Genomic DNA, 232447 nt, shown 5'->3' with positions numbered 1-232447 from the left:
TCCCAGCTACTTGGGAGGCTGAGGCAGGAGAATCACTCGAACCCAGGAGGCAGAGGTTGCTTGAACCCAGGAGGCAGAGGTTGCGGTAAGCCCAAGTTGCGCCACTGCACTGCAGCCTGGGCGACAGAGCGAGACTCCATCTCAAAAAAAAAAAAAATTTTAGACGTGTGAAGAATTTTCCACAGACTAGCCTCTGATGCCATATGTTTCAAACCTTGTCACCCCTCAATGATTTACATTCTTCCAGTGCCAGATGCTGTAGGGCAGGTTTAAAACAAAATGTGACCTCTGGCCCTACAACATTGGGTCATAATGCTAGATGAGTCACTACAGTGGGCAACAGGGGTATTCTTGAAAACTATTTCTAGCCCCATGAAAGTGACTGTAAATCACATAAATATAACCCAAAATAATTGCATCCCAACCCCCTTTTAGCCAGATCCCAAAATGCCCAATAAGGGGAAGGTACTAGAAAGGACAGCTGAGTGAAAAGAAACAGGGCTTTTAACCATTGTCATTAAAATCTTACTTTTGCAAGTTTTAGAATGACTGCATTGCTAAGGCCCTGTCCAGAGCCTTGAAGGGAGCTTGTGAAAGAAAGGGTACCTGAAGGTTAAGCTTCATTATTTGCATAGCAGATCGGTAGTAGGATGTGTTGACTCTCATATAATCTGGATTCAAATGCTGACCCAGCCTTCACCCTGAGGCTCTAGTCCACCCTGCGGGCTTTACAAACTGAGGGTAGCCCTGTGTCTGTACTACCCGACATGAGAGATTGGAGTGGGAGAGAAACCACCATGTGAGTAGCTAGTCCCTTCCCCCACAGTGTTCATCACCACTGTCCATCATCTTGCCTTTTTGTTGTTGTTATTGTTGTTGTTTTTGAGACAGAGTTTCACTCTTCTGCCCAGGCTGGAGTGCGATGGCGCGCTCTCAGCTCACTGCGAACTTTGCCTCGCAGGTACAAGCGATTCTCCTGCCTCAGCCTCCCGAGTAGTTGAGATTATAGGCGCCTGCCACCATGCCCAACTAATTTTTTTTGTATTTTCAGTAGAGACGGGGTTTCACCATGTTGGCCAGGCTGGTCTTGAACTCCTGACCTCAGGTGATCCGCCCACCTTGGCCTCCCAAAGTGCTGGGATTACAGGTGTGAGCCACCGCGCCCAGTCTCATCTTGCCTCTTTTTATCCCTGCCTTTGGGTCTCAGCTGTCTGACATGTGTGAGAAGATAGTGACTAACAGAGCATTCTACCGAGAAGCCTTAGACAGGAGTCACAAATAACTTACTAACTGCGGATGACACAATTTAAACTTCTTTCTCTGACTGTGGGATCTGAACTGGTATCATCAAAAATCAACACTTCTAGGCCTGCCTTCCCCTTCCAATGCTTCCAATGCATCCTTTTGCTGTTTTATTTCCTCATAAGGATTTTTTACTTGGTCCTCAAATAACATTGTTTCATTCAATGTCATTTCATTAAAATGATGATGAGGAAAAAATAAATCAATTCCAGGCCGAGTACACTGTCTGGGTGGATTTTACACATTTCACTCGTGTCTGTGTGAGTTTTCTCCAGGTACTCCAGTTTCCTCCCACATCCCAAAGATGTGCAAATTAGGTGAACTGGTATGTCTAAATGATCCCAGTCTTAGTGAGCCTGGATGTGAGTGTACCCTGTGATGGAATAGCAGCAGCCTGTCCAGGTTTGGTTTCTGCTCTTCTCCCTGAGCTGCTGGGATAAGATCCAGCTACCAAGGCCCTGAAATGGAATAACTGGGTAAATACTTAGCTTGTTCTTACTAATTTTTTTTTTTTTTTTTTTTTTTTAGACAGAGTCTTGCTCTGTTACCCAGGCTGGAGTGTGGTGGCACAATCTCAGCTCACTCAACCTCCACCTCCTGGGTTCAAGTGTTTCTCCTGCCTCAGCCTCCTGAGTAGCTGGGATTACAGGTGCCTGCCACCATGCCCAGCTAATTTTTATATTTTTAGTAGAGACGGGTGTGATGGTTAATACTGAGTGTCAACTTGATTGGATTGAACAATACAAACTATTGATCCTGGGTGTGTCTGTGAAGGTGTTGCCAAAGGACATTAACATTTGAATCAGTGAGGCTGGGCGCGGTGTCTCATGCCTGTAATCCCAGCACTTTGGGAGGCCGAGGCTGGTGGATCACAAGGTCAGGAGATCCAGACCATCCTGGCTAACACAGTGAAACCCCGTCTCTACTAAAAATACAAAGATTAGCCGGGCGTGGCAGCGTGTGCCTGTAGTCCCAGCTGCTGGGGAGGCTGAGGCAGGAGAATGGCGTGAACCCGGGAGGTGTAGCTTGCAGTGAGCCGAGATTGTGCCACTGCACTCCAGCCTGGGCGACAGAGTGAGACTCCATCTCAAAAAAAAAAAAAAAAAAAAAAAAAAAAAACCATTTGAATCAGTGTGCTGGCCTGGGAAAGGGCAGACCCACCCTTAATCTGGGTGGGCACAATCTAATCAGCTGCCAGCATGGCTACAATATAAGCAGGCAGAAAAATGTGAAAAGAGAGACTGACCTAGCCTCCCAGCCTACACCTTTCTCCCTTGCTGGATGCTTTCTGCCCTCAAACATCGGACTCCAGGTTCTTCGGTTTTGGGACTCAGACTGGTTCTCCTTGCTCCTCAGCCTGCAGACAGCCTATTGTGGGACCTTGTGATGGTGTGAGTTAATACTTATTAAACTCCCCTTTATATGTGTGTCTATTCCATTAGTTCTGTCCCTCTAGAGAACCCTGACTAATACAAGGGCGTTTCACCATGTTGGCCAAGGCTGGTCTCGAACTCCTGACCTCAAGTGATCCACTGGCCTGAGCCTCCCAAAGTGCTGGGATTACAGGCATGAGCCACTGCTCCCAGCCTACTGACCTCTCTTAAATGTATCTATAACTCGCATTTATTTCAGTGTTTAATATTGAATGTTTAATGTTCAATGTTTTGGTCTTTATTTAGAAGTTTGAGCCTGGGCAACACAGCAAGACCCTGTCTTTAAAAAAACAAAAAAAATACAAAATTTAGTGGGGCATGGTGATGCACACCCATTGCCTCAGCTATTTGGGAGAGTGAGGCAGGATGATCACTTGAACCCAGGAATTTGAGGGTGCAGTGAGCTATGATCATGATACTACACTCCAGCCTTGGTGACAGAGTGAGACTCCATCTCTAAAAAAATTAAAATTAAAAGAAATATGTTTGAGGATATTTATATGACCAGAAATATGCTGTAGGAACTCAACTTTTGTTTATATCAGTTAGCCTATAGTAAAATTGGTTTTGCTATCACTGTTTCACTTAAAGTTGAAGTTTCCAAGAACATATTGATAATATTAAATGAGAACCTTACTGTATGTAGGTTTTTTTTGATACGGAGTCTTGCTGTCACCCAGGCTGGAATGCAATGGCGTGATCTTGGCTTACTGCAACCTCCTCCTCCCAGGTTCAAGTGATTCTCCTGCCTCACCCTCTCGAGTAGCTGGGATTACAGGCACCTGCTACCATGCCTGGCTAATTTTTGTATATTTAGTAGAGATGAGGTTTCGCCGTGTCGGCCAGGCTGGTTTTGAACTCCTGACCTCAAGTGATCTGCCTGCCTCGGTCTCCCAAAGTGCTGGGATTACAGTTTTTTTTTTTGAGATGGAGTTTCACTCTTGTTGCCTGCGCTGGAGTGCAATGGCAGGATCTCAGCTCACCACAACCTCCGCCTCCCAGGTTCAAGCGATTCTCCTGCCTCAGCCTCCCAAGTAGCTGGGATTACAGGCATAAGCCACCATGCCCAGCTAATTTTGTATTTTTAGTAGAGACGGGGGGTTCTCCATGTTGGTCGGGCTGGTCTCGAACACCTGACCTCAGGTGATCCACCTCCCTTGGCCTCCCAAAGTGCTGGGATTACAGGCGTGAGCCACCGCTGAGGCAGCTGGCGTGATCCCAGGCTATGGCAGCTGGACCATTTGAGGTCAGGAGGTCAGGAATTTGAAACCAGCCTGGCCAACATGGTGAAACCTCGTCTGTACTAAAAAAAAAAAAAAAAAAAAAAAAAAACTAATTGGGCATAGTGGTGTGCACTTGTAGTCCCAGCTACTCAGGAGGCTGAGACAGGGGAATTGCTTGAACCCGGGAGGCAGAGGTTGCAGTAAGCTGAGATGGAGCACTGCACTCTAGCCTGGGCAACAGAGTGAAACTCCGTCTCAAAAAAAAAAAAAGAGAGGTAATCAGTCCCTGTGTTGCTGCATCTTCTGATTTTTCAAGAAAAGCTAAGAATTCAGATTTTTAGTGAAAGTTTCTGATTTGTAAATTTAGCACTTAATTCAAACAGAACAACAAAATAATCATTTTATGGGCATGGGCACCCTTTACTTCAGTTCTAGCGGAGTTAGAAAGGAGGAGATGGTCATTGGAAAATGGTGTTTCAGGAAGTACTTTCTGAAGCAGGTGAGACTTGAGCTTAACCTTAACCTGGGCAGAGGTGAGAGGTAAGTGAAGAGGAGTGTATTAGTGTTTTCACACTGCTGATAAAGACATACCTGAGACTGGGCACTTTAAAAGAAAGAAAGAGGTTTATTGGACTTACTCCAATATAAGGGAATTGTGGCTTGGGAGGCCTCACAATCATGGTAGAAGGTGAAAGGCACATCTCACATGGCGGGAGACAAGAGAAGAGAGCTTGTGCAGGGAAACTCCCCTTCTTAAAACTATCAGATCCCTTTAAAACTTTGCTATCATGAGAACATCATGGGAAAGACCTGCCCCCATGATTCAATTATGGGTCCCTCCCACAACACGTGCAAATACAAGATGAGATTTGGGTGGGACATAGCCAAACCACTTCAAGGAAGAAAGAAATTATATTACAGAGATCCCTGAAGGGATGATGGAGAAGAGCTCACAGGTTACAGGAGGAGAGGACATTGTAAAGGTAGGTTTGAGTTAGATTGTAGACGGTTTTGAATGTTGAGAAGGCATCGGGATCATACTCCATTGGCGACAAGAATTCCTGGAAGGCTTTGAAATGGAGACAAAATGGTAGAAGATGTGACATTAGCAAAGTTGTGTTTCAGAAATACTGAACTAGTGGTGATGTTGGGCAGAAGTGACTGCAATAGTCAGTGAAAGCATCAATGAGTGGTCCCTCTTGGTCCTATCTGTTATCCCCTCTTTATCTCGCAGCTTAATTTATCCCACTCTAGTTGTTCCCCAAAGCCTAGTAACATACATGCATCCTATTCTATTATGCTCAATCTTGCCTTTCCCTCTGGCACTCCTAATTTCTCATCTTATCTTCCTTCCAATTTCCTTGACTGCTTTGTTGGCTCTCATACACTCTTTAATCTGTTTCATTTGGGTGTATGTTCTCATGGATTCCCTGAAATTACTGTGGTAAAGTCATTAGTTTTAAATTGAATAGATCCTTTTCAGTTTTTATTTTTCTTCATGTTATTAGCCAGCATTTATTGATAGTTTATTATGTGCCAGCACTGTGTTAATAGCTTTATTTACATTATCTAATTTAATCCACACAATAACTTTATAAAATAAGTATGATTATTAACCTCTTCTTACAAATGTTTATAAACTTCTAGTGACTTGTTAAAAGTGTCATTGCTGGGAAGTGGCAAAGGAAAGTTGTAAACCAGGTCTGTCCAACTACAAATCAATATGCAAAAATTTGACCTCATCCACCATTTTCTTTAAACTCCCCTCCCTTCATCTAAAAGACAAAATTCTTTCATGTTTTTTTTTTTTTTTTTTTTTTTTGAGACAGAGTATCACTCTGTCACCCAGGCTGGAGTTCAGTGGCATGATCTCAGCTCACTTCAGTCTCCATCTCCCAGATTCAAATGAGTCTCATGCCTCAGCTCCTGAGTAGTTGGGACCACAGGCGCCCGCCATCACACCTGGTTAATTTTTGTATGTTTTGTAGAGATAGGGTTTTGCTCTGTTGGCCAGGCTGGTCTCAAACTCCTGGTCTCAAGTAATCTGCCTGCCTCAGCCTCCCAAAGTGCTGGGATTACAGGTGTGAGCCATTGTGCCTGGCCAAGACAAAATTCTATCCTGTTTTTTTTCCCCAAACTCTCTGGCTGCTCATTCTCTAGTTCCTTGGCAGTTTCCTCTTTCTCCCCTCATTTAACTGTGTGTTGTTGTTGTTGTTGAGACAGGATCTTGCTCTGTTGCCTAGGGTGGGGTGCGGTGGTGTGATCTCAGCTCACTGCAGCCTCAACCTTTTGCACTCAAGTGATCCTCCCACCTCAGCCTCCTGAGTAGCTGGGACTACATACAGGTGTACACCACCATGTCTGGCTAATTTTTGTATTTTTTCATAGAGATGGGGTTACACCATGTTGCTCAGGCTTTTCTCAAACCCCTGGCCTCAAGTGATCCACCTGCTTTGGCCTCCCAAAGTGCTGGGATTACAGGGGTAAGCTACCATGCCTGGCCCTTTGAAACATTTTCTAAGTCAAAGCAAGCAAGCAAGCAAGCAAGCAAGCAGGAGAGGCTATATTAATATCAGATAAATAGACTTCAGAACAAGGAATATTACCAGCAATAAAGAGGGGCATTAAATAATGACAAAGGAGTCAATTCACCAAGAAGCCATTAGCAATCCTAAATATGCATGCAACTAACAATAGAGCTTCAAAACCCATGAAGGCTTTACGGAGGTAGAACTGAAAGGAAAAACAGAGAAATCCACAATTATATTTGAATCCATCAGCACTCTTCTCTGAGCAATTGATAGAACAAGTAGATGGAACATCAGTAAAGATATAGATGACCTGAACAACAAACACTGTCAACCAGCTTGAGTTCACTGATGTTTTCAAAGCATTTTGCTCAACAGCAGTTGAATACACATTCTTTTCATGTGAAATCCCACAAGAAACTTGGAGAATTATGTCTTGACCTGAGATTGTCAAGAATGGGCTTCCCCCTCTTACAGAGTCAGTTTTCCAGGACACCTGCGGCAAACTCAAACTTTGTCAGAGATTCTCTGCTTCTGAGTACAGCTTACTTATGGACCTAGCATTTATTTAGCCACGTAGAGACCTCCCCTGATGTGTCTGCCTGGTGTCTCTCTGAGCAATGATGGCTTTACGTGGCTGGCTTCTGCTTTGATGTTTGCTATGAGCTCCAGGGAAGAAACATCTTCCTTAAATGAATGCCGTATCTGATACATAATATAAATCAGTTCATCTGCGGTGGCTCATGCCTGTCATCCCAGCACTTTGGAAGGCTGACTTGGGCAAATCACTTGAGGCCAGGAGTTTGAGACCAGCCTGGCCAACATGATGAAACCCCATCTCTACTACAAATACAAAATTAGCTGGGTATGGTGGCAGGCGCCTGTAATCCCAGCTACCTGGGAGGCTGAGATGGGAGAATCGCTTGAACCTGGCAGGCAGAGGTTGCAGTGAGCTGAGATTGTGCCATTGCACTCCAGACTGGGCAACAAGAGCGAGACCTTGTCTCAAAAAAAAAAAAAAGAAAAAAAGAAATTAATTTATCAAGAAACCAGCAAATGTTTCAGGCCCAACAGCCTTTTTTTCCACTTCCTCGTTTCTTCTTTTTCTTGTTTGTTTTTTTTTGAGACGGAGTCTGGCTCTGTCGCCCAGGCTGGAATGCAGTGGTGCAATCTAGGCTCACTGCAACCTCTGCCTCCTGGGTTCAAGCGATTCTCCTGCCTCAGCCTCCCAAGTAGCTGGGACTACAGGTGCGTGCCATCATGCCCAACTAATTTTTTATATTTTTAGTAGAGATGGGGTTTCACTGTGTTTGCCAGGATGGTCTCGATCTCCTGACCTCGTGATCCATCCGCCTCGACCTCCCAAAGTTCTGGGATTACAGGCGTGAGCCACTGTCCCCGGCCCTCGTTTCTCCTTTAGAAACCTAGATTTGTGTGCATGCCTACGTATGCTCATCTTTTTACTTCTCTGAATCTGACCACAGGGCTTCAGATATTATCATGTTCTTCTATCATCAGACATATTAAATTATGTCATTGTAGTAGATAAAATAATGCCCCCCAACAAAGATGTTCACATCCTAATCCCTGAAACCTGTGACTGTGTTACCTTGCATGGTAAAAAGGATTTTGTAAGACCAGGCGCAGTGGCTCATGCCTGTAATCCCAGCACTCTGGAAGGCCTAGGCGGGCGGCTCACCTGAGGTCAGGAGCTCGATACCAGCTTGGCCAACATGGTAAAACTCTGTCTCCACTAAAAATACAAAAATTAGCCGGGCATGGTGGCATGCATCTGTAATCCCAGCTACTTAGGAGGCTGAGGCAGGAGAATTGCTTGAACCTGGGAGGCCTCTTCTAATTACATTGGGCCCACTCTGATATCCAGGATAGTCTCCTCATCTCAAGACCTTTACTCATACCTGCAAAGTCCTCTTTTTTTTTTTGAGGTGGAGTCTCACTCTTGTCGCCCAGGCTGGAGTGCAGTGGTGTGATCTCGGCTTGGGGCACAGCGTGCTGGGGAGAGTGAAGGAAAGAGAGCAGGAGCTCTTTTTGTGAGAAAGGATGTGTTTTCCTCAGTTGGAGTAGAGAGGTGGGACGTCCACATTCCTGAGAAGAGACTCAAATAAGCACATAAGCATGAGGGCAGGGAGGGCAGGCCCGTGGGCCCAGGGCTGGCTACATAATGTGTAGGGCCCAGTGCAAAATGAAAATGTGGAAACACTTGTTCACAAAATAGAAAAAAAATACTGTTGGCTGGGCATGGTGGCTCACGCCTGTAATCCCAGCACTGTGGGAGGCTAAGGCTGGCAGATCACCTGAGGTCAGGCGTTTGAGACCAGCCTGACCAACATGGTGAAACCCCTCCTCTACTAAAAATACAAACATTAGCTGGGCATGGTGGCACATGCCTGTAATCCCAGCTACTCAAGAGGCTGAGGCAGGAGAATAGCTTGAACCCGGGAGGCAGAGGTTGCAGTGAGCCGAGATCGTGCCATTGTACTCCAGTCTCGGTGACAGAGCAAAACTCCTCTCAAAAAAAAAAAAACAAAAAAAAAAACAGGCCGGGCGTGGTGGCTCACGCCTATAATCCCAGCACTTTGGGAGGCAGAGACGGGCGGATTACGAGGTCAGGAGATTGAGACCATCCTAGCTAACACGGTGAAACCCCATCTCTACTAAAAACACAAAAAAATTAGCCGGGCATGGTGGCGGGCACCTGTAGTCCCAGCTACTCGGGAGGCTGAGGCGGAAGAATGGCGTGAACCCGGGAGGCGGAGCTTGCAGTGAGCTGAGATCACGCCACTGCACTCCAGCCTGGGCAACACAGCGAGACTCCGTCTCAAAAAAAAAAAAAAACATACTGTTAAAGGTGCTAAAATATAAAGCTTTCCCCTTTCTTCTAGTCCAAGCTTGTTCAACCCACAGCCTGCAGGCTCCATGCAGCCCAGGATGGCTTTGAAAATAGCCCAACACATATTCAAATTCATAAACTTTCTTAAAACATGAGATTTTTTGGAGATTTTGTTTTTTGTTTTTTGTTTTTTAGCTTATCAGCTATCATTGGTGTTAGCATATTTTATGTGTAGTCCAAGACAATTCTTCTTCTTTCTTTTTTTTTTTTGGTGAGATGGAGATTTACTCTTGTTGCCCAGGCTGGAGTTCAAGGGCGTGATCTTGGCTCACCGCATCCTCCGCCTCCCAGGTTCAAGCGATTCTCCTACCTCAGCCTCCCGAGTAGCTGGGATTACAGGCATGTGTCACCACGCCCGGCTAATTCTGTATTTGTAGTACAGATGAAGTTTCACCGTGTTGCCCAGGCTGATCTCGAACTCCTGACCTCAGGTAATCCTCTCGCCTCGGCCTCCCAAACAGCTGGGATTACAGGCGTGAGCCACTGCGCCCAGTCAATTCTTCTTTCAATGTGGCCCAGGGAAGCTAAAAGATTGGACATCCCTATATGTAGTCTTTCTTTTTTCTTTTCTTTTCTTTTTTTTGTTTGAAACGGAGTCTCGCTCTGTAGCCCAGGCTGGAGTGCAGTGGCGCGATCTCGGGCTCACTGCAAGCTCCGCCTCCCGGGCTCATGCCATTCTCCTGCCTCAGCCTCCCGAGTAGCTGGGACTACAGGTGCCCGCCACCACGCCCGGCTAATTTTTTTTTTTTGTATTTTTAGTAGAGACAGGGTTTCACCGTGTTAGCCGGGATGGTCTCAATCTCCTGACCTCGTGATCCGCCCGTCTTGGCCTCCCAAAGTGCTGGGATTACAGGCGTGAGCCATCGCGCCCAGCCTATCTAGTCTTTCTTGACATGGTGTTTTAAATTTACTATTTAATGCCATTCTAAGTAAAGAAAATTAACTTTTTTTTTTTTTTTTGAGGCGGAGTTTCCTTCTTGTTGCCCAGGCTGGAGTGCAATGGCGGGATCTCGACTCACTGCAACCTCTGCCTCCCGGGTTCAAGCAATTCTCCTGCCTCAGCCTCCTCAGTAGGTGAGATTACAGGCACACGCCACCATGCCCAGCTAATTTTTGTATTTTTAGTAGAGATGGGGTTTCACCATGTTGGCCAGGCTGGTCTCGAACTTCTGACCTCAGGTGATCCACCCACCTCAGCCTCCCAAAGTGCTGAGATTACAGGCATGAGCCACCATGCCCAGCCAAGAAAATTAGCATTTAACATAGTTAGCATGACTTCATCTTTATATTGTGCAATGCCAGCTTTATGGTTTTATTTTTTTATTTTTTATTTTTTTGAAACAGAGTTTCACTCTTGTTACCTAGGCTAGAGTGCAATGGAGCAATCTCGGCTCACTACAACCTCCGCCTCCTGGGTTCAAGCAATTCTCCTGCCTCAGCCTCCCAAGTAGCTGGGATTACAGGTGCCCGTGACAAAGCCTGGCTAATTTTTGTATTTTTAGTAGAGATGGGGTTTCACCATGTTGGCCAGGCTAGTCTCGAACTCCTGACCTCAGGTGATCTGCCTGCCTCTGCCTCTCAAAGTGCTGGGATTACAGGCATGAGCCACAGTGCCCAGCCTAATGCCAGCTTTATTTTTTACTTATTTATTTTTTCTTGAGATAGAGTCTTGCTCTGTCACCCAGGCTAGAGTGCAGTGATCTTGGCTCACTGCAACCTCTGCCTCCCAGGTTTAAGTGATTCTCCTGCCTCAGCCTCCCAAGTAGTTGGGATTACAGGTGTGTGCCACCACACCTGGCTAATTTTTCTATTTTTGGTAGAGACGGGGTTTCACCATGCTGGCCAGGCTGGTCTCAAACTCCTGACCTCAAGTGATCTGCCTGCCTCGGCCTCCCAAAGTGCTGGGATTACAGGCATGAGACACCACGCCTGGCCTTTCATGTTTATCTCTTGATCATATGCTAAACAAGGGGCAGATTATTCATTAGTTTACTGGGAAAGGGGTGGAGATTTCCCAAAACTAAAGGTTCATCTTCCTTTCAGACCATAGAGGGTAACTTCTAGACATTGCTATGGCATTTGTAAACTGTCATGGTGCCGGTAGGAGTGTCTTTTAGCATGCTAATGCATTCTAATGAGCATATAATGAGCAGTGAGGATGACTAGGGGTCACTCTCGTCGCCATCTTGGTTTCGATGGGTTTTGGCTGGCTTCTTTATCGCAGCCTGTTTTATCAGTAAGGTCTTTGTGACCTGTATCTTGTGCCGACCACCTATCTCATTCTGTGACTAAGAATGCCTAACCTTCTGGGAATGCAGCCCAGCAGGTCTCAGCCTCATTTTACCCAGCTGCCATTTAAGATGGAGTCGCTCTGGTTCCAGTGCCTCTGACTTACCCACTCTGAATCATGCTGAACTTCCATGAAATGTGGGTCTGCCAGAATTCTTTACTCATAAGGCACTGCAAAAACTATATATAAATGGGAGGCAATGGATGATGGACATGCATATTATGAGTATCTTCTCTTCCCATGTGCATTCTCCATTGTCCCAACAGACTTCATTTACAAAACACGAGTTCAAAGATAAGAATTTCTTTCAAAGGTAAGAATTTCAAGATGGCAACATCACAATATTAAACCAAGTGCAGGGCCCTTCTGAGTGCCAGGCCCCATGCAACTGCTTAGGCAGCACGTCCAGGAAGCTGGCCCTGCATGGGAAATTGCGCTCTTGTGAAGGGCTTCAGGTTCCTTTCATTTCCCCTGGAGAGTCAAAGAAGCATCGGAGATAAAAGAAAAAGTTAGAGTTTTCTGGCTATGTTGTCATATTCTTCTGAAATGATCCTAACTCTTCAGGGTAGAAACAGACATCTACCTTCCCAGTCTGGAGCTGGGAATGCTGAAGGAAACGATTGGTAAGAGGAAAGGGAGGCCTGTTTACTTCCATTTCTCTCTAACTTCAGGGGAGCAGGACACCGGCTTATTGACTGAGAGTTTCTGGAAATATTTGCAAGTCAGTATAGGCCCTCAGCCCACAGGAAACCCAGAATTGACGATAAAGCCTGTCATAGTAAGGGGGTGCTGAAGGAGAACAGATGCCAGAGGGACAGCAAGACCTCATCTTCCATTCACCATTAGAGGGTGGGTGCTTCTAGAGGGAAGGAGGGAACTTAGCAAACCTCTGTATTTTGTACTAAACAGTATCCTGAATGAAGACACAATCAATATAATGTAGGTTTGGGTAATTAATTCATTTTATTTAACTAATTAAGGAATCAAAATGGGTTAGTTATCTTTGTTTGTTTGAGGCAGAGTCTTGCTATCACCCAGGCTGGAATGCAGAGGCAAGAATATGGCTCACTGCAGCCTCAACCTCTTGGGCTCAAGTGATCCTCCCACCTCAGCCTCCCGAGTAGCTGGAACTACAGGCAGGCACCACCATGTCTAGCTAATTTTTGTATTTTTTGTAGAGATGGGTTTTACCATGTTGCCCAGGCTGGTCTTGAACCCCTGGGCTGAAGTCATCTGCCTGCCGTGGCCTCCCACAGAGCTGGGATTATAGGCGTGAGCCACTGTACCTGGCCTTGGTTATCTTTATATCTACTTTTTCATCCTATCCTAATCTTGAAAAAATTTCCTCATATTTAGCATCATCGAGTGTATGAGATAAGACAATTAGTCAACATTTCCTGGCAACTAATGTGAGAAAACAAAACCATAAATGGAAAGAAAAAAATTAACATTCAATAAAAAATTTTTCATTGATTCATTTGCAAAAATTTCTTAAAACAAGAAATAAACAGAAAAGTTACGTATCTAAATATGAGACAATCTACAGTGCATTAATCATTCTTGATTTGGGAGAGTATGTAAGTGTGACTGGCTGATTGAGGTATCCAGCTTGTTGGTGTGTAAACAAGCAAGAGCTGCCTTAAGGCCCAGTGTGGTGGCTCACGCCTGTAATTCCAGCACTTTGGGAGGCCACAGCAGGTGGATCACCTGAGGTCAGAAGTTCGAGACCAGCCTAACCAACATGGTGAAACCCCATCTCTACTAAAAATACAAAATTACCATGGTAGCAGGCGCCTGTAATCTCAGCTACTTGGGAGGCGAAGGCAGGAGAATTGCTTGAACTTGGGAGGTGGAGGTTGCAGTGAGCCAAGATCATGCCATTGCACTCCAGCCTGGGTGACAAGACCAAAGCTCCATCTCAAAAAATAAAAAAGAGCTGGCTTAGTTTATTCCAGGACCTGCCCCCAACTGATACGTTGTCCCTCCCACCCTTACTGGGTGACAGATGTCTTCATAACTTCTAATTTAGATCTCATAACTTTTCATCCCCTCTTAGTTATGAGAATTCTGTCATGCCAATGTTTAAGATTTTGTTCAGTCCATTTAAGCTTCATTCTCACATATGATACAAACTTCTCCTTACTTGACTATGGGATTGTCCTTTCGATGCGCTTGCTGCTGCCCTGGCTAACCCTGCATGGTCATCAGTACCAGACTGTCATGGTTCCCTCTGTGTGGCATGAATTTAAATGCTGGCCACTTGGTGGAGTGATGGTCTGTTTTCACTCACGACACTTCTGACACCAGATGTGTGGATTTTCTCCCCCCAACAGCTGACCAATTTTCCAGCTTTCTGGACACCAGTTGGGTGCCCTGCAATTCAATTCTTACACTAACCTGTCTCTCCTTATCTACAATAGATTGACTTATTTAACCCAAATATACATATAAAGTCGTTTTAGAATTGCTAAGCCATGCCTCTGTGAGATACAAATTTACCAACCAGAGTGCAGTTTTTGTATACAGTTCTTTGTGTCCTTATCTACAGTTATAAGTCAAAACATTGTTTTCCAACTTTGTCAGTTCTTTTTTCCCCATCCCTTTCAGTGAGTTGATATCATACATTTATAATACAATTAGATTCATTTGCCACAATTTGCATACCATCCTGGGTTCCCTTGACAGTCTGTTCATTTTTAAAAAATTTGCATACAATAAAAGCCCCTTTGTCTAGTGTACAGTTTTTTTTTTTTTTTTTTTTTTTTGAGACAGAGTCTTTCTCTGTTGCCCAGGCTGGAATGCAGTCCGCCTTCCTGGTTCAAGTGATTCTCCTGCCTCAGCCTCCTAGTAGCTGGGACTACAGGCGCACACCACCATGCCAAGCTAATTTTTGTAGTTTTACAAATATGAGAGACAGGGTTTACAAATTACAAATTAGAGACAGGTTTACAAATGTTAGAGACAGTAGAGACAGGGTTTCACCATGTTGTCCAGGACAGTCTTGATCTCCTGACCTTGTGTTCCCCTGCCTCGGCCCCGCAAAGTGCTGGGATTACGGGTGTGAGCCACCGCGCCTGGCCATGTGTATAGTTCTTGTGTTTGCAAATGGATATTGTCATGTATCCACCACACAGTACCATACAGAACAGCTCCATCAGCCTATTCCCTTTGCAGCCCCTTTGTAGCAAACTTCCCTCCTTTTCTCAAACCTGACAACAACTGATCTGTTCTTCATCCCTATAGTTTTGCCTTTTCCAGAATGTCATATAAATAGAATCGCCCAACATGTAGACTTTTAGGCCTAGCTTCTTTCACTTAGCAAAATGGATTTAAGATATGTCTATATTATTGTGTGAACCAAGAGTTCATTTTTTACTGTTGAGTATGGATAAACTCAAGGAATGGATATCAACAGCTTATCCAATCACCTGTTGAAGGATATCTGGGTTATTTCTAGTTTTTGGTAATTATGAATGAAGCTGCTATAAACAGTCATGTGCGAGTTTTTGTGTGAACATAAGTTTTCAGTTCACTTGCGTCAATTTCTAGTAGTGAAATGGCTGGGCCATATGATAAGTTATGCTTATAAGAAACTGCTGAAAAGTTTTTCAAAGCTGCCCTGACGCTTTGCAATCCCATCAGCCACCAGTGAGAGTTCCTGTTCTTCTTCATCCTTACCTACATTTGGTTGCCCACACTTCTTTTTTGTTTGTTTTTTTTTTTGAGAGGGAGTCTCGCTCTGTCACCAGGCTGGAGTACAGTGGCACAATCTCGGCTTGCTGCAACCTCCACCTCCCGGGTTCAAGCGATTCTCCTGCTTCAGCCTCCTGAGTAGCTGGGATTACAGGGGCACACCACCACGCCTGGCTAATTTTTGTATTTTTAGTAAAGATGGGTCATGTTGGCCAGGCTGGTCTAGAACTCCTGGCACCAAGTGATCTGCCCTCCTCGGCCTACCAAAATGCTGGGATTACAGGCATGAGCCACTGCACCTGGCCTGCCTACACTCTTTAAAATGGAAATTGCCCACCCCACTCCACTCCAACTTCTTCCTTCCTTTTGACCTCTGACTGGATTATACAATAATCTATACTCTTGCTTTGCAGCCTGTTGGTATTAATGAAGGTAATAATCTTAGACTACTGTGCACTACTTTCCTGCTTTCTTCACAGTTCTAGGAAGCAGTTTCAGCAAACATTCTTAGGCTGGTACAGGAGATAACCACACTCTGCTTGAGAAGAATTCCCTTCTGGAATTCCCAAACCTCTGCTTTTGTGTGGCCTCTTAGTTCACTGCTCATCTCAGCCTCTTTTTAATCTAACCAGTGAATCCACTGAAGCACTAAGGTGATCACGGGTCTGCACTAGACTCTGCAGTAGTCAATCCTATGGGATAGACTACTCAATGTGGCTTTATGGCTGGGTACCTGGGTCTTCATTCATCAGGAAGGAGCTGAGTGCCAGGCCCCTGCTCAGAGTCCCTGCCTCCTAACTTGGCAGTTAGCACATTTTCATAGTCACTGGAGTCCTCATTTGACATCTCTTCTCTATGTTTCATCTGACTGTCCTCACTCTGTGTGAATGGCTGAAAGTCTGCATAATCCCCTGAAGCAAGGAATGTCCTTTTGACACATTGGACATGGGTCCCGGGATCATCTGTCTTGTCCTCGACATGACCTATGTTTGAGGATGGCACATCTTTCTCAGCCTGCTGCTGGCTTCCACTGGGATCTGCTGCTGGAACATTTTCATAGTCTCTGCAGCACTGAAAAGCCACCCAGAGCTGCCTTTCCTGGATGGCACTGAGATCCAACCCTGTCATGTTGACATAGTCATTTGAGATCTGAGAAGAACCTTCTCCATTGCTGAGTGAATCACTGTCCTCAGCTCCTGGAGAATACAAACTGGTGCAGTCACCAGCATCTCCACAGCCCTCATCTCTTTCCTCAGTAAACTCCAGCTTCTGGGTACTGGGAAGAACAAAGAGATTTCTGGAAGGGCTTTTGGTAGAAGCTAGAGTCTCAGCAATCTCTTCTGCTGTGGGGACATTGACATAATCATGCGAATCCTCTGAAGAAATGCTTGCGCAGTCTCTGGAAGCTCTGACATTGATGCAGTGTGCCGAGGGAGTGAGGTTCCCACACATCTGGGGGACCATGGCGTTGTCATAGATACCCACCGCGTACTCTGTGGCATGGATGTGGGCTGTATGCTCCTGGAAGGCATTGCCTGCTTGGGAGGGCTATGAAGAAGAAAAGGAAGCCAGTGGTCAGATGCAAGCAGAAATATGGACAAAGCCTTTCTTCTTGGAAAATACCACTGGCATATTCTGAAAAAAAAAAAAAAAAAAAAAAAAAAAAGAAGAGCAACAGTGCAAATGTGATGATAAATCACAACTAGTTTTTGGCCACAGTATGGGAATCAATTGGTGGGGGGGTGCGGGTGGGACGAAAATATTATCAACTGAAGAGCCCACTGAGAGGCAGTACAACATAGTGGCTAAAGGTGAGGCTTAGACTAAAGGTACAAATCCTAGCCTCACCACTTTGTGCCAAGTGAGTATGAGCACCTGACCTAATCTCTCGGTGTCTTCATTTCCTAATTTATAAAATGAAGATTATCATAATATTTACATCATAAGTTTGTTTTTATTTTTGTTTTTGAGAAGGAGTTTCGCTCTCGTCGCCCAAGCTGGAGTGCAGTAGAGCAATCTCAGCTCACTGCAATCTCTGCCTCCCGTGTTCAATCGATTCTCCCGCCTCAACCTCCTGAGTAGCTGGGATTACAGGTGCCTCCTACCACTGCCCGACTAATATTTTGTATTTTTAGTAGTGACAGTGTATGTTCTGTTACCGGGCAGCAGACACACAAACCTGTTGGTCCTATAACAACCTCATTTGATCAAACACTTTCTATATCAGCTACAGTGCTGAATGACTTAACAGATATTTCTGCTCCTGAGGGTAATTGAAATAATTGACATAAGCCCTGCAAGTAATATCCAAAGCAGGTTTTTAAGTGTGTTTTGAGCACCAATGGCATTGTTGGAATATTTGCATACCCTCCTGAGGTGATCACTTTGAAAGGAGCAACATTCATTTGAATAAACATGTTGTCATGTCTTTGTTAAAACAATCAATTGGCAGGGTATGGTGGCTCACACCTGTAATCTCAGCACTTTGGGAGGCCAAGGCGGGCAGATTGCTTGAGCTCAGGTGTTTGAGACCAGCCTGGGCAATATGGTGAAACCCCATCTCTACACAAAATATGAAAGTTAGCCAGGCGTGGTGGTGTGTGCCTGTGGTCCCAGCTACTTGGGGGGATGAGGTGGGAGGATTGCTTGAGCCCAGGAAGCAGAGGTTGGAGTGAGCAAAAAAAGAAAAAAAAAAAATGCTGGGCACGGTGGCTCATGCCTGTAATCTCAGCACTTTGGGAGGCCAAGGCGGGTGGATGAAAAGGTCAAGAGATTGAGACCATCCTGGCCAACATGGTGAAACCCCGTCTCTACTAAAAATACAAAAATTAGCTGGGCGTGGTGGCGCATGCCTGTAATCCCAGCTACTTGGGAGGCTGAGGCAGGTGAACTGCTTGAACCTGGGAAGCAGAAGTTGCAGTGAGCCGAGATCGCACCACTGCACTCCAGCCTGGGTGACAGAACAAGACTCCATCTCAAAAAAGAAAAAAGAAAAAAAAATATACCAATCAATTTTAGTTCTGACATTATGCACTTGAATATCTGTACCCTGGTGCCCTTTTTATAACTCCAAGCACTTGCCTCTGTCCTTAATTTTTCTTTTTGGGTATAGGAGATCCTGAGGCTAGTCTTCCCAATTTATTAATAGGACTGCAGGGCGAGTGCCAAAGGGCATGCTGTTTGTTTGCAGTGAAACCAGATCTAAGCCCTATAACTCTTTCCCCGCAGTTCTTCTGCCAGAGACATGTCATTCTCCCAAGAAGCTTGACTCTTACCACATGCTCCGGGCTCTCAGAATTTCTGGAGAGGAGGCTCTCAGTACTGAAAATGCGCATACTCCTCGACTCATGTCTCCCTGAAAGGACAGAGAACAAATCCTGAAGATAGCCAGTCCTCTGAGTGCTTCAGTCCAAATAATCCCTGCATCATGGATGAAGCGGGTTTGCGTGGTGTCTGGAATTTCCAGCCTTGGGTCTGGTGTTCTCTCATGTTCTGAGGTCAGAGTTATGGGGATGACACTCTGAGAACCGGAAGCCCCTCAGCTTCTGTGGCACTGGAGGATGCTATCACAGGGGTTGGGAGGCTGAGAAACAAGCTCCTGTGTGAGAACCTCCTCCCTGCCCCATCCTCTGCCTGTGATGCTGGCACCGAGTTCTCTTCCTTGGTGTCTTCCCTATGCCTGGACACACTTGGCTTTCTTCTGTTGCCTTAACATTAAGAAAAAACAAAACTCCCAGCCCAGATGACCCTCTGCTCCCTTTTTGGAGCCCTCCAGACCCCCCTGGAGTTGCAGCTGACAGTCTATCTATCCCATTCTCCCTGATACTCTCTGAAGGGCAAACAGGTTTGAGAACTTAAAGAAAATTGCTTCTGGAGGGTGAGAGGCACATTCTGGGAGTAGAAGTTCGAATATCTGGACTCCATAGATTAGAAGGAAAAACCTACCCAGGTCTTCCTGTCGCCAAGGCAAGATGTCATAAATATTTTTGGCTCTTTGTCTGGTTTGTGGCAAAGTCAGCAAGGGCATGACGGTAACTCGGAGGTAAGGAACTTGTCCTGCAAGGCAATGAGAGAGATGGGAGTCATGGCGGGGGTCAGCTGCACAGAGTGAAGAGACTCATGGGAATGAGATGGCCCCTGAAAATGCTCCCCATCCTTGCCAGTTCTCACAAAAATACCCTTTCAGACTCAAGCTACAGGAATTTTCATTTGAGTGAGAGGAACAGGGGACTTGATGGACAGAACGTAAAGAGGAAACTGGACACAGGGGCACCAGGGCAATGTCTTTCCCAGGGGAACTCCATCAGCACTGGGCTTTTGGAGCCACAGTTCAGGATCTTGAGTGAGGCAATGGCCAATGTATCGGGTAAGAACTGAGGACTCCCCAGGCCAATAGTTTATCCCTGGTAAATAAGCTGGGCTTTAAATTCCAGCCTAGATTAATAATCCTACTGTGTCTCAACTCAGGACAAACAAGGGACTCACGCTTCTTCCGTTTATTCCAATTCCACAAGATGCAGAAAACCGCAACGACCAGGAGGATGGCGAGGAGTCCCGCAAACCCGGAAAAGATGTTGGTGATCTGGTCTTTATTTCTAGAAAAACAATCGAATGACATGTGCTAGCTGTAGGAGGGTGGAGAGGCTGGAGGAGACATTTCCTTTTGGAGTTAGAGCCTGAAGATTTGGAATGGGAGCCGAGTGAAGGAAAGCCCAGGTGGGGTGTGGTGGAAGAGAGGGTTATCTCTGAATATTGACTTTATGGAGAGAGGGGACTTGGACAGGGGAGAAGGGAACTATTCCTTTCAAATGCCTACCGGGTGCCAGGGATTCACATGTGAAACTTATTAATCTCTTTCTTTCTTTCTTTCTTTCTTTCTTTCTTTCTTTCTTTCTTTCTTTCTTTCTTTCTTCCTTCCTTCCTTCCTTCCTTCCTTCCTTCCTTCCTTCCTTCCTTCCTTCCTTCCTTTCTCTCTCTCTCTCTCTCTCTTTCTTTCTTTCTTTCTTTTTGATGGAGTCTTTCTCTGTCGCCCAGGCTGGAGTGCAGTGGCACAATCTCAGCTCGCTGCAACCTCCGCCTCCTGGGTTCAAGCCATTCTCCTGCCTCAGCCTCCAGAGTAGCTGGGATTACAGGAGCGTGCCATGAGGCCCAGCTAATTTTTGTATTTTTAATAGAGGCGGGGTTTCACCACATTGGCCAGGATGGTCTCAATCTCTTGACCTTGTCATCTGCCCGCCTTGGCCTCCCAAAGTGCTGGAATTACAGGTGTGAGCCACCGTGCCCGGCCTGTGAAACTTATTTAATCTTTAACAATCCTATCACACTTTGTGGCCAAGTAACCTGAGCTTTAGACTCAGAAAGGTAAAGTAACATGTCAGAGATCACCTAGGTAGGAAGGAGCAGAGAAGGAATATGAATCTAGGTCTGTTTGCGTCCAAAGACCATGCTCTTTCCACTCTGCCACACTGTCCTCCAAACCTGCAAAGTCAAAGTCATTTGGCCTTGCCCCTTCTTGTTCCCTACTCGTGGGCTTCCTGGCTTGCTTGGAGGAGAGGATTAGCCAACGTACAGTTAAGGAGTGGCTCTGTGACAGAGTCCAGCTTGCATGAACTTGAATAACACCCCCCACCCCCCGCCGCCCCCCCCCCCGCACCAATTTGTGGAGCTGGTCTCCAAGCAACACACTGCTGTTGTGTGAAGTTTAACCAATTCATGTTCTGTGCTACCTTGCAATTCCCTGGCAGGGCTGGCGTCACTGCTCGGTTTTGCTTGGGTGTTGAAATGCATCCAGATGATTACAACCCCAGATGGCTATGCCTAATGCAACAGGAAGCTGCCAACTGAAGTTACAGCGGGAATCAGGAACTGACGTGCTACCCCCAATTATTAGAAACCAGGGCATTTAACAGGGAAGGTTTTTGTCCCCTTGAGTTTTAGGCTTATTTATACAACTTTCTTTCTTTTCTTTTCTTTCTTTCCTTCTTTCTTTCTTTCTTTCTTTCTTTCTTTCTTTCTTTCTTTCTTTTTTTTTGAGACAGAGTCTCGCTGTGTCGCTCAGGCTGGAGTGCAGTGGCATGATCTTGGCTCACTGCAACCTCTGCCTCCCAGGTTCAAGCGATTCTCCTGCCTCAGTCTCCTGAGTAGCCGGGACTATAGACACACGCCACCACGCCCGGCTAATTTTTTTTGTATTTTTATTAGAGATGGGATTTCACCATGTTGGCCAGGCTGGTCTTGAACTCCTGGCATCAAATGATCCGCCTGCCTCAGTCTCCCAAAGTGCTGGGATTACAGGTGTGAGCCACCGCGCCCAGCCCATCCAAGTTTCTAGTGAGCATTTCTAACTAGTTGCCTAACAGACAGCTCAAACCAAAACAGAGCTCCTGTTCTCCCCACATAAACCTGCTACTCCCCAGGTGTTTCCCATAATCTAATGGCTTAGTCAAAAATCTTGGAGCCATTCTTGGAGCTCTTTTTCTTTCATGCCCCACTTCCAGTCAACCAGCAGATTCTGGCTGCATTACCCTGGGCATTTATCCCAAACCCAACCACCTCTTGCTCCTCTGTTGCCACCACTCGGGTCTAAGCTGCTGTGCATTTCACAGGAACCTTTGCAATAACTTTCCTGGATGGTCTCCTTGCTTTAACTCTTGGCCTCAACATTCGTTGTCTTCACACAAAAACCAGTGTGATAATTCTAAATGGTAAATCAGATCACATCCCTCCTCTACTCATCACTCTCCCCGGCTTCGAGTGACTTAGAATAAAGTCTATAGTCCTTCCTCAGAGAGGACTTGACGGCACGATATGATCTGGCCTCTGCTTACCTCTGACCTTATTTCCTACCACTTTCCCTCTGACTTTGACTGCCAGGATCCCTTGCCCATGCAGAGCACAGTTCTGTGTCAGACCTGCCACTCCCTCTCCCAGGAATCCTCCTCTCCCAGCTGTCTGCATGGCTGAGTCCCTCTCATTCAGGTCTCTTCTGAAACGTCAAATGTCATCTCCTCAGACACGTCTTCCATGGCCACACCCTATTACTTGCAGTCCCCTTGCTGTGCTCCACTTTTTCTTCATAGCACTGATGACTGATTGATATATCTTTTTTTTTGAGATGGAGTTTCGCTTTTGTTTCCCAGGCTGGAGCGCAATGGCATGATCTTGGCTCACCACAACCTCCCCCTCCTGGGTCCAAGTGATTCTTCTGCCTCAGCCTCCCGAGTAGCTGGGACTACAGGTACGCACCACCACGCCTGGCTAATTTTTGTATTTTTAGTAGAGATGGGGTTTCATCATATTCGTCAGGCTGGTCTCGAACTCCTGACTTTGGGTGATCTGCCCACCTTGGCCTCCCAAAGTGCTGGGATTACAGGCGTGAGCCACCTCACCCAGCCCGATTGATTGATATTATACATTCATATGCTTATCTGTTTATCATTTTTTTATTTAAAAAAAAAAAATTTTGAGACAGGGTCTCCATGTGTTGCTCAGGCTGGTTTTGAACTCCTGGGCTCAATTGATCCTCCTGCCTTGGTCTACCAAAGGCTTGGATTATAGGCATGAGCCACCACGCTCAGCTCTGTTCATTATTTGACTCTCCCACTTGTCTATAATCTTCAGGAGGTTATGGACTTGTTTATCCTGTTCACCTAGTGCCTTAAACAGTGCTTGGTACTTAGTAGGGCCCTGATAAATATTTGTTAAATGAATGAATTAATAAACAAATGAATTAATATAGAAATAGTTTTAAGTGTAGTACAGCCATTATGGAAAACACTATGGAGGTTCTTCAAAAATTAAAAATAGAACTACCAAGGCGGGGCATGGTGGCTCATGTCTGTAATCCCAGCACTTTGGGAGGCGGAGGTGGGCGGATCACCTGAGGTAAGGAGTTCGAGACCAGCCTGACCAACATGGAGAAACCCCCAACTCTACTAAAAATACAAAATTAGCCAGGCATGGTGGCTCATGCCTGTAATCCCATTTACTGGGGAGGCTGAGGCAGGAGAATCGCTTGAACCTGGGAGGTGGAGGTTGCAGTGACCCTAGATTGCAACCTTGCACTCCAGCCTGGGCAACAAGAGTGAAACTTTGTCTCAAAAAAAAAAAAAAAAAAAAAGAAGTGGAGAGTAGAATGGTGGTTACCAGGGAGGGGTTGCAGAGATGTTGGTCAAAGGGTACAAAATATCAGTTAGAGAGAAAGAAAAATTCAAGGGATCTGTTGTATAACATGATGCCTATAGTTAATAAAAATGTGTTGATGGTCCAGACCCGGTGGCTCATGCCTGTAATCCCAGCACTTTGGGAGACAGAGGTGGGCGGATCACCTAAGGTAGGGAGTTCGAGACCAGCCTGACCAACATGAAGAAACCCCATCTCTACTAAAAATACAAAAAAAAGTTAGCCGCGGGTGGTGGCACATGCCTGCAATCCCAGCTACTCAGGAGGCTGAAGCAGGAGAATAGCTTGAACCTGGGAGGTGGAGGCTGCAGTGAGCCGAGATCACGCCACTGCACTCCAGCCTGGGCGACAGAGCGAGACTCTGTCTAAAAAAATAAAAATAAAAAAAACAAACAAAACAAAACAAAAAAAGTGTTGATGACTATAGTTAATAAAAATGTGTCATATTCTTGAAAATTGCTGAGAAATTTTAAGTATTCTCACCACAAAAGAAAATTGTGAAGTAATGTGTATCTTAATTAGTTTAATGTAGCTATTGTACAATGTATACATATTTCAAAACAACAGGCTATCATGATAAATATATATAATTTTGATTTGCCAATTAGAAATAAATAAAAATAAATGAAGAAATAGTTTTGGAGAGATGCTTCAGGCTTCTGATTCATTGCTCATTGATGCTCATATCTACCAGCAAGTGACATGTGTTTGCCATGATAATAACATTTATTTCCCCAAACGACTGCAATTTTATTTTATTTTTTGAGACAGAGTTTCGCTTTTGTTGCCCAGGCTGGAGTACAATGACATGACACTGCAACCTCTGTTTCCCGGGTTCAAGTGATTCTCCTGCCTCAGCCTCCTGAGTAGCTGGGACTACAGGAGCATGCTACCACTCCCGGCTAATTTTTGTATTTTTAGTAGAAACGGGGTTTCACCATGTTGGCCAGGCTGGTCTTGGCCAGGCTGGTTCAAGAGTGGGGGTGATCCGCCCCACTCGGCCTCCCAAAGTGCTGGGGTTACAGGTGTGAGCCACCGCGCCCAGTCAGCTGCCAATGTTTTTAAAGTTTCAACTGTGGATGGATTTTTAATTTTGTTTGTATGAGATTGAAAGTAGTAGCAGTAATTCATACCCATGATTAGTTCTGTAAGATTTTACGTCCTAAGGACGTATCTTTATTACATCTATCACTACATTTTTTATTCATGACAAGTTTTTGGATCTCAAAACACATCCTTGGAAAACTCAGCCTTTTGTTTCTGTCATGGTGACACCTAGGAAAGACTGATGATAGGGTTCAGGGCCTCCGAGAGGTGAGAAATCCAACCAGTCTAAGCAACTAGCTTTAAGGGCCAGTGTTATCACAGTTTTTCCTCTACCACAATATTTTCTTTCTTTCCTCAATACCTTCCTTTCCCCCTAGCACCCCTGAGCAAATGCCTCCAAGCCTAGAGTTTGGTGGTTTAGTAGACCGAGCCTGGGTGTTGAGAGGTGGCAGCACTGCTGTGTAAGAAGCTCCTAAGGGTGGACTAGGACCTTCTGCCTAAATCAGGGCAGGGTGGAGCTCACCACCCTGAGTCACTCACCTGTCCAGGCTGCGGGGAGTCACATGCAGAGTGCTGGACTCCAAGGTCCTCCCTCTGATTGTCGAAAGGGTTGGAGTGACACCATCCATTGTATCAGGAACCTTTGAGATGCTCTCTGGCTTCAGCTTCTAAGTTTCTCTTAATCATAATCAGTTAGCCAGCATGTCTACCACTTCTCCCCACCCCCGCAACAAACTCCCTATCTCGTGTCTACCTCTGAAACGTCAGGCCAAGTTGACCCAACATACAAAAGCAACAGGTTTGGTTCTACCTGGACGTGGCTAATGCCCACTGCAGGAAGTGCGATCTCATCCGGACATGGTGCTTCCAAGTGAGGTGGCTCAGGGAGAATCTGTGGCCTCTGCCTTCACGTTTCTGGTGGAAACGTGAGGGGCACAGAGGGGGAAACTGCCAAGAGGCTCAAGAGAGGCTCCGTGAGAAGCTCGTCTTCCTTCAACACCCAAAGCAGAGTGAAAAGAGCAAACCACTTTGCCAGAATGGAAACAGAGAGTCAGTCACCGGAAACGACACCACCAATGTGCTAATGAAGCACAGGGCACAGGAAACTCTGCTCAGCTCTTAATCTGCTAGAAGAAAACATATCTTCAACCCACCGTTCCTGGGTTTGCCAGGTGCTCTGTGGTCTGTGATGAGTGTGATTAAAAATGGGGCAGGGTAGTAGAGAACTTGTGATTCTTCACCCTGAGTTTCTGAGACACTTAGAGTTGTATAAGTCTTCAGATTTACAGTATTTTCTAAGCAAGTCTAAGGAGCACTGGAGGTTGCCTTTTAGAGTGAAATGCAGATCTCCGGGACCCTCTTCTGATTCAGTGGGTGGAGGCTGCAGAGGGGGCAGGCTTTGGCTATCGATGCTTTCCAGGTGAATTTGATGGAGCTTTCAGGTGATTTTGATGGAGCTCATCTGTGTTTCATGTTTTGGGAACCTCTGCTCTGGGTACTACCTTAAGAATAGAAGTTATGCTGGGTTAGCAGGACCCCTGCTCCCCCAAGGCAACCTTCCACAGCTCCTGGCTGCTGGTGATCTCCTGTTCTCAGGGCTCTTCTGAAGATCAGTCACAGTCTTACTTGTCACACACCTGTCTCAGAAGCTGAACAAGTTCATCCTTAAGAGCTACCCAAAGTGTTTGAAGATTGTTCAAAATTTATTGCTAACTCCCCTCCCTTCTTGAGCCTACTAATCTCCGGAAACACTCTTTGCATCTTGGGAGAGTCCAAAGAGAAGGGGCCACTAAGACTGTTGTAAGGATGTGAAGAACCTCTCTGATTGCACTTTCCACAAGGAAATGGATTCCCAGATGAATGGAAGGGCAGACCAGCAGTACCCTCCTAGAACCATGCCTCCCTCCCATCTCTTCCCAGTGGACATTGAGGTCCTCAGCTTTCCTGAGGTGGCAGCCCCTGGCCTGTCTGCATCCAGACTCTCACAGAGTCCCCAGGGGCTGCAGACTGGCCATGGCTGGCTTTCCAGGGAGCTTTATCATTCCAGGTCCTGGGCCCCTTCCCTCCCAGGAGCTTCACCTGGTAGGAAGCAGAAATGGCTCAGAGGCAGCTGGTGCTGGAGCTGGAACCTGGGTCTCTGCCCACTTCTCCTTTGGATCAGGTCTGAGTAGGAACTAGGACTACTCACAAGATCCATCATGCTGGTGGCAAGGACTGGGGTCCTGGGCCATTGGAACCAATAAGGGACTGTGAGAATCAGGACCTCGGAAGGCAGTACACGGAAAGGGCACATGGAACCAAACCTCAGAACCATGACTGCTAATTAAAAAAAAAAAATTTTTTTTTTTTTTAAAGAACTTTTCCATTGCATGTGATCATTTCAGGGCCTCACTTATCTTATCTACCCAATCTGCTGCAGTTAGACCAATCTTCCCTCTGGTTGTCCAATTCTCTCCTGCCCCCACATCTCAGGGAAATCACCACCTCAGAGGCAGCTGCCCAAGTTACCTGCCTCAGACTGCAGGTGAGTGCCAGGATTCCAGGCCTTGGCTGTGCCCCTCATCCTGCTCTCCTTTCCTTCCCCATGGGGCAAAATCCAATCAAACTGACAAACTAAAACAAAAAGTAGGTAGCTGAAATGATTCATCATAATAGCGGGGAAAAAACAACAGCAACAACAAAAAACACTCGTTCCTGGGAAATGGGGTGTATTTTGTTGTTGTTGTTGTTTTTTTGAGATAGAGTTTTGCTCTTGTTGCCCAGGCTGGAGTGCAATGGCATGATCTTGGCTCACCGAAACCTCCGCCTCCCGGGTTCAAGCAATTCTCCTGTCTCAGCCTCCCGAGTAGCTGGCATTACAGGCATGCACCGCCACACCCAGCTAATTTTGTATTTTTAGTAGAGACGGGGTTTCTCCATGTTGGTCAGGCTGGTCTCCAACTACTGACCTCAGGTGATCCGCCCGCCTTGGCCTCCCAAAGTGCTGGGATTACAGCATGAGCCACCGCACCTGGCCAAGGAGTGTATGTTTTAAATCCGATTGCTCTCGTGTTGTTGATGTTGTTTTTTTCTGAGACAGGGTTTCACTCCTGTTGCCCAGGCTGAAGTGCAGTGGCATGCTCTTGCTCACTACAACCTATGCCTCCCAGGCTCAAGCCATTCTCCTGCCTCAGTCTCCCAAGTAGCTGGGACTACAGGTACACGCCACCACACATGGCTAATTTTTGTATTTTTAGTAGAAATGAGGTTTCAGCATGTTAGCCAGGCTGGTCCAAACTCCTGGGCTCAAGTGATCTGCCCACCCTGGCCTCCCAAAATTCTGCGATTATAGGTGTGAGCCACTGCACCCAGCCTGCTCTAGTGTTTTAACCACTTTTCATGATTTTTTGGGGTCGGATGTTACATATGATTGTTACCAGACCCCAACACTTACCCAGAGTTAGCCTTTGGGTTGGGGGTTTCTGCACTATAGTCCCTTCAGTGGTTGCCAGAAAGGTGTTACAGGGAAGGGGTCCTGATGCAGACCCCAAGAGAGGGTTCTTGGATCTTGCCCAAGGAAGTATTCAGGGCGAGTCCATAGAGTAAAGTGAAAGCAACTTTATTAGGAAAGTAAAGGAATAAAAGAATGGCTGCTTCACGGACAGAGCAGCCTCAAGGGCTACTGGTTGCCCATTTTTATGGTTATTTCTTGATGATATGCTAAACACGGGCTGGATTATTCATGCCTCCCCTTTTTAGACCATATAGACTAACTTCCTGTTGTTCCATGGCATTTGTAAACGGTCATGGTGCTGATGGGAGTGTGGCAGTGAGGATGACCAGAGGACATTCTCATGGCCATGTTGGTTTTGGTGGGTGTTAGCCGGCTTCTTTACTACAGCCTGTTTTATCAGCAAGGTCTTTATGTCCTATATCTTGTGCCAACCTCCTATCTCATTCTGTGACTTAGAATGCCTTAACTGTCTGGGAATGCAGCCCAATAGGTCTCAGCCTCATTTTACCCAGCCCCTATTCGAGATGGAGTTGCTCTGGTTCATACGCCTCTGACAGGATTCTAAAGTATTAAGACTGTTTTTTGGCCAGGTGCAGTGGCTCACGCCTGTAATCCCGGCAAGTTGGAAGGCCGAGGTGGCTGAATCACTTGAGGTCAGAAGTTTGAGACCAGCCTGACTAACATGGAGAAACTCCATCTCTACTAAAAATACAAAAAATTAGCCAGGCGTGGTTGTGCCTGACTGTAATCCCAGCTATTCAGGAGGCTGAAGCAGAATTGCTTGAACCCGGGAGGCAGAGGTTGCAGTGAGCCGAGGTCGCACCATTGCACTCTAGCCTGAGCAACGAGCAAAACTCCCCTCAAAAACAAACAAACAAACAAACAAACATTTATTTATTTATTTATTTTTGAGAAGGTGTCTCGCTCTTTCGCCCAGGCTGGAGTGCAGTGGCATGATCTCAGCTCACTGTAACCTCTGCCTCCTGGGTTCAAGCGATTCTTCTGCCTCAGCCTCCCGAGTAGCTGGGACTACAGGTGTGCGCCACCATGCTCGGCTAATTTTTGTATTTTTTTTTTTTTTTAGAAAAGACGGGGTTTTACCATATTGGCCAGGCTGGTCTCCAACTCCTGACCTTGTGATCCACCTGCTTTGGCCTCCCAAAGTGTTGGGATTACAGGTGTGAGCTACCAGGTCCAGCCTATTTATTTATTTTTTGAGATGGAGTCTTGCTCGTCGCTCAGGCTTGAGTGCAATGGCATGATCTCGGCTCACTGCAACCTCTGCCTCCCGGGTTCAAGTGATTATCCTGCCTCAGCCTCCTGAGTAGCTAGGATTACAAGCGCTCGCCACCACGCCCAGCTAATTTATGTGTTTTTAGTAGAGATGGGGTTTTGCCATGTTGGCCAGGCTGGTCTCGAACCCCTGACCTTGTGATCTGCCTGCCTCAGCCTCCCAACTTGCTGGGATTACAGGCATGAGCCACCACACCTGGCCTAGACTGTTATTTTTGTGTTTTTTTGTTTTTTTTTTTTTTGAGACGGAGTCTTGCTCTGTCACTCAGGCTGGAATGCAATGGCACGATCTTGACTCACTGCAACCTCCGCCTCCCAGATTCAAGTGATTCTCCTGCCTCAGCCTCCCGAGTAGCTGGGATTACAGTCATGCGCCACCACACCCGCTAATTTTGTATGTTTAGTAGAGATGGAGTTTCACCATGTTTGCCAGGCTGGTCTCAAACTCCCAACCTCAGGTGATCCGCCTGCCTCAGCCTCCCAAAGTGCTGGGATTACAGGTGTGAGCCACCGCCCCTGGCCCTAAACTGGTTTTATTTATTTATTTATTTGAGGCAGAGTCTCATTGTGTCGCCCAGGCTGGAATGCAGTGGCATGATCTAGGCTCACTGCAAACTCCACTTTCTGGATTCAAGTGATTCTCCTTCTTCAGTCTCCTAAGTAGCTGGGATTACAGGCACATGCCACCATGCCTGGCTGATTTTTGTATTTTTTGTAGAGACGGGGTTTTGCCTTGTTGGCCAGGCTAGTCTTCAACTCCTGAGCTCAAGTGGTCCAGCTGCCTAGGCTTCCCAAAGTGCTGGGATTACAGGTATGAGCCACAGCACTTGGCTTAAGATTGGTTTTAAATAGAAATAATTTATGTATCTAAGTCCACAAAGTCCCTTGGTGGGGATGGGGGAACTATGTGTTATTTTCATGATGTTGCTAACACCAGAAACTTTCCAGAAGTTCTCTTTGTGAAGGCAGAAAGCACATGTTCAAAACATCAACCTGAGTTCAAGTTCTAAATTACTACCTGGCTGACCTTAGCAGTTCATCTAATCTTTTTGGGTGTTTCCTTGGCTGTAAAATGACAATAATACTACTACTTATGTAATGTTGTGAGAATTAATTGGGCCAACAATGAAAAATGCTTGGTTTAGGACTAGGCGTATTTAAGAGCTCATTAAATGGGGCTGCTATTATGCTATTATGACACTAACTCATTTCTTTATTCTTAATGGCCCCCTTTAGCCTTTCTCTTTTCTTGATGCTTACTTGCCTGCCTCCCAGGTATTACTTTATGCTTTAAATACATATTGATGGGACATCTCCCACGGCATTGCACTAGGCATTGGATTTGTACCTAAAACAGACAGTCCTTACTGCAAAGTGGCCAGTCAGGCGTGCTGCCGTCTTGCAGCTGCACACTGCATTCCAAGCAGACCCAGTTCATTGTCACTTTTGTATTCTGGGCCTTTATGCGAGTTCCTTCTGTTTTATTTCTTCTTTCTTTCTTTCTTTTCTTTCTTTATTTCTCTCTCTCTTTTTTTTTTTCCAGAGTCTCACTGTGTCACCCAGGCTGGAGTGCAGTGGAGCAGTCACCTGAGCCTCCTGAATACCTAGGACTACAGGCGTGCACCATCATGCTTGGCTAATTTTTGTATTTTTTTGCAGAGACAAGGTTTCGTCATGTTGCCCAGGCTAGTCTCGAACTCCTGGGCTCAAGCAATCCACCCACTTTGTTATTGGAAAGGAGCCCTGATTCAGACCCCAAGAGAGGGTTCTTGGATCTCGCACAAGAAAGTATTCAGGACAGGCCTGGCACGGTGGCTCACGCCTATAATCCCAGCCCTTTGGGAGGCCGAGGTGGGCAGATCATTTGAGGTCAGGAGTTCCAGACCACCCTGGCCAACATGGTAAAACCTCATCTCTACCAAAAATACAAAGCTGGGTGTAATGGTGCGTGCCTGTAATTCCTGCTACTCGGGAGGCTGAGGCAGGAGAATCACTTGAACCAGGGAGATGGAGGCTGCAGTGAGCCAATATTGCACCACTGCACTCCAGCCTGGGCAACAAGAGCAAAACTCTGTTTCAAGAAAAAAAAAAAAAAAAAGAAAGAAAAAAAAGTATTCAGGGTGAGTCCATAGAGTAAAGTGAAAGTAAAGGAATAAACAATGGCTGCTCCATAGATGGAGCAGCCCTGAGGGCTACTGGTTGCCCATTTTTATAGTTATTTCTTGATTATATGCTAAACAAGGGGTGGATTATTCATGCCTCCCCTTTTAGACCTTACAGGATGACTTCCTGACATTGCCATGACATTGTTAAACTGTCATGGCACTGGTGGGAGTACAGCAGTGAGGATGACCAGAGGTTACTCTTGTCACCATCTTGGTTTTGGTGGGTTTTGGCCGGCTTCTTTACTGCAGCCTGTTTTATCAGCAAGATCTTTATGACGTGTATCTGGTGCTGACCTCCTATCTCATCCTGTGACTTAGAATGTCTTAACTGACTTGGAATGCAGCTCAATAGGTCTCAGCCTCATTTTACCCAGCCCCTATTCAAGATGAAGTTGCCCTGGTTCACATGCCTCTGATAGCTTCAGCCTCCCAAGTGCTGGGGTTACAGGCATGAGCCACCACACCCCACTGAGTTCCTTAATTTAATTTAGTTAATTTTTCTTTTTTTTGAGATGGAGTTTCTCTCTTGTTGCCCAGGCTGGAGTGCAATGGCGCTATCTCAGCTCACTGCAACTTCCGCCCAGGTTCAAGTGATTCTCCTGCCTCAGCCTCCCGAGTAGCTGGGATTACAGGCGTGTGCCACCATGCCTGGCTAATTTATGTATTTTTAGTAGAGACAGGGTTTCTCCATGTTGGTCAGGCTGATCTTAAACTCCTGACCACAGGTGTTCCACCTGCCTCGGCCTCCCAAAGTGCTGGGATTACAGGCGTGAGCCACCACGCCCGGCCCGTTAATTTATTTTGAGACAGAGTCTCACTCTGTCACACAGGCTGGAGTGCAGTGGCATGATCTCGGCTCACTGCAACCTCTGCCTCCAGGGTTAAAGCAATTCTCATGCCTGAGCCTCCCAAGTAGCTGGGATTGCAGGTGTGTGCCACCACACCTGGCTATTTTTTTGTCTATTTTAGTAGAGATGGGGTTTCACTATCTTGGCCAGGCTGGTCTCAAACTCCTGAATTCAAGTGATCTGCTCGCATTGGCCTTCCAAAGCGTTGAGATTACAGGTGTGAGCCACTGCGCTGGGCCTAAGTTCCTTCATTTTAACAGCAGCTTCTTTTTCTCATGTAAAATTCCAGTAAAGTCACACTTTAAAACTTTATACTGGCTCTTTCTCAGTTATGGGGCTGAGGTGTTTTGTTACTTTCTTCTTTGGACTCTTAACTGCTTGAACTTTTACAAAGATTGAGTGCTTTTTTGTTTTTTGAGACGGAGTTTCCCTCTGGCTGCCCAAGCTGAAGTGCAATGGCGCGATCTCCGCTCACCGCAACCTCTGCCTCCTGGGTTAAAGCGATTCTCCTCCCTCAGTCTCCCGTGTAGCTGGGATTACAGGCATGGGCCACCACGCCCGGCTAATTTTGTATTTTTAGTAGAGACAGGGTTTCTCCATGTTGGTCGGTCTGGTCTCGAACTCCCGACCTCAGGTGATCCGCCCACCTCCACCTCCCAAAGTGCTGGGATTACAGGCATGAGCCACCGCGCCCAGCTGAGTGTCATTTTTATAGAAAAAAACTATCTATTGCACCTGGGCAACATGGTAAGACCTCTGCTCTAAAAAAATTTTTTCTTATTTTTTGAGATGGAGTCTTGCTGTGACCCCCAGGCTGGAGTGCAGTGGCACAATCTCGGCTCACTGCAACTTCTGCCTCCCAGGTTCAAGTGATTCTCCTGCTTCAGCCTCCTGAGTAGCTAGGATTACAGGCGCACACCATCATGCCCAGCTAATTTTTTTTTGTATTTTTAGTAGAGATGGGGTTTCACTATGTTGGCCAGGCTGGTCTCGAACTCCTGACCTTGTGATCCGCCCACCTCGGCCTTCCAAAGTGCTGGGATTACAGGTGTGAGCCACCGTGCCTGGCCTAAAAATTTTTTTGTAAAATTTAGCCAGGCATGGTGGCAAACACCTGTAGTCTCAGCTACTGGGGAGGCTGAGGCAAGAGGTTTGTTCAAACCCAGGAATTTGAGGCTGTAGTGAGCTATGATTAGCTATGATTGCACCACTGCACTCCAGCCTGGGTGACAGAGCAAGACTCTGTCTCTGAAACAACAACAAAAATAAACCAAAATTATTATTTTAAAAAATGTGCCCCAAGTACCACCACCTCTGTGAGCCTTTCCCTTCTGAGACCTGGGTTTCCTCTTCTGTGCCCCCATCACACTGTGCATGCATCTTTGTGAGAGCATCTCTCAAGTCGCTGGAGTTATTTGTTTAAATGTTTGTCTCCCCAAGTAGACTTTGAGAACCTGAGGGCAGGGGCTATGTTTTATTTATTGCATATCTGGCATTTAGCACAGTGCCTGACCACAGGAGTTAATTGGGCCATCTGAAAAGGTCTCTTAGGTGCTCCTTGCTGCTGTGAATTTGGGACATAAATGTGTGACGGTGTCAGAGGTGTTCGAACCACAGTGACTGCATCTTGAATAGGGGAGGGGTAAAATAAGTCTGAGACCTACTGGGCTGCATTTTTAGGAGGTTAAGGCATTATTAGTCACAGGATGAGATAGGAGGTCGGCACAAGATACAGGTCACAAAGGCCTTGCTGATAAAACAGCATGTAGCCGGGCGCAGTGACTCACACATGTAATCCCAGCACTTTGGGAGGCTGAGGTGGGCAGATCATGAGGTCAGGAGATCGAGATCATCCTGGCTAACACAGTGAAAGCCTGTCTCTACTAAAAATACAAAAAAATTAGCTGGGCGTGATGGTGCATGCCTGTAGTCCCAGCTACTCGGGAGGCTGAGGCAGGAGAATCACTTGAACCCAGGAGGCAGAGGTTGCAGTGACCTGAGATCGTGCCACTGCACTCCAGCCTGGTGACAGAGCAAGACTACAAGACTCCGTCAAAAACAAAAACAAAAACAAAAACAAAACAACCAACCAAACAACAACAACAAAAAAAACACAAACCGCATGTGGTAAAAAAGCCCTAAACCAAGGTGGCAACTTCTGGTAATTCTCACTGTTTATTATACACTAATTATAATTCATAAGCATGCTAAAAGACTCTCCCACAAGTGCCGTGAGAGTTTACAAATGCCATGGCAACATCAGACCCTATATGGTTTAAAAAGGAGAGGAACCCTAAGTTCTGGGGATTGGCCACCCCTTTGCCAGAAAACTTATGAATAATCTACACCTTGTTTAGCACATAATCAAGAAATAATCATTAAAAAGTAGCCAACCAGCAGCCCTTGGAGGCTGCTCTGCCTATGGAGTAGCCATTCTTTATTCCTTTACTTTCTTAGTAAACTTGCTTTCACTTTATGGACTCACCCCAAATTATTTCTTGTGCAAGATCCAAGAACCCTCTTCTGGGGTCAGGATTGGGACCCCTTTCCAGTAACAATAGGATGGGCCATGGAGGAAAAAATCAGCAGCTAATGTTTTTTCCTGCTGTGCTCTCCTTAGCCAAAGAAAAAAGACTGTCCTCTCTATTCTCATAGGAAGGGTAACCTGCGCCCTGTGTTGGGTCTCCTTTGCCCTACCAAAGTGTTAACAGTAGCTTTTGCGGCCGGGCATGGTGGTTCACTCCTGTAATCCCAGCACTTTGGGAGGTCGAGGTGGGAGGATCACTTTGAGCCTGAGTTCAAGACCAGCCTGGGCAACAAAGCAAGACCCTGCCTCAAAAAACAAAAAAACCCAGTAGCTTTTGTATTTCTGTGCTTCCTTTTTTTTTTTTTTTGAGACGGAGTTTCGCTCTTGTTGCCCAAGCTGGAGTGCAATGGCACAATCTCAGCTCACTGCAACCTCCTCTTCCCAGGTTCAAGTGATTCTCCTGCCTCAGCCTCCCAAGTAACTGGGATTACAGGCATGCGCCACCATGCCCGGCTAATTTTTGCATTTTTAGTAGAGACGGGGGTTTTACGCTGTTAGACAGGATAGTCTTGATCTCCTGACCTCGTGACCCGCCTGCCTTGGCCTCCTAAAGTGCTGGGATTACAGGCATGAACCACCACACCCAGCATTTCTGTGCTTCCAAATGCCAAAATTGGGCCGGGCATGGTGGCTCATACCTGTAATCCCAGCACTGTGGGAGGCCGAGGCAGGTGGATCACAAGGTCAGGAGCTGGCGACTAGCCTGGCCAACATGGTGAAACTCTGTCTCCACTACAAATATAAAAATTAGCTGGGCATGGTGGTGTGTGCCTGTAGTCCCAGCTACTTGGGAGGCTGAGGCAGGAGAATTGCTTGAACCTGGGAGGCGGAGGTTGCAGTGAGCTGAGATCATGCCATTGCACTCCAGCCTGGGCAACAGAGCAAGACGCAGTCTTGAAAAAAAAAAAAATGCCAAAACTGTCCTGTGTGAAAGACAATCCTAATCAGACTTTGTTTTTGGTTTGAGGGCTGGGACAACTATGATACGAAGAAGACACAGGAAGCCTTAATGGTGGCAACCCCCACCCACCCTTCCTCATGTATTTGCATATATCCTGGAGGCCTCTCCAGTCCAGACAAGTCTGAAACAGAAAACAAAGGCAGCAAATGCCTCCTTTTGAAGTTAAAGTTGTGAGAGACCGGGGTTAGGAAAGAAAGATTTAGAAAAGTACAGAAACATTTCTCTGCTCCCTGTCCCCTCTCTACCCGAGACCCTTGAGAAGAGTGAGGAGTATGTATTTGCAAGCAAAGAGTGTGTGAGCAGACTAGAGGAAGTTTCTGTTCCCCCGCTTAGGCCAAACCCTAATGGAAGAGGTGGGTTGGTACTGCTGATGGGTAAGAGAACCCTTTTCTTTTTTTTTTGAGATGGAGTCTCACTTTGTTGCCCATGCTGGAGTGCAATGATGCGATCTCAGCTCACTGCAACCTCCACCTCCCAGATTCTAGTGATTCTCTTGCCTCAGCCTCCCAAGGAGATGGGATTACAGGCATGTGCCAGGCTGGTCTTGAAGTCCTGACCTCAGGTGATCCACCCGCTTCAGCCTCCTAAAGTGCTAAGATTACAGACATGAGCCACCGCGCCCGGCCTGAGAACCGTTTCTTTCTTTCTTTTCTTCTGTTTCTTTCTTTCTCTTTCTTTCTTTCTTTCTTTCTTTCTTTCTTTCTTTCTTTCTTTCTTTCTTTCTTTCTTTCTTTCTTCCTTCCTTCCTTCCTTCCTTCCTTCCTTCCTTTCTCTCTTTCTTCTTTCCTTTCTCTCTTTCTTTCTCTTTCTTTTCTTTTCTTTCCTTCCTTCCTTCCTTCCGTCCTTCCTTCCTTCCTTCCTTCCTTCCTTCCTTCCTTCCTTCCTTCCTTCCTTCCTTCTTTCTTTTCTTTTTTTCTCTTTTATTTTTTGAGATGGAGTTTCTCTCTTGTTGCAATGGTGCGATCTCGGCTCACCACAACCTCTGCCTCCTGTGTTCAAGTGATTCTCCTGCCTCAGCCTCCCACGTAGCTGGGATTACAAGCGCCTGCCACCACGCCCGGCTAACTTTTGTATTTTCAGTAGAGATGGGGTTTCGCCGTGTTGGCCAGGCTGGTCTCGAACTCCCAGTCTCAGGTGATCCGCCCTCTTCGGCCTCCCAAAGTGCTGGGATTACAGGCGTGAGCCACTGCACCCAGCCTAGAACCCTTTTCTTAAGTCTGGTGCCCCGAGAGCAAAGCAGGCCTCTGCCTCCTTGTTCCTTCTGGGGTTCTCTGTTTGGCAGCCTCCCCAGTGTCCCTTGAGACCTACCAGCTGCACAGCCACAATGCGGAGGTAGCTGTGAGGCGTGTAGGGATGAGCAAATACCTGCGAGCAGCCCCACACTGTCCCTCAGCCCAGAGGGAGTGAGTGCGAACAGCCCACTGTGAGTGAGCCAGCCTCTCTCTTTCAAGCACACACACACACAGATTCGGACCCCAGAGCTGTGCAGAAAGGGGGCACTCCTTAGCAGAGGGGGCAGGGTCATTAGTCACGTCAGGACTTAGATGAGGGCACAGCGTGTCTCCATGGAGGTGAGGAGGGTGGAGGGCCTGCCTGGGGACCAGACAGTGAATGTGACAACAGGAGTGGGGGACCAGAACAGGGAAGGCACAGGTGAAGGCATTCTTTTTGGTGCCTGTCTTGAGTGAGTAGAACATTTCACTTACTAACCGGGGTGTTATTTCTTTTTTTTTTTTTTTTTTGAGATGGAGTCTCTGTTGCCCAGGCTCGAGTGCAGTGGCGTGATCTCGGCTCACTGCAACCTCCACCTCCCAGGTTCAAGTGATTCTCCTGCCTCAGCCTCCCAAGTAGCTGGGATTACAGGCACCTGCCACCACGCCTGGCTAATTTTTGTATTTTTAGTACAGATGGGGTTTTGCCATGTTGATTAGGCTGGTCTCGAACTGCTGACCTCAGGTGATTCACCCACCTTGGCCTCCGAAAGCGATAGGATTATAGGCATGAGCCACCGCGCCTTGCCCCCCACCCCGCTTTTTTTTTTTTTTTTGAGATGGAGTTTTAGTCTTGTTGCCCAGGCTGGAGTGCGATGGTGTATCTCAGCTCACCGCAGCCTCCGCCTCCTGGGTTCAAGTGATTCTCCTGCCTCAGCCTGCCGAGTAGCTGGGATTACAGGCGCACACCACCACGCCCAGCGAATTTTTTGTATTTTTAATAGAGACAAGGTTTCATCATGTTGGCCAGGCAGGTCTCAAACTCCTGACCTCAGGTGATCCACCCACCTTGGCCTCCCAAAGTGCTGGGATTACAGGCATGAGCCACCACGCCCGGCCTCCTCCCTGGTTCTTATTACCACTTGACATGCTGTATATTTACTTGTTTCTTTAAATTTTAAAATTTAATTTATTTTAATTTTTTAGCAATAGGGTCTCATTCTGTCCCTCAGGCTGGAGTGCAGTGATGTGATCATAGCTCACTGCAGCCTCGAACTCCTGGGCTCAAGTGATCTTCCTGCCTCAGCCTCCTGAGTATCTGGGACAACAGGTACACACCATCATGCCTGGCTTACTTGTTTGTTTCTCCTCCACAAGACTACATTCTAAGAGGTAAGGGACTTTATTCTGTTTATCCGCAGTGCCTGGCACCATAAATACTTGTTAAATGAGTGAGTGAGTGGATCAATATCCAAGGGGGAGGAGACAAGAGGACAAAAAATGACTAAAGAGAGACCTCTCACTGATCTTGGTGAGTGCAAGCTAGTTCAGTGCTAGATTTGATTTAGAAAAAAATAAGGAGGCTTGGTGTGGTGGCTCATGCTTGTAATCCCAGCACTTTGGGAGGCTGAGGTGGGCGGATCACCTGAGGTCAGGAGTTCAAGACCAGCCTGATCAACATGGTGAAACCCTGTCTCTACTAAAAATACAAAAAAAAAAAAACCAAAAAAAAAAAAAACCAAAAAAAAAAACAAAAAAAGAAAAAAAGAAAAAAAAAATTAGCCGGGCTTGGTAGCACACACCTGTAATCCCAGCTACTTGGGAGGCTGAGACAGGAGAATTGCTTGAACCCAGGAGGCGGAGGTTGTAGTGAGCCAAGATCCCACCATTGCACTCCAGCCTAGGCAATAAGAGTGAAACACCAGCTCAAAAAAAAAAAAAAAGAGGCTGGGCGCTGTGGCTCATGTTTGTAATTCCAGCACTTTGGGAGGCCAAGGTGGGTGGACCACCTGAGGTCAGAAGTTCAAGACCAGCCTGACCAACATGGAGAAATCCCATCTCTACTAAAAATACAAAAATTAGCTGGGTGTGGTGGCACACGCCTGTAATCTCAGCTACTCGGGAGGCTGAGGCAGGAGAATCCTGTGAACCCAGGAGGCAGAGGTTGTAGTGAGCCGAGATGGAGCCATTGCACTCCAGCCTGAGCAACAACAGCAAATCTCCCTCTGCAGGGGAAAAAAAAAAAAAGGAAACATATTTGCACTTTAGGGGTGTGGATAAATTTGTCTTTGTTGCAGATACAAGTGGCTGAGCCTGATGTGAAGCCTGCCGGCACATGTTCTGGTATGCAGTACACGTTCTATACACACACAATAATGCTACATTCCAGGGAGATAAAGCAATGAAAGAGAAATTTTATGTAGACATTCTTCAGTGGTTATTAATAGCAATTAGATGTGAGAGCAAGAATGGAAAGAGTGTCAGAGTTGGAAAGACCCTTAGGTTCCAGAGCAAGCTAGGTTCAGGGTCAGCATTACAACAGAGGCCTTCTAATTCCCAGACCAAGTTCTTTCCACGACACCTTGGATGAGACACCTCGCTTCTCCTCTCTGATTTTATGCCATTCCACTGGGTTAGATCTCTGCATTCCCAAACAACTGCTCTTTCCATCATAAATTTCAACGCAGAAGGTTATCATTCCACTGCAGAATCAGCTAGATAATAGTCTCAGCAGGCTAGACTACAGTCATTAAGCTTTGCTGAATTTTACCTGTGCATGCATTGATAATGGTAGTGGCAGATAATTGAGACAGGATCCAAGTTAGGCTTGCTTGTTTGCTTGAACACAATTTGTTATATTACCACTCAACTTTGGACTGTTTGTTTTGTTAATTACAATCATAGCATTTCAGAGTTGGCAGGGACTTTAAGGATGAACTAGGTTAGTGTTTTTTGTTTTTGTTTTTCTGAAATGGGATCTTGTTCTGTCACTCCAGCTGGAGTGGCCTCATCACAACTCACTGCTGCCTCAACCTCCTGGGTTCAAGTGATCCTTCCACCTCAGCCTTCTGAGTAGCTGGAACTATAGGTGTGCACCACCATGCTTGGCTAATTTTTAAAAATTAATTTTTTTTTTTGAGATGGAGTCTTGCTTTGTCACCCAGGCTGGAGTTCAGTGGCACAATCTTGGCTCACTACAACCCCTTTCGGGTTCAAGCAATTCTCTTGCTCAGCCTCCTGAGTAGCTGGGATTACAGGCGTCCACCACCATGCCCAGCTAATTTTTGTATTTTTAGTAGAGACGTGGTTTCGCTATGTTGGCCAGGCTGGTCTTGAACTCCTGACCTCAGGTGATCTGCCCACTTCGGCCTCCCAAAGTGCTGGGATTACAGGCGTGAGCCACCATGCCTGGCCAAAATTTTTAATAGAGATGAGGTTTCACTATGTTGCCTAGGCTGGTCTTGAACTTCTGGCCTAAATCCATCTTCCTGCTTTGACCTCTCAAAGTGCTGGGATTACAGGCCTGAGCCATTGCACCCAGCTGGTCAGTGTTTTAAAGTCATTTTTTAAAAGCTATAGCTGACCTGGAAGCCAATAACATTTTTTCTTTTTCTTTTTCTTTTTTTTTTGAGATGGAGTCTCACTCTGTCTCCCAGTCTGGGGTGCAGTGATGCAATCTCAGCTCACTGCAATCTCTGCCTCCTGGGTTCAAGCAATCCTCCAGCCTCAGCCTCCCAAGTACCTGAGACTATAGGCATGTGCCACCACGCCTGGCTAATTTTTTTTTTTAGTAGAAACAGGGTTTCACCATGTTGGCCAGGCTGGTCTCGAACTCCTGACCTCAAGTGATGTACCCGCCTCGGCCTCCCAAAGAACTAGGATTACAGGTGTGAGCCACCGTGCCTGGCCCAAAAACGTTTTAAAAATGTGCTATTTTTGTTGAACGCCTGTCGACCCTAAATTATCTCTCAGGAGTTCCTTTCTGATCTTCAAAATGTAATTTGAAAATGATGTACTTTAATGATCTCCTTGTACACATGGGAAATCAAGCTGGTCAAGAAGCAGAGTTGAGGTCAGGGCATGTGTCTCCTGCCTTCCAATCAGCTGCACATCAGAATCTTACTCTAATTTTGCCATTTTAGCTCCTCGATCAAAGAGTAAGCAGAGAAACATTTAAACGCCTTCCTTTCCTACCCGGTCAGCAGCAGCAGCTCAATTCAAAAGGTTTGATAGGAAAGATGTAGGAATTCTCTCTTTTTTTTTTTTTTTCGGAAAGAGAGTCTTGCTGTGTTGCCCAGGCTGGAGTGCAGTGGCATGATCTCGGCTCACTGCAACCTCCACCTCTCACGTTCAAGTGATTCTGCTGCCTCAGCCTCCTGAGTAGTTGGGATTACAGGTGCCTGTCACCACGACTGGCTAAGTTTTTGTATTTTTAGTAGATACAGGGTATTGCCATGTTGCCCAGGCTGGTTTTGAACTCCTGAGCTCAGGCAATCTGCCTGCCTTGGCCTCCCAAAGTGCTGGGATTACAGGCATGAGCCACTGCGCCCAGCAGGAATTTTTTATTTTTATTTTTATTATTTATTTATTTATTTATTTATTGAGACAGGATCTATCTTTGTAACCCAGGCTGGAGTGCAGTTGTGCAATCTCAGCTCACTGCAACCTCCGCCTCCTGGGTTCAAGTGATCCTCTCACCTCAGCCTTCAGAGAAGCTGGGATTACAGGCATGAGCCACCATGCCCAGCTAATTTTTGTAAGTTTAGTAGAGATGAGGTTTCACCATGTTGGCCAGGCTGGTCAGATGCAGGAATTCTTGACTTAAATAAAGGGTTTTGGATGATCATGGATATATTTGTTCTTCTCTTAAGCATGGTTAAAGGCAATCTGTAGGTACCAGTCCAGCTCTTCCCAGCCTTACTCCCTCTTTCAAATGAGTTATCATATATACTTGCTTTAAATAGGTGAAGACATGAAGATCTGGAGTTATAAAACACAAATCAGTCTTTCAATGCAGTCTTCCTGGGTCTAGCATAGCAAGAAAGCTTAAATCAATTGTGCTGTGTTTGGAAAAAGAATGTGCTAAAAGGAGATGGTCTATATGTCCTCTGTTATAGGAGACACCAGAGAAATCAAGTGATGCTTAAGCTTGAACACAGGGCCCAGTTCTATTCTAAAGTAGAGACAGGCCAGGCATGGTGGCTCATGCCTGTAATCCCAACATTTGGGAGGCTGAGGTGGGAGGATAGTTTGGGGCCAGGTGATTGACTCCAGCTTGAACAACATAGTAAGACTCCATCTCTTAAAAAAAATTACAGGCATGGTGGTGCATGCCTGTAGTCTCAGCTACTTGGAAGGCTAAGATGGAAGGATAACTTGAGCCGAGTCTAAGGCTGCAGTAAGCCTTGGTCATGCCACTGCTCTCCAGCCTGGGTGACAGAGCAAGACCCTGTCTCAAAAACAAAAAAAGGAGTAGGGACAGATATATGCCCTGTGAGTGTAATGGCACTAGCCACTCAGACAGTTCTATTATTTCCCCTTTGCGTAGAGTTCATGAGCAGAAGTTAAATTTCTGATTGTAATCTGGCTATCCAAATATGTAGATTATTTCAATTCTTTTTTTTTTTTTTTTTTGAGATGGAGCCTTGCTCTGTCACCTATGTTGGAAGGCTGGAGTGCAGTGGCGTGATCTTGGCTCACTACAACCTCCGCCTCCTGGGTTCAAGGGATTCTTCTGCTTCAGCCTCCCGGGTAGCTGGTATTACAGGTGCACACCACCACGCTCAGCTAATTTTTGTATTTTTAGTAGAGACAGGGTTTCACCATGTTGGCCAGACTGGTCTTGAACTTCTGACCTCAGGTGATCCGCCCACCTCAGCCTCCCAAAGTGCTGGGATTACAGGCATGAACCACTGCCTTCCGAGCTAGCATTCTTGTTTTGCCACCAGCCTTTTAGAAGGCAGCGGGAGGCCATTCTAAAGAGACTGATCTCTGTTTTGTGCATGTCTTCTGAGGACAGGGAGATGATGCTGGGCCAGGAAAGTATTATTTGAAAAGAGTCAGAGAAGTAAAGACTTGTTTATGATTGGTTGTACATCAGGACATAGGCAAGCCCAGAACCCAGAAGCTGCTACCTTTCAAGCTGAAAGCTTTCTGTCTATGAATCTAATAGGTCAGTACCTCTCATGGCTTAGGTTCATGGTGGAGGTAACTGGATGTTAATGATCCTGCACAGAAATGGTAACATGTTTACATGTATTATTTACAACAAAGCTTCACAATTATTTGTTGGTGAAGGACATGCCATTCTCATTCTCCTTCCTGCTTGTAGTGACAAGAAGGCCACGCTTTAACAAACCCAGGTCAGGGGCTGGTAAATATCTCACTGGAACCCAAGGAGTCATCTTCTTTGGATTCACCACAGAGTAGGTCAGGGAGTTGCCTGGTCATGTGTATACTTTGGGGGAACCAGGTGGGCTTGGTAGAGAGCTTCAAACTGATGACCGCAGGGAGACGATATGGACTAGTGGAGAAAGGGGAGACTCACAAACCATTACTGAAGATGGAGGGCAGGCTGGGCGTGGTGGCTTATGCCTGTAATCCCAGCACTTTGCGGGGGCCAAGGCAGGCGGATCACCTGAGGTCAGGAGTTCGAGACCAGCCTGGCTAACATGGTGAAACCCCGTTTCTTCTAAAAATACAAAAAATTAGCCGGGCATGGTGGCGCACGCCTGTAATCCCAGCTACTCGTGAGGCTGAAGCAGGAGAACTGCTTGAACCCTGGAGGCAGAGGTTGTAGTGAGCCGAGATCACACCATTGCACTCCCACTTGGGCAACAAGAGTGAAACTCCATCTCAAAAAAAAAAAAGAAAAAGAAAAGATGGAAGGCAAAGCTATTATTCTTTTCTAGAACTGGGGTAAGGGAAAAGAATGGAAGAACAGAGTATGCTCTTTTCCATACAGTGACCTAGGTCCAAGTTGCTGAGCTGGCCTTTACATTCTCTTGAGCCAACACCTTAGGATATAGTGGTCTCTGCCAGAATGATACGTAGGAGGTTCATTCTTCACCATTCCTTACCATATCCTGGGGTTAAGAGACGTGGATCCTTAAGATCCTCTGTTTGGCATGGCAGAGAGGCACAGATCTATGGTCCAACAAACACAAAGTGGGGGTGAGAGAAGAAATAGAGGGCCAAGCTTTAGAAAGGACCGTATAGGGGTTCATATGTGTTACATCCTTTTCAGCAAGAGTATTTAGGAGGGAAACTACAATGGAAAAAGCAGACTTTCTTTTCTTTCTTTTTTTTTTGAGACGGAGTCTTGCTCTGTTGCAAGGCTGGAGTGCAATGGCGCGATCTCGGCTCACTGTAATCTCTGCCTCCTGGGTTCAAGCAATTCTCCTTCCTCAGCCTCCCGAGTAGCTGGGACTACAGGCGCATGGCACCATGCCCAGATAATTTTTGTATTTTTAGTAGAGATGGGGTTTCACCATGTTGGCCAGGATGGTCTCGATCTCTTGAGTTTGTGATCCACCCACCTCGGCCTCCCAAAGTGCTGAGATTACAGGCGTGAGCCACTGTGCCCAGCCTATTTTCATTTTTGTTTGTTAAGTTCATTATTTATTCTCCATCCCCTATTTTAAAGAAACTAAGTGGGCAATGTGTTCAATGCCTGTGGAGAGCAACCTAGGACAGAAAAGAAAAGTGGGGATAAGATCTCAGATCATTTAAGTCTTTTTCTTTTCTTTTCTGAGATGGAGTTTCACTCTTGTTGCCTAGGCTGGAGTGCAATGGTGTGACTTCGGTTCACCACAACCTCTACCTCCCAGGTTCAAGTGATTCTCCTGCCTCAGCCTCCTGAATAGTTGGGATAACAGGCATGCACCACCACGCCCGGCTGATTTTTGTATTTTTGTTTGTTTGTTTTGTTTTTTTTGAGACGGAGTCTTGCTCTGTTGTCCAGGCTGGAGTGCAGTGGCATGATCTCGGCTCACAGCAAGCTCCGCCTCCCAGGTTCACGCCATTCTCTTGCCTCAGCCTCCCGAGTAGCTGGGACTACAGGCACCTGCCACCACGCCCGGCTAGTTTTTTGTATTTTTTAGTAGAGATGGGGTTTCACTGTGTTAGTCAGGATGGTCTCAATTTCCTGACCTCATGATCCGCCCACCTTGGCCCCCCAAAGTGCTGGGGTTACAGGCATGAGCCACTGCGCTTGGCTGAATTTATTTTTTGTAGAGACAGGGTTTCTCCATGTTGGTCAGGCTCGTCTCGAACCCCTGACCTCAGGTGATCCGCCTGCCTTGGCCTCCCGAAGTGCTGGGATTATAGGTATGAGCCACTGCGCTCGGACCTTCTTTTTTTTTTTTTGAAATGGAGTTTCACTCTTGTTGCCCAGGCTGAAGTGCAATGGCGTGATCTTGGCTCACCGCAACCTCTGCCTCCCAGGTTCAAGTGATTCTCCTGCCTCAGCCTCCGAGTAGCTGGGATTACAGGCATGTACCACCATGCCTGGCTAATTTTTGTATTTTTAGAAGAGATGGGGTTTCTCCATGTTGGTCAGGCTGGTCTCGAATTCCCGACCCCAGGTGATCCACCCATCTTGGCCTCCCAAACTGTTGGGATTACAGGCGTGAGCCACTGCACCCGGCCATAAGTCTTTTTCAACCAGGGCTAGATCCTCTTTCAGAGCCAGACTATTAAAATAGCCAGGAGAGTTTGGGGCGTTCTTCAATGTCATGCTTTTCCTAAAGGAATTTGGGGAGTGGACAAGGTCCTTTCCTCCTTATGATGTGTGTGTGTGTGTGTGTGTATTTTAGAGATGGGGTCTTGCCATGTTGCCCAGGCTGGACTTGAACTCCTGGGCTCAAGCGATCCTCCCGCCTCAGCCCCTTCCCCTCCCCAGTAGCTGGGACAACAGGTGTGAACCACTGTGCCTGGCTCCTCCCTGTGATATTTTAAAAGAGGGTTGGGGAACTTCGTCGTGCACCTGGATGAGAGCTGCAGGAAGGAGTTGTCTCAGATATGAAAGCTCAGAATGTAAATGACCTGCCAGGAAGCTGTTTTGACCTGAAACTGGGGCCTAATATGAGTCTCTAGCAAGACTCAATTAATGAAAGACATTTTTTAAACCATAGGGAAGTGAGGGGGAGGGTGGAGAACCCAAGGGAAAGGCGGCTAATGTAAGGGAAACTACTTCTCCTAAAAGACATTTCATATAAAACAAACCAAAACCAAAACCAAAAAAAACAAAAAACAAAAAAAGGAAAGAAAAAAAGCAAGGACTGCCAAGACTGCCTCTTTCTTATTCTTCCAAAAGCTCCAGCTCCTGAACTGTGGATTCTAACCAAGGTGGGTGGAGCACAGCTTGCACTGCAAGGGAATGAAGCCAATGCGAAGGCCCAGAGGGAAGGGAAGCGTTGTCAGAGTCTGGTGGTAAGCTGAATTCTGTGCCTGTTTAAATGGGGTTGTCCTTGTGGTTGCGGCATTTCCCTTCTCAACTTCAACAGACAATCAGTGGCATTACCCAAAAGTGGAGACGCATTGAGGACAGCACAGTTACAAGTGGGCATGAGTTTTTATTCTCAGTGCACAGCAGTATTGGTTTCTGTTCATCAGCAAAAAGCTTTATTGGCTCCAACAAATTATCCCTTTTAAAACTCCTCTTCTTCTTCTGGTCTCAGTGGAACAACACATTTGAATTTCAGATTTGCAGTTTATAGCATTTTTTTTCCCTAAGAACCATATAAATACATGCAAAACCTTGTACATAGAGCTTAAATAATATCAAAATGCAAATATAGATTGGGTGCACTGTTAAGCTGAATTGCAAATTATGGCAACACACACTGGACTGGGGTATACGTTGCTTTGATATCACCATTTGTTTGTTTATGTCATGCAGACCACAATAGTCAATCTTTTGTTTTTCTTTTTTGTACAAAAATACCAGTGCTTGTTATACTAGTTACTAAAAGAAGAAGAAACTCAAAATTCCTATCTGCGTGCTAATTTGAAAAGAACAACGTAGATAGATTTGTTGGCACATATATATGGCATATTCACATATGGCATATATACATATGGGGAGAAAACATGAACCAAAGGCCAATTCAGTTATGGGAGCTCATCTCCTTCCATCTCTCCTAATCAAGAGCAAAGGGAACAGCAGGCCTAACAGCAGGGTTGGGAAGGCAAAAGGACTGGCACTGAACTAAGTGAAAGGGCGTCTGGTCTATTCAGAGGAAGAGGCTGGAATGGCTTAACAATAGCAGGCATTTATAAGTGCCCACCCTCACCAATGCATCGGGGGTGGTCCCTAGATATGAAAGGTGAGGAAGTCTCTGCATACTGTGATGGTACCACGGGCTGCTTCAATTGTAAGGCAAAGGAAGCAGGAAAGAAAGGAAGGGATGCATTTAGAGGCTTTTCCACACAAGCGAGTGTGCCACGCCCCTCTGGGTTTTCAGCAGTGAGGTAACCATTCAGATTTAACCATGCCAACTCTCCTCTCTGAAGCTCAAGGGGAAGAAGAAACTCAAACCCTAAAGAACCCACAAGTGTCCAGAGGGATTTCTAGGTGATCTCTCTCTTAACCCCTTTAGGGACAGGAGAGTCATTCCAGAGGACAGATGATACTATGGGAAGGATCTAGCCTTAAGACTGTCACTCAGGGCTAGAACCAGCCATTGTTTTATCCATTTAGAATTCTGTCCCCATTTAATATATTGCACAAAATCTTTCTAGGGGAGGGAAGGCATCACAAATAAGATCCTTGCACAAAAACTCACTAATGGAAAACTCCAGGGGGAACAGGAAATAAAAACCATGAAAAATGCAAACCCCAAATCAGAGTATCCTTATAGACCAGGAGATATTCGTGTCTTTTATACCACTCTGCCAGCTATTCTTCAAGAAACACAAATCCAACAGAGGCCCCTGATCCTAATGACTAGTCAGGAAAGATTCTGTCTATCCATCTGCATGGTGGGGGTTGGGGGGAAGATTCATTTCCTGACAGCTGTGTCCCTTGCTGGGTGTTTTCCTGACTATCCACAGTTTACTACCCGTTTTTCTAGGTTTATTAAGAGAGGAAGCTAGGATGATACGTTCTCCTTCTCCCCATCAGACCCTTTTCAAATCCAAAGCACCATTTTGGGGAAAAGTGTTATTAACTTATGCCATATTTACCCACTGCCAGTTGGATCAGTGAAACTGAATAGAAAAAACTTATATAAAAAACATATGCACATAGACACTTAAACTTACCTAATTCCATATCAACAAAATTTATATTAAAAAAGTCTAGAACCCAACAATTTTTCTTCCCTAAGTATAAAGATGGCTGTTTGCAGAAAGAAAGTATGGTGTATTGGTTTTAAAACCAATTACAAATATACTAAGTCACCTGTCATGCCAAACAGCTGGTTATGTGCTCCCTTCCACAGGGCTACATGACGGCACTTTATTTTAAATCCTTTAAACAAAATACATATGGCTGACCCAAAAATATCAGTTTCTGATCTAAAGAAAACTATAATTTTTGCATATATTTCTATATTTTCTCTCCTATTATGGAAACTAGAACACAAGAAAAAAAACCATTGACTTTTAAAAAGTAGACACAAGCCCTCAAGGGTAACCTGTCAGGCACCATGAGAACCTTTTGTGAACAGGAATGGTAAAATAGCCTTCAAAGCTCGTTATTGGCTTGCTATTTAAAATGATCTGAGGTAATACAAGATTTGATAGAATTAAATCTTCTAAAATAGTTGATGAATATATATGTGAAACCTAACACCTTGGGTGAGCTGTTTTTTTCCCCTATGAGTATTTAAGACACAAAAAAGAATTATTGAAGCATGTACGTTTTACAAAACCAAAATCAAATTTGCTTTCCTATTTCCTACGATGATGGATTATGTAGTCATGGGGATATGTAGGGGACATTGTTTCTTTATGTTTCCTACTGTGGACAGCTCAGGTGAAAGGGGTGAGGGAGGACAGATCCAGAAGAAAAGGCTAGGTGGATCAGGTCATCTTCCTCTCACATGGGAATTTGGCCGTTCATACATCCCCTCTTCTTGACTCTCATCACTCTAGAAAGGGGGGTGGGCTTCATTTATCTAATGGGAGGTGAGAGTCAGGGACATGAACTGGCCCCTACACAGAAGTCAACACCAGCAGGGATACAAATGGAGCTCCTGCAAACGTGGCTCCACGTTGTCCCAGTAAGGAACACTTAAAAAATCTCCTAGCAAAGTCCCCAACTCCTGAGAGGCAGATGGGAAGGGGATGCTTTGGGCAGTATTCAGGGGAAAAAAAGGCACAGGGCTTTACTGGGCAGCAGCTGGAGCATGTGGCTGAAGCGGGGCTGGAGGAAGGGGGAGTGTGCCGGGTGCGGGGGGTCTTTTTCTCGTTTAAGTTGGCAAAATGTCACAGGGGCCTCCCACTTTGGATACATATTTTCAAAATCAGAATATTTGAGAAAGGCTGGGACCTTCTCAGAGACTGGAAAAGTTGTGACACGTGGCAAAAATTAGAATCAGAAACTGGAGAGAATGTCGAAGCTGGTCCCCAGGCACCTAAGCTCAAGGTTTCTGGCCTCTGCAGGAAGGTTTTCTCAGATCATGCTAGAATGGCTCTTTGGCCTCTCCCAAGGCTTCTGAACACTCATTCCCCACCAGTCAGGTCCTGCCCTGGAGAGCCTTGGCAGATGGCTTTGAAAGCAGTGGTCACCCCAAAGAGGAGCCCACAAAAGTCTGCTTTGATGGTCTGTCTTGTCCTAGATTTGGCAGCGTCTGGTCCTCAATATCCAAGCCCAGTAAGGGGGCAGGGTCATACCCAGTTCATTCTTTTGCCACCACTTTAGGAATAAGAGAAAGCTCAGGCTTTCAGGTAAAAACTGTATACCACACATATGCAACCTTCATGGGCAAGGCTGATCTCCCTGGCACTTAAGAACCACATACACTTTACAAGATGGCAATTTAAAAGCAGAAGGTAACCTGGCAACAACAGAGAAATATTCTTACCAGCACTTAATTGCTTCAAAAGGACCCTTTTAACAAAGAAACTGGTTGGATTCTGGAACTAAATCAAGGGTTCTTTTGGGCCAAAAGGGAGAAGGATCTAAGTTTACACAATTCATCCATATCCTTTCCATTTTCTTAATCATCATAAAAAAAAAAAAAAAAAAGGAAAGGAAGGGAAGACAAAAGACAAAGAACTTTGGAGAGGTTTGAATGAAAGGGCAGAAAGAGTTAGAGGCCTACAGGCCTTTAGGTGTAAGTTTTCAAAGTGGGAAAAATTGAAAAACAATCACACTACTGGCGGATTTTATACATTCCATCTCTACCGCAACATATTTCACTTGGGGATATTTGTCTCCCTCTGAACCCTCAACTTAGCTTATAAATGGCACAGACTTGTAGGACAAAATCCAGAATTCAGGAGAGGAACATCGGGGAGAATGTGGGGTGGGGTGATGCCAAGAGGATTGTCATCATTTCTTTAAAAATGACAAGTGACTACCAAGGAGTAGATTCTACCATGACCTGAATGGGGTTTGACTGGGTCCCGCTACAAACCCCAAGTCAAGCTTAAGTTGAAATCCTTGTAAGTCTGTGCTCTTGCCTCTTCATGGTCAGGTAGAGGTTCACTTCACACACACTGCTGTTAACACAGCAGCTGACGTGACAATGAAAAGTCCCATCATCACCTCATAGATGGGATAGACGAAAATGGAAATAGGTAAAATAGGGATGAGAGTCAGAGAAAGAAAATTCAAACTGATGTCTCTAGGCTCTGTAGAGAGCTGTCCGACTGGGGGAGCTGCACTTGGTTGCAATCCACCGCATTGTTGTTTGTATTGGCATATGGAGTGACCTCACCATCCAACAGGAGCACCCTAGTCCCAAACTTAGAAGCCTTGTCAGGATTTTCCTCCTCTTCCTCATCCAGGAGTGGTGTTCGTGGCAACTCCTCCTCTATGGCGAATTCAGGGTGGGTCATGAAGCTGTGGATGGACTTTTGGTTGTAGGGTTTCTGAATGCTTTCGTGGAGGGAACTATGGAACGCTTTGACCACTTTGATCTATACCAGGGGAAGGAAAAGGAGGATGAGAAAATAGAGAGGTGAGAATTGGCCGGCAGAACAAGGAGATGGTGGATTTAGGAGAGAAACAAAACCCAGACTATAAAACATGACTGCTCAGCATCAAAACCAAACACACATCAGAAGAGATCATGGGGCACTAGAAACATCACATGGCTCAACTTTCAAGCAGTGGGGTGGGCTGGGGTGAGTGACGGCAACTAGGACGTTTTGAAAGCTGCATTAAAAAAAGTAGAAAACCCAAAGCAACGTTAGCATTCCCAAACAATCTACTTTTAAAATGAAACAGAAAACAAGAAGTTTCATTAGTTCTTTTAGATGGAGGGCAAGGACATGGGAACTAGATGCAAATTCATAGCCAAACTTAAAAAGATGATTGAGATATGTGGATTTCTGTGCTGAGGCCAAACATTTTGTGAATGTGGAATGGAAAAATTATGCATTGAGGTTTAGTTATCTGTTTAAAGACCTCAAAGAGCCAGCATACACCAATCTGCACATAATACAGGTTGGGTGACGAGTGACCATGAAAACTGTGCAGCCAGGCAGACAAACCAATCTTCATTTGTGTCAGCAGCATGCAGGAACTTAAAACTCTCTAATAATAATTTGCCCTTTCAGCCAGGAAACATGCATATTTTTATATCCCACAACCACCACTGTGTCCCCTCCCCGCAAATAACACAGAACTTCACTCCTTCAGCCCCTTCCCTAGAAGCAGCAGATAAAATACAGGTGTCAAAAGATGCCTTCCTCCTGCCTATTGAGAAAAGACCTGGCTCTCATAATTCAAATGCACGTTCATGTCTCTGATACACAGCAACTGTGCCCAATCATGCTGCTTTCTCTAGCTGTTTCCAAATTGTGAAGAGGAGCATAGTCTTATGTGGAGAAGGGAATGAAAGGGACCAGGGAGAGAAACCTAATCCAGGAGGCAGTGCTACAAACAAGTGGCCTTTCTGATGGGGTGGATGAAGAGGATGAAGGAAAGGAAACCACGTGCGGTTTTACTGGGCAAAAGGAGATGCATTGCCCAGTGTCATAGTCTCTGTCTTACTGCGCAAAAAGGAAGGGATTCGGTCAGTTCAGAGTCATCAAGAAAAAACTGACAATAATTGATGCCTGTGAACAGCTTTTGCTTGTCCACAGGCACCAGCAATTTTGGCAGCTCTGCTTTTCTGAACTGCAGGTCTCTCTGAGGCGTGGCTTAGAATCAGGGATGGTAGAATTGGGGTAGGGGGAGAGGGTTGGAGCTCCGAGAAGTTGGAGAGAGGGGCCAGGGGAAAGGTAAATGGTTGTAGGACGGTTCTAGTTGTTGGAAGGTGGCTGATCCTAGTCTTGTCCAAAAAATCTTCACTCAGAAAAGAAATGGGAGTAATGTGGGGGAAACTGTTGAGGTTGGAGGGGTAGGAGTGATGAAGGTGGGGGTAGGGTACCTCTTTCATTCCTCTGCTGTTTAACCAAAAATATATTCCAGGAGAAGACACAAGAATTTGGAGACAGCAGAGGATACAGAGAGTCAGCCAAATAAACTGGTTGGATCACCTGTTCCAGTGCTTCCTACCACCATACAGAACCTTCATAAATACCACTCAAAGAAGGCTCACTATCAATACTGTTGGTCCGTTTTCTCTGGAGGAGAATGTGTCTCTGCTGGCTAAGGCTTTCTTTATCTCGTCCCACTCTACTACAGCCTGCAGACCCACCCAAGACTGAGGGTGCTCAAAGCTCAGAAGGCAAAGGACTCCTTGCCACTCAACAGTATCAGCTCAACACCTCAGCCAAGAAGAATCAGGGAGCACAGGCACACACTCACCATGCTGAACAGACAGCGAGGACCACATTTTTATTATCTGATTCCTATTTGACCATCTGATGTGCAAATTTTACCTATCATGTTGCCTTTGCTCCAGATCTAGGTGAGATCAGATGGAATGGAGGCTCCATCTGGTCTTCAGGAAGTCTCAAGTTTTCACTGATCTACATAAAATCTCAGAGCAAGGCAATTTGGATTGAGTGAGTCCAAACCCAGTGCCTTCTCCTTTGACCCTGGCACAGATACACTGGCCAAGAGATGGGTCCAAAGTCATCCCACTCCATCAAAGCCATCACTGTCAGGAGTGATAACATAGCCCACATTTTTCATATGTTTTCAAGATCTCAAAATTTCTACTGAATATTACAGGAGGGCAGGTGCCTTTATCCGCCAGTACATCATCTTCAATATCAGTGATTTTCAATTTCCTGCTTCCATTCAATTGAATACTTTGTTGGAAAAAATTACATGTGAAGTCCACTATAGAAAATAAATTTGTAACAACTGGGGTTGGAGTGAGGGTCTGGAGCCCTGTTTGTTGGCTTTTCCTCTCACCTGTTGGGGTGACCAATAATACTGTTACAGGTAAACAATGAGGAAGATAAAAGTGAATTGGGGATGGGTAGATGGAAAAAATATGGGAAATGTCTTTTGGGGAGCAAGAAACAGTCATCCAGCTAGACTGCAGGACTTCTGGAATCTAAAGGGAAACCAGCCACCTGTAAGGAAGCTCACGTGAAGAGGGGTCAGAGAGCTAGGGAGCACCAGCTGGCTTGGTGGGTGGAGAGAAGGGTGAGGGAGGAGAGGGCATGGGGCTGTGCCAGGATGCCCCAACTCCAGCACTGGCCTCAGAGAACACATGCTGATGAACAATCATGCACTATATCACCACCAATCCACCCAGGGCTGGCATCTCCCCTTCCTGGAGCATGATGCCTGGTGCATGAGCAGTGTATGGGGACAAGACAGGGCTAGTGAAGAAGGTGCAGGGAAAGCTTTGAGCACTCTCCACACAGCCAGTCAACCCTTCCCTTCCTGGTCATCATTTCTCAAAACCTTGGGGAAATGTCTCTTTTGGGGCCCTGGCCTACAGGTGGAAGTGGCTGGTTGAAGGGCAACTCTTTTCATGACTCAGGAGACTGGGTATGAGTGCTGAGGGCTACTCTCTGCAGCTCAATGAGTGGGCAGGTGAAGACTCCATTTTCTCATTCTGTAGTTTTCTGCTTTTTTTTTTTTGGGGGGGATGGAGTTTCACTCTTGTTGCCCAAGCTGGAGTGCAATGGCGTGATCTCAGCTCACTGCAACCTCCGCCTCCCGAGTTCAAGCGATTCTCCTGCCTCAGCCTCTAGAGTAGCTGGGATTACAGACGTGCGCCACCGCACTCAGCTATTTTTTTTTGTATTTTTAGTAGAAATGAGGTTTCACCATGTTGGCCAGGCTGGTCTCGAACTCCTGACCTCAAGTAATCCACCTGCCTCGGCCTCCCAAAGTGCTGGGATTACAGGCGTGAGCCACCGCGCCAGGCAGTTTTCTGCTCTTTTCAGAAACCAGAAGAAAAGGATTAGGGCCTCCCTATGCAGGGAAATCTTAGAGATCTATCTAATGAAGGTTGGACAAACAGTTGAATTCATTTGGAGATCTGGAATGGGAAAGAGGGTTTTAAAATGTATGGCTATAACTTCTAGGAGCTCCAACTAAAAAGGCACAGCTGGAGAAAGAGCAGGTGTGGCCTGTCTCTCCTCTGATCTAGTCTTTGAGGATTTGGAGCACACCCTCTACCAGCTGCTCTACAAGATCCCAGTCTTCTGCTTAGTCTTCTACTTAGTCTCCTTCCACCATCAAACCATCAGGATATCTGACACTAACCCTTCCTATCAGAAAGGGATGATTAAAACAGAACAGAAGCTAGTTAGAAGGGGATGGCAGAACTAGAAGGAAAAAAGGAATTAAGAGAGGAATATGAAAGAACTGGTGGGAGAGGTTCCTGGATACTTGCAGGGCAAGACTTAGTGAGTTCTTTCTTGCCTGTTTTTTTGACCTAAAGAAATTGTATGTATCTCTATCAAGTTCCACCCCCATTCCTCACATCAGAACACTTTGGCTAAAGAGACAAAACAAATCTAAGTCTGGTCAACCCACACAGTCCGTGATCATGTGAACCACAGACAAGGCAACTGTTCTTTCTTGAGCCCCTTTGCAGAGGTCGGGGTGGGGGGTGGTGAGGTTGGGAATGGGGGAGGAAGGAACAGACTGAACACTCAGCTATTTGAAACCCACATTATATTTAATACAGATAAACTCCTTCCCACATTATCAGCAAAGAGCTGGCTACCTTCTCTCTCCTCTCTGAGTCCCATTTGGGGAAGGGAAAATGACCAGGAATAGGAAGACATAAGCATTAGCAAGAATCCAAGAATCTACCAATGGGAACACCAGATCTTAGGTTGTGAGTTGATAATACTCCAATTGCAAGTCCGGCTGAGAAAGGGCTTCCTGAAACTTTATGTGCAAAATAAGTGCTGGCTATTGGTGAAACAATCAAACTAGAGAAAAGGAGAAGCAAAATAAAAGGCACTCCTCTTCAGAAACTCCTAAAAGTTTAGTAAATGAAGAAAAAATGTTATTTTGACTCTTTTGTATATTTCTCGTACCTTCATGTGAACTAATTGATTTTTTTTCTTCGTTTTTTTTTTTTTTTTTTTTTTTGAGATGGAGTCTGTCTCTGTCACCCAGGCTGGAGTGCAGTAGAGCATCTTGGCTCACCGCAACCTCCGCCTCCTGGGTTCCAGCGATTCTCCTGCCTCAGCATCCTGAGTAGCTGGGACTATAGGCACGTGCCACCATGCCTGGCTAATTTTTGTATTTTTTAGTAGAGACAGGGTTTCACCATATTGGCCAGGCTGGTCTTGAACTCCTGACCTTATGATCCACCTGCCTTGGCCTCCCAGAGTGCTGGGATTATAGGCGTGAACCACTGTGCCTGGCCTTTTTTTTTTTTTTTTTGAGATGGAGTCTCACTCTGTAGCCCAGGTTGGAGTGCAATGGTGCTATCTCGGCTCACTGCAACCTCTGACTCCCGGGTTCAAGTGATTCTCCCGCCTCAGCCTCCCGAGTAGCTGGGATTACAGGCACGCACCATATTGCCCGGCTAATTTTTGTATTTTTGTAGAGACAGGGTTTCGCCATGTTGGCCAGGCAGGTCTTGAACTCCTGACCTCAGGTGATCCGCCCACCTCGGCCTCCTAAAGTTGGGATTACAGGTGTGAGCCACAGCACCCAGCCAAGATTAACTGATTTTTAAACCGGAGTCCCAGAAAAGTAAAATAACGGGGATGTTCAACCATATACATTTGAACTGAACTACTTTCTTTTCTTCACCTATAGCTACAACTTTTTTTTTTTTTTGAGACAGAGTCTTGCTCTATCGCCCAGGGTGGAGTGCAGTGGCTCTCCACTTGGCTCACTGTAACCTCCGCCTCCTGAGTTCAAGTGATTCTCCTGTCTTAGCCTCCCGAGTAGCTATAGGACTACAGGTGCCCGCCACCACGCCCAGCTAATTTTTTGTATTTTTAGTAGAGACGGGGTTTCACCATGTTAGCCAGGATGGTCTTGATCTCCTGACCTCGTGATCTGCTTTGGCCTCCCAAAGTGTTGGGATTACAGGCGTGAGCCATCGTGCCCAGCCAGCTACAACTTTTATGCTAAAATTGCCAGTCAGCAATACAGTGGTGGCCAAATGGACTATTATTATTGACCAAGTTTAATACTGGCTCAATTATGACAGGTCCACTAGTCAAAACACACCCATGGGCACATTAGCTCCCTTCCTACCTTTCCTCAAAAGATCCCAAACTTTGCCCCCATGTAAAGAAAGCTCTTGGGTTTTCCTCTGGCCTAACCTCACATCTAAGCTTAGGAGGTAGAGTTCAGACTCAAAGGAGCAGGAGGAGAAGAGAGGAACAACAACATATCCCAGCAAAGCAACAAACAGACAAACAAAAAAGGCAAAGCAAAACAAAACAAAACTCAAGAAAAGGAAGAAATGAGCAATGCAGAGGAACAATCAGAAAACAGAATTATTGTCTTTAAAACAGTTAAGGTTTAATAGCTTTTCTACATTACAAAAATAAAATACAAGGGCACACAGTCTGGTTTTAGAGTAGGATTTTTGTCTTTTTCTTCCCTTAAGTCAAAATATCAAAGGGAAAAACCAAAAGGAAAAGATAACCATGGTTGGTTAAAGTGGATGCCACGTGCTCTCTTGTGGTCATTTTAGCAAATCATGCATCATAATAGACTATCACTCACTGCCCATAGGAGGAGATGAAACAGCAGGAACAGAAGTGGTGGGGGAAGATTTGACTGGTGCAACTGCTACATAGGATGAACTAGGAACAAGTTTTACATCAAGGTGTTGACCCATGTTCTGTCGCCTTAGGACTCCCTTAAAAGAGGCTCCCGTCTGGAATGTGTTAATTACGTCGATCTGCAAAGAATCAGAGAGTGAGACAGCTTTGCTCCACAGTCAGTCCGAGAGAGGTGAAGAAAGAGGAAGGGAGGGTCATGGAAGGTTGGGGAAGCAGGAATGGAAGTAGATGGGAAAAGGGGACAGGAGAGAGCAAGAGAGAGCTTCCCTCCCACAAAAAGCAATGGTGAGGAGAAGGAGAAAAACGTTAATTGCATATCATACTTCACTTAGGGAACAATTTGCCATGGAGTCCCAACGCCCAGCCAGAATCTAGTTTTTTCTTCCCTTTGAATCCACAGTGGGCATTTGAGGTTTAGAGGGGGCCAAGAGTATTTAAAATGTAAAGGGACTTTTCCCTACTCCATCACTCCTAACAGCTAGACAGCGATTGTTCGTTGTTTTTACCTGTACTTTTTTTTTTTTTTTGAGATGGAATCTCAATCTGTCGCCCAGGCTGGAGTGCAGTGGCACACTCTCGGTTCACTGCAACCTCCACCTACAGGCCCCTTTTTACCTGTACTCTTAAAAATAAGGCAAACAATTGAAGATTCTGAAGGCAAATTATGTATTACTGAATTTGAAGGCTCAGGAACCTCTAAATCAATTAAACCGACTACGTATTTTTGCGGATTTTCCAGGAAAATAACTCATGTGTTTAAATAAAAAACAGGGGCCATTTAGTAGCCAATATACAAATGGCCATGATGGAAAGACCCCTGGGCCATGAGTTGCTGGGCTCATCCTCCTCTGGGTATCTTGTCTGAGCTATCCCTTCCCTGGGCTGAAGTAGGTAGGCTCCCTGAGAATGGAGCTCAAGAACCCAGTGGCCAAGCCCACTATCGAGAATGCTACTAAGTGCATTAATGCATTAGAGATCTGAAATGTCTGGCAGAAATGCTGACAGTAACTCGGCAATTAGACTGAGGGAGGGGGAGGAAGAGGTTTTGGTTGGTGGTGGTTGAAACAGCTACAGGTCGAGGCTTACACAAGTAGCCTCTGGTTTTCAGTGCCCTGTTCCTCAGAGACAGAGGCAATTAATGCCATTCATTTTCTTCCTTCCTTCCTTTTTTTTTTTTTTTTTTTGACACCCAGGCTGGAGTGCAAGGTGCGATCTCGGCTCACTGCAAGCTCCGCCTCCCGGGTTCACGCCATTCTCCTGCCTCAGCCTCCTGAGTAGCTGGGACTACAGGCACCCGCCACCAGGCTGGCTAATTTTTTATATTTTAAGTAGTGACAGGGTTTCACTGTGTTAGCCAGGATGGTCTCAATCTCCTGACCTCGTGATCCGCCGGTCTTGGCCTCCCAAAGTGCTGGGATTACAGGCGTGAGCCACTGTGCCCAGCTTCCTTCCTTCCTTCCTCCCTCCTTCCTTTTTTTTTTTTTTTTTTTTTGAGACAGAGTCTCGCTCTGTCACCCAGGCTGGAGTGCAATGGCACGATCTTGGCTCACTGCAACCTCCATCTGCTGGGTTCAAGCCATTCTCCTGCCTCAGCCTCCTGAGTAGCAGGGACTACACGTACCTGCCACCATGCCCAGCTAATTTTTTTATTTTTAGTAGAGACAGAGTTTCACCATGCTGGCCAGGCTGGTCTCGAACTCCTGACCTTGTGATTTGCCTTCCTCAGCCTCCCAAAGTGCTGGGATTAAGGTGTGAGCCACCGCGCCCGGCCATGCCATTCATTTTCTGACAATGGTCCTGATCTAGGGCCTCAATCAACTCTACCATCCTTATCCCTGACCCCTAAGTAACAAGGACAAAATCAAAAGGAATTCCCTTTAGCCTTCATGAATCTGGTAGAATAATCTTAGAAATATCTATCTGCTTAATGCCAAGGGTTAATCTACCAGGAATGAAGGAAAGGTGCTGATTCCATTAACTGGACTTCATTTTCCCAGGAGGGAAGATGGGAAAGTAGGCAGAATGTGAGTGAGACAGTCCTTTTATAAAGCTTCCTGAGAAGCCATGAGCTGTTTAGGGCTAGTTTCTGGATCCAGATCACAGTTTGAGCAGAAACATCACTGCTTCCTCACATTATTCAGTTTTAGTTCCCTGGGACTGAGGAGCTTGAACCTGCAGGAGGAGAGGGTTTACACTTGGGGTGGGTGCGGGGGTTCCAGCTCCATGGAAGAAGGGACTGTAGAGACACCTTCTTCAGTGCTTATTGGAGTTACAAGGTCCCAACCTCCACAATTCTAGTCTCTAAGTTTTCTAACACCTCCCATACCAAAGCACTGCGATGAGAATGACAACAAAGATCAACGTGGAGGTGGCAGGGGGTTTTGTTAGAACCCAGCTGAGGCTGAAGGGCTGATGTTGGGAGCGGACCTCAGGGATCCAGGATACACGTTAGCATCATTAGCCTCATCAGCTTCCAGAGTCAGGTGCATCCTGGATGGCGTGAATTTGGTCACTGTGGCATCTTGAACATGCCTCACTTTAGGCTTTAATGCCATTTTGGCCCAACTGCCTCATGCTCCAACAATGCGGAAAGGTAGTATACCTAAAGCTATGTAGGCAGTGAAACCAAAAAGACCTTGTAGAGAGGGGCATAGTCAAGGAAATAGAAATTGGTAGTGGAGGGCAAGGAAGACCCATAAATCTCAGCCTCCCAGGACAGAAGACTGGAAAGGAGCAAGGAGGTACTGGACTGAGGGAATCTTGGCTAGGAGAAAAGAAATCACATAGTAGAAGTGGTTGATCCTGAAGAAAAACAAAGCAAAGACAGGTTATTTTGGAAAGAGCAGACCCAAAGGAAAGCACTGGGGGCTTTAGAGATGGGAGCCAAAGGCGCCAGGTTCTATGGGTACTTGGAGTCAGCAGCCTGGAGTGTGGGGTGGGGTAGGGAGTGAGCGTGGGGATTCTGGATGCCTGGATGCCACGAGGCACTTTGTGTAGGTCCCGCTGGAAATTTTCTTTCTGAGAGGAGGAACTTGAGAGAGGGAAAAGGAACCCTAGCGTTTCCCTACCTAGCCCTTTTCCACTTTTCTTTTTCTTCTTTTTTTTTTTTTTAATTCAGCTCTTCATATAACATCCCTTGTAAAAACAAAAGAATAAAAACAAACCAAAAAAGAGGGGCAGGGTAAATTTTTTTTTAAAAAAAGGAAAGGAAAGAGAGGAAAAGGAAATAAAATAAGACGATTTATTGTTTCTCCTCAGCATCCTCCTTGGTCTCCTCCTTCACTGAGAGACCTTCAAGCTTTTCTGCCACTTTTTCGGCATGATTGTTTTTGCCTGATCCTGGCCAAGCCGTCTCCTGGAGTTTCTCTTCTTGAAACTCAATGACCAAAGGAAGCCAAGTGGATGCATCCAAGCACCACCTAGACCATGGTCAGGCTGCTCAGTGACATCTGGTCACTTGCCACCACAGCTGCAGTCCAGCCTCACAGCAGAGGGGACCAAGCCCTCTGAGAGACAAACCAAGGACCACTGTAAAGCACCTTCTGGTGAGCTCCAGGCAGTGCCCGGACTCCAATGCCTGCCCAATTGGATGTGAGGCCAGCAACACGGAGAAGTGCTCAGGGCTCCCCAGGAAGCACCTGTGTCCCCAGGGAGCTGCATCGCCCTGGATAGGTGAGGCAGCCACAGCACCCTGGAATGTTTCTCTGGCAGACAGAAAAAGCACCTGCCTGGAAGTACAGTCAGGTGCATAGTGAGTCTGCAATCCACTTTTCTTCTTCTTTTTTTTTTTTTTTTTTGAGACAGAGTCTTGCCTTGTTGCCCAGGCTGGTGTGTAATGGCGCGATCTCAGCTCACTGCAACCTCAGCCTTCCGGGTTCAAGCGATTCTCCTGCCTCAGCCTCCAGAGTAGCTGGGATTACAGGCGCCCACCACCACGTCCAGCTAATTTTTGTATTTTTGGCAGAGCCAAGGTTTCACTATGTTGGCCAGGCTGGTCTCGAACTCCTGACTTTATGATCTGCCAGCCTCGGCCTCCCAAAGTGCTGGGATTACAGGCGTGAGCCACCGCACCCGGCCTCTTTTCCACTTTTCTATTTGTTGTCTTGCCTATAGGGGATAAGTTCCTACCAGGTATATAGTTTAGAATATTCACTCCATCTATCTCTCCTATACACTAACGAGGTGGGATTGACTGGGGAACTTCTTTTCTTTCTCTTTTTTTTTTGAGACAACTCTCAATCTGTCACCCAGGCTGGAGTGCAATGGTGTGGTCTCAGCTCACTGCAACCTCCGCCTCCTGGGTTCAAGCGATTTTCCTGCCTCAGCCTCCCAAGTAGCTGGGACTACAGGCATGTGCCACCATGCCTGGCTTGTATTTTTAGTAGAGACGGGGTTTCACCTAAGGCAGGGGATCCACCTGCCTTGGCCTCCCAAAGTGCTGGATTACAGGTGAGAACCACCGCGCCCAGTCTTTTTTTTTTTGTGAGACAGAGTTTAGCTCTCGTTGGCCAGGCTGGAGTGCAATGGCGCAATCTCAGCTCACTACAACCTCTGCCTCCCGGGTTCAAGTAATTCTTCTGCCTCAGCCTCCCGAGTAGCTGGGATTACAGGCATGTGCCACTACGCCCGGCTAATTTTGGATTTTTAGTAGAGACGCGGTTTCTCCATGTTGGTCAGGCTGGTCTTGAACTCCCGACCTCAGGTGATCCACCCACCTTGGCCTCCCAAAGTGCTGGGATTACAGGCGTGAGCCACCATGCCTGGCCGACTGGGGAACTTTCTAAAACATTTGCAAGGCCAGTTTTAGACAGTGAAACTTATTTTGAAGATCTCTAGCCAATCAGCAGAGAGAAATACGCCTGTTTTCTGGAGACCACCCTTGAGATCTTGGAATTTACAGTGTTTTTGAAATGGAAAATCTCAGGATTAAAACAATAAAGCTATGGGGGGTGAGAGCAGGGGAAGACAGAATTATCAATGCTTAGATCAGCGCATTCACCCAGGAGAAAGTAGTTACAATTGATGCATGGAAAGTGGAAAAAATAAAAGTTATTGTGGGGCTATAGACAGGGGACATAAGAGCAGCAGGGGTGGCTTCTATCCCATTTCAGAAATTGCAAGAAGGGAAGAGGCTTGAAGAAATTATTGCTTCCTCCTTGTCAGGAAGCAAGTCTGAATCCTGCAAAAGATGCTCAGACATCAAGAGACTATTGTCATTTTTACACATGAAACCATCAGATTCCCCACCATGGCCTTACACTTTGAATGGGGGAGATATAACAAGGTGAGTTTCTTTTACAAAGACCCTTCCAGATAGCATCTATTCCTATAATGGCAGTGTGAGGAAGCTATATTAAGTGAATGCTGGGTATGTTGGCATATTGATATTGTCTAACTCCTTCCTTCTGAAGGGTAGGGAAAAACTGAGCATTTCCCACCCTGGGGTCAGGTCTAGTGCTTGCAAGAGACCTTATGCTGAAGCTTGCCCATTTGATAGAGGGTGGCAGGCTGGGCTTTAGGGTCAACCCAGAGCTAAAGGACTATGCTAATAGTGTCCCATGGTCTAGGTCATTTGACTCCTCTCCTCTCAGAGGACCCCACACAGATCCTTTTGCGTGTCTGTCCTGAAGCTGAGGATCTAGGGCTGCCCATCAGTAGTGAGCCTTTGGAAGGGAAGAGATGCTGGCCGACAAGAACTGCTACCCTCCCAACACCTTCCAAGATGGGAAGCTGCTTCTCCCAAGGGAAGGACAGACCACTATCAGAGTACCTGAGTCTGGATACGGTTCAGGCCCCGGAACCAGAGGATCTGGCCTCGGCGCAGCTCCATCTCAGCATGGTCAATCTCATCCAGTCCCTCGGCATCCTTGGTGATCTCCTCTTTGGTGGTGCCATGCCCAGCCTCCTTCAGGAACTTCAGGGATCGGGTAGGTATTGCGGAGATGAACTGAAAACAAGCGCAGCGAAGAGGAAGACGTCAGAATCAGCGTGAGAAGAGCTGTCAGTCAACTTACATGAGCCAGGCCCTTGGGCAGGTTACTCTTTGCCCTACCACCCTTCCCACTGGAAGAGCAGTGGGCAGAAGCACCAATCCATCCAGGCAAGCATTCTCCAAGTGCCCACCAGCGGTCAGGCTTTTAGGAAGGTTTTCTGTATTTATGGACACACACAAAAGAGAGCTTCTATTCTAGTAATTGACCAGCCATCTGCCTGGTCATATACTTCATTTTCCTCTTTCTGTCTCATTTCTTCTGTTCCATTTTGCAATCTGTCTTTTAAGGTTAACAGAACTATACAGCATGGTACGCAGTAGGAAGAAACAGAGACCAGGACCTGGGGGAAAAGAGTTTGGGGAGAAGATGGTGATATTGCCTATGTATAGGCAAGGGGTTGAGAAGGGTATTGGAAATGAATGACCCCTTTCTTAGTTGCCACATGCAAAGTAGTTTCTGTGTTACAAACTCTTGTGAAAGGATACCAAAAGTTTTCTTGGGCTTGAGGTGAGGAAGTGGATGGGACAGTCCATAGAAGAGGGGTCACATGAGTATTATCAGAAGACAAGGAGCAGTACATAGGGTTTGAAATTTGAAATAAATTTCCCGGTGAGCTCAGCACCTGTCAGTCAGTTCTTTCCGGACAAGATAAGGAGTAGCCAGGGCTCATGTGGGGAAGAGGGACTGTATGGGCAATCTGATATGGAGTCAAGGGTTTTGAAATGGGAAGAATGCCAGAGCTCTGCCTCTGAATGTGGAAAAAGCTGTTGTGATACAGAAGGAAGGCTGCTGTCTGGCAGCAAGGCCACATGGCCACATGTGAGGCAAGAGCCAGAACAGAGTTTCAAACAACAGGTTTAACAACCAAGCTTTACCAAAGCATAAAACTGCTTTAGGAACCCATTGGTAAAAAAAAAAAAAAAGAAATCTTCACCAAACAGAACAGGGTGGAGGGAATTGGGTCAGACATTAATTAGGGAGGGCTGGGTGCAGCGGTTCATGCCTGTAATCCCAGCACTTCGGGAGGCCGAGGCAGGAGGATTGCTTGAGCCCAGGACTTTGAGATCAGCCTGGCAACATAGTGAGACCCCAATCTCTTTATTTTTTGTTTTTCGACATAGAGTCTCACTCTTGTCATCCAGGCTGGAGTGCAGTGCCGTGATCTCAGCTCATTGCACTCCGCCTCCCGGGTTCAAGCAATTCTGCTTCAGCCTCCCAAGTAGCTGGGATTACAGGCATGTGTCACCATGCCCGGCCAATTTTTTTTTTTTTTTTTTGTATTTTTAGTAGAGACAGGGTTTCACCATGTTGGCCAGGCTGGTCTCGAACTCCTGACCTCAGGTGATCTGCTCGACTCAGCCTCCCAAAGTGTTGGGATTATAGGTGTGAGCCACTGCGCCTGGCCTGAGACCCCCATCTCTTAAAAAAAAAAAAAAAAAAAAAAGAAAAGAAAAGAAAAGAAAAAGAAATTATTCAGGGAGGCATCTAGGTATGAAATAAATAACTAGCAGGTTTAGGGGAGAAGGCCTGCAGCTCCAGAAATGGCTCTTTGAGGCCAGTTAGGGCAAAGTGTCCATTACCTGGGTGGCTGGACACTAAGGGATTATCTGCAGAGACCTGGGGTCTGTAAAGAGAGGTATAGCCCAGGCCAGAGCTGAGGATGAGGGAGGTTTGTAAAGTGGTATTAAGGAAGAAGTGAAACTATTAGACTTAATGATACTATTATAATCGTAATAGTTTAAAATTTGATTATTTATAAGGAATAAGACATTATTCATTACTGTATAGTAACTGATTCACTAATTAACAATGACCTTGTTTTCCTAAGCTGAAGACACTGAGACACAGATTGGTTATGTAACTTGCCCAAGATGATTCAGCTTATAAAAAGGAGAGCTGAGGCTGGGCACGGTGGCTCAGGCCTGTAATCCTAGCACTTTCGGAGGCCATGGCGGGTGGATCACCTGAGATCAGGAGTTTGAGACCAGCCTAGCCAACATGGTGAAACCCTGTCTCTACTAAAAATACAAAAAATTAGCTGGGCGCGGTGGTGGGTGCCTGTAATCCCAGCTACTTGGGAGGCTGAGGCAGGAGAATTGCTTGAACCTGGAGGGTGGAGGTTGCAGTGAGCCAAGATTGCACCATTGCACTCCAGCCTGGGCAACAAGAGCTGGGCCAGGTGCGGTGGCTCACACCTGTAATCCCAGCACTTTGGGAGGCCAAGGCAGGCAGATCACGAGGTCAGGAGTTCCAGACCAGCCTAGCCAACAAGGTGAAACTCCGTCTCTAGTAAAAATACAAAAATTAGCCAGGTGCGGTGGTGGTTGCCTGTAATCCCAGCTACTTGGGAGGCTGAGGCAGGAGAAATTGCTTGAACCCAGGAGGCAGAGTTTGCAGTGAGCCGAGATCACACAACTGCACTCCAGCCTGGGTGACAGAGCAAGACTCTGTCTCAGAAAAAAAAAAAAAAAAAAAAAAAAACAGAGAGCTGGATTCAAACCCAGGCAGTCATTCCCAGAGTCCATGCTCTGAACCACAGGCCATACTGCTACTCTAGAGATCTTGTAAATCTGAATTTATCTCAGGTAAGAGTTAAGAATTCCACCCAGATAAAGCCATGGCAAGAAAGAGAAGAGGCTGGAAACCCTGAATTATGTCAGCTCGACAGCCCATAGCCAGGTTGCTGCCTCATGAGAATAAAGACATGTGTCTTGTAAACTCTTCTACTTCTAAGACCCTTATTATATATTTTTTTTTTGTAGCAAAATTCCATTGAAAAGTTTGGTTTCTGTCTCAGAGAAGCTAAGGGATTTTTCTTTTTTTTTTCTTTTTGACACTGAGTCTTGCTCTGTCGCCCAGGCTGGAGTGCAGTGGCGCAATCTCGGCTCACTGCAAGCTCCACCTCCCAGGTTCACGCCATTCTCCTGCCTCAGCCTCCCGAGTAGCTGGGACTACAGGCACCTGCCACCATGCCCAGCTAATTTTTTGTATTTTTAGTAGAGACGGGGTTTCACCATGTTAGCCAGGACGGTCTTGATTTCCTGACCTCGTGATCTGCCTGCCTCGGCCTCCCAAAGTGCTGGGATTACAGGTGTGAGCCACTGCGCCCAGCCAAGCTAAGGGATTTTTCTACCTCCAGGCTTAGTTAGAGAAGAATTCTGAAACCTCTGAAGTGATCATTCCACCTTGAGATCCTATGAGATGGCAAGAACTTGAAAACTTGAGTGGGGGTGGGGAGGGAAGAGGAGAAGATGAAGATGAGGAGCTGGGGGGTCTCCACCGTTGCTTGTTCCATCTCATGTAGAGGAGGGGAGTTCTGCAGGCTGTGAGAATGCACCAGGAGGGTGTGCCGGTACTCACCTGGCCCCACAGAAGTTCTCCAATCCCAATGAAGAGACACCACAGCCACTGAGACAGGCTGAGGCTTGTACAACTGAAGGGTTTACCCCCAAATTCCACGATGAAAATCTAGAACAGAGAAAGGGGCAGCCCACCATCAAGGAAATGACTAACAGGCAGCTGGCCCTCCAGCCAAGGCCCCCAAAGCCACATCATCCCACTCCTCAGGATCCTTGGGTACAAGTCCCGATTTGCTTGCAGGGGAAGGGAAAAGAAGAAATCTCAAAGGGGAGACAGACAAAAACAGCCTTTAAGAGCACTCTGATGGGGAGACAGACATAGTTACTGTGACTATGATTAACAGACAATCTGGAGGAGTTAGGGGAGCTGGTGGCTTCTTGTGACTAAAGCCAGTTAGTGACAAGGAGAAGGTACAGTGATGGAGTTAGGAACTGAGGATGAGGTGGGAGGATTGCCTGAACCTGGGAGACTGAGGCTGCACTCCCCCTGGGGGAGGGGGGAAAAGAGAGAGAGAGAGAGAGGCAGAGGGAGAGAGAGAGAGAGAGAGAGAGAGAGAGAGAGAGAGAGATATCTGTCTCAAACGAAAAAAAAAAAAACAAAAAGAAAAAATGGCAGGCGTAATAACACTTTGGGAGGCGGGAGGATTGCTTGAGGCCAGGAGTTTGAGACCAGCCTGAGCAACAGAGTGAGACCCCATCTGTATTTTTAAAATTAAAAAAAAAAAAAAAAAGGAATTGAGGATGGGGACAAATAAAGGGAGGTGCCCTGCTGAGGGATGGGACATGATCAGCTCATAGTCTCATATTGGAGGAGTCCAAGCTGGGCTGACTATGTAATATACATGTACAAATCCCATTACTTCTCTTTCTTTGAGTTGCACAACACTTTTTATCATAAGCCCTTCAGAACAAAGGGCAGGGACAGGGAGAGTCTATACTAGATGTGCATGCACATTTCATATAGGCTGACAGGAGCCATAGAAAGGGACTAGAAGAGAATACTTCTTTTGGTCATTCTGTGAAATTTCTGTGTATTTAGAAAGATCATGAAAGGATTTTAGAAGTATTATTTTATTTCCAGTCAACATGCTGCCCTGCACTGGAGCTCTTGACACAATGGGCTCCAATTCTAGAGCAATATGCAAAAGAAAGCAGATTGGGAATCCCAAAGTGTTCAACTTACAGCTCCAGTCCCCGTAATTCCTTCATTCCTTTTCCTAGGTATGTAGGGAACCCTGGCTCCCAGCTTCTGCCCTTTATCATTCCAGATCTCCTGCCCCAACTGCAGATAGAATCTCACCTGGCAGATGAATGTGCCCAAGACTACAGAGCAGAAGATAATGTTGCGGTAGATGCCTGAAAAGACGTTCTTCTCTCCATGGATCTTTCGGGAGTTGATTTCATTGAAGAGCTGCATCAGCACGAAGGTGTTAAAAACAATGGTATAGTGCTGGCTGGGTGGTGAATGTAGAGGTGCCTTCCTCCCACTATCAATATCAAAGAATTTCTCACCTAGTGGGGAGAGGAGAAGCACTGGAGGTTAAGTGTGGTCTGAACTAAGAGTAAGAATGTGTTGGTACAGATATACTGCTTGCTTATGGCTGGTGTCCATTCTAATTAATCAATATCTGAGCTGCACTAGTTATTTATTTTTTTGACACAGGGTCTCACTCTGTCACCCAGGCTGGAGCGCAGTGGCATGATCATGGCTCACTGCAGCCTGGACCTTCCTGCTCAAGTGATCCTTCCATCTCAGCCTCCCAAATAGCTGGGACTACAGGCGTGCACCACCATGCCTGGCTAATTTTTTGTTGTACTAGTTATTAAACATTTTAAATGTTAGTTCTGGTCTTGACTTATTTTACCTTCTCTCTCAGTTTGCTGCATTGATACTTGCTCTCATGTAGTGCAGCATGGTAGTAAGACTATGTGCGCTGGAGTCAGGCAATCATAGGTTTGAATTTTACTGCAACTATGTACTCATTATGGGACCTGAGGTTAATTTTTTGAATCTGTAAAAAAAGAAATAAGCCAGGCGTGGTGGCTCATGCCTGTAATCCCAGCACTCTGGGGGGCTGAGGTGGGCAGATCACAAGGTCAGGAGATCGAGCCCAGCCTGGCCAACATGATGAAACCCCATCTCTACTAAAAATACAAAAAGTAGCCGGGTGTGGTGGCGCATGCCTGTAATCCCAGCTATTTGGGAGGCTGACGCAGGAAAATCACTTGAACCTGGGAGGCAGACGTTGCAGTGACCCGAGTTAGCGCCACTGCACTCCAGCCTGGGTGACAGAGCGAGACTCTGTCTCCAAAAAGAAAAAAAAAAAAAAAAAAAGAAAGAAAGAAATAATAAAGCCTCCCTTGTGAAATTCTTGAGTACACACAGTACACACTGTACTCAAGAGTACTGTATGAGTACATATAGTAGCATAATGCACCGTGTAGCGGGAGCACAGCAAGCACTGGGAGGTGAAGCTGCGCTTATTCCTGACCTGTGCACTTGCTCTCACGCTACCTTCTTTCTCTGCCCCCACCTCCAACCAGGACCCCAGCTGCTACCCACCCCCAAAGTGGCTCACCCGCAAAGACAAGGATAAAGATGACAATGAGCTGATAGAATGCATGGCCCAAGATGTTCTTCATCATAGTGCGTGAGATCAGAGGCTTATTTCGGCCATAGGGGCGCCGCTTCAACAGAGATTCCGTAGGGGGCTCTGTGGCCAGGGCCAATGAAGCAAAAGTGTCCATGATCAGATTAACCCACAACATCTGCACAGCTTTCAATGGGGAATCCTGGCGGGGAGAAGAACCAGTCCTTTTAGCTTTTCTCTGAAACCAGCCCACCTTTGCCCTGTCGATGGCCCAGCTCCCACGACCCACCTAGACTTGGAATCTGGCCACTTCCTAGCTGAGTGACTGTGAGAAAGCTACTTAACTTCCTTGAGCCTCAAGTTCCTCACCCATAAAATGGGGATAATAATACCTACTTCACAAGGTCATTTTTGAAGAATACAGATAGTGCATATAAATGCTTATTACAGTGGCTGACACATAAGTGCTAAGCTAAGGCCTGTAAGTTACCATCTACATAAGCAGATGAAGACAGCAGACTTAGAAGAGCTAACTCCTGTCCCAATGTCATGGGGAAACGCTGTCTTTACTCTTCAGTAAACACACCGTAGTCTTCACTCCATGTTCCTTAGCCCCTGACTCATCCCTCCCGTCTCAGCCCACCCACACCCCCTTCACCTGAGTGATACAGGCTCCAGTGAAGGCTACAATCACGGCCACCACATTGACAGTGAGCTGGAACTGCAGGAACTTGGAGATGCTGTCATAGACATTTCGTCCCCACATCACTGCCTTCACAATGCTGGTGAAGTTGTCATCTGTTAGGATGATGTCTGAAGCCTCCTTTGCTACATCTGTGCCTGCGATGCCCTGAGGTAAGATGGGAGGGAAAACAGTGAGGGAGTGGATAAAGCCCAGGCTCCATTTCCTGACCTCCAGGAAGCTTCCGAAGTCAGTGTAAATACTACAGGGCACACTAGTCACACAAAAGAAAACAAAGAGCAAATGTGTCACTGTCACTCTAGAGAAAGGAGGGCTGCGGCCTGATGCCACCAACCTTACTGTTGAGCTCAGACTGGGAATTACAATCATCTTTGATATCCCTTTCACCCTCCCCTCCTACTCCCTCAACCTTGGAAACTAATTAAAAGGTAGAGAGCAAATCCTGTCTATTCTACCTCCAAATTCTCACATTTCTGTTGCCACTGCCAGTATCTCACTTAAGCCCATGTTATTCCGACACCTTTGAGAAACTCTGCATTTGTTCTAGGAGTAGTAGTATGGCAGCACAGTTCCAAAATTTCATCTTTGTTCAAAATTTTCCTTTTAAGTTAAATTAAAAAAAAATTTGAGACAAGGTCTTGCTTTGTCCAGGCTGGAGTGCAGTGGCAGGATCTCAGCTAAATGCAAGCTCCACATCTGGGGCTCCAATGATCCTCCCACCTTGGCCTCCTGAGTAACGGGACTACAGGCATTTGCTCACCCTGCTTGGTTAATTTTTAAATTTTTTGTAGACATGGGGGTCTCTCTATATCGCCCAGCTTTATAATTACTATTATGAAATAATCTCTAAGTTATGTTGGTAAGTGAAGAAAGAAAGGTAGAAAAATGAGTTGATGGTATGGTATCACTTATCTAAGGGGGCAGGCCATGAATATATTACATTTATTTATTTATTTATTTATTTATTTATTTATAGTTTTTGAGACAGAGTCTCCCTCTGTTGCCCAGGCTGGACAGCAGTGGTGTGATCTCAGCTCACTGCTACCTCTGACTCCTGGGTTCAAGCGAGTCTCCTCTCCTGCCTCAGCCTCCTGAGTGGCTGGGATTACAGGGACGCACCACCATGACGGGCTAATTTTGTATTTTTAGTAGAGATAGGGGTTTCATCATGTTGGCCAGGCTGGTCTTGAACTCCTGACCTCAGGTGATCCACCTGCCTTGGCCTCCCAAAGTGCTGGGATTATAGTCATGTGCCACCGTGCCCAGACTGCATTTGATTATACTTTAAAGGAGCAAACAGAAGAATACACCAAAAACGACAGAAAAAAATTACCTATTGAATTAAGAGGGAAGCAGCAAGGCAAAGGCAATGAGGGTGGAAGCCGGATTTGTATGAATATACCTTGTTTTGTACATTTGACTTTAGAACCATGTATTTTATCTCTCTTGCTTTTTTTTTTTTTTTTTTTTCGAGACAGGGTCTTGCTCTGTCATCTAGGCTGGAGTGCAGAGGTGTGATCTTGGCTCACTGCAGCCTTGAATTCTTGGGCTCAAGCAATCCTCCCACCTCAGCCTCCTGAGTAGCTGGGACGACAGGTGTGTGCCAGCACACTTGGCTAATTTTTTATTTTTTTTAGAGATGGGAGTCTCACTATATTGTCCAGGCTGGTCTCGAAATCCTGGCTTCTAGTGCTCCTTCTCCCTTGGCCTCCCAAAGTGTTGCGATTGATTACGGGTGTGAGCCACCACACTGGCCTAAAAAGCAATCTCCAAAACGGAAAGTAACATGATATAAATGATCTGGTAGCCACTTGGTAGCACAACTGCACACACACAGACAAATGTTACAAATGACTTAAAAACAATAATTTGATGGCACATTCCTGGTAGCATATACCTATGGATAAAAGGAACTATGAGAAAAATATTTAATTGTTTTTGGCAGAGTAACTGTATTATTAATATTATTGATATTTTGTAACTACTTGAAATATTTTAGAATAAAACAAAAAATAATCATGTTAATGCAATTAGGAATCAAAATTTTCAGCTTAAGGGATACAAACATAAAATCAGGGAAGTTAAATACAATTAGAAGCTGGGTGTGGTGGCTCATGCCTGTAATCCCAGCATTTTGGGAGGCCAAGGTGGGCAGATCACTTGAGGGTAGGAGTTTGAGACCACTCTGGCCAAAATGGCGAAACTCCATCTCTACTAAAAAATACAAAAATTAGCAGGGTGTGGTGGCACACGCCTGTAATCCCAGCTACTCAGGACGCTGAAGCAGGAGAACTGCTTGTACCTGGGAGGCAGAGGTTGCAGTGAGCCAAGATCATGCCACTGCACTCCAGCCTGGGCGACAGAGTGAGACTGTGTCTCAAAATAAATAACTAAATAAAATAAAATAAAATAAAATAAAATAAAATAAAATTAGAAAGTTATAAATCAGGAAGTTAGACATCTATAATTCTTTAAAAAATTATTATTTCTTCTAAAAGTGGAATAAAAAATATGTAATTCTAAAAGTAAATGAAAAACAGAAATATGAATTCACGAAGTATTTTCTCTTTGTGAGCAAACACAAAACAAACACAAAAGCAAGTGAGACTTAAGAGCATACTTCTTAGCTTTGTCCACTGAAAAGGCTTAGAAACAAAGATCTACTCAGTAGCAAGGAACACCTTTGAGTTCCAATTGTGTTCTCTAGTGCTCCTTCCCCCTTGGCCTCCCAAAGTGTTGGGAGGCCGTTTCAGGCCGGGCGCGGTGGCTCACCCCTGTAATCACAGCACTTTGGGAGGTTGAGGTAGGTGGATCACTTGCGGTCAGGAGTTTGAGACCAGCCTGGCCAACATGGTGAAACCCCATCTCTACTAAAAATACAAAAAATTAGCCAGGCTTGGTGGCAGCTGCCTGTAATCCCAGCTAACTCAGGAGGCTGAGGCAGGAGAATTGTTTGAACCTGGGAAGTGGAGGTTGCAGTGAGCCGAGACTGCCCCACTGCACTCCAGCCTGGGTGACAGAGCAAGGCCCCGTCTCATAAATAAATAAATAAATAAATAAATAAATAAAATAAATACCATTTCACATTAAAATGAAGCAGGAATCCTTGGAGAAATGGACTATCTCCTATCCAGGATAAAAAAGAACGAAAAAACCAAGAATAAACCAAGAAAGCTATTAAAAACAACTGGGGTTGTATCTAAAGGACTCAGCAATGTTGAAGAGGCCTCTTCTGCCTAATGGTGGATCACTTTGAGCATCAAAACCATACTAAGAGCAGTGGATTGAAACACATCAAATATACTTAAATCTATGAATTCGTAATGATACTTAAAAAAAAATCCACTCATTGGTCACCTTTGGAGGTTCCTAAAAAGTCAACTCATCATTTTAAAAAAAACCAGTAATTAAAAAACAAACCAAAAACCTACCTTTCAGGTAGGATTGGAACCTCAGAGTAATCAAATAGTCAATGAGGGGGAATCTCTTTTGTTTTTTGAGATGGAGTCTAGCTTTGTCACCCAGGCTGGAATGCAGAGGCGTGATCTTGGCTCACTGCAACCTCTGCCTCCCGGGTTCAAGTGATTCTCCTGCCTCAGCCTCCCAAGTAGCTGGGATTACAGGCGCCCGCCATCATGCCCAGCTAATTTTTGTGTTTTTAGTAGAGACGGGTTTCACTGTTTTGGCCAGGCTGGTCTTGAACTCCTGACCTCGTGATCTGCCTGCCTCAGCCTCCCAAAGTGCTGGGATTACAAGCACGAGCCACTACGCCCGGCCGGGAATCTCTTTTTATGTAAGTATTTAAGTTAATAAATAAAGAATTACAATATTGTCATTTTGCAGCCCTCAATGAAAGAAAGGGTCTAGAATCTGATAACTTCTAGAACCAACTACTTGCTTATAGGAAATATAAGGAAGAAAATAATACGTTAAAGGAAATCACAGTGAAATAATCAACAAAATCTATACTGAGGGATAGTCTCTGCAGACAAACAACCCACTTCCTTCAAAACTAAGTTGCTAGGAAAAAAGATGGAGGGGGATTGTGCAAAAGAGAGTTAACACAGCAGGCCTGAGACGACTGTCCTTAGGAAGGAATGCTTGCAGGGTGGGCCCTTGGCTGGCTTCTGGGAAATGGGCTCTCAGAATGCTTGCCCTCAACAACTAACTGATAAAGGTGGCTCATTGTGTCTAGACTGTGTCCGAACAATGTGGTTTACATTGAACATTTGCTTTCCTTTTGGGAGTCTGGAATTTTGGTATGTGCTAGGCAGAAGGTGCCTATGTGACCAGCCTCAAGAAAAACCTTGGGTACTAAGTCCATGATGGGCTTCCCTAGGCAGAACATCACACATATATTTCTGTGTTTTCATTAGTGGGGAAAGAATGGACTCTGTTTGACTCCTCATGGGAGGGAGAGCATAAGAAAGACTGCAAATAGATTTATCCAGATTCTGCCATTGTCTTTTTCTTTTATGATCCAACTGTATTCTTACTACATCACTGTTATGAATCTTAGTCATGAGTACAACTATATGCCAAGTCCCATGAGTCCTCCTAGCAACCCCATGAATATAGGGGTGTTTTTGGGGACTCCCAACATAGAGATCCTATAAGATCAGTGATTCTTAAAGTTTAGGGTACATAGAATCACTGAGAGAGCCTGTCAAAACACATTTAACAGATTTAACATAATTAATTAAGATTTCTGGGCCCCAGTTCCCGGCTTTCCAATTCAGTAAATCTGGGGTGGGGCCTGAGTGGGTGAATCTGCATTCTATGGGTTTGTATAGAAACCTACTATACAGCTAGTACAGCTACTGGTACAGCTGGAAGGAGGCGCACTCCAAGAGATAGGTTAAGAGACTTAACAGATGTATCAAATAACTGCAAGTTATGGATCTTATCTGAATCCTGATTTGGGCAAATAAACTATAAAAACATTTGAGTCAGTTAGGAAAATGTGAACAAACTAGAAATTTCATGATAGTAAGGAAGCATCGATTTTGTTCTGAGATAATGGTATTAAGATTCTTTTAGATATATAGATTATTGATATATAATTATTATTTAGAGGCATATAATGAAATTTTTTTTTTTGCCCCACACCATCCCCCCATATAATGAAAAGAAAATTTTTTTTGAGACGGAATCTTGCTCTGTCACCCAGGCTGGGGTGCAGTGGTGCTAACTCGGCTCATCGTAACCTCTGCCTCCCAGGTTCAAGTGATTCTCCTGCCTCAGCCTCCGGAGTAGCTAGGATTACAGGCGCCTACCATCATGCCCAGCTAATTTTTGTATTTTTAGTAGAGCTGGGGTTTCACCATGCTGGCTAGACTGGTCTCGAACTCCTGACCTCAGGCGATCTGCCCGCCTCAGAGTAATCAAATAGTCAATGAGGGGGAATCTCTTTTGTTTTTTGAGACAGAGTCTAGCTTTGTCACCCAGGCTGGAGTGCAGTGGCGTGATCTTGGCTCGCTGCAACCTCTGCCTCCCGGGTTCAAGTGATTCTCCTACCTCAGCCTCCCGAGTAGCTGGGATTACAGGTGTGAGCCACTGCACCCGGCCATGAAATTTTTAAGGATGAAATTACATGATGCCTTGCATTTGCTTCAAAAACAATTCAGCTGAAGACTGGGGATGTAAATGGGGGGGAATCACTGAAACAAGATTGGCCATGTGTTGATCATAGTTGAAGCTGAGTGACAGGTACCTGTCAATTCTCCCTATTTTTGCATATTCTTGAAATTTCCTAGAATAAAACCCTTAAAAAAAAGAGTTCTCTAAAGATAGATGACTTCTTAAATGTCCTTCCACTGCTAAAAATCACCAACAGTTCAATCTGTATGGGAGGCTTATAATCATAAACTACTTGAGTGTGAGGATAGAATCTGGGGGGCTTCTAAACCTTTCTGAACATCAGAATTAACTGGTGTGCCTGTTAAAAAAAAATTCTGGTATTCATCCCAGACCTACTGAATTAAGACGTCTAACTGTGGAGCCTTGGAACATGTGATTTCACATGAACTTTCCAAGTGATTCTGATGCTCTTGGCCTCAGAAGTGAAAAGCGGAATACCCAATGGTGCCAGCCACACAGAGCGCCTACCATAGGGAACACAAATCTTCTAGAGTTTGCCTAGTTGACAACCTCACATGTTTATAGGCAAGTTTATGTTGGTCTGGCTTTCCTGCATATGATTCTTCATGACTTCCCTCCCTCTTATCTATTCTTCATACTTGATGGGTCCCCAGTTACATATATCATGATTGGCCCGGTAGATAGGAGAGATGGAGTTGGACAAAAAAGCACCCCATGGGCTATGCAGGTGTAGCAAGCAGCAGGCAACCAGAAGCCGGACCTGGCTTCCTGATGGAGAAGGCAGCTTGCAATCAGAGAGACACTGTGCTGAGCTTACCATGGCAAAACCAACATCCGCTTTCTTCAGAGCAGGCCCGTCATTTGTGCCATCACCAGTGACAGCCACGACCTGCCGGTGTTCCCCAACAGTGCTGTCAATTATGCCTGGGAGAAACAGACACACCACAGTGAGCTTTTCTGGTCTCCCCCACCCTTCAGTTCCTACCACCCGCCACTCCTTCTACTTTCTTCTTTCCTTCCCTTTTCCCTTTCCTAGAAGTTCTACAGGAACCACCTAAGGGCAGTAAGTTGTTTCATGAGTAGCACTGAACTAAGTTTGTCCTCATCCGGTACCCTAAGACAGCTATGAAGAACACATAGGATGGATTTCAAGGCAGAGACCTAGGGGTCAAACTGCACCATTTCCACGTACCAGCTGGGTAATTTGGGTAAGTTACTTGTCTTCTCAGCCTCAAACTTCCTCATTTGTAAAATGGGAATACCTGCCCTGCCTAGTTCACAGTACTATTGGTAAATAAGACATGATCATGTTTTTAAGAACCCATGCAATTGCCAGGTGCGGTGGCTCACGGCTCTAATCCCAACACTTTGGGAGGCCGAGGTGGGCGGATCACCTGGGGTCAGGAGTTCGAGACCAGCCTGGTCAACATGGTGAAACCTTGTCTCTACTAAGAATACAAAAATTAATCAGGCATGGTGGCATGCGCCTGTAGTCCCAGCTACTCGGGAGGCTGAGGCAGGAGAATCACTTGAACTCACGAGGCGGAGGTTGCAGTGAGCTGAGATTGCACCACTCCACTCCTGCCTGGGTGACAGAGCAAGACTCGGTCTCCAAAAATAAAAACAAAAAATAAAAAAAATAAAAACCCAACAACTTTATTGTGTGTCATACTCACCAAGGGCTCAGATGTTTGCTAACTGTATGTTCTCCCCACTAGCCTGGGAGCTCTCCTAGGACCTCCCTATTTGGACAGGAGAGTGGCTTTGGCTGGTGGTTCTTATCTGTCCTCGCCCTGGCCTGCCTTCAGCTGTTGCAGGCACCTATTTGGAAGCCAACCTCACCTTTCACCAGGGTGTGCTTGTCAGTGGGAGAAGATCGCGCCAGGACCCGAAGCTTAGGCCAGATCTTGTCCAGCTTTTCTTGCTCTACCTGCCAACACCAGACCACACCTGGATCAGTCAAATGCAGAAAAGCTATCCAGGAAAATCTTAACTTCTCCATACACTTGGAGTCACTGGGAGATTGGGTACACCACAGTCCCACATGAAAGTGTTATTCTGGATTAAGCAGAGATGAAACAGCCAACCAGTCTCCAAGGGTAGATTCATGGATGATGACCATTCAGGCCCTGCTTTTTTTCTTTTTCCTCCCAAGTCCCTACCTGGCAGCCAATCCCCCATTTCCCAGACCTTTAATGGGAGGTGGGCCAGGGTTGGCTGTTGGCTCGGGTGGGTAAAGTGGTGCTTCTGAGGTCTTAGGTTTGATTTCTATGTAGCTCAGGAAAGCTTGGATCTGTGCCACCGCCAGACCACATTCTCCTTTAGCCACTGTTAGCCAAAGGGCAGGGACACAGGAGGGGTGGGCTAGGGGGAAGTCAGTATAAAAAACTGAAAAAGCAGAAAGACAAGAAAAGTTAGTGACACTGTCTCAAAAGATAGCTTGTGAATGAAGCTAGCAAGCTTCATTCACAAGCAACTCCCCCCCTCTTTTTTTTTTCTTTTTTGAGACGGAGTCTTGCTCTGTTGCCCAGGCTGGAGTGCAGTGGCATGATCTTGGCTCACTGCACCCTCCGCCTCCCAGGTTCAAGTGATTCTCCTGCCTCAGCCTCCCCAGTAGCTGGGACTACAGGTGCACGCCACCATGCCCAGCTAATTTTTGTATTTTTGGTAGAGACGGGGTTTCACCATGTTGGCCAGGATGGTCTCTATCTCTTGACCTTGTGATCCACCCGCCGTGGCCTCCCAAAGTGCTGGAATTACAGGAGTAAGCTACCGCGCCCAGCCGGCAACTCCCAATGTTACCATATCAGCAGTTTGGTACAAGGAGATGTTTCACTACGAATAGCTTTCACTTTAGAAACCACCCACCTTCCCGCACATGACCCAGATGCCTTATGCTAGAACCCGCCTTTTCCTTGTCAGGTGAGGTCCTGGTTCCCCCTAGCCAGGACCCACCTCGCCTTTCTCGTTGCGGATGAGCCGGTTGAATTCTTTGCCTTCTAAGCACAGGAAGTCATCCCCAGGTGTCAGAATGCCACATTTGGTGGCAATGGCCCGGGCTGTGTTGATGTTGTCACCTGTCACCATTCTGACAGTAATGCCAGCTTGTTTGCATTTGGCAATAGCATCTGGCACCTATGGAGAGTGAAGAAAGGGGAAAGGCGCAGATGAGGGTGATGACCCTGGTAAGCTGTCCCTGTTTGTCTGTCCCTTTGTGGCAGACAGGAGAAAGGCACCCTAGAAGTGGTGCCATGCAGCATGGGCTAGGTCTGGTCATTTTGATACTGTTGGGTGCCACCTCACTTCTGTCCTACCCACGGCAGTCACATTTGAATTTGCCCTATTGTACCATGAGTTGAAGGGGAAATTTGCTTTGGGAGTGAGGTGTAAAAACTTGCTCTTTCACTTACAATTGAGACTTCTCGGCAGGGCATGAATGGCATTTTGCGATTTGGCCAGTGCTTTCTTTTCTAGCAGAAGCTTTTGCCACTCTCCACCCACCTGGCCCATGTTCCAACCATATCAGCTCTTTGTAATTTCCCACATGCATGACACCCTCTCATGCCTCTGGGCCTTGAGAATTAATAGTCCATCTGTCTAAACTTCTTAGAAGCAGAGACTTTTCAATCCCCTAGTGTCTAGAATAGTTATCAGCACACAGCAGGTACTCAAAAAGAATGTGTTGATTGAAAGGAGGGAGCTAAAGACAAAGTTGGTGTCCTGGCTAAATTGACCTCCTGACAACACTTAAGTACCAAATAATGAGCCCAATAAGCCCTTTGCTTCTCAACACTCAGACAGCATTAGTCCTAGGAATGCCACATTCGATCATACTGGCACTCCACAGCAGTCCTGTGAAGCAGGAAGCACAGAAACTTCTATCCCTCTAAGTGAGAGGCAGTTAGGTTACCTGCCTGGGGTCACAACTAGAAAGGGAACTAGTACCCCACTTCCTGAGACTCCTGGGTGGCTTCCCACCCTCTCACCTCTGGGCGCACAGGGTCCTCAATGCCCACCACCGCGATACAGGTCAGTTCGGTGAGGATCTCATTCTCATTGTCCCAAGAGGGCTCTGTGTCATCGAAGTCCCGGTAAGCTATGCAGATAGTCCGGAGTCCATCACAGGCCATGGGCTCGATGACAGTGCGTACCATATCATCTCTGTCTTTATTCTTGAATGGCACTGCTTCCCCTTTCCGGTCCAGGATTCGATTACACCTGGGGAGGCGCACAGTAAGAACGCGGTGTCTCCCTTCCCACTCAATACGTTTCTACAATCATTGACAGGTATTTTGGCAACTCTGTATTATTCCTAAAGACATTGCTCCAAGTGTGGCCAAACATTTCCTTCATTCATCACCCAGCTGAGTCCCTCTTTCCAAGGTAGGTGGGCTGTGGATGGAGTTAAGGTCTAGATATATAGAGAGTGGGATTCTCCCATGTCATCTGTTCTTACCCATATGTGAATGCAATGCAAGTCATTTGTGAATCACCTGCTCTTTTGAACTTCTTGAAGGCAGAGAGACTTTTTCAATCCGAGTATTTAGAATAGTGCTCACTGTGTGGTGCTGGTGGTTTGGGGGAGGTTTCCTATACAAGAATGTGCTGATTAAAAGAAGGTGGCTAAAGCCATGTTGGAGCACTGGTTAATTCAGCCCTACTTAGGTATAGTGCCAACTTTTGATGAACTATGGGTAATTTATTAATAGTCACTTTTTTTTTTTTGTAATGGAGTCTCACTCTGTCACCCAGGCTGGAGTGCAGTGGTGCGATCTCAGCTCACTGCAACCTCTGCCTTCTGGGTTCAAGCGATTCTCCTGCCTCAGCCTCCTGAGTAGCTGGGATTACAGGCACGCACCACCATGCCTGGCTAATTTTTGTATTTTTTTTTAGTAGAGACAGGGTTTCACCATGTTGGTCGGGCTGGTTTCGAACTCCTGACCTCGTGTTCTGCCTGCCTCGGCCTCCCAAAGTGCTGGGATTACAGGCGTGAGCCACTGCGCCTGGCCGAATAGTCACTTTTAAAGTTATGTAAATTCCCTGTAATCAGAAATGGGAATGGGAAGGAAAGAGAAGGAAAAGAGAACACAGAACAAACGTTTCTAGTACTTGTTATGTATAAGGCATTTTACATACATTGAATCATTTAGTTACAGTGAGGGGGTAGTACTTTTAGGAGCTGAGTATGGCTATCTCTGTTTTCAGATTAGGAAATGGAAACTTAGGATCGTCCAGGTCTGAATCCTGGCTGTGCCACTATTAGCTGTATCACCTTGAGTGAGATACTTAACTTCCTTATATCTCTGTTTTCTCATCTGTAAAACAGGGATAATCATAGTACCCACCTTACTGAGTTGTGAGGATTAAATACAACAAGCCACCTTAAGCACTTAAAAAACATGCGTGGCCTGAGTAGACGCTTGGATATTAGTTATTATGTCACCACCTGGCTGGAGGGCTCCCTCATTCACATGGGTTCAGTGTGGGGTGTGCACCCATGCCTTCCTGAGGAGAGGATCTTGAAGGGAAGCAGAGTGGTCGGGGGTGCTCACTTGCGCAAGATGATCTCAGAGGCGCCCTTGCTGTACATACGGAAGCCACCGTTGGGATTCCTGATGACGGTGCTCATTGACTTGCGCACTGAGTTAAAGGTGTACACCTTGTAGAGCTTCTCCTCGGGCACTTCATTACGCACAGCCTGATAATCCTGCTTCAGATCTGTGACAAAGCCTAGCAGAGCACACTCGGTCTTGTTGCCCACCTGCCGAGGCAGGCCTCCCTCCTTCTCTGGAGGCTGGGAGAAGAAATATACACAGCACTATTGAGTAAGATGCCTTGACAAGGCAGAGAACTTAGGGAGAAAGAACTCATTTACAAAGCCTTCACATTATATACCTGGAGCTCATAGGGGAAATAACATTTTTTTTTTTCTTTTTTGGAGATGGAGTCTCGCTCTGTTGCCCAGCCTGGAGTGCAGTGGCACGACCTTGGCTCACTGCAACCTCCACCTCCCAGGTTCAAGTGATTCTTCTGCCTCAGCCTCCTGAGTAGCAGGGACTACAGGTACCTGCCACCATGCCTAGCTAATTTTTGTATTTTTAGTAGAGACCGGGTTTCACCATGTTGGCCAGGCTGGTCTTGAACTCCTGACCTCAGGTGATCTGCCCACCTCAACCTCCCAAAATGTTGGGATTACAGGCATGAGCCACAGCACCTGGCATCTTTTTTCTTTTTCTTTTTGACATAGCACCTTGCTCTGTTGCCCAGGCTTGACTGCAGTGGTGTGATCTCAGCTCACTGCAGACTTGACCTCTTAGGCTCAAGTGATCCTCCCACCTCAGCTTCTGGAGTAGCTGGGACTACAGGTGCGCAACCATGCCTGGCTAATTTTGTTTATTTTTGTAGAGATGAGGTCTCACAATATTGCTCAGGCTGGTCTCGAACTCCTGGGCTCAAGCGATCTTACCATTTTGGCTTCCCAAAGTGCTGGGATTACAGAAGTGAGCCACTATGCCTAGCCTGTTGTTTTTCAAGGGTAGGCAGAGAGGGGTCAGTGGTAACCGTGATCCTTGTGCCATCCAGGGCTTAGGGATTTTGTAGTTTGCTCTAGTGGTAGTGCTGGTGTCTCGCCTTGTGTGGGTCTTATTCTAATACACTATGCTTGTTTCTAGAAAGTGAGTAATTTACTTCTGATAAGCCCAATTCTACTTTGGGTTACTTTCTACTTTCCCTCCTTAGAGACATTGCTTTTACATGCTAATTGGGAGGGTATTTCCTGGCCATAGATTCTTACAGGCCCTTACCTCCAACCCTCCATTGACTCCCAGGGATTTTTCTGTAGTCTCACCCAAACATGTTCACTCCAGCGTGAGAAATGGGATGTGGGATGGCAATTTAGGCAGTGTAAACAATAAGGGGGTTCATTTCAGAGAAAATGGATGTTCCCTTCCAACCACCCACTCTAAGTGTCTACGCAAAGGAAATGCTTACCAGAATCTTGGAGGTATAAGCACTGTTGATAGAAATGCCATTGACAATGAGGTCCAGGACTTTGGGCAGGAAGACATCAGGGCTTGGGATTTGACGGTAATGGATGCCCCCAATATAAGCTTGTACCACAGTCATGCGGTTCATGGTCAACGTGCCTGTCTTATCAGAGCAGATGGCGGTGGCGTTGCCCATGGTCTCACAAGCATCCAAGTGCCGTACTAGGTTATTGTCTTTCATCATTTTCTACAAAGGAGAAGAGAAAAGACTTGAGAGGGGGACTAACTGGACTCTCCTAAATCTAGGTCAAAGGCCATTTCCTAGCCAACATCTCTCCACATTTCATCTTCCAGTCCCACACAAAAATCCAAGATACTGACTGGGTGCAGTGATTCATGCCTGTAATTTCAGTACTTCGGGAGGCTGAGACGGGCAGATCACCTGAGGTCAGAAGTTCAAGACCAGCCTGGCCAACATGGTGAAACCCTGTCTCTGTAAAAGATACAAAAAGTAACTGGGCATGGTGGTGCACACCTGTAATCCCAGCTACTTGGGAGGCTGAGGCACGAGAATCACTTGAACCCGGGAGGCGGAGGTTGCATCATTGCATTCCAGCCTGGGTGACAGAATGAGACTCTGTCTTAAAAAAAAAAAAAAATCCAAGATACCATTTTTGTCATTCTCTTAAGATTCTGCTGGGTCATTTCAACATTGATGCATCTGACAGAGATGGTCCTTCCATAATACCAGGGACTTCTGCTCTTGTGAGGCACCAGCCAAAGTTTATAGATGATAGAATGGCTTATCTTTTCACTAAAGGTTACATGGTACCCTTCTCTCCCATCTCTATCCTAAAGGAAGAGATAGGATTGTTCTAGTCTCACCTTCACAGAGTAGGCCAGTGAGATGGTGACAGCCAGAGGCAGCCCCTCTGGCACAGCCACCACCAGTACAGTGATGCCGATGATGAAGAACTTGACAAAGTACTGGATGTAGATGGGAGTACACTCAGGGAGCCATGGTCTGCGATTTATCACAAAGTTGTCAATCACAAAGTATAGAATCAGGATGAAAACCGTGAGAGCAGACATGAGCAGACCTGTCCAGAGAAACAAGTCATATGAACCCAGGCTGGAGGGCAGTCCTAGGGCCCTAGCCAGAGATAGATTGGCATCAGTTGTAGCCTTTGTTGCCAATTATTAAAACCACCATCGCCAGGAAGACTTACTAAAATCCCCCCCATTCTCTGTTGCTTGTACATTATAGCATAGGGAACAGACAGTGGTTTCGTATTTCAAAGACACAGGTTCTATTCTCAGCACTGCACTAACTTGACTTGTGGCTTTGGACAAGTCATTGACCCTCTCTGGGCCTGTTTCCTAGATCAAATTCCTCATTCATAAATCAGGGGGTTGATCTGTTTCCTGAAACAGCTTTCTATGATCCTATTCCACGCCCACCCTCTCCCTGCGATTCATAATGTCATGACTGTACTTGTCCATTTCATAGTAGTTTATCAATTTTGACTTCTCCTCTACTAACCTCTGAATGTTGGACAATTCACACCTTGTTTACAACAATGCCTCTATGGTGCTAGTGTATCACCTGCATGACTAACTCTTAGAACAGTGCTTCCCAAGATTTCTCTTGTCACGGCACACATAGAAGATGCCAATAATAGTAAATACTTATGTGGGCACCTGCTGTGGGCCAGGCAAGCACTTCACAACCCTGTGAAATAGGTCATTATTATTACCGCCTTTTTAAAGATGAGGAAATGAAAGTACTGGGAAGTCTTTGGTATGGCCCATTGGTAGAGTAACCAAACCATCCTGAGACTACTGAACAGTTTCCAGGGATGTGGGGCTTTGCTAAAATTGAGAAAATCCCAAGCAAACTGGGATGGTTGGTTACCCTACACATTACAGTACGTGAAAGAATCTGCTCAAGGTCAAAACCGACTGGCTTAGGGGTTCTGATTGCCATGGGTGCTGCCTGGATGCTTTGAGGGCTGATGGAATCAATATCTGGGGACAACTGTCCCTAACTGTGGCACAATATTTGGGAAAAGCTCTGCTTTAAATCATTATCTGGTTTTGGTTTTTGCTTTTCCCAAGGGCCTGATGATTCGGGGGCCTCCAAGCAAGGCTAGAGATGATGATATCAATGAAAGCAAATTCTTCCGTTCTTTGCTTGATTAGGGCCAGGACTCAGGTGGAGAAGCAAGCCACTGAGAGTGCAAAATTTAAGGAACTCACTCTCCAGGTGGTGGAAAGCATCTGACTTGCCTCACCCTATTCCTGGACTGGCCTAATATATAAAATAAAGCAACAGAGGAGACTAGTGGCCAGCCATCAGGTAGCTTGTACTCTGTAAGAAGAACAAGGCAGGGGACAGGTACAGTGGCTCACGCCTATAATCCCAGCACTTTGGGAGGCTGAGGCCGGCAGATCACTTGAGGCCATGGGATTCCTTGAGTCCAGGGGCAGATCACTTGAGGATAGGAGTTTGAGACTAGCCTGCCCAAAATGGCAAAAATCTGTCTTTACTAAAAATTAGCCAGGCATGGTGATGCACATCTGTAATCCCAGCTACTCGGGAGACTCACTTGAACCCCGGAGGTGGAGGTTGCAGTGAGCCAAGATTGCATCACTGCACTCCAGCTTGGGTGACAGAGTGAGACTTTGTCTCAAAAACAAACAAACAACAACAACAACAAGGCAAGGATTAGGAGAATAGTACAAGGGTTAGGTGGGGTAGATTTAATGTTTCAAACCTGTGTGTTTGATTCTGCACCTGCAATTCATCTCATCCATGTATAGTTTATATGCAAGAGATTTCACAGTAGTTAAAATTAGCTGGGTACCAGAATGGACATGAAGAGGTTAGGCCAACTCAGTCCAATAGATCTTTCTGTGACGCTTAAGAAGTTCTCTATTTATGCTGTCCAATATGACAGCCACTACTAGCACATGTGGCTCGTGACCAACTAAAATTTACCCCAGCAACTGGATTTTTAACTTTATTTACTTTTAATTAATTTAAATTGCAGCAGCCACATGTGGTGAGTGGCTGCTATGGTGGGCAGCATAGATCCCTGCCATCCAATGTGTGCAAACTGAATCAGCGGTGCTGGCATCCTGTGGGGGCTTATTAGGAATGCAGAATCTCGGGCTCCACACCAGACCCCCTGAACTGAATCTACACTTTAACAAGAACCCGAGGTAAGTTGTATACAGCTGTATAAAGTGCAGAGATGTGCTGATTATGATTGTGGTAAACAGAAAGGTGGAATCAGAGAATAAACAGTGGTAAAAAACTACTCTCTGGCAGGGTGCGGTGGCTTATGCCTGTATCCTAGCACTTTGAGAGGCCGAGGTGGGCGGATCACTTGAGACCAGGAGTTCGAGACCAGCCTGGCCAACATGGTGAAACCCCATCTCTACTAAAAATACAAGAATTAGATGGGCTTGGTGGTGTGCACCTGTAGTCCCTGCTACTTGGGTGGCTGAGGCAGGAAAGTCGCTTGAACCCAGGAGGTAGAGTCTGCAGTGAGCTGAGATGGTGCCACTGCACTCCATCCTGGGCAACAGAGGAAGACGCCATCTCAAAAAAAAAAAAAAAAAAAAAAAAAAAAAAAGACTGTTCCTTGAGAGATATGTCCACTAAAGTAGCAATCTTCTATTTCTTCTTCCCACTCCCCTTTCTCCCCCTCCATTGAAAGAAGGTGGTGAGACAGGAAAATGTAGAGGCAAGTGATGGAGAAGCCACTTCCTCATATGCAGAGTGCATTATTTAGTTACCTCTCTTCTGGAGAGAGCCTCTGTAACCACAGCCTTCCTTCTTCCTCCAGTCCTTACTTGGTATTTATTGCTCTGTGCTTAGCCAGATCCTACTCCTATGCTAGAGAATTGCCTGTAGCAAGCTGCAGCCTTCTCTATCTTTAAGGAATTTACAACCCAAAGCAAGAGACAGGTAAGCAGTTATTAAAGTCTTCCTTCTTGCTAATGTAAATCTCCCCTGCTGTAATATATGCTCTTTGTTTCTCATTCATTTGGATTAAGAGATCTCAGGGCCATTAACCCTTACACACAGGAAAACATTTCTCTCTGAAAAAGCCTAGGGAGCGACCAAACAGTGGCGGAGATAGGGAAACAGCCGCCTAGCCCCAACTAGCCACCCTGAAGTTTCAGCTTCTTTCTGCCAGTCTCGGTCGGTGCAGAAAGAAGGGGATAAAAGTGATGAGGATCCAAGACAACATTGATAAACCACAACGAGGCTCTACCCTACTCACCGGCTTTCCCAATCTGAACAGCCAGGCGAGTCAGCTTGCCCTGCAGCACTGACTTCTCCTTTTTAGGCACCTTGACTGCCTTCTTGTCCTTTTCCTCATTGTCGATTCCCTCCTGGCTGTTGAGTGGCTGGATTTCCAGGGCCACTCCGTCTTGGGTCTTTGCTGGAGTGTACACACAAATAGGACAGGTGAGCAGGCAAGGTGGTAGCACTGAGTGGCAGGCAGGTGGAAACCAGAAAACCTTCCTGTCTCTTTCCCGGAATATACCTTGGACCCTGACATCAGTTCCGACCACTTCCAACCCATGCTAGACATGGAACTTGCCTTCAACACTCTATTAGGGCCTTTGGAATAATATTCTAATGAGTTTAGATGAAACTGGGGTGCTTTTAGGGTATGGATTTCTTCTTCAGTGGCAGCTTCCTGGTACTACCTCAGAGTCCCAAGCTAGGTTTATTCCAGCAAGGGGATTAATCATGTCACTAAGCACTATTAAAACAACCATCCTTCCTGGAACTCAGTGCTTAAAATAGTGAATCTTTACTGCAGAAAGGGGCTGAAGGAGAGGGTTGGCAGATGTTTCTGGAGCACAAGATTGCTCTGTTAAATGGTTTATCTCTCTCTCTCTCTCTCTCTCTCTCTCTCTCTCGATTGTCAGGGAAGAAACACATACCCCCAGACCCAGGGTATTTTCCAGCCCCTTCTAGCAGTTGAGGATAGGAAAAGAAAATTCCCTTTCTTCCCTGCCTGACAAAGGTAGAGAGATACAGAGTGGGACCTGGGGTTAAGTCTTTTGGGGAAGAGGGAAGAAGCTGGTGTGAGGGACCTCCTGGAATAAGAGAAAGCAGGGATAAAGAGAGACATATAAATCCATTTTGCTTTTAAAAGAAGAGTTAAAGACCTAAAATTAAAGAATTATTTCTGTTTAGCTCTGGTTTTCCAATGTGATGACTTTATTTCTAAAGACTGCTGTGATGTGGGTTACAAAGTAAAAACAAATCTCTAGGAGCGTCACAAGACAGTAGTTCTTGCTGGCTCCCAGCACCACTCCACTTTCACTGCTATAGGGCTCAGCCCCTTGCTTAGGATACCCTTCCTGAGTAGTCCCTGCTGTCAGACTCACAAACAAGAAGACGGAGACAGAATGTGAACACAGTCACCAAAAGAGACACACACATCAGATCAGGAGGAAGAAAACAGACTGTGGCAAGAACAAAGAAGGGAGGTGGGGAGAGAGATACAGAGAAAGGGCTCTCTCCAAGCACCCCTGAGAAGACCAGCAGAGAAGGGATCCAGACCAGAAGAGGACACTTATGAGGAAGCTAGCAAGAGGACGGTGCAGGGACTACCCACCCCACCTCCCTCCACCATGAGGACCCTGAAGTCTTCCAACCCAGAAACTGATGACTGTTGGTGTTTAAATCAGGCTGAGGTCAATGAAGCAGAGTTCAGCTCCCTAGGAAGAGCAGATCAATCCTACACACTCCCCAAGACAAACCTTGACATGACATTCTGTGAGCCAACAGCAGAGGGTGCTGTTGTCCCATCTTAGATTGGGATCAGGACCTTGAGACCACCCCAAAAATCTCTGCACCTTCCTCAGGATGAGGCATCTGAGCCACAGCAGCAGATAACAGATTTATGGAGAGGAAAAGGGAGAAGGAAGATGGCCTGGAAAGGTCTGGTTTGAGTGTGGGCAGGTAGAGATGGTAAATGAGTAGTTGGAGAGGTTACCTTTGTTGCGATTTTCAGGGACTCCTTGTTTTTTACCTGTTTGAACAAGAAAGAAAAAAGTGGGGTCGAAACCCAAAGTAACTATTAAGAGATCCAATTTGTTGGTCCTGCTCAGAGCCCAGAAGGACAACAGCAAAGTGTTTGGGTTGCAGGGAAGGGACATAAATGTAAAGGAAGCTCACATCTCTGTTTTCATTCATTCTTGCTAGAGGCTGTCATGAATCCTCGGGATATCCACCAAAACGCTCATGTAGGTGAGTGCATACTCATACCTGAGGTGCTTTCTCTTGCTCCTGGCCTGAGTCACATTGCTTGGAAAAATGGGGTGGGGATTAGGAAGTGAGAGGTTTGAACCGTTTCTGCCTGATGGCAAAGACTTTGAAAGGTGTCTCCGTGTTACTTCAACAGCACCAGGCAAGCTTCCCCCTTATTCATCTGCAGGCAGCTGCAGAAATGAATTATTTAGTTCCTGAGAGAATGTGTTTTGTTTCCTTTTCATAAACTGTCCTCCACTAAACAGCTCAAGATGATTCTCCAGCCAAGTGGTAGAAACCTTCTCTCCCCTAAGGGAAGAAGGAATGCTTAGGGAAACGTGTAGACTTGGTTTTAGTATCTTCTCCTCTTTCTCCCTCTTATTCTTTCCTTCAGGAATAACTGAGTGGCAAAGACTGAACTAACTGTTCCTACTCTTCTAGCTGTGTGTCTCTTCCATTGAGAGCCTACAGTTTCGGCAGAAATCTATTTTACTCTTCTGGCCAATTTTCTCTTAGTCTTGATGGTTCGTTTAACCCCCCATCTTTGAGGAAGAAAGTTGGGGAAGGAGGGGGAGTACACGGAAGGCATTTGGGGCTACCAGCACCTAGCCAGTTTATTTAGGGCAGGCTTTATAACTCATCCCTTTACAAGCTACCATTAGACATAAAAATCAAGGCTCAAATTCAACCTGATTTGGGAGCCTAGAGCCAGGATCTGGTTTTCATCAGAGCTCCCTGGAGCCAAGGATTTACATCTTTATCTCAGCAAGGAGTTTGGATATCTGCTTTCTTCATGGCAGCAGATTCTTCCAACCATGCTTTCTATCCAGATCTGCTCCCTCGCTTCCTTGTTTGTCCATGGGGATGAGAGGAAAGAGAATCTCATTCCAGATGCCCCTTACCTTTCTTCTTTTTCTCCCCTTCGTCATCCTCATTGACCCCCAAGAGAGTAAGGATGATTCCAGTCTGAGAGTTGACACCAACAGCTGTCACCACCATCCGGCCAGAACCTTCCATGACATGGGTCCCTACACGGGAAAGGAGAAGATGGGAAGGAATGGGTTTTTTAATACCTAGACATGATTTGGTATGAAACACAAACTTAGAAGAAAAAATACTCCTCCCTACCCCATGGATAATGATGTGCTTAGCACAGTAGGAAAAGGTCAAGAGCTGGGCGCATTTAAAACAGACCAGACAAATTGGGAGTAAGGAGGAAAATGTGTCTAACCGCTTTAGGGTAAGCCCTCCCTCCTGCCCCCGCCACCCCTGCAACCAGCAAAGCCCCTTCAAGGCCCTTATAACACTTGTTTCATGGAAAACTTCATTTAGGCTGCCTGATATCCTTGTATTCCACCCACCAAAATGCTGTTGCCCCAGCTGAACCCCAGGGAAGGAGATGGGACAGAGTCAGAGGAGAGAACAGGGTCTGGATCCTGTGGCCTAGGTGTTTGCAGGGAGGTAAATGGGAACTTGGGCAGCCAGGGCCTATACCTGAGAGCAACATGGGGTCTTTGTCCAGGGACTTCTTGACATGGTCAGATTCCCCTGTCAGAGAGCTCTCATCAATCTTCAGATCATTCCCTTGGATCAGGATTCCATCTGCAGGCAGCAGATCACCTAGAGCACAAAGGGGAAGGAGGGACAGTGAAGGAGATAGTAAGAGACTGGCTGAGGGTAGGGTCCTCCAACTCCTTCAACCCTATCTCATGGCTGTTCCCATGGGCCCTATCTAGACAGCAATGGCCGAGAGTACATGGAGACTCTTTACAAGTCTTCAGCTCTGTACAATCTGGGAGAAGGTTGCTTTCCAGGCATTATAAATTCAAACTCTTATTCATCCCCAACACCTTTCCATGGCCTGAATGTTATACACTTTTAACCCTAAGACACACAGGGTACAAGTCTGACAATCTTGCGACAGAGTTTCAGCTACTCCTTTCTGAAATGGCTTCCCACAACCTCTTTAAACTCTAACCTAGAAGTGAATACAATTTTGGATCTTATCTTTTTGGGTTTTCAGCAATTCCCAGCCCCCTCATGCCAAAGGACCTATCCCTTAAATGGGGGTGGTGGTGGGGTAAGCAAAAGAAACACGGAGCTCTCACCGTATTTGACTTGGGCAATATCACCAACCACAATCTCAGCCACAGGGAGCTGGATGAGTTGACCGTTTCGGATGATGGAGAACTTTTGCTCCTGTTCAATGCGGCACTGCAGCCCCCGGAATTGCTTCTCTTTGCTCCAATCATTAAAGGCAGTCACTAACACCACGATGATCACTGAGAAAAGGATGGCTGCCCCCTCAATCCAGCCAGCTTGTGCCTCATTTTCATCTTCTGGGGTAGTTGCGACTTGACCACACACTATCCCAGGAAGGGAGAGAAATAGTCACTGAAGGGCTTTTGTTGACATTAAGAAATAGGAGTAGTGCTTCCACAATCACCCCAAGATAGAAAGTCAGGAAAAGTGAATAATAGCAAATACAACTGTTGGCTGGAAGAGGATATCAGAGGATAGCAGGATTGAGTATTGTCTTATCACTAGTGTAACTATTTATGTTAATCCAAAAGAGGCAAATGACTAAATAGTACAAACTATCAAATTTAGGGAAGTCACATGTAAGGTCACACTTATGGTTCCCAACATGGTCAGGCTTTCACTACTGTTTCCCATCATGCCAGACAATTGGTGGCAGGGGGCACTTTGAGATGTAGGGTTTTGTTGGTTGGATAAGGGTAGAGAATTCCTGGCTGGGGGTGTTGGTTCACACCTGCAATCCCAGCACTCTGGGAGGCCAAGGCAGGCAGATCGCTTGACCCCAGGGGTTTGAGACCAACCTGGGCAACATAGTGAGACCTTGTCTCTATGTTGTAAAAATTATTAAATAGGCCAGGCAAGTGGGTCACGCCTGTAATCCCAGCACTTTAGGAGGCCAAGGCGGGTGGATCACCTGAGGTCAGGAGTTTGATACCAGTCTGGCCAACATGGTAAGGCCCTGTCTCTACTAAAAATACAAAAATTAGCCAGGCGTGATGGCACACGCCTGTAATCCCAGCTACTCAGGAGGCCGAGGCACGAGAATTGCTTGAACCCAGGAGGTTGCAGTGAGCCCAGATTAAGCTGCTGCACCCAGCCTGGGTGACAGAGCAAGATTCCATTAAAATAATAATAATAATAATAATTAATAAATAAATAAAATGTCTTAAAAGGGTAGAGGATTCCTGACATTCCGAAAAAGGATTTAATAGAAGACAGAGGGTGAGGGTGGGGTGGGGAGGAACCCTTGGAATAAGGATGAGTTGGAAGAATAGCTTAGTAGCTACTGCTTGGTTTCCTTTGGAAAGCCCACTCTGGATAATGGGGGAAATGTTTTAAGCTATAACCTGTCAGCCACCAATACTAAGCGCTTGGTGGTGGTGGTGGAAAGAACCCAGATAAGAGTCACGCTGAGCTGTTTAGGACACTCACGTTCATTTTCTTCACCAGCAGGGCGATAAAAGGACAGGACCAGGGAGATGATGGCTGCAATCTCCAGGATGATAAGCGTGACATCTTGAAGAGCTTCCCACACTAATTCTAAGAAAGTCTTGGGCTTTTTGGGGGGGATCACGTTGTGTCCAAACACCTGCCTACGTTTCTCCAGATCTGCAGGGTTCCCAGACAGACCTGAAAAGGAGATAGGAGTGGATGAATGAATGTAGGAAAAAAGGAAAATGATAAAAGGCAGTTTTGAAGTGGCAGTGAGCCATGATCATGTCATTACACTCTAGCCTGGGCAACAGAGAGAGACGCTGTCTCAAAAATAAATAAAATAAAGAGGCCAGGCATGGTATCTCACGTCTGTAATCCTAGCACTTTGGGAGGCCAAGGTGGGTGAATTGCTTATGTTTAGGAGTTCGAGACCAGCCTGGGCAACATGGTGAAACCTTGTCTCCACAAAAAAGACAAAAATTAGCCAGGCATGATGTGGTGCACCTGTAGTCACAGCTACTCAGGAAGCCGAAGTGGGAAGATTGTTTTGACCTCAGGAGTTTGAGGCTGCAGTGAGCAGCAGTGATCACGTCATTGCACTCCAGCCTGGGCAACAAAATGAGACCTTGTCTCTAAAATAAAATAAATAAAAAAGACCCTTTCCTTCCTGATTTGCTCAAGTATGAGATCCAGTTAGAGACAACCATCCTAATCTGCCCAGGACTTAGAGAGGGTGGAACTTTCAGTCTAAAAATGGGCAAAATGAAACTAGTCAGCCATGGGACCACTCACTTATCTTAGTAACAAGTATAAGCTGGATAAATTCTTAACCAGACATAAAATCTTATCTGCTACTGATTGAGTATGCCCCAGGCTCCAGCTCTGAGAACATTAAATATTAAAGTGGTTCTTGGGATTCACATAGAACTTTTATGTCATATTAACAGGTAAATGCTGCAGTGATTTAAAAGCAGAGTGAGCTGCCATCCATTGGCTCACACACAAAGGCCAGGAAGAACAAGCTCCTTGCTCAAGGTCATGCAAGATGGAGGCAGAGCCCACACATGTGTCCTAATTCTAAGATCCAGGAGCTTTAGGGGAGCATCAGGGCAGAGTCTTTAAGACTATAACTTGTGGGCATTCCCTTTAAGCACATGTGCCCCTCTTCTGTCACACACATATACACACCTGTGTGCCTAGGTGTATGCATGTACACACACTCACAGAGGCACAAACACACACCACTGAGAGATACTACCATTCTACTAAGGACTAAGTAGGTACTAAGGGAAGTACTACTACTCAGATTGAATAAAAAGAGAACAAGAAAGGTGGGGCCACAAAGTTTTCAGATGCCACGCAGTACTTGATTAGCAGCATCCTCCCTACCAACATACGTTTGCTTACATACCTGTGTGTACACACACCACATGCCACACACACTATACAGACACATACACACCACAAACCACATACACCACTCACATCACACACCTTATACACAATATACAGACACATACACACCAAACACAAACCACATACACAATACATACCACACAGATATATGACACACACACACACAGAACATGCACCACATACATACCACACCTACTCTCTACGCACTTTCCCAGAGGGACAAGAGATAGGCAGAATTATTCTCAGTGCTTTCCTTATATTTGGGTCCTTTCATGGGTCCCCAGGTGGGGCTACCCTTGAAGGGAAGAGGGGCAATCCTACCATGGTGATTAATGCCAGTTGGTGTTCAAGTTGTTTACACGCTGAGGCAAATTAGTCCTGGTTTTGGCACTGGAAGCTGTTGGTTGCCGGTTTGAAGGGTTTCCCAGAGGCAGGGTAGGGTGACTTTTGTCTTGAAAAAAGGTTAGCAGCTGAGGAGGGTCAGAATCAGAGGAAGGGAACTTCAACTGAGCTTCACAGAGAGAACAAGAAGTGGATGATGGAGGCTGCAGGGACAAAACGGAGGCAAAGGACTTGGATGCCAGAGGCCTTCTTTACACTTTAGTCAATGTGAAGGGCTATTCTGTTGCTGAGGAAGGAATGCAGACGTGGTATACAGGCAAATGTCTACTCTTCACTGAAAATCTTCACTGAATAGAACCCAAGAGTGGGCCGGGCGTGGTGGCTCATGCCTGTAATCCCAGCACTTTGGGAGGCCAAGGTGGGTGTATCACTTGAGGTCAGGAGTTTGAAACCAGCCTGGCCAACACGGTGAAACCTCATCTCTACTAAAAATACAAAAAAATTAGCTGGGTGTGGTGGCGCATGCCTGTAATCCCAGCTACTAGGGAGGCTGAGGCAAGAGAATTGCAATCTGGGAGGCAGAGGTTGCAGTGAGCTGAGATCATGCAACTGCACTCCAGCCTGGGCGAGAGAGAGACTCTGTCTCAAAAAAGAACCCAGGAGTGTTACCTTAAATGTCAAAAGGAGAGATTTGGGTTAGGACCTGAGGAAGACATCTGAACAGATAAAGATTTTGAAAATGGGAAAATAGGTACCCAAGGGAGCATTATTTGCAGAGTTTGGGATGGCCTCCATTTCCCTATCCTATAAAACAAAAAGCATCAGGAGACATACATAAGATACTCATCTGTCTGGGAAGGTAGATGTGGGGGGTGGGAGATGAAAGTGGGGGGGCAGGGGATGAACTAGCATCCACACCTATGCAGTTAGGGGTGTGAGGGCCCTCTTTTGAGACCACATTCACTTGCTAGTGCTTAGGAGAGAGACACAGGGGCTGGTTAGGGAAGTGGTGCCTGATGGCTTATCCAGGGTCTCCTGACTCCCAGTGCCCAAGCACATCACCCTGGCCTCCAGCTTAGGGGCACAGCTGAGCCCCGCAGAGCTGTGAGGTTTGGCCAAACCTCTAGAAGCAAATTGGGTTGCTCCCCAGAGACTCCCTGCCCCACCAGCCTGAGAAGTCAGGTTCCCAGTAGGAGGGAAAGCCAGAGCCTGGGAAAGGAGTGTTCTGGGCAGGGAATCTTTAGCCCCAGACAGGCAGAGGCAGACTTGCCAAAGGGGCAGGGCCTTGCTGGTCCTTTCTCCCCAGGGACCAGAGATGGCAAGGCTGTGCCAAGTTGGGTCTGCTGTGCTGGAGAGCCAGGCTTGCTGGCAGGAGTGCTGGTAATTTGTTAAGCTACCTGGGACGCTTCTCAAAAAAGCAGGATTCACAATGTAAAGGGAGTAGATGCCCTTTCCTTCTTACCAAGGTTTAGTAGATGATTATGAGGGCAAACCAAGACATCAGATATTAAAGATCATAAGGTGCACCCCAATAGCCTAATGAAACCCTCCCTCCCAAAAAGAGGGACATATGAGGGGCAGAGAACAGGGCTACCTGTCCCTCTCTGCTCTCATGCTAATACCCTGTAATCATCTTTGATGCCCAGCCCCCATCTCCTATATCATGTAGTTGAGAAATCCTATCAGCTTCAAAATATATCTAAAGTCCAATCACTTTCCATTTTCACTGTTATCATCCTGGTCTAAACCATCCTCTCTCATCTGGATTATAGCAATCATCTTCTAACTGGTCTCCTTGCCTCCACCCTCCCTCTCCTGTTCTTAGTCTCTTCTCAATGTATTAGCCAGAATGATCTTTTTTAAGATCCAAGGCAGTACATGCGATTCATCTGCTCAAAACCCTCTGGCTTTTACTTAGAGTAAAACTAGGCACCAAGGACTTAATGATGGGCTTCCAGGACCCTTATGACTCCCCCAGCCCCCCAGTCCTTATCTCCTACTAGTTTCTCCATGTTCACTGAGATCTGGCCCAACCAGCCTGCCTGCTGTTCTCTAAACGCACTAGACAGGCATCTACATCAGGGCCTCTGCACAAGCTGTTCCCTCTGCCCAGATTCCTCTTTGTTGGAGAGGGCTCACTTCCTCACCTCCCTCAGGTCTTTGTACAAACATCTTCTTTTTAGTGAGGCCTACCCTGACCACTGTATTTACCTGGCACTCTTGATCCCCCTCATCCTGCTCAATCATTTCCCTCCACAGGTCTTCTCACCTAGCATATAATAGGACACATTCATTTATTGTTTGTCCACCTCCTCCACAAGGGCAGGATTTTTATCTTTGTTCCTCAGGCCTACAGCATTGCCCAGCACATTGTACACACACAAATTTGTAGAATGAACTGAATGAATGAGTGATAACTAAGATTGCTAACATTTAAGTGATTACTATGTGCCAGATGCCTCACCAGGCACATTCATGCCTTCTCATTCAAGCATCACAAACCCCTACCTGGTAGCTACTATTAACCCAATTTGACATAGAAGCAAACTAAGGCCTGGCAGGGGTATGACTACTTGAGCTTATTAAGTGGCAGAGTCTATGCCACCCCACAGAGGGCCACTGGATGCCAACCTAGATACAGAGGACGCTGGGACATGGAGGCAGCTGCACTCAGCTGAGGCTTCAATCTAGTGTGACTAACTTGTCCTGGTTTGCCTAGGACTTGCCAGGTTTTAGCACTGAAGTTTCTGCCTCCTGGGAACCCCGCTCAGTCCCGGGCAAACCGGGATGGTTGGCCACCCTACTTCCTTCACCACGGGGCAGGGTTGCATGCTGCTTTCCTCTGTACCTCTAAGCAAGCCAGCGCTGTTCCCACTGTCTACAATTGGGGTGGATTAGTCCTGTCTTTTTTCTTCCTGGCCTCAGGGATGGTAACATCGCCATCAGGTTCATCAGAGTCCAAACCTATGAATTTTGTACTCAATAAAACCTTTCTTATGGCCTTTTTTGGACCCAAGCAAATGAAGTGACATACACTATGGAAAACATAAAAAGTCAGGGCTTGTTCTTACCTAAATGCTCTCAAAGTCACTTGCTTGCTTCTTTTTTTTGCCATTTTCTACTCATCTATGTGTTCCACCTTAAGTCACCCTGAGCTTGTACAATAGCAACCTTAAGAAGTCAAGTGGCTGTCTCAGTTCCCAGTATGCCCTGCAGCAAGGCGGGGCAGGTCAAGGCTCTTAGCTGTAGTAGCCTTGGGAATCCTCTCTGACATGTGGTGAGGCATGGGAAAGCCATGTGGGACTGGGAGCTCGGCCAATCCCCAGTTTTGGGCTTTCCATTCCAATTCTTTCTGCCCTAGAGAGTCTTTCAGGCCCTGATCTCAGCAGCTGTAATTTCACACAAATACTTGTCCAGCCTGGGAAAAGGCTCTAAAAGGCCCTGATCTCTGCAGTGGTTTCTCAGATGCTCACACAACCTCCTGGAGAGGGGAAGGAAAACTTGGCAGGGAGAGAATGCTGGAAACACAGGAAAAGGGTTTCCCCTAGAAATTCCTCAGGAAACTGAGGGGAAATCTTGTCCTCAAGAACATGAGAGAGAAAGCCCCACCCAGAGTGGGAGTACTTCTGGCCCTATGAACCAGACTGAACACATGAGCTGGGAGAGGCAAAGAGAATGTTTAGCTGTGAAGTCATCACCCCCACCCCATGCTGGGGAGGTGCACGGCCCCTGCCCAGGCTGGGTGGGAACATAGAATAAACAGCAGTGGAATATTTGTGTCTGCCATGAGTGTGCAGGACCTAGGGCCTGGGAGGAGAAATGCAGCCCAACCCTCAGTGGCTTAGCTCCAGCAGGGAAGGGCCAACGACATCGGCAGAGGCACTACTTATCAGAACCAGCTCAGCCCCAGAAAGGGTGGGGCTAGGGTAGACATCAGGAGGGACTTCCCAGCTGTCTGAGTTATGACACCTTGCCAAAGGAGGCAGCAGAATCTTCTCCCACTCATATAGTACCAGGGAGAATTTTCTCTGGGTTGATTTGAAGGCTGTCCTCTTTTGGAACTTGAGAAGGACAGACAGCAGAATACCTTTTAAGTCCTTCCTTAAAAGGATTTGGGTTTTGTTTGGTGGCTCATGCCTGTAATCCCAGAATTTTGGGAGGCCAAGGTGGGAGGATAGCTTGAGCTCAGGAGTTCGAGACCAGCCGGGGCAATACGGAAAGATTCTGTCTCTACAAATAATAAAAAAAATTAGCTGGACATGATGGCGTGTGCCTGTGGTCCCAGCTACTCAGGAGGTTGAGGCAGGAGGATGGCCTCAGCCCAGGAGGTTGAGGCTACAGTAAGCCGTGATTTTGCCACTACATTCCAGCCTGGGCAACAGAGCAAGACCCTGTCTCAAAAAAAGAAAAAAAAGGCCGGGTGTGGTGGCTCACGCCTGCAATCCCAGCACTTTGGGAGGCCGAGGCGGGCGGATCATGAGGTCAGGAGATCGAGACCATCCTGGCTAACACAGTGAAACCCCGTCTCTACTAAAAATACAAAAATTAGCTGGGTGTGGTGGCGGGCGCCTGTAGTCCCAGCTACTCGGGAGGCTGAGGCAGGAGAATGGTGTGAACACGGGAGGCGGAGCTTGCAGTGAGCTGAGATTGCGCCACTGCACTCCAGCCTGGGCAACAGAGCCAGACTCCATCTCAAAAAAAAAAAGTTAAAATTAATTTTAAAAAACCCCAACAACCCTGGATTTGGGGACTGAGGGGGAGGAGTAACTTAAAATCAAAATAGGGCCATGCAAGATCTAGCCATCTCTGGCTAATAACCGAATGCTACTCTTCCGAGTATACAGCAGTTTCCCTGCTTCAGCACCTCCAGTTTAATACACGCATGGCTTGGAGATTTGCTCCCTATCTGCTAGACTTCCAGCTCCTAGAGATAAAGCAGTTGATTCAAGGTCACAGCCAGAGGATGATGAACTTGGAGAACAATGCTTCTTTTCTCATTCTGGTCAGCAAAACCCTTCCCAAGGTGGGCCGCTTCCTCAGGGCATGCTTCCCTTTATCCCGCCCCCTGCTCTTGGCCTTTTTTTGAAAACAGCAACTGTGGCCCAGGGAAAAAAGTCTCCCTAGAGCTCTCTAGTTAGCTTTCTGCTCTGCCACTCTGCCACCTTCTGTACTTCATGAATGTGCTTCCATCTGGTGTCATATTCCCACCTTGGAGCTAAATAATAAGAATGAAAGCCCCACTTTCGGTAGATGCAGTATCTGCTTCACCCAAGGAGGGAATGCTATTTTTCTTCCCAACAGCTAATGGTCCAATGTAAGCCAAGAATGAGAAGGTTAAAAACCAAATCAGACCCCCAAAAAACTTGCAACAGTTGCTGCTGAGTTGTCAAAGGAATGGAGCATAAAGGGCTCCAGGAGAGAAAGCAGGAAGGGGAAGCCTCCTGCTTCCAGGTTGGGGAAGCCTTAGCTACTCTCCTCGTGAAGATCCCTCTGACCCCAGCTGGACAGCATTATGACAGTGAACCCAGAAGCCCAGCTCTAGGCAAGGAGGGCTAAGTAGAAAAGAACTGGCAGAGCCTGGGCTGGGCTAGGAAGAGAGAACCCACAGCCTACAAGAAGCCTAATTCAGCCCTAGGCATGAAACTCAAACCAGACAGGGAATTCCTAGGATGCAAAGTGGAGTTCCCTGTGGTGGGGGATGGGGAGGGGCAGAGGGAGGACACTTTTGGCTTGAGTCCTTCTCACATCGTGAATTAGTTAGTGCTAATCCATCTGCCCAAAATTTGGTAGGCAGAGTGGACCACAGAATGTTAATCTCTGAGGCCATGCCCAGATCACTGTTATTAGGGTCACTTATTTGCCATCCTTAGTAGAGTTGGGGCAAGAGATGATGGCTACAGGGCAGAGGGCACAAAGAAAGAGGAAAATAGAGGTTATGCTTCTAACCTCAAGTGGAGGAGCTCCTAAAAATTGATATTCCAGAACAGACTATAAGCTCTAAAGATAGGGAAGAAAAATCTCAAAGAACCCAGTTGCCCATCTTCCTCTCACATCTGTTCCATCCCATCTTCACTCACCTAGTCCTCCACATCCCCCTAACGCCACCGTGCTTTAGAGCAGCGGTCTCTAAGCGGGGGGCATGCATCCATCTGTTAGAGTGAGGAAAATATATGTTTGCCTATCTTATTATGTAAATAAAAGTGTTAGATGTATTAATAGTAAGGCAATAGTCTTGTAGGTGAACATTTACTTGGGATATGTACTCAATTTTTTCCAGATTGACAATACTACTAGAAATTTCAATCTGCTACACCGAGGAAGAGCCCAATCCCAGTACATCTCAGCTTGTAGCAAAATGGACAATTCCTGGTAAAACATGCCACTGCCCTCAAAAGGCACAGTGACGGGAACACAGTTAAGCCCCAGAGATCTTAAGGTGATAGACGTTCATCTAAATCCTCAAGCTAATAAAACAAAATTGTAATTTGGGTTGGCCGTCTTAAAACACATTTTTTTTCCCGCCTGCCACTTACTCCCCAAGGAATCTCAGCTCCCTAAACCTAGTAACTACCCAGTAATTAAGGAAGGCAAAAATGCTGGCATCTTATGCCAGGAATATTCAGCAGGTGGTAGCAATGATCATAGAGCGTGGCCATGCTAGAGCTTCACTGGGTAATCCCTAAATGATACAGGTGTGCTGTCTCCAGCTCTAAGCCCCCTTCCCCTCCCCTGCAATGCCTTCAGCTTAGGTCCCTACACTGTGTTCCCATAGACGCTGCTCTTCCTCATCGAAGCCCTATGGCAAGATTTCTGAAATTGCCTTCATTCATATGCATCTTCTTTTAGCCTGTAAGCTCTATGGAAGGAGGCACTGCACCTGTCATGTTCACCCTTGTGTCCCTAGCACCTAGCAGTTTTTAAGTATTAGTTGAATGTTGTTGAAAAAGAATTGGAGGCCCTCAATATCTCACTGTCACGCCTTCAACTCTGCAGAGGAGAAAAGAAGTAGAAGGGTACAGAAGGAACATAAAACAGAAAGTTCCACCAACAATCTTTTAGATCCAAATTCAACCAAAATAGCCTTCAGCCTTTTGAAAGAAGGCCTACAGTTAATAATTTGCTGTTTATTCAAGGCTCCCCTTGTTTCCCATTCTGTTCTGGGCCCAGACCTTGCCTCCAAGGGCTGGCCTAACTCTTCCTCAGAAAACACCATTCTTCCTCCTAAAAAGGATAGCGTAGCTAAGGACCAATGTGCAAAATTCTACAGGGAAAAAAGAACACGTATAACCTCTACCTAGGCCGCCAGGACCATCCCTTTTTCCTTCACACAAAAGGGTATTGAGACTAAGGAAAATACCTCTTCCTTCTTCCCCTTAAGCCACAGGTAATTTTCATCCCAGATTCACAAAAAGCTTCTTCCACTCACGAGGCCATGAGACTCCACAGGAAACCACACAGAAGGTAAAAGGCTATCTTCTAGCCTATACCAACCAAACTGCTCTGTTCTTTGGGGATTGGAAAGATTGGTTGAGGTGGGAATGGGACAGGGAAAGAAGAGACAATAAAAGGAGGGGGAAAAAACTGGAATGGGGAACGAAGCAAGCAAACAAGAAGGATTCCATTGTGCAAAATGCTCAGATTGTCCCTCCTGATAAACCCAAGGCAACACAGCTTGCCCAGGAGCTCCAGTCTCACCCCTGCATCTTTGCTTTTGTTTATATACAGACATAAAGACTGAAATCTTTAGTTACTTTGATGTAAACATGTATTCTCTTTTATGTCTCCCCCACCCTTTCTTGTTGCCCTAAATTTTCTTCTCTTTTTGGCTCATGCTCTCAGCCTTATTTCTGGTTGTTGCTGAAGGCCATGTAGCTAAACATCTCCAAGCCTTCTTAAGTCTAACCAACTCTTGGCCACTGGGGCAACTCCTCTTACTCTAACTAGCTAATGTATACTCAAGGAACACAAGCCAGTATCAAAACATTGGGCTGAGGCTGCGCATGAGGGCTCATGCCTGTAATCCTAGCACTTTGGGGGGCCAAGGTGGGCAGATCGCTTGAGGCCAGGAGTTCAGGACCACCCTGGGCAACATGGAGAGACCCTGTCTCTACAAAAAAAAATACAAAAATTAGCTGGGCGTGGTGGTGCACACCTGTAGTCCCAGTTAACCAGGAGGCTAAGGTGGGAGGACTGCTTGAGCCTGGTAAGTGGAGGTTGCAGTGAGCCATGATTTCACCACTGCACTCCAGCCTCGGTGACAGAGCAAGACCCTGTTTCAAAAATAAAATTGAAAACAACAACAAAAAAACATTGGGTCAGTGGCGGCTCATGCCTGTAATCCCAGCACTTCGGGAGGCTGAGGTAGAGGTGGCAAAACCCCATCTCCACCAAAAAATACAAAAATTAACCCGGCATGGTGGCGCGCATCTGTGGTCCCAGCTACTTGGAAGGCTGAGGCAGGAGGATCAGTTGAGCCTGGGAGGCGGAGGTTGCAGTGAGCCGAGATCATGCCACTGCACTCCAGCCTGGGTGACAGAGTGAGAATCCATCCCAAAATAATAATAATAATAATAATAATAATAATAATAATAATAATAATCTCTTTCTCTCTCCCTCTCTCCAGGCTAAAGGGTTTAAATGACCTAAGTTCTTACCACCAGGTAGAATGGGATGGAATATTTCATGCCTTCTGACTTATACTCCATTAATGCTCTAAATGCTTCTTATGCTAGAGCAGTCTCACAGAGTATCTTAGCTAAAGCACAGATAGTGCTGGGACTACATGCATGAGCTACTGCGGCCAGCCAAAAGAGATAATTAAGTCCCACCTGCCTTTAGAATTGTGTAAATCTATGATAATAAAACCATGTTAGTATCAGAAATGTAATAAACTTCAAGTTCCATAAGCCCCCTTAAAAGCTATGGTTTAAAAAAAAATTCTGTCAATCTATACTAAAGATGCTATCAGTCCATAGAAAATAAAGGAAAAGGGTTATATTTTAGGAAACAATATCTCTGATCTTCACTTTCACCTTGGTTTCCAGCTAGCAGAATTCAAGCACCAGGTACATTTCTTTATTCTTATTATTGGTCCACTGGGACCTCCCACAATGACAAAATTCTCCTAGGCTGTCAGGCTGTGTGGCCTTCCATGAACAGGCTGGCTTTTTATAGGATGAGCATATTGGGGATCTTTTGTCTGCCTACCCTAACTAAACAGGTGAGCATTACCCTTGCCTGGGTAGATACTCCTATGTCTTAGCTGTTCTATATCTTCTTTTCTTTTCTTTTTTTTCTTTCTTTCTTCCTTTCTTTTCTTTCTTTTCTTTCTTTTTCTTTCTTATTTTTTTCTCCTTTTCTTATCTCTTTATTCTTCTTACACACTAGGACGTCACTGTTGGTACTGGGGACTAAAAATTACTAATGGAAAGGTTGTTTTCCAACACCGTCTCCCCAGTTCCAGAACAAGCCCTATGGTAACTCTTACATTACTACAAACTGGTGAGGCAGAAGAACTGCTTGAGTCCAGGAGTTTGAGACCAGTCTGGGCAACAGAGCAAGACCCCATCTCTCATAAAGAAAAAAAAAAAAAAAAAAAAGGCCAGATGCCATGGCTCACGCCTGTAATCCCAGCACTTTGGTAGGCCGAGGTGGATGGATCACCTGAGGTCAGGAGTTCGAGACCAGCCTGGCCAACATGATGAAACCCCGTCTCTACTAAAAATACAAAAAACTAGCTGGGAGTGGTGGCGTGCACCTGTAATCCTAGCTACTTGGGAGTCTGAAGCAGGAGAATTGCTTGAACCCAGGAGGCGGAGGTTGTAGTGAGCCAATATCGCGCCATTACACTCCAGCTTGGGCAACAAAAGCAAAACTCCTTCTAAAAAAAAAAAAAAAAAAAAAAAAAAGAAAGAAAAGAAAGAAAAACACCAGGACACATATTTGTGATCTAAGGAAGCAGTACATGGCAGTAGAAAATTGTGCCAGTGTTAGGAGTCCTAGGCTACAGGCATGGCCAGGGGCTGTAACGAGGGAAGCACTTGCCATTGGAAGGGGCTGAAACCAGGACTGGGAAAGGATCCAAGAGCATTAGCTATGTCTATAACATTTGATATCCAATGTTGACAGAAAGTAGAATATATGTTGGCCTTTGGGAAAGGAAGCTCTCTGGGAATCAGAAAGTAAACAGTGGCAGCTCTGGGAAGGGATCTGGAAAATTGGAGGAAAGCCTGAATCCTGCTGTCAGGAGTTCTCTAGGTTCCAGCTTCTTTGGACTCCCGAGTTCCTGTTTGTGAGACAGACAGCTGACCAGAGGGATCAAGAACAGCATAGGAAGGGAAAAAGAAAGATCCTGTTTAAATTCTGATGGGTGTTTGTAAAGTACTGCATAATCTCAGTGAAGATATAATTAAGAACAGACCCTCAGCAGTCAGTACGGCTGTAAAAGTGACTGAATAAAGAAATCTAGCTGGCAAGAAGTAGACAGAGCCCAAAGGGGTATGATTAAGGACTACCATTAGAAGGCAAAGACTGAGCCACATGAAAGCAATTAGATATTGCCACCTTACCCAGGGTTTTTTTTTTTTTTGTGATTAAGAAGTGAGCAAATGAAATGGACAGTAGTTGCAGTTACACACACAGTAACCTCTCCAGATAGGACAAAACATTGCACTCCATAGGCACCCATGTTCTGGCAAGTATCTACAGATGCATGGACTCTGTTTTAATCTGAGAAAACTAATCTATTGAACACCTAATTATAAGTATGAGCACTGTATATGTATTATTTAATCTCAGTAACTCTATGGGCTAGGTGTTATTAACATTATTTTCAAAGAAGAAACAGACTCAGGGAGGCTGAGTAAACTGTAGAGGGCTACTTAGTTAGTAAATGGTGGAGCTATCATTTGAACTCAAAGCCTATGAGATAGGAAACCAAATTCTAGAAGTAAAGAAAACAGGTAGGGAAGCTCCCTTAGGTTGTAAAGAAAATAAGACATAAACTAGGTATAGATATCTATGTAAAACTCTCTTTCTCTTTTTTCATCCTAAAGAGTCTAGGCTCCAAGTCACTAACTTATAATACAGCACTGGCAAAGGGTAACAACTTCTTAGAATTGGTGAGAAATATGCTGTGGCCTCTGAGGAAGATTCAGAAATAGGAGACCACATGAGACTGAAAGCCCCTAATGGACAAGATCTTTGCTCCATCTCATGCTACTCAACCATGAACTGCCAGATGTATAGGGCCAAGTAAGAATCTGCTACAGAGATGCTAAAACCAGACTAAAGTGAAAAAGCAAGTTTCCTTTTGTTCTTTCTACATTTTGATGAGGCAAAATTTCATAATACCATGGCACACTGGGCAACTGGGCTGGGCCAAAGCCTGAAGCTGAATTTTTCATTATCTTTTAAGTTTTTTTAGCTTTTAAGAAGAGATTAAGGCCGGGCGCAGTGGCTCATACCTGTAATCCCAGCACTTTGGGAGGTTGAGGTGAGCGGATCACCTGAGGTCAGGAGTTTGAGACCAGTGTGGTCAAAATGGTGAAACTCCATCTCTACTAAAAATACAAAATTAGCCACATGCCTGTAACCCCAGCTACTCAGGAGGCTGAAGCAGGATAATTGCTTGAATCCAGGAGGTGGAGGTTGCAGTGAGCCAAGATTGCACCATTGCACTCCAGCCTGCCTGGGCAACAAGAGTGAGACTCCTTCTCAAAACAAAAAAACCAAAAAAACAAAAAACAAAACAAACAAAAAAGATTAAGGAGAACTACATTAAAAGTGTATCCAGCAGAGTTGAAAAAAAATCACTTATAATTCCCTGACACAAAACAGTGAGTGATCCAAAGATATGATGGGTACAGTTATATACCTTGTGATTTAGCATCCCATTTCCTTTTTTTTTTCTTTTTATTTAAAATAGAGGCTGGGCGTGGTGGCTTATGCCTGTAAGCCTCCTCATCCCAACACTTTGGGAGGCCAAGGCAGGCAGATCACCTGAGGTCAGGAGTTCGAGACCAGCCTGACCCACAGGGTGAAATCCCATCTCTACTAAAATACAAAAAATTAGCTGGGCGTGGTGGTGCACACACCTGTAGTCCCAACTGCCTAGGAGGCTGAGGCATGAGAATTGCTTGAACCTGGGAGGCGGAGGTTGCAGTTAGCTAAGATCATTCCACTGCACTCCAGCCTGGGTGACACAGCAAGACTCTGTCTCCAAAAAAAAAAAAAAAAAAATAGAGATGGGGTGTTATTATGTCACCCAGGCTGGTCTGGAACTCCTGGGCTCAAGTGATCCTCTCACCTCAGCCTGCCAAAATGCTGGGATTAGAGATGTGAGCCACCCACCTGCTTGGCCTATCATCCCATTTCTAACAGTATACAATAGAGAAGTGCTCAATTGGGCAGCTGGACTTATTCACTTTTTTGTACCCTTCCTTCCTCCATTCATTAAACTGTAAGATCAGTGTAGGGAAGAATTAAATTATTTTATAATCAGACATATAGAAGAACAGACTTGATTATTTACTGACAACAACATTTATAACATAAACATTTTAAAAATAAATATCCTCCTTTCTGGACACTGATACAGAAAAAGGAGAAAAGAGGGGTCAGGAGCAGTGGCTCACTGTGCCTGTAATCCCAACACTTTGGGAGGCCAAGGTGGAAGAATCACTTAAGTCCAGGAGTTTGAGATGAGTCTAGGCAAGATACTGAGACCTCAACTCTACAAAAAAATCTAAAAAGCTAGCTGGGTGTGATGGCACACACCTGTGGTCCTAGCTACCCAGCAGACTGAGGTAGGAAGATGGCTTCAGCCCAGGAGGTTGAGGCTGCAGTGAGCCATGATCACGCCACTGCACTCCAGCCTGGGTAAAAGAGCAGGACCCTGTCTCACCAAAAAAAAAAAAAAAAAAAAAAGAAACAAAAGAAGAAGAAAGAAAGAAAAGAAAAAGGAGAAAAGAATAATCTTTAGAGAATAGCACACTTTCTAAACATCATCTCTGGGAAAGATACAGTTCTTCATGGCCTGCCCTCCTTTCAGTGCTTCAGATGCCATACCTTTCCCACCAGACAAAAATATACCAGCTGGGCCTCCAGAAATGTGCCTTCTCTAGAAGCTGGGAAAACAATATTTTGAAACACTAGCCACCTTCCTCCAACTCCCCACCCCTGATATGGCCTTTACCTTCCACAGGGGAGGTTTTCAGTCTACTGCAGAGATTCTGTACACCTCCATAGTGGACATTAATCTGGGTCAGTGCATCCCTTGAACGCAGCTCCATGAGCTTCCTCAGTTCCATTACTGTGCAGCCAAAGTCCCCTTCACGGCTCTCGGCCATCGAGTTGGCAGGCAAGACACGGTCTGATGGGTTCGTCATTTTGCCTGCTGTTACCAAGCCCCTCAACCAGAGAAGATGTAGCGTTTCCCTTCAACTGACCAGTGTCTCCTGCCTCCCTGTCTCAACTTCTTCCTACTTCTTGCTTCTCTGGGGGCCCAGTGAGGGAATAGATTGAATATATCTTGTGCAATAAGCTCCCGAGTAGCCGTCCGAAGTCTAGATCCTTTCTTCCGTATGAAGTCTGGCAGCGAGAGGAGGAAGAGGATGGGGGAACTGAGTGGAAGGTGGACTCCGTGTCACGATGATTGGTGTCCCCAGGTGGTGATGATAGTAGTTGTCCAGGGTAGGTAGGTTCCTAGCTTAGACCAACTTGCCCAGATGAAGGTGTAAACAGGATGTGCATGTTACCATGGCAGCAACCTTAGCAACAACCAGCAACTGTAGTAGTAGACGTCAGGAGGAGGAAGAGGAGAGCTTCCTGGATACCGATGACAACTGGATCTCTGGAATAAAGGTTCAAAGATAGACAAAAAGAAACCATTAGAGCAGCCATAAGTATCCAGCATCTGCAAGGGCAAGAGGTACCCAGTCTAAGCACAAGGGTTTAAGTGACAGTTGAGATCTGAGCTGAACTGATAGCTAGGCCTGAGCTTAGAGAGCTGACTCAAGAGAGGCCCGTTCCTTCCTGGGAGGCCCCTGCAGCCTGTAAACTCCAATGTAGAGGAGTAATTTCAATACCCGAGTCTTCACGTCTCACCTCTCCCAACCAAGCAACATAAAACCCACAGCTTCAGAAACTTGGAAATAAATGGTTACGACCTCTGATGGCTCTAATGTTTTCCCTGTCTATTTGAGGGACCTGTGACAGGATCCTTTAGTCTGACCTTATCTATAAAAGATGAGAAGAGGTCAGAAAAAGGAGTTCAGATCTAAGTGATCTGAAGGGTGGCCTGTCAGTCTGCCTTCCTCTCCCACAACCCACACTCTTCCCACTCCCAACACACACATTTACACACAAGGAAGACAACTTGATAGAAGATGTCAAAATCTTCCAAAGCCCCTTAGAGTACTCAGCCTCCAGGTGTATGGAAATGACAACTTGATAGAAGATGTCAAAATCCTCCAAAGCCCGTTAGAGTACTCAGCCTCCAGGTGTACGGAAATTCTGCAGCCCGTGCAGGTGTCAACCTGGCCGGCACCAAGTTTTGTTCTGAGGCTAAGCTCCACCCTCCTCCAAGAGGCTTTTGGGGAGAAGAGGAGAGTAAAATGCTTTGGCAGTTGGTGACGCAGGGTGAACTTTTTTTTTTTTCTAGTAAAGGGGACAGAAGGACCTCTGAGGAGGAAAGATAGGGAGTTTGAAGCCTGAGCATTAAAGTTTCTCTGGAGTGGGAGCGGTAAGATACCTCTCAATTCAGATAGAGGATAGGGCCACAGCAAGGTTAGCAAGGGAGACAAGCTAGCCTGTGAGTGAGCACCAGAGTCTCACATCAGCTCAATAAAGGCACCAGAGAGAGGCCAGCATTTCTCCCCTCAGAAAGATGCATTACCTCTCACGCATGCTAACTAGGGGGTGTGGTGTAGGTGACAAAACGGAGGGCTGAAGGTGGGAAGAGAACTTATCCTGAGGCCCCTTCTCAGTTTCAGAGTGGGGCCGCTGTGTGTCATGCCACTGACAGGTGTCACTGCCACACATCAGCCTTTTAAATGTGAAGGGACTCTTAGCACAGCACCAGAACATGGGACCCCAGCCCCGGTTACGTAGTCCCCACTGACGACTTCAGTTACCAGGGGGTGGCAAGGAGCTCTGGCCAACCTCTCTGTAATAAATAGATGCCACACTTACTTCTAGAAGGTGAACAAAGAAGCACAAGAACCATCAGATAAGGGACTTGATTCTTTTATCAATGATCTCCTCCAAAGTCACATGTAGCCAAAGTCTTTGCCGATTCCTGACAATCCTCTTCCCAGAAGCTTCCACAGGGATGCAGGTTGATTTATACTCCTCCCTCTCCCAATTTGCCCTTTGCGTCCTCCTCGCCACATAGATTTTTAGCACTACTCTGACTTACAAAGAGTTAAGAAAGCAGGGCTCTATTTGTTTTTAAAATATCGTACTCCCTTCTTATCTGGGAAACAAGAAGATCCACAAAGAACCTGAGGCAATGTGTCAAACTCCCTTCATTCAGACTGGTATAGGCACAGGCAGGACCACAGAGTTTTCACCCCAGTTCAGCTTCTCCTCCAAGCCTGGAAGAAGTGGGAAGGGCTAAAGTAGCAAGAAACCCAACTTGACCCTTAAGTAGAACTCCTTAACCTTTCAAGAGGATGTTGGGAACAATGCTGATAGAGTGTTGAACTAGGAATCAGAGGATTTTACCTTTTCTGTCTTCACCCACTACAATGTTTGCTTCATGAAGACAGGGATGTTACTTAGCCTTCTCAGGACTCAGTTCCTTCCACCTTTAGTTGGGTAGAGAATGGGCCCTGTCTTTTCGCACCACCCTAAGAAAGTGATAAAGGAATGGAATTATAGAAATAGTGCTTGGAAATCTTAGATGAAAGGTATCCAGTGTCTGGAATAGGACACTTAAGTGATGGGAGAAAGCCTAATTTGATCTTTTTTTTCTTTTTTTTTTGAGACGGAGTCTCACTCTGTCGCCCAGGCTGGAGTGCAGTGGCGCGATCTCAGCTCACGGCAAGCTCCACCTCCCGGGTTCACGCCATTCTCCTGCCTCAGCCTCCCGAGTGGCTGGGACCACAGGCGCCCACCACCACACCCGGCTAATTTTTTGTATTTTTAGTGGAGACGGGGTTTCACCGTGTTAGCCAGGATGGTCTTGGTCTCCTGACCTCGTGATCCGCACGCCTCGGCCTCCCAAAGTGCTGGGATTCAGGCATGAGCCACCGCGCCCAGCCGCCTAATTTGATCTTAATGAACTTTTGTTATTAAGCCCTTTAAGTAGAAGAAGAACAATAAGCTCCATGTGCCCTTCCATCTTTCCTTGCCAGGGAACCCCCACCCCACCAAAAGAATGGAAAATTCTAAGGCAGCTTCATTAACAATAACCATTAGCTAGGTTATAACCATTAGCAATAACCACCAGCATATAGGGTCTTGGGTCTCTTGAGAATTAGAAAAGACAGTCTGAGTCAGAATTCCTTCCTTTTTTTTTTTTTTTTTTTTGAGAAAGAGTCTCACTCTGTCACCCAGGCCGGAATGCAGTCGTGCGATCTTGGCTCACTGCAACCTCCGCCTCCCAGGTTCAAGTGATTCTCCCGCCTCAGCTTCCTGAGTAACTGGGATCATAGGCACCTGCCACCATGCCCAGCTAATATTTTGTGTTTTTTTTGTTTGTTTGTTTTTGAGATGGAGCCTCGCTCTGTTGCCAGGCTGGAGTGCAGTGGCGCAATCTCAGCTCATTGCAACCTCTGCCTCCTGGGTTCAAGTGATTCTCCTGCCTCAGTCTCCCAAGTAGCTGAGACTACAGTCGCATGCCACCATGCCCAGCTAATTTTTGTATTTTAGTAGAGATGGGATTTCACCATGTTGGCCAGGATGGTCTCGATCTCTTGACCTTGTGATCCACCCCCCTCGGCCTCCCAAAGTGCTAGGATTAGAGGCGTGAACTACTGCGCCTGGCAGAATTCCTTCCTTACTTTGAACCTCTTTTCACAGTACCAAAGCGGAGAGATTCTTCCACTTCCATAGGCAACTGATGGAAAAGGTCGCATAAGATTAGAACACATGGGGCTGAAGAACACATGTGGAAAAGAATGAAAAGATTTGTTTGCCTCAGGCTTATCTAGAGAAACACAGAGTAGGTCAAGCGCTAAGCTGCTGGCACAAAGTCAAAAGGGCAGTGCAGAGTTGGGGCCTGAGGTTTAAGGTGGGATCGCTATAATACTAGGAAACATATCATGACGTCCCCACTTCTGTCTGAGTTTTGAACTCTCCGGAGTATGAGTTCTCTGCAACTGCTGAGCTTGCCTGGCCCCTAATCTGATTAGGCAACTGCCAAAGAATAATCTGAAGGTGCTCACACCACCTCAGCATCAAATGAACTGCTCAGACACCTGAAAGGTACTACCTCTTTTCAGGTAAGGGTTAGTCATTCGGCTTGGGGCATTCTCGGTAAGGTATGTGCTCCCTCCTCTTTTCTAATATTTTGCAAGCCTAAGAGATGATAGGATAGAAGAGCTAACTCTCTCATCTCTTCCTCCTAGGGCAAGAAATCATAATGCTTTACATGATCATTAAGACATTTTACTTTTTTCCTCCTAAATTCCTATAACATCTGTTCTATAATTTGTAGATGACGTGTGAAAGCATTGGTCATATCAATTCTAGTTAGGACAGCTGTGACCCCCACCTTACAGATGAAGATACAAAGGTACAGGGAGATAAAAAAGTGGTTTGGTCTTAGCAAGTCAGTGGTCTTGACTGCCTGGTGCTCTTTTTGTTACACTTTGCTCCTTCTCTTGAGCCTAAACCTCCTCATTTTCTGGCAAGCTTCTAAGAGGCCCTTTAAAAGGCAGGCATCTGCCAGGTGCCGTGGCTCCTGCCTGTAATCCCAGCACTTTGGAAGGCTGAGGCGGGAGAATCGCTTGAACTCAGGAGTTCGATACCAGCCTAGGTAACACGGTGAAACCCTGTCTCTACAAAAAATACAAAAATTAGCTGGGCATGATGGCGCACACCTGTGGTCCTAGCAAGTTGGGAGGCTGAGGTGGGAGGGTCATTTGAGCCTGGGAGGTGGAAGCTGCAGTGTGCAGTGAGCTGTGTTCATATCACTTAGTTTCAGCCTGGGCAAACCAAGTGGGACCCTGACTTCAAAAAAAAAAAAAAAAAAAAGCCTCTAGAAATGAGGAGCTGCCAGAGACAAGAACCTAAGTCACCAAAGTGTAAACACTAGTCAGACACACTTTCCTCCAATTTTGTCCAAGGAATCTTTTACTTTTAGCTTTCCCAGGCTGCTAAAGAAGAAATACATCCCCAAACTATGAGGAAAAAGAGTGATACCTTGTATAGGTTATAGAGTAGGGTATATTTGAAAATATGAAAGGAACTCACCCCCTGAGTCTCCCCGCTACTAAATGCTCCTATTGAATGTGATGTGATGCATAAAAATGGGAGAAAGGAAACAGGAGGGGCCCGGGGCTAGGGCTTCAGGCTGCTGCAGCACTGCAGACAGACCTGCCTGGAATAATAAGAGGCTCTGGTCAACTCTGGCTTCTGGGCTACAGGCAGGGGCTGCTCAGTGGAGCAGACACTTCCCTGCCCTGCCCTACTCTGTCCTTCCCCGATGGGCTGAGAGCCTCTGCTCAGGAGCAAGCCGGTAGCACTTGGAGATACTCTGGCAGGGGTGCCAGCATCACTGCCAGGCAGGACTTGATGAGTGAGGAAGGGAAGACCTCTGGAGAGGGGAAGCAGCCTGGTCCCACTTTAGAATGCACCCAGCTACAATATAAAACCTGCTTCAGGGCCGGGTGCGGTGGCTCATGCTTGTAATCCCAGCACTTTGGGAGGCCGAGGTGGGCGGATCACCTGAGGTCAGGAGTTTGAGACTAGCCTGGCCAACAAGGTGAAACCCTGTCTCTACTAAAAACAGAAAAAATTAGCTGGGCATGGTGGTGAATGCCTGTAATCCCAACTACTTGGGAGGCTGAGACAGGAGAATCACTTGAACCTGGGAGGCAGAGGCTACAGTGAGCCAAGATCGTGCCACTGCACTCCCGCCTGGGTGACAGCGAGACTCTGCTTCAGAAACAAACAAACAAAACCTGCTTTAGGAGTCCCTCAGAAAACCCGTAGTCTTTTTTCTGACCTAGAGTCAGTCTCCCTCATTCCAAGCGAGGCTCTACTTCTCCCTATACTCAGGAACAGGGATGTGGGATTGGGAGAGGTGGGAAGGTTGGGAAAAAAATATTTGTTGAGCACCTACCATGTGCTAGGAGTCATACTAGGTACTTCATATGAAAATTAGAAATTATGTACATACCCCTATGTATTATGTAGTGCCTGGCATAGTGGCTGGTCCACACACTGTAGCTATTATCATTCTTACATACACTGTTTCATTGAATTCTCACCAACAACCCTATAAGAAGGACCTCTCCTTCTTATAGCAGGGAAATATAGATTCAGAGAGCCAGATTTGTGCCCTAATCTGAATTCAAAGCCAACTTGCCTCAAGTGCAAGAACAATGATATAAAAAAAATGTAAACAAACTATGAGCTTACTTCCTAAACCTTGATGAGAAGGCTCACATAAACCCATCTGTCCCTTGTTCCTGACTCCTAAAGGCACTGAAATAGGTCAGGGAAATATCTACCTCTTGTAAACTTTCTGGGAAGGCATAGGGATAGACTCAAAGCTTTTTGGGAGCAGACACCCTCCCTTCCCCCTTGTCCTCCCCTCCCCTCACCCCACCCCCACCCCAAGCCAGAAAGCACTGGGCTCTAGATTGCTGTGAGTCCAAGCATATCCAATTCCTGCCTGGAGAGCCCAGTGGTGGGGATGAGGGCTTCCTCCACTCAGTCGTCTCATGCTCTTGGCCTTGCTCCCCCTGGTGATCTGGGAGAAGCACAGAGGGAGAACCTGCTCTGCATTCTCTCTCTTGTTTCCAGCAGGGCTGTTTCCTGTGCACCACCTTGGGGGGTTTAAGCTCTACTCCTTCTCTCTGGCACTCTTACGCTTCCAAAGGACAGTGCCCTATCAAGAAAGCTGGCAAGAACCTGACCATGGTAGGCTGCCTAGCCTAAAACATCCCTGGCTAGCCCTTCTCTCCGGAGGTGTGAATCTCAGGCAGAGGCTGTTCTGCCCGCCTCCTTATCACAGGCTCCTTATTTCCATGACCCAGATTCTAGTTCACCCTGGCCACTTCCAATCCCTCAGGTCTGGCAGCCATCCTCATCACAATCCCGGGTTCTTCCTCCCCTCCCCATGTCTGCCCTGCCCTAATTGCTCCTTAAATGCCAACTGGTTTGCAGAAGCAGACTAGAGCACATGCCCTCCTTCAGCCTACTGAGGCCCTTTGGAGGCATGGGAACAAGGTCAGAGGCAGCAGGTGTTGGCTAAAGTTCAGGTGGCGGGTGGGACCACTTGTCATCATCATCCGACAGCCACACCCAAGCCAGGAAGCCAGGTGAGGGCGGGCACACCAAGCCAGGCCTCTGGCCTCACCATGGGATAGTATACCATGGCCTGGTCAGGGAATCTGATGCTAATTTTCAGCTAGCCCCTAGAACTTAGCCTCCTGGGGGTGGGGTACTCCCTTCCTGAAGTTCTGGGTTCTGGTTCATGTCTCCTTTGCTCTTCCCTCTCCCCCCTATAGTCCTTCCAGGTTGCTAGTCTCTGCTTCCAGTCATCTCAGGACAGCCCCCTTTCCCAGAGACCCAAGGAAAGCCCACATCCTTTTAGTTTTTGAGAAAACAGACTTGAGAGGATGTCACTCGCAGGCTCAGTTCTCTCTTTCTGAAGATAGAACGCCACTTCCTGGTTAGGAGGTGGTATCCACGGGCCTCCCTCACTTACTTCCCCCTCTCCAAGTCTGCTACTCTGACAGCACCTTCTTCAATTCCACCAAAAAAGGTAGTACTAGAGTCAAAGCATCTAATCGGAGAAAACGTGTCACTCGTAGCCCCTGGGTCTCAGGAATCCAGAATTCATCCCTCCTCCCCAGAATCACTTGGTGCTTTTTGGTCAAACTACATCTATGCATGCTGTGGACCCAGTCATCTAGTCCTGGCTACATCTTCCAAAGAAATCCTCATCCAGGGCCTGGAGGGGGCATGTGCAAGGATGTTCACTGGAACATTATCTGTGGTGATCTGAGATCCAAAAAATAAAAATAAAATACCTCTCAGTCTTGGAGTGGCTGTGTTGTCTAGGATATGCTGTGCAGTGATAATGGTGGCAAAACTTACCAGTTCTGGTCAGATGCCTTCAGAAGGCAGGGAGAAGGTAGGACCCATAGATGACAAAAGCTTTCTCCAAACAGCGATACCAAGAATTGACCCAAGGTTGACAGCCTGATCCTGATCACCTGGTCTGCTAAGATCCAACCCATGTCACAGGTTTTAAGAACCACCAAGATGAAGACAGAAAGCTCCAGGGCATGGGTAGGGAAACAGTGTGGTGGGAGGAAGCAGGAATGTGCCTGGGAGGGCACGGCTGTCCCCCTGACCCCTGGCCACTGGCTCCATCTTGAAATGGCATCAGTATTATTAAGATGAGGCCAGGCGCAGTGGCTCATGCCTGTAATCCCAGCACTTTGGGAGGCCAAGGTGGGCAGATCACCTGAGGTCAGGAGTTTGAGACCAGCCTGGCCAACATGGCGAAACCCCGTCTCTACTAAAAATATAAAAATTCCATCCTGGCTAACATGGTGAAACCCCGTCTCTACTAAAAATACAAAAAATTAGCCAGGTGTGGTGGCACGTGCCTGTAGTCCCAGCTACTCAGGAGGCTGAGGCAGAAGAGTTGCTTGAACCCGGGAGATGGAGGTTGCAGTGAGCCAAGACTGTGCCATTGCACTCCAGCCTGGGAGACACAGTGAGACCCCATCTCAGAAAAAAAAAAAAAAAAAAAAAAAAAAAAAAAAAAAGCCAGGTGTGGTGTTGCACGCCTGTGATCCCAGCTGCACAGAAGGCTGAGACAGGAGAATCACTTGAACCTTGGAGGCAGAGGTTGCAGTGAGCTGAGATCGTGCCACTGCATTCCAGCCTGGGTAACAGAGTAAAACTCCATCTCAAAAAAAATTATCAAGATGAGAAAGGGCAGTCCCTTAGGCCCAGAGCCTTGGGAAAGCCAACCTCTTTCAAATTGTGTGAGTCACACTGGCCTGGGTCACCTCTGTGTCCTCCAGTGACTCAGAGGATGTATGGGGTGGAGGTAGGGGTGTTCACAGCAAGCTAGAGCTCAAAAAAATGTAGAGGATGAAACAGCAGCGCTCACCATTTCCTTCAGTTGTTTAAGGAGGACAAGAGCCACCTTCAGGTGGAAGTGACAATGCCATCTGGAAGGTCTGTTTAACAAAAGGGGTACTGGCAGCCTCTCCTGACCCCGTTCACTCAGGATAAGGGTTAGCAACGATAACTGCTACTCACTCCTCAGAGCTGCGGCAGGAAGCTTCTAGGCCACAGACAGGACGCAGCCCTCCGGCAGCAGCATTCAAGTATTTCGTATATGCACTCTCTTGGACTACACAGACTGTCTTTCTTGGGGCTGCTGTGGCTTTCCATATTTTGGTTTCAAGGGAACAAAGGGGCTTTTTAGCAGCTGGATCGGATCCTAGGTTATTTTTAGAAACGAATTTCAGCAGAATCATGTCATGCTTATGGAGAGGGGTCATCTCCCTGGGCTACCGGGTCGGGACCTGGTTGTTCCCAGGCCTCAGGATCTGGTGGAGTCCTCAGGACAAGGGGGAAGAAGTTGCCTGGCCACAGACTGAGGAGGCCACATCTCATCCACCAAAAGGGAGCACCAGGGGCAGCTGCTCTGTCCCCAGACGCTCAGCAGGAGAGGACTTAAAACAACATTCCTGTGTGGCCCAGATACTAGTCAGCATGTCCCATACTGGTCATCAGGCCTGGCTGCTCCCATTCCCTTTCTCCACTCTGACAGTCTCACCTGTACAGAGTACAGAGAACCTCCCATCCCCGCTTTACCTATTCCAGCCTTCTCTGGGCTTATTTCCTGGAAGTCACAGGCAAATCAGCGAGGGCTCCATGCTGAAAAGACAGTGCTTATTAAAAAAGGTGGCCAGGAATGATCGCTAATAACCTGCCACCCCTCTGCGCCTGTTTTATTCTTCCTTGTTCACATATTGCACAGACAGGATCCATTCAGTCAGCCTAGGCCTTTGGAAAGCGAACTGATCATGCTTCCTTGCACTTGAGTAATGTTTTAGAGCTGTGGTTCTCAAACCCAGAGTGAGCACTAGGATCCTCTGGAGAACTGGGGCAAACCTATTGGGCCCCTCCCTGCCAACTCCTGAGTTTCTGGTGCACAAGAACGGAGGTGGGGCCTGGGAAGGTGCACTCCTAACAAGTTCCTTAACAGGGTGAGCTGATGCATCTGGTCTGGGGACCACACTTTGAAAATGTTGCGAGGTTCCAAAGCATTCCCATGAACCCCTTCAGCTCCAGGCTGACATGGGAAGGCACAGGAAGATCTTGCCATGTGTCTCCTTCACTCTTCCCTCTCCCTCTGCTAGTCCTTCCAGGTTGCTGATCTCTGCTTCCATTTATCTCTGGGCAGCCCCCTTTCCCAGACAGAGCCCTGAAAAAGCCCACATTTTTTTAGTCTTTGAGAAAACAGACTTGAGAGGATGTCACTCAACAGGCTACAACAGAAGCCAAGGTCTATTCGAAAAGTTAAAACAAGCCACCTCGTGAGGTTCAGAGGGACACCCAGGCCCCTTTCAGGTTCCAGTGGAGCAAATCCCCTCCCAGCCCTGTCTTCTATCTCCACAGGAGATGAGCGATGCTGGGGCCCATACACAGATGAGGGGAAAACAAAAACAAAAGACATTCGCTGCTCACTTTGGCTCCCAAAACATTACTGCCCCTGGTTGCCTCTGGAACCCAGGCTGCCGTTCCCCTGCCATCCCCCACGGTTCCAGAAGAAGCACCAGGCTCACCGCCTCCATAACACCTCTCAGGGAGCGCCTGCCCACTGCTCCGAGGCCAGGGCGGCCAGCAGCAGCTGCTGGTTTCCAGGCCAGTTGACAAGCTGTTATAAACAGTCGCTTTAGGTTGCTATGGCAAAGCGAGTGTGCAGCCCAGCGACGGTAAAGCTATTTATGTGCCTGTAATGACAGAGTGGTCTGTTTTTTATTATTTTACTTTTAAAGTTTTCTTTTCCCAACCCCCTAAATCAGCTTTAAAAAAAAAAAAAAAAAAAAAAAAAAAAAAAAGAGCCACCGCAACTTACTCAGGAACAAAAACAGGATAGCCAGAAAATAGAGCCTATGACTTGAGCCAGGAAGGGGAAGATGGAAGCAAGGAGTGTGGGTGAGCTCCTTTCCAAAAGGGAAGGTGCGGCCTCTGGCCATGCAGGCCTCTAATCACTTAGGAACCAAAGCCCTGCCTCTGGCTCAGCTCCTCAAGGAGAAACGCCAAACCCCAGGGTCTTCTCACCTCCCTGCACTTATATTACGGATAAGAGACAAAGCCACTTTGTCTTCTTGCTCTAACAGCAGCACTCCTCCCTCCCCCCAGCCCCCACCAGCTGCCACTATCAAGGGAGGAAGACATGGAGGATTCACCAGGTGTCGTGGGAGGAGAGCTTCGAAGCCCCCATCCCCTCTGTGGGTAGCAGTGCCACCCAGGCAAGGAGCCTGCTCACTCTAGCTGGAGGGTTGCAGAGAACAACCTCTAGAGGTACCTCTGAGGAGACACGTGTTTCCTCCACTTCTACAGAGAACTTTCATCCAATCCTTTCTCCTTAGCTTTGGGGTGAAGGGCTACTTCTGCATAGCAAGACCCAAGATTTTAGTCAAGGTGGTGAGGACCCTTAGTCAGCATCACAGAGTCAGCATGCAAGGTTCAGATGCTGATGGATGAGTAACAGTGCAGCTGATTCCTCCCTAGACACATATGTCTCGGGCACCAGAGACGTGGGAAAGGTTTTTGGCCGAGGGGTTAGGGAGTGATCAGAGGTCAGTCTGCATCTATTCGATGGAAGTACTATGGCCCTCTGCCTTGACTCCCTCAACCAAAAATAAAATAGCAAAGAAGAAGAGAAATAAGGGCCATAGGTGGTTCAAGATGGGCAGGAGAGGCAGGTGCGGTGGCTCACGCCTATAATCGTGCTCTTTGGGAGGCTGAGGAGGGAGGATTGCTTGAACTCAGGAGTTTGAGATCAGCCTTGGCAACATAGTGAGACTTATTTTTTTTATCTAAACAAAATAAAGAAAAAAAATGAAGGTCAAGAAAGTGGGAGTCACAAGTCAATGTGGTAATTAATCACAGGCATGCACACACTCACATACACACAACTGAGCTGAAAGCGTGAACTGACTAATAAATATGCTATAGGTCGTCAATCACTAAACAACATGTGAGTAAGAGAAAGAGTCACCTTTCAGAAACAGCTAGTTGGAATATAAAGATGCTGCAGGAATTTATCAACCCCTTCTCCCCACCTTATTCCAGCTTCTTTTGGATTGGTATACACTTATTAGGAGATTAAAAACCTCTTACTGCCAACAGACACATTAACCAGATAAAAATAAAGTTAGGGCAGTGTTAAAAACAGCAAATTGCATAGACTGTTCCATTTCCTCCCATCTCATATGATAACTGAATGTCTCCCAGATGCCACCATGGCTCAGAAAGGATATAGATGAGAACACTCCCCACGGGGAGGAGAGAGGGCAGGAGAAGGGGGAAGACACTGATGCTCCCATCAGGGAAGCACCCTTCTGGTGCCCCAGGAGAGGTTAAAGTCCTAACTGACAGCCCTGGTTAGCTCATAAGCTCTTGTTGGAGAAATCAGAACTTGGGATAAAAATCAGTCTTGGCAGAACCTTGAGGTCAGAAGAGCAGAGCAGGCATCACTTCTAAACCTGTCAAACCAACTATCATCAGCATCCTAGTTCCTATAGGGTGGGAAGGGAGAAGGGAGAGGTGAGGAAAGAGTCCACAGATGAAAAAGGTATAGTCCTGGACTGTTGGGTGTAGGCTGATGGAAAAGTACTAACTATGAATTAAGGTTCCAGATAAGCTGTGCTTCTCTTCCTAGGTTAAGAGTATGAACTCGGCCGGGCGCAGTGGCTCACGCCTGTAATCCCAACACTGTGGGAGGCCAAGGCAGGTGGGTCACCTGAGGTCAGGAGTTAGAGACCAGTCTGGCCAACATGGCGAAACCCCGTCTCTACCAAAAATACAAAAATTAGCCACCTGTGGTGGCACACACCTGTAATCCCAGCTACTTGGGAGGCTGAGTCAGGAGAATCACTTGAACCGGGAAGATGGAGGTTGCAGTGAGCTGAGATCGTGCCACTGCACTCCAAGCCTGGGTGACACAGTGAGACTCAATTAAAAAAAAAAAAGATAAAATAAAAAAGAGTATGAACTCAAGCCGAGTGGCCATTACTTGGGAATACATAAAAAGACAAAGAGAGATGCAGACATATTTCAGTGTCCCAAGGTAGAGTGAGCTTCCAAAACTCATGGACTAGAAAGAACATCTATTCCAAAGGGCTCGCATCCACAGTGATGGACACAGGGCTCATTGTTGAAAGAGACAAAGGGCAGGCAAAGAGGTGACTCAGCCCCAGCTGGTCATTGTTGATGGAAGTCTCTCAGGGGAGAGAAAGTGGAGAGTATTGTGTATTTTTCTTCCAAGTGAGCAGAAAGGTTGTGTCATCACCTCTCTATCCCAACCTCAGCTCCAGAGCCTGGCCTAACCTGTGCAATTAATGAATGAGCCACCTCTCTCTGTTCCATCCAGTGTGCTTCTGTTTCCAAGGGAAGGAAAAGTATGAAAGTCCCAGAAAGGGGCCAGGAACGGTGGCTCACGCCTGTAATCCCAGCGCTTTGGGAGGCTGAGGTGGGCAGATCACCTGAGGTCGGGAGTTCGAGACCAGCCTGACCAATATGGAGAAACTCCGTCTCTACTAAATATACAAAAATTAGCAGGGGGTGGTGGCACGTGCCTGTAATCCCAGGTACACGGGAGGCTGAGGTAGGAGAATCGCTTGAACCTGAGAGGCAGAGGTTGTGGTAAGCCGAGATCACGCCATCGCACTCCAGCCTGGGCAACAAGAGCCAGACTCCATCTCAAAAAACAGACAAACGAACAAACAACAACCAAAAAAAGTCCTGGAAAGGGATCCAGTCTCCAGAGACAATCAGTAAGACCCAGGCACCACTCCTTCAGCACTTGCTCCATCTGCCCACATTCTTTGCACCTTAAAATTGGCAGACTGAATGAATGGTTGATGGCACATCTCCCTTGATCTGCAGGACACAGTCACAGAGGTTTTGGTGCAGATAGAAGGGGAATGAGCCATCACTGAAGGAATCCATCTACTCTCTAGGGAGAGGCAAAGGTGAACACAACCCAGTTGATTCTAAACTCCTATACATACCACTTTAAACACCACTTCAACCTCCAAGGCAAAACCTGGAAGAATGGTGGGATGGTGGTCGGAGGTTTGTAGGAAGTGAAAAAATAAGATATTTTCTAGATTATTTTATTTCTAAAGCCCTAAGCTACCAAGATCATAAGAAGAATACCTAGCACCAAACTATTTCCACCTCCCCATTTTTCTCTATACCTCATTCCCAAACTTCTGACTTTATTATCCCATACTTATGTGTATCCCTTCCCCTACCTCCTTCTCCCCAATCTATCTGTCTATTTCAATCTCTCAATCTCTCTCATTCTCTTTTCCCACATCTCCAGGGACAGCCTAATTGGATTGATCCTTGCCTGGATAATTTCTGAAACCAATCAGTCCTGTCCTAGTCCACAGTGGCTCACACAGTGGAAGGAGCAGGAATGTGCTGAAAAGCAAGTCAGGCACTTGTGGGGCTGCCACAGCCAGCACCAACCCAGGACCCATCTGTGTCACTGGGGTCACGGATGATGGGTCAAAGGCATGTGGGACCAGATTCCATGAGCCAATCTGCATTCTCCCCAGTCCATCTGGAGCTTGCTTGTCTAAGTCAAATATTTATGTGGGAACTAACTACATTGGAGGTAGAGATAAACAGTTAACACTGAGGACTCTAGGTGGGGGAAGGGGAGGGATAGGAGAATATTCCCATGGATTAAATACAAAAGTCAGTTATAGTAACTATAGCCATCTAAAAAATGAAAAAAACAAAACAAAACACCAAAGTCAGGATGTAGTATGCTCAGCCAAGCTCCCAATCTAGCATAAATAGGGGAGTGGCTTGATGGAGGCAGAAGACTAGACAGATTAAAAAGGCACTACAATCTGACCCTGGCTCCTTTCAGGGTTCCCAAAGAAGCTGACCACTCAAGAACTGAACACAATAAGCTAGTCCTACCCAACTACAAGCTGCAAGATGGCTCCACTGTTCCACCTCCGTTCCACTCTGAGCCTACAGAGCATGGTGGGGAATAGACATATGGATGCTAAAATCCAACCCCTGGTGACAGGCTGCTTTCTTCTCTCTTTCCCCACCACTACACAAGGATTCGCAGAGGAGGAGTAGCATCACACATCCTATCCAAGCAGAGTGAAACTTTCATAGGCATCTCATGCTATTTGTTTCTGCAGAAGATTGCCAGAGCAAGCTTTCCCCCAGTTCCTCCAGTCTAACACACCCTGGCCAGCTGTTCCAAATTAGCAAGATCTTCATCACCAGAGAGGGATCTTTTTCAGTGTGGTGGGGAGGGGGTCACTTTCCTCCCTTTAGGGTTCCTGTCACTGGGCCCTCTCTCTGTAAGCAGCCAAGTCCTCAGAGAAGCTGAGGACACGCCAGGCTGCTGTCTTCCCTCCCTCCTCCAATGGCCAGACCAAGAAAGAGAGCTCGCCTTCATGCGGGGGAAGTCCCACGGCAGTGAGGCTATGGAAACTTTGCCGTCTAAGGCTGTGGAATTCTTCCACTGGGCTCCTGCAGTTAATCATCGCAGCTCCCTGGATTCCCAACTTTGGGCTTTAAAAGGTAGCACCCGAGCAAGAAGGACAAACATATCGAGGAGAAGAAAGAAAAAAAAGTTGGTGTAAGCGAAAAGATAGCTACCTCCAACACTAGTCTACTGAGTAACTGAGCAATTGTGAGAAGAGGAAAGAAGAAAAGAGCACAGGAAAAATAAGTATAGGCCACACTCCAGAACCTTACTCCAGACTGCCAGCGAATGCTGCCCATATCCACTCCCTAGAACCTACAGGGAACATTGCTCCTTTGCTAATGTACTTGTAGAAGGATTATCTAGGGTTGCTTTGTTTGAAACTTTCTCCTCTCAGTAGATCACGGGCTTCTGTCCCCCTTTGGAAAAAAGTGCTAGAGGCAGGGCACAATGATTCACACCTGTAATCCCTGCATTGTGGGAGGCTGAGGTGGGCAGATTGCTTGAATCCAGGAGTTCGAGACCAGCTGGAGCAACATGGTGAAACCCCATCTCTACAAAATATACAAAAATTAGCCAGGCATGGTGGTGCGCACCTATAGTCCCAGCTACTCTGGAGGCTGAGGTGGGAGGATCTCCTGAACCTGGGACGCAGAGGTTGCAGTGAGTGGAGATGGCACCACTGTACTCCAGCCTGGATGACAAAGTGAGACCCTATCTTAAAACGAAACAAAACAAAAGCAAAAAGGTGCTAGAGAGCTCACAATTGTGAGTACACAGCACTGAAATATTAACTTCCAAGATGGTCAAAGTGGCTTCTTAGGCCAGGTTGTCATGGTTTCCAAGACCACAAACAGAAGTTTGGTTCAAAAGAAGGGCAGGAAGGGAACTGCCTTTTTCTTCCTAAGGGAATAGTTTCAAGAGCCAAGATAAGAGGGGGATATGGCAAAAGGAAGAGAAGTTTCCATAACAGGGCAAAGAAAATGGACAGTCTTGAGAGTTCAATTTTTCCTGGTGAGCATAGGGAGAGAGGCCTCATTTGTAGGATTATAAGGCCCTATTCAGATGGTGAGATAAACCTAGGAGGTTAATAGGAAGAGGAGTCAGCTTTCTACTATGTTAAATGTCCACCCAACAAAACCTAGGAGGCACGAAGAACGGGGGCCAAAATTAAGCTACTTTGGGAAAGCGAAGGCCCTCCAAAGACTCTGAGTTTTGCCTGAAAGAGGGCAGATGAGATAATTATCCCCAGAAGTGATGTGTGGAGGTGCTGTTTCCAGAATTGAGGCCTGCCTTGCTGTCCACCTCCTGCAGGTCCCCTGGTCAGGACCCTTTCAACTCTCATTTCAAAGGAGCCAGATGGAGAACATTGTAAGAAACCAAAATGCTACCATTCCTCCCAGCAGGAGCTGTCAGCTGAGTGTGGCCACCTGGCCCAGGAATTCCCTTTCATACTCATGGGCAGTTCTCTGTGGCTTATGAGAATCCCCTTGGATGCTTCCTCCTGAGCTGGTGCCAGCTTGGAAAGGAGACAGAGTTGCTCACCGCTCTGCTCTACCCAGAAGCAGCAACTGTGGCACCACTGTAGGTTAATTACCACGTATGCTCCACCACCTTCTCAAAGCAGGTAGGCTGACCACAAGCTAGGAGGCAGGTCAGACCTGTCACAATTTTATCACCAGTAACAATACTAGCCAGTAAGTTCCTGGTCTTTTCAGGGAGCATGTCCTCTGCTTTTCCCACCAACTACATCAAACAAGAATCCCATAATCATAGCCACGTAGATGGAAAAGTCTAAACAAATCCCCTCATTTTACATTTAAGCATGTATTAGCAAAATATTGTGCTGAGCACTGGATAAAAAGGCTACACAATTTTTTTTTTTTTTTTTGAGATGGAGTCTAGCTCTGTCACCAGGCTGGAGTGCAGTGCTGTGAATCTCGGCTCACTGCAACCTCCGCCTCCCGGGTTCAAGTGATTCTCCTGCCTCAGCCTCCTGAGTACCTGGGACTACAGGCACGCACCACTGTGCCTGGCTAATTTTTGTATTTTTAGTAGAGACAGGGTTTCACCATATTGGCCAGGCTGGTCTTGAACTCCTGACCTCGTGATCCGCCCATCTTGGCCTCCCAAAGTGTTGGGATTACAGGCGTGAGCCACCGAGCCCGGCCAAGGCTACACAATCTTGACAGGAAAGCAGGACAGGGGCAGAGACACCTGAGGCAAAGAAATCTGTATTGGGTGTCAAAGGAAGGGCAGAAACATCTCCCACGCCTGCTAGCCTGTGCCTACCCAAAACCTCTAGGGTTTCCCCTGCTGCCAGCTTGTGGCCATCAAGCTGCTGCAGGAGAGAGCTCATCACAGCGTGGGCCTCCCACTAAGGGCTCACCCTGAGCAGAGGGGAACCTTCTCTTTTCAGAGCTGCTACATACAGTCAGGTAGCATGTGCCCTGAACATGGGCACCAGGTAAGGAGGTGGTTTGGGAGATGAAATCCACCCTAAGTTTTGCCAGATGGGCCTTGCTCCTGTGGGCTATATTCACCTTTCTAAAATCTTTAAAAGTACCTTAAGGGCCGGGTGCGGTGGCTCACGCCTGTAATCCCAGCACTTTGGGAGGCTGAGGTGGGCAGATCACGAGGTCAGGAGATTGAGACCACGGTGAAAGTCCATCTCTACTAAAAACACAAAAAATTAGCCAGGCGCGGTGGCAGGCGCCTGTAGTCCCAGCTACTCGGGAGGCTGAGGCAGGAGAATGGCGTGAACCCGGGAGGCGGAGCTTGCAGTGAGCCAAGATCGCGCCACTGCACTCCAGCCTGGGTGACAGAGCGAGACTCTGTCTCAAAAATAAAATAAAATAAAATAAAAGTACCTTAAGGACTAGCAGGTGCAGTTAACTGTCAACCTGGCATTCCCTTGGGTCACCAAATCCTGAAAAATATCTAAGGAAGAAAACCAGTAGTGAATCCAGTTTGACATGGGGATGCACCAGAGCCAGAGCTGAAGATGTCAAAGTGGCCAGCCCCGTGGGGCCCCTGCACCCGGGCCAGGCTCCTGCCCCTCACAGCTCACAGGCTCTCCCATGAAGTCCTTCCCAAGTAGCACCAGTGCCTCTCAGCCAAACCTCCTCCAAATCCATTCTCCCTGAGCCTTCATTTCCTCATCTAAAAAAATGGGGATCAAAAAGTCATCTACCCCATACCAAAGTTGAAAGGATTATTACTTTTTTCATGTGCAAAGGCCCTTGCCCTTGGATGAAGATCAAGTATCTTAAGAAGCCACTGAACAGTGGAGGCAAACTGCTCCTGCCCCTCTGTCAGAGCCTCCCCGTGCCTCTGGCCACCGTGTTCCTATACTTTCCAGTCCTGGATCTGGACCCTTGGCTCTGTGTACCAGGAGGACATTGGTACTCCCCATTCCCAGACTTCTCCAGAATCTCTAATTTTTGCAGCTATATCTGGGGAATCTATCTGTCTGAGGTTCCTTTTTAAGTGGTGTCAGCAAGACTAAGTAAAAAGACAGAAAGAGTTCATGAGAGTAAAGGAACTCTGTTAAGAACTCACATGTGGATAATGCTTCACAGTTTTCAAAGCACTCTGACATTTGATCTTTGCAACAATCTTTTAAGATAGACAGGACTGACAATATCATTCTTTGACAGATTTTAGAGCATATGGTCTTAAAGGTGAAGTGACTCACTCAGTTAAGGCCATGCAACCACAGGAAGAGCCTAGAAGAAGCTAAGGCATACTCCATACTACAAGGTCCTAAAAGAAATTGGAGAGAAGAGGCTGGGCACAGTGGCTCATGCCTGTAATCCCAGAGACTCAGGAGGCCGAGGCAGGAGGATCGCTTGAGGCCAGGAGTTTGAGACCAGCCTGGGCAATACAGTGAGACACCGTCTCTACAAAAAATAAAAAATTAGCTGGGTGTGGTAGCATGTGCCTGTAGTCCCCACTACTTAGGAGGCTGAGGAGGGAAGATTGCTTGAGCCCAGGAGTTTGAAGCTGCGGTAAGCTATGATCACACCACTGCACTCTAGCATGGTGACAGAGCAAGACCTTGCTTAAAAAAAAAAAAAGAGAGAGAGAGAGCAGCCTGTAGAAAATAGTGGGATAATTCTAGGCCCAACCCAGGACATTGGAGCTGGGGATTCCTGTCCTGATGAGCTCAGAGGATTAATATAGGTTCTCCTACTTCCTCTCAGAGGTAACAGTGAGACATGCTGAATGTATGTGTGATGTGTGTGTGTGTCATTCTTCTTGGCCATGGGTACCCTGAGAGTACAGTTTGTGGTCTAGATGGAGGCGGTACACCTCCTGGTGTGTTGTGGAGGTACAAAAGGGAGGAGAACAAAAAAGGGTGGAGGAAGATTAGAAAAAGAAAGGAAGAAGGCTCTTTCCCTTAGGGAATTCCCAGTCCGCAGAATTCTAAATAAAGAAGACAGGATACACCCATATTAAGAAGGCCTATGATTATAGTACAGCACATCCAGAAATATTGAAGTGCATCAGGACCAGGAAGGACAAAGACTGACAAGGGGAAGAAATGCAAAAAACAAAAGCAAACACAAACCCAAAAAATATAAACAGGAAACAAAATGTTGCTCTACAGTCTCTAGACCCTTTAAAGGCCTTCAGCATTGAAAGGAGGGAATCTCCAGGGTTAACAATAGGGTCTTTCCCTAGGAAGGCAAGCAAATGCAAGGTTCTGGCCCCAGATAATCACTTCTCTCTAGCTAGCACTTCTGGGTTCAGGTGATGTCATGCGCATTAAGTATTTGTCGAGAAAAGAGACCTCTGGAAGAGTAAAACCTCAGGACAGAGTTTATAAACAGCACACTCAATTCCACCTGCCTTCCACTATCTGGGAGAGTGACCCTCCTCAGTTTCCTGCTACAAGGAAAGAGTAGGCTATTCTCTTCATATTACTGCAAATTATGATATACCCAAAAAATGTGATTTAAAAAAGGAGGGCCTCCATGGGCAGATGAATGGACAAACAAGTGTGGCACATCCATACAATGGAATTATTATTCAAGGAAGGATGTTCTGACACATGCTGCCACACGGATGAACCTTGAAAACATTATGCTAAGTGAAATAAGCCAGTCACACACACACAAACAAATACAGTATAATTCTATTCATATGAAGTATGTAGAATAGGCAAATTCATAGAGACAGGAAGTAGAGTGGAGGTTACCACAGGCTGGATGGAGTGGGGAATGGGCATTATTGTTTAATGGGTACAGAGTTTCAGTTTGGGATGAAGGAGAAGTTCTAGACATGGATGATGGTGATGGGAAACCTACACTGGGAATGTAGTTAGTACCACTGAACGGTCTACTTAAAAATGGTTAAGATAAGCTGGGAGCGGTGGCTCATGCCTGTAATCCCAACACTTTGGGAGGCTGAGACGGGTGGATCATGAGGTCCGGAGATCGAGACCATCCTGGCTAACACGGTGAAACCCTGTCTCTACTAAAAATACAAAAAGAAATTAGTCGGGCGTGGTGGCAGGCACCTGCAGTCCCAGCTACTCGGGAGGCTGAGGCAGGAGAATGGTGTGAAACCCGGAGGCAGAGCTTGCAGTGAGATCGTGCCACTGCACCCCAGCCTGGGCAACTGAGTGAGACTCCATCTCAAAAAAAAAAAAAGGTGAAGATGGCAAATTTTATGTTCTGTATATTTTATCACAGTAAAATAAATAAATAAAAATAGGAGAAGGAAGAAGAGCAGATGGAAGAGTCATCCTGGTATAGACAGGTGAGAAGGGTGGAGAAGGGAAGAGCAGAGCTAAATTCCAGATGTGGACCAGCAGCTGCTGTCACCGAGAGTTCAGATCCATTGTGGTAATGGAGGTGGAGGCCAGTGGGGCACAGGTCAGTCACCACAGACACGCCCAGGGCTGGGAGCCCACACAGAGCCTGGCACAACATCAAAGAACTCAAGGGACCTGGCAAAGCTGAGTGACAAGGCAAAGGGGTGGAGAAACAGACTGGGCTTTCTGAATACCATGCAGCATGCTTGTGTGTGGTAGGAGACAATGGTGGGAGTGCATTGAGGGTGGTGGGCATAGGGTAGACAAATCACCTTTTCAAAGAGCAGGAGAAAGGCATCTGTGTTCATCCTCTCCTCTCCCAAAGTCACCCCATCATCAGCTCAGAGAACACAGGCACCTGGTTACAGCAGGTACAGCTAAGGCTTTCCTGACCCAAGATGGGGAACTAAGTCTCCAGGCTTTTTGATCACTCTGTATTAGTATCTCATTTGATCCTCTCAACAACCTTGGGAAATGGGTCGTATCACTCCCATTTTACAGAGGAGAAAACTGGCTAAATACTTTGTCTAGGCTCACACAGTAAGAAGCCAAGCCAGAATCCAAACCCGACTTTGGCAGAAGCCACACTTTTTTCATAATATTGCCTTTGAGGTGCTTTCCAGACATGAGAGCTCTCTTTCTCAGTGATCATTCACCTCTTAAAGTATGGTGCAGAGATTAAGAGCATAAGCTCTGTGGACAGACAGCCCAAATCCCAGATCACTACCCATTTGACCTTGGGAAAGTTTTTTTTTTTTTTAGACAAAGTTTCTCTCTTGTTGCTCTGGCTGGAGTGCAGTGGCGCGATCTCAGCTCACTGTAACCTCTGCTTCCTGGGTTCAAGCAATTCTCCTGCCTCGGCCTCCCAAATAGCTGGAACTAGAGGGCCACCCCACCATGCCCGGCTAATTTTTGTATTTTTAGTAGAGACAGGGTTTCACCATGTTGCCAAGCTGGTCTCGAACTCCTAACCTCAAGTGATCCGCCTGCCTCGGCCTCCCAAAGTGCTGGGACTACAGGCATGAGCCACCGTGCCCAGTCCCTGTGCTCTTCTTCTTATTTATTTATTTTTTTGAGACAGAGTCTCACCCTTGCTAGGCTGGAGTGCAGTGGTGCGATCTTGGCTCACTGCAACCTCCGTCTCCCAGGTTCAAGCAATTCTCCTGCCTCAGCCTCCCAAGTAGCTGGGATTACAGGTGCTCACACCATGCCCAGCTAATTTTTGTATTTTCAGCAGAGATGGGGTTTCACCATGTTGGCCAGGCTGGTCTCGATCTCTTGACCTCACGATCTGCCCACCTCGGTCTCCCAAAGTGCTGGAATTACAGGCGTGAGCCACTGTGCCCAGGCCTCCCCCCACCCCCCACCTCCGTTCTCTTCTTACTGCTCCCTAGGAGCCTATTCATCGGCTGTTACATTGAACTGGGACCTCATTTTTTATCTCCACCACCCCAAGTGATACATTCTCACCCCAATGGCGTGCATTCTCACGATCTTCCAACCTACTACCTTTTGTGATAGCTATTTTTATCCTCTTTCAACAACTGAAGGAACTGAGGCCTAAAGCTCTGCAGTTAACTTGTGGTGAAACTGGACCATAAACCCAGGTCCAAAAAACTCATGGTCTTGGCTGTTACATGATGTTTTGGCATTAGAGAGAAAAAATCTACCACATGGTAAAGGGAAAAGTAGCTTGGGTTGAATTTCAAATACTTGGATTGGAATCCAAGCTCTGTGACCTTGGACAAGTTTCTTTCTTTCTTTCTTTCTTTTTTTTTTTTTTTTTTTGAGATGGAGTCTTGCTCTGCCGCCCAGGCTGGAGTGCAGTGGCACAATCTTGGCTCACTGCAACCTCCAGCTCCCAGGTTCAAGCGATTCTCCTGCCTCAGCCTCCCGAGTAGCTGAGATTACAGGCACCTGCCACCACGCCCGGCTAATTTTTGTGTTTTTAGTAGAGACAGGATTTCACCATTTTGGCCAGGCTGATCTTGAACTCCTGATCTTGTGATCCACCTGCCTTGGCCTCCCAAAGTGCTGGAATTACAGGCGTGAGCCACCACACCCAGCTTTTTATATATTTTTTTTAGCAACAGGGTCTCACCCTGCCAACCAGGCTGGATGGAGCAATCTTCCCGCTTCAGCCTCCCCAGTAGCTAGAACTACAGGCTTCCCCCACATGCCTAGCTAATTTTTATTTTTATTTTTTGAGACAGGGTCTTGCTCTGTTACTCAGGCTGGAATGCAGTGGCATGATCAGAACTCACTGAAGCCTCAGCCTCTGGGCTCAAGTGATCCTCCCACCTCAGCCTCCTTTGTGGACTACAGGGGTGTGCCACCATGCCTGGCTAATTTTCAAATGTTTTTGTAGAGACAACGTTTTGCTGTGTGGTCTCGGCTGGTCTCAAACTCCTGGGCTCAAGTGATCCTCCCACCTCTGCCTCCCAAAGTGCTGGGATTATGGGTGTGAGCCACTGCACCTGGCCAGAAACTATAATTTTTAAATACCTGCTTTGGGCTTGTCATTCTGACATATATTACATGAAATTATAAAGATTAATGATTCAAAGTGATTAATACAAGAGCTACTCAAGAAATGGTAATCTTTATTATTTTCTTCGATATCACAACCATAAATTTTTTTTTAACTGACACATTTTCTATCATTTTCATTTGTGTTTCCTTTTCATTTTTCTTCCCCTCTGCTAGTTTGGAAGTTATATTATACCAAGTTTTTTAGTATTAGCCTAGAAATCTTAACATAAAGACTTCTAATAAGCAATATCTTTAATTTTTTCCCTAGAAAATATAAGGACCTTAGAACACTTAAACTCCAATTACTATATTCACCTTCTAATTTTTTTTTTTTCAGACGCAGTCTCACTTTGTCACCCAGGCTGGAGTGCAGTGGCGCGATCTCGGCTCACTGCAACCTCCACCTCCTGGGTTCAAGCAATTCTCCTGCCTCAGCCTCCTCAGTAGCTGGGATTACAGGCACACACCACCACGCCCAGCTAATTTTTGTATTTTTAGTAGAGACGGGGTTTCACCATGTTGGCCAGGCTGGTCTCGATCTCCTGACCTTGTGATCCACCCGCCTCAGCCTCCCAAAGTGTTGGGATTACAGGCATGGGCCACCATGCCTGGCCTTACCTTCCAATTTATATACTATAGTTACTGAGGATTTAAATTATATCTTCATTTTATTCCTATCAATTAGACATTGTTATATTTCTGATATTTCTTGTCTTTGACATCAATATTTAGATTTCACTCCATGTTTACCATTTTATTTGCTCATCATCCCGTCTTCGTTTCTTTTTCTTTTTTTCTTTTTTTTTTGAGACAGGGTCTCCCTCTGTTGGCCAGGGTGGAGTGCAGTGGCGCCATCATAGCTCACTGCGGACTGAATCTCCTGGGCTCAAGTGATCCTCCCACCTCAGTCTCCCAAGTAGCTGGGACTACAGGCCTGCATCATCATGCCAGGCTTTTTTTTTTTTTTTTAATTTTTATTAGAGATGAGGTTTCTCTATTTTGCCCAGGCTGTTCTTGAACTCCTGAGCTCAAAAGATCCTTTCATCTTGGTTTTCCAGAGTGCTAGGACTATAAGGCATGAGCCACAGTGCTCAGTCCATCATCCCTTCTTGAATCTTAGACTTTCCTTTTAGTACAGGCATACCTTGGAGACATTGCAGGTACGATTCCAGACCACTGCAATAAGGCAAGTTCCTGGTTATTTATTATTGTTTTGGTTTCTCAGTGCATATAAAAGTTATGTGTACACAATACTATAGTCTATTAAGTGTTTTTATGGTTAAAAAACACAATGTGACTACCTTAATTAAAATATATTTTGTGTTAAAAATGCTAATGATCGGCCGTGGTTCACGCCTGTAATCCTAGCACTTTGGGAGGTTGAGGGGGGCGGATCACTTGCGGTCAGGAGTTCAAGGCCAGCCTGGCCAACATGGTGAAACCCTGTCTCTACTACAAATATTTTTAAAAAAGGGTGACCCTTTCCTGTCCCGGCCTGCGTGGAGTCTCTGAGACCTTAAAATTGAGAGTGTTTTCGCACCTCAGGGGCTACTCCTGGTGGTTCTGCGCCTGTCACCATGCCACAGAACGAATATATTGAATTACACCATAAACACTATGGATACCGTTTGGATTACCATGAGAAGAAAAGAAAGAAGGAAAGCTGAGAGGCTTATGAACGAGAGGCTCATGAACGTTCAAAGAAGGCAAAGCAAATGATTGGTCTGAAGGCTAAGCTTTACCTTAAACAGTGTCATGCTGAGAAAATACAAATGAAAAAGACTATCAAGATGCATGAAAAGAGAAACACCAAACAAAAGAAGGATGAAAAGACTCCACAGGGAGCAGTACCTGCTTATCTGCTGGACAGAGAGGGACAATCTCGAGCCAAAGTACTTTCCAATATGATTAAACAGAAATGAAAAGAGAAGGTGGGAAAACGGGAAGTCCCTCTGACTAAAGTACATGCCCAGGGAGAAACAGACGTATTAAAAGTTGTTTGAACAGGAAAGAGAAAGAAGAAGGCATGGAAGAGGGTGGTTACTAAACTCTGCTTTGTCGGAGATGGCTTTACAAGAAAACCACCTAAATAAGAAAGACTGATCAGGCCAATATGCATTTCAAGAAAGCCCATGTATTACATCTTGAACTGAAAGCCACCTTTTGCCCACCAATACTTGGTGTAAAGAAGAATCCCTCATCCCCACCGTATACAACTGTGGGTGTTATTACCAAAGATATTGTCATTGAGGTAAATGTGAGCGAATTGGGCCTTGTGACACAAGGAGGCAAAGTTATTTGGAGAAAATATGCTCAGGTTACCAACAGTCCTGAAAATGATGGCTGCATAAATGCAGTCTTACTGGTTTGACAGCAATTTCATATATAATTATTGGGGACTACACACCAACTGAAAAAACTGCCATTACTGTAATGTTTCTACCAAACAGCCATATATGTCTGCAATCAAGAGATTTATTACATTGTAAACATTAAAATGGTCCAGTTTTATAAATGGTCTTTGTTTTGAAATCTGCTTAGACCCCATGTTCATAAAATTGAATGATTGAAAAAAAGCAAATATACAAATATCCTACTTCATCAATATCTGCATTTATGCGTGGGTATTCAGCAATTTCCTGAAAAACCACCAGTTCCGTTGAAAATGCCTTTCAAAAAGGTTAATACACACTTAATTATGTGTCTGAGAATTTAAATGAAGTATCTTCTACCTCGTTATTCATTAATCCTAAAAAGACAGCATTAATACAGATGTTAAGTTTACAGTGTTTACACTAAAAGTATGTGAGAAGACGCAAAGTTCAGAACTCTTAGAGAAATCTTTTCACCTGTGAAATCCTTAACTTCTGAATACCGCAAAGGTCTAGTGAATTCACATTCTAAACATTTTTTTCTTCCATTTACCATGTAGAATAATACCTACTTGGCACTGTTTTCTACTTGAATCATGAAAATGAAAAAAAATACTAAAGTCTTTGTACTTTCTTAGCATTTCTGTGTTCTAAACAGTATATTTCTAGTTTCAGAATGGTATTAAGAATTAGTTTAAGCAGCTCCAGCTAAGTTTTAAAAGGATAAAGAAGACTGCACTGATTCTCTGAGGAGAAACTTATTTGCAGTTAGATGACATAAAAAAGTAAGGTGTTAGGGTTGTAACTTGGTGAAAGCACTTTTGTGATCTGTGATATGTTGTGGCTTTAAGGATGGCTGTATATTATATTAATCTATAATCACCAAAAAAAAAAAAAAATAGCTGGGCGTGGTGGCACATGTAATCCCAGCTACTCGGGAGGCTGAGTTGAGAGAATCGCTTGAACCCAGGAGGCGAAGGTTGCAGTGAGCCGAGATCGCACCGTTGCACTCCAGCCTGGGCAACAGAGCAAGACTCCGTCTCAGAAACAAAACAAAACAAAACACAACGCTAATGATCATCTGAGCCTTCAGGAAGTGGTAATCTTTTTGCTGGTGGAGAGGTCTTTTCTCAATGTGGATGGCTGCTTGCTGATGGGTGGGGTAGCTGTGACAATTTCTTCAAATAAGACAACAATAAAGTTTGCTGCATTGATTGACTTTTTAGTGAGACTTCTCTATAACATATGATGCTATTTGACAGCATTTTTTCCTTTTCTTCCTTTTGTTTCTTATTTTATTTATTATTATTATTATTATTTGAGATGGAGTCTTGCTATGTTGCCCAGGCTGGAGTGCACTGACATGATCTGAGCTCACTGCAACCTCCACCTCCCAGGTTCAAGCAATTCTCCTGCCTCAGCCTTCCAAGTAGCTGGCATTACAGGAACGCACCACCACACCTGGTTAATTTTTGTATTTTTAGCAGAGACAGGGTTTCTCCATGTTGGCCAGGCTGGTCTCCAACTCTTGATCTCAGGTGATCCGCCTGCCTTGGCCTCCCAAAGTGCTGGGATTACAGACGTGAGCCACCGTGCCTGGCCTCTTTTTTTTTACATCCCCATGAAGGACTGATATTTGACAGCATTTTACCCAGAGTAGAACTTCTTTCAAAATTGAAGTCAGTCCTCTCAAACCCTGCAGCTGCTTTATCAACTATGTTTATGTAATATTCTAAATCCTTTGTCACTTCAACAGTATTTACAGCATCTTCAACAGGAGTAGATTTCATCTCAAGAAACCACTTTCTTTGCTCATTCCTAAAAAGCAACTCCTCATTTGTTCAAGTTTTATCATGAGATGGCAGCAATTCAGTCATATCCTCAGGTTCTACTTCTAATTCTAGTTCTCTTGCTATTTCCACCACATCTACAGTTATTTCCTCCACTGAAATCCTGAGCCCCTCAAAGTCAGCCATGAGGGTTGGAATCAACTTCTTCCAAACTCCTGTTAATGTTGATATTTTGACTTCCTCCATGAATCATGAATATCTTTTTCTTTCCTTTTTTTTTTTTTTTTTCCAGACGAGGTCTCACTCTGTCACCCAGGCTGGAGTGCAGTGGCACAATCATGGCTCACTGCACCCTCGACCTCTCAGGCCCAAACGATCCTCTCACTTCAGCCTCCTGAGTAGCTGAGAGCACAAGAGCACACCACCATGCCTGACTAACTTTTTCACTTTTTGTAGACAGGGTCCCCCTGTGTTGCCAGGCTGGTCTCAAACTCCTAGGCTCAAGTGATCCTCATGCCTCAGCCTCCCAAAATGCTATGATTACAAGCATGAGCCACCATTCCCAGCCCTTGAATGTTCTTAATGGCCTCTAGAATGGTGGATTCTTTCCAGAGGTTTTCAATTCACTTTGCCCAGATCCATCAGAGGAATCATTGTCTATGGCAGCTATAGCTTTACAAAATACATTTCTTAAATGATAAGACTTGAAAGTCAAATTTGTTCCTTGTTCCATGAGCTGCAGAATAGATTTTGTGTTAGCAAGCATGAAAACAACATTCATCTCCTTGTATGTCTCCATCAGAGATCCTGGGTGACCAGGTACATTGTCAATGAGCAGTAGTATTTTGAAAGGAGTAGGTTTCAACAGTGGGCTTAAAATATTTGGTAAACTGGCCGGGCACGGTGGCTCACACCTGTAATCCCAACACTTTGGGAGGCCGAGGTGGGCAGATCACCTGAGGTCAGGAGTTCGAGACCAGCCTGACCAATATGATGCAACCCTGTCTTTACTAAAAACACAAAAATTAGCCAGGCATGGGGGCATGCGCCTGTAATCCCAGCTACTCGGGAGGCTGAGACAGGAGAATTGCTTGAACACGGGAGGCAGACATAGCAGTGAGCTGAGATCGCACAATTGCACTCCAGCCTGGGCAACAAGAGCGAAACTCCATCTCAAAAAAAAAAAAAAATATATATATATATATATATATATATTTGGCAAACCATGCTGTAAATAGATGAGCTGTCATCCAAGCTTTGTTGTTTCTTTGATAGATCACAGGCAGAATAGATTTAGCATAATTATTAAAGGCCCTAGAAGCCTGGCGTGGTGGCTCACGCCTGTAATCCCAACACTTTGTGAGGCCAAGGAGGGCGGGTCACTTGAGGTCAGGAGTTTGAGACCAACCTGGCCAATATGGTGAAACCCCGTCTCTACTAAAAATATAAAAGTTAGCAGGGCGTGGTGGCGGGTGCCTGTAATCCCAGCTACTCAGGAGGCTAAGGCAGAAGAATCACTTGAACCTTGAGGGGTGGAAAATTCATAAAGACCCTAGGATTTTCAGAATGGTAAACATTGACTTTAACTTGAAGTCACCAGCTGCCCTGGCCCCTAATGAGAAAGTCAGCCTGTTCTTTGAAACTTTGAAGCCAGGCATTGACTTCTCCTTTCTAGCTATGAAAGTCGTAGATGGCATCTTTTTCCAAGAGAAGACTGTTTTGCCTACATTAAAATCTGTTGTTTAGCATAGCCACTGTCACCAATTATCTTAGCTAGATCTTCCGACTAACTTGCTGTGGTTTCTATGTCAGCACTTGCTGCTTCACCTTTACGTTGTGGAGACAGCTTCTCTCGTTAAACCTCAAGAACCAAGCTCTGCTAGCTTCTAACTTTTCTTCTGCAGCTTCCTCCCCTCTGTCAACCTTCACAACATTGAAGAGATTTAGGATCTTGCCTTGGATTAGGATTCAACTTAAGGGAATGTTGTGGCTGGTTTGATCTTCTAATCAGACCACTTGAACTTCCTTCCTGTCAGCAAATAAAGCTGTTTTGCTTTTTTATCATTTGTGTGTTAACTGGAGTAGCACTTTTAATTTCCTTCAAGAACATTTTCCTTTATTCACAGCTTGGCTAACTGGTACAAGAGGCCTAGCTTTGGGCCTATCTCAGCTTTCAACACGACTTCCTCAGTAGGCCTAATCATTTCTAGCTTTTGATTTCTAGTGAGAGACCTGTGACTCTTTCTTTCACATGAACACTTAGAGGCCATTGTAGGGTTATTAACTGGCCTACTTTCAATATTGTTGTGTCTTAGGGAATAGGGAATCCCCAGGAGAAAGAGAGAGATGAAGAACAGCTCGTCAGTGAGGCAGTCAGAACATACACATTTGTTGATTGTTTGCTGCCTTATATGGGCACCATTTGTAGCACCCCAAAACAATTCTATTAGTAACACCAAAAAATCACTGATCACAAATCATCATAACACATATAATAATAATGAAAAACTTTGAAACATCATGAGAATTACCAAGATGTGACACAGAGACATGAAATGAGCACATGCTGATAGAAAAATGGCGTCAACAGACTTGCTCAACACAGGGTTGCCGCAAACCTTCAATTTATTTAATAATAAAATAAAAAGGCAGTGTCTGAAGTACAATAAAATAAGGTATGCTTATAATTTTTCTTCTTTTGAATTATTTCTTTTAGAAGTTGCTTTAGTAGGCCTCGCATAGTGGCTCACGCCTGTAATCCCAGCACTTTGGGAGGCCGAGGTGGGAGGATCATTTGAGGTCAGGAGTTCAAGACTAGCCTGGCCAACATGGCGAAACCCCGTCTCTACTAAACATACAAAAAAATTAGCCGGGCATGGAGGCGCGTGCCTGAATTTCAACTACTTGGGAGGCTGAGGCAGGAGAATCGCTTGCACCTGGGAAACGGAGGCTGCAGTGAGCTGAGATTGTGCCACTGCACTCCAGCTTAGGGGACAGAGTGAGACTCTGTGTCAGAAAAAAAAAAAAAAAAGAAGAAGTTGCTTTAGTGGAGTAGTCTGTTGGTAGAAACCTCTGTTTTTGTTTGTCTCTAAAGGGTTTTGTTTTGCTTTTTTTTTTTTGAGACAGAGTCTCGCTCTGTCACTCAGGCTGGAGTGCAGTGGCACAATCTTGGCTCACTGCCACCTCCACTTCCCAGATTCAAGAGACTCTCCTCAGCCTCCTGAGTAGCTAGGACTACAGGCGTCCCACCACCATGCCTGGCTAATTTTTTTTTATTTTTAGTAGAGACGGGGTTTCACCATGTTGGCCAAACTGGTCTCGAACTCCTGACCTCAGGTGATCCCCCTGCCTCGGCATTCCAAAGTGCTGGGATTACAGGCATGAGCCACCGTGCCTAGCCGTGTGTTCATATATTTAGATACAGGCTCACTCTGTCACCCAGGCTGGAGTGCAGTGGTGCAATCAAAGCTCACTGCAGCCTCAAACTCCTGGACTCAGTGATTTTCTTGCCTCAGCCTCCTGAGTAGCTGGGACTGCAGGTGCGTACTACTGTGCCCAGCTAGTATATTTTTTAGATAAAGCATATAAAGCAAGTACAAATAATATGTTTCTTTAGGCATACATATGGTTATCAAGAGAATGGTGAATACAACATTACAGCCCAAGACAGTGGTTTGGCTGGGTGATGAGGTGGGGGGATGGGATAGGAAAGGGTCATAGGTGGATGCAAATAAATGATAGTGATCTCATTTTTGGGTGGTGGGTTCAAGTGTGTTCATTAGGTTAATAAAAAACATTAATAGCATATATAAATAAGCAGTAAAAGCGAGGCATGCATAAACCAGTCAAGAAAATGAACTGTAGATTTTGACTCATCCAATTTTGTGCATCTGAGAAATAAACAAAAGAGATAGAACTAGAAATGAAAGACAGAGACAGAGAGAGAGAAGAAAAAAAATGGTTCCTATTTCTACCAGCAACATTTTTTAACTTGTATGATCAAAGACAGCCATGGAACTATCTAAAAATATCAAGACTCTTAAATAAGAACTTTTGTTGAAAATTTCATGGTCTAAAATAGCCATTTAACAACACAGTCAAGGCCAGGCATGGTGGCTCATGCCTGTAATCCCAGCACTTTGGGAGGCCGAGGCAGGAGGATCACTAGAGCCCAGGAATTAAGAGAGCAGCCTGGGCAACACAGTGAGACCCCATCTCTACAAAAACGCAACACGAAACAAAAAAACATACACAATATACTGCATCTGACTTTATTATCCTAATAAAAAAATATCAATCAACTTAAAAATTCTGGCCTTTTGGTGGTGGTAGAGGGAGGAAGGGGATGAGAGTGGGAGTACAGTGAGGGGCAGAAGTGCTGATCTGCATTTACTGCTCTAGGGACAGGAGGCCTGGAAGCTGCCCTGTGCGGGACTTCCGCAGCCGGCATGCTGAGCCTCGCACCAGCGAGTCCCGGGGGTGTGGCAGCCTCGCTCGCCCTAGCCCGCCCCGCTCCCCGCCCGCCCTCGCCCCGGGCCGGCCGAGTTCGGACCTGCAGCTCCCCCGGCCTCTGCGCGGTGCAACTCAGCCGCAGGCGCCGGGCTCAGCTGGCTACCAGCGCGGCCCGGGAAGCAGCTGGGGAAACAAACGCCTTAGCCCTGGAGGCCTGGCTCAGCACAGAAGCCCCAAATAAGGCGGGCCGACTCCACCTGGGCAGCAGCGATTGCTCAGAGGGGGCCGATGACTCACTCGACCCAGCCAGCCAAGCACCTCTCTCCCTCCCCAGGGACCCTCGTCCTGTCCCCCACCACATCACACCACACCACAACCCGGGGAACACACCTGGGGAACCCTCCCAGTTCTCACCCTGCCCCTCACCTGGCCTCCCTGAAACCAAACCCTGTGGCTTCAGTGGCTCAGCCGACTTCTCAGCACAGCTTCCCCGGGAGCGCCCGTCCTTGAGCTGCCAAAACCCAGGGGACCAGGGCCTCGCTCCAAGCTTTACGGGGCAGGCATGCTTGATAAATGTCTATTGATCAATGCATGCATTATGTCAGAGGACAAGGGCAAAAACTGGGCTGGTTCTGGGATGTGTGCGTGAAAGCCACTCCGTTTACATCACCATGGAAGGGAAGGCTGGGGTAAATCTGAGATGCTTCAAAACAGGCTATTACAGCGTCTACAAGTGAGTGTTCTCATTAGTCCTCAGCAGCTCTGGAAGAAGGGGAGGTAACCTGGAGCACACCCTACTTAGCGTATGGGGACCCTGGGCCCCAGAGTGGCGAGTGTGACATGCCTGGCCGGGTACGAGTGGGGGCTGTGGAGTTTCCGTGACCTCAATTTTTCTGGTCTGTAAAGTACAGCACTTGGTTTTTTGCTTGTTTTTTAGACAGGGTCTCTGTTGCCCAGGCTGGAGTACAGTGGCATGATTAAGGCTCACTGCAGCCTCAACCTTCCTGGGCTCAGTGATCCTCCCACCTCAGCCTCTTGAGTAGCTGGGACTACAGGTATGCATCACCAGGCCTGGCTATTTTTTTGTTTTGTTTTGTTTTGTTTGTTTTGGTTTTGGTAGAGATGGGGTTTCCCCATGTTACTCAGACTGGTCTCGAACTCCTGGGCTCAAGCTATTCTCAGCCTCCCAAAGAACTGGGATTATAGGCGTGAACCACTACGCCCACCCTAAAGTGAAGCACTTTTAACTTTTCAAAGCACTTCCATTTAGATTCCATACTCTCTCCTTAGATTATCATAACTATCATTTGTGGATACAAACTAATGACGAATGAGAAAAGTGAGGCTCAGAGGTTAAGTGACTTGCTCAAGGTCACACTGTTACCTACTAGCTTGGTCAAGAATGGAAATAAATTAAGGAATTCTTTTTAATGCCCCAAGATTCCAAGATTTTTCACCCACTTTGAACACATCATTCGCACTTAACTGGAATTCACTCTCCCATTCTACAGCGTGGAGAGAAGCCACCCTACTCAAGAAAGAGGACTCAAATTTTATAGGAGCTGGAGAAATGAATGGTCTCCCCAACCTCAGGGGAGTAAGGAGGGACTTTCCCATGCAAAAATCTCCATAAATACGAATCTGTATATTTGTAGGCACTCCATGATATACAAAGCACTTTCATATCCAGTATTTCAAGTGATTCTTGTCACTTACCTTACCCTGTAAGGTATTCAAGAGGATATTATCTGATATTTTAAGGAGAGTGAAAAGGCTGCAGCAGTTAAGTGGCATGTTCAACAATAATACCCCATTTCCTTCCCATGCATTGCATTACATTGGTTACCCCTGAGGTTCTGAGATAACCAATGTAATGATGAAAAACTCTCTATATTCATAATGGAAACCCAAAGCATCTCTCTCCATTTTTCTCATTTCTGTCCTCAAGATGCCCAGAAAGGAGGAAGGTGGAGGGGTGAAACCTTGGTATGGGCCAGGGGACAAACTACGAGCACAGAGTAGCCCAAGCCTTCCCCAGAGTCATGGCAAAAGGTGGTACCAGCTCATGGGTGAACCCAAGACTCCATGTCCTGGCCCTGGATCCTGCACCGAACAGGTGCCTTGGACAAGCCTGTATCTGTCATGGAGGCCACCAGTACTCTTTATCACTCTTGAATTTGTAGCAGTCAGTTGGTACAACCTCCAAGAGGCTGGCACCTCGGGCTGTCATTCCAAAGCCACCTAACTGCCAAGGGGTGTCAAGTGGCCCACCACAAGCACAGGGACTTTCCCATCTAGTGTCCCATCATAGACACTAGACATTGTCTTTGTCCCCAGCCCCATGGTTGCTAATTATCTTTTGGCTGGTGACAGCCTCCAGATCTTCCTTTCTCTCTGCCCCTTCTTGTGCTATTCTTGGATTTTTTTTTTAAAAAAAACACTTCTTTTCTTTAAAAATATAGCTGCAGATAAAATATACTTAGCTTCTCTTTCACACATATACATTTAAGAGAATGAAGGCAGGAAATCTTTATGGTTCTCTCCAATCACAGGCCAGCATGAGAACCCAAATCACCAGCAGGAGCCAGCCTCTCCACCATGAATGAGTAATCTCACTCACAGATTTACAGGGGGCTTTATTTAGGGTGTTCCACATCTTATTCTAGAAGCCTGGCCTTTAGCTGAGCCTGTGTAAAAGCCACTTTACATTTTGACTCCCACTTCAAACACAAGTTGGCCTGCCCATCTTCTCACACCTTCATGTGAGATCCAGACACATAGAGGAAAGTACCTCCCAAAGGTGACCCAAGAGTTCCAAGCCTTCTCCCCTCTCTGATTTCTCATCCCAGGATCAGACCCTGTGCACCACCTAGGCTGGCTCCAGGTGGTCAGCTTCCAAAGCAAAGGCTATGGCCATCAGCACTTTTTTTTTTCCTAATCATTTCTTCATATATTTAAATTTTTTAAGACAGAGTCTCCCTCTGTTGCCTAGGGTGGAGTACAGTGGCACGATCTTGGTTCTCTGCAGCCTCAACCTCCTGGACTCAAGCAAGCCTCCCACCTCAGCCTCCCGAGTAACTGAGACCACAGACATGCACTACCACGCTCAGCTAATTTTCATACTTTTTGTAGAGATGGGGTCTGACTATGGTGCCCAGGCTGGTCTCGAACTCTTGGGATCAAGCAATTCTCCCGCTTTGCCTCCCAAAGTGTTGGGATTATAGACATGAGCCACTGTGTCCAGCCGTTTGTTTTTTTTGTTGTTGTTGTTATTTTCTGTTTTTTTTAGAGAGAAGTTCTTGCTCTATTGCCGAGGCTGGAGCGCAGTGGTGCAATCAGAGCTCACTACAGCCTCAAAGCCCTGGACTCAAGGGATCCTCCCGCCTCAGTCTCCTGAGTAGCTGGGACTACAGGTGTGCATCACCACACCTGGCTAATTTTTTTATTTTTTATTTTTTTAAGTGACGGAGTCTCACTAAGTTGCCCAGACTGGTCTTAAAACCCTGGCCTCAAGCCTCAGCCTCCCAAAGTGCTGGGATTACAGGTATGGGCCATTGTGCCCAGCCCATCAGCTTCTTTATTTCCCTTCTAAAACCACAGATACTTTGCCTCTGGTTGCCTGCTATCATTGGATTCCACTGGACTATGTTTGGGGCTGACTTGTGACCAATTCTTTATGATGTGGGAAAATGCTCATGATCTAGTATTGGGTAGGAAAAAAAAATTAAATCAAAATCTTATTATGCAACGTGTTCCCAATTTTGTTTAAAAAATGTATATACTCACCCACGTATATAAAAGACTAAAAGAGACTACACCAAAATGTTAGCAGTTATGTCTGGACTTGTGAACGTTTTAGTTTTCTCTTCATGCTTTTCTGAATATTCCACACTTTCTAGGATGATCCTGTGTAGAGGCAGTACATAGCTCAGAATCTTTTTTTATTTTTATTTATTTTTTTTGAGATGGAGTCTCGCTCTGTCACCAGGCTGAAGTGCAGTGGCACAATCTCGGCTCACTGTAACCTCCGCCTCCCAGGTTCAAGTGATTCTCCTGCCTCAGCCTCCCAAGTAGCTGGGATTACAGGTATGTGCCACCACGCCTGGCTAATTTTTGTGTTTTTAGCAGAGATGGAGTTTCATCATGTTAACCAGGCTGGTCTTGAACACTGACCTCAGGTGATCCACCCACCTTGGCCTCCCAAGGTGCTGGGATTACAGGCGTGAGCCACTGTGCCTGGTCGACTGTTTTTTTATTTTTATATTTTTTATTTTTTAGAGATGGGTTCTCATTATATCGCCCAAGATGGATTCAAACTCCTGGACTCAAGCAATTCTTCTGCCTCAACCTCTCAAAGTGCTGGACTACAGACACGTGCCACTGCACCCTTGGACTCTGAAGTTTGAGAGCCATGGTTTGAATTCCACAACCACCACTTGGTAGCTGTGGGAACTTGGATAAAAGTATTTTATCTCTTGAGCCTTACTTTCTTTTTTTGAAAGGGAAGATAGGAATGACTCCTTCCTTATTAGGATTGTCATGAGGAGGGAATGAGGTCATGCAGTTTTAGCATGTGTCTTGGTGCCTGAAATATAGTAAGTGCTCAGTATATGTGAGATCCTTTTTACATATTACTTTTATACTCTGGAAAAAAAGTAAATATTCTTAAAAAATAACCACCTGGCTAAAAATTTGCCATTTGGATTAAAGTACACCGAGAAAACAACAAAAGCCCTCCTCGAAACGTGGTGTCTCTAAAAGTGGCTGAAACAAGAATGATCATACGATAAGGTAGGGTTTAACTATGTCAACGTTCCTATGAAAAGGCAATATACGGCCGGGCACGGTGGCTCACGCCTGTAATCCCAGCAATTTGGGAGGCTGAGGCAGATGGATCACGAGGTCAGGAGTTCAAGACCATCCTGACCAAGATGGTGGAACCCTGTCTCTACTAAAAATACAAAAATTAGCCGGGCACAGTGGCAGGCACTTGTAATTCCAGCTACTTGGGAGGCTGAGGCAGGAGAATCGCTTGAACCCAGGAGGCGGAGTTGCAGTGAGCCGAGATTATGCCACTGCATTCCAGCCTGGGTGACAGAGTAAGATTCCATCTCCAGAAAAAAAAAAAAAAAAGAAAGAAAAGGGAGTATAAGCTGGGAAGGGTGTTGAATGAGGAGTGATGACTGTGATAAATGCAAAGCTGATGAAAGAAAATATAGATGCTTTTTAAATGAAAAACAAAACAAAATAAAAAAACCCCTCACAAAACTAGGTAGATTAGATCACAGAATAATGGACCAAGCTATAAAGCAACTAGCAGAAGAAAAGCATATAACTCAGAAAGTAGGGAGAGTCTGTGAGTTGGGTAAACAGGAATGCTCTGTCTGGCTAGGGCATTAGAGAGGCAGTGTTGCCTAGGGCCCAGGCAGGATGACAGGGGCTGAGTCAGAAACAGCCCTGGGTTAAACTGGGGCGGAAGTTAGACCCCATTTAGACAAGGGACTTTGGGGATTGGAACTATGGATTTGGCCAGCCTGGGGAGCTCTGAAACACAACTGTTTATAGCACTAGGTGCAGGAGATAAGCTGAGCAAGTTAGGAGAATGTACACTTCACTAATCTGAATATAGCTGAGAGCCTGGATCTCCTGACATTGTTGTTAAGCAGTGTGGCCTTCCAATAGCCTGACCTGTTTTGTGCCAGTGACACTAGAGGATGTTGGACACCACAAAGAAGTAAAAAGAGAATCACCACCATTACCAGGATTCCAAATGCAGTCCAGACCTCCTCTCCACCTTGGCATAGTGGCCACATAGAGTCATACAGAGCGGGGCTGCAGGGAGCCGCACAAGCTCCCAGCATGAGTTTGAAGAGGGAGAGTGAAAGGTGGAGCTTCCTTAGATAAGGGCTCAATAATTCTAGGAGACCAATTCCTAAGCCAAGTCTCCTGGGGAACTGGCCATTGTTTCAACTCCGGTCACCAACTTCCTAGGAAGATGTCACCAGTCTCTGTCACTGAAGCCCAGCTGAGCAAGACAGCAGTGAGATCTTACTTTTAAATGTTGGTACCCAACTATAATTAATCTGCAGCATTGTTTGGGTAGGAGGAAGCAGAGAATGTTAGAGTTGAAACATCCTAGAAGTACATTTAGCCCTAACTCTTCATTTTACATCTGAACAAATTGAAGCCCAGAAAGGTTCAGTGATTTCCCAAAAGTGACAGAACAACTTAAGTGGCTCAAGTTCCAGGTTTCCCAACTTCCAGTCTGGAACTCACTTCTCTAGACCACCCTGCCTGTCATTAGGAAGGCTTTGCAATTATTCAGGCATGAGATGATGAGGTTTTGAGCAGGGAGGGTGGCCCTGGGAAGGAAGAAGGTAAAGTTCACTGTGGTCTGTTTGTTTAGAGAAAATTTTCTATTTGTTTATATCCATCCATCCATCCAAGCATTCTTTTTTTTTTTTTTTTTTTTTTAAGATGGAGTCTTGCTCTGCTGCCCAGGCTGGAGTGCCATGGCATGATCTCGGCTTACTGCCACCTCTGCCTCCAGGGTTCAAGCAATTCTCCTGCCTCAGTCTCCTGAGTAGCTGAGACTATAGGCACTTGCCACAACATCTGGCTGATTTTTGTACTTTTAGTAGAGATGGGTTTTCATCATGTTGGCCAAGCTGGCCTCGAACCCCTAATGTTAGGTGATCCACCCTCCTCGGCCTCCCAAAGTGCTGAGATTACAAACATGAGCCACCACACCCGGCCCATCTATCCGTTCTTTACTGATCCTCATTCTATGAGCCAAAGACTGTGCTAAACACCGAGTATATAGGAATGACTAAAGCATCACTCTCCTTTCAAGTAGCTTGCAGGCTGATGAGTGGGCTCAGTGAAAACGCTGCAGCCAAAACCAACAAGTCGCTGCATCTCAGAAACCATGCTGCCATAAGCCTGTTCACATGAACTCTCAGCTAATATTCACACCCTTGTCTGCAAGTCACTGCATCTGAAACCATCTCCCATCATTGGATGCCATCCCTGAGAAACTGGGAGGGGACCAGAGAATTCCCCCTGTTCCAAGAGAGCCTGGAGCACTTAAGTGATCTATAGGAAGCAGGAGCAAGAACTGCACTTAATGCCAAGCCCCTTCCAGCCAGGAAAGGCAAGTTCTGGTTCACGCATTATCTTGGCTAAGCTGCCACTTCTTGCCAGCTAAAGTCTCTGCGTGGGTGTGTGCTGGGAAAAGCAGGGGAGATTCCAGCCTGAGACTCTCTTGCTTGTTTATCCAGGGGCAGCTCAATTCCAGTGCAGCTGACAGTTGATCTGGGTGACCAAATAGTGATAGCACCCTTGGGCTACAGCTTCTACAAAAACAAGTAGTGTTGTCACCCAGTCTGACTCCCTCCATCAACAAGAGATTTCCCAGCATTGACTTCTACAGCCGCTACTCCCAGGGGAGGAATGCAGGGCACGAGTAAACAAGGTGAGGTGGTTGCAGCTCTCTACCCTCCACTCTGCCTTATTTCACCAGGACTCTTCTTGCTCAAATATCAAGCAAAGCCCTAGAGCTGGCACCAAGAGGGTAACCTGTCTCATGGAAATGATGGAGCCCCTGCATGCCCTTTGATGGAGAGTTGCAGGAGGCTGGGGCCTCTGGGCCTTTCGCTACGGGGAGACAGTGGGCTATGACCCTTTTATAAATGTACTGAGCCCAAAGGTTAGCAGGGAGCAGGTGGGCAGGCTGGTGCCAGGCTCCATGGAAAAGGAAGGGAGAAATGGAGGGACAAGATAGGAAAAATTAAAATTCGATGACTACCCTGGCTCATAGTAGTGAGCCAGGCACTCAGAACATGTATCACTCTTCATTTGTGTGTGTTCATATTTTCCAGAGGAAATTGAGTCTGAGAGCCTAAATAATTTGTCCACGGTCACACAGCTGGCCAGCCAGACTTGAATCCAGTTCCATCAGACTCCCTCAAATCTGCACTTTTATATAACACCACCTGCTGGGATTGGAAGGCCAACTAGGTGATTTAGGACACAGGGCATTTTTATACAGAAAGGCACAGGAATGGATTCAGGATTTGGTAAGCTCTGACCCCCGGGGCTGAAAACCCAGTGGAAATTAGCATTCTTTGCTATATCAATATAAGACTTCAGCATCCTGTTTCCTAGTCCCAGTAAATGGATTTTCCAGTGTTAAGGAAATCTCTTTTCATCTGCTCCTCTTACAGGGCTAAATGGCTTAGGTCAGAAATACAAACAGAAAACACAGATAAATCCAGGGTCATACTTTCTTTCAGACTTTTCTATATTGCTCCTAATGTCCCCCATCAAAGCAGACTGTGAGGCCAGGTGCAGTGTTTCACGCCTGTAATCCCAGCACTTTGGGAGGCAGAGGCAGGTGGATTGCTTGAGCCCAGAAGTTTGAGACCAGCCTGAGCAACATAGCAAGACCCATTTCTAAAAAAAATTTTTTTTTAATTTGCTGGGTGTGGTGGTGCACACCTGTAGTCCCAGCTACTCAGGAGGTTGAGTTGGGAGGATCCCTTGAGCCCAGGAGTTGGAGGCTACAGAGAGCCATGATGACACCATTACACTCCAGCCTGGGCGAAAAAGTGAGATCCTGTCTCTAAAAACAAAAAACAAAACAAAAACAAAACACAGTAGGCTGTGGGGGTTAGGGACCAGAAGCACGCCCAGAGGGTTACCCCACTGTTCTCAGTGGCCCACTGTCTGAGTCATTTTTCCCTCTGACATTGGGAAGCCTAGGAATACAAAAGTTACCAAAGCAAAATCCACTAAATAACTTTTTATTGAGTACTTACTATGTGCCAAATACTGTTCTGGGCACTTGGGATATATCAATGAGCAAGGCGAAGACCATTGCTCTCATGGAGCTTATCTTCCAGGAGAGTAAATAACCTTTTTTTGTGTATTAGAAGGGCCGTGAGCTTTGGTGTCAGGCCTGGGTCACATATCAGCCCCAACCCTAATGAGCCAGATGATCTCTGGGCAAGCTATTTAACTCACGGAGTGTTAGCTTTCTTATCTGTAAAATGGGAACCATAGCATGTTGTAAGAGTGTAGTAAGGATTACAGATAATGTATATTAATCGGCTGGCACAAAGCAGGGTTCAAAAATGGTTAGTACTATTTTTCCAGTCCCAGCTGAATCCACAGATTCTGGGACAACTCGCATGCCCTCTTATTTAGGGGCTTCAACCAGAGCATTATCTTTAAGATATCCTAGAGAGAGTCTGGTGTGGTGAAGAATGTAGTTGGGTTGAATCAACCTAAAGCCAATGAATTTTCCCTCTAGAAATGTCTGCTCCCACCCCTAGACCTGATGAAAAAGATAGGCCTGATTAGTCTCCCTCCCCTGCCACAAGCCACAGATCACTGGAGTGCAGAGGACATCAGATCTAAGCTGGAATCAGCATCTGTTGGCGTTTGGACTGAGAGACCGAGTTAATTTACTTCGGAGAGCTAAGTGGGAAGGCCACATGGACTGACAGATGGAACCTACTGCCTGGTTCACCCACAATGGGTCCTGTGCTTGTGGATGAAAGAGCAGGAGCCCATCTGTGAAGAAGAGAGTGCTACAGCTCCAGGATGTAGGTGTGGCTCACAGAGGGGCTACACTTCCCACACCTAAGTTCTGTGCTATTTCCCTGTAATGGCCTAATAAAGCTCCCTTTTACTTTTGCTTCTCTGAGTAGGCTTCTATTCTCACAACCAGATGATCTCCAAGAAAAAGCCTGTACCTGTCTCAGAAGGTGGTTGTTGTGACATAATTTGGAAGCATCTGGCATTTAGTCGACATTCAATAAATGCTGTTGAAACTTCCCATGTTCTTGTCAACCAGTCAGTCACTCAGCCATGGAAAGAGGAAATCTATAAATGGGCTAAACTAAGGGTGCATCTTAGCCTTATGGTTTATGAACATCTTTATCATGTGGAAAATGAAGACAATGCTAATATCGACCTCACTGTTCACTGAGAATATTAAATGAGATGATTCAAGTTTAATACCTATCACATAAATAATAAATGTTAGCTCGATTATTACTTCTACCAATGTCATTGTTATTTAAGATGTGACAAGAGCAGGGTGCAGTGGCTCACACCTCTAATCCCAGCACTCTGGGGGGCCAAGGTGGGCAGATTGCTTGAGACCAGGAGTTTGAGACCAGCCTGGGCAACATGGCGAAACCCCACCTCTACTAAAAATTCAAAAAAAAAAAATTAGCTGGGCATGGTGGCACGCACTTGTAGTCCCAGTTACAAGGGAGGCTGAGGTGGGAGAATCACCTGATCCTAGGAAGTTGAGGTTGCAGTGAGCCATGATTGTGCCACTGTACTCCAGCCTGGGCGATGGGAGTGAAACCCTGTCTCAAAAAAGGATGCAACAAGTGTTTTAGATCTTGATCTAAGCAAGGAGGGAGGATGCAGTGAGAGCAGGAGTGGGAACACACAGAGAACAGGAGGATGTTCTTGGGAGTGGGGTCAAGGGGTTGGGCAGTCAAGAGAAGGAACTGAGATGAAGAGTGGGGAATAGGAAGAGGGGGTCACCGGAATAATAAGCTTTACGTATATCTAGCACTTTAATGTTTATGGGATGCTTTTACCTACAATACCTTATTTGTCTGTCATAACACTCTATGGGGTAAGTAATGAAAGGCGATATTATACAAACTTTAAAGAGGGCAAAACTCAGGCTAGGTGCAGATGTGTACAGCATGTACCAACTGAAGCTAAATCCACTCCTTTATCCTTTATACCACATTGCCTCTGAAAATAGGGATTAAGAGGCTGAAATGAGAGGTAAAGACTGGAGGAGGAACTGGAGGGCTTCTCTGGAGAGGTATTGTTCTATTTCTCAGTACCATTTGGATTCCTCTGGGCATCCCAGCAACAGAACATCTCCACCCCATCAGAGGCAGAGGCTCCGGATATAAGCAGGGGATGGTAAAGTCAGGTAACACTGGGAGGCCAACCGAGCGGCTGAATAAACCAGGCTGGACCCACACCCAGCTTCGGCACCATGCCCTGGTCCAGGAGAAGGCTTTCTTCAGCAAAGGACAAGCGCAAGCCCTTTACCATTCAGGCCATGGTCTCACTGCTAACACCAGGGGCTGCCCTGCAATGATATCTAAGGCCCCTACCAGCTCAGTTGTGCGTCGGGTCTAGATCTTACCTCCCTGAAGTCAAGGGTTAAATGTGCTCTCCAGGGAAACAGATGCAAACTCCCTAGAGCACTACCAACAAGCGGGGCTTGCTGTGAGTCCCCAGGCTTGGGACAATCATCCCTGAGCTTAACATCAGTGATGCTGAGCCCTTCCTTTGCCTCCCGGATACCACTTCTTCCCAAACCCTTAACATAGTGCTTGGCATATGGTCTGTGCTCGCTTCATGTTTGTTGGATAAATAAATGGATAAGTGAACAAGCAAATGAATGACAGATTGGCTCTGGCAATCAAATCAGCCTGTGCTGTCACATTATGGTGGCCCCGCCCTCTTGACTCTTAGATCCCAAATCAGAGCTCAGCAGCCAACCTGACTTAGTCAGCTGCTAAGGAAGGATGGAGTTAATAGTGCTTCCCCTCCTTCCCCTCTGCACTTCCTCTGACCTTTTGGAGGAGGCACACCCTGAGGAAAGCGTAGGGCCAAGAATACCCCGGCAGGAGGAGATCTCTGCACACCTCTTCCCAGGACTTCTGCTTCCCCTCTCAATTACTCTGCCTCTCTCAGCTCAAGGCCCAGTGTGCGAGGAGGAGCCATGGAGGGGACTGTTAGGAGCTGCACGGTGATACGGGCAGTGCCAAATACTTCTTTGCATTTTCTGTGTGCTAATGACCTTAATTGTTAATAATAACAGCAACAGTAACAATCATGCCACCAGCACCTTTATGGTTTCTAGAATCTGTCTTCCAAACTGCTCCTAGCACATGACCTCACATCAACCTTGGAGGGACGGGGATAGTTCTCTCTGCCATGTGGGTAGAGACATTGGGAACCAGGGAAGTTTGGTGTTGATCTGGTCACACAGTGTTGCAGTGATGGGGTCGAGGTCCCAGTCTTGGAGTGGGGAGAACTAGGCTGTACCCCCACCTCTGCCTCAAACTAACCCAGTGTCTTTGGGCAAGTCTCGAGGTGCCAGTTCTCTGTCCATCTCAAATGCTCTGTCTCAGTAAAATGAGCCTGGTGACAAGCCCAAAGCCTGGTGACCGTCCTCCCCTGTACAAGGTCAGAAAGCTCCTGGAATGGATGCTTGCTGCTTGCTGTGCCTGTCCTTGCATCCTAACAGATGTCGTACGAGTGCTCCCCACAAAGAAGGCTGTAATATGGACAGCAGGGAGAAAACATCAAAAAATCATCCTAATGGTCCATAAGTGCCAGGAAAGCAGACAGGTGGCAGGCCGCTGCTGAGGCCAGATGCCATCCTGCCCACAGTACCGGTACTGGCTCAGACAAAGGCTGGAGGCCTTCCAGCGAGTGGGATCAGACAGCCTCCCTCACCTGCCAGAGTATCCGATTCTCCAGGATGCTCTGAGTGTCCTCAGTCGGGTGGTAGCAGCACACCCCTTCCTCCCCATCTCCCCTCCCCTCCTCCATCAAATCTGTCCTTTCTCTTTAAAATCCTGTTTGGCAATCACCTCCTCCATGAATAATTTCCAGTTGAGCCCTGCCAAATTCTAGTCTCCCCATTCCCACTAAGACCCCTTCAGCCCCCAGCCATCCTATTAGCAGTTACCAGCCATCACTAGGTCATGTGTCCCTGCACCAGATGAGATTTCAAGTGTGTGTTCCCGCTCTTGTATCCCACTAGACAGAGGATGAATAGGGCCAGTATTTCCATTTCCTCCTTTCTTAAATTTTCCTCCGTCTTCAGCTCCCAAGATAGGAAGCAGGGCATTTGGGACACAAGAAAAGCAGACTATAGATGGATGATACATTCCTCTCTACCTTGGGCAGCTTCCCTGGCCAGTTGCCAGGAAGGCTAATGCTAGAATCTCAACCAGAGTCCAAACAAGGGCTCTGCCAACATGTCTACCTCTAGGGCTGAAAGTCTGGATTGGCAAGGAGGGTAAGCTGGCCTAGCAGCTGGCAACTTTGCCTGAATTTCTAATCCAACCCACAGCTCAGATGAAAACCTAATCTCTGCAGCTCACAACACTGACTGTAATGCCACTGACATTATTCCAGTGTCGAATAATATTGTTAGGTGAGCTACATGAAATTGCCTTTGTAGGTCAAAAGTGGTTGTATATTGGCTTTTTTTTTTTTTTTTTTTGAGACAGAGTCTTGCTCTGTCACCCAGGCTGGAGTGCAGTGGTGCGATCTCGGCTCACTGCAGGCTCCGCCCCCCCCCGGGGGTTCACGCCATTCTCCTGCCTCAGCCTCCCCAGTAGCTGGGACTACAGGCGCCTGCCACCTCGCCCGGCTAATTTTTTCTATTTTTAGTAGAGACGGGGCTTCACCGTGTTAGCCAGGATGGTTTCAATCTCCTGACCTCGTGATCCGCCTGCCTCGGCCTTCCAAAGTGCTGGGATTACAGGCGTGAGCCACCGCACCCAGCCGTATATTGGCATTTTCATATGGTTCAATATAATAACTTTTGGGGGGATTATGTGCCCTAGGAAACTTTGTGAAAGTTTGAATTTCTCTACCTCTAGCTAATATTCCTTAGTTTCTGGCCTAGGACATAGCAGAATTACGGCCTTGGAAGGTACTTCCTAATTGAAGTTCCCGGCAGGTGGAGGTGGGAAATCTTAGAACCTGTTCTACTCCCAAACATCAATGGTGGCAGTTCAAAGCCATATGCTTTTTGGCCTCTTTTCCCCTGGTCATCCTGGGCAGAAGGATGGGACTTGGCTGCAAATTGTTACATTGTGCTAGACTCTATCTGTGATAAAAGAGTTTGGTTTGGGCATTGAGAGTTTTACTCCTTTGTCTTCTATAGAAGAGGAGGGTCTTGAATCAGGAATGTCTGTATGTCCAAACTTGGTTTCATGTAACAGTGCAGTTGATGAAGGCCCAGAGATATCCCCTGCTTCAATCAAGGTTACACAGCAGACAAGAGTCCAGATTACCAGTTTTCTGACTCCCAGTCCCGTGCTCTTCTGGCAAGCCTGGCAGCCCACTAGAACAAACTCCTCCCTGTCTGCCCCCTTCCAACTTCCTGGCTCCCGCTCTTTCAGGCTCCCTCACCAACACAGAAGGGGAATTGACTAAAGGATTAATAGCCGTCACCTACATGAGCCTACGTAAAAAGAGCCCTGAGTCATGTAGGGCCTAGCCCCAGGGTTTCCAGGAGAAGAGAGGGAGAAAAAGAGAGAGAGAAGCCATCCTGGAAACTCAATCTCTCTCCAGAGCGACGATCAGGATGGGGAGGCGGGGGTGGGTAGCACAATGATTTGGGTCAATGACAGGACAGCCAGGTGTGCTGCCCTTGCCAAGGGAGTGCCTAGAAGGCCTTGCTTAGCTCAGGCATGAAGGCTCCAGGCAGGCACTGCTTGCTGGTTTCTTTCAGAATCACCTAATTAGAGAATTCTAAGGGACACTAAAGGTTTGGTCAGCAACAATCTCTGGGCTGTTTGGTGAATTTCTTCTCTTACAGCCTGGGACCTGTCTCCTCAAAAGTTAGGTGGGTGACTCTGGAAGCCCTCAGTCCCCAGGTTCCCTCAGCTGGCCCCATGGCATGGTGGGAGAATGCCTGTCATCCTACCTCCCTTTGTGGCCCACTCATCAGGGCCCAGGTGCTCCTGTCTGGACAGGAGAGGCTGTGGGTGGGGAGCAGTGAGGGTGGGAAGGTAGGCTTCCTAAAGGACCTTACTTTCTTAGAAGATCCCTCTGTGTGCTCCATGGGGACTCTCAGCACCCAAGAGCTTAGAAAAGACACTCCTATTGGTCAGGAGTTTTGCAGATAAAGTGAGAAGAAACCAGGAATCTAGGAGTGCCTCTGGCATGGACTTCTCTCTCTGGCTAAGTATTTGGAAAAATTTCAAACCTGAAAGGTTGAAAAAAATAGCACAATAAACAACTGCAGACCCTTTACTTAGTTTCACCTTTTTTTTTTGAGACAGGGTCTCACTCTGTCAACAGGCTGGAGTATAGTTTCATGATCACGGCTCACTGCAGCCTCAAGTTATCCTCCTGCCTCAGCCTGCTGAGTAGCTAGGACTACAGACAGGTGCACAGCCTCCATGCCCAGCTAATTTTTTATTTTGTAGAGGTGGAGTCTTCCTATGTCATCCATCTCTACAAAAAAACAAAACAACAATAACAACAAAAAAATTAGCCAGCCATGGTGGCATGCACCTGCTCCAGTTACTTGGGAGGCTGAGGTCGGAGGATTGCTTGAACCTGGGAGTTTGAGGCTGCAGTGAGCTATGACTGCACCACTGCACCCCAGTCTGGGTGACAGAACAAGGCCCTGTTTCAAAAATAAATGGGGGCTGAGTGTGATAGCTCAAACCTGCAATCCCAGCACTTTGGGAGGCTGAGGAGGGTGGATCACCTGAGGTTGGGAGTTTGAGACCAGCCTGACCAACATGGAGAAACCTCGTCTCTACTAAAAATACAAAATTAGCCGGGTGTAGTGGTACATGCCTGTAATCCCAGCTACTCAGGAGGCTGAGGCAGGAGAATCGTTTGAAATCAGGAGGCGGAGGTTGCGGTGAGCTGAGTTTGCAGCATTGCACTCCAGCCTGGGCAACAAGAGCAAAACTCCATCTCAAAAAATAATAAATAAATAAATAAATGGGGCCGGGTGCGGTGGTTCATGCCTGTAATCCCCGCACTTTGGGAAGCTGAAGCAGGTGGATTGCTTGAGCCCAGGATTTCGAGCCCAATCTGGACAACACGGTGAAACCCCGTCTCTACAAAAAATATGAAAATTAGCCAGGCATGATAGCATGCGCCTGTAGTCCTAGGTACTTGGGAGGCTGAGGTGGGAGGATAGCTTGAGCCCAGGAGATCAAGGCTGCTGTGAGTTGTGATTGTGCCACTGCACTCCAGCTGGATGATAAAGCAAGACCCGGTCTCAAAAACAAACAAACAAACAAAGAGATGCATTTCTGTTGCTTAAGCCACCCAGTCTATGATGTTGTTTTAGCAGCCCAAACTAAGATATGCTAAGACCAATCTTTCACCCAGTGGTTTTAGTATCCATTAAACGCTAGACTAAATCAGCTATTATAGTAGAGGCTGCAAACTGGTCAATTTAAAGTTCCAGTCTGGCACTGTGTCTCACCCATTATCCTGGTGCTTTGGGAGGCTGAGGCAAGAGGATCGCTTGAGCCTAGGAGTTCAAGGCTATGGGCCACTGCACTCCAACATGGCTGACAGAGTGAGACCCTATCTCTAAAAATAGGTAGGTAAATAAAGATAATGTTGGCTAAAAGATGCAAAGTTTCAGTAGACAGAAGGAATGTTTCTGAGATTTACTGCACTACATGGTGACTATAGTTAATGTAATGCATGTTTCAGAATTGCTAAGAGAGATTTTAAATGTTTACACTACAAAAACAACGATAAATGTGTGAGGTGATGGATATGTTGATAGTTTGACTTAATCGTTCCGTAATGTATGCATATATCAAAACATCACATTACACCCCATACATATATGAAACTAGTATTTTTCTATTAAAATTAAATTTAAAAAAATTTTTTTTGAGACGGAGTTTCACTCTTCTTGCCCAGGCTGGAGTGCAATAGTGTGATCTTGGCTCACTGCAACCTCCGCCTCCCAGGTTCAAGCGATTCTCCTGCCTCAGCCTCCCGAGTAGCTGGGATTATAGGCATGCACTACCACGCCCGGCTAATTTTGTATTTTTAGTAGAGACGGGGTTTCTCCATATTGGTCAGGCTAGTCTAAAACTCCCGACCTCAGGTGATCTACCCACCTCAGCCTCACATAAAATTAAATTTAAAGAAAAATCTTGTCATTACTACTAGATTTTATTAGTTGGCATTTACTTTATTTATTTATTTATTTATTTATTTATTTATCTGATATGGAGTCTCGCTCTGTCTCCCACTGGAAGTGCAGTGGCACAATCTTGGCTTACTGCAACCTCTGCCTCCTGAGTTCAATCGATTTCCGGCTAATTTTTATATTTTTAGTAGAGACAGGGTTTCACCATGTTGGCCAGGCTGGTCTCAAACTCCTGACCTCAAGTAATCCACCTGCCTGGGCTTCCCAAAGTGCTGGGATTACAGGTATGAGCCACTGCGCCCAACTGGCATTTACTTTTTAATTTTTTGAGACTGAGTCTTGCTTTATCACCCATTCTAGAGTGCAGTGTCATGATCAGAGCTCATGGGAGCCTCAAACGCCTGGGCTCCAGCGATCCTCCTGCCCTGGCCTCCCAGTGTGGTAGGATTACAGAGTGAGGCCTTGTGTCTGGCCTCGTTGGCATTTCTGTTCAGAGTTTTCCCTCCCTGCTCCTCCCTGTCCATGTCAACTGTCAAAATAGACTCAAGGAATTTTTAATATTCAATGTGTTACAATCTATTACCATTATCCTTTGGAATGCTTAATGTGTTTCACCTCTGGTTGGCGGGAGACCCTTTAAGCCAGCTCCTGTGACAACATGTCATGACATGAGCATGCTCTAGTTTCTGGCACAACACAGTTCACTTATACTTTCCCAGTCTCAGACTTGAAATTAGTCATTTTTTCAAGGAGCACTGTTCCTTACAACCTCCCCCGTGGGAAGTTGTACTTAGAAATAAAAATCCAGGTACTAGGTGTGTTCCTTTCCACAGTCCTTTCAGTGGACAGACCCACAAGATATACAAAAAAACCCCGAAAGATTCTTTTTCCCCTTCCCCCATTCCATACTTATATCTCTCTTTTTCCATAGTGAGACCCTGATTTCCAGAAATATCACCATAGTTACTCATTTCATCTATCATACAATAAACGAAACAGTTTCCAATTTATGACACAAATACCACAACCAATAACATGTCTACAAAGTAAAGGTCAAGATTTCTTTGTAGGTGGTTTTTTTTTTTTTTTTTACTTAAAATATGAATATAGAATCAGGGAATGAAGGTTAAAAAGTACTTAAATTAGGCCAGGCGTGGTGGCTCACGCCTGTAATCCCAGCACTTTGGGAGGCTGAGGTGGGCGGATCATGAGGTCGGGAGATCGAAACCATCCTGGCTAACATGGTGAAACCCTGTCTCTACTAAAAATACAAAAAATTAGCCGGGCGTGGTGGCAGGCGCCTGTAGTCCCAGCTACTCAGGAAGATAAGGCAGGAGAATGGCGTGAACCCGGGCGGCAGAGCTTGCAGTGAGCCGAGATCCCACCACCGCACTCCAGCCTGGGCAACAGAGCGAGACTCTGTCTCAAAAAAAAAAAAATTTCTTACTTCTCCTGCTTTCTTATCCCAAAGGTGGCATACTATATACTGTACTATGTCTTGGTTTTTTCACTTAATAATATATCCTAACAATCATGTCATATAAGTTCACAGGGCTCCTAGTCATTCTTTTTTTTTTCTTTTTGGCTACCTAGGATTCTATTGTATGGACTGTACCATTGTTTGTTTAACCATTTTTTAAAGAATGGGCATTTGGATAGTTTCCAATGATTTCCTATTGTAAATATGCCTTTAAAAACCACCTTGTGGCTGGGCTTGGTGGCTCACACCTATAATCCCAGCTCAGGCAGGTAGATTGCCTGAGCTCAGGAGTTTGAGACCAGCCTGGGCAACACGGTGAAACCCCATCTCTATTAAAATACAAAAAATTAGCCGGTGTGGTGGCTAGCACTTGTAATCCCAGCTACTCACGAGGCTGAGACAGGAGAATTGCTTGAACCCGGAAGGCAGAGCTTACAGTGAGCTGAGATCGCGCCGCTGCACTCCAGCCTGGGCGACAGAGCGAGACTCTGTCTCAAAAAACAAACAAACAAACAAACAAAAATCACCTTGTACGTAGCTTTCCATATTTGTGAATGAGCACCTTCTGGATAAATTCCTAGACGTAGGATTGCTGGGTAAATGTGTACGTAGCTTTGTTAGATATTGCTAACTTCCCGGGCTCAATACTAACAGCCCGTCTTACCCCTGGGACTCCCAGCGCCCAGCACGGAGCCTGGGATGTTAGATGGGCTGTTAGTATTGAGGGTATACTACTTGTTTGTATTCCTGGCATTGATTTCGCAACCTAGGTAGACCTTGCCATGAGGTGTTCTAAGCTAAGACTTTCCTTGAACCTAGCTGAGAGTCCCTGACCTTCCTACCAATAAACGCACTGCTCCAAACTCCCTTTGCCACACCCCAAGTGAAGTGGCAGAAAGGCAAGAGGAAGGGGGTCTTAGTAATCCCATCCCAGTTCATCTTCCCTGAGTTGTCCCAGGGATTTGTGCATGAAACTTGGGAAACTAGAGCAGAGGTGAGTAATGAGGCTGAGGATCTTAGGCAGAGAGGAACTGGGGTGAGGAAAGGTAGAAATGGGGGCTCTGCCCCTTGGCACCTATGTTCTCAATCCTTTCCTTTCCTTTGGCCTCTCCACTATCCTTCACACATAGACTGCCTCTCAAGCCTCTTCCCTGACCCAGAGCCCTTGGCTCTGGTCCTCACTAGATCCTGCCTGGTTTCCCTCCTCAACTCAAGTTCATGTAGGCTGAACACAGAGGACTGGCTTAAGGTAGAGGCAGAAATAGAAAGTCCCTGTCATTTCTGTTTTAACATGTACAGAGGAAATAAGTCAGTGGAACAAGAATGGCTCACACAAGGGAAAGAGGAAAGAGGACACAAGGAGAGATACTGGCAGAGGAAGCCAAGGGCAAAACATTCCACACAAGCATTTTGGACTCCAGCCCCAGGGCCTGCTCTAATCCTATGACCTGCAGAAAAGGGGACATGAGTGGAGAAAGGTTGTCATCCCAGTCTGACAAGGCAGAGGCCTTGCTTTTCTCATCCCTCTTTCCTTCTCACCCCTACCCACCAAATACCCACTGGGATGACAGGAATCAATGCTTATCTGAGAAGCAGGGAACTGGGCTGGGTAGGGAGCCTTGTCTGAGGGGCGCCCTTCGGGGGAAGAATTCAGATTGCCTGAAGAATCCTTCCAGAGAAGGATAGTTAAGACTCTGGGTGGGGTGTTCCCCTTCAAGGTCAAACACTTGGAGCTAATCTAACCTAAGCCAAACAGTTTTTTAGGGGTTTGGCTAACGGGGTTTGTCTTGGTCATTCTGGGGACTAAGAATGAACAAGATCCTTTTCTCTCTCCAAGGCTTAGTGGGTCTGCAATGCTCTGTCCTAGTGGATAGGGCTAATCCATGTCTTTGGGTGCTGGGTCCAAGGCCAGGAGCATTGAAAAAAAAAAAAAAAAAAGAGAGAGAGAGAGAGAGAGAGAAAAGGGGTTTCGGAGTTTTTGAGAGAAGCTAAATTCTTGAATAAGGGGCAGTTTCCGGTGGAAGGCTTGACCTGCTGACAGGTGGCAGGGAGCAGCCCAGACCCCGTTCCTCTCGGGACCTCCGGTTAGTGGGAGTGGGGAAGAGTAAAGCCTCCCGATATCCTGGCCCAGGACATCCAGCCCCTACACATCACCTTACCTCTTCCAGCCCCCACACCTTCGGCAAATTCTAACTGCTCTCCTTCTGCCCCTAACTGGGCCCTCTCATTTTGATTTTCTTCTGACAAAGACCACAGCAGTGTGACAAATCTGCCTAGCCACGCCCTGTCACCTCTACCGTGGAGAGCAGGCTTTCCATTGTGCAGAGGGGAAACTGGAGGCCAGACGGCGGGTTAGGAACTCGCTGGCGTCAGGCTGATTCCAAGGCCCCCAAACTGCCCGTGCTTCTCTCAACATGCCTTGACCCAGCGCTCTAACATCCCAGGCTCCGTGCTGGGCGCTGGGAGTCCCAGGGGTAAGACGGGCTGTGCTCCTTTGACTTGACCTTGAATCTAGAGACTTGGTGGTAAATGGAAGGGAGAAGGGTCTGAGGCTCGGCACAACCTGGGAGGCAGGAAGCCTCCGTTCGCCGCTCGGTTCGCATTCTCCACGGAGTTCTCAGACTACAGCAGAGCCCGGGAGGGTGGAGCCCAGCGGCGGAGAGGCTGGCGGGGCGGGGTCGCAGAGGCCGCGGAGAGCACAGGGGCCGCAGGGTTGCGCAGTCAATCCTGCCCCGAGCCCCGGGGGAAGGGCTGAGACTGCGGGAGCCGATTACCCCTTTGGCCGCGACCCCGGGCTCAGGCGACCCGGTGCGCGCTAAATAACGACCTCACGGAGAAGCCGTCCCCGAGCCCACCAACATCGACCCCTAATCAGATTACTGAAAATAGGAAGGCCGGCTGCAGGAATAGCTGCACTCTGAGCCTCCACGATGGGAGGCCGCGGCGAAAGCGGCGTGATTTTCGAGGTTGCACCTCAGCAAGATGGTGGCAGGGAGGATGGGACTCCCGAGGAGGAGTATAGAAATGGATCCCCTCCCTCCAGAACACGGGCATTAATTCTGTCTTGGGGGCCCTGCCCACTGGGGAAGGCCTCATTCCCTTCTCGAGCAGAACACAGGTAGGGAAGAGCTGTCTAGCCGAGGGGTGCAGTCAGATCAATCAACACCTCAAAGTGAAAATCAAATCGTTCCTGTTGCATCCCCAGCCCCGAGATGAGCTCTCCTCTAAGTGTTTTACTTCCTTCTCCCGCAGTGTCTCAGCTGTAGCCTTTACCACTCCTCCAAGCCCTGGGGCTGAAGGCAGGTGTTTCCTCTCCCCCAGCCTGATTCCCACAGATTTGTCTGCTTCAGGGTTTAGGGCCCACCTTCCAGAACACGCCTTACCAAGCTGCCACCATCCTTCCTGCCCCTCCCAGAGTCTGCTCCCCAAGCCACCACCCTCAGCCAAGGAGGGTAACTCAGCACATGGGCTAGGAGGCCTCTTCCACTCCCCTTCTTCCTAAACACTCCTGGCCCAGCCCCTCGTCACTCCCAGGCTGCTTTCCTGGGCCTGGCCCAGCCTGGAATGAGCCTGGTCTCCTTCCTCCAGGTAGAGGGCTCAGAGTGGAGGGGGCGTAGTAGGGCCTCCAATGGGAAGCGCGTGGAGAAGGGGCAGCTTGGGGAGGGGCTTAAGGAGCAGGGCCAGGGTCTCTAGACTCCCTGCCAGACTCCTCACACAGAGGAGGGGGGCGCTGCAGAATGGGATTTTGTTTCCCTTCCCTCCCCCACTCCTTTCCCCTCTCCACAGGGGCCTCAGTTGAGTACCGGCCTATTTCTTCATCTGACATTCCCCCTGCCCGGCCAGCAGGCGCCGGCATCACGTCTGCAAGTTATTGTTAAGTCCGGCAGGAATGCCCAGGAGGGACGTGCCTCTGGCAGCAGAGTGCCCACTCCCCTCCCAAGATGCGGCTGGCCACTCCTGCACCCTCCACACCCAGTTGGAGAAGAGCGGCGGGTACCCTCAGGGAGGTGGAGGAGTGTAAGAGGCCAGACTCGACTCGGGGAAGGATGCCAGCAGCCCCCTCTACCAAGAGCGAGCCAAGTATGTAAAAGAAAGAGAGAAGGGAGAGCAGGAAGGACAATCCCAGTCTTAATTCCTAGCTCTTCAGCAAGCCAAGGCAGTGGCCCGAGACGCTCAGGGATCCTTCCACAGATGCCTGTGGCCCACCCCATCTGCCAAACACTCACCAGCCCCACAGTGTCCAGCCTCGACATCGGAAACTTTTCAATTCACCCTTCTCCTTCCTCCCCTTTGGGACCAGAGATGTGTGGGGCGGTGCCCTCGGAGACACTCATACAGTTGGTTCTGGACGCTCACACACACTCAAACAACAGCGGTACGAGGTAACTCCCAGCTTTTTCCACAGCTAATTATACATGTGAAAGTCTGAGGATGTTTTGCAAGCAGCACAGAGAAACTGCTGAGGTTTCTCTGCAAAGCTAAAGAAATTTAATTCGTGCACTCTCCTTCCCCACTCCTGCCAACTTCTCCCAGCCCACCTCCACCCCATGGCCCCAAAGTGCCCCTCTCCTAGTTCCCGCTGCAGCCCCTCTTTCTGCTGAAGATTTCTTTGGTTCCTTTTTTTTTTTTTTTTCCATCTCTCTTTTGGGCTTTCGAGAAAGGGAACAGACACGGAAAATATTTTTGCAACAGTTTTCCATCCTGCGTCTCATTCCCAAGCCAAGGGGGGAAGGGGAGGGCAGGAACGGAATGGGTTGAGGGAGGGGAGATAAATATTTTTTCCAAGAGCTCAATTTTGGTGTCAAAAAGAGAACCCTCCATTACCCTACCCCATAGCCCAGGAATGACAAGAACTAGGAAAAGAGAGATAAATCACTTGTTCGACTATATGGTTTCTCAGAACTGATAATAGGTAAAACAGTATTTGACAAATCTGTGCACACACACATATTTTAAAAAAAATCCTCCAAACCCAGTCGCATGAAATATTCTAGAAAGAGGAAAATCGGGGAGTTTTAGAAGCCATTGAGAGAAAAGAAAGAAACAAAGTTTGCAAATCACAAGTCAATTCATTCTCTGCAAGCCTACCTCTCTTTCTAGCAAAGATCCAGGTTTCTTCAGGCGGGACTCTCCCTCCGGGTTTCCATGGATGAGGGTAGGGTGGGGTGACCACCCACCAGTCTCCCCAGTGTGGCAACCAAGCTAGAGACGCTGGCTTTGCTCTCTTGCCTTTCTGGCTAAGGCCGGGGAGTGGGCTGGGTCTCCTCCCCCTGCCCCTCCAATGGGAAGGACCTCTCAGGTTCCTGAAAGAAAAAGGGTGCAGGAGAGCTGGGCGGGTGTCTCTGATCTTGCTCTCTTCGGAGGGATGGTGCCCCACGAAGTTCGTGCCCCCCCTCCCAGCCCCCAGCTTTGGACGATCTCAACAGCAGAGCTTTCTTAAGAAAATGCTTGTCATGGCAACAGCTCTAGCTAACTCGGGCCAGACTCTTGCTCACCAGCTCTCCCCAAGCAGTGCGGGAAGAGAGAGGGGAGGAGCAGGAGCTGGAACAGAGGTGGGACTTGGCGCGAGGCCAAACCATTACTCTACTGTTAAGGTGGCCCGATTCTTGCGGTTACTTCCTGGTTCGTCTTAAGGGGGAATGGGAAAAGAAAGGGAAGCAATCCTCTCCCCTGTCGGCTTTCTTCCCCGCCCTTGCTCTCACTTGTTGAATAGAAAGCTGAGTAGGGGTGGAGGAGGGGTGAGGGTGGAGGTGGGGAGTGGATGTGGGTGGCGGTATTCAACGGTTGCTGGGCGGAGGGGAAAAAAAAGGAAGCTTGGGCAGGCGGCTGGCTTCCTGCAGCTCCTACGGGCCTCTCAACCCCTTACTCACTTAGATCCAGGACCCAGAAACCCGAGGTGTCTGTGGACACTTGTATGTCCCCTCCTACCTTCCTGCTCCTGTCTGAATAGGGGGTTCCTTGGAGAAGGAGAATAAATTGTTTTGTAAACACACACACACACACACACACACACACACACACACACACACACACACCCGTCCTCCCCTACACCTTATATACAGGTCACATTTTGTTCCCTCTTGTCCCTGTACCCACCAGAGGTATACTGACAGTGCATGAAAATAGCTGCTTACTTTTGAGTCCTGCTATGCGTGGGCTATGACACCAAAAGCTTTGTCTATATGGTATCGTTTCTAGTCCTCATTTAATCTTGAAAGGTACTTATTATTAACCTCATTTCCTAGTTGAGGGAATTGAAGATTGAGTGTCTGGCCCAAGGTTATACATCCGGCTAATGACAGAGCCAACGATTCAAGACCAAGTCAGACAGACTCCAAAGCCCGAGTACTTTCCTGTACTTTGTATCATACTCCGGCACATATTTCCGTTTTAATTTGCACACACTCAGACATCCATGCACACTTATACACAGCCTGTAAACAGTTAATCACACCCCCATACCCACACACCCACTAGCATTGTGCAACAGTGCCACCCATAGATTTTGCATAGAACTTTATGGCTTTCAAGCACAAACATGCACCATCAGCTGGTTCACACAACATATCTTCATTGACTGACAGATTCCCACACCTACCTCAGCAAACACACTCATGTTTATATGCTTATGGAAGGCACATTGACATATGTCTCACAGGTTATAGCTATGAGCTATGCTGTGAAGAAGGTGACTGGCCACTACTTCCCAACCTTTTAAACAGAGGGTTGGGAAAAGGCCTCTTTGATCCTATCATTCTAACCCAACAGCTCACACCACCCCCTGTCCTTCTTTGCTGTCATCTCTGCCCCCAAGAAGCAGAGCCACATGTGCATGGAGAAACAGGGTTGTGAAACGGGGTCCAGTTTCCCCCGTGTCCAACTAGCACCCTTCCCAATGTTCTCTCATTTGGGTCCTCTTTTTCCTCTTCATTTTCTTACCCTGCTATTTCTTTTTTCTTTATGGTTTTTTTTTTTTTTTTTGAGACGGAGTCTTGCTCTGTTGCCCAGGCTGGAGTGCAGTGGCGTGATCTCGGCTCACTGCAAGCTCCGCCTCCGGGGTTCACGCCATTCTCCTGCCTCAGCCTCCCGAGTAGCTGGGACTACAGGCCCCTGCCACCACGCCCGGCTAATTTTGTTTTTGTATTTTTAGTAGAGACGGGGTTTCACCATGTTAGCCAGAATGGTCTCGATCTCCTGACCTCATGATCTGCCCGCCTCGGCCTCCCAAAGTGCTGGGATTACAGGCGTGAGCCCCCGCACCCGGCCAGTAATGTTTTTAGACTGGTTGGGCTGGGCTCAGAACTCAGAGTTCATCAATGTGAGGCTGGAGATTGCCTGCTGTCATCTGAAAACAAAATCCAAAATAAGCCCTGGCTAGGCACAGTGGCTCATCCGTGTAATTCCAGTACTTTGGGAGGCTGAGGAGGGAGGATCACTTGGGGCCAGATTTCAAGACCAGCCTGGGCAACATAGCAAGACCCACCCCATCTCTACAAAAAAATTAAAAACAAGAGAAAAAAAATAAGCCCCTGCCTGTGCTTGTGCCTCTCCCTGCCAGCAGCCGAAGAAAGTTGCAGGGGTAAGGGGAGATTTTAGGGTCACCCTCTATGGGAACTATGGATTGTTTGGTCTTTTTTGTCTAGTGATTGACTGTCTGACACTCAAGGCACTTACAGGACACTAAAGGTGACCTTTGTTCTCATTTCAGCCTCTTGCAACTCCTCTAGTCACTCCCACCTTCCCAGGGCATTTCAAGAACAGTTAGTACCTTGTTAGATTCCTTCCTTCCTCCCTCCCTCTTCCCTCCCTCTTCCATTCCCTCCCTCTTCCCTTCCCTCCCTCTTCCCTTCCCTCCTTTTTCCCTCCCCTTCCCTCCTTTTCCCTCCCCTTCCCTTCCCTTCCCTTCCTTTCTCCCTTTCTTTCCCCTTCCTTCCTTCCATCTCCCTTCCTTCCTTCCCTCCCTCTACCTTCCTTCCTTCCTCCCTCCCTCTTTCTTTCTTTCTTTCTTTCTTTCTTTCTTTCTTTCTTTCTTTCTTTCTTTCTTTCTTTCTTTCCTTCCTTCCTTCCTTCCTTCCTTCTTTCTTTCTTTCTTTCTCTCTTTCTTTCTCTTTCTTTCTTTTTCTCTTCCTTTTTTCCGTCCTTCCTTCCTCTCTTCCTTCCTCCCTCCCTTCCCTCCTCCCTTTCCTTCCTTCCTTCCTTCTTCCTTCCTTCTTTTTTTTCATTATGGGTCTCCCTGTGTTGCCCAAGTTGCTTTTAAACTCCTGACCTCAAGTGATCCTCTCGCCTCAGCCTTCCTAGAAACTGGGACTACGGGCACACCCTACAATGCACAGCACCCTTGTTAGATTTTGGTAGACCCTAGCAAAATATCAGCTTCAGGAGCCCAAATCAATTGTTGGGGAAGACATGAGAAAGAAAGGAAAAGAAATGAATCAGCTTAACAGAGCTGCAGATTTAATGGCTTGTCAGGCTCCCTGCTGGATGGCAACAACATGACATTTTAGCACCAATGAGTGTCAGTTGCATCTTTATCATAAGAAAGCCAGTCTCTGAAATGACTGTTTAAATGTATTAAAGTATATTTTAAGCTCGTCTGCAGTGGCTGTGTGTGGAGGCATTGCCTAACTGTTCAGTAAACTTGTCTTGGGGGAATGACAATTTAGGCCAGATGTATGGTCCCAATAAAGAAGAAGTCTGCTTTGGCTGCCTGTTTTGTGGGGACTGGGAAATGATACCCTTTCATAGCTGGTTATTATTGGAAAGGTAAGATCTTCCCCTCAAGCTCCCTGGATTCCAGGGAGACAGGCTCTGCCAGGGAGGTGCTGTCAAAAGAGGCTCTGATGGCTGTCCCACATCTGGCTGGCTAGGATTCAGGGGCAGGCCAGGTTTATGACTTCCAGGGTGGCTGTAGATCCTCCCCTTGACCGGCTGTGGGGTTGTGGGATGAGAAAAAAGGAATCCCCCTCCCACTCCATTCCCACCCCAGCTCTGCTGCAGACAGGAGGGAGGGATGTCGGGGGGTGGGTCAATGTGACCCCAGAGGAGCCGAGGGGACCATAGCCTGATCTCTGTCACTGAGCTGACCACTGAGGCCTGTGTTTTCTGGAAAGCTAGAAGCCTCAGTGCTTCGCTTCTTGCAGCGGCAGGTTTGAGGTCTAGAACGGGTAAAAATAAATCTATCCATAAAAATAACCACTAGATGTGGGAAAATGGAGTTGGCCCCCCTGGGGCAAGAAGGAGGACACTGCCTCTGGCATCAGAAGTTCATAGTCTGCCTGTTCTGCTCAGCTCTGAGCAGTCCTGTTTCCCTCTTCTCCCTGCTGTACTCTTGACTTTACAGGTTCCTGTTCTTTAGATCTAGCCTGGCTCTCCTCAGCCTCCTGAACTCCCCATAGCAGGTCAGTCTCTACAGGGCTTACATCACTGTGGACCCTGTCCCTACCCCATCTCTCACTTGAGGAAAATGCAGTCAGCACTGTCTCTCACTTAGGTGTTTAACAGAATGTGTTCCTCTGCCTCTTGATGACTCCACCTTGAGTTTTCCAAATCTTCCTCACCATTTCCTGTACCTCCCCCGAATGCAGACTGCATGACTCCCTGTTGTGAATATCTACCATTTTGCCTTGGCTAGAACAGCAGCCATTTTCCCCATGCCCGAACCCAGTTCTTTGGGACGTCCTTTCTTCTCACTGTTAAGATGGAAACTGGGCCAGGCATGGTGGCTCATGCCTGTAATCCCAGCACTTTGAGAGGCCGAGGTGGTTGGATCACTTGAGGTCAGGAGTTCAAGACCAGCCTGGGCAACATGGTGAAACCCCGTCTCTACCAAAAATACAAAACTTAGCTGGCACGGTGGTGCGCGCCTGTAGTCCCAGCTACTCGGGAGACTGAGGCAGGAGAATCGCTTGAAACCAGGTGATGGAGGTTGCAGTGAGCTGAGATTGCACCACTGTACTCCAGCCTGGGTGACAGAGTGAGACTCTGTATCAGTAAATAAATACATAAATAAAAATACAAAAAAAAATCACTGGGCATGCCTGTAATTCCAGGTACTCAGGAGGCTGAGGCCCGAGAATCACTTGAACCCCAGAGGCTGAGGTTGCAGTGAGCTGAGATCGTGCCACTGTACTCCAGCTTGGGTGACAGAGTGAGACTCCATCTCAAAACAAAACAAAACAAAACAAAAAACAACAATTGAAACTGACATTTTATTAGCAGTCCTAACCCCACCTGACCCAAGCTGAGCCAATTACATCCTTTCCTGAGAGTTTTGCACTTACGATTAAACAGAAAACAAGGCTTGGTCCCTGCTGTGACTACTGTGAAGAGATACTCTGGAAGTATCAGAGGTCAAGTATCTTATACTCTGGAAGTATCAGGGGTCAAGTTCCCTGCCCCATGGAAGAAGCCTGCAATAAAAAAGAATACAGCTCGCATGCAAGAGAGGCAGACGAGAAAGCTAAGGAGTGAGTGCCAGCAGCACTGGAGTTCGTTGTACCTCATATCCCACTGTACCCCTGCCTTTCCTACAAATGAGTTACATGACTCATTGTGCATGCCTACGCTAGATGAAACTAGGTTTTTTGGTCACTTGTACTAAGTAATGTAGAAATGTAGTGTAGAAAGTAATATAGAAAGTCTTTGAGCTACTAGCTACCATTTAGATTCAGTCATTTCTGTGCATTTTATTCATTCAGTTAAGTATCTCTGAACACCTACTATTCAATTTAGCATACATTTATTGAATGTCTACTGTTTCAACATCTACTGGGCCCAGATGAGGTATACAGAGGTAATAAGCTTATAGTTTAGTAGAAGGAAAAGATGCTTTCATAGCATGAGTAGCTACAATCAAAGATGCTATAATCTTTTAAATGTATTTACTGAATGCTTACTATGTGCTAGGTAGTACATATTAAAAGATGAAATATAAAATGCTAGGAAATGCTAGGGAGTGATTGCCTCAGATGGGAATATTAGAAGGCTCTAGGAAGGAGATAATATTTGCAAGTACCTGAAAAATCTTGAAAAGCAAGCTTTAAACTGTTTTGGATGGAGGCGGGGTTAGGGTGGGACATGAGCAAAGGTCTGGAGGTAGAAAGAATAGAGAACGAGGTGGGTGGGTTGCCTGAGGCCAGGAGTTCAAGCCTGGCCTGGGCAACATGGCAAAACCCCATCTCTAGTAAAAAAATTAGCTGGGTGTAGTGGTACACACCTGTAATCCCAGCTACTTGGGAGGCTGAGGCACAAGAATAGTTTGAACCCAGGAGGCAGAGTTTGCGGTGAGCCGAGATTGCACCACTGCACTCCAGTCTGGGTGACAGAGTGATAGTCTGTCTCAAAAAAAAAAAAAAAAGAAAAAAAAAAAGAAAAAGAAAAAAGAAAAAAGAGTAGAGGAGAAAGACTGGGGAGGTAGTTTGAGTTCAGTCAATGGAGGGCCCTGAGTGGCCTCACTGGGTCTGTGTTTAGTAAGCTGGCTGTGGCAGTAGTGTGTAGGGTAGACTGCAAGCCTAAAGATGGTGGGAGGGATAATCCAGGCACAATGCATTACTAGGCAGTGTTATGGAACATAGTGATATGTAACATAGTCCCTGCCTTCCAGAAGCCTCTAATCTGGTTGTGGAGATATATAAAGCAGATAACAACAGAATAAAGTATATGCTGAAGTCTAAAACTTTGTTCCAGGTGAAAAACCCAGTGAAAGTTTAGCGAAGGAAAGCTGAAGATGGGCTGGAAGCTTTGCAGAAGGCTTCTTAGAGTTGGTGAGACTCCAGTTGGACTTTTCGATTATTTCTAATGCTTTTCTTTCTACCTCCTTGCAGAGCAGGCCTGGTGATGGCTGCAGGGTAGACAGATGTATTTATCTGAGTAACTTCTGCCCCCATGTCCTTTGTCTATCCTTATTATACAAAACCCAGGGCAAGGGTTCTAATGGGGAAGAAACTGGATCCAGGAAGACCCACTGAGCTCCAGCTAAGGGACTGGGGGCATGAACGCTAGGCAGAGATACCAAGGCAGAAGTCCTTGGACTTGGCTTAGGTCAAGATGGCAGGAGATCAGAGAAGGCTGCTAGATGGAGACACAGATAGCCAGGGTTTACCCTCCAAGACATTCTCATGTACAATCAAAACAACTAATTCTCTGGCTGGGCGTGGTGGCTCACGCCTGTAATCCCAGCACTTTGGAAGATGAAAGTGGGCAGATCACTTGAGGTCAGGAGTTCGAGATCAGCCTGGCCAGCACAGCAAAACCCCGTCTCTACTAAAAATACAAAAAAATTATCTGGGCATGGTTGCATACGCCTGTAATCACAGCTACTCAGGAGGCTGAGTTCAAGCCTCCCATTCAAGCGGGAATTGCTTGAACCCAGGAGGCGAAAGTTGCAGTGAGTGGAGATCGCGCCACTGCACTCCGGCATGGGCGACAGACTGAGACTCAGTCTCAAAAACAAGACCAAAAACGAAAAACAACAACTAATTCTCAAGTTCAGATTGAGCGTTGCTTCAGGAATCAGGGAGGGTCTGCTCAGGGAAGACAATGGTGACTTCAGCTAAGAGGGTCCAAGAAAGATAAAGATGAATAATTCTTGCTATATTTATATGAGAGAGAAGCAAATATCAGCAGCTGTTTCAGCAGCAATAGCAGCAGCAGGCTGGGCTATTTCTCCACTGCAAGAACCTTGCTGGGTCCTCCATGGGAGGGCTGGCTTCCAGCTCACCCCCTTGCTGAGTGTGGGTGGTCTTCTACACTTGACAAGCAACAATTTCATTTTTCCCACTTCCTGGAATTCCTGTGAGAGGACTGGATGGAACAGCCTTTACAGAGATCATTAGAAAGGGTGTCTGAATCTGCAAGGGTGGGATGCAGAATTAAATCAAAGGACACTTTCTCTGAGGGCTTGAGGAGCTGGTCTCAGAGGACCACCTAGTTAGTGTCACCACAGAGATCTTTGTGGCTCAACTTTTGTTTGTTGGGTTTTTGTTCTTTGTGTATTGCTGGTTTCATGCTCTGATTCTGGCAATAATGAGGATTACTAGGGATGCCAAGCGTTCCATGTTACTCTGCCATCTAGGCGGCCACTGTGTTAGAGGTGGGTTAAGCTGGGCAGAGACAGCCTGTGTTCATGGGAAAAACCTGTGTGTTGGGCTGTGTGCTCCTGGAGGCAGAGGATTGTCTCTTCTCCATCTTTGCATCCCCAGTGACTAGAACATCAAAGGCATCTGTGCATACTGTTAAATGAAGGAGTGCAGAATTTGACATGAGAAAACCCGAAACGGGAGGTGAGGGCCAGAAGCATCTTTCTGATTCAGTACTTTCGATGAGATACAGAATTTGTTTGATTTACTTGGGTGCATATTTTGCTGTTCTAATTTCATTCTGGTTCAATTGCTTTGGAAGCTGCAGTTGTTTGATTTTAATTTCACTTTGAACTCATTAACTAGGCTGTTATTATTTTTTTTTAACGCGTTTGGTTCATGATTTGTTTTTCTAACAAAATATTTGTCTCTCATTTATTTCAGGGTATAACAAATTAATGCCATTTAAAAATAGTTTTTGGTTAATGGTTGGGCTCAATAGAGCTGAGGAAGTGAGTGTGGAGTGAAGGGAACAAGCAATGGTTTTTAAATTGAATTTTGAATCCTAATTAGAGAATCAGCAATGCCCTAAGTGCTCATTAAGTTTCAAATGAAAATCAAAAAGGAAGCCCAACTGGAAGGATCCTTGCTGACCCCATGCTAGATAGAGTTTACAACCTGTCCCACCCCAGAAGCCCCCTGTTCCAGAGCCTTTAATAGTTCTGTGTTTGCACAGTACATTGCAGTTTACAAACCCACTGAGCTCCAGCTAAGGGACTACGTAAAATATTTAATTTGATCCTTGCAATAGTCCTATATGGCAGGAAGAATAGGGCATGAGTTATTATTCCCATCTTACAGTTGGGGAAACTGAGGCTCAGAAAGGCTGACTACATTGTTTGGTATCACACAGTTCATGGTAGAAATATAACAGAAATCCTTTAACTGCTGGCCCAAGCCTCTTTCCCTTGCCTTGGTGTGACAGGCTTTCTTGCCGTCTACATTCCGGGCCAATTCTGCAGGCTTCAGGATCCACAGATTTGGGGAGAACTGGGGAGAGAAGCCCTGGCTGGGAGGGGATGCTGGGAAAGGAGAGGTGGCAGTGGAACCTATCTCCTTGCCAGGAACTGAATCCCAGCTCTTCTGCTTCTCCAGATGACACTGGAGCCTGGATTTCTGAAACTCACCTTCTCATTTTGGGGAGACCACAGGAGGCAGGCCCTCCCAGAAACCTAGTGTACAATTTACTTTATCAGAGGTGCTCAGCTCTCTTCAGTCTCTCCGTGACTTAGCAGCTCCTGACCCCCATCTTCACGACCCCTTCCAGACATATAGCTGGTGAAGCCATGGCTTCCCAGCCTGGCCCCAGCAAATGCTCATGTTGTGCGCTTACCTTTCAGTCATTCATCCAGCTAACACTTCTTGAGCCTACTATGTGCCAAACAAAGAAGCAAGCCACTTTACCTGCATTATTGCCTTTTACTTTTGGAGTCCTAAGAAGTAGGTGTCGTCCAGGCGTGGTGGCTCATGCCTATAATCCCAGCACTTTGGGAGGCCGAGGCAGGTGGATCACCTGAGGTCAGGAGTTCAAGACCAGCCTGGCCAACATGGTGAAACTCTTGTCTCTACTAAAACTACAAAAACTAGCAGGTATGGTGGCAGATACCTGTAATCCCAGCTGCTCGGGAAGCTGAAGCAGGAGAATCACTTGAACCTGGGAGGTGGAGGTTGCAGTGAGCTGAGATGGCACCACTACACTCCAGCCTGGGCAACAGAGTGAGACTCCACCTCAAAAAAAAAAAAAAAAAGAGAGAGAGAGAAAGGAGCATTCAGGCCCAACCCTGAGTGTCTGGGGCAGCAGGGAAGACAGAAATTTTAAATGTCTGTCTAGGCTGTGTGTCCATCTCACTGTAACAAGAGCTGAGAATGGCGAAAATGTTTTGTGCTCACCACAGAGGCTCTTGGTCCATGGGGGAGGAAGGCGGGAAAAGGATAACTACTCTCTGTATTTAACCTGGGAAGTGTGCAGAGTAGAGGTGGAGACCAGGCTACTTGGGGCAGAGAGCTGGACTGGGTGAATTTTTGTTTTGTTTTGAGATGGAGTTTCGCTCTTTTCGCCCAGGTTGGAGTGCAATGGCGCGATCTTGTCTCACTGCAACCTCTGCCTCCCAGGTTTAAGCAATTCTCCTGCCTCAGCCTCCTGAGTAGCTGAGATTACAGGTGTGCGCTATCATGCCCAGCTAATTTTTGTATTTTTAGTAGAGATGGGGTTTCACCATATTGGTCAGGATGGTCTCAAACTCCTGACCTCAGGCGATCCACCCGCCTCGGCCTTCCAAAGTGCTGGGATTACAGGCATAAGGCCTCAGGCCCAGCCAACTGGGTGAATGTTTTTAAATAAACTGCTCACTACCCAACAACTGTCTGCCTGACTCTGTTCCCAGCTCCTTTGGGTCTTCCCAGACCTCTAGAGAAGGAGGCATCCTGTACTCTTGGGAAGTCTCTCCACCCATGCCCCTGCCTCCAAACTGAACTGCAGGTGGCTCAAAAGATAGTGAATGCTCAGAGAAGAAGACTTTGTAGCCTCCCTGGGTTACATACCCCTGCTTTTAGCTACGAGATGCAAGCAAGTTCTTCAGGAGGTCTGTTCTTAGTCCTAAGTGCACACTCTCATGGGGCATCCACCAGAAACAAAAAGAGAGCAACAACTGAGATATGAGGCATTTTAAGACTTTTGCTGAGTCTTCCCCAGCATCCCTCTCTCAACTGATTTAGAGGCCCTTTCGTCTACTGGAACTGAAAGTGAGGATGACATAGAGAGGTGCTTGCCAGAGGCAAGGAGGAGTGGGGGAGGCATTGCTCCAGTCTGGCTTCATCTGCCTTCTTAGCTTCTTCTGGGACTTGGTGTCAGGGGTAAAGAGCAAGTTTATGGGCACGAAAAGCTAAACCTGTAGTGTTACATGGAGGAGTATTGGTTCTCTGTTAGGAACCACAGACAACGTTTTATTTTTGTTTTATTTTTTAAATTAATTAATTTAGAGACAAGATCTCACCCTGTCACCTAGGCTGGAGTGCAGTGGCTCAATATTGGCTCTCTGCAGCCTCAACCTCCTGAGCTCAAGCAATTCTCCCATCTCAGCCTCCCAGGTAGCTGGGACTACAGGTGCATGCCACCATGCCCAGCTATTTATTTTTATTTTTTGTAGAGACAAGGTTTCACGCCATGTTGCCCAGGCTGGTCATGAACTCCTGGGCTCAAGTGATCTGCCCACCCTCCATGAGCCACCGTGCCCGGACTTATTTATGGTTTGCTAAGTGGCCTTTGCAAAGTGTTCAACCTCTCTAGGCCCCTGTGGGTTTCCCACATCTGTGGCACTGGTGTACAGGTGGGGGACACAATGGGCTGTCTTTCCTATGTAGGGTGAAACCTGAAACGTCACTAATTAATTTGAGGGAAAGGCCCAGGGCAGCACCTTGAACCAAGATCCTTGGGATAAGTTAGAAACACAGAGGCAGATTCTGGAACTATGGGCTCCAATGACAAATGGGATCTTCAGAGGTCAACTGGTTCTTCCCCTCCACATTCTAGGCAGGCATGCCCTTGCCACTACCCAAACAGTAGCTGATTCTGAATCGAGGGAGATTTCTGGAGAAGATAGTCTCATAGCCTACCCTTATGTGAACACACTTTTTCCAAGTCAGCTACAACTCCTGATCTTCCTGTGAGGTCCAGGCCTCCATTCCTGCGCTTCCCATTGACCATGGGAGCTGCAGCACCCTGATGGTCCATCCTGACCGGACCACCTGTTTTGGGACCATAGGATACCACTCACCACAAGAGGTCATAGTGCCCAAGCTGTAATTACAGGCATGGAGCTATGATTTCTGCTTGGTAGTTACCCCAGTGCAGTCAATGTGATATCATCTCCCTGTGATAATCAGCCTGACAATAACCAACCTATTATGCTTCTTGCATGATAAAGGCTGAGGAACAGCAGTCACAAAATAACTGTGGCTCAGATCCATCTGCTCAGCAGTTTCTTAAGACTCAGGTCTATGCCACCTCCTTTGAGAAGCCTCCTGGGTCTCCTCTCCCACACCCAGGTTAGGTGTCCTTCAGGGCTTCTGCAGCACTGCTTGGTTTCAGACCTTGTTCTTCACTCTGAAGCCTATATGTTCGCTTCCAAAGACTCTGCTCCTGGGATCCATGGCTCTGGGACCTCTGACTTTCCTCCATCCCTATTCTGTTTTTTTTTTTTTTTTTTTTTTTTTTTTGAGATGGAGTCTTGCTGTGTTGCCCAGGCTGGAGTGCAGCGGCACAATCTCGGCTCACTGCAACCTCTGCCTCCCATTTACAAGTGATTCTCCTACCTCAGCCTCCCGAATACCTGGGATTACAGGCACGTGCCACCACACCCATCTAATTTTTGCATTTTTCGTAGAGGTGGGGCTTCACCATGTTGGCCAGGCTTGTCTCAAACTCCTGTCCTCAGGTGATCCACCTGCCTCGGCCTCCCACATTGCTGGGATTACAGGCATGAGCCACTGCACCCAGCCCACTTGTCCTTTCTTGTATTTAACATTTAGTCAGCTATTTCAAGTTCACAAGGTAGTTTATTACAGAGTCTGGCCTCTTGGTGGATGAGCTTAACCCTGGTGAGCTGAGAGGTGTACAGACTCTGGCATCCGGTCCTGTCAGCACAGGCTCCCTGGTGCACCAGCTTCCAGAGCCACATTTCTTGTTCCCTCTCCCAAGTTTCCATTCCTTCCATCTCACTTCATGGCCAGGGACATTTCTCTCACTTTCTACTGTCACACCAGAAGCAAAACGCTCTCTGTCCAGCACCAAAGTTATCTCGGCTTTCATCACAACAATCTCAATCCCAGGTCATCAGATCTTTTGAATTATAAAACTAGAACCTTCCAAGTAGTTTCTACCTCTTTGAGACACCTGGGAAAGATTTTTTTTTTTTTTGCTAAACATTCTTTATTTTATTTTTTACACAGTTTTTCTAACTACCTTGTGGGTAGTTAAATCAAATGCACAGAATTTATGCCAGGCTCTGTTTTAAGACTGAGACAAAGGTGGATACGACTGAGTCCCAAGGGTTTGTCAGAAGTTCCTCATATTACCCATCGATAAATACTTTGCCGACTCCTGACACATACTTTAGTGGTTGCCTGGATGCCATGATTCAAGATGGGATCCTTAGTGGTCGAGTGTAGTCTTGGAGGCTTCTGGTAACAGCACTCTGATTTTTCGGAAAAATCAATGCACTTTCAAGAACTTACAGTTCGGAAGCACTTCACTCCTAGCTCCAGGAATGGGCATGTAACCAGAATCAGTCAATGAGACTCAGTTCTGGGACTTTGCTTGAAACTGCAATCAGTAGAATTGAAAATAGTTGGGTAGGCCAGGAATGGTGGCTCACACCTGTAATCCCAGCACTTTGGGAAGCTGAGGTGGGCAGATTACTTGAGGTCAGGAGTTTGAGACAGCCTGGCCAACATGGTAAAACCCCATCTCTACTAAAAAAATACAAAAATTAGCTGGGTTTGGTGGTGTGTGCCTGTGCTTCCAGCTACTTGGGAGGCTGAGGCAGGAGAATCACTTGAACCCGGGAGGCAGAGGTTGCATTGAGCTGAGATTGCGCCACTGCACTCCAGCCTGGGTGACAGAGCAAGACTCTGTCTCAAAAAGAAAGAAAGAAAGAAAGAATATAGTTGGGTACACACCTGGAGTTTCTGGGAGCCATCTTGCCAATGCCTGTCTGAGAGTGGGGCCAATGTAAAGGAAAGCCCAGCTATGAGTTGGAGGGAAATTAGTCCTGACCACATCCTGTAAGCTCTGTGTGCAGCTGGGCCTGATAGATACATAAATTTTGCTCCAGCCAATCGCAACTGGATTTCTTTTAATTGCAATGGAAAAAATCCTCACTAGTATTAAACTCAGGGTCCATATTAATTAAAAAAAAAAGTTGCCTTTTCCCACTAGCCCTATTGAACAGGAGTGAATTTCTCTTTCTTCTCATATCTCCTGTTATATATTGGCCTTTTACTTCCCTTCCTCTTCAAGACTGTTGCAGGGGTTTGGTATATCCTGATTTTATCAGGATAAACATGCTAGAGTGTGTCGATGGTGGAGGAAGGGCAGGCCTCCAGACATTGCTGTCCTGGTAGTGCAGGGCAGCTGAGGCCATGGAGGGCTACAGAAGCAAGGAGCCTTAGGAGCCCTCAGTGTGAGGTGGCCTAGCCTGTAGTTCATCCCAGGAACAGCCCTAAGGGTGTCAGGTTATTAAGATTTGGTGAGGGAGTAGCCGTTGGTCAATGGCTTGGTCTCAAGGACAATTATACATCTATTTTTTTTTTTTTTGAGACAGCATTTCACTCTCGTCGCCCAAGTTGGAGTGCAATGGTGTGATCTCGGCTCACTGCAACATCTGCCTCCCCAGTTCAAGAGATTATCCTGCCTCAGCCTCCCGAGTAGCTGGGATTACAGGTGCCTGACACCAAGCCTGGCTAATTTTTGTATTTTTAGTAGAGATGGGGTTTCACCATGTTGGTCAGGCTGGTCTCGAACTCCTGGCCTCAAGTGATCCGCTTACCTCAGCCTCCCAAAGTGCTGGGATTACAGGCATGAGCCACCGCATCTAGCCTGTTATACATCCTTCTGCGAAGTTGTCTGTGATGTTAATACTGAGTGTCAACTTGATTGGATTGAAGGATACAAAGTATTGATCCTGGGTGCGTCTGTGAAGGTGTTGCCAAAGGAGATTAACATTTGGTCAGGGGACTGGGAGAGGCGGACCCACCCTTAATCTGGGTGTGCACCATCTGATCAGCTGTCAGCGTGGCTAGAATATAAAAAGCAGGCAGGGTATATACCCAAAGGATTATAAATCATGCTGCTATAAAGACACATGCACATGTATGTTTATTGTGGCACTATTCACAATAGCAAAGACTTGGAACCAATCCAAATGTCCAACAATGATAGACTGGATTAAGAAAATGTGGCACATATACACCATGGAATACTATGCAGACATAAAAAATGATGAGTTCATGTCCTTTGTAGGGACATGGATGAAGTTGGAAACCATCATTCCTAGCAAACTATCGCAAGGACAAAAAACCAAACACCGCATGTTCTCACTCATAGGTGGGAATTGAACAGTGAGAACACATGGACACAGGAAGGGGAACATCACACACCAGGGACTGTTGTGAGGTGGGGGGAGGGGGGAGGGATAGCATTAGGAGATATACCTAATGCTAAATGATGAGTTAATGGGTGCAACACACCAACATGGCACATGTATACGTATGTAACAAACCTGCATGTTGTGCACATGCATCCTAAAACTTAAAGTATAATAATAATAAAAAAAAGGCAATGAAAAAAAAAGCGGGCAGAAACATGTGAAAAAGAGACTGGCCTAGCCTCCCAGTCTACATGTTTCTCCCGTGCTGGATGCTTCCTGCCCTCAAACATCGGAATCCAAGTTCTTCAGTTTTGGGACTCGGACTGGCTCTCCTTGCTCCTCAGCTTGCAGACGGCCTATTGTGGGACCTTGTGATCATGTGAGTTAATACCTAATAAACTCCCCTTTATATGTATCTATCCTTTTTTTTTGAGACAGAGTCTAGCTCTGTCACCCAGTGGCTCGATCTCGGCTCACTGCAAGCTCCGCCTCCCAGGTTCACACCATTCTCCTGCCTCAGCCTCCCGAGCAGCTGGGACTACAGGCGCCCGCCACCATGCCTGGCTAATTTTTTTGTATTTTTAGTAGAGACGGGGTTTCACTGTGTTAGCCAGGATGGTCTCGATCTCCTGACCTCGTGATCTGCCTGCCTCGGCCTCCCAAAGTGCTGAGATTACAGGTGTGAGCCACTGTGCCCGGCCTTGTATCTATCCTATTAGTTCTGTCCCTCTAGAGAACCCTAATACTTTGTCCAACTCTGTACTTTCTGATTCTTGAGCCTGAAGTATCCTTTTTGTCTCCAAACTCTGAGATACCTGGGGGCCTTGCTCCTATCTTTTTCTATCCAAGGACCCCACCATTAAGAGAAGCAGCAGGGGGTGATTTTACACAAAAGCAAAGGGGTCTGGAATTCAGTCAGTATTGATATTAAATCCAAAGATCACACTTTTGCCAGGCATGGTGGCTCATGCCTGTAGATCCAGCACTTTGGGAGGCCGAGGAGGGAGGACTGCTTGAGGCCAGGAGTTTAAGACCAGCCTGGGCAACATAGCGAGACCTCATCTCTACAAAAAATAAAAATTAGCCGGGCATGGTGGCGCATGCCTGTATTCCCAGCTACTTAGGAGGCTGAAGCAGGAGGATCAGAGATTGAGGCTGCAGTGAGCCGTGACTGCACCACTACACTCCAGCCAGGGTGACAAAGCCAGACTCTGTCTCAAAAATAAATAAATAAATAAATAAGATAAAGATCACACTTTTAAATTCAATTAAATGTAATTAATTTATTTTTATAAGGTTTCACTCAGTCACTAGGGCTGGAGTGCAGTGGCATGATCACAGCTCACTGCAGCCTTGAGCTCCTGGGCTCAAGCAATCCTCTCACCTCAGTCTCTCTAGTAGCTAGAACTACAGGTGCACACTACCATGCCTAGATAGTTTATGTTTATTTATTTTTTATTATAGACATGGGGTCTTGCTATGTTGCCCAGGCTGGTCTTGAACTCCTCACCTTAAGTGGTCTTCTGGCCTTGGCCTCCCAAAGCCCAAACCACTGGGATTACAGGCTATCACGCCCAGCTAAATGTCACACTTCAGAGAGGTCACATCATTAGGGTATTTCTCTACCAACAAGATATCGCTCGAATGCATTAGACTGGCAGAGCCGTCTTCTTATGGTGCACTGCAGACCGATCTGTCAGCCGCTCCTTCTGCTTGTTCCCTTCCTCTGTCTTCCTAGTTCCTGCATCTATCTTGGCTCCTGGCCAGGTCATTTTTGAATTACCATTGACAGAAGCAGTACTCGTATGAATTATCTCCATGGCATTCTTTCCCTCTGGCCTCTGCTTCTTCATCTGGAGATTCTGAACCTTCGTAAGAAGGGCATCCTATCCAGCAAACACCTGAAAGATGGAAAGCATATCCCAGTCCAGGAAGAGTGCAGCAGCCCTGCCTGACAGGCTCCTTTATCTCCTCTGAGAGCCCTTGCCAATCAGACAGGGGACCAGTGCCTTTCAGTTCTTAACATGGCTGTGTGCATCTGGGGAGGCGTTCACAGATGCCTCCCTGAGGCTGGATGCTGGGGCCCTTCTGGATTCAAACTGTTCCTTCAATGACCGCCACCCCCTTGTGGAACCCAGACAATTGGCTGCCCCATGGACTGCCTGCACTATGCCCTATTAGGCTGATGAGATACCCAGCACCACCTGATTTCACATTAGCATGGAGACACTTGTGTTCCCTTGGACGCTGTTCCTAGCTTGCCTGAGGTTTGCCCCAGCCCCAGCCTCTGTAGCTATGTCTGCATTGATGTCTCAGTTTGGGTCTGCCTGGTTATTTTCCTTCCTAAAGGCCCCAGCCACCTTGAACTGAATCAGTATCATGGAAAACAGGAAGGTAGAGGAAGAAAAGCCCTCGGGGTCCCTCTGCAGGGCTTGTGCCTTAATTCTGGCTGTGGTGATGGGAGGCTCACTCACGCTCGCTCATCTCGTGCCTGGTTGGCCAGTGGCACAGAGCAGTATGGGTGGCTTGGACTCTGGGAGCCATCTATATCCTGGACCCTAAGCCCCAATCCCATTAGGCTAATGCACTAACTAAGCTAAGTCCATTTGTTTATTCAGAACACAAATAGCTTTAACTTCAAGTATGTGACTGGCTTTGTACCAGCTGCAGGAAGAGTTACAAAAAGGCTGTGGTATAGTTGGATGTAAACACTTACACACATGAAGAATGAACCAGTGACATACTAAAGCAAGGCATGGGCCGGGTGTGGTGTCTCAGGCCTGTAATCCCAGCACTTTGGGAGGCTGAGGCGGGCGGATCACCTGAGGTCGGGAATTCGAGACTAGCCTGACCAACATGGAGAAACCCCGTCCCTACTAAAAATGCAAAATTAGCCGGGTGTGGTGGTGCATGCTACTTGAGAGGCTGAGGCAGGAGAATCGCTTGAACCCTGGAGGTGGAGGTTGCAGTGAGCTGAGATCGCGCCATTGCACTCTAGCCTGGAGTGTCCTAGAATGGTCTGTGATGTGTTGTTGAGTGGATCAGAAGAGAAATGCTGTATGTTCAGAGTGGTGAGATGAGTGGACACTGGGATTGTCAGAGAAAGTCCATCAGGAGTTGATGTGGATCTTGAAGGTTTCAGGATCTAGACCAGGCAGGCCTGGCCTCCCAGGGAACGGCTGGAACCAAGGCAGGGAGGCCTGAGCTTTAGAGGAATCATCCCTCAAGGAATATCAAAATTGAAGCCAAGGGTTTCTGTTGGGGGTCAGTGGAAGATGACAGTGTGACTCTTAACAACTTTGGGGAAAATCAAGAACTTGGATATCAAAATAGTGAATACCATTTGTTGCTGAAGTGCTTTATACAGATAAAGGACTCACTAAATCCTTAAAACAATCCTGGGCTGGCGTGGTGGCTCATGCCTGTAATCCCAGCACTTTGGGAGGCCGAGGTGGATGGATCACGAGGTCAGGAGATTGAGAGCATCCTGGCTAACACAGTGAAACCCCGTCTCTACTAAAAATACAAAAAAATTAGCTGGGCGTGGTGGCGGGCGCCTGTAGTCCCAGCTACTCAGGAGGCTGAGGCAGGAGAATGGCGTGAACCCGGGAAGTGGAGCTTGCAGTGAGCCGAGATTGTGCCTCTGCACTCCAGCCTGGGTGACAGAGCGAGACTCTGTCTCAAAAAGCAAAAGAAAACAAAACAAAAAAAACAACCCCATGAAATAAGCACTATTATTACTACCTCCCCCATCCCCTGCTGTTTTTTTTTTTGTTGTTGTTTTTAGATGGAGTCTCCCTCTGTCACCCAGGCTGGAATGCAGTGGGGCAATCTTGGCTCACTGCAACCTCTGCCTCCCAAGTTCAAGTGATTCTCCTGCCTCAGCTGCCCTAGTAGCTGGGACTACAGACACATGACACCACGCCCATCTAATTTTTGTAGTTTTAGTAGAGATGGGGTTTCACCACGTAGGCTGGTCTCGAACTCCTGACCTCACGTGATCCACCTGCCTTGGCCTCCCAAAGTGCTGGGATTACAGATGTGAGCCACTGTGCCTGGCTCTTTCCCATTTTTAAAGATAAGGTAGCTGAGGGCTGGGCATGGTGTCTCACACCTGTAATCTCAGCACTTTGGGAGACCCAGATGGGTGGATCACTTGAGGTCAGGAGTTCGAGACTAGCCTGGCCGAAATGGTAAAATCCATCTCTACTGAAAATACAAAAATTAGCCGGTGTGCTGGCATGCACCTGTAATCTCAGCTAATCGGGAGGCTGAGGCAGGAGAATCAATTGAACCCAGGAGATAGAGGTTGCAGTGAGCCAAGATTGCACCATTGCTCTCCCGCCTGGGCAACAGAGAAGACTCCATCTCATTTCTTTTGAAATAAAAATAAATAAAAACTAAAGATAAAGGAAGCTGAGACCCAGAGAGCTGAAGGCCTCAGAGATGTGTCAGGATTTGAATCTGTGTGCTGTCAAAATACTTGCTTTTCTCATCATGCCATGCTGCCCACCCCAACCCACCCCAGCCCCTCTTTCCTGTGGGTCTTGGTGACTCATCCTCTTTCTTGGCAGACATTGTGGTTTTCAGACATTGTGGTTTTTGATAACTCAGTAAATGAAGTCATCCTGTTGTTGTTGCTGTCTCTGCTTCTTGGGCCACGCTCCCGCCCCGGTGTCCTTGTGCTGCCTCAAGGCTCCTGGTTGCTGGAGCAGGAACTCTGTAGCTACTGTTGCTTTTTTTGTTTGTTTGTTTTATAGTGTCTTTGAAAGAACATGATTTCCCCAGGGGGTGAGCCAAGGCCATTTAAGTGATATGCTCAATGCTATCTAACAATGTCTTTCTTGTTTTTTTTTTGAGATGGAGTTTCACTCTTGTTGCCCAGGCTGGAGTGCAATGGTGCGATCTCAGCTCACTGCAACCTTCACCTCCCAGGTTCAAATGATTCTCCTGCCTCAGCCTCCCGAGTAGCTGGGATTACAGGTGCCTGGCACCATGCCTAGCTAAGTTATCTAACAAGGTCTTTCTTTTTTTTGAGATGGAGTTTCACTCTGTCACCAGGCTGGAGTGCAGTGGCGCGATCTCGGCTCACTGCAACCTCCGACTCCCTGGTTCAAGCGATTCTCCTGCCTCAGCCTCCCGAGTAGCTGGGATTATAGGCACATGCCACCACACCAGGCTAATTTTTGTATTTTTAGTAGAGACGGGGTTTCTCCATATTGGTCAGGCTGGTCTTGATCTCCTGACCTTGTGATCCGCCCACCTCGACCTCCCAAAGTGCTGGGATTACAGGCACGAGCCACCGCGCCCGGCCCACAATGTCTTTCTTATAGATCAAGAACCAGTGTTCTTATCTCAGGGTGTGTTTTCTGCCTTCCCAGGCCTCGCCACACTCACAGTACAGGGGGCAGCCTTCATCTTCCCTTTTTGCTTGAAGCCTCAAGCCTGATGTTTCAGCAGCCTGATGCTCAATCCCAAAGGCCTTTACCTTTTTCTCAGTGCCCTCCTGGCCCTTGTAAATGTGATGTATTGGTTGTCAGCATCAGGGTTCCAGAATTCCCAGGGTAGATGTACAATTAGGCTCACACCGTGCCCCTTGCTTGTGGAGACCATGGAGGGAAGTAATACCAAAGAAAAGAGGAGAGGAAAAGGGAAAGAGCTAACGTATACTGAGTAATTTCTACAAGCTAGGCACCGTGCCTTACATAAACAGTCCTGAGTCACTTAACAAACAGAGCTACAGTCTGAGAAATGCATTGTTAGGTGATTTCATTGTTTTGCAAACATCATAGGTATACCCACACAAACCTAGATGGTGTAGCCTACTACACACCTAAGCTGGATGGTATAGCCTATTGCTCCTAGGCTATAAACCTGTACAGCATGTTATTGTACTATAGGCAATTATAACACACTGGTGTCTAAACATATCTAAACATAGACAAGGTACCATGAAAATATGGTATTATAATTTATTTATTTATTTATTTATTTATTTATTTATTTTTTGAGATGAAGTCTCACTGTTGTCACCCAGGCTGGAGTGCAGTGGCGTGATCTAGGCTCATTGCAACCTTCACCTTCCAGGTTGAAGAAATTCTCCTGCCTCAGCCTCCCGAGTAGCTGGGATTACAGGTGTCTGCCACCACGCCCAACTAATTTTTGTATTTTTAGTAGAGATGGGGTTTCGCCATGTTGGCCAGGCTGGTCTCGAACTCCTGACTGATATTATAGTTTTTATGGGACCACAATCGTATATGCAGTGTGTTGGTGACCAAAATGTCATTATGTGGCATATAACTGTATCTTAAGGTTTAATCACAGTAACATGATAGCAGTACTATTGGCCTCATTTTGCAGTTGAGAAACTGGTTGCTCAGAGAGGTTGGAGTAACCTGCCCATCAGTGGCAGGGCCAGGATTGGCACCAGGTCAGCTTGATTTCAAAATGTTGTTTTGTCTTCTAGACAACAAAGCATCATTGAAGGTGTCCAAGAGGAAACTGAGAGGCCAAAGCAGCATTTTGGGAAGATTAATATGACAGCAGTGGGTGGAAGGAATGGGAGAGAAGCAATGCCGAAGCTGTGGGGATCCACTAGTAGGTTACACAACAACGTCAGCTTGAGAATCCTCCAGGAGGACAGCAGAAGCAGAAAGGAGGTGCAGCTGTGAGAGACAATGAGAAGCAGAGATTAGCAGTCCTTGGCAGCTGAGTAGTCTCAGACTTGACAAGGAAATCCTCCTTTTTCTGATTATTTAGGGTCCTGCCATATGTTGGTGGCCTATACCAGGGATAAGGCCTGTCACTTCTACTTGAGTTATGCAGGAGCAGAGAAGGCAGGGAAACACGTGTGGTGAGAGGGTGCCTTGCTCAGCTCCTCGACAGGGCTAGGGTAGGTAGTCTGCCATCCCTGGTCAAGGCCTAGGCCTTTGGAAGTTCTAGTTACCCAGCCCAGGATATAGCATCTTGTGTGTTCAATAAATGGTAATTGGTGGTGGTGAGCTCAGAAGCATCTCTAAAATAGAGAGTGAGCCATCACTGTTTACAAGCAACTCCTCTCCCCAGCTGGTGGAAGCACATGGATCTAATGACTCCTTTCCTGGTGAGGAAACCGAGGCTCAGAGGTTTCATGGCTTTCCCACGGTCTCCTGGAGAGCCAGAGGGCAGAGTTAGGGTTCAAATGCATCATTCTCAGCTCTGACCTAGAGTCCTGTTGCCTTCCCCAGCTTGTCTCTCTTTGGTGTCAGAGAAACAGGGGGAATTAATGATAAACCTTCACATGAGTAAGGCCATTTACAGTTTACAAAACTGCTTCCCATCCATTATCTCATTTGATCCTCACAACAACTGGGTATTATTATACTCATTTTGCAGATGGAGAAACTGGCTATGGTCATTCAACTGTGACTGAAAGAGCTAGAATTCAAAATGAAGTTTTCTGACTCCAGGTCTAAGCTCTTTCCTGGAGGCCATGAGAATAAGGGAGCAAATGAAAAATAGAACAGCAAAGGGGAGAAGAAGTGTTCAGGTGAGAGCAGCAAATGCAGCATAGATGGTGCTGGAGGGCTTCAAGTTAAACACAATAAAAGCTTCTGGGCAGGAAAGATTGTTCATCACAGGTACCAGCAGCTGGGGGAAGCTGGTTTATCTGGGGAATTAGCTTGGTTTTTAGTAGAGGCTGATTGGTTGAAGAGATAATCTCTAGAAAAAATATTTCCTGCTTTCTTACCCTTGGATATTTGCCGCCTTCTTACCCTTGGATCTTGTGAAGAAAAAGAAGCAGGAGAGAGAGGAAAACACTAATGTTAGCATTTGCCTTATAGATGCCCAATAAACTATATTGAGTGGATGGTTGAATGGATGGCTGGGTGGGTGGATGAATGGATGGCTGGGTGGATGGATGAATGGATGGTTGGGTGGATGAATGGATGGATGGGTGGATGAATGGATGGATGGGTGGATGGGTGGATGGATGGATGGATGGGTGGGTGGGTGGATGGATGGATGGATGGATGGATGGGTGGATGGATGGATGGGTGGGTGGGTGGATGGATGGGTGGGTGGGTGGGTGGATGGATGGGTGGGTGGGTGGGTAGATATTCAAGTGGGTGTGTGGATGGGCCATGGATGGATGGGAGAGATTTAGGGAAATTGCACATCTCCTTGGGCAACCTCATGGTCCTATTTACAACTCTTGAAGTTACTCTACCTCTGTTTCTCCCACCCTTTAACCCATCTACATTATCTGATGCTATAAATGATGTTCTTATCCCAGGAGGAAGAATTAGTGTAGCATTCAGAGAGAAGCCAGGAAGTAACTTCCTTTGTCCCAGGAAGGTGAATGGGATGGAGTATCTCTGTCCTCCAGTTCACTTGAAGTCTCTGAAGCCCTGCTCTAACCTAATAGTCAGGATTTCTGGATCCTGGGGGACCCTCCAGCTGCTCCTGTTGGAGGGGAACAGCCATCTTGTCATGGGGTGGTAGATATGGCATTTGTGGTTGGGCTCTAGAAAGACTAAGGACCCAAGGGATCGAGAACTATGCTCGCCCGAGGTCTCTTTACTCTGCAACTTCTTTGCCCGCCTTTCAGGGAAACATTGCAATGTGGCTTTCCCAAGCTAGTATGGGGTGGGGGTTGGGTAAGGCCAAAGGGTTAGAGATGATCCATACAGGGTGCACCTTTGTCCTCTACCTATGGTCAGTCCCTACTTGTCACCAGTAGAACCAGTAACTCTGGCCCTAAGGCTGCATGGCAGTCTTATACTGGAGAATTCATGGGACAGGTGTCCCGGTCCTGGGTTCTGATTCTAGCTCTGTCACTGAGTATGTCCAGTGTATAACACAGCATCTGCATGTAGTAGATGCTCACTATATATCCAATGAGAAGGCAAGGCGCAGTGACTGGCTCACGCCTGTAATCCCAGCACTTTGGGAGGCCGAGGATGACGGATCACCTGAGGTCAGGAGTTTGAGACCAGCCTGGCCAACATGGTGAAACCCCATCTCTACTAAAAATACAAAAATTAGCCAGGCATGGTGGTGGGCGCCTGTAATTCCAGCTACTTGGGAGGCTGAGGCAGGAGAATCACTTGAACCTGGGAGGCAGAGGTTGCAGTAAGCCAAGATCACACCACTGCACTCCAGCCTGGAGTCTCTCTCTCTATATGTAGACTATATATATATATATATCTTCAATGAGAGAGTGAACAAATGAATGAAATAATTAGCTGTGACCTTGGGCAGATTACTTTCCTCTTCTGGACCTTGGTCTCCATACCTGTAAAATGGGGATAATAATGCTGGCTCTGTCTCCCACTTACAGCCATCCTCAGCCTTTGGGAGTAAATGAACAGATAGATGTGAATGGTGTTTATGTATCATCCCACTCAAGGGACTACATGGTGGTTGGCATTTGCTGCCCCATGCCCCTGCACCTGCACATGCTAGCCAGGTCTGCTGCTCATCTCACGCATGCCACAGCCCACACCTCTCCAGATCCCTGCTATCCTGTCCCATGGAACTTGGTTGTCCCACATCCCCCACTTTCAGGGATCTGGCTCTGTTAACATGAAAGTGATACTATTTACCCTTTATTAACACCTATCTGTTGAGCATTTAGGTCATTATGTCCTCATAACGGTCCTCTGAGGGACTCACTGTAGTGAAGTGACCTGCCCAAGGCCACATAACACTTAAGTAGTAGAGCCAGGATTCCAGCCAGGTCTCTGAACCTGCTGCTGAAGCTTCTGGCCTTGTAGCTGTAAATTCTTGGTCTACCCAGGGCGGCAGTTTCATTCAGTGTGGTGAAGAAAGTACAACAGTCGGAGGTGCAAGACCTGCATTCAAGCTTAGGCTTGACTGCTACTAAGCTGGGTGTTGGCCGGGTGGGGTGGCTCATACCTGCAGTCCAAGCACTACAGGCCGAGGCTGGTGGATTGCTTGAGCCCAGGAGTTCATGAGACCAGCCTGGGCAACATGCCAAAACCCCATCTCCACAAAAAGTACAAAAATTAGCCAGGCATGGTGGCACATGCCTGTAGTCCCAGCTACTTGGGAGGTTGAGGTGGGAGGATCGCTTGAGCCCAGAAGGTCTAGGCTGAAGTGAGCAGAGATTGCGTCACTACACTCCAGCTTGGGCAACAGAGCTAGATCCTGTCTCAAAAAATAAAAATAAAAATGAACTGAGTGTCCTCAGCAAGTTTCATCAAAGTGCTAAATTGTGAGGATCAAAAGCAATGGTGTGTTCAAACCACTTAGTAATGTGTCCATCAAATATTGGAAATGATTTTTATAGGAGGTCTTCTAGAGGCATTGGTTTAACAGAAAGAAATGGCTATAACAGTGGGGATTACAGAGACCATAGCAGGCTGGTGAATACTTTGGGGAAAGAAGTCTTTCAAAGTTGCTTAGGTCATATGATGAATCCTGAGGGCAAACATTTGCTCCCGCTCTGGCTAGGAAGGCTCTGCCCTCAGGCTCTGGGAGTTCCTAACCAATAGCAGAGTCCTAACTCGCTGTGCCCCACAAATTGCTAGTTACCTAGGTCCCAGATTCACCTAAGATTTAACCCATAGTTCCTTTTTCTTTGGAAGAGCTTGCCCATGTCAGGGGAGAACTCTCCAATGTACCTGGAGGTCCCCTTTCTGCTTATGCTCAGCCCAGGGCCGGTGAGGCAAGGAAAGAAAATAGCTCAGTCATAAACTCATCCCAGCTGAGCCTCTTATGGAAATGCTGACAGACCCTTCAAGACTAGACGCCAGCTCCAGCAGTGGCGCCTTTCTAAAGCCCCGGCTGGGAGCTAAATATAGTGGCAGGAGGGATGGGGTGTGGACTTGGGGGATGGATGGGGAGGGGAGGGAAGAACTCTGGAGGAGAACAGGAGAGGGGAAGAGAGGAGGGGAAAAGAAAGAGAAATAAAGAAGGAGAGGGCAGGGAAGAAATTGAAGAAATGGGGAGAAAACAAGAAGAGGCTCAGAAAAGTTTTAGGGAAAGGGAGATGAAGAAGAAGGTGAGATGGAGAGCAAGCAGATGTGGCTGGACATGGGAGTGCGGCTCAGTGTTCGGGTTCCGGTTCCGTGTGGTGCAGAGAGCTAGCTGGTGGGGGCAGCCTAGAGGGGGAACAGTAGTAGTCCCAGGCTAGGCCCCTGTCTGGCTGGCCTGCAGAAAGCCCTCGGTAATTGTTTATCTGCCACAGCACTATTGGAACCAAGAGACAGCCCAATTCTCCAGACTCCAGACTCTGTTCTGCCTCCCCACATCTTCATCTGGGTGCAGGCCTGCCTCTAGCTGTCCCCAAGACAGTCCATAATGCGGCCTAGGGTCCTTCCAGTTAGCCTGGGGCCTCTGGTGGGGGTGAGGTGGATCTTTGTGTAATGGAGGCAGGGCTGTGGGGGCGGGGTGGCCTGCCTTTCAGTGAGGGTGGGAGTGTGGTACTGCATAGTGAGAGTGCAGCCTCAGACGTGCTTGAAAGAAACCTGCTTCCTCAGGCTGAGGGGGCAATGGGCAGGTTAGAGCACTGAGGTGGAAACAGGTCAGGAAGTGAGACCCAGCTGAACTGAATCAGACTCCTAGTGTCAGAGGTATTTGAACCAGAGTGACTCCATTTTGACTAGGAGCTGGGTAAAATAAGGCTGAGACCTACTGGGCTACATTCCCAGATAGTTAGGCATTCTACGTCACAGGATGAGATAGGAGATTGGCACAAGATACAGGTCACAAAGACCTTGCTGATAAAACAGTTTGCAGTAAATAAGCTGGCTAAAACCCACCAAAACAAGATGGTGAAGAGAGTGACCTCTGGTCATCCTCACTGCTACACTCTCACCAGTCCCATGACAGTTTACAAATGAAATAGTCATAAAAATGGGCAACTAGCAGCCCTCGGGGCTGCTCAGCCTATAAAGTAGCCATTCTTTATTCCTTTACTTTTTTTTTTTTTAAGTGAAAGCAAGTTTATTAAGAAAGCAAAGGAATGGCTACTCCATAGGCAGAACAGCCCCTTTACTTTCGTAATAAATTTGCTTTCACTTTACTGTATGTATTTGCCTCGGATTCTTTCTTGTGTGAGATCTAAGAACCCTCTCTTGGGATCTGGATCCAGAGCTGGTTGGACTGGGAGCTGGTTGGACTGATGGGACATGGGGGAGCCCTGGAAAGAGGGGAGGAGGTGGTGAAGCCCCAGCGTCAGGGAGGAGAAGCAGGAACTGGGGAACTGTCCTAGAGATATATGGGAAATTCGGTACATTTTGGTTAAAAATCTAAAATTATGCCACCATCATATGAAACTAAGTTTGCTTTCACAGCAACTACTTTTTTTTTGTTTGTTTTTGAGACAGAATCTCGCTCTGTTGCCCAGGCTGGAGTGCAGTGGCATGATCTCAGCTCACTGCAACCTCCGCCTCCTGGGTTCAAGCAAGTCTCCTGCCTCAGCCTCCAAAGTAGCTGGGATTACAGGCGCCCGCCACCACGCCCGGCTGATTTTTGTGTTTTTAGTGGAGATGGGTTTTGCCATGTTGGCCAGGCTGGTCTTGAACTCTTGGCCTCAAGAGATCTGCCTGCCTTGGCCTCCCAAAGTCCTGGGATTACAGGCGTGAGCCACCATGGCTGGCCCACAGCAACTACTTTCGAGGCATAGCTCTGGCCCTTTTGAGATATGAGGCGAAGCTCTGATCAGCCCCACTGACTGTGTGGGGTGGGAGGGTCTAGGGGAAGGAGAAAGGGCTGGGTGTGCTTTGCTGTGTAAGTCAGCAGTACTTAGTAGCTGCTCAGTAAACATTTGTGGGTGGTGATGTGGGCAGGTGTGTTGAGAGCCTGGAGAGCAAGAAACTGAACTCACCTCTTCCTTATCCCATTCCCCCTTTCTCCTAGGCTCTGGGAGGGAGAAGTGGACAAGGAAAGAGAGAAAAAGGAAGACCCAGTGAGAGAACAGGAGATAAATGAGTCTTGTCACCCTTCTGCCAGGCTCCACAAGAGCGGAACAGCTCCTGTGCCCTATGGGAAGATCAGCCATTATTTATGAGCTTGTCTGGAGGGGGCTATGCTGGAATATCTAGCTTTGCTCCCTCTCCCCTCAGCTGGGGAGGGGGTGTTGGGAGGAGCTTGTGTTGTCTGAAGGCTTGTGCCTTCTTAAAGGCACAGAGGCCCTTGTGGGAGCCTGGGGCGTCCAGCCACCCTGAAGCCTGCGCAGCTTCCCAAGTAAAGGAAAGAGAGGAAACTCAGACCTACTGCAGAGCCAACTCCATGATGGGGAAAGATCCTGAGACACTGGCTTGAAGGCAGGAAGGAACTTGGGGTTTCTGTGTACCTGAAGTCCTCAGAGACTGTCTCAGAGCTTCAGAACCCCTCCTGGTGCTGGCCCCACACAGCCAGCAGGGGACATACCAAGAATTAAAGGCTGGGAATATGGGGAATGGGTGGAGGCCTGAGAGAAAGGAGAATGGAAATAAAAAATGTCTATATCCCAGGTTTGGGTTCCTATGGCTGGTCCAGCCTCATTTATGGTTGGAGAGGCAATAGCTGAGGGTCCAAGACCCAAAACAAGGAGCCCAGGCAGAAAAGGGGGAGAAGGAGGGGCTGAGAGAGGTTTAGAAGGGAGCAGCAGTTAGAAGAGTTGGATGGGAAAGGAAGGGAGAAGCTAGAATAAAGCGATGGCTAAACAGTGGACATTGAAGACAGAGGAGGGGGTTCCAGGGATAAAAAGCAAGGCCAAGCAAAGCTAAAGGTGAGGTTGGAGAGCAAGAGGGACAAGATGGTGACAGAGACAGGAAGTGGGGGCCACAGAGCTCCTACAAGGCAGGAAAAGAGAGACGAAGGGAGCAACGGGCCAACAAAATCTCACAGGCTGGTGAGAAGAGGGGAACGGAGAAGGAACTCAGGCCTGGAATCTGGCAGGGGAGGGAAGAGTGGAGGTGAGAGGGCCAGAGAGGGAGGGCATTCATGCCAGCAAAGGAGAGACTGCTGCTTTTTTTCTTCTTTTTCGTTTCAACCGCTATCAATAATACATTCCCAAGGAGCCGCCTTTGACAGCAATTAAAAAAGCATTTATGCTCCCAAAGAGAAATTGAAATGATTTCCTCCCACTTCTCTACGCTCTCTGGGCAACGGTCCCTAGCGATGATCTCCCTGCTGGTGTGCAGTCCAAACCGGGGACACACGAAGGAGGGGGATGGAGAGGGGCCAGGGAAGATTCTCCACCCACCTCCCCAGAGGGAGAATATCTGAATGTTTTATACCAGCTCTGTGTGTGGGGGTGGCTGTGGGGACATGGGTGGATGCAGAAGCTGGGGATTTCAAATATGGCATGAAAACACTTTACTGATGATCCCATCTCAGTGCGGATGAAAGGGAGGCTGGCCGCCTCTTCAGCCTGCTGGCTGGAGGTGACCCTTGTGTCTTTGCTAAAGCACCAAGAATCTAGGAGGCTGAGCTGTGAGGGACACTTTCCAGAGCTGCTTTCAATTCAGCAGACCTTTACCAAGCAACTGCTGTGTGCCAGGACCTGCGATAGGTGGTGAGGGTGTTCCCGAAATGAGTGAGACAGGCTGTCTGTTTTCCAGAAGCTTATTATCTGGTGGGTAAGGGATGCACGCACAAAGAACTAGATTGCCAGGCAGATGGCATAAGGAGCCATTAGGAGTGCAATAAAGCAATAGAGGAGGGGGAAGGAAGGAAAGAGGGACAGGCCAGTGGGAGACCTCCTCCCCAGGATTGGGGAACAAGGAAAATGATCATTTCTCTATCGTTTAGTAACCCTCTAAGCCAGGCTTCATGCTGGGCACTTTATATATATATATTACCCCTTTGACTTGAACCCTGGCAGCTACTTTCCAAGAAGGCAAGCACTTTCACAGACTAGGAACCAAGGCATAGAGAGGCTACCTTGCTTGAGATCGCACAGCTGGGAAGTGACAGACAGGATAAAAGGCACCAGTCTATTCTTCCCCCATTTGATTCTGCCTCACTTTGGGAGTGTTTAATTCCAGAGCCTATTTACTCAGCAGTTTCATGTCTAGAAATTTATCCTACAGATGGCCTTGCACATGTGCAAAATGACACTATACACAAAGTTTCTCACTGTCACATTCTTTTTAATAGCAAAAGATTGGAAACAACCTAAACATCCATCATAGAAGCCTGGTTAAATGGATTTGTCAACAATGGAATACTCTGCAGTCATCAAGAGAAATGAAAGACACTTTATGTCTGGATATGGGATAATCCCCAGAACTCATTGTTTAGTACAAAATTCAAGCACAGAGTGATGTGTATAATATCTTGTCATCTGTGTAGAAAGAGTGAGGGAAGGAATATTTATGCAGAATTACTTGTTTTGCATAATGTATATATGGAAGGACATTCAGGAGATAGTAACATCAGTTGCTTTATTTTTTTATTTTTTTTTGAGACGGAGTTTCGCTCTTGTTGCCCAGGCTGGAGTGCAATGGCACGAACTGGGCTCACCGCAACCTCCGCCTCCCGGGTTCAAGCGATTATCCTGCCTCAGCCTCCCGAGTAGCTGGAATTACAGGCATGTACAACCATGCCCAGCTAATTATTTTTTTGTATTTTTAGTAGAGACGGGGTTTCTCCATGTTGGTCAGGCTGATCTCGAACTCCCGACCTCAGATGATCCACCCACCTTGGCCTCCCAAAGTGCTAGGATTATAGGCGTGAGCCACCGTGCCCGGCAACATCAGTTGCTTCTGGGAAGGGTGAGTATATGCTTGGGAATCAAGACTGGAAGGAAGGCCGGGCGCAGTGGCTCATGTCTATAATCCCAGCACTTTGGGAGGCCAAGGTGGGCAGATCACCTGACGTCAGGAGTTCGAGACCAGCCTGGCCAACATGGTGAAACCCCGTCTCTACTAAAAATAGAAAAATTAGCCGGGCATGGTGGCACACGCCTGTAATCCCAGCTACTCGGGAGGCTGAGGCAGGATAATCGCTTGAACCCAGGAGGCGGAGGTTGCGGTGAGCCCAGATCGTGCCATTGCACTCCAGCCTGGGTGACAGAGCGAGACTCTGTCTCAAAAAAAAAAAAAAAAAAAGGAGACTGGAAGTCCTTCCTTCCTTCCTTCCTCTCTCTCTCTCTCTTTCTTTCTTTCATCTCACTTTGTCGCCCAGGTTGGAGTGCAGGGAAGCGATCTCAGCTCACTGCAACCTCTGCCTCCTGGGTTCAAGCAATTCTCCTGCCTCAGCTTCCTGAGTAGCTGGGACTACAGGCCTGCACCACCACGCCTGGTTAATTTTTGTATTTTTAGTAGAGACAGGGTTTCGCTATGTTGGCCAGGCTAGTCTTGAACTCCTGACCTCAAGTTGGCCTTGCTGCTGCCTTGGCAATCCTGCTGCCTTGGCCTTGCAAAATGCTAGGATTACAGGCATAAGCCAAGACTTTTAATAAGATAATTTTTGGTAACTTATAAATTATTTGAACATATGACTTATTAAAAACAAAGAATAACAATTAAAAATAGGCTGGTGTAGTGGCTCACGTCTGTAATCTCAGCACTTTGGGAGGCCAAGGTGGGAGCATCACTTGAGGCCAGAAGTTTGAGACCAGCTTGGGCAACATAATGAGACCCCATCTCTACAAAAAATTATAAAAAGTAGCCAGATGTGGTGGTGTGTGCCTGTAGTCCCAGCTACTTGGGAGAGTCACTTGAGCCTGGGAGTTTGAGGCTGCAGTGAGCTACTACACTCCACCCTGGGCGACAGAGCAAGACCCTGTTTCTATTGAAAAAGAAAAAAAAAAGTAACAGCCTGGGCAACATGGCAAAACCCTGTCTCTACCAAAAATACAAACAATTAGCCAGGCATGGTGGCTTGCATCTGTGGTCCTAGGAGGCTGAAATGGGAGGATCACTTGAGCATGGGAGGCAGAGGCTGCAGTGAGCTGAGATCGTGCCACTGCACTCCAGCTTCGGTGACAGAGTAAGACCCCATCTAAAACAAAAACAAAGCCAAACAAAATGTAAATTTCCTGGCCTAGTCAAGATGCAGTCTGTTTTGTTTTGTTTTTAATTTAATTCACAAGAAGGAATGCAGTCCTAATGAGTAGGAAGGCTTACAGGGAGCAGCATAGTGGAGAGGTTGTAGAGATTAGCTTTAGAAAGACCTGGGTTTGGGATCTGGCTCAGTGGCTCACGCCTGTAATTCCAGCACTTTGGGAGGCCGAGGTGGGTGGATCACCTGAGGTTGGGAGTTCAAGACCAGCCTGACCAACATGGAAAAACCCTGTCTCTACGAAAAATGCAAAATTAGCCGAGCGTGGTGGTGTGTGCCTGTAATCCCAGCTATTCGGGAGGCTGAGGCAGGAGAATCAATTGAATTCAGGAGGTAGAGGTTGCAGTGAGCCTAGATCACTCCATTGCACTCCAGCCTGGGCAGCAAGAGCGAAACTCTGTCTCAAAACACACACACACACACACACACACACACACACACACACACACAAGAAAGACCTGGGTACACTGCCACTCACTAGCTACAAGTCTTCAGACAAGTTACTTAACCTTGTTGTGTCCCATTGGCTCCTTTTTTTTTTTTTTGAGTCGGAGTCTTGCCTTGTCACCCATAGCACAATCTTGGCTCATTGCAGCGTCTGCCTCTCGGGTTCAAGCATTCTCCTGCCTCAGCCTCCTGAGTAGCTGGGATCACAGGCACGTGCCACCCCACCACACCCAGCTAATTTTTATATTTTTAGTAGAAACAGGGTTTTACCATGTTAGCCAGGCTTGTCTCGAACTCCTGACTTCAGGTGATCCACCCGCCTCGGCCTCCCGAAGTGCTGAGATTACAGGCATGAGCCATCGTGCCTGGCCCCCACTGGCTCATTTGTAAACAAGGATACACTTTCCTCATGAATTCTTTTAGTGAGGAAGTTATATGATGATGTAGGTGTGTGCTTAGCAGAGGGGCTCTGTGCTAAGTCCTCAGAATGTGGCAGCTGTAACCACCTGGTCCCTGGAAAAACCCAAGGGAAGGAAAGCCTGAGTGTTGCTCATGTCTGACTAAGCTTAGGGAGGCCTTGCTGATTCTTGAAGGCCTCAGGGCCTCCCAGAGTGTATCTGTGCTGCTTGACCGTCTATGACGTTGTCCTAGTTACTGGTGGATGGAAGGAAGTGTGGAGATCACCAGGCAAAGATCACTGGCTCACTAGTGGCAACCCTCTTGCCTGACAGAGTTGGCCTCTATTAGGAACTGCTATGCCCCACCTGGTGGCAAGAAACCCCAAGGGCAGCCGCGGCCCTGCACAGACCTAAAGACCTTCTCAGTCTTCTCCTTTCTTGCATCCAGCTTTGAATCATCTTCAAAGACCTTTGTATCCAGCCCAAAGGCGGAGATACCTTTCCTGTGATGGTTTGTGAGAGCTATGTCAGAGGGTGAGAGGGGCTGAGCGGTGTCGGGGCAGTGTGGTAGACTAGAGTCAGAAGACCTGCGTCCACACTGGGAGCTCCAGATCAATTGCTCCATCTGTAAGCCTCAGTTTCCTCACCTGTATAATAGAGATCCACCTGTGAAGATCAAATATCTGGTAAAACTGTGAGTGTGGAAGCAGGAAAGCTGCAGAAATCTTGCCTTTGTCATTCTGGGTGGTTTTTACAAACATTGTGGAGACTGATAAATGAGTACAGAAGCCCTCAAACCAGTCTCCTGAAACCCAAACAAGATCAGCCAGGGGCTTCATAGCGGCGTGATGCCAGCATGGTGGGTGCTTCTGCTGCTTGGGGGGCCTAGGGGTGGGCAGGTGAGCAGTGTGTGGGAAAAGGAGATTGAGTGGTCAGCTGCAGTGATTTTTCTGGGAGTTTTCTCCACTCACTCAACAATCAAGAATGGGTATGCCTTTATTGGCTCCAAGAAAAGATAAGACATGAGCAGCCCCATTCTTGAGAAACCTTCAGAGGTCATTTGGTCCTTTAGCACTTACGGAGCCACTTGTGAAAAGGGCTGCGAGAGACGCCCAAGATGGATCAGCCATGGTCCCTGCTATCCAGAAGCTTGTAGAGGAAGGAAAGCTACTTCACAGCACACAGGCTGAAATTTCATAAGAGGAAATGACCATTGTGCCAGTTGATCATGTGAGAATGGACGGAATGTAGGGGGATAAGTAGTAAGAGCCAGGGAGGCTTAACCAAGAGAGACTTCCTGAGGAAGACGGAACCTGGACCAGAAGCAAGAGGCCACTCTGAGAAGAGGAGGGGTGACCCAGGTAGAATGCTGGAGAGCAGGGTCTCCAGGAACATGATGTATAAACATCTGGAGAGGAGGGGGCTGCTGGTGGGTGGCCTGGAGCCCTGGAATGCAAATAGACTGCTCTCCAAAGTCCCCACCAGCCAGACAGCTGTGGTGCTGCCTTGTACCCTGGGAGTGAATAAGTTGCTTCTTATTCTCCTCCCAGCCCCCAACTTCCCTGCCCCCCACCCCATCCCCCAGCCTTACTTAGGGATTTCACCTGGTCAATCACCAGAGTCAACAGGCAAGAGCTATGAACCTCAGGCAGGAATGGGAGGAGCTGTCAGAATGAGATGTGAGGCCCCAGGCATGAGGGCTGGAGTCTCAGGGTCTGGCCAGCTCCCGGCTCCTGTAAGCCTCAGCCCAGCCAGAGACGCCAGGCACCTGGGCCCGGCACGGCTCCTCACTTGCTTTGTGTCTGAGTTGAAACCCGCCCACGCTGGGGATGGCAACTCTCTGCCTCTGTCTGCTGGGCCTCCCTGTGGAAGCTAGGCCTGGTGGCTTCACATAAATATTGATTGTCTACTCAGCCATCCCGGCAGGGAGAGAGAGGCCAGGCAGGAGGGGGAGCCCGATCAGGCAGCACTGGATGAATGGAGTCCTGATGTGAGGGAGCTGGGGGGATGCCAGAGGCTAACAGAGGAGAGGCAGGAATCCTAGGGTAGAGAATTCCCCAAGAGGGATAAATGCCAAGTTCAGAATAGCGGTCACCTGGGGAGGAAGAGGAGCATAAGCAGGACCTTCGGGGGTGGCAGCAGTGGTTTACTTAAGCAGGGCTTCACACTCATTAATGCTATTCTTTGTATCTCTTTGTATGTCTGAATCGTTTATAATACATTTGTACCTAGTGACCTGTAGAGGTCCTGTCTTCCTTCCCCCAGCCTCTAGGCAAGACTTCAGTAATCTACCGGACAAGGTGCTGCTCTGGTCTAACTCTGAAATTTTAAAGAGAGATTCCCAAGATGCCAACACAACCCAGGCCCCATCCTGCTTCCAGCCCTTCCTCCAGCTTTGTCAGGGAGAAGGCATTCTTTCCCTTGTTCAGCTAACAAGTCCTGACTGTGTCAGGAGGGAGACCACTGGCTTTGGGGTCTGGACAATGGCCCTGATGTCCTGCTCAGTGTTCTATGCTCTGGTTGGATAGTTCCTGCTCCTTCCACCCTCCTCACAGACCCCACTGTCTGAGCCATCAGTCAGGGAAGAGATGTCTGTTGCCTTTTGGGGGAAATCAGGCCTTCGGGAGAGAAGCAGGCTCCAGAGAACCTTTCCACTATCCTCTTTTCCTTGCTCATTCCTCTCTTCCCAAAACAAATGCCCTTATGAAGGACTTAGGACTTAGACCAGACTAAGAATTTCCGTAAGAAAATGTCTCTCTCTCTTTCCCCACACCATCACCCCCATCCCCTCCGCCCCCCAATTCCTCTCTCTGCTTTTGAACTCCTGGCCTCAAGCGATCCTCCTCCTCCCGCTTCGGCCTCCCAAAGCACTAGGATTATGGATGTGAGCCACCACGCCCAGCCTCCTTTATTTTTCTTGTCAGTTTTTATCTTTCTTCCCTTTCCGTTTCTCTTCCTTTGTTATGACTCTTTTTCCCAAGCCCACTTTCTTTCTGTCATCTTCCTCCCCCTTCTTCCCTCTGTTCCTCTGCCTCTGGCTCCTGCCTTCCAGGGCCTCCCCTGCACTCTCACCTGGCTGGCTCTGTCCCACACTCTCCCTGGCATAGGAGACTCTTCTAGGGAATTCAAGGAAATAAGCAGGAGGCATATTCTGCCTTTGAAACCAGATGAGGGGCTGCTCTCTACTCAAGCCATGCTAATCATTAGACAGTCATTTCTGGGAAGGGCTCTCAGCTCTGGAACCCAAATGGCTCCAGCTCTATGTCATTGCTCCTATTTCTTAAGGCCACTGGTCTCCATCAGGATCCTCTGCAAACCAACAGCCTTGAAACCTTAACAATTATGTCATGTGAGGGCACTCCTTTTGTTGAGTCCACCCTGAGGGCAGAATTCTACCAGACCCTGAAGGGAGGGGATGCTGTTTGGAGGATCAACAAGCCTTTATCTAGTAGGGGAGATGGCACGCTCATGAGTCAGACCTGACACAGCTCAGACAACAAGCAATAAACAGAAAGCAATTTTCTTACTGAGTGCCGAGAAGCCAGATCATTTAGAACAAAACAGATTTAATTAGAGAAGACTTCTTGAAGGGAGTGAATATGGGGCAGGGACTGAAAAGAGAGGTGCTGGTTAGCCAGGCATGGTGGCATGCACCTCTAGTCCGAGCTACATGGGAGGCTGAGGTGGGAGGATTTCTTGAGCCCAGGAGGTTGAGGCTGCAGTGAGCTGTGATCTCACCACTGCACTCCAGCCTGGGCAACAGAGCAAGATCCTGTCTCTTTTTTTTTTGAGACGGAGTCTCGCTCTGTCACCCAGGCTGGAGTATAGTGGGGCGATAGTGGCTCACTGCAACCTCTGCCTCCCAGGTTCAAGCAATTCTCCTGCCTCAGCCTCCTGAGTAGCTGGGATTATAGCATGCGCCACCACGCCCAGCTAATATTTTTTGTATATTTTTTTTTAAGTAAAGACGGGGTTTCACCATCTTGGCCAGGCTGGTCTCGAACTCCTGACCTTGTAATCCACCCACTGAGACCTCCCAAAGTGCTGGGATTACAGGTGCAAGCCACCGTGCCCAGCCCTTCCTGTCTCTTAAAAAGAGAAGCGGTGGGGGGCTGGTGTTGGGAGAGTACTGAGACAGAGAAGAGTGATCTGGTTCCTCTTGAAGCGGGGCTAGTGTGAAGGTACCCATGTTGTGCTGTGTTCAGGGACCAAGGACCTAGTTTGACAGGCTAGGGCCAAGAGCCGTCAGAATGAAGTGAGATTGTCTGGGAAGGGACAGGGGGAAGATTTGTCTCCGCAGAGCAGCCCGGCCAAATTCAAGGATGTCAAAATGTCAGTCAGTGGGATGTGTGAGGGCTTGGGCTGCCACATGCCACACCAGCTCTTCCCATTTCCTGGGAAAAATGCAAATGGTGTTAGTTACTCCCCAAGCTCTGGGCCCAGGCTACATTGCTTTCTGGGAGAACTCCACTCTGTGGGAGGGAGAGCAAGGTTGGAAGGTATTGTGTGATTTCATGACTTTATTATATATGTTGGGGATAAGGTAGGGAGGAAACACATATCAGGATCTTAAAGTGCGTCTCTGCTTTTATGAGTGTGTATCTTCGTATCTGAAAAAAGATGGGCTTTTGTGAATCTGCATGAATGAATGTGTTATGTACACAAGCCCCTGAGCCACACCCCTCCTGTTTTTATTAACAGCCTCTTTCTGCCATTTTCAGACTTTCTCTTTCACAGCCTGAGGCCCCATCAGCCCTCCTGCCGAGCAGGGGCTGGGATGTGGGCTGATCCCAAATGCATCTTTCTCCTCAGTAATGCCACAAATTGGCTACAGAGAGCTCCAGGCCCAGAGTGGATCAGGATAAAGTCCTTTCTCCTCTCTGACTAGGCTGGGGACAGCTGGGCCTGCAGGAGAGGATGGAAAAAAGGATGGACAGTTGTTTAGGGATTAATTCACTGATGCTCATGCAGCATGCATTTTTAAAAAGCTTCCTTTGTGCTGGGTGCTGTGGATAGAGTGATGACATAGCAGAGAACTCCTTACATCCAATGATGCCCTTGCTTTCACATGAAATTTTCTTTTTCCAGAGAAACTCAGTAGCTAAAGCTGGAATTGCCAGGTTTGCCCCTTCCCCACTTCCCTGCCATCCTTGTCTTCTCATCCTTCCCTCCCTCCTATTGCAGCAACCTGGGCTGGGGTGGACAGAACAGGATGGACCTTCGGGTCCCTTTAAGCACTTTGGAATGGGAATGAAGGGGTCACATCCTATAGCAAGCTGGCAAACCAACACCTAGCATCCCAGGTCACTGGCTGTGTCTCCTCCTCTGTCTCTCTCAGAAAGGACTTATCTGCTCTGGATGAGAAGATGGCCTGGGCCAAAGTTCTGGCCCATTGCCTTCCTGGTGGTCCTTGGTTCTCTGCAGACAGCAGCCTCGGAAAGCAGCAAATGGGTTGGGTGCAGTGGCTAACACCTATAATCCCAGCACTTTGGGAGGCTGAGGTGGGCGGATCACCTAAGGTCAGGAGTTCAAGACCAGCCTGGCCAAAAAGGTGAAACCCCATCTCTACTAAATATAAAAAAATAGCTGGGCGTGGTGGCAGGCACCTGTAACCCCAGCTACTTAGGACGTTAAGGCAGGAGAATCTTTTGAACCTGGGAGGCAGAGGTTGCAGTGAGCCGAGATGGCACCATTGCACTCCAGCCAGGGGGACAGAGCAAGACTCCACCAAAAAAAAAAAAAAAAAAAAAAAAAAGAAGAAAGAAAGAAGGAAGGAAGGAAGGAAAGAAAGAAGGAAAGAAGGAAAGAAGGAAAGAAGGAAAGAAAGCAAGCAGCATTTGGAGGCCTGAAGCTGTCACCATGAATTTTTCATCTGCTGCTTTGGAGGAGAAGAACTGTGGCCCAGGGGATCAGTATCAGTGGGTTCTTAGCTGTTAAACCCCACAGAGTGGGGAATTGATGGCCCAGGAGCAGTGCTGGCAAGGGGAGCAGGACTGGGTACTTATTTCTGTGACTGTCTCTGCATTTTGTCCTCTGTCACGATTCTGTACATTCTCCATGGAAGAGGAAGTGTTACCATGTTTTTATTTGCCATTTCTGGGTCTTCGTGCTATTATTGTTTCGTTTTGTGAATGTATCCTTCTCTGTACCTGTTCACCCTTTCAGACTGGAACTTTCCTGAGAGAAGGCGTGGTGTCTCCCAAACATGAAGCCTGCTGAGGACCATGTATCCTGTCCTCTCTTCAGGTGTTGTACATGCTTTTGGCTGATTAGGAAACTTGTTTTCTGCCAGAAGTCCCTGGGCCACCAGGAAGGTTAGGAGTGAGCATAGAGCAAAATCATCAGAAGGCTTCTTCCTCCAGAAACTCCAAAGAAACTGGCCAGACATGGTGGCTCATGCCTATAATCTCAGCACTTTAGGAGGCCAAGATGGGCAGATCACTTGAGGCCAGGAGTTCAAGACCAGCCATGGCCAACATGGTAAAACGCTATCTCAACTAAAAATAAAAAAAATTAACCAGGCATTGTGGTGTGCTCCTGTAATCCCAGCTACTCGGGAGGCTGAGGCAGGAGAATTGCTTGAACTCAGGAGATGGAGGTTGCAGTGAGCCGAGATCGCACTGCTGCACTTCAGCCTGGGCAACAAGAGCAAAACTCCATCTCAAAAAAAAAAAAAAAAAGGCCGGGTGCGGTGGCTCACACCTGTAATCCCAACACTTTGGGAGGCCAAGCCGGGCAGATCACCTGAGGGTCTGGTGATCGAGACCAGTCTGACCAACATGGAGAAACCCCATCTCTACTAAAAATACAAAATTAGCCAGGTGTGGTGACGCATGCCTGTAATCCCAGCTACTCAAGAGGCTGAGGCAGGAGAATCGCTTGAACCCTGGAGGCAGAGGTTGTGGTGAACTGAGATCGTGCCATTGCACTCTAGCCTGGCCAAGAAGAACTAAATTCTGTCTCAAGAAAAAAAAAAAAAAAAAAGAAACTCCAAAGAAACCTCTAAAACACTTGATGAGCAAAATCTATATGTCCTCCTAAGGTGTCTGTGTCTGGGAAACCAGAGGACAAAAATCACTATTTTTCTTTATCGGAGTAAGGAGTCTCTGAGAAGTCAATCGTCTTAGCAAGACACACAAATCTGGGAGTAGCAAAGTGAGGATTCAAATGCGCAGCCTTTTTTCTCCAGTCCTCAGCTTGGCCCCCACTCCTATTTGGTGGGCTCTTAGCAAGCCGGAAAAATAGCTCAATGCATCAATAAGAGATACCGAAACAGCTCCGCAAACCCTCACTGGCATCTTTATGAAGTCAGTTTGCTCGCTCCCGCTAATGAATAATTCAGGTTAGCTGTATAGTGAGACAGATCAGACAAGGGGCTCTACATGTGCAGAAGACAGCCGCCGCTCTAACCAAAAGCAGGTTTCCAAATGCTCTCACAGGAGATGTGGAAATTGCATGAAAGGAGAAGTGGGGAGCAATGCTGCGTGGCAGGCGGGGATGCTAGGGAAAGGTCTGCAGGGGTGAGGACAGGCTACAGTGGGGCCTAAGGATGGACAGATCATCTCCTGTTGATACTGAGTCAGATAATGAAGCAAAGCCGCCAGCGAGAGCAGCCACTCATAGGGTCTGATGCATCCCAGGCGGGGAGGCCTGGCGTGGAAAGAGGGATAGGGACCCTCCAAAGCAGAAACGAAAGACCTTGGCTGAGCAGGACCAGAAGGGCGGGTAGGGGAGGGGATGGAAGGGTATTCGATCACACAGCCTTCAGCTCCTAAGAGTGACAGCCCTAAGGTTTCCTAGGAGTCGGGGACCAGAAACGGGAGAAGTAAGTGGGTGCTGAAGAGGATGGAAGAGTGGAAGGGAAGGGACAGAGACAGGCAGGAGACTCCTAAAAGTCTGGAATGTGCAGCAGGGAGGGTGGGGGAGGCTCTGCACCCAGGTCTTCCAGTCATTGAGTCCCCTGAGTGAGCCCGTCCCTGGCAGGGGGTTCCACTCCTCACTTCTTACTGTGTGTTCACCTTCACTCCTGACCCAAATGGGGGCCGGGATGGTGGGTGGCTCCTAAGAATGGAAGAAGATGCATTTCCTGATGACTTCAAAATGTTATCTCCTCTCTCCCACCCTTTCAAGGAAGCAAGCCTCCTTCTGCATCTCCTGGACACCCTCTTTCCCATTCTCCCCCGACTTCAACAACCATTGCCTTTGCTTTGTCTTACTTTCCCTGGGATTGGGGGAAACTGTTGCCTGCACAGAAAATAACTTGGTAAGTGCTCAGACTTCTCCTGGGAGGCTGGCATGTTTTGTGAGCTGGAGCTTATTGTTATATCACATTAGAATTTAAGCTTGCTGTTGTTGGTTATCTTTAACATCAATGGCAATACAAAAAAGCTCCACTCAAATCAATGCCTGTAACTGTAGGTGCTAAGAATCCATGGGGGAGAGATCCATTAGCAGTAAAGTAAGGGCAGATAAGGAGTAGGGAGGAAGACAGCCAGAGCCACGGCCTGAGATCAGATGCCAGGACTCAGGGCAGGCACAGGGAGAGGTCCTCAGCGTCCGGTCTAACACCTGCCAGGTGGGGCCCTCGGAACCACAACCAGAGGAAAGTGAGAATTAGGGAGGCTAGGCGTGGCCACCTTATTCATCCCTAGCTCAGCCACGTTCCTGGCAGAAGAGACACTCCTGTTTCTGAAGGACATCCAATGAAGTGGGATGATCTGAATTAAAAGCCAAATTGGAGCTGGGGATGGTGGCTCACGCCTGTAATCCCAGCACTTTGGGAGGCAGAGGCAGGCAGATCACTTGAGGTCAGGAGTTTTGAGACCAGCCTGGCCAACATGGTGAAACCTGTCTCTACTGAAAATACAAAAATTAGCTGGGTGTGGTGGTGCAACCTGTAGCCCCAGCTACTTGGGAAGCTGAGGCAGGAGAATTGTTTGAACCCAGGAGGTGGAGGTTGCAGTGAGCCGAGATTGTGCCACTGCCCTCCAGCCTGGGAGACAGAGTGAGACTCCGTCTCAAAAAAAAAAGAAAATAAAAAAAGCTAAATTGGGGGTCAGAGAATTTCAAGGGATATTGCCCTCCTTTCCCAACAGAGGATGAGATATGTAGCTGTGTAGCTTTCTGATCTGAAGCCAGAAGGGTAGAGCAAAGCTCCTACAATTTGAATTTTTATGAATCTTATTACTATCAGCGATGTTATAAATGATTGATAAGGCATTTGAATTGGAGGTATTGTCCAGTGGAGACAAGGAAGGAGGGAAGGAGGAAGATTAATATTTATTGAGTACCGACATATATCAGGCTTTCTGCTTGGACTTCTACACACATTATCTAGTGGAGTTGAACCTAAATGAGTTGCAGCCTGGGTTTAACTCCTTGCCTCCCACAGCTTCCTCCTGTTTGCTTTTCCTCCCTCTGGGCCTACGGAACTCAGGTCAGTATTCCCTAGGAATTTTTGTCCTCAGGGGCTGTCTTGGAGCTGCTGGATCAAGGGAACAGGTTTTCAGGATTTTCTGTCCCAAGCCACCAAGTCAGAAAGGAGCAGACAAGAGTCAGCTGGAGACGTGTGGAACAGGCTTGGAGAAGGGAGCAGGGGAACTTGACACTTTACATCATCTTTTTCAATCAGCACAGTGACCCTCTCTCTTGATAGAGCCTCTGAGAAGGTGCTGGGCTGCAGTCACAGCCTGTGCCATTCTCCTCTCCCCTGGACACTGCTTGGCAGGCTGAGGTCCTGAGCCCTGGTCCTGGCTTAGCCGCTGCTCACTCACTTTTATCCAAAAATTCAGGAGCTGTTTCTCAGGCCTCAGCCAATTCCAACCTTCCATGATGAGCTGTAGAGTGTAAGCTCCATCAGAGCAGAGACTTTGCCTGTTTTGGACACAGCTGTGCCTGGAACAGTGCCTGACACATAGTAGGCAGTTGAAAAATATTTATTGAATGAGCCTCCTTATCCTCTCTTCCTTCATGACACATCCTTTCTTAGGAAACCCACATTTCTCTGCTCTTGGACTTGTTCCTGGCAGTAGTCTGGGGAGCCAGATGGAGAAGTGAGGGTTTTGGCTTTTCTCTCCTTCCTTCCTTCTTTCTTTCTTTCTTTCCTTCCTTCCTTCCTTCCTTCCTCCCTCCCTCTCTCCCTCCCTCCCTTTCTCTCTTTCCTTCCTTCCTCTCTCTCTCTCCTTCCTTCCTCCCTCCCTTCCTCCTTCTCTCTCTCCTTCCTTCCTTCCTCCCTCCCTCTCTCCCTCCCTCCCTTTCTCTCTTTCCTTCCTTCCTCTCTCTCTCTCCTTCCTTCCTCCCTCCCTTCCTCCTTCTCTCTCTCCTTCCTTCCTTCCCTCCTTCCCTCCCTCCCTCCCTCCCTCCGTTCCCACCTTCCTCTCTCTCACTCTCTCTTTTTTTTTTTTTTTAAGAGATGAGATCACTTCGATGCCCAGGCTGGAGTGGAGTGCAAATTGTGCGATCCATAGTTTTGAACTCCTGGGCTTCAGCCACTTGAAGTAGCTGGGGATTATAGGCATACACCACCACACCCAGCTGTTTGTTTGTTTGTTTGTTTGTTTTTTGTGGAGATAGGGTCTCACTATGTTGGACAAACTTCTGGGCTCAAATGATCCTCCTGCCTCGGCCTCTCAAATGTTGGGATTACAGGTGTGAACCATGACACCTGGCCCACCTTGGCTTTTCTAGCACATTGTTCTTAGGGTCCTTGCTTCCCAGCAGGCTCAGCAACCTCCTGCAGCAATGCCAGCCTATCCCTTTCCCTGGTGCAGCAGAGGAGGGTTGAGGAGAGGGTTGTTTCCAGCAGACTCCACACATGGTCATCAGAGGCTGGGCGTCTCAGAATGTGAGGTCACAGGAAGTAGGGGGCCTGGGGGGAGAGAGTTATCACACTGCATGAGGTAAAGAGGCAGGGCAGTGAGAGAGAAAGGGACCGAGGAAAGCCTGCCATCTCCAAGAAGGGTTTAAGTTATCACAAACAAATATTTCCACTCAATCCCACAAAATCTTCAGAGGTGGCTAGGCTGGAATATAGTAAACCCCCACTCCTAGAGGCTCAGTCCCCCACTGGGGAGTGACTAGAGTCCCCTCATCCTCCTATCCCAGGTTATGAATTGTGGAGCTCATTGATCCTCTGGGAGTCCGAGATCCTGGGCAGGAAGAGTCCTCCAGGGGCCATGTAGCCGCCTCCACCACAGGCACTCTGGGAGCCTCCTGACCAGCAGGCTGGCCAGGAAGGGTGGTCAGCCTCCCAGGGTCAGCCTTCCTACTTCCCCTGCAAAGGCCCCTGCCACTCCCCTTTCCAGCCAGGGCAGGACTTGAGCAAGCCTAAAAGTTCATTGCACCGTGGAGGAGTGAGCACACTTCTAAACTTCCAGTGGGCATGGGCCCTTCATTATGCAGAGGGAGAACCTGAAGTCTGGGCCATAGGCCTTGGCACAGAACAGCCCTTGGGCCCCAGTGCCAGCACCATGGGCAGAGGACAGACACTGGGCCAGAAGCTCTCCCTTTTGTGACAGCAGGCTGGACTCTCCCCAATAGATCTATAGGATCGGCCCTCCCATAGATGGGAAGAAAACGTGGCTGCCATCCTACATGGACTCCTGGAATTGTTGCCTTAGGAAAAAAAAAAATGCATGTAAATTTTATTGTCTCTTCATGCCACCAATTGTATACCAAAATTCAAGGAACTAATTCTGTGCCCCACAATTTTCCTGTTCCCCCTCTTCCCTAGGGTCTATCACCCAGCTAATCCAGCTCAGAGGAGCTCAGATGGGGAAGCTTTCCCTAGGGGCATGAGAGGGCTGGATGCTCCCTTCACTTTAGCTCTGTCTGGTCTCCAGAGAAGCCCCCCAAGGGGCCGCAAGTTGGGAGCTGCTGTCTGCCTGTTTGGGATATTTGCCTGGGTTCTGGAAGGGCAGTCATATCATTTTCATTAGTGTTGACCCATTGCTGCCTATTACCTTGCTCCTTCTGGGGGTTCCCTCTGTTTCCTCCTTCATGCACCTCCCTTCTCAGTAATTAACAGGGCCTGGAAGAGCATCCCTCCAACAGACGGCCAAAAGGCAGAGCAGGCAGCCGTGACAGTGGCAGTGCCAGCAAAAGGACAGGCGATTAAAACAAAATGATTCATCTTGGGAATGAGTGCAAATCGCTTTCCATTTACAGGAATTGGGGCCGTGTTCCAAACAGCCTTTGTGGGCTCATTGGGGAGACAGGAGTCTGGTCCATTGACCATTAAGTAATGAGCTCCTCTGAGTGCTCCCTGCTGACTCTACAGAGGGGCATCTGGCGGGCAATGTGGGCGGGAGAGCCAGCGAGTGGGCAGGGAGACCTGGGGCTGCTCGGCTTAGTTAGGACACAGGGAAAGTGGAGCAGGGCCCCTGCAGGTGGGGACCCTGGTGATTATGGAGATCCAGAGTGCTCCTGGGCACCTTGTTATTGGAGACCAACAGAAAGGAGTCAGGCTGCCCACCTAACTCTTTGCTCTGCCACCAGGGATTCCAGAGCCCACAAGGTTATTTAAAGAGTATTTGCAGAGTGTGCCAGTCATGGTGCAGGCACTGGGGAGTCAGAGAAGAATAAGACAAGGATCTTGTCCTCAAGGGACTTATAGTCCAGGGTGGGTGATGGGCAGTTCAACAAAGGGGAGCCAAGGATAAGAGCTCTGCGACAGGCTGGGTGCGGTGGCTCACGCCTATATTCCTAGCACATTTGAAGGCTAAGGCAGGAGGATTGCTTGAGCTTGGGAGCTCAAGGCAAGCCTGGGCAAAATAGTGAGAACCTATCTACAAAAAATAATAAGAAAATTAGCTGGATGTGGTGGTAGTGTGTGCCTGTTGTCCAAGCTACTTGGGAGGCTGAGGTGGGAGGAATGCTTGAGTCTGGGAGGTTGAGGCTGCAGTGAGCCAAGATTGCACCACTGCCCTCCAGCCTGGGTGACAGAGCAAGATCCTGTCTCATAACAAAAAAACTAGCTGGGCGTGGTGGTACGTGCCTGTAGTCCCAGCTACTCAGGAGGCTGAGGCACAAGAATTGCTTGAACCTGGGAGGTGGAGGTTGCAGTGAGCCAAGATCACATCACTGCGCTCCAGCCTGAGCAACAGAGCAAGACTCCATCTCAAAAACAGAACAAAACAAAACCCCAAACAAAGCAAAATTCTATGATAGAAACAGATGGAGGCCATAATAGTGGGGATAGGAAGAGTTCAGTCCTACCTGGCAGGGGTGGGGCACCCGAGTGACTCTTGAGCTGGGTCCTAAAGATGACTAAGTATTCTCCAAGTGGGATGGTGGTGGGGCAGCCGAGTGGAATGGGGAATTAATCCAGCTAGAGAGATGAGCCTGAGGAAAGGACAATGAAAGGACCTGTGCCTGGCTGTGTCGGGGAGAGGAAGGCAAGTGGACACAGGCCGAGGCTCATAGGAATGCCTTACTAAAGAGCTTGGACTGAGCCTAGAGGCTATGGGAGCCACTGAAAAGGTTAAAGCAGGGGTGTGATGAGGTCAGGCTGTATTTTTAAGCAACTTCTGGCCATCCTGGGGCTTTTCAATCATATCTCATCCAGGCAAGCCCACTATAGTCCAAAAAAGAATCTAAAACAGGTATCACAGACTGTTAACATTTGTTTTAAAAGAGTAGTTGCAGGCCAGGTGTGGTGGCTCATGCCTGTAATCCCAGCACTTTGGGAGGCCGAGGCAGGTGGATCACGAGGTCAGGAGTTCAAGACCAGCCTGGCCAAGATGGTGAAACCCTGTCTCTACACAAATACAAAATACAAAAACAAAACAAAACAAAACAAAAATAGCTGGGCCAGGCACAGTGGCTCATGCCTGTAATCCCAGCACTTTGGGAGGCCAAGGTGGGCAGATCATCTGAGGTCAGGAGTTCGAGACCAGCCTGACCAACATTGTGAAGCCTCATGTCTACTAAAAACTCAAAATTAGCTGGGCATGGTGGTGCACCCTTGTAATCCCAGCTACTCAGGAGGTTGAGGCAGAAGAATCGCTTGAAGCCGGGAGGCAGAGGTTGCAGTGAGCTGAGATCGAGCCATTGCATTCCAGCCTGGGCAATAAGAGCAAAACTCCATCTCAAAACAAAAACAAAAACAAAAACAAATGCCAGGTGTGGTGGTGGGTGCCTATAATCCCAGCTACTCAGGAGGCTGAGGCAGAGAATTGCTTGAACCCAAGAGGCGGAGGTTGCAGTGAGCCGAGATAGCACCACTGCACTCCATCCTGGTGACAGAGCAAGACTCCATCTCAAAATGAAATAAAATGAAATACAATAAAATAAAAGTAGCTACATGGGTGTCCGTTATTTTATTTTCTGTACTTTTAAAAAGGTTTTAAATTTCAGAATTAATAATGAATGAGTATCCATATGATAGAATACTGTGCAGTGTTGAAGAATGAAGGTGAAAACATGTATTCTGTCATGACAAAATGCCTGTGGTATATTTTAAATAGCAAAATAGAATATATAGTATGATTGTATTTTTGTAAGAACAACAAATAAAGTGAATGTGGCAGGAAATGTACCAAACTATTAACAATGACAAAGTTACTATTGCAGGGTGGGATTCAGATACTGATGAGGGAAAGGGGAATTTTCATTTTCTAGTCTATGCCTTTTAGAATTGTATACATCTTAAAAATGACCTTGCATTATTCATTATTTTAAAACAAAAACCCACTTTTGGGGGGATAACTGTTTTTTCTTTTCTTTTTCCTTTTTTTTTTTTTTTTTTGAAACGGAGCCTCGCTCTGTCACCCAGGCTGGAGTGCAGCGGCGTGATCTTGGCTCACTGCAACCTCCACCACCTCCAGGGTTCAAGTGATTCTCCTGCCTCAGCCTCCCAAGTAGCTGGGACTACAGGTGTGAGCCACCACGCTTGGCTAATTTTTGTATTTTTAGTAGAGATGGGGTTTCACCATGCTGGTCAGGCTGGTCTCCAAACTCCTGACCTCAAGTGATCTGCCCACCTCGGCCTCCCAAAGTGCTGGGGTTACAGGCATGTGCCACCTGGCCCTAGGGGGTAACTATTTATTTTCATGCAATTTCAAACCCAAAGACAAGTTGCAAGAGGCCGGGCATATTTAATTAGCCAGTTGTGGTGGCATGTGCCTGTATGTAGTCTTAGCTACTTGGGAGGCTGAGGTAGAAAGATTGCTTGAGCCTAGGAGTTGGAGGCTGCAGTGAGCTATGATCGCACCACTGCACTCCAGCCTGGACAGCAGAGTGAGACCCTGCATCCAAAAAAAAAAAAAAAAAAAAAAAGGAACTCCCATACACTATTTAGACTTCACCACTTGCTAATATCTTGCCCTACACCACACAACATACATTTTTAAAAAGATCATCCATTACTTCCATTTTTGCAAACCCCAGTGGCCACTTGCAGTTTATCTTTTTGGGCCTCTCCGCTGCTTCTGACCCTGTTGTCCTCTCCTTCCTTCCTGAAACCTCCCATTTCTTGTCTTCTGTGGCCCTGAGTCTTCGCTGGTTTTCCTTCTACTTCTCTGACTCTCTGACTTCCCTCTAGCATTGTCTTTCTTAGAGGCCGCTTTTTCAGCACCCCTTAAACATGGGAGTTTCTCAAAGTTCAAGCCTGAGCCCACTGCTTGGCTTTGTGTGTTTTCTTCCTGGGAGAGCTGGTTCACTTCCATCCACTGAAGCTATGATCCATTTGCTGATGAAGCCCAAATCCGTGTCTTCAGCTGCCACCTCTCCCTTCAGTTTCCTATGCTCATATTCAAATGCCTGTTAGACACATGCTCTTAAGTAGTCCACAAACATTCTATACTCAACTTGTCTCAAACATATCATCATCACCCCTCCCTCCTGCTAACTATTCTCTTTCTGTGTCCTCCATCTCAGATAATGGCACCACATCTTTCACTTTGACAATGGCAATCAACTCCTAATTGGTCTCCCTGACTACAGTCTTCCTCTACGTAAATTCACTCTCACACTATAGTCAACGTGACACCCCTAAAATGCAAATTTCACCACATCAGGCACTGAGAAAACCTGTCAATGAGTCTCCATTACCTGCAGGTTGAAGTCAAGCCCGTTAGTCTGGCACACGTGGCTGTACCTGGTTCCACCTGGCTTCTCCGGCTCTTGTCATGTCCCCATCACCTCTGCATCCCATTCCACATTGGCCTGTGTGTCCATGTGTTTGCTCATGCTGCCTCCTTAGCAGGAGCCCCCTCCCACCTCTCTCCCCTTGACTGACCCATCCATCAACACTGAGCTCAACGGGCGTCTCCTCCAGCTGGAAGTGTCCCTTTATTGTGTTCCCATTGCATTCTTCTTCTTCTCTTACTTCTATCTAACAATTTTTTTAAATAATGCTTTTGTGCCATGAAAGGTGACCAGGGCATGCTTTTATTTTTATTTATTTATTGAGACAAGGTTTTGCTTTGTTGTCAAGGCTGGAGTGCAATGGCGCAATCATGGCTCACTGTAGCCTCGATATTTCCAGGCTCAAGTGGGCCTTCTGGTGTGCACCACTATGCCTGGCTAATACTTTTATTTTTGTTGAGATGGGGGTCTCACTACATTGCCTAGGCTGGTCTTGAACTCCTAGCCTCAAACTATCTTCCAGTCTTAGCTTCCCAAAGTGCTGGGATTACAGGCGCGAGCCACTGCTCTCTGCCGAACAAATTTTCATAGTCTCAGGCTTTGTCTGTGTCTCTCTCACTGCTCTGTAAATCCCGGAATGAACGGGGTTTGCATGTGCTTATGTATACCATCTTGTACCTTTGTATCCTTAGTGCCTTAGTGCAGTGCCTAGCATGTAGTAGACATGTAATAAATGTTTGATTAACTGAGGTAGGCATTCACTATTTATTCACCCCTCTCTGCCTCTTTTCCCTGGCAGCAGCAAGCTCAATCCCATGCCCTCTGTTTCCCCATCAGTAGTTACATTCCAGGCCTCAGCTCCTTGGTTGCAGACCCCTGTCCAACGGGTTTGGCTCCTATGTGGTCTTTCTCCTGGCACTTCTCTCCCTCATCTTCTCTTCTGCTTCTTCCCTTCTATTTTGATCAGCTCTTGCTACCCTCCTGTATCTTTCCAGATGCTTCTCTCCCACTCTTCTCCCCTGTGGGGGCCACTCAGGGCAGATCCAGCCCACTCCTGGCCCAGGTGTCTGCATCAGGACTTTATATAATTACCTTCACAATGGGGCCTAATGACTGGAAAGCGTTTTCATCTCAACCCACACAATTCCAGATTTACAGCCACCAAGGCCTCCGGGTTACAGCTGGATGCATACCCCACCAGGTCCCTCTCTAGAGTATCTTTTGGAAGATGTACCTTACAGCTCTTTAAGAAAGAGGATCACTTGCTAACAGCTTTTCTGTCTAGTACTTTTAAACATAAGCACTTAGCTTCGTTCCTTAGTTCTCTGCGCCCCAACTCTGTAGTGAGGATCGCATTCATCATACTCCACCAGGCACGTAAGATGCTCTAAGCTGATCTTCTTTCATGTGAGGACCCTCAGGGATGAACATATTCATTCTGTCATTCGCTCACACATTTACTGAGCTCCCACTACCACTGCCCATGGGGATGGGGACAGAGGATACCGACAAGGGGTCACAGATGAGTATGTCCCCCTCTAAGACCCAAAGGAACTCACGGTCTGGTGAGGAAGACAAATCTGAAAACCACTTTGCTAAAATAAGAAGGCCTTGGTGGAGGTAAATATCAGGTACTATGAAAACATAGAGGGGTCACTGAAGCGTGCTTAGGTAGGAGGAAGGTTTTTGTTTTTTTTTTTGTTTTTTTGTGTTTGTTTGTTTGTTTGCTTGTTTTTTGGTTTTTTAGAAGGAATTTTTCCTCTTCTCTCTCTCTCTCTCTCTCTTTTTTTTTTTTTTTTTGAGACAGAATTTCGCTCTTGTTGCCCAGGCTGGAGTGCGATGGCGCTATCTCCGCTCACCGCAACCTCTGCCTCCTAGGTTCAAGCAATTCTCCTGCCTCGGCCTCCCAAGTAGCTGGGATTACAGGCATGCGCCACCATGCCTGGCTAATTTTGTATTTTTAGTAGAGACAGGGTTTCTCCATGTTGGTCAGGCTGGTCTCGAACTCCTGACCTCAGGTGATCCCCCCACCTCAGCCTCCCAAAGTGCTGGGATTACACGCATGAGCCACCGCGCCCAGCCCGGAATTTTTCCCTTGTTGTCCAGGCTGGAGTACAATGGCACGATCTCGACTCACTGCAACCTCCACCTCCCGGGTTCAAGTGATTCTCCTGCCTCAGCCTCCCAAGTAGCTGGGATTACAGGTGTGTACCTCCACGCCTGGCTAATTTTGTGTTTTTAGTAGAGACGGGGTTTCACCATGTTGGTCAGGCTGGTCTTGAACTCCTGACCTCAGGTGATCCACCTGCCTTGGCCTCCCAAAGTGCTGGGATTACAGGCGTGAGCCACTGTGCCCAGCCTGGAGGGAGGTTTTACAGGAGTTCATTCGAGGAGTGAATAGGAATTGATGAGGCAGACAGGGACAGTGGAGTTGACACTTGTCATGTTTTTGATTGTCCAGTACTGAGCAACTTTCCTATTTTGGAGGGAATTCCTCATTATAGGAGTCTTAGTTGGGGAAGCATTCTACCTTTGACCACATGCTGATGAGGGCAGGGTTTGTGTCTCCCTGCTCCCCCCGAACCCCCGCCACAAATGTGGCATGGGCAGAGTGAGGGTGGGGTGAGGATGGGCCCTGGAAGCTGAGCTCAGCCAATCTGGTGCTCCCATTGGGATCTTTGGGACCTGGGCAGGAGCAGTCATTCGTAGCAGTGGTGGTCATTTTGGACTCCTTCAGGAACAGTATCTAGTGTTGGGGGTGGTGTGGATGGTGAGGGGCAGAACCAGCAGCAGTGCCCTAACAAGGTGCTCCCTGTCTTGTGATCTTGGAGTGTTCTCTGCCACCAGCATCCCTTGGTTCCCGACTTTGAGGGCAGGTGCTGCCCATCAACTCTTGAGCTAACAGAATTTAACTTTCTAGATTATTCTTTTTTTTTTTTTTGAGACTGGGTCTCACTCTGTCACCCAGGCTGGAGTGCAGTGGTGCAATCTCCGCTCACTGCACCCTCCACCTCCTGGGTTCAAGCAATTCTCCTGCCTCAGCCTTCTGAGTAGCTGAGATCACAGGCACCCGCCACCATGCCCAGCTAATTTTTGTATTTTTAGTAGAGACGGGGTTTCACCATGTTGGCCAGGCTGGTCTTGAACTCCTGACCTCAGGTGATCCACCGCCTTAGCCTCCCAAAGTGTTGGGATTACAGGCGTGAGCCACTGAGCCTGGCCCAGACTATTCTTTGTCTGCTGGTTAGTGAGAGATGGTTTCTGTTGTTCACAACTGAGTTCCTTGTCTGATCTAGGCTGGAAAGAACCTTGAGGAAGCTGGGCAGTGTAGAATACAGAATTTGGGGGAAGGTAGGTAGGGTGATGTGGCTGGAGCACTGGAAAATGTTAAAAAGACTTGGGGGCCGGGTGTGGTGGCCCACCCCTGTAATCCTAACACTTTGGGAGGCCAAGGCAGGCGGATCACCTGAGGTCAGTAGTTCAAGACCAGCCTGGCCAACATGGTGAAACCCCGTCTCTACTAAAAATACAAAAAATTAGCTGGGCATGATGGTGGGCACCTGTAATCCCAGCTACTCGGGAGACTGAGGCGAGAGAATTGCTTGGACCTGGGAGGCAGAGGAGTGCATTGGTGAGCTGAGATCGCACCAATGGACTCCAGCCTGGGCAAAAAGAGTGAAACTCCGTCTCAAAAAAAAAAAAAAAAAGACTGGGAAGATGGAGATGGGCAGGGAGAGGTACAAGATAAAGGGCCCTGTCAACCAGGCTAAGAAATTTGCCTTTTTCCCATTAGGATAAACGGGCAACCACTGAAGAGTTTAAGTAGGGAGGGTCTCAGTAAGGCTAGTACCTTAGGAAGATCATAGGGTACTGATGATGATCTTCCTATGGGAAGATCAGTGCGATGGGTGTGAGCAGGGCCGCTACTGACCCTGGGTGAGATTTAGAAAAAGGAGCCTCCAACTAACGCAGGAGCAGAAAACAAAATACTGCATGTTCTCCCTTATAAGTGGGAGCTAAATGAGAGAACGCATGGACACGTCGAGGGGAACAACACACACTGGGGCCTACCGGAGGGTGGGGTGGTAGGAGGGAGAGGATCAGGAAAAAGAACTGATGGTGACCCTCCTCCAGGCAGCCTCTGTCCTACAGGAGGCACTGGTTGGCTGGATTTCAGCCCCAGTTCACCCCTTCCGTGGGCACCATTGTGCAGAGCACAGGTGGGGCAATAGTTCCCAGGGGTCTGGATTCTAGGACCCAGCACTCTCCCTGATCCTAAGGAGCTTACATTATTGCCTCTACTTTGCCTTCTTCTCCTGATGACAACCCCTTTCTCCCCTGGCCAGCGAGACCACCTCTCTCAGTTCCTCATCTTTGAGAAAATAAGGCCACTTTCTTAGCTGGTTCTCAAAACACGATCCTGTCTTTATTTCAGGCAGAAATCGGCTTTCTGGACAGGGCCTCACCCGAAGCTGGTTGCGCTAGCCTCTCTAATTCTCATGCCCAGAAATCCTCCCTTGGTTTTTTTGTTTGTTTGTTCGAGGCAGGGTCTTGCTCTGTCACCCAGACTGGAGTGCAGTGGCACAATTACGGCTCATTGCAGCCTCAACCTTCCGGGTTGAAGTGATCCTTTCACCTCAGCCTCCCAAGTAGCTAGGACTATAGGCACGCATCACCACACCTAGCTACATTTTACAATTTTTGTAGAGACAGGGCTTCACTATGTTGCCCAGGCTGGTCTCAAACTCCTGGGCTCAAGCAATCCTCCCACCTCAGCCACCCAAAGTGCTGAGATTGCAGGTGTGCACCACCAAGCCTGGCCCTGCTGGGTTTTCCTTAGGCATCTACTCTTGAACCCACGTAAGCCTTCCAGGAAAAGCAATGGCTAGGCTCCTGGCTGATAAGTGGGAAGGTCAGCTGCATAGGTGAATGCTTGTGTATGGAGGAAGGGGTGACCCCCTGCCCTCAGCCCCTAGGCCATCATGTGCTAAGTGGTCCTGTGGCACACAAAGGCTCTAAACCATGGATTCTGGAATCTTCCTGCCAACAGAACCTCAGGGATTATTTGGCCTAAGCTCCCACTTGAAGTAGGAGTCTTCTTTATAGGAGCCTCCTGTAAAGATGGGCATTCAGCACCTGCTTGAATACCTCCAGTGATGGAGGACTCACTACTCGATGTAGCAGCTTGTGTCTCAGTGACATTGAGCAGTGTATTTAGGTGACCTTTGCAAGGTCACACATCACTCTGTGACTGCTGCCTGGAACTACGGGGCTATTCCTCCATATCCCTTTCTCTGCTTGCTGCCTCCTCCTGCTCCCAGGACTCACCTCCTAGGGTAGCCTGACTGGCACGCTGTCTCTGGAGCCACCACGCCGGAGGTGGCAGGGTGCTGTTGGAGTGGGTGAGCTGCCTGGGGTGCCAAACTTCTCCAGCCCTGCAAGACTCAGAGGAGAGGGGGATGGAAGTAGTGTGGGTGTGTGGCTCTGTGGGGTGGGCAGGGTGGATTTTTTTCCCTATTTGTTTTCCATTTTTCTCTCCTCCCGGTGGTTGGGCTGGCTGATTGGAGGTGCGGGTGTGTGGGGGTGGTGTGTGCTTGTGTGTGCACGCGTGTGCGTGTGTGCATGCACAGCTGTGTGGGAGGGCATCCGTGCAGGAGGCTTCACGCTGGAGCGGCCTCTCCTTGCTGACCAACTCTGACAGAGCTCCCACTGATTTGGCCTTAGAAAGTTTCATGGTTTTGACAGGAACAAAACAGAAGATGCAGATAGGCTGTGCGGTTTCCTTGGCAACTCGAAAACATGGGTGGGGGAGGGGATGGTGGGAACCAGAGAGAAGGGAGTGATTGGGCTCCACCACTCAGCTCTGTCCCCCCTCTTTTTTCCCTCAAAATAGCTCAGGATAAAATGTTGAACCATTCTCAGCATTCCTGTCCCTGGCCCACAGGAATGGAGAAGGAACTCAGCAGCAAGGAAGGCGCAGAGGTGCCCCTCGGATAAGGGAAGCAAGAGATCTGCCTTCTAGAGGATTCTGACGCCTCTTATTCTCTTTCTTATCAAGCTGACTTGTCTCCTCTACCTTCCACTCCCTTATTTTGTTATCCCGGCAGCTTTAAGGACTCACCTTCCCCAAACTAACCCAAGGAAAACCAGAATCCCACGCTCCCAGGTTCTCTACCTTAGAGTGACGTGACTGGTAAGGAAGCAAGGAGTGGGTGTCTCTCCTCCCCTCACCAGCCACGAAACCTTGGGACAGCTCCATTCCTAGAAAGCAGGAGACTGAACTAAGTCGGAGGTGGATGACGGAGACTGTTCATTAAGGAATAAAGACGTTGGGCCAGGCATGGTGGCTCACTCCTGTAATCCCAGTACTTTAGGAAGCTGAGGCGGGCAGATCATGAGGTCAGGGGTTCAAGACCAGCCTGGCCAACATAGTGAAATCCCGTCTCTACTAAAAATACACATAGTAGCTGGGCGTGGTGGTGTGCACCTGTAATCCCAGCTGCTAGAGAGGCTGAGGCAGGAGAATCGCGTGAACCGGGGAGGCAGAGGTTGCAGTAAGCCAATATCGCACGATTGCACTCCAGCCTGGGCAACAGTGAGAGACTCTGTCACCAAAAAAAAAAAAAAAAAAGAAAGAAAGAAAGAAAAGAAATAAAGATGTTTATTACTAATTAGTGAGACTGTCTCCCCTACTGCAAGTTCACCTCCCAAGTGAACGTGCTCAGACCACCTGCCCTAGAGGCAGCACCCCAGAGCTCCAGTAAGACCCATGCCCAGCAATTCTTTTTTCCTTTTGAAAAAGGGTCTCACGTTGTCACCCAGGCTGGAGTGCAGTGGCACGATCTCGGCTCATTGCAGCCTCGACCTCCCCAATTCAAGCAATCCTCCTGCCTCAGTCCCCTAAGTGGCTGGGACCACAGGCATGCACCACCACATTAGCCTGGCGAATTTTTTTTTTTTTTTTTTTTTTTTAGAGACAGAGTTTCACCATGTTGCCCAAGCTGATCTTGAACTCCTGAGCTCAAGCAATCCACCCACCTCAATCATCCAAAGTGCTGGGATTACAGGCATGAGCACCACGTGCCTGGCCTTATGCCCATCAATTCCTTTTTTTTTTTTCCTTGGGACAGGGTCACGCTCTGTCACACAGGCTGGAGTGCAGTGGTGAGATCTTGGCTCACTGCAGCTTAGACTTCCAAGGCTCAAGTAATGTCCCCACCTCAGCCTCTCTGGTAGCTGGGACCACAGGCATGCATCATCATGCCCAGCTAATTTTTGCATTTTTTCTTCTTTTTCTGGTAGAGACAGGGTTTCGCCATGTTGGCCAGGCTGGTCTCAAACTCCTGGACTCAAGCGATCTGCGCACCTCGGCCTCCCAAAGTGCTGGGACTACAGGCGTGAGCCACTGTGCCCAGCCCTATGCCCAGCAATTCTCGACAGCCCCCTGGCCCTTTTCTAAAGCATAGGCCTCTGGATCTAATTAGACCCATCCCCTTCCCTGGTCCCTCTTATCTTGGGCACTGGAATTCTTTTACCTGAGAATATGGAGGTTCTGAAGACATTTTTGCATACATTTTTAAAACCAAACAACCCTAATGCTACCCCAGTCCTGCAACGGAACTTTAGTGGTGGCCATGCAGCCTGCCCTTGGCACAACTCAGACACCAGGGAAGGGGACCTTGGGGGGCTCTTGGAGCAGCCATTCCCTGTCTGGGTGTTGAATGTATTTAGGGAGCAGGAGACAGGCAGGAGAAGAGAGCTGAGAGGCTGTGGGGCCCCTGTGTTCACAGTCTCCTGGATGAGTCAGTGGAGGAAGGGGTGCTGGGCTGGGAGTGAAGAGGCCAGAGTTCTAGTCTCGCTCAGGCTCTGACCAGCTGTGGGTGGGAGGAAGACAGCCACGCTTCGGTGGCCACATTCCTGCAGTAAGCTTGGGACATACAGTCTGACAGACACTTGGGGGTGTGGTGAGGGACCATGAAGCAGAAAATTTGCAGTGAAACAGATGGTTGCCAGGACCATGGCCCCCTAGCTTCCTGAGTGTGGCCCTTCCCGTCCCCCTATGCCTGCGTGCTCCATACCTCCCAGGACGAGTTTGTCAAGCTCGACTTGCCTTTCCACCCACAGGAAATCAAAGATTCCAGGGTATGGTCACTCTGCCTCCTCCCCATCAGCTGCCCTGATGCATGGTGACTCGGGAGAGAGAGTCCATTTATCTTGAGTCCATTTATCTGCTCAGTCTCTCAAAGCTCTTCTCCAACATGGTCATTGCCCCACCTCTTCCTCCCCTGGAGTTTTCTCCACCTTCAGCTGCCTCAGCAGCAATACATGGAGAATAGGCCCTCCGTTAGACTCCACATCCCCACACCCAGCCCATGCCCAGGAAGAGAGGACAGTGCCCACCCACTCCTCTGGCTCTGAGCTCCCCTGGCAGACGACAGAGCTGGGAGTCCACCCGTTCTTCTGCAGGAAGGAGAAGAATGAGTCTCAAGGGCTGTTCCCCGCTGCCCTGCAGGCCCCAGCTCTAGGGAGAAGTCAAGCAGCTTTGAGAATGAAATAAGTACAAGATGCCCCAATAAATGGCTAAGAACTGATTATGAGGGGGGCAAACTGTCCAACCAAGGGGAAGAGCGTATGGGGAAGGGAGAATGACTCAGGAGACCCCGGCTTGTTCCTAAGTGGTAGTGCATCACGTAGGTGGCCTTTAGAAAGGCCCTGGCATTTGGCCATTTGTCTACTCTTGAATGTTCTTCCCGAACATCACATAGGCACATCCACCCCCTTTAAAGGAGGGATTATTTCCCAGATGCCTTGACGGTGGGAAATGAGGACAATGGGTAAAACAATGCCTTCTCTACTGGAATGTCTACTCAGCCAAAAGGAAAAGAAAAAGCAAATAGGTAAAAGAGTGTCTTCTCTATATGGGTGCCATGACTGGGGGTTTCCCTGAGGTCCCTGTCTTGAGGGCTGGGATCTTGGTTTCCACTGGTTTGACCTCTCTAAGCCTTGCACCTAGCCATTCTCTGCTTCCCCCAGGCTAGAGAGGCCAATGGGTGTTTTCTGTGACTGGTAGCCATGGTTGAGAAGTGAGGCAGTGGAGGAGTCCATAGAGGATGGTCCCTGTCTGGGCTTCATCTGTTTGACTGAGCCTCTGAGGAGGCAGCCTGGGGAAGGTACCAGGGAAACTGAGACCAGAAGATGTGAGCTGAGCAGATGTGGTGTCACAAAGGGGAGGTGGGCAGTCCCCGGGCTTGGCCTGACTGAAGTCCCCACTGAGTGGCAGTTCAAGTGGGGTTCCTTGTTTTTGTTTCTGTTTTGAGACGGAGTCTCTCTCTGTCGTCCAGGCTGGAGTGCAACAGCGTGACCTCAGCTCACTGCAACCTCCACCTCCCAGGTTCAAGTGATTCTCCTGCCTCAGCCTTCCGAGTAGCTAGGAATACAGGCATCCACCACTACACATGGCTAATTTTTGTGTCTTTAGTAGAGACAGCATGTTGGCCAGGCTGGTCTTGAACTCCTGACTTCGGGTGATCCACCTGCCTCAGCCTCCCAAAGTGCTGGGATTACAGGCGTGAGCCACCAAACCCAGCCTCAAGTGGGGTTTGTGTGTGCCTGAAGTGGGCATGCGGGAGAAGAAACTTGGGGGGGGGGTGACATTGATAGACTCTCTGACTTCTGAAGATGCTCTCCTGGGCAGCGCTGGAGACAGTAACACTCGGGTCACTGAACTAGGTGATATGGTTAGGGTTCTCTGCAACCAAGAAGACTGGGTCTCTCTGCAGCCCCTTTGCCCAACTCCCTTATATTAGTTTCTTAAAGTTGGCGTAATAATTTACCAGAAACATGGGGCTTAAAGTAACAAAATGTGGCCAGGTGCAGTGGCTCACGCCTGTAATCCCAGCACTTTGGGAGGCCAAGGCAGGCGGATCACAAGGTCAGGAGATTGAGACCATCCCGGCTAACAAGGTGAAACCCTGTCTCTACTAAAAATACAAAAAATTAGCCGGGCATGGTGGCACGTGCCTGTAGTCCCAGCTACTCGGGAGGCTGAGGCAGGAGAATCACTTGAACCTGGGAGGCAGAAGTTGCAGTGAGCCGAGAGAGTGCCACTGCACTCCAGCCTGGGAGACAGAGCAAGACTCTGTGTCAAAAAAATAAAAATAAAAAAATAACAGAAATGTATTGTCTCACAGTTCTGGAGAGCAGAAGTCAGGAATCAAAGTGTTGGCAGGGTTGGCTCCTTCTGGAAGCTCTAAGGCAGAGTCAGTTCCATGCTGCTCTCCGAGCTTCTGGCTGCCACCTGCCATCTGTGGCATTCCTCGGATTACAGATGTGTCACTCCAATTCCAGCCTCTGTCTTCACATGGCTTTCTCCTCCATGTGTCTTCTCTTCTTTTTATAAGAACACCAGTGGTTCAGCTGGGTGCGGTGGCTCACGCCTGTAATCCCAGCAGTTTGGGAGGCCGAGGTGGGTGGACCACTTGAGGTCAGGAGTTGGAGACCAGCCTGGCCAATATGGCAAAACCCCCTCTCTACTAAAAATACAAAAATTAGCTGGGCGTGGTGGTGCACACCTGTGATCCCAGCTACTCAGGAGGCTGAGGCAGGAGAGTCGCTTAAACCGGGGAGGCAGAGATTGCAGTGAGCCGAGATTGCTCCACTGCACTCCAGCCTGGGCAACAGAGCAAGACTCTATTAAAAAAAAAAACACAAAAAAAACAAAAACAAAAAAACACCAGTTGTTGGATTTCATGCCCACCCTAAATCCAGGATGATTTATTCTTTTTTTTTTTTCTGAAACGGAGTCTTGCTCTGTCCCCCAGGCTGGAGTGCAGTGGTGTGATCTCCGCTCACTGTAACATCCGCCTCCCGGGTTCCAGTGATTCTCCTGCCTCAGCCTCCTGGGTAGCCGGGATTACAGTCACCCGCCACCACGCCCGGCTAATTTTTGTGGTTTTCATAGAGACAGGGTTTCGCCATGTTGGACAGGCTGGTCTCAAACTCCTGACCTCAGGTGATCTGCCCTCCTTGGCCTCCTAAAGTGCTGGGATTACAGACGTGAGCCACTGTGCCCGGCCAGGATGATTTATTCTTGAGAGACTTACTTATACCTGCAGCAACCTTATTTCCAAATAAAGTCACAGCCTGAGGTGCCAGTTGGATATAAATTTGGGGGAGACACTATTCAACCCACAACAGCCCTTAATCCCACACTCGTGCCAGAGCTGTGGAGGGGTGAGGAGACCCCCAAAGTTTGATCAGCAGTCCCAAGGGCAGGATGCTCAGAGGACACACAGGCCCTGAAGTTCTAACCCAGCTCCCCCGCCTCCATGTTACCCTGAGCTTCCTAGAAAGTTGCAAAGCAAAAACGATCGGACACCATTCCCCAGGGATTGGCAGGGATGGTCTCCTCCACTCAAAAGAGGTGTCTGGAGTGTTTCCTTGAATAATAAGTTGCACCTTGGACTGCTTCTTAGCTGGACGAGTGTCTTTCTTAAGCCAACTTTAATCCATCTTGCAGTGGCTCAGCTGTATTTTCTCTTGGTCTGTCCATGAGGTTGATGTAGAACAGCGTCTTCCTGATCTACCATTCTTCTAATGCTCAGCTAACATTTGTCATGTCTTTCCCCATTTCAGTAGGGGATGTCTTTGCCTGGAGAGGGTATGTCAGAGGCACTGGGAAAGTCAGGGATCAAACAACCCACCTAAATGCAGAGAGTTTGAATTTTCTTTATGAGCCTTCTCAGCTATTAGTTTGCACACCTCCCTCTGCCCCTCCTGCGCCAGTGTTGGTGACAAGCTGAGCTGTGACTTTCTTCTCTCACCTCACATCTCTGAGCCACCATCATCTACCACCAACTCTGCACAATTACTCTTTAGTAAAAGAGAAAACTGGGAAGACAAGCTCCAGCTAGCACGGCCATCAGTCACCATAACGTTCTGGAATCAGCAATCATTACGGTGATAAATTGCTTTAGAATTCCCATCACAAATAGTGCTGCAGAGGGGAGACAGAGATTTAGACAGGAGCCCCCACTGTGCTCATCTCCTTTGGCATTTTAAGGAGAAAAGAGCCCAGCTTTGCAGTGCTAGGTTTTCTTCTTTAGAACATGAGGATGGCAAGCAGTTGAAGGGGAAGGGGACGCTGTAATTTGAGGGTCAAGCAGCTCTCACCCTAGTCTCAATGTATAGGACCTCCAAGGTTATAGAGCTTGGGGATCTGGTGCTAAGGGCAGGTACTGCCCAGGCAGATCCCAAGGGTGAGTGGAAATAGAGGAGACTGAAATGGGCCCTGGGGCACAGGAAGAGAAGGGTGCAGGGCCCAGGCACACCATAGATCAGTGTCTAAGCTGCAGTGAGGATCCAGACTGCTGGGTGTCCCCTCCAGGGCCATGAATTTCACCTCAAGACAAACAACTAAATAAAAACAGCTATTATTTTGTGCCAGGCTCTGCACTATGTTTTTTGTTTTGTTTTGTTTTGAGACAGAGTCTCGCTCTGTCATCTAGGCTGGAGTTGGAAACCGACAGACATTGGAAACATGGGTTTGGCAGGGAAAGATCAGGTGGTAGTTGACTGGGTCAGGGTCTGTCTTCCTCATGGAGGTTCCTGCCTCAACCCTTTCCCCAAAGTGAAGGTCCCTTTACTTCTCTTAAATAACTTTATTTCTGCTCCTTGGATGTGCAGAGCTAATCATATTCATTAAGTCATTGGTCTGCATGAGGCATGTGTTTTATTCTGTTATTTTCCCTCTCATTCTCTGCCCTCACTCCTGTTAACCATTCACCATAGATACTCACTTCAGTGCATTAGTATCTTTGCTTCCAGTTTGCCTTCCATATGCCTACAGAGATATATGCAGATTCCTGGAAAAGATTCATAATATTATTTCATGGATGTGTGTGTGTGTTCTTAATTTACATAATTGATTTTGTGCTATGAATCTTATTCTATTTCGGGCCAGGCACAGTGGCTGTCACCTGTAATCCCAGCATTCTGGGAGGCCGAGGCAGGCGGATCACCTGAGGTCAGGAGTTTGAGACCAGCCTGGCCAACATGGCAAAACCGTCTCTACTAAAAATACAAAAATTAGCCAGGCGTGGTGGTGAGCATCTGTAATCCCAGCTACTCAGGAGGCTGAGGTGGAAGAATCACTTGAACCCAGGAGGGGGAGGATGCAGTGAACCAAGGTTGCTTCATTGCTGTTCAGCCTGGGTGACAGAGCGAGACTCCATTTCAAAAAAAAAAAAAAAAGAAAGGAAAAGAAAAGCTTTTATTCTATTTATTTGCTCACTCAGTGGTAGTTAAGACCTGTGCATGTTGCCATGTGGACTTTTTACAGCATAGTGTTCCATCATATCCACACACCACATGTACTATCCATTCTTAAGTTGCTTCCAACTCCCAGGCACTACAAGCAGTGCTACAGTGAGCATCTCACACATGTCTCCTTATTGGCCTGTGGGAATGTTTCTCTGGGATGGGGATACCAGGACATAGAGAGTTTGGATACATCCTAGTCTTCTCAACCCCTCCTGGCAATTAATCCCTGTAACCCATGTTCAGCATTGTGTTCTGCCCTTTAATTGTTGGCGATAGCCTCAGTTGTACGTATCTTCTCTCGTCTGCTACACCCTAAGTGTAAAATGAGACCCTGTTTCCCTTCATTTTGCATTTTCTGCAGGTTCTCATCTACATCTTATCCAGAGTTGGTGTTACATAAAACAATTTTTTAATAGACTGAACTAACATATCCTTTCCTGCAGGAATGCATATTTCCTTAGAGCAAGATTAGCTGTGTTTCATTCATCTCAACTGAGTTCAGAATCTGGCACTCTAAACTATTCAAAATATCACCAGAGGACTTCCTAAGACATGATTCATGACCTTTTCAAACATGGAAAAATAGTACCGTTAAGAACAAAATGGGGGCCAGGCACAGTGGCTCACGGCTGTAATCCCAGCACTTTGGGAGGCCGAGTCTGGTGGAACACCTGAGGTCAGGAGTTCGAGACCAGCCTGACCAATATGGTGAAACCCCGTCTCTAATAAAAATACAAAAATTAGCTGGATGTGGTGGCAGGCACCTGTAATCCCAGCTACTCAGGAGACTGAGGCAGGAGAATTGCTAGAACCCGGGAGGTGGAGGTTGCAGTGAACCGAGATGGCGCCACTGCACTCCAGCCTAGGGGACAGGGAGAGACTCTGTCTCAAAAAAAAAAAAACAAAACAAAAAAAAGAATGAAATGGATTAGAAGTTAGGAGATCCAAGTGCCATATAACTAGTTTTATGAACTTAGACAAAGTAAACGTCTCCTCTGAGCTTCAGTTCCCCTATATGTACAATGGGGGGTTTAGTGGCTTCTTGCTCCTAGCTGGATTCCGGAAGATGATGAGGGAGTGTTATGGTTCCATCCCCATTTGAGAAGCCTGCTGGGTCGGGCTGGTCTTCCAGGAGGAGAAGGGGGCTGAGGGGAGGATGGGGCCTGGCACACTGCTGGGTGTGGCAGCATCCTTCCCCCTTTGGTTTTCTCCTTTGTTCCTCGAATCATCCCATGCAGTTTGCCTTGATCCATTTCCAGAATATTCATCACTGATGACATGGGGCTCCACCCAGGGATTAGGACTTTCTTGGGAAGATCCAGAATATGAGTCAAGAGAAAAAGAGTGGAGAGCAGCTTGCAGAAGATAAAAGGCCTGCAGTAGTAACTGGGGCAACAACTGGAATCCAAGGGATTCAGGAGCAATCAGACTCAGGGATAGAAGAAATAGGGCAAGCCTGGAGCACACTGTCACCTTAGAAACATGAGCACCAGGACTGATGCAGTGGACCCTGCTGGTGCCCACTGGAGATACCTGTTCAAGGAGGGGTTAAGGTGGTAGGGGAGAAGAATGACAGGGACTCAGATTACCCTAAGAAAATCAAATGGGGTCAGGTGTGGTAGCTCACATCTGTAATCTCAACACTTTGGGAGGCCAGCGCTGGAGGATTGCTTGAGCCCAGGAGTTCAAGACCAGCCTAGGTAACATAGGGAGACTCCATCTCTATAAAAAAATTTAAAAAATTAGCTAGGTATGGTGGTGTGCACCTGTGGTCTCAGCTATTAGGGAGGCTAAGGCTGGAGGATCACTTGAGCTTGGGAGATTGAGGCTGCAGTGAGCTGAGGTCATGCTACTGTACTCCAGCCTGGGCAACACAGCGAGACTCTGTCAAAAAAAGAAAGGAAGGAAGGAAGGAAGGAAGGAAGGAAGGAAGGAAGGAAGGAAGGGAAATTATATGGTTTGACTGTGTCCCTACCCAAATCTCATCTTGAATTGTAATCCCCATAATCTCCACATGTCTAGGGAGAGACCTGATGGGAGGTGTTTGGATCATGGGGACTGTTTCCCCCATGCAGTTCTCATGATATTGAGTGAGTTCTCATGAGATCTGATGGTTTTATAAGGGTTCTTCCCCCTTTTCTCCTTGCACTACTCTCTCCTGTGGTCATGTGAGAAAGTCCAACCTTGCTTCCCCTTTACCTTCCACCATGATTGTAAGTTTCCTGAGGCCTCCCCAGCCATGTGGAACTGTGAGTCCATTAAACCTCTCTCCTTTATAAATTACCAAGTCTCAGGTATTTCTTTGTAGCAGTGTGAGAACGGACCAATACAAGAAAGAAAGAAAAAAAATCAAAAGAGAAAAGAAGCTTAACCTACATTTAAACTTGCCTTGGGATTCCAAGGGCAAGTGCAGGACTAGATAGGATGCAAGAAAATCACCACTGGGAGGAGTTTGGGAAGTAAAGCCTAGCCCAGCAGAAAGGTCAGTTGCTTTGGGAAATGCAGAAGGGTGAGGGAAAGAGTACACCAATGCTGGGGTCTGTGCTAACCTATTTGGGCTCAGCACTAAGCAATGCTGGGAGTCCAATGGTGAAGGGCAATATCATGACTCAAGACTACAGGTGATCAGGGTTGAAGATAGACCTGCTCAATGCTCCAGGAGACCCAGGAGAAAGCTGCCAGCCTCCTCAAAGGCAGCATTTCTTCTTCTTCCTCTTCCTCTTCTTTTTCTTGTTCTTGTTCTTGTTCTTCTTCTTCCTTCTTTCTTCTTCTTCCTCTTCCTCTTCCTCTTCCTCCTCTTCTTCTTCTTCTTCTTCTTCTTCTTCTTCTTCTTCTTCTTCTTCTTCTTCTTCTTCTTCTTCTTCTTTGTTAAAGATAGGGTCTCAGGCTGGGCATGGTGGCTCATGCCTGTAATCCCAGCTCCTTAGGAGGCCGAGGTGGGCAGATCACCTGAGGTCAGGAGTTTGACACCAGACTGACCAACATGGAGAAACCTTGTCTCTACTAAAAATAAAAAACTAGCCAGATATGGTGGCACATGCCTGTAATCCCAGCTACTCGGGAGGCTGAAGCAGGAGAATCACTTGTACCCAGAAAGCAGAGGTTGTAGTGAGCCAAGATCATGCCATTGCATTTCATCCTGGGCAGCAAGAGTGAAACTCCGTCTGAAACAACAACAAATAGACAGGGTCTCATTCTGTTGCCCAGGCTGGAGTGCAGTGGCTACTCACAGCCTCAATCACAGCACAGTACAGCCTCAAATTCTTAGGTTCAAGTGATCCTGTAGCTGGGCCTGCAGGTGTGTGCCACTGCACTCTGCAATTGCTGTCATATTCTATTGGCCAAAGCAGTCACAGGCCAGCCCAGAGTCAATGGGAGTGGTGATAGAGCCCATTTCTTGATGGAGGGAATGTCAGAGTTCTTGGTCATCTTTATCCTCCCACGTGTGCTACTATAAAATTCTCCCTCTCAGTCCTTTCTCTCCCCTGCTTCCCTATTGCCAGCTGCTCACCTGCAGCCTCTGTCTTCCTCTCACTGCTTTAAGCACAAACCCCTTGTCTGGTCTCTGTCTTTGAGCTCTCAGTCCCCAGCACAATTATCCCCTACCAGTGCCCACACATTTTCCCTGCCCCTACACAGGCCCGTTGGACTCTCCTCTGTCATTGGCTTTGCCTTAGATAATGCTTTCCCTTCCCTTCCCTGCATAACTTTCCTTCCGACAGAACCAGCACTTTCCAAGGGCAGCTATTCCCATGAAGAAGCCTCAGCTTTCTCCCTGTTGCTCTCCATGACTTCTGGACTATGGACAAAACAGACACAATGGAAATGAAATTGTTGTATTTAGTCTCTCAATCCAAGTGGAGACTGGGGCTAGAGATAGAATTAATCAGTCAATGAACATTTATAAAATGGAATGCCCAGTCTGGTGGGGAGCTGAGCACATAACAGATCACCAGTATAGGGTGTGTGGCCAGCAGGTATAAACAGAGTGCTAGCTTCACCGGACAGAGAGATCCTTGAGGGCAGGGCCCAAGCCTTGTTTATTTGTGTTCTCAGAGCCCAGCACAATGCTGAACAAATGTTAAATGAGTGTATAAATGAATGAATGATTGCACACCTATCACAGATATAAAATTACTTCTAGAAAGCTAACTTCTCTTGAATTAGATTAATTGGAATTCACGTGAGTCTCTGGAGGAGGCCAGGCATGGTGGCTCATGCTTGTAATCCTAGCACTTTTGGAGGCCAAGGCAGGAGGATTGTTTGAGCCCAGGAGTTTGAGACTAGCCTGGGCAATATAGGAAAACATCATCTCTACAAAAAATTAAAAAAAAAAAAAATAGCTGGGTGTGGTGGCATGCACATGTAGTCCTAGCTACTCAGGAGGCTAAGGCAGGAGGATTGCTTGAGCCCAGGAGGTCAAGGCTGCAGTGAGCTGAGATCACACCACTGCATTCTAGCCTGGGAAGCAGAGCAAGACCCAGCCTCAAAAAAGAAAAAAGAAAAAAAAAAAAAAGGGAAAGAAAAAAAAATTAAAGAAGTCTCTGGAGGGCACTGGGGATTAAGAATTAAGATTTTTCTTTAAAATCTTTGCCATCTGGCCATCTGGCCATCTGCTTTTCCTGGCTTCTCCTCATCCTGAATGATGATGCTCATAAATCCAGAACTTTCTTTTTTTTTTTTTTTTTTTTGAGACAGAATTTCACTTTTGTTGCCCAGGCTAAAGTGGAGTGGTGCGGTCTGGGCTCACTGCAACCTCCACCTCCTAGGTTCAAGCGATTCTCATGCCTCAGCCTCCCAAGTAGCTGGGACTACAGGTGCCTGCCACCACACCTGGCTAATTTTTGTATTTTTAGTAGAGATGGGCCATCGTGTTGGCCAGGCTAGTCTCGAACTCCTGACCTCAGGCAATCCACCCACCTCGGCCTCCCAAAATGCTGGGATTACAGGCATGAGCCACCAAGCCCGGCCCAGAACTTTCTAAATGACCTCAGCATCTGACTCACAGCCTCTTCCACATCATGCATCCCCTGCCTTCAGTCTTGATAATTCAATATCTGTGTATGGCTGTTTCTTTTCTAGTCCCCTGAGTTAACAGTCCTTGACCTCCGCCTGCTTTCTGTGCATGTGCTGCTGCCAGCTCTGCCTTCCAGCCTCATTGCTCAGGATTCCTTTTTCTACCCTATGCTATCAAACTAGAAGGTCCTCTTCCCCTACGCTATTGTACTTGCTGAATGGACACCATCCCCAGGAGCCAAACTCCTTCATCAAACTCATTACTGATTCACCCAACCATGTGTGATTTTTTTCTTTCCTGAAAATTGCAGGGGATCTTAACAGTCCTTCTCTCATGGAGTTTGTCACAGTCTGCCTTCTGGATAAATGTGTCCTTGTCTCGTCTTTCCTACTTTGATATAAGTTTTCATGGAGAGGAGACTCTGCCGTACTCACTTTTTGTCACACTCTGTCATAACGGCAACTAGCACAGAACAGTGGACATATGTTATTTTGTCTTCACAGCATCCCATCTTTTAAGGAACCCTCCTTCTTCTACTTCTATATGACCCACGGGGGGCTGTGAGTCATGGTGCCCCACCTCCACCTCCACAGAGCAGCACAGAAGATGCAGCCCCTGGCCTCAGAGATGGCTGCAGGGATGGGCATGCTACCTCCATACACAGAGAAAGAGCTCTTTTCCTGAGACCAGAGGCTGAAAGGATGATGTAAGGTGGGGTTGCTTGGGGCCATCTCTCTGGGCTACACGGAAGAAGGCATCTAACATAGGAGAGAATGAGACCCACCTCAAAAGAGGCAGAGATGGAAAGAACAATGGCTGATATGTTGGGGTGCGGATTTTGTATCAGACCCTGCTCCAAGCACACTGTGTGGACGATCTAATTTACTCCTCACAAAAATCCTAAGAGGTAATATTATTATATCAATTTTAGAGACAAGGAAACAGGGGCACTGAGAAGTTAAGCAGCTCATCTGAAATCATCCAGCTAGTTAGGTGGTGGAGTCCGGATTGGAACCCAGGCTGTGGGACTCCAAAACAGTCATGCTATGCTCTGCGTGCTATGCTGCCTTATGGATGAGCCAAGATGAACATAAATGGGAGTGAGATGGATTTACTCATTTATGAGCAAGTGCAAGAGAGAACTGACAGCATCTTTTGAGCTCCTGGATCTAGCTGTGCCTGGAGCCAGCTGACTCATGTGCTTTTTAGTTAAATAAGCCAATGCATTCCTTGATTTGCTTAAAATAGTGTATTCGTCACTTGCAACCTCCTGGCTTCATTGTGTAACAATGTGACTTAGTGATAAGGCACTACTTGTGGGTTTGCCTCCTGGCACTGCCGCTTACTTACCACCCAAACTTGGACAAATGACTCGACCTCTCAGGCCCCTGGAGGGTAATGA

The 232447-nt window shown here is 47.1% G+C and overlaps 2 protein-coding genes, 2 long non-coding RNA genes, 1 other non-coding gene and 1 pseudogene across 11 annotated transcripts, besides 15 other annotated features; 2 read left to right on the top strand and 4 right to left on the bottom strand.

Annotated features, from left to right (window-relative positions):
- Positions 523–692: an enhancer, noted in NCBI's record as "active region_2356". NCBI's record gives its function as "activates an Ori minimal core promoter by ATAC-STARR-seq in GM12878 lymphoblastoid cells {active_cell/tissue: GM12878}" and the evidence as "EXISTENCE:reporter gene assay evidence [ECO:0000049][PMID:35858748]".
- Positions 14431–25620, bottom strand: LAX1 (lymphocyte transmembrane adaptor 1). 4 transcript variants are annotated; one of them, XM_006711397.4, is made up of 6 exons: positions 25420–25620; positions 25149–25286; positions 19866–19975; positions 19326–19436; positions 18656–18735; positions 14431–16928 (listed from the first exon to the last, which is right to left on the bottom strand). In XM_006711397.4, the coding sequence occupies exons 2-6, from the start codon at positions 25235–25237 to the stop codon at positions 16122–16124; spliced, it is 1197 nt and encodes a 398-aa protein (XP_006711460.1). In that variant the 5' UTR covers positions 25238–25286; positions 25420–25620; the 3' UTR covers positions 14431–16121. The 4 variants fall into 4 exon arrangements, with proteins under 4 accessions (XP_006711460.1, NP_060243.2, NP_001129662.1 ...); NM_017773.4 differs by having other exon boundaries at positions 25149–25620; NM_001136190.2 differs by lacking the exon at positions 25149–25286.
- Positions 17485–18060: an enhancer, noted in NCBI's record as "OCT4-NANOG hESC enhancer chr1:203741871-203742446 (GRCh37/hg19 assembly coordinates)". NCBI's record gives its function as "activates a minimal SCP1, AML or CMV promoter by ChIP-STARR-seq in primed H9 embryonic stem cells {active_cell/tissue: H9 hESC(primed)}" and the evidence as "EXISTENCE:reporter gene assay evidence [ECO:0000049][PMID:30033119]".
- Positions 25378–25737: an enhancer, noted in NCBI's record as "active region_2355". NCBI's record gives its function as "activates an Ori minimal core promoter by ATAC-STARR-seq in GM12878 lymphoblastoid cells {active_cell/tissue: GM12878}" and the evidence as "EXISTENCE:reporter gene assay evidence [ECO:0000049][PMID:35858748]".
- Positions 36034–36293: an enhancer, noted in NCBI's record as "active region_2354". NCBI's record gives its function as "activates an Ori minimal core promoter by ATAC-STARR-seq in GM12878 lymphoblastoid cells {active_cell/tissue: GM12878}" and the evidence as "EXISTENCE:reporter gene assay evidence [ECO:0000049][PMID:35858748]".
- Positions 37275–37876: an enhancer, noted in NCBI's record as "H3K4me1 hESC enhancer chr1:203722055-203722656 (GRCh37/hg19 assembly coordinates)". NCBI's record gives its function as "activates a minimal SCP1, AML or CMV promoter by ChIP-STARR-seq in naive H9 embryonic stem cells {active_cell/tissue: H9 hESC(naive)}" and the evidence as "EXISTENCE:reporter gene assay evidence [ECO:0000049][PMID:30033119]".
- Positions 46244–53609, top strand: LOC102723543 (uncharacterized). The gene is made up of 2 exons (XR_426890.4): positions 46244–46598; positions 52756–53609. It is a non-coding gene; the product is annotated as an uncharacterized LOC102723543 (long non-coding RNA).
- On the bottom strand, positions 46722–163971 carry ATP2B4 (ATPase plasma membrane Ca2+ transporting 4). 4 transcript variants are annotated; one of them, NM_001001396.3, is made up of 22 exons: positions 163584–163971; positions 107405–108061; positions 92449–92646; positions 91086–91343; positions 90472–90597; positions 89880–90005; positions 88724–88759; positions 86990–87151; positions 83580–83794; positions 82699–82941; positions 81261–81502; positions 79695–79926; positions 78664–78843; positions 77551–77638; positions 76526–76632; positions 70063–70254; positions 69393–69606; positions 68114–68325; positions 66815–66922; positions 63232–63408; positions 57403–57580; positions 46722–51257 (listed from the first exon to the last, which is right to left on the bottom strand). In NM_001001396.3, the coding sequence occupies exons 2-22, from the start codon at positions 107595–107597 to the stop codon at positions 51232–51234; spliced, it is 3513 nt and encodes a 1170-aa protein (NP_001001396.1). In that variant the 5' UTR covers positions 107598–108061; positions 163584–163971; the 3' UTR covers positions 46722–51231. The 4 variants fall into 4 exon arrangements, with proteins under 4 accessions (NP_001001396.1, NP_001675.3, NP_001352712.1 ...); NM_001684.5 differs by lacking the exon at positions 57403–57580; NM_001365783.2 differs by lacking the exon at positions 46722–51257 and having other exon boundaries at positions 57174–57580.
- LINC00260 (long intergenic non-protein coding RNA 260) lies at positions 58950–60226 on the bottom strand. Its single transcript, NR_046213.1, has one exon. It is a non-coding gene; the product is annotated as a long intergenic non-protein coding RNA 260 (long non-coding RNA).
- On the bottom strand, positions 61098–61222 carry SNORA77 (small nucleolar RNA, H/ACA box 77). The gene has a single exon (NR_003019.1). It is a non-coding gene; the product is annotated as a small nucleolar RNA, H/ACA box 77 (small nucleolar RNA).
- On the top strand, positions 132943–133578 carry NSA2P1 (NSA2 pseudogene 1; annotated as a pseudogene).
- Positions 140102–140271: a silencer, noted in NCBI's record as "silent region_1724". NCBI's record gives its function as "represses an Ori minimal core promoter by ATAC-STARR-seq in GM12878 lymphoblastoid cells {active_cell/tissue: GM12878}" and the evidence as "EXISTENCE:reporter gene assay evidence [ECO:0000049][PMID:35858748]".
- Positions 160330–161016: an enhancer, noted in NCBI's record as "H3K27ac-H3K4me1 hESC enhancer chr1:203598915-203599601 (GRCh37/hg19 assembly coordinates)". NCBI's record gives its function as "activates a minimal SCP1, AML or CMV promoter by ChIP-STARR-seq in primed H9 embryonic stem cells {active_cell/tissue: H9 hESC(primed)}" and the evidence as "EXISTENCE:reporter gene assay evidence [ECO:0000049][PMID:30033119]".
- Positions 161071–161130: a silencer, noted in NCBI's record as "silent region_1723". NCBI's record gives its function as "represses an Ori minimal core promoter by ATAC-STARR-seq in GM12878 lymphoblastoid cells {active_cell/tissue: GM12878}" and the evidence as "EXISTENCE:reporter gene assay evidence [ECO:0000049][PMID:35858748]".
- Positions 161191–161270: a silencer, noted in NCBI's record as "silent region_1722". NCBI's record gives its function as "represses an Ori minimal core promoter by ATAC-STARR-seq in GM12878 lymphoblastoid cells {active_cell/tissue: GM12878}" and the evidence as "EXISTENCE:reporter gene assay evidence [ECO:0000049][PMID:35858748]".
- Positions 163230–164102: an enhancer, noted in NCBI's record as "NANOG-H3K27ac hESC enhancer chr1:203595829-203596701 (GRCh37/hg19 assembly coordinates)". NCBI's record gives its function as "activates a minimal SCP1, AML or CMV promoter by ChIP-STARR-seq in primed H9 embryonic stem cells {active_cell/tissue: H9 hESC(primed)}" and the evidence as "EXISTENCE:reporter gene assay evidence [ECO:0000049][PMID:30033119]".
- Positions 164103–164977: an enhancer, noted in NCBI's record as "NANOG-H3K27ac hESC enhancer chr1:203594954-203595828 (GRCh37/hg19 assembly coordinates)". NCBI's record gives its function as "activates a minimal SCP1, AML or CMV promoter by ChIP-STARR-seq in primed H9 embryonic stem cells {active_cell/tissue: H9 hESC(primed)}" and the evidence as "EXISTENCE:reporter gene assay evidence [ECO:0000049][PMID:30033119]".
- Positions 189554–190054: an enhancer, noted in NCBI's record as "H3K4me1 hESC enhancer chr1:203569877-203570377 (GRCh37/hg19 assembly coordinates)". NCBI's record gives its function as "activates a minimal SCP1, AML or CMV promoter by ChIP-STARR-seq in naive H9 embryonic stem cells {active_cell/tissue: H9 hESC(naive)}" and the evidence as "EXISTENCE:reporter gene assay evidence [ECO:0000049][PMID:30033119]".
- Positions 190055–190555: an enhancer, noted in NCBI's record as "H3K4me1 hESC enhancer chr1:203569376-203569876 (GRCh37/hg19 assembly coordinates)". NCBI's record gives its function as "activates a minimal SCP1, AML or CMV promoter by ChIP-STARR-seq in naive H9 embryonic stem cells {active_cell/tissue: H9 hESC(naive)}" and the evidence as "EXISTENCE:reporter gene assay evidence [ECO:0000049][PMID:30033119]".
- Positions 196927–197076: a silencer, noted in NCBI's record as "silent region_1721". NCBI's record gives its function as "represses an Ori minimal core promoter by ATAC-STARR-seq in GM12878 lymphoblastoid cells {active_cell/tissue: GM12878}" and the evidence as "EXISTENCE:reporter gene assay evidence [ECO:0000049][PMID:35858748]".
- Positions 217943–218825: an enhancer, noted in NCBI's record as "H3K27ac-H3K4me1 hESC enhancer chr1:203541106-203541988 (GRCh37/hg19 assembly coordinates)". NCBI's record gives its function as "activates a minimal SCP1, AML or CMV promoter by ChIP-STARR-seq in naive H9 embryonic stem cells {active_cell/tissue: H9 hESC(naive)}" and the evidence as "EXISTENCE:reporter gene assay evidence [ECO:0000049][PMID:30033119]".

The sequence above is a fragment of the Homo sapiens genome, chromosome 1 (assembly GCF_000001405.40).
Source record: "Homo sapiens chromosome 1, GRCh38.p14 Primary Assembly".
In the NCBI taxonomy this organism is placed as follows: domain Eukaryota; kingdom Metazoa; phylum Chordata; class Mammalia; order Primates; family Hominidae; genus Homo; species Homo sapiens.
This window is presented reverse-complemented; position numbering and strand designations above follow the sequence as displayed.

Excerpts from the sequence above, each read along its gene's own strand:
- LAX1 (NM_017773.4), bottom strand. The coding sequence starts at position 25,237 with ATGGATGGTGTCACTCCAACCCTTTCGACAATCAGAGGGAGGACCTTG. Across the intron at positions 19,976-25,148 it reads ACTCCCCGCAGCCTGGACAG|AAATAAAGACCAGATCACCA; the intron begins GTGAGTGACTCA and ends TTGTTTTTCTAG. Across the intron at positions 19,437-19,865 it reads TTGGAATAAACGGAAGAAGC|GACAAGTTCCTTACCTCCGA; the intron begins GTGAGTCCCTTG and ends ATTGCCTTGCAG.
- ATP2B4 (NM_001684.5), bottom strand. The coding sequence starts at position 107,597 with ATGACGAACCCATCAGACCGTGTCTTGCCTGCCAACTCGATGGCCGAG. Across the intron at positions 92,647-107,404 it reads GAAAACCTCCCCTGTGGAAG|GTCTGTCTGGGAACCCTGCA; the intron begins GTAAAGGCCATA and ends TCTCCTTTTCAG. Across the intron at positions 87,152-88,723 it reads CCCTGAAAATCGCAACAAAG|CAAAGACCCAAGACGGAGTG; the intron begins GTAACCTCTCCA and ends TGTACACTCCAG.